The sequence below is a fragment of the Mytilus galloprovincialis genome, chromosome 1, assembly GCF_965363235.1.
Source record: "Mytilus galloprovincialis chromosome 1, xbMytGall1.hap1.1, whole genome shotgun sequence".
Classification (NCBI taxonomy): domain Eukaryota; kingdom Metazoa; phylum Mollusca; class Bivalvia; order Mytilida; family Mytilidae; genus Mytilus; species Mytilus galloprovincialis.
Genome location: NC_134838.1, coordinates 31,655,628 through 31,920,943, shown reverse-complemented (window position 1 = coordinate 31,920,943; position 265,316 = coordinate 31,655,628). Strand labels below are relative to the sequence as shown.

The following is a 265,316-nucleotide window of genomic DNA, read 5'->3' as shown; positions in this document are numbered from 1 at the left end:
AAAAAAACATGAAACTATGTTTCCTTAAAATCTTGCCCCGAGCTGAGAGACAAGTTCTAATTAATTTTATGTTTTTGGATTAACAATACCAATCAATACTGGACAATTGATCCGTCAAATTAATTACCACGACGACACTTTTTAGAGAAAACACAAATATTTAATGATTTCAATACAAATGTATATAAAATCAATTAAAATTGAAAAAAGTCCGGTTAACCGGTTAGCGTTTTTGGTATGCGGTATTCGATCGTTCGAACGGTTGACCGGTTAACCGGTTAACCATTGACAGCACTAGTATTTTGTTATTGTTGGTTTTTTCGTCGTTTTTTGTGGTATTATCAATGCGGTGTGTTGTATTGGAATTGGATAATGATTTGTGATTGCCATCTTGACATTTTTCTTCTTTTTTGAACTTATCTATCACATTGATCTTAGAATAAAGAATTATGCATATACACTTAAGTCTACTTCATATCTTGACTTAAATAAAAAAAAAAAAAAGAGAGAGAAACATGATGGGTGAGACAATGGAGATGATGATATATTTCCGGTTGTTATATTTTCAGTTCAATGTAGCAACATTCAAGCAGTGTCTGCCTAGATATATATCTCCATGTTGATACGATATTCCAAAGCTTGTGTCTCCTTTCATGTCCTTGATAGAGAATCGATGCGAACAAGAAAGCTATTGAACAAAGTATTCCCAATTCTAAACTGTAAGACAGGTTGAAAAAAAATATGATTTATTTTCCCAAAAAAAAAAGAAGAACGTCCAATGAAGATACAGATATCTACATCTATATGAACGGACTAATATCTCTTCATTAACCATAGATGATTCAAACAAAAGTTGACATTACAAATAGAGGGGGAGAGATATTAGAGGGACAGTCAGACTCATAGATAGGAAATATACTGACAACGCCATGGCTTAAAAATAAAAAAAGACAAACAGACAAATAATAGTACTCAAGACAGAACAAACAACTAAGCAACACGAACCCAACAAAAACTGAAAGTAATCTCAGGTGCTCCGGAAGGTACAGTTTATCCTGCTCCACATATGGCATCCGTCGTGTTGCTCATGTTATGACAAACCCGGTAAATAATCTAATTCGATAGGTCACATTCGTGATGAAAAGGGAAGTGGATTGTAGTTACGCCATAAGGAACATATTCGATATCATCTGTGAAACGGTTATTCCATAAAGGCCAACCAACTCGTGATAGCGTCCGTAAAATTTACTAAGGGATAAATCCATCTTCACCATTTGGAACTCTTGGTTTAATAGCTTCCTTGTGAGCAGCAACCCTATATCAAGGAAATCTTGATAGGAAATACTATCTCGGGAATATGGTATCAATTCGGAGATATATACTCCGAATGCCGGCTCTGCTGGAATCTTGCAGCATAGAAATGGAAAGTTCACAATTGGGAAGCTGAATTAAATCATCTCTTTTGTCGTGAAGTTTTGTTTTCAACTGACCGTCATTGTCAATTTTCAGATGTAAATCAAGATAAGAGGCAGACTTTACTATATCTGTTGTATTCTTTATCCCTAGTTCGATGGGATAGATGCGTTCAATATCTTCACCAAATTTAGAATTTTTTAGTGAGAGAACATCATCTATATAGCGAAAAGTAAAGTTTAAGGATATTGCTTACTTCTAATCTTTCTTCCTAATACGTTCCTGTATGAAGTCAGCTTCATAATAAATAAGGAACAAGAGGGACACAATTGCATGGTTCCCACTGGAATTCCGACAGTTTGTTGAAAAACCCATCTTCCAAACGTAACAAATATATGTTGTCAATAAAAAAATCTTGATAATGTCAGTTTTAGAGATTTTTTTGTTTGAATCTTAGTGATTCTTTACAAAGTAGGATTTATCCCTTCCCAAGACAAGATACTTGTTTCTGCGTTAGCCATTCTTTTCATGAAACAAAGCAATATTAACTCTTTCAATTTGTCTTTTCGTTTTGAATGGGGAATACTTGTGTAAAGTGTAAAACAGTCAAGTGTTTTAATACTACTGCAAGATGAGATAGCCTTAGATTGTGTGTACTCTAAAAGAATTTTTTAGTATCCACATCTGATTCAACCCACCAATCCTCCAGAACAGGCAGTTTAACAATAACTTTAAAGCCCGGCTTTGATTGCAGATAAAATTGATGATAATACTATAGAAAAAGGTTACGTTAAGCACTTGGAAGACCCAGCAAAATACCGTTGTTTGTAAGGACACAGATGTAGTTTAGGTATCCAAAACAGTGATCGAAGATCCAGTTCTTCATCTCTGGTTGAAATTCCAAAGGAACATATAACATAAATATGATTATCTAGGATTTCCTGTTTGGTAGGTGTCGTGATGGTATATGTTGAGTTTTCAAGTGAATTGTCAATAGCTAATCAATTATCAAGCAGTTTATGTAATGAGATTTACACACAAAAACGATGTTGTTAGGGGGCTTTATCTGCGGGGATGACAACATATTTGTCATGGAGGTAGTTCAAGTGCTTTGCAACTTGTGGGTCTTGATTGGGTGGAGATTGACGTAGCATGGGTATTGATAGACCCTTTTATTTTCTTAATTCTTATTTGTATCAACGACCTTACAGCCTTATTCCATTCGGAAAAAAGAAAAAAATAACAAAAATACTGAACTCCTCGGAAAATTTAAAACGGAAAGTCCCTAATCATATGGCAAATCAAATGATAAAACAATCAAACGAATGGACAACAACTGTCATATTTCTGACTTGGAACAGACAATCTCAAATGTAGAAAATGATGGATTGAACCTGGTTTTATAGCGCTTAACCTCTCACTTGTATGACAGTGGCATCAAATTCTGTAATATTTATTACGATGCGTGAAAAATACAGACATAATAGGTAACTATGTTTCTGTGTCTTCTTTCTCGCGTTTAGCCCGTTACCTAGCATAATCCTCGACTGAATCCATCAGTATTTTGATGTTGTATTTACAATTGATAGATTTAGGCTCACGATATTTCGGACCTTTTCATAACACATTTCGCAGGGATAATAACGTGGTCAGTCGAATTATATGTGAATTGGGAACTAGCACAGGTTTAATCAGGAGGTTTAGACTTGAAGTCGTCAATATTGAGATCCTGCAAAACTTTTAAATAAGGAGGTATTTTCAAATGAACTAATTTATGATGAAGGATATTGGCTGCGTTGACGCCATTGAGACCTTTGTTGTCAAAGGAAATTTTAAGAAAATATCTTTTCCAATGCAAACTTGTTTGAAAAGTATGTGACTTGCAATATCCGAAATGATAGCTGTAAGTTTGTATAAGTTTGAATGAGGGTTTGTAATAGTGGTTTCCAAACATAAATTGAACAGAGAATGAACTTTGAAAGGGATAAGTAAAGTTGCGTGCGAATGTGATGAATACCGAACAGCTTTTGTATAAATGGTAGCAAGTCATTAATAAAAACATCATTTAGAGTAGGTGATGTATAATGACGATGACCATGACTGCGTCTACGACGAGGAGAATATTTAACACATTCACCGAGCTACAGGAGGGACTAGATAGAATACCTATACCATCAATTTTGTCATTGTTACAATATGATGTCGCAGTTCCCAATTGCCGAATCCAGTAGTCCTCTTTTTGTCTACGGAGAGGTGTTGCAAGTTCAGGATTGTTAGTCTTGTGGTATATTTTTTCGATAATGCGAACTGTCATGTACTAAAATGCTCATATATTTTCATTAACAACTTATAGAATAACAAAATTATATTAACTGTTCGTATTGTTAACGTTTTACTTTCAACAGATAGTAGGCATTCCTACTTGAACTAACTCTGCCTCTACTCTTGCCGAATATTTTTTTAAGAAGAATTTAATATTTACTTCTTGTTTCGTTTTATACGTAGAGGATGACTTCTCTCACTGAATAAGTCAAAGTTCATTGACAATCGGATTACATATCATCAAACCAAAATGAAACATCTACACATCTTAATTTTCCATTCAAAAATTCATAAGGATGGTCGATTGAGAACTTAACCTAACGACAAAAGATAAACCGAGTATCTATTTTCCCATTATTAACTTTGCATTACTATGAACAACATTGTTATTATTTTATTATAATACGTTGTTTTGATTAGCTAAAATCAATCTTTTGTCATTCTGGAACCAATCTTCATTTCAAAATAAAATATATCATTCATGACTACACGAGCTAAATTCGTGTTTTCATGATCGTATTATTTATTTAGTAATTGTATAGGGTTGTAAAAGCAATTTTTAGAATGAAGCGATTCTGTGATTCGAACAAAATATTCTTCGGATAACGCTTGTTCGTCCCAATAACTTTACAAAAAGAAGGATTCCATTTTTAAATGAAGTATAAATATCCCAGTTGATACGATATTTCAACGCTTGCATTTCCGAAGTTAACGAAACAGGGGTTCTTCACGGTGAATTTGAAGTCATCCATTCTAAAGTTTTACTGATTCCATAATATTTTATTATTATGCAACGTTATAAATGAAAATAAGTAATTCAAACAAATCAATCTATAAAAATAACGATAAGAAATGTACAAAATGATAAACGAAAATCATGACTTCAAAAAATTGAAATATTAAAAAAGAATAAGGACCAAAATTTGAAACAAATTTATATTACAAGTAGTAATGTAAAATCAGAAATACTGAAATTTGCATTTCCTGTTTGTAGTTACAATTTGCATATTTTAAATAGAAAACCTGTATTTTTTAACGATAATGAATAATATATAAACAGTGTTTTAAAGAATGTTGCTTTCTTTTTTTTCTTTGACCAGTTCAAGTGTTAGATTAAACTTATTAAAATATACAAACAAATCGACCAGATATCAGCCAAAGATAGCTTTTGGTATTTTATAATGTTTTAATAAGGCTTTTTTTTTTAGCGAAATGTTGAATCATATTCTTGAAAATTAAAGATAAAAATCAATATATATTATGGCAAGCAGTCTTATAAGTAGATTAATCTTTTACTTATGGTTTGATTAGTGTTATTGATACGGAGTTTTTTTTCATGTTTATAATTTTGAAAATTATTTCTTAAATGAGTTGGTAGTCATACCATTTAATAATATTTAAATTTTCCTGCTCGTCCGAATTTAATGTATTTCTACTGTAAATTCAATAGGTTTTGAACAAAACAAACACAGAAATAGGGTTAGTGGCTGCCAGTAACATATTTTATCTTACCTCCTATACATTTCTAGGAATGTGATTGGTTAAAAGCGTCAGCGTGAAGACCGTGTATATTTGATATTAGGTTAGTAGGGAGGCGGGGTTTATTTCATACACGGTTAATAGTGGAGTTACGTCCCTTTATATTCCATATTAGGTAGTAGGCAGGCGAGGCTTATTTCATATACGGTTAGTAGTGGTGTTACGTCCCTTTATAAAAACAAAACGGAACGGAGAAAAACCTTAAAGGTTTCAACAGACGAGGATTGATGATTCAGATTGAATTAAATTCATTAAACACATTTAAACCTAACAAGTTATTATCGTTGGTTATTCTTGTAGAATCAATAGAAGTAGTTTCTTAATGCTAACAGTATTGAAGACTGGCTTGCTCATTTTGATAGATCATAAGTATACATTTTACACGTTAAGATAGTCGGTATGATACATTCGTTACATAGTGTCCTAGTGACGTAATACGGTATATATGGGGTCAGTAAATTCCAGCTTCGCTCTCACCCCATATTGAATTTACTGACCCCATATATACCGTATTAGGTAACTAGGACACTATGTAACTAATAATCTTCTCTTGCAATTAATTTTATTAAACATAAAGTACAGGTTTCTTTTGTACAAGCAACATATTCAAATACATGGAATACACATAGCAGCCACTGTATACTAGTATATACTAATGTGACTAACTTCGTGACGATTCGACGTAGCTTCGTGCACCTTCGATACTAATACATTTAAGGATGTACACCTCTTAAGAGCCAAAAATTTCTAGAATTAATTTTTTTTCTAAAGCTGGGGCCTGTTTATCGAAGCTCTCTTAGGATTAGGACGTGTCCTAAGACCAACTTAGGACATATCTTAGTCCTAAGTGGGTTTATCAAACATGTCTTAACTTAGGATAATCCTAGGAATTGTCATTAGTTTAGGGTACCAATTTAGGTATCTTAAGGTGGTCTTAGGATGGTCCTAACATTAGGATACATATCTAATACGGTTAATTCATAAATAAATGAATTCTGTCCGTATTTTACAGTTTATTAGTTCCTGGAATCCTGTCAAAGTACTAATATAAGTTTTTTAATTTATCGATCAGCCATTAATAACTTCAATATTTAGTTTCCAGGGCCCGTGTCAATGAAAGTATCCTAGGATATGTCCTAAGATATGCCATAGTACATTATTTAGGATGGTCTTAGGACGTGTCTGAGACATGTCTTAGGGTGTAAAACAAAGTTGTCTTAGGACAGTCTTCGCTACGATGGTCCTAGGACCATCCTAGCACATTTATTTAATTGAAAAAATATGTAGAGATTTCTATGACATAGATTTTTTGTATTTTAGTATCTATATGTAAAGAGAGAGAGAGAGGATGACTCTTATATGGAAAACAATTAACGCAAAATAAAAGTTAAAGATAATACTAATAAATACGTTATTAAATATGATAAAAGATATAAATGAATTTAATATGAAAACAAAAGTAAATAGTCACAAATCCTTGTGAAATGCGATATTCGTGCTGCAATTTTAGTACATAAACTAGTTTTGTCCTTAGGTCCACTCAATTTCATTACATATATCGAATCAGGATAAGTTTTTCCCATCTTTAAATCAATATTGCACCGTTTTTGGTTAGTCGCAAAAATGTTGCTTATGATGGTAGTATTTTTAAGGCTTCAAAAAAAGGCATCACGAATTAATTTAATGTAATACATTTGAATCTTTAACAAATATTGAAAAATATTTTGTTTTATCAATTTAATTATAATAATGTATGATAGTTGCATATTTTATTAATGTATAGTAATTGAGTATAAGCCATATTTGTTGTTTTTATTACCTTTAAGGACATTGTAACCTTTAGGACTATCCTAAGACACCCATTTGTATCTCCTAACTTTAGGACTAAATTTAGGACATATCTTATTTTATGAGACTTTCGTTAACCTTACTTAGAACTAATATGTGTCCTAAGACCATCCTCAGACATGTCCTAGTCCTAGGACAGCTTTGTTGACACGGCCCCTGAACGTCATGAGTTAGGATGCTCATACACAAAACAAGCTACTAAATTCACTGATCTACTTTAAAATATAAGGAAACTCATTTTATCGAAAATGAAATCTTTTCCTAATATAAGGGAGGTAGTATTGTTTCATTCTAAGATATATATGTGAAGCTCATTTTGCTTATCTGTGAAAGAAATTAAAACCATCTTATTCTGTCGTGATAGGATAACCACCTTTCCTCACTGTGTGCTTAACTCTTTAAGTTTTCATTTTTCCGTCAAAATGTTTATTATTCAAACGTAGACATTTATATATCGGGATGGGTTTTCCAATCCCCCTTTTTATAAGAACAGGGGTGTTTAATACATTAATCAGATGCGTTTTATGGAGCTACTGTACATTTATGAGCACTAGCTTTGAGATATGAAAAGAAATTAGAATGTGATTTTTTGGGGTTCAATCATTGATATAAGTGATATGATAAAACAATTAATCCTTTGAGTAACCAAGTTCAATTTTGTCAAAATAAGCAAAGAAAAATTTCTTATCAATTATTCACTGTAAGTGAATAATTCGACCCAATTGAATCCGTATTTGTGTGACCTTTAACTTAACCCAATAGCTAAAGATTGGTTACACATGTATAAATCGTGGTGAGCCATTTAAAGGAAAATAATGTCGACATTAAAAGTAAAACAAAGGTGAAACATTTCGTTGACAGATTCGATCCACCAAAAAAATCAGTCTCATACAGGTGAAAAAGATAATTAGCATTTGTATATAATTTATATTATTGAGTACATGCAGTGATAATTGTTTATTTCAGGCTGATTGTTATTTAAATATACGTTTTAGTATGTTATAAATCAAATATGAGAATTGTAGTCATATCGGTGATAATGAGTTTGACAGCGAGTGTCCAGCAGATACTTTTTTTAAGTTCCAATCCAAACCTTAATTAGTTTCTAAAAATCCTGGATTTCAATTTTGTTCCTACTGACTTCATGTGAGGGTCTACCTATAATGTCTCGCAGACCGGCTTATTCTATATAACGTGTAAAAAAAAGTATAAACTAAGGGACTTAAAGACAATTTCAGAACCTCTCTAAGACATAGGAAGATTTAAAGCTATACGCATTGATTAAAATAACACCGTCCAGTCTATATGAACGATTCGTTTTTCGTTATGTTGCTTTTTCAAAACCATATCTGTTTTTATTTATAACCAGCTATATAAATCATTATCATCGGGCGCACATGCATGAGTTCATGTTGAGAGAGGTGCACTCCTGTGAATTAGGGAGAAAGAGGACCATATTTACAAAAGGCTGGCATAGATATGTACATGTGGAATGTATATACATCATGAAATTTTCTTCAAATGACAAATTGTTTTCTAAATGCTTGAAAATTTAATTTAAATTTGAAATATTAATGATTTAATTATAGAAGGTTATGTACGTAGGAATCAAATGTATGAACTTGAATAGTAACTGTTTGTTCACTTGTATTTTGGATTTTTAAATATAGATTGCAATCACGGGGGGGGGGGGGGGGGTAACTTCGATATTTTCTTGGTAGGGGTGTGCCATTTTTTATTCAAAAAACGTACCCATTTTAATATAACATTCACTGAAATTCAGTACCTATAGTTATATAAATATTTAAGAAAGAATGACCTATACTTATATACAATATTTAAAATATGAGCCATGCTTATATAAGCACTAACTCACCGGGGTTCATTTGGGAACTTATTTGAAAGCACTTTGTTTGAAAGGTGAACTTTCAAATGAATTGATTTAATTTAATATAATAATTGACCATTAATAATGTATGATTCTCAAAAGCATATTTATATATGATATGTAGATCATACCCCGAATCAATGTATAGTTATCAAACGTAAATGCATTTTAATATAGGATGTCATTAAAAAGGAGGGTCATTTTTATATAAAATCTCGCAAAATTATGACCCATATTTTTGGCACATCCCCGTATACCCAATAATAGGAAGTTGACCCCCCGTGATTGCAATAGAATAAACAAATATCCCCTTTGCTGGAGATAGGAAACACTATTGGCCTTTATTTAGATTAGTAAGATGCTTGAACATCATCCATGGTGGAGACTTTTATGCCACTGGAGCTGCATATGTACTTACACAGTTTCAATCGATTAAACTTAACCGCTATTCCATGCCAAAAGTGTAAGTGCTCAGTGGTAGAAAGGCATCCGTTCCGTTATCCAGTCTTAATAAAAAGCACTTCTGTACCTCATAAATTTTATAAACATTTGACATGACAACATCAGCTATAATTCGAGATTATTTAAAACAAATAAATAACCTTAATTTCAAACTAAGCGATAGAAAACATGTTCTGTATATATAGCTAAAGATAATACAATACACAATGCCAATTTGACTAATTGCATAATTATGAATTTTAAAATGAAATTCTATTTTATACAGATAAATAATGCTAGACAACAGTATGTTTGTTTTGCAATTGCTAGCAACGTATGTAGTAACTTTTTAAAATCAAATCATCATTCGTGTGTGTGCTAAGTATATCTTGAGGTGATGTTTATAAGCTTATTATATTCCTACTTATTGTTGTTGTATCAACGTATGTGTAAGATTTGATAAACAGGGCGCTCATTGTTTTGTTTTATTCATACCATTAAATTGTTTTCCACATGTTTTTGTGTGGTACTTGGATAGACTATAAGGATAGTGTACTGTTCATCAAGAGTTAAGAATATGTGGTATGGTTGCCAAAGAGACAACGCGTCATCAGAGACCAATGACGTATACAAGTTAACAACTACAGGTCATCGTACGGCCTACAAGAATGGGGATAGCCTATACCGTATAGCAAGCTATAAAAGGCCCAGAAATAATAAATAGATAAACGACCGTGCGAGGAGAGCTTTCTAGTTCGTTAAAAAGTCCCATCATCATAAAAAAAAAAAACCAATTCAAACGAGAATACAAACGACCTGATATGCACAAAACAAACAAAAACCCTGAACCGACACACAAATTAGAATATAAATAAAAAAAAACCAATAGATTCATTTTAAGAATGAGAACAAAAATTTCAAACAAATGCATGTGACAAGTAATAAATAAAAAAAGTTCCTTGTTTTTGGTTACAATTGCATATTTTAAAAAGAAAACCTGTATTTTTTATCGATCATAAATAACACATTAATATTGTTGTAAAGAATGTTAATCAAACATTCTTACATAAGACGATGCCTGTACCAAGTCAGGAATGTGACAGTTGTTGTCCATTCGTTTGATGTGTTTTACATTTTGATTTTGCCATTTGAGTAGGGACTTTCCGTTTGTAATTTTCCTCGGAGTTCAGTATTTTTGTGTTGTGATTTACTTTTTGCATTCTTTTTCCTTGACTAGTCACCAGTTATCAGTGTTTAATCAAACACAATAGAATATATAATCATCTCTTCCAGACATCAGATATGATTGTATATTCTAGTGTTAAACCAAACTCATAAGAAAATACAAACAAACTAACCAGATATCAGTGTTAAATCAAACTCAATAGAACATACAAACAAATCGACCAGATATCAGTGTCGAATTTAACTCATTAGAACATACTCTCCCCTTCTCGTCCAATGAAAAGTCAGTTTTTTTCCCTCTAATTTTCATAGTGCATGGTTTTCCATGCACTATGAAATGCTATACATGAATGACTTTTCATTGTCAGTTAATTATGAAAGTGAACTCTTAATAACTGCACTAATGAAGTGTACAATCCCCTGAGGCATTTTCCATGTAAAAAGAGCCTACCGATTAAACATGAAAGAGCAAAACATTTTGAATTTTAGAAATTTTGATACATTTTCTAATGGTACACATATTAGAATAAACAAAAACAATGAGGGTAAGGATGTAGGTAAAATAATAATTATTTATTATATACCTGGCATCTGAAGAATTTTTTTTTTTTCAAGAAAACAATGCCAGATTGCTGATATATGAAGCAAAGGATTTTTTTCAGAGAAACACAATACATATAAAATTATCAATAAAAAGTATGCATTTAATGTTGAATGGTCTGAATTTAAATGGCTTAAATCTTCATAAAACATGACCAAGTATTGTTTAACCTATAAGTAGAATAAGCAAACAAATCGACCAGATATCAGTGTTGAATTTAACTCAGTAGAATATACAAACAAATAGACCAGATGTCAGTGGTAAATCAAACTCAATCGAATATACAAACAAATAAACCACATTTCAGTGTTAAATCAAACTCAATCGAATATACAAACAAATCGTCCAGATATCATTGTTAAATCAAACTCAATCGAATATACAAACAAATCGACCACATATCAGACTAAAAATCAGTGTTAAATCAACCCAGTAGAAAATGCAAACAAACCGACCAGATATCAGTGTTTAAATCAAACACAATAGAATATACAATCACATCGACAAGATATCAGTGTTAAATCAAACTCAATAGACTATATATTTCGGTTTGTTAAAAAATGTTTTAAAAAAATGCTATTAACGAAATGCTACATCATATTCTTGAACAATGAACGAAATGACTTATTTTTGTGTTAGCAGTCTAATGTACTGGATTATTCTTAAACTTACCGTTTGATTAGTATTATTGGTATGGTATAGATTTTTTTCATGCTTATTCTGTGTTAAAATTTCTAAAATGAGTTGGTAGTCATAATTTTTAGTGATATTGACTTTTCTTATTTGTGCTGAATCGTTGAATGCTTCCAACTTTAACAAACCTTTTCTAAAAGTTGTTAAAACTTTTTAATTCTGGACAGTATCCTTCAATCGAGTAGAGACATACTCAGTCAATACGTATTATTTTAAAAAAGACAATTTCACAGTAACTTTATAAAAGACTCAAAATTACAAGTTTTCTGAAGACATGTATATCCTGAAGGGTCGTAGTAGTAAACCATCTATTGATTTTATGAATGAATTATATACCTTATATTCCTTGTCGATTTTTCAAAACCTTTAAATCAATAAACTTTGAAAAAGTTGCAAACTACCTAAACCAAGAAATCTTAATAATTCTCCCAGTGACTCGCTTGAGGATGAACAGATACCAATGGATAAAAAAAATCAACCCAACATAAGTCGATAGAAATCGGGCAAAGGAAAGAAAAAAGAACAAGCAAGTCCACATAATATGATTAAGATTAAAGATTTCAAGAAGCACGAACCCGACAAAAAATACGTTGTTTAACTGGGTTTTCCGGAAAAGGAAGCAGTTCCTGGAATCCTGCGAAATTCTCAAGTTTTCAATTTATCGGTCAGCCGTTTCTAACTTTTATAATTAGTTTCCTGAACGTCTTATTGTGTATACTAAAAACTCTTACAAAAATAAGGAAATGCATTTTATCTACAGTGAAATCTTTTCCAATAGGAAGTGGTATTGTTTCTTTCTAGGACATAAATGTGAAGGTCATTATGTTTATCTAGGACAAAAATTGAAAAACAAATACCTTTTTTCCTTTCCCTGCTTTGTGCTTTACTCCATAATTTCTGTTTATCATTCAAAACGTTTATATATAAGAAGGTTTTAATATACATGTATATTGTTATTGACAATCTAATTCATTTTTGTAAAATTCCGGGATTGTTTAACGACATTGACAAAAGGACCCTTTTATTGAGCTACATATATGGTCAGTGTATATAATTTCCAAACGTTGCTTAAAGTTTCTCAAAGTCCTGAATCTGTATCTGTTGCCTACCTAAGGGTCACGCAGATCGGCTTATTCTATATAATTTATAAATAAAGTATTTTAAGGAATTTTAAAAATGTTCACAACTTCTTCAAGACTAAGGACGATTTAAAGCTATACAAATTATTTGTAATGAATCCGTTCGATTATTTCAAAGATCGCATATTTACCTCTAAATGAACGTGTTTGTGTCTTAATGTTGCTTTTACAAGATCGTATTTGAAAAAAGAAATTGGCTGCAATTTTACTAAGAAATAATTTGTTTGGAGGAGAGGAAAATTCATGCTTACAAGGGTGTGTATATAAAATGTGATATATATTCAAAAACTTCTTTTGAATTACTTTGACAAATTGTTTTCTAAATGCTGGGAAATTTAATATAATGTTGAAAAAGAAATACTCTAAATATATGACTGAGTTGTAGATAGTTATGTAGGAATCAATTGTATTATGGACTTGAATAGCAACTGTATTTTGAATAGATAAGCACTAAATAAATGAACACCTCTATACCCCTATTATTGACATTTTTACCTATTGTGTGTGTTTGTTTTGTCAACACATCGTTGTCAATATAATGGAATTTTATGCGACTGTCATCGAAGTGAGACGTTAAGCTAGCTATAAAACCAGGTTTAATCCACCATTTTCTACATAAGACAATGTCTGAACCAAGTCAGGAATATATTGTTGTTATCCATTCGTTTGATGTGTTTGAGCTTTTGATTTTGCCATTTGATTATGGACTTTCCTTTTTTAATTTTCCTCGGAGTTCAGTACTTTTGTGATTTTATTTTTTATTTGAGATAGAAAACACTACTTTAATTTTTATACAGTACTTCCTGGTATCTACTAAAGATATGATGCATGAATTACTCATGAATGGAGTTCAGAGTTCAAATTATGCCCCCCAAAATAAGCTATTTATTACTAAAATAAATTTGATAACAAAAATTAGAGCGAAAAATATCGGGGAAAACGGAGCTACAACACAATAACAATAGTGGTTTTTTTCTAATCTTTCGGAGTTTTACTAGTTGAATAAGTTACAGCATAGCTCAACTTAAAGTGTGGAGCTAGAACAGTTTGGTTTTGACAATTCGTAGAATTTAGATATTTTCATATTATTGCACATGTATCTCAAATATATACATCATCATTTTTGCCCCCCAAAAAAGGACTCAGAACACGATAAGACTCACGGGTCAAGTCACTTAAATACTGTAAAATCTTGAGAGAAAAATCTAAAACAATCGCAATAAATAAAAAATATTTCGAACTGAAAAAAAAGACATAGATTAAAACAGAAGATTATATCAACTTCAAGTTATGCATAAAAAGTTTTTGAAATATGCGAAAATATTTAAAAAAATATGTAAATGAAAATAACACAAATATAAACTACTTTCATAAAGTTGTCAATAACCCAGGCACTTCAGGTTTTTATTACAGTTCATAGTTAAAAAAATATCCAAAACTATGAATTAATGGAAAATCATAGCTGTAAATTGAGAATATTGGAATGTATAAAATATTTTTTATTAGCAATTTGAAACATTTACCAAACTAAAAAAGTGCATTTTAATTTATAGTTAGTCATTTTTTCAGACGTTTTTCCTTTGAATATTAATTTTCATTGAAATTTTAAGACAAAGATTTGTAATTGATATATCATATACTTTATACACCCTTGTGTAAACCGAGTCGTTCATAACATCCATGAAAGATTTGCCAATGGACGTTTATTCAGCCACAATTAATCAATTATCGTTTCTAAGGCAAACTTTTTCCAAGAAAAAACTGGTCGATTTTAGAACTCGTATAGACCCTCAAACTGAATGTATTAATATTAATTGAAATCAGTTTAAAAACTATGGATATCGATACATAACTTGAAATAAAAAAATACACTTTAGCTATAAATAATTCTTATTATGATATCGATATGAATTAAATATTATTACTATACTATATATAAAAATATTAATTTTCGCGAACCATTTAGGTCACGGAAATTCCAAAATATGGCATCAGTAAGGAGAGTTGTACAAAAAGTGTGAATACACTGAACCCCATCCAATTCATCTTTAAATAAAAGTATTCATCATTTTCTATTTTACATGTACTAACAATATTCCATTTTTCTATAGTTTCGATTAAAATGTGCCAAAATCTGATATGTATTACTAAAAATAAAACAAATATATCCTGTAGATTAAAATTTCAAAGTCTATGTAAAGTTTAAATCAAACTTAATAATTAATTGCTTATTTATTATACTGCCTAATTATATAAATACAGTTTCAATTTATCGAATATGTCGATCATAACAAAAACACTGGCATTTACATAAAATAAATTGATAGTTTAACAAGGTCTTTATATCCCACAATCCAAACCATACGAGCCTTACGCACATGCGTAAATACAGTATTTGTCGTGTCCTCGCCAGGAAGAGAAAATACACATGTTTACCTGGTGTGTATTTCAGAAACTTCACATGTAAGTATGGATCTAAGTAAGTAATCGTATAATTTGAAAAGTAATCACTTTTGGTATAAAATAAAATGTCTAAATAGAAAGGGGAAACTATTTATTTAGGTTACAAGGATGTGTCACATGGTTTATAAATAGGTAGTTTCAGAGGGCATTTAATGGTAAAAAGTAAAAGTAAAAATTGATATATATTTCATCGAAAAAAAGTTTTTTAGCAATATTTATAAGGTTTCAAATAACTTATTTAAATGAAATAAAATAAAATAGAATATTAAAAATCAATTAATGATTGTACATATTTCTTTTTTAGTGGAATTCGATATGCAATAACAACAAAATGTCTTCTAACAAGATATTAGTAGAAGCTGTTAGAACTTTGACCAGAGGACAAGAGGATGCCGAAGCAGACGTTGAGAACAACAAGAGAGGTGTGACAGTCAGTGACATAGAGAGATGGCTAGTGACACAGAAATATTACTTAACTAAAGACGAATTTAAGTGTCCTCTTCATGTTAGTTTACAGAAAGAAGTAAGCGCGGGAAGACTCGAGAAGCTGACGTCTGGTACCTATGTACTATCAGCCCAGCAGATAAGCAAGGATAAAGCTGTGGCGATTAAACAAAAAACCCTACTGAAAAGAAGTATATCGAATCCTGGAAAAAGGGGGAGGCCATCGAAGAAAAAGGTATACAACAGGAAATTATTTTTGGGATTTACAGTATTATTTTTTTTAGAAATGACGGTTTTAACAAGGATGGTTGTATAATTTTTTATGGATTTTTATGAGAATGAGAAAAGCAACCATGTAAAATAATCAATGCTAAATTATACATAATTCATTAGCAGCTCGTGTTGTAGTTAACTGTTTTAGTCTGGTTGTTTATCAAACTGTCAGTTTGAATTTTGTCGTATTAGACGCCCGTTGGTTTTGATAATATTGTAAAATCGAATTGCAATCAGTTGTTTTTAGATTATACAGCAACTTAATTAGAACTCATTTTTTTGGTAACAGTTCATTTTTTTTTTTTTTTTTGTAAATGTCCACGTTTTCTTAAGCTTCACGCTATTTTGAATTCTGTTATTTGTACTTATATCTTTTCCTCATATCGGTGGCATGTTGTCTTTAAATTTATTTTTACTCCAGTTTGATTTTTTTGTTGCTATGTTTCGATTTCCGTACATGTATTATTCAAATTGAACCAATTTTTTTCTGTTTAGCATATCAAAAAAAAATATAAATCCAGCTACATGACAAATGAAGAAATTAACTGTTTAAAGGATTTTCTTAGAACTAATACTTCTAAACTACAAATTTTAATCTACTTCAAGACTGTTTTGCATTCTTGTTCTCCATGCATATTTGGTTATGAAAAAAACTGTTTGCATTTTGTTCAGTGCATCAAACTCCGGTTTCCCGATATTAAAATTAAACCATGTACTGCATATGTACAATAATTCTAATTTTTCTTATCAAAATTCAAAGAACGTAAAAATTGGAAATAAAAAATGAACAATTTCAGAATGATGCACTTTTCCGCCTTTTTGATTCATTGATTAAAGGTTCAAAAGTTTATTGTATTCAAAGTGAAAATTATAAAACAGTACACTACAATGCATTTTGAGATGTGTTTTATATATATAGAAGTGAAAATATCATAAAACCAATACGAAATATTGAACCTTTTTGCAGTTCGAAATTCAGAACCATCGAACGCATCATTTATAATCTATAGCTTACTATGGCCATGCATTGACGTCAATAAATACTTCCATGATATGACATATACAAATGTCATATAATTAATCTGTGTGGAAATCGATAATTCAAAGAAGAAAAACAATTAAGAACTAATCCTGGTTTTATAATCCGTCCTTTTTCGATCCGAAATGTGGCAATTTGCTCAGATTAAATAAATAAAATTTTGATATGTATCTAAATATCGTGTAATGATAATATTTAATAAAGAAGGAAATAAAAATTACTTTAAAAACAATATGGAAAAAATCTTATCTCTTTCAGTCCGAACTCAATTCCTAACTATTTGTTACAAACCTACGATGAATAAATGTGCACTGAGGCCAACCACCGGGTGTGTGATTTTCTAGCTGCGTGGTATCCGTCGCCTGTAACCTGCTCCTTGGTTAGGTTGTTGCGTTGACATATTCACCATTTCCATTCTTAATTTTACTTATAGTCTTCCAAAACAGAAATTTAAACTTTAAAAGATAAAAAAGGCTTATTTTTTAATACTTTATTTCTTAAAAAATTGACAGCCTCGGTCTAATATTTAGCAAATATAAACTTATTGAAAGTTATTAATTTTAGTATACGTTAACAAATAGAATATGGGGAAACTGTAAAGACTAAAGATATGAAAATAGAAATAGCCCTGACATCCAACTACTCTAAACAAAATATACTCATATTAAAAAAACAAATAGAAATGATATACTAAAAAAAATGGACCAGATTGCTTGACTTGAGACAGGCCCACTATCTCTGTGTGTGTGTGTGTGTGTGTGTGGTTATAAAAAGGGGGGATGAACGGGTTTTCCGTAAACACGAACATTTCTCTGTTTGTCTATCTAGACTCACTGTATATCGGAACAGTAAAAGTGTGACCTCAAGAAAGGTCAAGTCTGAAATATTGTCGACGCGATTGATTGATTGATTTTTGTTGCGTAATAGCCAGTGCTAAATATTTCATGCATATCTGGGCAAATGAAACTAGAACGGACACAATTCGAGGATGCATTTATCATGTAGTTTGCCCGGGTCTTAAATGATAATTCTAAAAAAGTTTCTGTCGAAAATACGGTATATATGAACGCCGGTGACTATTGAAATGTACATATAAAAGGAGATGTGAATCATATGCCATTTAGACAACAATCCAAGGAGATAACTGAAAAAATAATACATTTAAACTTCAACATATGTTTAACGATGGACAAGTGTTTCTATGATATGTAAAGCTCTAAAGTGTGTAAAAAGTAAAATCACAAAAAATACTGAACTCCGAGGAAAATCCAAAACGGAAAGTCCCTAATCAAATGGCAAAATCACAAAAAGACCACATCAAACGAATGGATAACAACTGTCATATATAATAGATATTAAAAAGAACGACCATCATCACTAAATCTCCAGATAACGAACAAATTATAACCAAAGCACTTGCGGTTTTGCTGATGAACATGTGGCGGGTTATAACTGAACAAATATTGAATGGAAAATTAAGATACATATTAAAAAAACTTTACTGTATTACAAAGTTTTGTCGGAAAATAACGAAAAAAAACCCAGTTATAAATATAAGCTGCACAAAGTAGTAAAATTGCTGACATGAAATGACTGCGTTTCAAAAATAAAATTTTTCAACGTTTTATATATTGTTTGTCTACACATTTATATGTAAATCGATTGATTTTTTTTAAATTTACTATTATAAGTAAGAAACATCTGTTTCACGACAACAATTAAGACATGTCTATACTGACATCCTCGGTCATGCTTGGTTGACTAAGAATGCCGGCACATGTATAGTCTAGGAAACTCATGTTCAGTCCCTAGACCTAAACTTAACTCTCAAATGCTAACTTCGAATAAGATGCAATGGTTTGGTTTTTAATAAGACAATGTCATAGTTTGGTCCCTAGTCGAGCAAACAGCTGTTTCCCGCCAATAACTAATTATTTTATGTACTTTGTCACTGAAATCAAATTGTTAATATTCAAAAGTCTTCAAACATTCTAAATATGAACCCGCGACATTTGTTTAAGCAATATATAGACGGAACACATTTTCGACTACAGTTCCTTAGTAAATTAAACATCAAAAATATATATTTTTCTCAACATAAAAATCCCGCTGCGCATGCTGTTTTAATACTCAGAAACTAAGACGTCTACCTCATTGTTATCAAAATCTCATAGGTGAATCCCGGAATTTTGAAAGGGGTCAGAATTCTATATTTTACGCCCCCTGAATCCACCACTTAATATCTTTGTATCCATTTCGTGTACTACATTGCTACTCTTTTTCTGTATAGAGGATATTTACTAGTAAAAAAAAGAGAGTAACTCAGAAAGAGATGTAGTGTTCTGAATGTTGATTTATGTCTATTTTCAAAGACCAAACGATGTGGTGTCGTTTCTTACTGTCATTGACAATCATATGTTGACCCCTTTATTACATTTATTGTTTTCATAGTATTGCTGGATATTTAGTCTCATTTTATAATTGTTCCTATTGACATTTGGTATAGTTGCATCTAACGTAGACTCTTAATTTTAACCTAACAAGCGTGTTACTGTCGTGAGAGTCTAAGCTAAAATATATGATATGACCCTTTCATTGTTTAAGCACTTTGTGTGGTTTGGCAGCGGAATAAAACAATTCAAAATGTATTTTTTTCCGTTTCTAGCAAAAAATGAAACAGAGTTCGTATGATGACGAAGAATGCCCTGTAGACCCTCCCCAGCCATCAGATCCCTTGAATGGAGGAAATTGTGATTATTGTCTACAGACAGCAGAAAACAACAAGAAGGGCAAGCAGGAAGAATTTCTAGTCTGTAAAGATTGCAGTGCAAAAGGTACAGAAACAGACTTAATAGAACTGTATCTCCATGCACATTTATTCTGTGTGCAATTTTTCATTAATGGTTATATATTATTTTGAAAAAATGAACGTTATAAACTGGCAACATGACAAATTATTACCAGAAAAGCATTGGAATAAATGGTAAAAGATAGTCATCAAATAGTTCTGTGAGAGTGTTTCATATGTGTATTGTAGTATATTTTTTTTATATCATTTCTACAAATTACGACAGCAGTGAAAATACGATTTTGGAATCTCTGACTATTTTTAATGAAATTTACTTCCTTTGTTACCACATCAACATGCGACATGCATGTCAGAAAAGCAAAACAAAGGTACGGTAGGTCAAAGAAGTTTATCATCTTTTTTCCTTGATACATATAGTTTGTTATTTCTATTTTTAGCACATCCAACATGTATGGGATATTCAATTCTACTCTCTAGCAGAGCGAGACTGTATCCCTGGCAATGCATTGACTGTAAGACGTGTTGTCTGTGTTTGGATGCTAGTGATCCAGTAAGTAAATCGGAGTTACAACTGAGATCACCCCCAGTTTTGTGCTGTTCAGTTTTTTTCATTTTTTTCTTTTTTTTTTGCCAAGATCTTGTCGTTCTTTCCTTGACTTGAGAGTTCCGATTTCCCCTTTGGTATCTATCTTCTGCTATTTATTTTATACTTCTAGGGTGTTTATCGACCTTCATTACTCATGAGCGTCTCACACGATAGGTCTTTATTATAGAGGAATAATAGCAATGAATGTGTATTACCTCTCACGGGAATGGTAAAATATAAACATTTTACTTGGAAAACATGTATCTTACATACAAAACGTTTATAATATAAAAAAGAAGATAGGGTATGATTGCCAATAAGACAACTGTCCACAAGAGACCAAAATGACATAGGCATTAACAACTATAGTTCACCGTACGGCCTTCAACAATGAGAAAAGACCATACCGCATAGTCAGCTATAAAAGGCCCCAATAAGACAATGTAAAACAATTCAAACGAGAAAACTAACGGCCTTATTTATATACAAAAATGAACGAAAAAAAATATGTAACACATAAACAAACGACAACCACTGAATTACAGGCTTCTGACTTGGGACAGGCAAATACATAAATAATGTGGCGGGGTTAAACATGTTAGCGGGATCCCAACCCTCCCCTAACCTGGGACAGTGGCATAACAGAACAACATAAGAACGAACTATAAAAATCAGTTGAAAAAGGCTTAACTCATCAGATGGACAAAAATACAAGTAGACGTGGCCGGGTACTTATACATCCCGACACAAAAAGACACAGTGAACAGACCTGAGTGTATTCGCAGTTATCTGACAGCTAGTTCAAAACCACTAACAACTAATAAAAAAATCATGCATCTTAAATCTAAAAATGAATGTTTTATTTAGGTGAAACGTGTTTATCTTACGTTCAAACATATGTTTCATGGACAGAAAATGTGGTGACAGTTGGACAAGAATGTTATTAATCGAAAACATGCGTCCAATAATTTTCATTCAGAAACAAATAAAATGACTTTGAAAGCGTCTGTTTTTCTCATGTCTGTATACATGAACTTATTTGAAAATTGTCTTGAAATGAACACAGCAGAGTCTGTTTATTACTTGAAAATATTTATATGTATATATCAGAGATGGTTTTTTTTAATAAAAACTGGAAAATAAACGTGATCCAACAAGAGAATTCTCCATATCTCATTAGTAAGATATATACCCTTTTCACTATTAATTGTCTGTCAAAGAGTATTTAACAAATTTGTTGTTACAGATTTCATAAGCAATCCAGATTTCTCTGAACAACGGTTTTTCATCTCAGAAATGTTTAGGGTATTAGATTCTACTTCTTACATTCATTTTATGTATTTTTTTACAGGATAGCATGTTATTTTGCGATGCCTGTGACAAAGGTTACCATATGAACTGTCACACTCCCAAAGTCACAGACAAACCTTCAGGTAAATTGCTTTCTATGGTGTCATCAAAAGTGCAATCATTTGATTTAATTGGATATAATTATAATTGAAAATCGTGAAGTTAAGTATCTATTAATGTGTATAGGCATGTTGTAAGGGATGTCAATTTTAGTCGTACTTCCTCTTAACTTAGTTGTTCGAACAGTGTTTGTGCCAGAAGTATAACTATGTCAATTTTGTCAATAAAATGTAAACATGGACAAGCTTAACTTATTTACTGAGTAATGAAAAACAACAAACAATAGGCGAGATGATATACTTCTGCTGAGTCAGAGAAATGGAAAGTTGACTATTTGATTGCTGAAATTATCAAGTTTATCATCGATTCTAGGACGGCTTCGTCCTATTGTGATATTATAAAGAAAAATGTTATAGACCAATCTATTAAACAAAACTATAAAAGTCATGAATTCTACAAAAAAGCCAATATTTCTCACTTTTAAAAAAATGCATCTGCACCTCTGTCCTTATAAACCAGTATTGTTATTATCTTCCTGGTGGTAATTGCATTGAATACCGGACTATTGCTTTCATTATGAATATGAAAAAAACAACAAAACAAATAAGCTTTCTGGAAACCGTGACTCATCAAGAACTGAAATCTGGTAAATCATTGACATCGACAGAAAGAAGTAAATCAGCAATGTCTTTTGTTGAAAGTGTTAACCATTGCACGACATCCCGTTCGGGTAATCTATAAGGAATGAGTGAATACGGTTAACTGACAGCAAAGGAAGATTTGGACAAGCTGTTAATATACCAGATCAACAACTAAGTTAAAATATTTTAAAAACAAATATTCGGACAGCAAAGAGCATTTGATTAAAGGATCAATCCTACCCATTCTTGTATTCACTTAGTTTAAAAAAGTGTCTTTCATTGTCTGAAATCAGGAAGATCAGCGGCCTGCTTGAACAAGCTTTTCCCTTCTACCTTTTGTTGATTCAGAAGATATACACTAATTTTGGTAACTTCGATGCGTACTTGAACACTGGGTTACTGTGAACATTGTGTCTGTATATTGTTTAATATCAAGTACAACCAAAAGACACATCAATATAAACTTCATGAACTAATCAATTTATATTTATATTTCATTATATGTGGTGATTTGTATACTCGTCTGATACAGTATCTAAGTTAGAAAATGGACTCAATTGACGTACATTTGAATAACTGCTCGTCGATTAGAAAAACAGCACTGAACAACATTATTGTACGACATCTACCTACGTTCATAGATTATTTAATTTAATTCGTTCTATGTTGTAGAAATTAACTGTGTTGAATAATTTGGAGAAAGACCACTCGGCAGACAACAAAACAAACTTTTTACTCAATAGGAATTAATTTTGACATGTGACTTTTCACTGATTTGTCTTTATTTGAATAATGATAACATTAAACACACATACATTGCGTCTTTTTGCCTACTAGGAAAATGGATATGTTCTGAATGTGCAGATCAAGGAATAACAGACGCGGACCTCGTAGAAGACACAGAGACAAAAGATAATGAAAACAAATCGGGTAAGAATTCAGTATACTAGTATATTATAGAGCAAATAAACATTTACATTATGCGTGCAGCTATTTTGGTAATGCATATGGCTTGAAAGTTCCCAACTGGCACACAAGAGATAGACATGAGATTCTACGAAACCGCGATTTGTAGATAAATTCTTAGACAACATTTATAAATTCTAAAATTCTTAAAATCAAATTTTTGATTGAATTCTTTGCAAAATATATAAAACATTATGTATACGTAGGTTTAAAATAATTGATACGTTTTTCAAAAAGAAATATTAGTAGAAAGAATTTGATGTAATAATATTAACAGTACTGAGTTGGAGATTTTAAATCGGAACAAGCATTGTACTTTATTCTTATAGGCGATACTAGTTGCAATTACCCTACCCCTTGTGAGTCACCAGTTACTGATCAGGACCCAGATGTAAGGTTAGTAGTGTATATACGTACAGAGGAAGTTATAAAAACATTTTGATGTATAAATGAATCATATTATTAATCATTATTGGTTATGATAAAGTTATGTAACGAAAAGAAAAGATGACAAATAAAGGCAACAGTAGTTACCGGTGTTGAAAAGTCAACAAAAGTCATAAAATAAAGCAAAATAGAATAAAAACCTAAGGGAACATACAATAGGATCAGACGTACACTAATAAGTATTTGTTTTAATATACACTATATATTTATTGATAATCGTAATTTCATATTTGGAATGATTCTTAAAAAAATGTAGACACGGGCAAAGTGCTAAGCTGTTTGCGCTAATTACCATAGTTTGAATAATAATACTCCAGTACCGATGCAATATTCTGTCAGTCACGTCTATTCCAGATCTTTTTTCAAAAATGAATCAAAAGTGAATGGTCATTCGTCAATACCCAAAGTAGATAATGGTAAATATCCGGATGCTTCAAAATGGACGACGGATGACGTCGTTCAATTCATCATATCGGTGGGATTTAATGATCAAGCCGAGGCTTTCAGAGAACAGGTAATTGTAAATAATGGAACTCAGATTATATATTGAATTTGACGACGGTATTTGACTTTAAAAATCTTATTTGCTAAATTGTGTCGGAAATTTAAAACAATTCTCAAAATTTACAAAAAGAGGTGAAGATAACATAGGAACAATCAAAATCTGTAAGTTAATGCAAGGCAGGCATCATCATGGTGACATGAATTTAGACCAGCAGATAAGCAACAGACTACAAAACAATATGATTAACAAACTAATGTTTGTGCTACATGAATCCCATCAAAAAAACTCATCAAAGATACTTATCCTCTATTTCGCAATATTCGCGTTTCGCCTCCATAAGACTCGCCAATGAACCGATGGAAAAGTTAGAGTACTGTTTCACAGTTTAACAAGTTCCTCATATAAAGTATCAATTCAATAAAACGATCAACATAATCATTTTGCCGTAAAAACCTTCAGAAAAATTACTTCAACTTTACCATCAAGAAACTTCCGAGTATTGATACAGCTATCTAGAAAGATATTGTATCAACGTGAAGTCTGACGATTACACTGAATGTAACCAATCTTGAGCATGCATCACCGAAGAGACGTTGTTTCTCGAAAAGCGCATCTGGTGCAGTAAAAAAAATACCGAACTCAAAGGTTATTCAATTAGGGGAAAAGGACAATACCAAAAGCTTTTAGCTTTTAATCACAGGAACAAGTGAAAAATAAATTACCACATTCTTGACATATCAATTTAAGTTAAATGTATCCGGTTTGTTCAGTCATATTTTCTTTATCAGGAGATAGATGGACAGTCATTACTTTTGATGAAGAGAAGTGATGTTTTAACTGGACTTAATATTAGACTAGGACCGGCTCTAAAGATATATCAACATGTTTTGAAACTGCAAGCAGTCGGATTAGATAACTCACTCTTTTGAATATTATGTGCATGCATGTTCACATAATGATTTATGACAGCCCATTGTTTTGTTTTACCATTTTATCAAGGGAAAATTTACAAAAATAAGGTATACCTTTAGTGAAACCGAAAAACAAATCATGTGCAGACATAAGTTATTCCGAGTACGACCTACGAGTAAACGAACTTTCAAAATGATCTGATACTGGTATGCTAGGTTGGTTCTTCCTATTACTTTGATATATTACTTGCTTCTAAACTAAAAGTATTCTTTCTTTATCAAAACATATTTCCATTCTCAATTTTATATTATATTTACACAAACAATTAAAAATGAGACAGCTCATCAATAGGTTAGAATAAAAAAAAAGTGAAATGCAGGATGACATATTCAGTCTGAACAATTTGGTTGCGCTTAAAATGTACAAGATTAAAACATAGTTTTTTTTTATATTTTTGAAATGAACAACGACACAATGACCAAAAGAATTAAAACGATCAGAAACACAGAAGTACAATATCACTAACAGAAAATCCAGACAAAACTTGAGCTGCAATAACTTTACCCAAATAGGTGATATATGCAGTATCCCTAAAAGGGTAAAAAGGGTCGTCAGAGAAAACAAGTGTATACTTCAGCCCTCTATTTAAAACCTGAGTATTCTATAAAGTAGTGTATTTATACGGCATTTACCGAATAGCTACAACCAATAAAGTGAGTATCTAAGATTATTAAAAAGTGAGCTTAGATACTAGAGGATACTCCCGAGTTTTTCAATTGCATACAATAATGTACATCTTTATTGGCGTTTTCGCCTAGGGTTTTCCATTGTAATAATGTGGGATGATTATGTATACATTGTATTTATAAGGCCTTTATTATTGCACTTTAAGCATTCTTCATATTTTGTGAAAGGTGTTCAATGTCTGAATTGATAATAGGCATATCAGTCTATTTCACAGTCCTTCACATCCTACATTTGCGTTAGTCCATATGTTGGTCCCCTGAGTTTAATTGGTGCATTTGTTATTTCTTATACATTCTGCCAGTATAATAATACCATGAAATATAACTATAACTATTACTATTGAAATATTGTTATTGACCCTCCATACTGAGCAATATGTTTCATTATAATTATGCATGCATGTTAAAATTTAAATATCTTCGTGATATAAAGGAATTGTTCCTTATATACTCTGGTTGATTACGACTCAATTTGAAGGTTTTATGTTTATAGATTATGATGAGGTTTAAGAATCAAGAACTCAGTTCACCATGAGTTTTCAATAGTAAAATACCTTTTTTCATTCGCTTATTATTGTGCTATAAAGCAGCTGTTGTTTTTATTTCGTTTGAAATTTTATCTATATGCCTTTTATATACACTAGGTTTTGTAAATTATCAAAGGCCACACGGTGATCCCGTATAATTTTCATGTTTATCCATTGTTCTTCATGGATAGTAGTAGTATCATTGTCCATAATTGCACATCTCCTTATTTTTGTTGTTGTTAATAGTATACGAAAAATGAGTGGCCAAAAATATCACATCTAAATATGTGAACTTTGACGTTCTGTCGAATTTTAAGGTTTTATCCCGAAATTGTAAGAAAAGGCAATATTTGACATAATCAAGTAAATTTGTAATTTTTTACCCAAATGCCTCCAACAGAACAATAAGCGCTAAATACATTTTGGATAATATGAAAATACATGTATATGAAATGATCAAAGCGGGTTTAAGTATATGATATAGTCTCCATTATTCAATTTCCAGTAGTGTTTGACAAGTTTTAATACAGGGAAAATGGTCATAAATGACATTTGTCTTTGAGAAACTTTGTATTCGTTCAAATATCAATCTTTCTGAATGCTTGCTGATTCGTATATTTGCATAATCCAATAAATCTGTGCTGATGATATGTGTTCAAATGCAATAATTTGTTTTATGAGCTGATTTGTTAATTGAATATTAGATATGGGGCTCAAATTAGAATTAAATACTTAATTTCTAACTTTGCACCATTGTATAGCGATGTTATAACTTAAAAAACCAGCAATGCAAACGTAGGCCTTTTATTAATATTTTCGAGGGTTGGGACTTTTAAATCGTGGACTGTCCAGTTACGTTTCACAATTTTAGTCAAGAAGAACCCCTATATACAATGTATAATTGTCAGAAATATAATATGCTATATTTTCAATAGATTTAAAACATACAAATACTTTGTAAAATGAGATGCATAATTTTATATGAGAGGGCTTTGTTTTATTGATGAAATATTTACGTGTTAGCTTGTTAAAATAATTATGTACTGTTCATATGTCATACATAGTTCACTGTTATCATTGTGTCATGTTTTTTTAATCATGACTCTAAATTGTTAATAAAATTAATCAAATGAATTTGCCTGTTGTCTCCCTTTGAATCAAGAGCATGTATTTGTATCTATTTGAACGATAGAAACCAAACGCCAAAAGCATACATTTAGTATATTATTAAGCAATCAATAGAGAAACTATGCTGACTGTTTTGTGATCTTTGTTTGCTTAATTTATATATATTTGTGTATTTGTAAGAACTTTTATTTCTTTTTCTTTTTTAACCACACATACTATAGTACATGAATTAATGCTATGTTTAAAAAAAATATTTATGCATATATAAAGCAACAAAATTGAACACCGTCAGAGTAACGTGATCTTTGTAACTTATTTGATTTATCATACAATGAGATATTGAATCTGCCACTGGAACAAAAGCATGTTGTACTAGACGCACGTTTTGTCTCAATTGGAATAACTATGACACATGAATTAAAACAGTTAAGAGTCCAAGTGAAATTCGAAGAACGTGGAAAACCAAAATTTCTGAAATGCTGTATCAAATGGGCTCCGCCAATCAATACATAAAAAGACTAAGTGTTTCAAACATAACCATGAAAAAGCCAAGAAAAAAAAAGGAAACACGAAAAGGGCAAACACGACAAAGTACCTGCTAAAGATGTAGTTATTAAAACAAAGGTTGATTCATATTGTCGATGTAAAGTCAGATGAAAACAATTTGGTCATAATTCACCAGGAACATGTGTGACATAATTAAAAAATCTGTTTGCCGGTTTGTCCGCGAAAATATAGAATATTATAGATGCTCTTGAAATCATCATCGCGATAGTGTCTTGGCAGTAAGTTTCAAGACAACAGTAAAAACTTCTTTCTCTCTCTTTTAACAATAAACAATCAACCAAGTAGTGCCATGTCAGGGTAATTTGTATATCATCAGGATGAAACGATTAAGGATTTTCCTAAAACGGTGCAGTGGTCGTTTGACAACACAGCTGTTATCTGATCAAAAGAAAATGCATAACCTACACAGGAAGCTTTGACAATTGTTGAAGTCAACGGAATACTCTTGAAAACTCTAAAGTGATGGCAATACCTTACTCTGACTAGAAAATCTTAAATTCAATGGTAACAAAACACCGTGATACATGATGGCGTTATGGATTTCTTGTAAATTGAATGGTTGTTTTCATGTATAATTTTAAGTTCAGTTTCTGTTAGTATGGTCATAAGGCTGTCCATTGAACAGATACTGGGAATAAAAGGTATAAGTCAACCAATCAGGTAACCATTGTCAAATGGATACAATTCCGCAGTGTACATTAGCCGTCCTGAATTTAGAAATGTTCGTTTTGTCAAGTTTAGGGCTCAACCAACCCCCACTGTCGATTTCTAATAGTGTCAAAAAAAAAAGTAAAGAAAGTGAGGTGAGTTGTATGTAAATCGCGGTGATATTATCTTTTATTTCGTTCGAGTTCATTACTATGAATAAATCAGTGAGAGGACAGTTACAAAATCTACTGAAGTTAAAAGGTGATACAGAAGCTTCTTATTCTTCTAGAGAGGGAACTCTCTTTATAAAGCCTGTCTCACCAAACTAACCAAGAAGGACAGTTTGTTTTTATAGCAAAGCTGACCGTCTTATAAATCGGGTCCACCAAAAATTGCAAATATGTTGCCAATTAAAAGAATCAACAGACTTTTTGACGTCAGTTTCAGAGACAATCTCTTTTGTAATTTTAATGACAAAGTATTACTAGTGTCTACCAGCAACAAAATATTGAACTGTTTACACCTTCATGTGTTTTAACTCTGAATCTGTAAAAAAATATAAACATATATATCTATTAATATGTAGAGTACTTGGCATTCACAGGAATATCATGATGTTCTTTGGAACACTTAACCGTAATTGAGTATCAAGTATAGATAACAAAAGTCGAGTTCTTAATCTTTGATTGCGTAAATGGCTAAATTGTTGACATAAATGCACATTACTTTTATGTTACAATGCATTCAATATATCGTTTTACAAATGGTGATAACAAAATAGTATCTTAGGTTATTCAATATGACTTTAAACTCTGTTGAATAATTTTTACATTACAACTTTTTAAAGGAATAATATTGTACTATATCTATGTATTTTTAAGTTGTTAGATTCAACAAAAGAGAATCATTTGCAGTTTCTAATTTCTATTAAAGTTTTCAAGATGTAGGCAAAAGTGAAAACTATTTCGCAAAAATCATTAATAAAGGACAATAACTCAAATAAAGACCCAACTGACAATTTGACACTGTTGGCCTATTTGTAGGTATTGTCTACATTATCTTTGCTAGTCCTATTTTCTATCCGTATATTATAGTTTGTAAGATGATAGGCAAAAATTAAAAAAAATATATATTAAAGTTTTCGCTTAAGGGCAATTACTCGTAGAAAGAAGTCATCATACAGTTTAGATGTTAGTAGACTTTAGATATGTCTCGCCATTGCAAACAATATTGCTTCTTTCTGCAGCGTTTTTTAAGATAAAATACAAAACTTGCATTTTACCTCTACATTCTATGTTTAGCCAAGTCGAACAACAATGTTTGTTGGTAGACGGTGTCATCAGACACATTTGTTAAACTAGATACCCCAATAGATGGAAAATATGACCGGATCAAATTTGTTCAGAATAATGAGATATTTCTTCTTATTATTTACGTCAAACCGGGAAGACGACTTCTTGTAGGATATATTGCCTTCAAATGATGAATTTTACAATTCCTGTTTGTTTTGCCTATTATTTTGAAAAGTACGACACTAGTAGATAGAGAAACTTGAATAGCAAAAACAAATCAACAAAAACAGATCTAAAAATAGTTCCATAACCGAAAACAATCGTCAGTCAACTTTAAATTGGAATTTTTACCATTAAATAACGATTTGTACCAACTGTTTGCTTTTTGTCTATTATCTTGAAAACTATCTAATAAGATAAGAAACAAACATTTAAAAAACCCAAGATCTACGAATAAGACAAACGAAACAATCACTTGACTCCTAGTATTAGTAATTGTCCTTACATGTACGAGGGTATCACCAGCCCAGTAGTCAGTACTTTTGTGCTGACATGAATTTTCATTGATATGGTCATATCAATAAATAAACTGTTAACAAAACTTTTTTTGAAATACTAATGCCTTTCTACCTCAGGAATAGATTACCCTAGCTGTATTTGGCAAAACTTTTAGAAATTTTGTTCCTCAATGGTCTTCACTTTCGGGCTTTATTTAGCTTTTTTAACTTTTTTAAGTTCGAGCGTCAGTGATGATTTTGTTTTGAATGACGAAACGCGCTTATAACGTAAATACAAAATTTTTATCCTGGTATCGATGATGAGGTTATTTACAACCACTGGGTCGATGCCATTGCTGGTGGAGTTTTTAAAATTCACCGAGAGTATCACCAGCCCAATAGTCAGCACTTATGTGTTATGTGCTGACATGAGTTATCGTTGATATATATGGTCATATCAATAAATTAACTGTTTACAAAACTTTTGATTTTTTGAAATATTAAGGCTTTTTCTACCTCAGGAGTAGATTACCTTAGCTGTATTTGGCAAAACTTTTAGGAATTTTGTTCCTAAATGGTCTTCACTTTCGTGCTTTATTTGGCCTTTTTACCTTTTTAAATTCGAGCGCCACTGATGAGTCTTTTTTTTGAATGACGAATTGCGCTTTTGACGTAAATACAAAATGTAATCCTAGTATCTATAATGAGGTTATTTACAAGCACTGGGTCGATGCCATTGCTGGTGGAGTTTTTTAAATTCTCCGAGGGTATCACCATCCAAGTAGTCACAACTTATGTGTTATATGCTGACATGAGTTATCGTTGATATGGTAATATCTATGAATTAACTGTTTACAAAACTTTTGAATTTTTGAAAAATTAAGGCTTTTCATCCTCAGAATGGATAACCTTAGCTGTATTTGGCAAAAATTTTAGGAATTTTGGTCCTCAATGCTCTTCAACATCGTGGTTTATTTGGCTTTTTTATTTATTTTTTTGAGTCGAGCGTCACTGATGAATAAATAAAGGCAACAGTAGTATACCGCTGTTCGAAACTCATAAATCGATGGAGGAAAATAAAAAACAAATCCGGGTTACAAACTAAACCTGAGGGAAACGCATCAAATATAAGAGGAGAACAACGACACAACAGAAACACAACATTAAAATGTAACACACACAGAAACGAACTATAATATAACAATGGCCATTTTCCTGACTTGGTACAGGACATTTTAAGAAAAAAATGGTGGGTTTAACCTGGTGTTGTGGCATGCCAAACCTTCCGCTTTATTGGCATTGTTAGATATAACATTAAAATGACAACATTACATGACAATAAAATTAGGAAAAGAAATGGGGAATATGTCAAAGCGACAACAACCCGACCATAAAGCAGAAAACAGCCGAAGACCACCAATGAGTCTTCAATGTAGCGAGAAATTCTTGCACCCGGAGGCGTCTTTCAGCTGGCCCCTAAAAAAATATGTATACTAGTTCAGTGATAATGGACGTCATACTAAACTCCGAATTATACACAAGAAACTAAAATTAAAAATCATACAAGACTTACAAAGGCCAGAGGCTCCTGACTTGGGACAGGCGCAAAATTGCGGCGGGGTTTAACATGTTTATGAGATCTCAATCCTCCCCTTATACCTCTAGCCAATGTAGAAAAGTAAACGCATAACAATACGCACATTAAATTTCAGTTCAAGAGAAGTCCGAGTCTGATGTCAGAAGATGTAACAAAAGAAAATAAACAAAATGACAATAATACATAGATAACAACAGACTACTAGCAGTTAACTGACATGCCAGCTGCGAAACCTCAATTAACTGATTGAAAGATTATGTCTTCATCATAGGAATATCAGGCACAATCCCTCCCATTAGGGGTTTAGTTTCATTCTACATAACCCTTGTCATGCCAACAACTGTTTTTTTTAAGTAAATGTGTTAAGTTCCGATGCAAAGACCCTATAAGTGAATCAATATTGAAGCCAAAATATGCAATCTTTTAGTACCTGACAACAGTATCGTAACTATATAGATACAGGAAGATGTGGTGTGAGTCCCAATGAGACAACTCTCCATCCAAATAACAATTTAAAAAAAAAGTAAACCATTATAGGGCAATGTACGACCTTCAACACGGAGCCTTGGCTCACACCGAACAACAAGCTATAAAGAGCCCCAAAATTACTAGTGTAAAACCATTCAAACGGGAAAACCAACGGTCTAATCTATATAAAATTTTAAAAACTAGAAACTAGAAACACGTATAAATTACATAAACAAACGACACCTACTGTACATTAGATTCCTGACTTAGGACAGGTGCAAACATTTACAGCGGGATTAAACGTTTTAATGGATCCAAACCTACTCCCTTTTTCTGAAACAATAGCATAACATCACAACGTAGAAAAACACACGATAAAATATCAATTGGCAGGCTTAACTCAATCAAAAAACGTACATTAATACACTATAAACGAATAAATTTGATCTGCGATATCTGAATGCAAATGCACTGTTAATAAAATATTAGGGACAAACATTCAAGGCCAAAAAGCAAACAAACAAGTCCAAACAAAGCCATGTCAAGACACCACTGCGAAATATTTAACCCTTCGAAAATATTCACTTTAGAAAAAAAAACAGTTTTAAAAAATACACGTAAATCTTGAAGTTTATACAAATGTAGTAAGAAGTAGTGATATTCCAAATAATCAAAGCTGGTATATAGACAAGATCCATATAAATATAAAATAACAAAAAAGCATTATAAACATTATCAACAGGTCGAATTAACAAGAAAATACGATTTGAGAGTACTCGCAGTTACTGACAGCTAGTTATAAACCAAAAATGATAATAAAAAAATCCTGCATCAGAGACAGAAAATCAACTAAAACACATCCCAGGAATTTAGTATTTTAACGTCATGAACAGTCTGAGAAGACATGACTTGTGCAATGCCAAAAATAAATGTATTGACAGGTAGTAGGATAGTGTGAAACGACTGCTATAGAAACGCCTCAAAAGAAGATACAATTTAGTTATGTTTTAATTTGCTAATGACAAAATCGATATTTGTGCCAATATATCCCTTCTTAATAAGTCTGTTTAAAGGTTTTGTAAGCTTTTGAGGCGAATACTGATATTTTTGTGCTTTGTAAAGAATATTACCATAAAAGATTGGATGTAAAATACCTGAACGTATAAGATGTCTGTATGTTGAGTTATATTTACGAATTATTTCCTTATACCGATGATAAAATTTAGTAAATGTTTTGACTAGTTTGTAATATCGAAAACCCTGGTGTAATAATTTTTCAGTAATTCATAAATTTCTCTCGCTAAAATCTAATACGTTATTACAAACACGAGCGAATCGTACAAGTTGAGATAAATAAACACCATAAGATGGCGACAAGGGAACGTCACCATCTACAAATGGATAATTAACGATAGGAAATGAAAAATCATCTCTTTAATCATGAATGTTTGTATTAAGCTTCCCGTTAATGATATAGATATCAAGATCGAGGAAAGGGCAGTGGTCATTGTTAGTATTAGCTTTATTTAAAGTAAGTTCAACCGGATGAATTTCTAGACTACAATACAAATAAATGGGAGAACATATAGGACAGAGAAACACACGAATATTAGCTAACAAAAGGTACCAGGTTTAAAATTTATTATGCCAGACGTGCGTCTCGTCCACACAAGAACAACCAGTGACACTCGGATAAAAAAGTTCAAAAGTCATAACAAGTACAAAGTTGTTTTCTGCCTGGGATAAGAACATCCTTATTATTTAGAATAATCCATACTTTTGCAAACAGTAAATTTTATAAAAAAAAATTATAAAAAAAAATTCACCTCAAAAACTAACAAAACCTTTGAATAGACTTATTAAGAAGGGATATAGTTACGATACTGTTGTCAGGTCATTAAAGATTGCATATTTTGGCGTTAATATTGATTCACTTATAGGGTCTTTGCATCGGAACTAAACACATTTATTCAAAAACCAGTTGTTGGCATGACACGGGTTATGCTCTTCTCATATATGTTATGATGGTATGATACTAAACCCCTAACGGGAAGGATTGTGCCTGATGTTCATATAATGAAATCATAATCTTTCAGTCAGTTTAATTGAAGTCTGGATCTGGCATGTCAGTTAACTGCTAGTAGTCTGTTGTTATTTATGTATTATTGTCATTTTGTTCATTTTCTTTGGTTACATCTTCTGACATCAGACTCGGACTTCTCTTGAACTGAATTTTAATGTGCGTATTGTTATGTGTTTACTTTTCTACATTGGCTAGAGGTATAGGGGGAGGGTTGAGATCTCACAAACATGTTTAACCCCGCCGCATTTTTGCGCCTGTCCCAAGTCAGGAGCCTCTGGCTTTTGTTAGTCTTGTATTATTTTAATTTTAGTTTCTTGTGTACAATTTGGAAATTAGTATGGCGTTCATTATCACTGAACTAGTATATATTTGTTTAGGGCCAGTTGAAGGACGCCTCCGGGTGCGGGAATTTCTCGCTACATTAAAGACCTGTTGGTGACCTTCTGCTGTTGTTTTTTTCTATGGTCGGGTTGTTGTCTCTTTGGCACATTCCCCATTTCCATTCTCAATTTTATTACTATATAATATATATACATGATAAAACTGAAGTGGTGACTAACTACATAAAACAACCTAATCCAACACATAGAAATACACAGCCGAGTTGGCCAAAGCCTCAACGCACAAAGTGACGTTACATTTGAAATTCTTAAAAAAACACACAAAGTGAGATCACATTTGAATTTGTTAAAATATTTCCCCAAAATAAGATAGAATTAGGATTGATTTAACATTAGATTTGTAATACTGATATTACATTTATAAATAACAATGAAAATTACAATACTTATTAATATCAAATTGTGGTAGTAATTAGACAATTAATTGTATTATCTAGCTATGTCGGTGTTTCTTCTGAAACAAACTTTAAACCAAATATATCGTATAAACTTCGTTGAAACAAACTAAAATCTAATAAATGAAGGGGTGATTAATCATCTTTACCATAATACACGAATATAACAGAAAAGACGTTAAGACATTTGACAAAATCCGATGAGAATAACAAATATAACATCAAAACTAAATACATGAATTTGGGATAGAAAAGTACAGTGACACATCTTAAGCAATGCGAATTCACATTTAGAAAAACAGTCACAATCGGGAACAAGTCACGTTCGGTAATTAAAAGATCAGACGACGTAATGACAAACAGCAATTTTACATGTGATGAAAATGTCCTAAGTTAGTTTGGACAAAGACACATCGTATGGATCAACCAATTCGTGATGGTGTCCGTAAAATTTACGGCGAGCCATTTTTAATCTGTCCTCATAACTTTGTTGGAGCAGTTTCTGCGAAAGGACCACACTCCTGTATATGAAGTCCGTATAGTGTGCACAAGCACGAGAATAACGTATCAATTGAGATATGTAAACACCATACGAAGGGATATGAGTTTTTTTGAAGACGAAACGTGCGTCTTACGTAAATACAAAATGTAATCCTGCTATCTATGATGAGTTTATGACGATTTTTACCCAATTTGTTTTCTTTAGTTTTGCCGATTACCTCGAGAATAATATTTAATGAATAGAAACTTTTAAAATTATTAAGCAGGAAAAGATCTACATGTAAGTCAGTAAAGTCTTAAGGTGGCTCCTGGGTACAAAAATTTCAGCAAAAAATTAAACCTTTATTTTTTCATTACAAGTTTTATGTATTACCCTATTAGTTATTACGTTATGATATGGTACAAAAATCAACCCAAAAAAATTGATTCAGTTTGGCCCCAGATGACTTTTAAAATGTTTATATCATTGAAAAAGCTCCAAAATATCTCCCTTTGGTGCAAAAATGCCATTTTTGGCATTAAATTTGAAATATCCTTTTTAACTCATCGGTGACCTATATTTTTTATTATTGTTTTCAAATAAGCTGTACATAAACTAAATAATTGTAAAATTTAAGCGATTTCTGTAATTAGGTTATTTTGTTATTTCGATATTACATCTATTTCTCCTATTAGTTCAACAGAAAAAAAGGACATTAAGAAAAATGTATGCTTCTTCCAGAGGCAGATTGTGAGCTTAAATAAACGGTGACCCCATCTTTTTATTTCATTTTTCTTTTACGTATATGATTAAGTTCATTTATAAAAAAAAATATAACGAAATCCTATATTAGAAAAAAAAAAAAGATTTATACCCAGGAGCCTCCTTAATGGAAGTTATTTAAGGAATGACTGTAATATTTTTTCTGTCTATGAAGAAATAACATAAAAAAATTTATGCACATAGATCCAGGTGAGTGACACCTGGCCTCGAAGGCATAAAACTTTGCTCAGTGCTCTGAGCACAAAAATCATGCTCGAAACATGAAATCCAGCAATTTGATTGGTTGTTTTTTGAGTCTGAGTACGAAAATCATGCTCGAAAGTTTTATGACCGTGAGGCCTGATCTCTAGAGCCTCTAGATTTTTTTTAGTTTATTGTTATCTAAGTAAATTTTAATAAGACACAAGACATAGCACAAAAATAAATGTGCTTTGTCTATATGCATATTTGTGTTTCTTTGTTTTCATAGAGATTGAGATTAAAACAATGTTGACTGCTGTATCTAATTTTTTTTCCTATTTTGCTTTTATATCTGTTTGTTTTGACTGTCAAGTGAGAGGTTTAGCTAGCTATAAAACCAGGTTTGATCCACCATTTTCCATACAAGAAAATGCCTGTACCAAGTTAGGAATATGACAGTTGTAATCCATTCGTTTGATGTGTTTGATTTTGCCATTTGATTAGGGACATTTCGTTTTGAGTTCTACTTTGCGTTCGGTATTTTTGTAATTTAACTTTTTCAAACCAAGAGACCTTGTATAAAGAAAGGCAACAGTAGTAAACTGCTCTTCAAAAGTTATATATCGATTGAGAGTAAACGAATCCGAGTTGCAAACAAAAACCAAGGGAAACACATCAACTATAAGAGGAAAACAATGGAACAACAGAACAACTGTATGTCTTATTTTTATATTTTATTATTATTTAGAATGATAATTGTTGATAGCAGTTTTTTTTAATGTTGCTGTTTTTCTTATTCACATCGTTTTTAGATCTACTATCCACAATTTTCTACATAAGGAAATGCCTATATATACCAATTCAGAAATAAAAGTTGTTTTCCACTCGTTAGAGGTGTTTGAGCTTTTGATTTTGCCTTATGGTAGTGTATTTTTGTCATTTTACTTTTTGCATGAAACATGGAATAGACACTGGTATATAGTTGAAAATGTATATTGCCCTTAGGGACGACATCAAAAGATCGATGTAGGATAAAAAACTTAAATCGAATAGTTTGGGGGTGGGGGTCAACATTGCTCAAGTTTTGTTTATCTAAAATCGATTTTACATGTATCCATATAGGTAAATCAATTTTTCACAAATTAAGTTAAGAAGGGGGTAGGGGGGTCAGCGAAAAAACTATGTGAATTAAGTTTTTTATCCTACATTGAACTTTTGATGTCATCCCTTAACAGCCTTAATTTAGATGTCCTTTGTCTTTCGGTTATTTTCCGTTGTTTCGTGACTGTTTCATAGACAAAATTATTGTCAACAAAGTCCAATTAATGAAAAATTGGTTAATTATAAAATCCAAAAGGTGTGTTGGTGTCATAACTTAAAAGAGTTCCACTAGTCAAAATGCATAAAAACATTAAAACAAGAGTGCACACACTGAAATTCTCGCCTTCTTTATTAACCACTCAGATATGTTGATAATCCTAAATATAAAGTCTTAATAAAACTATCACATAAACTTAACACGGTCAAAAAAATTACCATCATTCCATACACCAAATGTAGTAGACCTATTGCATACAGTATAAGAAAAAAAGGACCAAAACACAAAAACTTAACTATAACCACTGAACCATGAAAATGAGGCCAAGGTCAGATGACACCTGCCAGTTTGACATGTACACCTTACTATCCTTCCATACACCAAATATACTAGACCTACTGCTTGTAGTATCTGAGACATGGACTTGACCACGAAAACTTGACCTTGTTCACTGATCCATGACATGAGGTCGAGGTCAAGTGAAAACTGTCTGACGGATATGAGGACCTTGCAAGGTACGCACATACAAACTATAGTTATCGTATTACTCATAATAGAGAGAAGTTAACAATACAAAAATCTTAACTTTTTGTCAAGTAGTCACTAGTCACTGAACCATGAAAATGAGGTGAAGGACATTGGCCATGTGACAGACGGAAACTTTGTAACTTTACGCATCTATATACAATGTATGAAGCATCCAGGTCTTCAACCTTCAAAAATATAAAGCTTTTAAGAAGTTGGCCAACGCTGCCGCTGGATTACTATCCCTATGTGGAGCTTTCTGCGACAAAAAACTATATAGACAGGAAAGGTTGTGATTTCATTGTCAAATTACTTTTCGTTCAGTGAAACAGATATGAAATGTTCAGACAATGTATAAAGAGTATTCCCACCTATGTATACATTTATTTCAAGTTAAAAAGCTCTGAAAAGCTTAACATTTATGAAGAAATATTTTCTGAAAAGCAGACTAAACTAACTTCCATGACAAAGAGTGAATGGACATTTTGCTGGACAAATTGACAGCAGTGAAGTTGAACCATTACATATCTAACCTAGATCAGACATGTAAAGATATTTCATTGTTTGGCTTTATAACTGGGTCAATATCTTTAATTGTTTTTACATAGGCGGTAATGGTAACATTTTTTCCTGTAGCTCAGTCCATATCGTAACTTTGGATATCATATGTATGATAGCTCGTTTCGAAGCTGTGACATTTTCACATATGTGGTTAAATTTTCGGGGTATGAAGTGAGATTATTTTTTCCGTAAATTAGCATACCCAGAACACCCTTTCGTGATGTGGCTCCTTCTGGTAAAAAATCCTTAAGTTCTTTTAAAATTAAATACTTTTTACGCATTTAATAGCTCCAAAGTTTTTACACATTTATTCTATGTTCCTCTACTTTCCTAATCACCACAAATGGTTAAGCTCAGTCATTTGTAAAAAATAGAAACATGTCCAAAATCACTACACAGAGATTTTTTGTTTACACATGACTTTTGAGTTCCTCATTTGAAGGCGCATTAGGAATCTTGACCTAAATATTTTGATATGAGCGTCACTGATGAGTCTTATGTAGGTGAAACCACTTCCAGTCTGCACCAAAAACTTTTTCAACTACTAGTCCAAAGACCAATATTCTGACATTTTTCTTATTGGTCCAAACAAAATTTTGCAAAAACTCACTAGTCCGAATGAAATTTTACTAGTCTGGGGCATCGGACTAGTGGCTAACTGTGCAGACTGCACTTCTGACATATAAAATTATAATACTGGTACCTTTGATAACTATTATGAAGAACTTTAAAAATACAAGAAAGCAAAGACATAAATGTTATCATTTAATGTAAGTTATATATTAAATTCTCTTCTACAAAACAATATATTTTACATATACATACAAATTATCAAATGTGTAAATCTTGTAAAATATTTGACAAATAAAAAAGAAATATCACAGTGATCAATAGTAAAACCTATAAAAGAGTCAGCACAATGAAGTGATAAATATAAAGTATATCAACAACAATCTTACTTCCTGGTCAAAAAATCAAAAATATATAAACATAAACAAAAAAACATTCTAGTTCTTATCATTCCTGTATAAGATATTTTCACTGATTTACCAGTTAAATTAAAAATTTTAAAAATGGCTGCTCTTAACTGTTTGACACATTTTAAAAACATGTATAAGAATATAAGTATTGTTTTTTAAGCTTTCTGTTCTGGGATAGGATTTCTTGATTGTATAATTTGTCTTTTGTAATGAGTGTTAGCATAGATTCCACTTTCATCTTGCCATGTGTTGCGGCCAGGTCTACGATAATCACAGGTATCAGTAAATTGTGACAGACACTTTCTGTAAGCTGCTGACTGGTCAGGAAAGTCAGGTAATTTTTCCTAAAATATAAATATGAAAAAAATGTATTATAGATGTATTTTTTTTTATAAATTAATCTTTTCACACCAAAAAAATTAAATATTCTGTCTAATACATAGTTTGTTCTTTGTCCTTAGTTGTCTTTTTTTGTTATAAATTCTATTTGTTCAATGCACTTATACATGTGTATTTAGGAGTAGAATATATTACAACTCAGCTGCAATATGTTACACTGTGAGGGATATTTTTCCACAATATATATACAACAACCCTTTTCCATTATAGTACTAAATATTTCAGCAAAATATATGCTATTTCTTTCTTCAAATTCCTGCAAATGTGAGTCATGTATGTAATTTCTGACATCTTGTTATATCACCATTGCTTGCATGTTGAGTACTGTTCTACATTCAACCTCTCTAATGAGTGTAAAACTTGAAGGAGATAGTATAGAATGCATTACTAGCCAAGATGCAATAGTATTAATTCATTTGAAATGCTCTACTTTTTAAGTATATTTATAAATAGGAGAAAAATCATGCATTTTTATTTATGAAGGAAATCAACATGAAATATTTGATTTTTTTTATAACAATGTATATTCTCATGAACTCATCATGAGTCAATTTTATGGAAAAAAAACCATCTTTTTTCCTCTTATACAATTACTTTCATTCTTAAACTGAATTAGACATAGGTTTTCAAAAACTAACTTTTGTTTTAAATGTACAGTATTGAAATTTTAGAACTGTAGGATTTCACCTGGATACTTTAAATCTATGCAAGCAAGCTACGTGTATCAATAGTCTTATGTGCCACAGTATGAAACTGTTTGTATTGACTTTGGAGACGACCACATAAATGTCATACTTACAGGTACTGGTATATAATTTGGGTCAGGAGGTGTAAAATCTGCTTTGTGTGTTGATTCTAAGTGGAATTTATTATAATCTGGATTATGTCTGGGTAATACTGATCCAAATCCTTTCTGTGGTGTTTCTGTTTCTCTGATAATATAAATATAAAGTCATGATTTTAAACTTTTATAGATTGCAAGAAGTGTCATATATAGTCATGCTTTTAAACTTTTATACATGGTAAGAAGTGTCATATATAGTCATGCTTTTAAACTTTTAAACATGGCAAGAGGAGTCACATCTTGTGTATAATTCTTACTTTAATCATGGATATCAATTTTTGTGGTTTGAGATCTTGGGTTTTTAAATTTCGTGGATTTTAGTTTGAAAAAACAAATCGAGTGAAGAAATTTGTTGTTTAATATAATGATTTGTGGACATTGCAAAATAAGGTGTTCATATGTCTTTTAAAACTAACAAATTTGAAATAAATTAATTGCTTTCGGAAATAACTTGAATCTGATTCATGTATGCTTACAAATTGTAAAAGGAGATTTAAAAAAATCATCAAAATGACTGATAGTCACAAAATCATAAGCATTGATATCAGATAAACATGTTTACATGAAACTAGAGGCTCTAAAGAGCCTGTGTCGCTCACCTTTAAAATTTACTATAAAGGAAAAAAAATAACTCCTTAGGGGGTCAATTGACCATTTTGGTCATGTTGACTTATTTTTAGGTCTTGCTTTGCTGTACATTATTGCTGTTTACAGTTTATCTCTATCTATAATAATATTCAAGATAATAACAAAAAACTGCAAAATTTCCTTACAATTACCAATTCAGGGGCAGCAACCTAACAACGGGTTGTCCGATCCATCTGAAAATTTCAGGGCAGTATCTAAATGCTTCAGTTTTTGAGTAATAAGACAAAAATGCATTTTGCCCCTATGTTCTATTTTTAGCCGTGGCGGCCATCTTGGTTGGATGGCCAGGTCACCGGACGAATTTTTTAAACTAAATACCCAAAAGACGATTGTGGCTAAGTTTGGATTAATTTAGCCCAGTAGTTTCAGAGGAGAAGATTTTTGTAAAAGATTATTAAGATTTACGAAAAATGGTTAAAAATTGACTATAAAGGGTAATAACTCCTAAAGGGGTCAACTGACCATTTCTGTCATGGGTGACTTATTTGTAAATCTTACTTTGCTGAACATTATTGCTGTTTACAGTTTATCTCTATCTATAATAATATTCAAGATAAAAACCAAAAACAGCAAAATTTCCTAAAAATTACAAATTCAGGGGCAGCAACCACACAACGGGTTGTCCAATTCATCTGAAAATTTCAGGGCAGATAGATGTTGACCTGATAAACAATTTAACCCCATCAGATTTGCTCTATATGCTTTGGTTTTTTAGTTATAAGCTTAAAACTGCATTTTACCCCTATGTTCTATATTTAGCTGTGGCGGCCATCTTGGTTGGTTGGCCGGGTCACCGGACACAATTTGTAAACTAGATACCCCAATGATGATTACGGCCAAGATTAGTTCAATTTGGCCCAGTAGTTTCAGAGGAGAAGATTTTTGTAAAAGATAATAAGATTTATGAAAAATGGTTAAAAATTGACTATAAAGGGCAATAACTCCTAAAGGGGTCAACTGAACATATCGGTTATGTTGACTTATTTGTAAATCTTACTTTGCTGAACATTTGTGCTGTTTACAGTTTATCTCTATCTATAATAATATTCATGATAATAACCAAAAACAGCAAAATTTCCTTAAAATTACCATTTCAGGGGCAGCAACCTAACAACAGGTTGTCCGATTCATCTGAAAATTTCAGGGCAGATAGATCTTAACCTGATAAACAATTTTACCTTGTCAGATTTGCTCTAAATGTTTTGGTTTTTGAGTTATAAGCCAAAAACTGCATTTTACCCCTATGTTCTATTTTTAGCCATGGCGGCCATCTTGGTTGGTTGGCCGGGTCACAATTTTCAAACTAGATACCCTAATAATGATTGTGGCCAAGTTTGGTTAAATTTGGCCCAGTAGTTTCAGAGGAGAAGATTTTTGTAAAAGTTTACAGACGACGGACGATGGACGCCGACGGAAGCCAAGTGATGAGAAAAGCTCACTTGGCCCTTCGGGCCAGGTGAGCTAAAAACAAAAGAAAATATTGTTTAAGCCTGAGTTAATGATTTCATATGTGGTTAAGTGAATTTCCAAAAAATAAATAAATCATCTGTAATATAAATCATGAAAATCCAATATTGTCTTTTTTCTTTGAGGGAATTACAAATGTGTACTGATGAGCTGTAAGGCTCAAAGTTATTACAGAATTATTTATTGATGAGCTGCTATATTATTTACAAAATGTATCTAACCTTTTACCATTTAATGAATTTGACATCCAAATAAATTGATTTATGTATTGAAAAATGAAAATTACAGATTCATACTTAATACATCCTTAATAATTTTCATACTTTTACATAAATAATTTAAAATAAGAGAAAAGAATAAGGGATATAACAGCCTCTTTATATCATGCCCAGCATATAAAACAACAAAACAGTTCATGAACCTTATCAAAATTAAAGTCCATGCCTCCTAATCATTTGATAGCGTGAGATCAAATGATAATTACTTTAATATATCCAGTCATATGCAATCACGCAAATACAGAGTAATAATATTGTGTCAATAATTAATGAACATTATACTTATTAAATGATTCATGTTCTATGCTGAAGTGTAAATTGTTTTACAAACAAACCAAATTTTTTCATAAAACTAAGAGTGCACATGTTTAAATTATTTGACTGCTCTCCTTACAAGGTTGGATTTAAGCTAAAATCAAGTCTTTATGAAGATCAAGGTTTCATTACAGGTACATGTATCACATATACATGTATATCTCATTATCAATTATCAGTATAATTCATAATCTATATTGTATTTAAGGAATACATTTCCAGACAGACACGTATTACATTACAATCATTACAAATACCAAATATAGTTGGATTATATTATAGTACATAGTATTTGAGAAACATGCAGACCTAGCAAAGAAACCTCAGTATTGACCAATGAACCATGAAAATGAGGTCATGGTGTAATGAAACCAAAAATGAGAAAACTTACTGCTTAATTAATGCACAAAACAATAAAAAAAAAGATATATAGCAATACTAGAACAGGACAATTACTAGCCATGTCAAGAAAATTATTTCAGTAATTGTTTTTAATTTAATTTAAACATTTTTAATTAAGGAATTTCGTTATTTAGATTCTTCCTTTGAGAAGACAGTTTTAAAGTCAATAGTGTTCCCCATTGCTTAAATCAAAAGATAAGCAATTCCTTAGAACAATATGTAGCTCTGATTATATTACTTCAAACATGAACATCTCTACAGTGACTGCAGAAAGAGTAAAAGTACATGTATGACATGAATAAATAACAATAAATACAAGTAAGATTCTAAACAATGCTGAATTTGTTGTATATTTAAATGTTAGAAACTAATAGAGCTATCTGTCCATCAGATTCAATCATCTGAAAAGTGAAAAAAATGCAGAACAAATACTTTTTTGAGTGTCCTTAGTATTTCTGAAAAATTACTATTTCTGAAAAATGAGAAGTTTAATTAAATGCTTTAAACTTTAACTCTAACCGCTTCCCTTTAAGAAAATTTGGCAAGTCTGCATAACTATTTTTCACTTGCAACTAGAATATTCATTATCTTTAGTGTTACTTAACATCCTATAAATGTTGCTGCTGTTATTTTGTGATGGTAGATACGTTAAAAACATGTTGTTTTCAATTAATAGATGTATGCAAAATTGAGAATGGAAATGGGGAATATGCAAAAGATAAAAGTTAATAACAACCTGACCAAAGAGCAGATATATGTGTCTATATTCAAAGTAAAATATTTTAGAAAGAAGTTAAAGCTATTAAGGTATTTTGAAAAATGTTCCTATTCAAATTTGTCTTTTTTATACTGGAAATAGCACGTTAATTCTGTTATTAGAATTTAATAATTTGAAAGAAAATTTAATCTATTAAGACAAAAATACATATCTCTGCATTTAAATTATTGAAGTTCTTTTTTTATATAAAATATAGATTTGATAATCATTTATTAATTATTGAGTAAACACTCTAATGTAAAACAATTGGTCAATAAAAAAATAACAGTTTGTATGTCAGATCGCTAACAAATATTTATGTGGGAATTAGAGATTTTCCTAACAGTTGACACTTTCCTTAGACAATAATATTCCAACAATCAAATATTCATGGACTTAAGTGTAACATATGATACCTCAAGGCTGAAAAATCCTTTTCTTTATTACTAGATACAGATTCAAAAGATAACAGTCGGCATTCCCGTATTTTCAATTATCTTATTTCAACAGAATCTGAGTCATAAGCTAAAACTTTTTATATCATATTCATGTTTTGAAACACTAAACGATACATAAAAAGATTTTCATAAATATTGCTGGTGCATTAATTTTGTTTATCTTGCATGTCCACCTTTTTCAAAGGCTTTAAACTAATAAATTTTATATTTGAGCTAATGTCAGTTTATACCCTTTATATTGAAAAACCACATTGAAGCAAAAACACTCAACAAATAAAACTGTTCACATAAAAAACAAAGCTTTACAATCATAAATCACAAGTATGTAGTCAATAAAATTTGACTGTGTCAATAACACAGTTGCAATATGAAAGAATATAGGTTTTGTTTGAGAATTGAAATAGATATAAGAAGATGTGGTATGAATCCCAATGAGAAAACTCTCCATCAGATTCATCAGTATGGCTCAGTACTTAACAGTGTTATATCATCATTACTGTGTTCATCTCTGAGGCAGATTAAGGGGGAGGGAAACCAGGACTTTTTATGGAGCTTCATAATAATTATTGATAGATGTATAGACTTTTCATTCCAAATGCTGGCTATTTCAAATTCCTGGATAAGCACCTACATTTACATGTACGTCCTACATTGTAGATATGTTCTAAAGAAAGGGATTTTCATGTAAAATTGATCATTTTAATCTTTTTTTTTTAAACAGTCAAATAAAGTTCGACCAAAATTAATTATGCTGAACTAATAAATACCTGTCCAAATCTGTGTTAGCAATTGTTTTCATGGTAACCATGGCTTTTTTTGTTTCCTGTTCCTCAAAATCATCTCTCAAGTATATCTGTTCAGTGTGGTCTTGATAGGTAGTTTTTGGCAGTGACTGAAATATCAAATATTTTCCAATTATATCCAGATGAAATGTTAGATATACAGATAAATGTATACAGATAAAAAAAAAAAAGAAGCTAATTTTCACTGACACCTATTACAATGTATTACTTTGGCACTTAATTTTAAACGAATAAGGTGTCAAGTTGCAATTAGTGTACATGCGAGACTCACATTTTATGTGTATTTGCCTTTGATCTTTAATTGTTTCTCTTTATTCTTCACAAATTTGGTCATTGAAATCTCATGCATAATTGCTTCATGAAAAGTTGGCAATACTGAGTGCCTGTAATGTACATGTACTATTAAGTGCTATTTGCCCACATTGCATCTGACTATTGTTCCTGCAGAACAACAGAAGCTGCATTATGGAATCATCAGATATCATTTTTGAAGATAGTTTTGTGATTTTTTTTTTTTTAAAATGGCCATGTTTATAAATTTTATTTTATTAATTGTCTGGAGTATTTTAATGCCAGGAGAATATAAGTTTGCTTTAAATTTACAATTTAAGAATGTAGCTCAAAACTTCATTTGGTATAAGATAACGTGAGCTTTTTCTTGTTAATGTATATACTAACTTATTTGACTGGCTAAGAAGGAGTCATCTGTTTGTATATATATCAATGGTAGAATGTATATCGAAAGGCTATAATTGTATAATATTCAAGTATGGGGTCTGGACCAGCCTGACTGCATGAAATTGATTTTTTTAATCGAGATAAAATATTTCAGTGTACAATGAGACTTGAATGTTGTAAAATTATCTACACCGAATTGTTTATTGTACATGTAGCTGCATACTACAGTATTTTCAACAATCTCATTAAAATCTGATGTTCTGATACACTACACTCCCCTCAGAACATCCGATTTTGATGAGATTGCATTTTTAAGTACCAGAGTGAGACAAATATAAATTTATTTATTTCCATAGAAGTAAAACTATATTTGTATCTGCATGAAACAGAAGTATTAAGTTGCACAGTACAGTAGATCTAAAAATTGCTTTCAGTTTTGGAAATCTACAAATAATTGAAAACAGAATGTATTCCTCTAAATAAAATACCAAAATCTTCCTCAAAAATAAGCTCTAATGTACAAAGATTGTACATTGCATGCCAATCGAATTGCCCAAAATTATAATATGTTTTGCACTTACATATTTTCGTGCTTATTTGTCACTCAGTATTATCTTGTCATAAATAACGTACCCCATCAGTTACATCTCCTATTCTGTTATATGAAGCATTACATAAATTTCTGGTATCACTTCTATTTATATCATAATCTTTTGGTTCTGCTTCTCTTGATTGATGCCTTTAAAGAAAAAATATTTTCAGTTATATATACAGTACATTCAACATAAAAATTACAGTAGTGACATTATAAAGTTATTTCTGTAAAAACAAGAGAATCGCTGTACTTGTATAGTCATTACTGAATCACTCATTCTCATTACATGTCCAGTGTACATGTATTCTTCATGAAAACATTGTTACACAGATCTTACCAAATAATTAATGATGAAATTTTTTCTCAGTAATAGGTGTGCAGCAAGTAACCTCATTTTTAATTTAGAACTTACTGAATAGCTTTAATATCTGTTTACGTTAACTTTGCAACATTGTGCATTTTGTTATTTCTTACAATATTTTTTTTTATCTTTTGTCATTTTGCTTTTGTCTTTTTTGCATTTTGACATGAAAATTTAACAAGGAAATGTAAATTAAGATTTATAATCGCTATATATATACACATGTAATACACTGTATCTCTGTTTGTCCACCATTACTGGACATCACAAAAGTTCCAGACCTCGACAATAACGCTTGTCCGATTGTCCGATACCAGAGGGAAAAAAGGTCGGACAAGTAAAAGCTATATCAAGCTTGTCCGACGGGACAAGTAAAATTATTCTGCAGAAAATAAATTTCATCCAACTTTGATGAAAGTAATTATAAACAAAAAACAAGGAAAGAAGATAAAAACAAGTAATAATTTGACTGTTTACTTTGAAACTGTGAAACATTTTATTTCTCAAGACCCGATCACTTGCAATCGATAATTTAAAACTGGTTCTTTGTCAGGTACTTTTTAATAGGTAAAATGCATACTATTCTCAGAAACCAGTCTTACTGATCCGAATCAGCGATGCCCTTTGTAGATAAGATAACTTTACAAGACAGTTCCTCACCAGCTGGAAACATTTGGCTTCCAGGACTGTTGGTTTAATAGACAGTTTGGCACCGTGAGATTCATATTTTAATAGACATGATTAATAGACAGTTTGGCAACCCAGAAGACATTTTGGGACCAAGACAAATCAGTACCTTGTTTTCCTACCTTATTCTGTTGCTTCAAAATAAATACCATACAGTAATTTTTTAACAAAAATATTTTTCAAATAAAAAAGAAGAAATAATTTACCACAAAATTCACAAAATCATATCTAATCATATGTAGAAAAAAAATACTTGCAATACAGTGACATATAGTTGTTAATTTTTGTGTCATTTGGTCTCTCGCAGAGAGTTGTCTCATTGGCATACCTCATCTTCTTTTTTTATTGATTGTATTTGAATAAAAAAAAAATTCAACTTAAAAAAGCAGGATTACAAATCCAATGAGTGTACATTGACAGGTCTATCCGACTTTGCCTCATGTGCAGAGTCTAATGAGACTTTGGCTTAGATGAAAACTAGAATCTAAGTCCTGTGACATGACTTGATTCAGACAGTTGTTCTCAACTCATATATTTGAAAAGTCTTTCAAAAGATTAAATCAAATTCTGTTTCATTGTTTTAATTCACTTTGTTCCTTGAACATGTTGAATCAACTTAAAATGCAAAAAAAAGGTTATTATCAAGATTTTTTTTGGACAAGTTACAATTTCATTCGGACAAGTAAGTTTTGGTATGTACTTGTCCTACTGGACAAGTTGAAAAAAAAGTTATTGTAGAGGCCTGAGTTCCCTTAAAATTTTGACGTCACAATAGAAAATAGTTGACATAACTATGAAAAAGTGATTATTGCATGACGTCAAAAGTTCAAGCAGGACAGATTCTTACAATCTCAGGTCAAGCGGGACAAATTTCCAAATAGCATATGCATGAATACAGAAGTGTTTTAATACTAAATAGAGAATTTCAAACTTGAAGAACAAGGAGGATAAACAAATATATATATATATATATATGTAGGACTCTAAAGTGCGATGGTCACGCTAAAGTGCAATGGTGTATTTACTTTAATTCCTTTAAATGAATTTTAAACAATTCGGTCGCATTAGATTGATTGTTGGTTGATTAACGTCCAGTGACAAATATTTCATGCATGTTCAGAACGAGGGGCATATTGGATAATTGATGTACATGTAGCTTGCCGTTTACACAGTCTATCAATAAAAAACACATCCCCTTGTCAGTTTCAAATACAAAATTTGGTCATTGTCAGAATAGACAAAATTTACTTGTACATGCTTTAATTCAAATGCAAGAGAAAGGGGTTGTTGTTTTCCAGTTTTACCCTTTTTCGTAGCCAGTATTAAAACATGTATTTTACTACAATGTACACACTGATATTTTAATGGACAATTTATGATTTACGCTTGAAAACGTGTACCTTAATTTTACTGACATTTATACGTAACTCTTCAATAAAATCGACAATATTTTAACGTAAACGAAAGCCCCAGTCAGACTGTCAAGTTTTACTACGTTTTAAAATTCTAAGTTTCAAGTATGTTTTAAATAAAAGTGTCCTGTTATTTTGAAAAATAGATTTTTCCAGGATTGTGTTACATTTTTATCACGTTTGGATACATATTAGTACATGTACAATGTAGACCCACATTTTCACCACACATTGATACGTATATATTAAGCACGTTTTGTTGCGTTCCACTAAGCTTCAATTGGATACATATTTACTAGGTTTCTACTTAGTTTCAATTTTCGCTACGTTTGTTGCTGAATTTTCAAAACATACGGGAAAGGTCTAGTTTTGAACAAAGGATATTTATGTTTCGATACGCTTCGTTACGTATATTCCCATTTTCGCTACCCTTTGAAAACATAGTTAAACGTAGCTCCTGAAACATCACAGAGTGACTAGGGCTATAACATTAATATATACATCTGTTGGCTTCCATTTTTTATTTCATCTTCTGGTATGTTCATTTTTGGTTTGTATAAACGACTGTTAACATCATAGTCCAACTACATTTCGTACGTCTACACTTTCGTGGACCATCACACGTTAGGGTATTGAGGCATCAGACTTTAGCGTAGCCCATCACACTTTAGGGTGACCATCATACTTTAGGGTCCCAATCACACTTTAGAGTCCTACATATATATATACATGTAGGGTCATTATTTGATAATTTAGAAAACCGGTATACATGCATGTAGGTTCTCTAATGCTTAAAATACATCATTGTATCATGTTGGTCCGAGAAGTTATTATCCCCTGATATTGTTTAAATGGTTAAATAAGTATTCATCAGTGGTTCAGAAACTATACCATCAATATTTAACAGTTACATGTATAGCAACTCAAATGAAATATACATCGTGGTACAGTCTACTGAAGACCGATTCAAAGACTTTAAACTCATCATTACACCGTCGCATACTCAAGAAAAACAGTTCTGATATGTAAAAACATGATTACCAGTTTGAATTTAAAGTTGCTCTTCCATAATTCATATGATCTGACCGCAAATTTAGCGACCCTTTCCTCTCGTAATAATCAGGTACACCAGCCATGTTTACGTTGACAGCGGAAGTGGTGTAAGTACTTCCATATGTCATTAATGTACATACGCACCGCAATGTAGTACATATTTGTATAAACACATGTTGTGTTAAGATATTCATTGAAGAATATTATGATTGATAGGAGAATAAATAAGTCTGATTTCATAGATTTCCACTTTAATATTTTGATAAAACATAATTTGAAATTACTACGCGCCCATAGAAACATTTCCCGCGAAAAAATCTAACTAACGAAAATTAAACAAACAAAAAGCAAATCATAACAACGAACGACTTTGATTTCATTCCGTTATCCCTGAACTTTAGTATAAAAGTATAAATCTAAATTCTTCAATGCTTTTAAAGATAGTACGGATCTACAAATTTTAAAAAGATGGAAATGTAACGTGAGGGTACCCAAATTAAAAGGCTAAATTGCATGATTGTGATATTTTTTTTTCAGGCTATGTTTATTTCAGGCTATGTTTATTTTAATATGATCCAGACAAAATTTCCCATTCTGTGTTTATTTTTGTAGATGAATCATAATCCACTATATGGGTCCACCAATTTTGAATGCATATTGAATCAAAGATAATGGGTTTGAACAGAAATCAAAACGATCCATCTTCCAATGGATAGAGACCGTGTGAAATGCCTATGTTCGTTGGTAACTCTGGCCTTCGGGCAATGTGTGATAGTCTGAATTGGTGATAGATAGATTTATATGCAGCTAAACATTATTTGCCAAACCTTGGTTTGAAGGTCTGAAGCCAAAACGCAAGACAGAAGACACATCAAATTATTTACACATTTTGTAATCAGCTGAATTTTCAGTATCAGTATAAGAAGATAATGAATTATACATTGTATCGAAAACTGATAAACTTGTTTCTTTCTGTATAATGAAACACTTATTTCTTGATGGCTTAGTCCAAGTAATAATGACTTCTTGAAAGGCTATTTTAATATTTCGTGATTCTATGAAGCCTTTTTACGTGGCGTCATACTGAACTTATAAAATGAAATAGGCTTTCAGGACATCTTAATCAGGGCCGTAACTAGCCTCTTTTAATAGTGAGGCAAAATATATTTTGGGCGAGGGGTCCGAGCTCCGAGATAAATAACGCAAAATCGTGTATTCTGAGCGTTTCCCAGACTCTTTCTTGCATTGAAACGGCTTAATTAATTTTTAGATATTTTTTTCGACAATCAGGTCCCAAAGCAAAAACAAAGATTCATTGTAATTTAAGACTTTTAGGTATTAGAGACAACATAATTAAAAGACTGATATGGTAGGATAAAGCAAAAAATCGTAATTCTCATAATTATTAATACCGTATCTGTCTGTCTGTTCTCAGTGTCTTGTATTGTGATTAGACTTTGGTGACTATATTTAAATATAGTGACATTGCAGTATTAGACTTTAAGTACTAGTACTGCTGAAGTCCACACTAGGGACCATCTTCACCTTGTTTTACGATCTTTTACGGTATTTATGATTCTTTAAAAGTATTGTTGAAGACTATCCGGCAACTATCAAGATGAAAACCAGGAACATAAACTTTGACCATTGATCATTTGTATTTTTTCTATGCATTGACTTTATGTGCGATTATGTCCCCATACTCCTTTATTATCTGTTAAAGGGTCTCAACACGACTTAACATGCAAGTTTAACCTTTCAATGTAAAATGTCATATATGGCAATACCTTTTCTTCAAATCATTTGATACCGGGAATTATGTGACCTTACTTTAATTCAAACCATGTCAGCTATCTAGTTTTATTTACAATAAAACAAACTGTTTTGTATTCTTTGATATCAATTTCAATTATCCATGCAGAAAGGATAATTTTTTTTTGTCCACTGAGTAGCATCGCATGTTTTTAAGATATATTTCTCGCACAATTCTGGACAACGTGGACATGCAACATTGCAAAACCACGTTTACAAATGAAAATCAACGCTCAGACTATAGTCATAAAGTAGGACATTAAATGAACAAAAGACAAACCCGGAACACAGAAGTACAAACAATAGACCATCAACTCTGAAAACTAAAAGGAAAATAGAAATATGGATAACGAAAAACATCCAGGGAATACACCAGAGAGTGAAGAGAACTTGCTTCTTGCAAGACACTTTCCGTGAAAACAATTTGACATGAAAACAACCTTTTGTTTCATTTTTTTTTTTTTAATTTTTTACATTAGGCATTTGTCTCATTTGCCTCAATGTAGTTACGGCCCTGTTAATTATTTGGACTATTGATGGCTATTTGGAAACTGAATGTATCACTGAAGTTTATCCCCCTCGACATTATCTTATTCTATTTGATATTTTGAATAAATAGACACAATTTATCGTAAAACTATTTTAATTTTCAGTACGCGGCTTGGTAATGGAATGTTTCATTTTTAATTATTCATACTTGATGGGCAAAACGGATCCAAATTTTAGTTTTGAGTCATCTTTATCCGAACTAAGATTGATGGATTTGCCCATATTTGATTCATCAGGTTGATATGTGTACTGCATCTAAACACTGTACGTATTTTTATACCTTTTGAAATTGGATGAGACATTCGTATAGTTCTATTTTAAAAAAAACAATCACAGTTTATGATTTGCCATTTTAGATGACTATTGTCTTTTCCCCACAACATAAACGTCTTGTAGTCAAATAGTAATGTATGATCAGAGACATAGTATATCAGAGACATAGTATTATCAGAGACATAGTATGATCATAGACATAGTATTATCAGAGACATAAAAAAAAAAGAAGATGTGGTATGATTGCCAATGAGACAACTATCCACAAAAGACCAAAATGACACAGACATTAACAACTATAGGTCACCGTACGGCCTTCAACAATGAGCAAAGCCCATATCGCATAGTCAGCTATAAAAGGCCCCGGTAAGACAATGTAAAACAATTTAAAAGAGAAAACTAACGGCCTTATTTATGTAAAACAAATGAACGAAAAACAAATATGTTACACATAAACAAACGACAACCACTGAATGATCAGTGACATAGTATGATCAGAGACATTAGTCAGCTATAAAAGGCCCCGGTAAGACAATGTAAAACAATTTAAAAGAGAAAACTAACGGCCTTATTTATGTAAAACAAATGAACGAAAAACAAATATGTTACACATAAACAAACGACAACCACTGAATGATCAGTGACATAGTATGATCAGAGACATAGTACGATCAGAGACATAGTACAATCAGAGACATAGTATGATCAGTGACATAGTATGACCAGAGACATAGTATGATCAGAGACATAGTATTATCAATCTAATTAAAAACCGATCTTTCATCGCTCCCGTTTTCTAATATGTCGCGTGGCATATCCGAAAACGGGAGCGATGAGAGATCGGTTTTGAATAAGATTGTAGTATTATCAGAGACAAAGTATTATATGTCTCTGGTATGATATATATGAAAATGTCTGGTATTATCGGGTTCGTAAGAGATAGTAATTTTAATGTCCAAATGTCATGCGTAATAATCAAAACTAATCTTTTTGTTCAGTTATAAATCACATTGTAGTGAAATTAAGTTATATAGCATATAATCATTTCAACAAAATTGTTTGTTCTTTGTCGGATCCGGTGATAATTTTTAATTCAAAGGACGGACCAAGTTCAAATCCTTAGCTTGTAATTGTTCATTTTCAGCGTTAGTAATTGTGACGACTGATGCTACTAAATAATTATTTCAATGATAAACATAAGGAGAAATGGTATGATCGTCAAATGATACAGCTACACGACACGATGTGACCAAATCAAATGACGAGTATGTAAACAACTATAAACTATACGGCCTTCAACAATGAGAAAATACCATACCGTCAAGTTATAGCTATTAATAGCCATGGGACGACAAAATCTGAATCAATTCAAAAGAATAAATCAACGCCATATTTCATGATAAAAAAATAATCGAGATATAAAACTTTGCAGACAATAAACCCCCCCCCCCCCCAAAAAAAAAAAAAAAAAACACCACTCAATTATGGCTTCTGCCTGACTTTGGACAGGCACATAAATATGATAAAGTTAACGGAAATTAAAATGTTTCTGACCACTTTCTCTATTTTGCTATTTTTTTAACTTAATTTAGCCTGTTATTTTGTTTACTCGTATTGATATATATATGGTCACGATTTTAATCTTTACTTAGATTTGACACTGTCACCCCGGAATAATAATCACATTTTCCTGGAATATCTATATACATCGATAATCTCTAATCCTACATCAAAATGATATTTGAATTAACGCATCATGGCACTCATTTGTTATTTTAAGCATAAATCTCCGAAATAGAATTCCGAAGTGACAAACATGTAATAAATACTCAGGTTGACCATTCACGAGGGACAAAAAGTAAGTCCTACACATAAAAAAAAATCAACAAAAACACTACAAAAACTATATCGAGAATAAATGATAGATTATGTAATTTTATATCTATATATTGCATTGCTAAATCGTTTACAGCCTTCATAAAATAAACGCGGTATTTACTCGCGTTTAAAATCAAATCTAAAATCGATCCGAGATCTAGTCATTTATATCGGGTAATCAATTGCTCGAGCGCTTCAACATGCTATGATTGGGTCATTACGAATGTCCATTTCATTTCAGGAACGGATCGTATCTCAGAAGCATTACACCATTAACCAAAGTCTATCGCAGACAATATCAGACAGGTGGAAGTCTGCCGTATAAGGTAGGTTTGACTATATATTTATTCCATTAGAACTCACAAAGACAACAGATGTTGAAACCACCGATCGTGTTGATTTCTCTGTAGCATCAACGTCGCCTAGCGATCAATACTTAGTATTTCACTTCGTCTTTGTCTACAAAATTCAGTTTTACCGTACAAAACAAAGGATTTAACTGTAATTAAGTGGCATTATTTTTTCTAACGTGCCGTTTGGTGGCACTGTGGTCATTACAGTTGCAGGGAAATGACACAGTTCAAAGTAAGTCAATTAATTCAGTTACCGTTTTATTATAGACGTTATTTTATATATGGAATTCAGTCCTGGTACATATTATAACGGTCCATGTGTGTAACGTATAGGTATTTCAAACCTGTCGCAGACGAGTTGTATTACACCGTTTAATATCATTGCAGAAGAATAAAAGCTGTAAATCAACAACATATTGACTATCAAACACACATACAGTTACATTATGCTATAAATAAAGTACCAGCAATTTATCCTTCAGAATTGAAAGTTGATTCTTACTCAATCATGGAATCGCTTAAGTTAAGAGGATGGTTTAGTATTGCTGCGCAATCTCAAGGCTTTGTTTATCATTGGGGAAAATGGAGTTAAGTTGGAGTGGAAAACAAGAACAAGAACTTTTGTAGATAACGAGGATTAACTTTGAGTCACATTTTAATGCCTTAAGAATTCTCATTTCAGGGACGTAGTTGCCGTTAGGCACTTAAGGCACGTGCCTACACATAACTTTTTCACAAATATTTTTTTTTTTGTTAAAAAAAATAATAAACAACGTTATATAAATGTAGATGAACTCCAGTGAAGTTGTCACACAAATCTAATTATCGAATGTCATGTGTACACTAGTCTCTCGTCCTTTAATAGTGAATGGAATATTGGATAGAATTGAATGTTATTTATGTGTGTACCTTATATAGAAACTATAAACTAGAACTTTGGTTCAGATCATTTCAATTCTATCAACAAAAACTTGAATGAACCTCAACTTATACACATGAATTTTTAATTAGTTGTTGTTAGTTTTCAACTAGCTTTCCACTTTGTCTTCACCCGACTTGCCAATGTTGGTCGTCCCTTTGGCTGTGCAGGATGTATAAATACGTAGTCACGTTTGGTCAGAATGGGTACATTTAATCTTATGCCTAGTTGTAGAGAAAATGCCACTCTTTGAGGAGTTTGTAGTTGGTCTAATGAAAGGCAAAGTTTCTGCTCCTATCCAATAATCCCTCATTTCCAATTCATGGCATTTTCAAATTTGAGACCTTCGTCCTGTACAACACCTATTACAGGACTGGGCTCCCTGTTGTGTTTATTGTAAATAATCAATTTGTTTTTTTTTTGTTTGTTCTAAACTTGCATAAATATTTTACACTGGATGTTTAAAAATCAATCTATCAACTAGCTTCCAGTAGTTTGGGTACTCTCAGATCTACGTGTAATGACCACAATTATTCAAATTCCTAAGCAGGTAGGAATTTTACAGTAGAGCGGGATATAAAAAAAATACGAATTTCTTGAATTTTGTTACGTTAGTATGAACAGAACAGAACTTTCGCATTAGGCATCGATTATGTGTGTATGTGTTTGTGTGGCTAGAGTGAAGGTTTAAGAATCAAAAGATTGATGGTTGATGTCTTTCTAGCCAAAAGGATAGTGTTATTATATAGTAATATCAGGGTTTACGTGCACGTGCCTATTTTTTTTTAATGAAGGATCGTCAATATGTACTATCAATTAAGTTAAACGTATATATCGATCATAACGGAATTGATTTGACAATACCAAACAGGGTGTATTGCTTAATTATGGTCTAATTAAAGGTATACGCGGATCTATGCTGGGCAGTACATATTGTAAATAATTTTTTTTAATATTTGATTTTCCAATTGTACTGCGTTATGTAATTCACCATTCAGATGTTATGGTAAATTATTCATAATTCTTCGAACTTTTCATCATGTATATTAATATAATTATCATGATTAAATAACCAGAAAATTTAATATTTTTGTGCATAAAATTTTGCAGCCAAAAGGCTGAAATCCGTTTTCAGACATGCTGGGTGCCTTCAGCGGTACAGACCCCCTGCCGATTTGTGCCTACAGTTGAATGAATACCTAACTACGCCCCTGCATTTCAGTAATATGTTCTAGTATATTGTGCTTTTCCATAACTATTTCGTAAGTAAGACAAACAAATGGGAAAATCGGAATGATTTCAAAACAATTAGAGATATATGTCTGCTACAAAATTAATCTGAAAATTGCAAGTCTGGTTATTCAAGTTGATGCTCCATGGAATCAATTTTTTTTCCTCGTAAAAAATAAGTTAGATCAGAAACACATCCATATGCGGACAAAGGAAAACAAACCTGTATTTCTTTTGTCTTACATGAACTAGCCGGGATAATGACTACCAGAGCTATTGTCTGGGTTCATTTAGCGTTAATATTTTTTTTAACTATAAGAAATAAACTTGTCGATAAATCCTGTTTTCCAAATGTATGAAGCAATTAAAAGATGTAAATAGATTGTATATTTTCAAATACAGATTTCAATTAATTATTTTATCTTTAAGCGTATTAACGAATAACTTGACATAATGTACGCAACCTTCGTTGCAGACCGTATTATGAGACCCCTCATCTCCTGGAACACCGTATCACTATCCACCTAGAACGTTGTATTGACATCTCAAGACTCATAGAAATACCAGCTTCAGATATATACTTACGTTGTCGTCTCATTAGTCGAAGTCATGTGACCTTCAACTTCTCCTTCTCTCTCACCGAATTAGAAATTCGCCGAGCAATTTTTTTGGACCTTTTTAGGCTAAAAAAGCATAAAATAAGTGTACAATGAAATTTTCACACGGTTCCTAAAGTTGGGCATGTATATTTCATAGTTGCTGTAAAGTGTAAGGGTCGGACATTTTTGATGCCGTATTCTCCCCATTAAATGTCTATCGTAAAATGATTGGATAGATCGAAAGCTATGTACTAATATATTTGATGTGGGAGTTGTCAGTAAAAAATGAACATGGACAATTCTCGTTTGTTTAATTTGTATAACCTCACATTTTTTTTGTTGTAAACAAGATATACGCCGGGCTATCGATGAAATTTGCAATACGACAAACACGAGTTAAAAACAAACAAACCATTTTTGTCCAAATGTTTGGTTGAAATGTTTCAGCCAACAAGGGAAGTGAGGGTTCCAAATTAACCAAAGTCTACGAATGAGTCTAAAAGGACAACGAATTTATGAATGACGGTCGACAAATGGAGACATAATGGTCACACCCAGCAGGCAGGTTGCAGCCGGGCCTTGAAAAAGTATTCAATACATCAGTTCGGCGAAACAAATATTCCGGTCAGATATGGGATTTACATGCAAACCCCGGCACCAAAAAATAACACCCGTTTATTATTCATCATGTTCATTTTATGCTAAATAATTATGTTTGAAATTTTTGTTTCTAATAGCAAATGAGTGGACAAACTTATTGTTTACAATCCAGATATATACGACCAGAATTTTTTATTAAGACAAAAAATCAGGGTAAGAATTTTCTCTCAAACTTCTCAGACTCCCCGCTCAAATCAAATAGTCCGTACCTTTCTAGAGCTTACTGACTGGGAATCATTATTCAGCTATGTTATCAATAGGCTGGGCGTTTGGGCTTAAACGTTTTCGTAGAGAAATAATATTGCTGTGGAACTTTCACGAGAGTGTAATAGAATATTACTTTCTGTTTGGTGGAATTATGAAATAGAAGTCAGTACGTTCTTGCTCAATCCTTTGTCGCTTTAAAGGTGTCATACTTGTCACCCTCAGCATAAGTGTTACTGTAATCTGAATTTCAAAATGACTGAATGACGTTTTTTTCGACGCACTGGTTAACTCCGCCGTTTTGAATCACATGACTTTGACATAACCAATAGTATATTACAGTAGCTACGAGCGAAAACTATCGTTATCAGTTAAGAATTGTCGCATAAAAACAAAATACACGGGAAATGGCAAATTTCACGGAGCCTTAGTCTGATTAATCATTTTTACAAATTTAAAAAAAAGTCCAAGCAAAAAAAGGGGGGGGGGGGCGTACGCCCTCTACGCTCCATCTGGATCCGCCACTGTAAACTTTCAGAGTGTACAATAAAATCTTGAAAGGTAACATTGCTACATGAAATAAAAACCGTTATATCATAATTATATTCACATTTTGATACGTGTTTTATTTTTACTTTGAAAATATATGAAGATGTAAATCACCGAAATTAGAATTCAAATTTGAAGTTATCGCATTTAGTTTCAATGTGACGGATAAAGCTAATTACTTAAATCAAATTAACTGTACATTTCAAGCACATCTTTGATTTAAAATTTAGCACCCAGTCACAAGAATAACTTCGTAGGGTCGTTCGAGGTAGATATTTACTGTGCAAGGGATCGAAAAACCTCATCTTATGATACAAACCGACTAGACATTTTGTTCTTTAAAATTCGAATCAGAATTTTAAAAAAATCAGGTTCTCTTTTACGTCTTTTAATATTGTTAGTGCCAAAAGGGAAACTATAAACTATTGCATATACTTGTAAAAATGTCAATGTGGCTCAATAGGACAATGTTAGTCTTTAGAACATTTTCATTTAAGAATTGAATGCTTCTTTTTGTTAATTTATTGAGGTGTAAAAACGTTGACCGAAGTACATGTTGTATGAAAAGCGTGGAAGCTTTTACACCCCTTTAAAATTACTAAAAGGCATTCAATACTTATAATTGCATTTTTTTGGCTCGGATCATGAAAACACCATATCTATCAAGTTTTTGCTTTGTTTTTACCTGTGTACATGTTACAGAATGTTAATTTCTGAATGACGCGAGACTGCCGTTAGCCAATCAAAATAACGTACTATAATGAAACATACATGTGATGTAATTTTATTAGAACATAAATACCTCAGGCTAACAGGTTCACATCATTTTTTAAATTTTTTTACATACATCAATACATGTTTTGTTTTTTTGCAATTCATGATTTACGGTAACAAAGTTGTTAAAGTAAAATTGCAGACAAAACATTTTTAATATAACACATGTATGTTTACCAATTTGTCTGCTGAAGTAGTACTTAGCATTAATTAGTATTAAACGATAAAACACACTGTAAATGTGGGTGGATGGTTTCAGCAATGAATTGTAAAATACATTCCAAGATCAATAAATTGTCGTATACTTAACATGCTTTTCTATCATATCATGTTATCATTCTGATTATATATAATGTCGGTTTTTGTCGAATTTATGTTTTTTTGAGATACTACGGATGAATGAACGTTCAACTCAACAATGGTAAAATGGTCAGAGCTGGATTGATCTCTACTGACAATTTAAACGAACAATTAATCCTTCTATCATTTAACCATTGAAAAAGAAACATACTTAACTTGCTTTTCTATCATATCATGTTATCATTCTGATTATATATAATGTATATAAATTCATTTTAAGCGGATTTTTTTTATTATTGTGACTATTGCCGGTTTGATACCAATCGGTTCCTTTTCTTGCATGTATGTTAATCATCGGTTGTATCTGTAATTCGCATAGTAAACTAAGAATAGCAAAGGTCAGTAACAAAGGTTAAAGAATTACATATTATGGTTTGATTGTTTAAATTTACAACAATGAATACAATTTAAATTCCGTTTCCGCATTTTTAAGAAGAAAAAAAATAAAATGGTTGAGCTTATAGTTATTTCAAGTTAGAAATACGCTTGTTTTAGTTTTTAGCATAATATTCTAAAATCTTCTAAACGGAATGAAATTCAAAAAGAAAACGAATTGAAATATATATTGCAGACGTGAGATATATAAAACAGAGAAACTCATTTAACAACATGAAAAGAAAACAGCCTGTAAGAGACCAATACCTGTTAAAACGTTTATTTTACGGTATTGGGTTTGAAGGATGTAAGGTGACCAGCAGGATTACATTAACTGAAAAGGTGTGGGTGTTTTATTTGGGATTTGCTTAATTAATGCTTACACTACATCTCTCTTTTATTCATATTCATAATTTTATTTAAACGGAATAACACTTATTTTTACATTATATCTTGGACAAAATATATTGACAGTATACTATTCCTTGATTGATTTCAAATTTATTCAATAACTCGGATCATTTGATGCACCACATGCGCATTCATACTTCTCAAGATTTTGCTTGAACTTAAGTATTGAAAATCCTGAAGTAATAAATAAACAATAAAAAACATAAACCAAAAATTCGTGAAATACATGTCCACCATTATGTCCACCAAGAGGATAATTTTAGAATTAAGAACCTTTGCATTATTTTGTCTATTAAAACAGTATTATCAAATTTAGTGAAGCATTAAAATCACTAAAGCACACCTGAGATTGAATGTTTAGTCTGGAGTGAATTCACTACTCTACAGTGTTGTCTGATAGAGCAAAAATTGATTTTTATATGCAGAATTCATTAATTCAGATTTATATGAAGTTTATCTGCAACAGAGCAAAAAAAGATAAATTCTCAGAAGAGATCGATATTAGTTTGAAAAATTTTAATATTTAAAATGTAGAATGAATGCAGTTAATGTGTTTATAAGTCCGTCATCATGTTAAGTCAACCTCATTAAAGAGAGTTGTAATGAAACAGGCGTTAGATTTAATGTCCAAATTCATGGTACCAGTTTTAGTTATGTAGCAAGTGTTTCTGATAGACCATTGCAAAATGATTGGCAAGACGCTATTGACCATTTTTTATGGCTCAGAATTTAACAAAAATACTATTTAAATTATCGATGTATATCAATCAATATGAGTGACTTTTATATTGTTCCAGTTTCTAGCACACATTTCTGCCTTTTGGTAGTTTGTCGTTACCTTGATGGATACCTGAATTTGTCGTACATGCAGTTATATTTTTTAGCCAATTCAGAGTTCCATATGCGGTATAGAGAATTGTCTTTGAAAAGAACCTTATGTTGACTTATATGGTATTTTTGTGATGTTGGATTAATATTTCATTGCCGTATACTTAAATGATTTTTCAGTCGAGAAGGTAGATGGATTTAAAGTTTTCAGTTTTCGTGTATCCGAATCCCTATGTTTCTGTTTGATATTTGTTATGAGTACACTTATAGAAAAAAAAAACAGCCTATTGTTTAAACCATGGAAATACTATATTGACGGTCATTATAATACTTCCATGTTTAAACTAACTAATCGCGAATCATGTTTGTCACAGTGCATAGGATTAGAACTAAATAATCGAATTTGTTTGGTTCAAGTTTGGGTTCTGTGTTAACGACCATCACAAAGTGGAAACTATTGCTTAAAATTACAAAATGTTTAGACAGATAAACAGGAAATTACAAAATATGTAAACAGATAAATAGGAAATTACAGAATATGTAAACAGATAGATAGAAAATGACAAAATGGGTAACAGATAGATAAATAGATCGTATAAAACAATGGTATCAGTCTGTGGTACTATTGTATATCTTAACGTTTTATATGTGAAAATTTATATGTGAAAATTAATGAAGGCCACAAATGATGAAAATATCGAAGATATTCGTTTTTTGTCGAATTTATGTGTTTTTGAGACATTACGGATGAATGAACGTTTAACTCAAAAATGGTAAAATGGTCAGAGCTTGATTGATCTCTACTGACAATTTTAACGAACAATTAATCATTCTATTATTTAACCATTGAAAAAGAAATTAATGTTGGATACTTCGCCAGATTCCTATTCCTTTTTATTGATATATTAATTGAAAACCTTATAAATCAATTCCTTATAATTAGTAAAATTCTGTTTTTGGCGTGAAAGTTCAAGGGTCACATAATCATTGATATATCATGGAAACAAACTGATAAACATCAAGTGTAACAATTGAACGACTACGAAGAATAATTGTTAACGATACCAAAACATGTTTGGCATTAATTCTGCCTGTGGTAGAATGCAAACATCATTCTGAAACATTGAACTCATTGACGCAAATGTAATTTGATTGGCCAAGATTGTAGCAGCTAATAGTTTGTATAATTGGTCAACCAAATGTGACCGGGTGGAATAAGGCTTAAGATGACTTGAATGCGGAACGTTTGTGTCTTTTTTGTTGTCAGGGATGGGAGATGTATAAATGCCCTTCCACGTCCAGTCTGTGTTTTTGTGTGATGTTTTTCGGCTTTGTATGGATCCGATGAATTAAGCCCTATCAAAGAGGGACGAAAGATACCAGAAGGACAGTCAAACTCAAATCGAAAATTAACTGACAACGCCATGGCTAAAATTTAAAAAGACAAACAGACAAACAATAGTACACATCACACAACATAGAAAACTAAAGAATAAGCAACACGAACCCCACCAAAACTAGGGGTGATCTCATGTGCTCCGGAAGGGTAAGCAGATCCTGCTCCACATGTGGCGCCCGTCGTGTTGCTTAGGTAGCACTCCACAGTTAGAAAATAAAATTAAAAATGAGCCACAAAATGTTTTATCATCTCCTATTCCTGGATTTCTAAAACATAAACCTAACTGTTTGTGTTGTACATGTGCATATGTTTGTAATCAGTATATTCCATAGATTTGATTTTCAAAAGTTAAAAGAGTGAAAATTAATTCCTTTTATGTGTATCAATGGCAACATTCTGCATTTATTTACCATAAAATATTGCAAAAAGGGGGGTGGACATGTCACATATCCCACCCCAAAATTTGGATCAAACTGGAATTTCAATGCCTTTGAGTGATACCTTTTTAGAAATTGTTTTCATAAATCTTCATAATGATCAAATAAAAAATGGGTGTCTTTCGCCTCATTTTTTCGTAAAATCCCGGGCCAATCACAAAGTTCGTGCGAAAAAAACATTACAATAATTGCCGGACCAATGTATGGTAAGGACATGAAAATATGGACTGTCATACAGAAAACAGCCTATATTACATACATTACATAATCTTGATGTTCATATAAACCCAATACAAAGGCTATTTTAATACTCAGCTATCCAAACATGAATTTTATTGCACACTAGCTCTCATATTTGAAAAATCCACAGGGGCCAAAATGCGAAATTAACTTTAAGTGCCTACCAAACTACACACCTAACTGTGGAGTGCTACCTTATGTGATAACAAATCCGGTAAATAGTCTATTTCGGTAAGTCACATTCATGAAAGGGACAGGGATTGTAGTTACGACGTAAGGAACATATCCAATACCATTTGTGAAACGGTTATTCCATAACGGTCAACCAACTCGTGATGGCGTCCGTAAAATTTACGAAGGGATGATTTCAACTTCACTATTTGGAACTCTTGGTTTAACAGCTTCCTTGTAAGCAGCAACCCTCTAGCAAGAAAATCATGATAGAAAATGCAAGCACGGGAATATCGTATCAATTGGGAGATATATACCCCGTATGCAAGTGCTGTTGGAATGTTGCTACTTAGAAATGGAAAGTTCACAATTATCTCTTTAGTCGTAAAGTTTTGTTTTCAACTGACCCTGATGTTTAAATAAAATTGAGAAAGGAAATGGGGAATGTGTCAAAGCGACAACAACACGACCATAAAGCAGACAACAGCCAAAGGCCACCAATGAGTATACTAGTTCAGTGATAATGGACGTCATACTAAACTCCGAATTATACACAAGAAACTAAAATTAAAAATCACAAGACTAACAAAGGCCAGAGGCTCCTGACTTGGGACAGGCGCAAAATTGCGGCGGGGTTAAACATGTTTATGAGGTCTCAATCATCCCATTATACCTCTAGCCATTGTAGAAAATTAAACGCATAACCATACGCACATTAAAAATCAGTTCATGAGAAGTCCGAGTCCGATGTCAGAAGATGTAACAAAAGAAAATAAACAAATGATAATAATACATAAATAACAACAGACTACTAGCAGTTAACTGACATGCCAGCTCCAGACCTCAATTAAACTGATTGAAAGATTATGTCTTCATCATATGAATATCAGGCACAATCCCTCCCGTTAGGGGTTTAGTATCAAACTATCATAAAATATATGAGAAGAACATAACCCGTGTCATGCCAACAACCGTTTTTTTTTAATAAATGTGTTTAGTTCCGATGCAAAGACCCTATAAGTGAATCAATATAAAAGCCAAAATATGCATTCTTTAATGATCTGACAACAGTATCGTAACTATATCCCTTCTTAATAAGTCTATTTAAAGGTTTTGTAAGTTTTTGAGGTGAATAATGACATTTTTGTGCTTTGTAAAGAATGTTACCATAACCGATTGGATGTGAAATACCTGAACGTATAAGATGTCTGCATGTTGAGTTATATTTACGAATTATTTCCTTATACCGATGATAAAATTTAGTAAATGTTTTGACTAGTTTGTGATATCGAAAACCCTGGTGTAATAATTTTTCAGTAATACAAAAATTTCTTTCGCTAAAATCTAATACGTTGTTACATACACGAGCGAATCGTACAAGTTGAGATATATAAACACCAGAAGATGGGGACAAGGGAACGTCACCATCTAAAAATGGATAATTAACGATAGGAAATGAAAAATCATCTCATTTTATCATAAATTTTTGTATTTAGCTTCCCGTTAATAATATAGACATCAAGATCGAGGAAAGGGCAGTGGTCATTGTTAGTATAAGCTTTAATTAAAGGAAGTTCAACAGGATAAAGGAGTAGGTTCAGTAAGACCCCTTTTTGGTCCCAAAATGTAGCGGTTTTACAAAATTGTGAAAATGTAATCTCTTAGCTATTTACTGGAAAGTAGAATGCTTCTGCTACATAAAAATGGGCTGTTTTTGACAATACAATGCGCATATATTGGGTACTAGCATCATTAAGTCATGCTAAATAACGGAAATCTTCACAATTTTAGCATTTTAGTTCATTTATACACGTCTTAAATGAAAGTGTCCGCATTCGTGTTCATTCATAATATTGAAATGTAAGTTGTATTTGATGATAATACATAACACATATAAAGGTTGAGGATGAACACGGATGCGGTCACTTTCATTGTTGACAAAAACCATCTGAAAAGTGACGTTTTTTTTGGCATATCTAATAGATTTTTCATATTTTAGCTAGAATCGGAGCGTTTTTAATGACCAAGTCAGTTAAAATCTTTCACATAAACTAATTGAATCAATTGAAATAGACACTTAAGTGTTTAAAAAGTGTCAAAAATCTTTCGTAAGATGAACCTGAAATTTGAGGCAAAAATCGGCTCTTACCGGACCTACTCCTTTCTTTAGTATACATACTGAAGTCGTTATTATTGAGAGCCAATATATCATCCACATATCTAAAAGTATTGTTAAATTTTTGTATTAAATGTTGTTTCGCTGGGTCTTTGCTAATTTTAGTCATAAATTGTAACTCATAACAATACAAAAATAGATCCGCAATAAGTGGTGCATAGTTAGTCCCCATTGGAATTACAATAACTTGACGATATATGGAATTTCCAAAGCGAAAAAAAAATGTTATCAAGTAAAATTCAAGCGATATAGTATCAAAGCATGTCCAGTTGACATAGTTCTTTTGTTAATTGCTACTAAAAAATGGCCTAAAAGTGTTTGAACATATGTACTCGTAAAGTTTGTTCTTATTCTGTGCTATAACACTATTGTGCAGTTCATTTGAACTTCAGTGGATAGTTTTGTGCTATCGTACCACATTTTCTTATTTGCAAATTAAAAAGGGATATATGATGTAAAGTAAAGTAGAGTATAAGGAAGAATAGAGGTGCAAAGAAGTTTGCATTGAACAACATTTAATCTGTAGAATCAGAAAAAAGTAATATGTTTGCAAAATAAATTGGAGCCAAAGGTTTATCGATTCTCGTCAAAGACAAATATGGATATCATAATCTATATTCGTCTTTGACGAGAATCGATAAATCTTAGACATTTTAATTGACAATATTTAGTTGTTTTGATGTCCACCAACACAATGTCGGATTTTAACAAGTCTTTTTCATTAAGACGTTTGTAAATCTACTACATCGTAACACTTGGATGAAGATGTTATTTTTCTAACACGAAATATTTGACCACTTCGAACCATTATAATAAGCTACAAAACCTATTGTATATACGTTTGTTTTTAAAATAGTTTTCGAAAATAAGAAGAGATTAACTAGCTTTATTAAAGTGCAACAAATACACGAAAGCTATTTTTTGTTACAAGTTGGGTCAAAAAGCTTTATTATGAAACTATTTAATTATCTAAAGGTTGCTTGGAAATTAATTCAGTTCAACTCTTACAAAACGCTGGGAAACATTTATATTACGTCTGATGTATTCGAGGATATAATGTAGCCGTCTGGGTACAATTTTGTTGATATAAATAAGAATGACATGATTGTCAGTTGTTATTATTATATAAGTCAATCTTTCTAACCTTTATTTAGCCATGTTTCCTTATACAGATAATTTATTTATATAAGTCGCGTTTCTGTAGTCAGAAACATTGCTGTCCTAATACTGCAAATGAATCCAAGACTGGCGTATTCAAAGATTAACCCTGTTTATAAGAATTTAAATGTTGTTCAAAACATTTTGGCTATGAATAACCTTATTTTTTCTAAGTATACCCCAAAGGGATATAATTTTCTTTCAGTCATATCGATGACTGTGCCAATATCAGTTGTTTGATAATATTACATCAAACGTGTTTGTATTCATTTACGGAGTTCACAGAAGATTTTTCATATTAATTTATGTTTAAAGTATTGACAACCGGTGGTAATTGATTGCTTTCTGTAATAAACTTCAGACGGAATACATTTAAAACTTTTACAATAAATACAGTATTTGAAGTAAACACCAAAACTATACCTAAGGGATTTGAGCCTTCGATTTAGTCAGAACTAGTAATACTTTCGGAAAATTACTTTTAGATTGTCCTTTTAGAAAGAATTTTATTTGAAATTTAGAGGTGTGCGATTTACCTTTACGATAACAGACATGCATTTTAATTCACGAGCCTGTAATTCAGTGGTTGTCGTTTCGTTTTTATTGTTTTCTTTTTAAAACGTGGCCGTGTTTTCTTTTAACTTTTTTTACATTTTGTCACACCGGAGACTTTTATCTTTTGTAGATTATTCTACAATAAGAATAAGGACTAGTTTTGTAATTGCTAGCAATAACGGATGGCACCCTTCTTTCATTGCCAGAGAAATGGCAGCCATTTTGAAAGTTCCAAAGTCGAAGAGCGCATGTAGACATTTTTGTAAAGTTTCATGAAGTTTGGAGCATTTTGAAATTTTTTTATGTTTCCATGGTTACGGCGGTCATTTTGGAAATTCCATAGCCGAACATCTTATCTACATATGCCAGTTATCATTACTGTAAATTTTCAGAAAGTTTGGAGCATTTCTAAATTTTGAAAATTTTGTATGTTTCCATGGTAACGATAGATATTTCCAAAATACAAAAAAAAACTCCGTTGAGGGTGCCATAATAAGAATAAGAATATTTATTATTCCAATCAAGGACAACAAGTAATAAAGTGTTGTTCATCTTCAACCAAATTTAGAGTATATTTCTAACAAAGCCTTTGGTCTCTTTCTATATATAAAGTTTTATACCTAATATATACTTTATACATGCATATCTTAAATTGGATTTATCTAAAATAAAAAAAATCATTCATATTATTGTGCTGTAATTATAGATTATCGTTGATCATTTCAACGAGATTGATTTTCTCGCTTGAGCTGGTACAGCGAAAGTGAGAAAAGCAATCGAGTTGAGATGACCAATGATAATCTGTTTATCGCTTTTTTACCTATGACGACGTTGTCAATTTCAATGTCAATTTCGTTAGCAACGCCAACGTGGCCTCCTTAGTTTCTAGCGATAATTTTTTTATCTCAAGCGAGAAGCATGATATGAAAATTATCACAAAAAAAGATCAAAAGAAAAACGCAAAAAATAGCGATAATAAATGTTCTTTCTGACATGCTGAAGAGCTAATATTAAACATACCTGTAATTTAACTGCCATACATTCACATGGGTTTTATTGTAAGGTCATATATATTCAATAGAGTAGAAATACTTGGAAGATGATAAAGATCATTGTAATTTGAATACAGCGTTTAGTGATTGCTTTTATCTTCGAAAGACTTGTACCATGTACCAAATAGTTTCTACATTCTCGTCTTTTGGTCTTATTGTCTAACATTGTCTAACATTGTATATATCCTATCCTAATATATATTCATGACTCAGTCAATATTTAAAGTAAGCACTGAAATTATGCCTAAGGGTTCTGGGCATTCACGTTAATAAATATTACAAAACTAAATAACTATTGATTTTTAGAGATCATATTGGAAAGTTTTAAAGGTTTTTTTTTATTTGCATTATTCAAGACATAAATGTTTACATATTATGAACAATTTGACGGGAGTAGCCAGTTGAACAAGAACTACTTACCTATCTGGAGTAACTCAGTTTTCAAAGGAATTAGGCGTGATTCCTGTTTATCAATATTACTTTTCTGTGCTGAATCCGAGGTCACGCAGATTAAGGTATAATTTCTGTCTTCTAGTCATTTATTTGCGACTTGTGGCGACGGTGTTGCCTAAACTTCAATCTAAGATTTGGGTTTGTCCTGTCTTGTGGCCATGGTGTACCTGTCCTGCCACATACGATTTGGGGTTGTCCCATCTATTAGCCATGGCATATCTATCCTTCCACCTACGATTTGTATTGGTCCCGTCTTCTAGCCATGGCATACCTCTCATTCCACCTACGATTTGTGTTTTATCCATCTTTTAGTCATGATGTACCTTTCTTTCCACCTACGATTTGTGTTTGTCCTATCTATTAGACATTGCGTACATGTGCTTTAATCTAACATTTGTGTTTGTCCCGTTTTTAGCCATGGCGCACCTGTCCTTAAACCTACGATAATGTATTGGTCCCGTATTGTAGCAATCGCGTTCCTCTCCTGCCATCTAACATATGTGTTTGTCTCGTCTTTAAGCCATGACCCACCTGTCCTTACACCTACGATTTGTATTGGTCCCGTCTTGTGGCCAACACGTTCCTGTCCTGTCATCTAACATATGTGTTTGTCTCGTCTTTAAGCCATGACCCACCTGTCCTAACACCTACGATTTGTATTGGTCCCGTCTTGTGGCCATCACGTACCTGTCCTGCCATCTTACATATGTGTTTGTCTCGTCTTTAAGCCATGACCCACCTGTCCTTAAACATACGATTTGTATTGGTCCCGTTTTACGGCTATCACGTTCCTGTCCTGCCATCTGACATTTGTGTTTGTCTTGTCTTTAAGCCACGACCAACCTGTCCTTACACCTACGATTTGTATTGGTCCCGTCTTGTGGCCAACACGTTCCTGTCCTGCCATCTAACATATATGTTTGTCTCGTCTTTAAGCCACGACCCACACGTCCTTACACCTACGATTTGTATTGGTCCCGTCTTGTGGCCAACACGTTCCTGTCCTGCCATCTAACATATGTGTTTGTCTCGTCTTTAAGCCATGACCCACACGTCCTTACACCTACGATTTGTATTGGTCCCGTCTTCTGGCCATCACGTACCTGTCCCGCCAACGTAGATTTGTAATTGCTCCCTTTTGTTTTTTTTTTTTCTTTTTGTTTACAATAACTTTTCATTTCTTATTTAGTAATACATTGCTATAAAATTGAGAATGGAAATGGGGAATGTGTCAAAGAGTATACAAACAGTTGTAGTTCAAACATTTATTAAATCATTTCTTTTTTTAAATTTCAAAAAAGATAAAATATTTTCACTTTAATCTTCAAAGAACTATGAATAAATCTTTTTTATTTACTCTTGTTTTTACTTACGTGGACTTTTCCCAGATTTATTATGACTTCGCCTTTTTTAGGGTGGGGGGGGGGGGGGGGGTTGTTGTTGTTGTTGTTGTTGTATATAAAACAAGTGAAAGGTACCGATCTGTATTCCTAATCGCCATATATAGTTTATTGTGTAAGAACCTGCGATTAAATACTTTATCTCGTAAATACAGCAATTCTAAATACAAAAATCGATGCGTCCTCAGAATGCTTTCCAGTCATCAAATTAATCAAAATGCAACTAATTATAACGGAATTAAACGGGTTATTTACAGTTAAAAATTATCTAAGATGGGGAAGTATTCGAAAAGTTAATGCTCGACTGGTAATCTGGATTACACACATTCGAGAAAACAACAACACTGTTTTGCCTGTTTTGCATTTTATGTAACATTTTAACGACAGTCTTTGAAGACTTACATTTACTTCTAGAGTTAATAAGAATCATGATGTTTCTCGCTGTACTGTAACAGTTTTAATGTTATGTCTTTGGGGACTTACGAGTCTGATGTCAGACGGTATTTTTAGAGACTGGTTACGAACGAAAACAGGTCGTTGCATTTTAGAGCTATTTTTATGGCACCCTCAACGGAGTTGGGGTGACATATTGTTATTGTTCGATTCTTTTTTTCTGCTTATTATTATTATGTCACCCGATCGACAATGTCGGGTGACATATTGCTTTTCCTCTGTTTCTTTTTCCGTATTATTATGGCACCCTAAACGGAGTTTGGGTGACATATTGTTATTCTACGTTTCTTTTTGTTTTTTTTTATCTTTATTATTATTTTTCTTCCACACTTTTTTGTCCATTCTGGAACTCTAATATAAATGGACCAAAGACGATGGAACTATACCATAATGTTAACCACCATGTGAAGATTTGCTTTTTGGGGTTGGCACTTTCAAGATGGCCGCCGTTACCATAGAAACGGAACAACTGTTAAAAAATTCACTTTTTGGTTTTGTTGAATAATTTGGAGATGCTTAAACTCAGAATCCTGATATTTTAACACAATGCAGGTGCCAGCCATATACAGGTTTTGGATGATTTTGGTAATCATTGGAACTACTATGTTGCCATGGAAACTACACCAAAAATTTCAAAAATATTAAAATGCTCCAAATTTCACCAAACTTCACAGTAACGATGAGCAACATCGGAAGATGTGGCATTTGGAGTTGGAATTTCCAAAATGGCTCTTGTTACCATGGAAACAATGCAAAAAGGTCAAAAAAATTGAAAAAAAAATTTACATGCTGTAAACTTGATGAAACTTGACAGAAATATTAACTGGCATGGGCAGAGTTTCATTTTGAAGTTGGAATTTTCAAAATGGCCGCCGTAACCATGGAAACAGCAAAAATGTCCAAAATATCAAAATGCTTCAAACTTTATGAAACTTTACAAAAATGATGATGTGCATGTGTAGATGAACTCTTTGACTTTGGAATTTTCTAAATGGCTGCCGCTCGCCTGGCAATGTGGGAAGGGTGCCATCCGCTATTGCTTGCAATGGCAAATCTAGTTATTATTATTTTTCTTCCACCTAATTTTGTCCGCCCGCTTTCTCAGAGCCAAAGGAACCAATCTGAATGATGGTGCACTATAACAAGGAACCCTGACTTTCCAGTTGCAGTGCAACTTTGGAACTAAAAAATGGCTGCCATCACCATGGAAACGGAAAAATGGTGAAAAAATATAATTTTGGAGTTAGGTGAATTGTTTGAGAACTCTTAAGCTTAAAATCTTTAGATTTTGATACAATGTAGGTGCCCACTTTATACTGCTTTGGGATGATTTTGGCAATCATTGGAACTACTATGTTGCCATGGAAACTACACCAAAAATTTCAAAAATATGAAAATGCTCCAATTTTTTTGAAACTTTAGCATAACGATGAGCAACTTTGGTAGATGCGGAATTTGGCGTTGGAATTTCCAAAATGTCTGCCGTTTCCATGGAAACAATGCAAAAAGGTCAAAATGCTCCAAAAACTTCCGGGTTTGGTGAATAACTTTGGTATGCTTTAACTTAAAATCATCAAATTTTTATGCAATATAGTTGTCCACTATATACAGGTTTTGAATGATTTTGACAATCATTGGAACTACTATGTTACCATGGATACAGGAGCAAAAATTTCAGAATGCTTCAAAATTGATGAAACTTGATATGATTGTTGACTATCAAGTCTACATATGACTTTTGAAGTTGGAATTTCCAAAATGGCCACGGTTGCCATGGAAACTGCAAAAATGTCAAAAATTCTCAAAATGGTTTTAACTTAATGAAATTTGATATTATTGGTAACTGACAAGTAAAGATGAGACTTTTGACTTTGAAATTTTCAAAATGGCTGCCGTTGCCATGGAAACGGTATAAATGTGAAATACTTTAAAATGCTCTGAATATACTGAAAATTTACAAAAAGATGAATATCCATGCATATTTGTGCATTTACTGTTAAACACGTTTGAAATGGCTGCCGCATAGAGGCAATAGGGGGAAGGGTGACATCCGCTATTGCTTGCAATGGCAATTCTAGTTATATTTATTCTTCCACACTTTTTTGTCCATTCTATTTCTCAGAATTGACTTGAACAATATTGATGGAACTATACCATAATGTTGACCACCACATTCTATAGTGCAGTGGGGTATGGCATCATCAAGATGGCTGCCGTTACCATGGAAACGAAACAAATGTGAAAAAATCCTGTTTTTTGTTTTGGTGAACTGTTTTGATATGCTTAAACTCAGAAACATTATATTTTGATACAATGTAGGTGCCAGCCATATACAGGTGTTGGATGATTTTGGCACTCATTGGAACTACTATGTTGCCATGGAAACCACACCAAAAATTTCAAAAATATCAAAATGCTCCAAACTTCATGAAACTTCACAGTAACGATGAGCAACATTGGAAGATGTGGAATTTGGCGTTGGAATTTCCAAAATATCTGTTGTTACCATGGAAACAATGCAAAAAGGTCAAAACTTTGAATTTTCACAGAACATTCCAGAACATCAATGTTAAATTTATTCTAGAGACATTAAATGGTATATGATTATGGAGGGCAAAAATTGCAGCGGGGGTTTGACTTTGGAATATTCAAAATGGCCGCCGTTACCATGGGAACAGCAAAATTATGAAAAACTTTAAAATGCTTTAAATTTAATGAAACTTATAACAAATTTTGCCTAGCTAATGTAGACTTAACTTTTGAGTTTCGAATTTTCAAAATGGCCGCCGTTGCCATGGAAACAGCAAAAATTTTCTAAATGGCTGCCGCTGGCCAGGCAATGGGGAAAGGGTGCCATCCGCTATTGCTTGCAATGGCAAATCTAGTTTCTATTGCTTTTTTGTTACAACAGAAATGGCCAGCAATACTAGTGCAAAATGTTTTAACATAACTATTAACTAGATCCTTTAAGTGGGGTATGACATTTTAGCGCTTTGATAGGACATTTTTGCCCATTTTAGCGAAAGCAATTTACTTATTGTAGAAAAATATATTTTTACAGAATATAAAAATACAGCACAAATTTAAAAAAAAAAAACCCAACTTAACTTTTATGTTCAATTGTCAATTTATATACCAATGAACTCTTGATAAAACCCATGTACAATAAAATTGTGATAGCAACTTTTCTTTTTCTTCAACCTTCACAGAAAGAGTAGATTCATCGATACTTCTTAAAAATATGTTGTTGTTTGTAATTAGTTGATAGTATCCAGAAAGCCAAATTGTTAGAATTTATCCGTCATCTATCGCACTTTTATTTCCTTTATTTGTCTCAACAACATTTACCTCTATGATTGACCAACTTGTAAATTTAAACAGCTAAACTATAACCCAGCATAAGTTACCGTTAACGGTTTTAGTATGGTGAGTTGCAGTCAACCTTCTTTACAGGGATTTTGCAGGGACACAAGCTCAACAACAAACGTTATGAAAAAGATCGACTGAAATAGACACCTCACAAGTTCTATGATCACCATCACAACTTGGTTACATAATTATGTAGATTTTCGAAACTATAGGCTACCTTATGGCCAAAATGAAACAATGAGCAAAGCTCATACCGCATAATGAGCTAAAGTAATTACGACATGACAAAATGTAAAACCATGTTCACGAACAATCCAACCATCTGCTGAATGTACATAACAACAAAAGAGAAACAAATATGATATACAGCAACAAATGACAACCCCTGAATTACGGGTTCCTTGAGAAAGGCGCACTTTTAATGAAACGGGTTAAATATGACTGCGGGGCCCCAACTCTCCTTTAAACAAGATAGTGATAAAACAGCACACAAGGTGTTCCAAAAAACAGGCGACATGTTTTCGAGGTCTTAGATCTTAAGAACAAAATAGTCTTAATGGCGACATATTGACTGAGACTGAACTCACATGGCAGGTGATTCATACAAAGCAAAATCCGCATACTCTGTCGCTGTAACCGGTCTCGCTACTTTTGGAGTTCATTTGATTCCTTTGTATTCGTGAATTAGTTTCTTAATTCTCACTAGATGTATAAGAATTGTCAAATGTGTAAACTACTGTTGCCGTAATTGAAAACATGCAACATCATGTCATTGTACTGGACTAATAAAGTAGATGACAGGTATAAACACGTTGAGTACAAGACAATTTCTTTTATCATCACAAATCACTTAGATTAGTTGATGGACATTTTTATTTAGCAATTGCCTTTTTAGAAGCAAGAAAGATTTCTTGTATTTTTTTAATCATCACATTATGATTTTACTGAAATTTACAGTCATTAGTACACTTAGTTTTTTTATTACTATTGTTTGATTAGTTTTGATGATCTTTTTACTTTTTTGTTATGTGGGGAAGCAGATGTTCTGATGTACATCGATTGATTTTCTCCTTTGTTTTCAACAGTTGATTAATTTTCACTACCATACCGAAGGAGTATTGAAATTAAGACAACGCTGTCGTAAAGCGAACACAAGTATTTCCATTAACTACATAATTGAATAATAAGCTGTAAATTGTCATGTTTATCATCATTGATGACAATGTCATTGAAAATATCACGATTGCAAATCAAATTTAAACATTTAGTTTTTGAAATAAGAAATAATGAAATGAATTAAAATAAAATAAAATAAAATAAACTGCATCATTCTATCAATGGACCAAATAGTTGGAAGTGAAAAGTAGTGGAATATCGTTGAATAGCAACCAAAATGGATTACTGGAACAGCAGAAGCTATGTCAAAATACATTTTAGCTTAATTGAATCAATCCACTGTTAGATATAATTAAGATTTAAGTTTACTTTGTTGTCTCCTTATATCACTAGGACATCTTAACGTTTCTATGTATGTTGGCGTTTGCTTTTGTTGCACTTCAGTGTTTCTATACTTCTGTTGTTTACCTCTTAAAGTTGATGTGTTTCCTTCAGTTTGAGTTTGTAACCCAGATTTGTTTTCTCTCTATCGATTTATAAATTTTACACAGGGGAATACTACTGTTACTCTTATTTAACACTATAGATAATAACTAGTAAGGGATAGTAATTAAATAGTATACATGTATTCAACTATTAGTTTATAACATAAAAAAACAGAAAATAATTAAAATTGAATGTAAAAAAAAAATGAATTTTGCGAAGAAAAAAGAGAGAGGACAATAAAAAATTGTCATGTCTACAAGTACTTGTTCATCTGAAATGCTCCCAATGGGTGAAGAGTTTGTGTTTCCCCATAAGTATTTGACAGCGGTTTGTTGTTTGTAGCATTATTTCTGTCATGTATTGGTGGATCGTTATTGACTTAATTATTATGTTTACCATGGATATTTTCATTCATCGTAGGCGAATGTCTGTCTTCATATCTTTGTTCATGTCTGTCATTGACGAGAAACGAGATAGGTCCTTATAGGAATGTAGAAAATGCGGTCAGTTTTAGTAGGAAAACTTGTTTATCGTTTCTATGTATGTTGGCGTTTGCTTTTGTTGCACTTCAGTGTTTCTATACTTCTGTTGTTTACCTCTTAAAGTTGATGTGTTTCCTTCAGTTTGAGTTTGTAACCCAGATTTGTTTTCTCTCTATCGATTTATAAATTTTACACAGGGGTGTTTTGCTCTGTTAGACTTACTAGAAGATAAAATCACAAAAATACTGAACTTTGAGAAAAATTCCATCGGAAAGTCCCTAATCACATGGAAAAATCAAATGACATAACACATCGAACGAATGGACATCAACTGTCATATTCCTGACTTGGTACAGGCATTTCCAAATGTAGAAAATGGTGGGTTCAACCTGGTTTTATAGCGCTAAGGTAGTAATACACAGTTAGGAGTTTAGTTTCGCATTTTGGCTCCGGTGGATTTTTCAAATAGGAAAGTTATTGTGTAATAAAATTCATTTTTAGACAGCTGAGTGCTAATTCAGCCTTCACAGATGGTTTATAAGAGCATCAAGATTATCTTTTACATGTTTTATGGGTTGTTTTCTGTTTGACTATCCGTATTTTCATAGCTAGACCGGCCATCGGTCCAGAAATTGATGTAATGTTTACAAACACTTTTTTTCTACACGAAGTTTTTGACGCAATTAAAAAATTAGAGGCTCTAAAGAGCCTGTGTCGCTCACCTTGGTATATGTGAATATTAAACAAAAGAAGCAGATAGATTCATGACAAAATTGTGTTTTGGTGATGGTGATATGTTTGTACATCTTACTTTACTAAACATTCTTGCTGCTTACAATTATCTCTATCTATAATGAACTTGGCCCAGTAGTTTCATTGGAAAATGTTAGTAAAAACTTATAAACTTTATGAAAATTGTTAAAAATTGACTATAAAGGACAATAACTCCTTAGGGGGTCAATTGACCATTTCTGTCATGTTAACTTATTTGTAAATCTTACTTTTCTGAACATTATTGCTGTTTACAGGTTATCTCTATCTATAATACTATTCAAGATAATAACCAAAAACAGCAAAATTTCCTTAAACTTACCAATTCAGGGGCAGCAACCCAACAACGGGTTGTCCGATTTATCTGAAAATTTCAAGACAGATAGATCTTGACCTGATAAACACTTTTATCCCATGTAGATTTGCTCTAAATGCTTTGGTTTTTGAGTTATAAGCCAAAAACTGCATTTTAACCCTATGTTCTATTTTTAGCCATGGCGGCCATCGTGGTTGGTTGGCCGGGTCACCGGACACATTTTTAAAACTAAATACCCCAATAATGATTGTTGCCAAGTTTGGTTTAATTTGGCCCAGTAGTTTCAGAGGAGAAGATTTTTGTAAAAGATTACTAAGATTTACGAAAAATGGTTAAAAATTGACTATAAAGGCCAATAACTCCTAAAGGGGTCAACTGACCATTTCGGTCATGTTGACTTATTTGTAAATCTTACTTTACTGAACATTATTGCAGTTTACAGTTTATCTCTATCTATAATAATATTTAAGATAATAACCAAAAACAGCAAAGTTTCCTTAGAATTATCAATTCAGGGGCAGCAACCCAACAACGGGTTGTCCGATTCATCTGAAAATTTCAGGGCAGATAGATCTTGACCTGATATACAATTTTACCTCGTGTCAGATTTGCTCTAAATGCTTTGGTTTTTGAGTTATAAGCCAAAAACTGCATTTTACCCCTATGTTCTATTTTTAGCCATGGCAGCCATCTTGGTTGGTTGGCCGGGTCACGCCACACATTCTTTAAACTAGATACCCTAATGATGATTGTGGCCAAGTTTGGTTTAATTTGGCCTAGTAGTTTCAGAAGAGAAGATTTTTGTAAAAGTTAACAGACGGCGCCGGACGACGACGGACGACGGACGCCAAGTGATGAGAAAAGCTCACTTGGCCCTTTGGGCCAGGTGAGCTAAAAATGAGATGAAAGACATATGATTTTCATTGGATTTGCTGAATGATATATGTACACAGTTTCAGAAAAGGTATTGCTTCAAGTGATTGAAATTCTACTTTTAGCCAAATTTTGGGGAAATATGTGACATCTTTTCCCCCCTTTTTGCAATATTTTATAACAAATAAATGCAGATTGTTGTCATGGATACACCCAAAAGGAATTATATTTTACCATTTTATATACTGGATATAAAATCTATAGAAGATTCTGATTACATACATATGCCCATATATGACACAAACAGTAAGCTTGATATTGCAAGAAAGCAATGAAAAGGGGATGGTAAAATTTATAAGGGCAAATTTCAATATTTTTTCCTAACTGTTTATTGCTACCTAAACCTTTCACTTGTACGACAGTCTCATCAAATTCCGTTGAATTTATAACGATGCGTGAACAAAAGACATAATAAATAAAATAGTCAAAATATGGGTAGACAACACATATTCTAAGAAGTAGTTAAGCATTTCTGTATACGTCTTGATATTATTTCTAATTTACTCCCCCCACTGGAAAAAAAATTCTACTCTATTCTGTTTCTATCTCTCCAGTTAAGTTCCCGAATGACAACAGTTGATATCGCTGGCATTTACTAATCATGTATTGATATAATCACAGATGACAATTCAAATGTTAAATGTCATCCATCACGTAACCCCTCGGGACTTTACTATCAATCTGTTATCACAGCTGCATGTCTATTACTATGGATATCATATAAGCTTTAATTATCGACCGTCGTTACGCCACCGTGGTAATTGCACTTTGCTCATAAAAGTTTCTAATTTATTAATATTAAGTAATTGTATTGTCTATGAAGCGGTATTTTAGATAAAATATAATCATAGAATTGAATACACGTTTTGAACATATAAAGTAAAAAAAAATTATTTCAAACTGACTCAAAGAAGACTCGGTTATAGAAATATGTTCACATCGGTCTTTGTACTACCTGCACTTAAATTGATGCTAGAAAGTGGCATGCGTTTGACTCTGGGATGTGCAAATTGGCAGTCAAGTCCGGTGGTTTCTTTTAGAGAGAATGTTAAGCTCTCTGCAAATTCAATAAACTCTTGAACCAACTCTTTGAAGGTTCCGGAAGTGCCACACTGTTTTTATAAAATATACGGTCCTTTTGCATTAGTATCAATGTTTTCCAAAGGCAACACACATTTCGATCACTGCCTTCCTATCTGGCATAACATATCTATAGTATCAATTGTTGAGATTGTATTTCGTCCTGAATATGCAGAAAATAATAGACACTAAATATTGAGTACACAAAAATCCATCAGGCGTTCAAACTGTTTCATCGTTCGTTGGTTTGCTTATTTCTGGATGTTTTATTGCTGGCTGGTGCCTCGTATTCGTTTTGGATGTCTCACTGTCTTGGTGGGATTCTTGTTGCTAAGTCGTTAATTTTTTTATGTTGTTTTGAGTATACTGTTTGTAAGTGTTACAAGGCGATATAATATTGGTAAGCTCAATAAGCTCTTTTGTTTTACAGATTGTTGTTTTCCTTTTGTCCTTTTTTTTTGTTCTTTTATTTCTGACATGGCATTGGAAGTTTTGAATGTCCCTTTAGTATCTTTAGCCTCACTTTTGTCACTGTAATAATTTGATGAACCCACTGCGATTGTTTCTATGATGACTTCTTTGCACTGTTTTGATGCCTCGAACGACAACTGTCACTGTATTGGTGCATCTGATCACAACTTTGCACTGTACTGGTGCCTTTGATGACAAATTTGCCCTGTATTTATATCTATGATAATCAACACCGGACTGTTTTGGTGCCTTTGATGACAAATTTGCACTGTACTGGTGCCTTTGACGACAACTTTGCACTGTACTGGTGCCTTTGATGAAAACTTTTCACTGTTTTGGTTCCTTTGATGACAACTTTTTACTGTTTTTGTGCTTTTGATTACAACTTTTGGTTCCTTTAATGACAATTTTTCACTGTATTGGTTCCCTTGGTTACAACTTTGCACTGTTTTGGTTCCTTTGATGACAACTTTTCACTGTATTGGTTCCCTTCAAGAAAACTTTGCACTGTATTTGTGCCTTTGATGACAACTGTACACTGTATTGATGCCTTTGATGACTACAGTGCACTGTATTGGTGCCGTATGACTATTGAACAGCGGTATACTACTTTTGCCTTTTTTATTACTTTTAGATTTGCAGTTTTCCATGAGCATACATACTAGTTCATAGCATCTGTTGCAATTTTATGTAGGTCAAACCTTATATTGAGTCTACTGGAAATATCGGTCAAAACACAAATCGTGTAGATGACATAAAAGATAAAGATTTGTTTGATTTCTGTTATTGCAACCACTTTAAAAGATAACTGCTGAGTCTGAGTTAAACAAAGGATTACGTTTATTGACCACTTGACACAATGGTACACGATTTTATCAATGTGTAATGATTAATGTTCTTGAGTTAAACATTGTATATAATGCTGTATTACTCTGTAAGACTATATAGTTATCAAAGGTACCAGAATTATAATTTAGTACGCCAGACGCGCGTTTCGTCTACATAAGAATAATCAGTGACGCTCATATCAAAATAATTATAAGCCAAACAAGTACAAAGTTGAGTTGTATTGAGGATCCAAAATTCCAAAAAGTTGTGCCAACTACGGCTAAGGTAATCTTTGCCTGGTATAAGAAAATCCTTAGTTTGTCGAAAAATTCAAAGTTTTGTAAACAGGAAATTTATAAAAAATAACCACATTATTGATATTCATGTCAACACCGAAATGTGACTACTGGGCTGGTGAAAATATTTTATAAATTGAAACAGGTTATTGAATAGAAAAAATTGAAAACAACACATTATACCTTCATCAAACGTCGATTCTTTTCTTTAAATTCATAACTCCTGGTCGGATTTTCTTCCCAACGAGAATGCAGCTATCGTAAAGATGAGTTATTTGGTTAATCAAATTTCAAAAATACAATATAGCCACTGAACATTAAGCAAACAACAATGAATCAATCACTTCCATGCTTTATAGAAGTAAACAAGTCCGTCCTGTATAAAATATAATGTAAGGTTACAATAAAGCATAATCTCTAAACGTTATTCTTGCTGATTGTAATACATGGTCGATGGAACTCATCAGTGTTGATATCGTTTTTCTTAAACCTTCAAATAAAACTTGATGAATCGAAAGCTGCAATAAAACATGTAAAAATTACTTCTATTTCTTGAAATTCAATGAGAGTGAAAAAAATTGCTCGATATCCGTCGTAAAGAAAGACTTGTTTAATATCTATAGTTATGGTTGCACTGGTGACGTAAACAATATTAAATCTCTAGAAAAGAAAATTCGTTTCACTTTGTGCAAGATCGTTTCAATCCTTTTAACTTTCTGTTTATAAATTCAGTTTAGTTAGATATTCTTAAGAGAATATTTTATGTAATGTGTCTGTTCCACCATTTAATTTACTTTATTATAAAATGTTTCATTTTTTAATCAAGTAAATGCATTTACTCCTGTATGTCTTATGTAGACGAAACGCGCGTCTGGCGTATAAAATTATAATCCTGGTACTTTTGATAACTATTTACACCACTGGGTCGATGCCACTGCTGGTGGACGTTTCGTCCCCGAGGGTATCACCAGCCCAGTAGTCAGCACTTCGGTGTTGACATGAATGTCAATTATATGGTCATTTTTATAAATTTTCTGTTTACAAAACTTTGAATTTTTCGAAAAACTAAGGATTTTCTTACCCCAGGAGTAGATTACCTTAGCCGTATTTGGCACAATTTTTTGGAATTTCGGGTCCTCAATGCTCTTCAACTTTGTATTTGTTTGGCTGTTTAACTATTTTGATATGAGCGTCACTGATGAGTCTTATGTAGACGAAACGCGCGTCTGACGTATAAAATTATAATCCTGGTACTTTTGATAACTATTTACACCACTGGGTCGATGCCACTGCTGGTGGACGTTTCGTCCCCGAGGGTATCACCAGCCCAGTAGTCAGCACTTCGGTGTTGACATGAATGTCAATTATATGGTCATTTTTATAAATTTTCTGTTTACAAAACTTTGAATTTTTCGAAAAACTAAGGATTTTCTTACCCCAGGAGTAGATTACCTTAGCCGTATTTGGCACAATTTTTTGGAATTTCGGGTCCTCAATGCTCTTCAACTTTGTATTTGTTTGGCTGTTTAACACTTTTGATTTGAGCGTCACTGATGAGTCTTATGTAGACGAAACGCGCGTCTGGCGTATAAAATTATAATCCTGGTACTTTTGATAACTATTTACTATTATATTGTAACAAACCTAGGGTTACTATAAATTTCTGTTTAACCATCATTCAGGAGGAGTGGAATCGACGGCAGTGTGAAGAAACAGATTTGTAATAAACATAACAATGATATTCATTTCAACAGTATTTTGACTTCTTCTTTCAATATAATAAACATCAAATACACATTCATCATTCAACAGATAAAGCAATAAATCGGGTGGTCAATATAAAAGGTAGTTGACGGTTCAAGAGATTGATTCAGAATGACATGTTGTTCTACAGGCTCCTATTTATGTCTTTTGGCACTTACTATGACGTTGGAGTAAACATCTAATCGTCCAATCAAAAGCAACGTTTCTTACGTCTTTTGGCTTGAAATGTTCAAGAAGACAATCAGATTTCGTTATTATTAAATAAAGACTCGTTATTGAGTTGTCCTCATTTTGTCCTTCTTGTCCGAATTATATTTAAAAGCAAATAAAACCAAAAGGACATTTCTACATAATGCTATTTTTAAACGGACATTAAATTCCTTTCTCGATACGGCGTATGAACTTGGGTGTAATTTACATAACCTTACGCATTAGATATAATGCTTAAATGAGATCAATGAAAACCCGGTTCTATCATAAATAAAGACAATGTTAATGAAAAGGGAGGCACAAACATAATAAATACGCAATTTATCTGCATTGACAAAGTGTTTACTTAAACAAATAATAATGTGAGATCGCAAAGTGAAAGTACAAAACGGTGTCATGGCAGATGTAAACAAGTTGAATCTTACGACGATATTTGTCAAAATAAATCGCTATATGACGGGATAATCAAAGTATTTCATAGGTAAACATTACCAAGATATACATATAAAACTGGCCCTTATCGCTTGCAAAGTACAAATAGTTTAAATCATGAGTATGAAAGTCAATGCATTTATCAGTGTTTGTGCACACCCGAGAAGTTGACCACCCGGCAATATTCAAATAGATATATGTAATATACAATAAATAATAGGTTAAATAATAACAATTATCAGTCCAGATTTGTCACAATATTTTATGTACAAAAAATCATTTTATTTGTATTTTGTTTTGTTTTTTTTTACTTAAAAAAACGAGTCTGTTTCTTATAAATACTATTTATATGGTCATAGTATGTCAAAACTGACATTTTTGCGAAGATTTTAGTAACGAAATGTTTAAAATTGTTTGCAAACATCTTATGGACTACTGTATGCATTTATGCATAAAACTATACAGATATTACATCAGCATGACTAGCATCGGCAAATAAGATTACCTGGCAGATATTCTTTGAAACAATAGTGAAAAGCTTGAATGTTTTTGTAAGAGAGATATATGTTTTTCAGAGAGAGATATGTTTTGAAGAGAGAGATGTGTCTTTAAGAGAGAGATATGTTTTTAAGAGAGAGTAAGGCCACACAATGACTTATAGTTGCTAACGTTTACGTCATATGGTCTGTTGGGGAAATTGTCTTAGTGGCAATCACACCACATCTTTTTATTTTTTTTTATTTGAATCAATATACAAAATTAGTTTAGAAAAACATCATAAATTTATGCCCAAATTCCTAGGCAAATTCCTATATTTCGTAGTTTGATTCTCGACCATGTACTGGTCAAATGACGAAAATATATTTCTAGACACCCCAATTGCAATATTGAAATTAGTTTATCGTCAATGACATTATTTATTCCTAGCTGTACTATATTGAACTTTCAGTCAACAAAAAGTGTTATTGATTTAAGATTAATTTATAAAATGTCTATAATGTTCTAATTTTGAGAGTGTGACGTTCTTATCAAATTATACTTGCCAATTGTGTCATTTTCAATTGCGTCATTTGTCGGCAAGTTGACACTCAATAAATCGTTTGAATCACAAACTCGTGCAGATCTTTGTCTCATACCGCGACTTTAATGTAGAAGTATTAAATAAACTATTGAAAAGTAATGTATAAGTTTAGGAAATCTATATTTACGTGTGACATTTCACTTAGTTCTTCTTGGTATAGCAGCTATATACGCTGTCGATTTTGTTATTGACTCCCATTATTGGAGGAATGCATACATTTTGATTTCAGATGTGAAAACATGTAGTATCAATCCCAACTGAAATTAGTAACAATCAATCTTCTGACAACATTATGTAATAATTTTGAACGTTTAATCAAATTTAAACATATTTTGTTTGCCTTAGTATACGTAAGGGACGAACAAGAAGTTAATCAACTTATATTTAGTCTTCTCCCATTAAGTGCTGAAAGGTTACTTTCACGAATTTTAAGTTTAAGGGTTGGTATATCAGAAAGTACAGAAACACCTTTAAACAATTCTATTATAATAAGACTATAAATAATTGTCCGTCAGAATTTCGTTATATCGAAGTAAGAAAAAAATGGAAACATTGCAAGGCCTTATTCAAATTAGGTATTTTCACGCAATTCTGCCGTTCTGAACAACAGTCTGTTTTACAGATTGTTGTTGAATGATATTTATTTTTTGTTTTGAATTTACAGAATTCTTTCAAATTTGCAATTTTGAGGCATTTATAGTTTGAAATTCGAAATAAATTACAAAGGACCTTTTCACAAAGTTCTGGTACTACATGTGAGTTAATGTAATAGTGTGTGCTGTCTAATACAGTTATAATTATGTCAAGTTTTATGTTTTCCTTAAACTGGGAAATTTACCAGTTGACCCAATTTTACCAGTTGATACAACATGCTCACGTTAACTATTCATAGATTGTCAAAATCAATTAATGACAAAGCCTGGAGACAATTTTTAGATTGACAACAGTATGGTACAACACATGTTTATTTTAAAGTAGTTTGCCATTAATTTGGAATAATGTCAGAAAAACTTTACTGCTTTATTAAATTGCATACTAGATTTCATTCAGACTACAATTTATAAAATTGAAAGTCATCGTAAACTAGGTTAGACTGATTCTTGGCATGCAAACTGTTGCCAAGTATAGCTGATTTAGATATAGGATTTTTGCTTTCTATAATGGGCTTAAATAATGTATGGTCAGGATTTACGTAATGCTTGTCTTCATTGTTAGATTTGCTTTTGGAATTTTGATGCAATTAAACTTCACATTTGACTTGGTCTTCCAATGGTCTTGATTTTAGCGTCACTTGTTAAAAATAAAAATGTCTATTTATTCACACAAATCTTTAATTTTTAACAATTACCATCTACAATGAAACATAACACATTGTTAAAGAGGAGCAAAAGATGACACAGCCAGGGATATTCAAACCAGATCGAAAATAAACTGACAACACCATGGCTAAACAAGAAAAATACAAAGAGACAAATAATAGTACACAAGACACAACATAAAACTAAAGACTAAGCAACACGAAACCCACCAACAACTAGGGGTATTGATACATTAACACTTCACTGAATCAGTACTACACATTATATATCAGTATAGGTCTGGTCGAAAATGTATATCAACTCACAACCGTAAAATAGTCAACACAAAAAAGTACATGGGAAAACAATACCGAGTTATACAAATAATGATGATTGCCAACCAAACTCAAAATTATTATCTTGGTCATATGTATCTAAAAATATAACATCATTGAATAACAGAAAAAAATAAGTATGTGTCATACGTATATAGTGAGTATACGGTTCAATTATACTTTTTTCCTAAATGTCATGTCTCTTAGGCTGTTTTCACGACTGGTTTGGTGATTTTCGATTTTGATTAAGGTCACTGATAGCATTATATTTTTTCTGTAATTATCATCTCGGACGAATATTACGAAGTTAAATTACAATTTACATATCCCAAATGTATATACCATCTACAGTTTATTCGAAAACGAGAGTAAATGATGAATCCTATCGATTTTGACTGACATTAAGTATACTAAACGTATATGATAGGACATTCTTAATACAATTAAATAAATAAATAACAGCAAAACGGTTTCATTTTTAATTTTAATTACCATACAAGTTGATGATATCAAACTGGATCAAATATTAAATCAATTTGAACATACAAAGAGAAACAACATTCCGAGAGAATCACTTAAAGAAAAAATGGAAATAAAACAATTTGAAATCTGAAATGAAAGCAAGAAAATAAAATAGGTGTTCAGACAATCAACTAGCATTCACATATGCACATAAAAAAGACTTAAAATGGTGACCCCACTCCATATTTTGATTTCATCATTTTTTAAAATCATTGAGGAAGTGCTGGGAATTGTTTTGATACACTGATATCGAAATAAATAGGCTATGAAACCTAATAAAGGGCACCCTTCAACCGAAATATATAGGTTCTGAAGATATCTGAAGACCCATAAATATTTACAACCTGATATCGAATTATGAAGGTCCTTAAATACAATACGTTTGACCATATCCGCTGTTTATGGTTTGTGTTACTGTGATACTATAGCTAGTCGTTTACGTGTTTTTATTGGTGGCTATGGTTTGTCTGAAGTTATTGACATATTAATTTCAATTTCAATTTGTATTTCCGCCTTTAATATATCTTCAACTTTTATCTTGTAAATACATGCTGTTGCTGTCAACTTTTCAGCCCTTTTACAATGGCTATAGTAGACTCCCACTATTCAATCAAAAATGTTTTATTTCCAGATGTAATGACAGAACAAAAAGGTAGACAAAAATGTCAAGATTAATGTAAATAAAATGGATTACATCAAACAGTTTGAGATCGAGTTGGATAAGGATGTGTACTATGCTGGCGAAACGTTGTCTGGATGTGTTCTTGTCAAAAATACAGAAAATGTGAAAGTACAAGGTTTGTGGACAATTCTTTTATGTTCGAACATACTGTATGTTCAGATATTGTTGCTTGCATTTATTATTGCGATTTTTGTAGAAGGGACTTTTTTTTCAGGTAAACCTACAAACAGATTATATGCATCAGTTGTCAGAATGCGATTTTTTTATTATTGCAATTCTCACCAAGTCACTTTTTTCGCAAGGATAAAACCTTTTTATAATTTCTGAATATTCAATCTCAAATAAAGGCAACAGTAATATATAGGTGTTCAAAAATGACAAATCCGGGCTTCAAACTAAAGCCGAGGAATACACATTAACTTTAAGAGGAAAACAAAGGAACAACAAAAATACTGAAGTGCAACAAAAACAAACGCCAACATACATTATAAACGAAATATTAAATAACAACTGGCAATATCTTACGTGATAATATAAAAATTTTAACTAACCCATACAGTACAACAGACAACAACCACCAACACAATAATGAAACAATACACGTTTTTTAAAGTTCATGTGAGTTTAAGGTTAACATGTCGTTTTAGTAATGCATATACGTTGGAAATGTTAAATATGATATACCGGAGAGGCAAATTGCTTTATTTGACGGGACTTTCCTCGTCAAGTTTTGTTTCAAATGAAATATTTCATACGCGTTTTGGCTTGTTTTTCTGATTGTGTTCTTTTCGTATTTCATAATTCCTCTAATAGAACGCTATTTTATTGACGTTTTACGTCAACATAAATGTTAACTTGTATTACAAATTCACCAGTACTACACGTTACAAAACTATCCTGCTATAATTTAAAAGTGTCATAATATAGAATTACCAAATTTCGATTAAGATATACGTTTATTTTCCAGTACAATAATAGCAGATTATACTTGCTATATATAAGTGCTGTTATATCATGAATTATAAATACACGGTATAATTTGCTCAGATAATTTGATGTTCAATTCGCTGTCTGATTTAAATAATTAGTTGTATTGGAATGTGTAATCTACGTAAATACCTGGTTAAACCAGGAAGTACCAGTACAAACCAGATGAATAACGGAAGCTATTAGATATTTACACTAAAATATGTACTTTTGAAAATTCAGGAAACAGTTGTTTACCGATGTTAAAATCTCAAAACTAGCAAATGAGGATGCAAGACATTGAAACAAACAAAAGTCTTGGGAAGCACATTGACTAGTACGTTTTGGCATCTTTTTTATTTTTTTTTTATTTTTTGTAAAAGTTTCAAAGTCTATGAGTATTTTATAGAGTTAGCAGTTTGCGTGTTGAAAGACTCTTAAAATGCCAAATTTGCATCCATATTTACTCATTTAGATGCCATTTTTTTTAATACAGCAAATTTATGTTTGTTGAAGTTGCACGAGAAGTTTATAACTGCAAGTTTTTTTCCCCTCGGAACTTAGGACTTATCAACAGACCTATCACCGAAAACTGAATTCCTGTTGACACTTTGTGAAATGTCTCACGCCTCTGTGAATATGTAACTGGACAATAACGATAAAACACTCAATGTACAAGAGTATCAATGTTGACAAAATTTCAAGCACACTAGAGAATATCTGTTGAGACTTATTAAAATGTCTTGGGCCTCTGCAAAGTGAATGAACACTAATGATTAAACAGCCAACATAAAGAATTATTAGCTCAGGGTTTTCGTTAACACTAATTAATTATCTTTTACTTAACTCTTTCATACATACAGGATTAAGTTAAGAAACTAGGCTTTACCTGCAGATTTATTATAAATAAAAACCAGGATATCACATTCTTATTTTTACGGTGATGTATATATAGGTCGTAAGTTGAGGCACGTCTATGTAAAGTCATTGATCCTTTAACTTAACTTATTCTAAAAGATATCACGTTTACAATGCAATCTTAAAATAATGTTTCATCTGTTTTTAATATTGATATTGTTTTTTTTAATTATGTTTTAAATATTATTGAATATGTATTGCTATATATTTACAGTTGTGAGTACTCATTATCCTATACATCCTTACGATCTGATACTGTTTACTTATATTCTGGCATTGGACAATATCGTACGTTTTCCAAACTATTAATGACGTCTTTACACTAAATCCGTTGAATGTGTACTCATTGATTCTTTTGTCGGTTAGAATATGATTAATCTATAAGTTGTAATTGACATTGAAATAGTTTTCCCTTACTCAGAGTACTGTTGTATTGGTTCTTTGTGTGTATTAAATTATGTAAGTTGCGGTTTTGTACTTTGTACTAACCTATTGAGTAAAGCCATTTACAAATTTGTATTGACATACATTTTGCAGTTTATAGCTTTTCGGCTGAATAGACATTAAACAATCCAAACAATTTGTATTAACAAATTTACTCTTACAAACCATTGGCATTAAACGCACTCGCGGATTTATGTTATTTCTCGTTCGTTTTTTTTTATTTAAGATCATCGGCACAACTTCATACTTGCCATTTTTTTCATGTTGCAATAGTTATAGACACCTTTTGTTACGGCTAAGATTTTAAAATGTTGAGGATGTTTCTGATTTGAATATTAAGGAAAAATCGAATGCTGAAAACATTCTAATGTCTTTTATCAAATGAGTTCATCGAGTGCGATAACATGAAATGATTAAGATATTGCATGTTAATGAAGACAACCAAAGCATGATCAACATTGTTGAAAATCAAGTGCGCTCTAGTTAGAAAATGAACACTGGATATATATGTAGGACTCTAAAGTGCGATGGTACTCTAAAGTGCGATGGTCACGCTAAAGTGCGATGGTATACGCTAAAGTACGATGGTGTCTCACGCTAAAGTGCGATGGTTTACGTTAAAGTACGATGGTGTCTCACGCTAAAGTACGATGGTTGTTTGTTTGCCAAAGTGCGATGGTATAGCACGCTAAAGTGCGATGGAACAAACGAGAAAGGTTCAAGGGAACTAATGTTAAAAACAAGTCTTTTTGCAAAATTTAGTTTGATATGATACTAGTATAACATATAATGAGATAGGCTTTTACTTTACCGGTAGTCTTATGCCACTGTTTCTAAATTTAGAAGACTGACCTAGTAATAATTTCTAAAAAGATTATTTAGGTGTCACAAAATACTATATTTCCTTTAAATGAATTTTAGACAATGCAGGCGTATTGGATTGATTGTTGGTTGCTTAACGTCCAGTGGCAAACACTTCATGCACGACGAGGGGCGTATTGGATAATTGATGTAGCTTGCCGTTTACACAGCCTATTAATGTAAACACATCCCCTTGTCAGTTGTAATTGCAAAATTCGGTCATTGTCGGAATAAATAAAATTTATTTGTACAAGCTTGAATTTAAATGCGAGAGAAAGGGGTTGTTGTACGAGCTTTCCCCTTTTTCGTAGCGAGTATTAATACATGTAATATTTTATTACAATGTACACACTGATGTTTTAATGGACAATTTATGATTTACTCATGAAAAACGTGTACCTTGATTTTACCGACGTTTATACTCTTCAATAAAATCAACATTTTTTTTTAACGTAAACGTAAACATTAAATATGCATACGTTTGCTTCCATTATTCATTTCATCTTCCGGCATGCTAATTTTTGGTTTGTATAAACAACTGTTTACGTCATAATCCAACTGCGTTCGTACGTTTATACTTTCGTGGACCATCGCACTTTAGCGTATGGAGGCATCGCACTTTAGCGTAGACCATCGCACTTTAGCGTGACCATCGTACTTTAGCGTCCCCATCGCACTTTAGAGTCCTACATATATTAAGCGGTTGTAAATCATACAAAGCAACAAACTGTTAAACTGAGTGCGCTAGAACTTTTATATTAAAGCTGGATACAGTTAAAAAAATAACAATAGAATTAAAAAAAAACATGGTCATGACAACCATTACTCAGCTGACGACAATCTTTCCTCCAATTATATTAATCAAGATATAATTGACTAAACACTAACCTTAAACTATTGAATCCATGGTGATGAGACAACTGTGCTAAAATTTCTGTTTTAACTAAAATTAAATCCTGTTGCCTTGGTTAGATTTTAAAGCCGAAATTGGTAAATTTTTGAGCTCAAAATCATAATACTTGAATCCACAGCTTGTATAGGACATCCACTTATGCTTCAACATCATCCATGAAAGAGGAGATAAAAATATACAAATAAGTCTTTTCTTTTGTGTTGCATTGATATTTTTTAGTTTAAACTACAGTTGTTAACTGACCTTTTGATGTCGTCTCTTTTTTGGTTCCGATTTGTTCCTAGTTGTACGGTGCAAAAATCACCAGTTTTCGATTTGGACAACATTTGTATGAGGAAGAAAAACATTAAAAAAATTTAATATTTTTTTTTAATTTTATTTGCTAATAAACTCATCATAGATACTAAGATGGTTTGATGTAGACAATTTAAATGGCAGATGCAGTTTTTTTTTTCTGTATAAGGTAACATATTATTTTGTCTGCACAGACTTCTGGATGATGATTCAATATGTAACAACATGATACTGTACGATATTCATGCACAAATTAATGGTAGCATTCATTCTTTATGGCAATATATACTTTATAGGGCTACACTTTTCATTATCATTGAAAGTAATTAACAAAGGGTTGATCTGCCTGTGTTAGGGCTTACCATAATTATTGCAATTACGTTTGTAAATAGATGAATTGATGTATGTATACAGAGAGTATTTGGCCTACCTAATTGAACTGAGCTTGAATAATAGAATAAAAATGTTAAGTACAACGAGGTGAACTACCAAATGTTTTATAACCAAATGATAATACGATATGAACCGTCGATAGTATATTTGCGATGGTCATGATTACTTTTAAATGATGGAGACGTTAAATATTTCTTAATAGTTGATACTGCTACGCTTGGGACTTACAAAATGACTTCCGCATTCTCTTTCCTTAATATGAGGTTAGAAATAGTATACACATAATTATGGTTGTAGACATTAATGAATAAGCCATTTACTATTTATATATTCCCAAATATACTGCCATTTTTAGGATGTCGAGACAGAAGACAAATTATATTATAGGTTATTGATCATATTGGATTTGACAAGATGTAAAAGTAATATGAATTTAAAATGTTGATACAGCTAATTAACAATGATTGGGAAAAAACGGCATCCAAGGTAAATTAAAAAAGGGGTAGGTCCATAAAACCTGACAAAATCAATGTAAGACTATATCAACCATTGATACGAACAGAAAACATCTGTCATACTCCTAACTTGGTTCAAGCATTTTAAGAAGAAAATGGTAGTTTAAACTCGGTTTTATAACGAGTTAAACCTGTAAATTATATGACTCTTAAAGTTGTTATTTTAAAAAATCATTGTTTACGTCCGAATCGCTTTTCTTAGTGCATCTTCAACAATCCATAAAAACGTAAATCATGTAAATACTTGTATACTTTAATAAGAAACTATATGACAAAAGGGAACGCAAAGGGAATAGTCAGAATCACTCATAGTCAACTTTGCTTATCAGAATTAGATCCAACTTTTGATTATGTACAACAAAATATTTCGGTCTCGGGCAAAGCTTAATAATTCTTAAATTTACGGAGAGTGTAAGATTGATTTGTTGTAAATCATACCGATACTGTTAAAGGAACAGACTACTGAGCATACTATTGAAACCCACATTGACCAAAAATTTCACCATCAAAACCATCTCAATCAAAAGTTTTTCAATCTCATCAATAACTTTGCAAATGACGTTTATTAGAAAATACACTATGTACATGTAGGTAAGGCAGATTTATTTTCTCATAATAGTTTTGTGTGTGTTTCTACAAATCGCGTGCTGGTGGCACAAAACTAATATCAATAGTTATCAAAGGTACCAGGATTATAAATTAATACACCAGACGTGCGCTTCGTGTACATAAGACTCATCAATGACGCTCAGATCAAAATAGTTATTAAGCCAAGTACAGCGTTGAAGAGCACAGATGATCCAAAAATTCCAAAAAGTTGTGCCAAATATGGCTAAGGTAATCTTTGCATGGGATAAGAAAACCCATAGCTTTTCGAGAAATTCTAAGTTTGTACTTTTACTTCACCACTGTGTCGGTTACGCTGTTACTGGACTATGAGTCATCGGGGGTAAACAACCGCCCTGTTAGTTTTAGCATGCTTAAATGGTATACTTGTTCTGCAATAACTTAGTATTAAGCAACGTAACAGTTCCAAGTTACAAAATAAATCTGCCTTACCTACATGTTTACCCACCATTTTTTTCTTTAAAAATGTCCTGTACCAAGTCAGGAAAATGGCCATTGTTATATCATAGTTCGTTTCTGTGTGTGTAAAATTTTTACGTTGTGTTTCCGTTGTGTCGTTTGTTTTCTCCTATTTTTGAGTGTGAATTCACATTACTATAAGACGTGTCACGGTACTTTTCTATCCCAAATTCATGTATTTGGTTTTGATGTTATATTGATTATTCTCATCGGATGTTGTCTAATGCTTAGTCCATTGCTGTGTGTGTTACATTTTAATGTTGTGTCGTTGTTCTCCTCTAATATTTAATGCGTTTCCCTCAGTTTTAGTTTGTTACCCCGATTTTGTTTTTTGTCCATAGATTTATGAGTTTTGAACAGCGGTATACTACTGTTGCCTTTATTTACTGCATCGAGTATGCATTTCTTTAAATAAATGTGGATGCCAGAGAAAATGTTTTGTTAAATCCATTTTTTTAATTCCAAAAAAAAAAAATAACACAAAAAAGAGCAGATTTAACCAAACAGTACCATAGGAAAACCTAAACCAATAAGCGATTCAGAGCTATACAAGAGGTGTATTCAAAATTCAACTTTTATATGACAGTTAAATAAATTTTAAATATCCAGTTCATAACACAATATCAATAAGTTAAAATCTTGATTCCAACTCCCCAATGACAGTAAAACTCATAGTTTTATTGCTGTACCGTGGAAGCCCATTTGGGTTATATGTCATCAGACTTTTACTACAGTTGGCGTTCGGATATTCGGTCAATTCGGCGAATGAAGGTTAAATTATTAACACGTGTAGGCAATGCAATTAATATTTAATACATACTTTGTTATGTTCCTATAAAGTACTCTGCAAAAAGAAATATGTAAGTTTATGTAGATTTACTGATATACTACCATTTGGATTGTACAATAGCAATACACCATCGCTCTAATCTTTGTTCTAAATCTGCAAATTTTGAGACAGATTTGCAATTTATGTGAAAGACTGATTATTTGGATAAAGAAAAATAAGTGATTTATTGCAATACCTAATACAGTAAATCATTTTAACAAATGTACTCTTGACTGGAATGATAGAGAAATGTGCATGCTTTACTTGTAGGAAGAAAACAAGCACTGTGACCAATCCATTTTATTATATTTTTGAAAAAAAAAACAAAGTAAAATCTTCATTTTGATTATGTACAACAAAATATTTCGGTCTCAAGCAATGCTACAGGTACATCTTTGTCATAAGTAACATGCATTTTCCACTATAGATTTTTTTATTTTAAAAACATTTGTTAATATATTATGGAGATATGCTATTATAGGCTGTGCTTGTTGTTTAATTCATTTCATTACTAAATGAATTAAATATGTTTTAAAACAATGTCTTCAAAATACAATATACGTTCTTGATTATAATAGGTATTTATATTTGCCAGTAACCTGATTCAAAATCGAATGTTGTCAAAATTAGATTTTTCAAAAATTTTTTTTTTTTTTTTTTTGAGAACATATTTGAATAAATGTCAATATTGATTATGCAATGTTTTCATTCCAATTGGTGTCAAATATGCTTTTAAAGTGAGATAATATATACTGGGATACCATTTTAAAAATATTATACCGTAATCCAAATATTTTAACGTTGATGATAATCAAACCTTGATTAATTGCATTAATTTAATCTTCAGGAATACGTTTGGTGCTGCGTGGAAAAGCTCATGTTGAATGGAGGATAACCAAAGCTGGTGAACGAAGAACAGTAAGAGACGACGAATATTATATCGACGAGAAAAAAGTCATCTGGGGCAAAGGTATTTATTCCTTTAAAATATTGACATGCATTAATCAGTCTGAATAAATATAAAGTATTAGACAGAAATCTAAATCGGTTTCACTGATGAATTGATGTGTAAATCACCAGCTAAAACTATTGATCACTGTTTGTTGATAGCTATGTATTTGAAAGATTGCATCTTAAGTATTCTTCTTAATAGAAAAAGAGAAATAGGTTCTGCACGATCCTTTAAAACGAGCAAAGGAAATTGTCCTGATAAAGTTTATATCGTCATAAATTCCGTTTTGAATTTATTAAACAATTCATATTGTTAAACATAATTGTATTGAAGATGTATTTTCAAAATTGGAGAGTTGCCCTGAAAAATTTCTATGTAATTTCATTTTAATGAAATGATCTGCATTAAATCGACATTCCACCACTACAAACCATATTTGAAATCCGAATCATCCGTTTTGATTTCAAATCTATTCCCAATATCTGTGGACTTATCATTCAAAATTTAAAACAATATTGATCATTAATGGAATGGATCTATATCAATGCTATCATCCTATACACGAAAGGTGATATGACTAATACACCAAAGAACATTGTTTTTTAAAACAACCTAGAGAAAGGCATTGAATCTTCAAAGATCTTCAAACAAAATTGCCTATGCAATATGATAATCTCTAAACTGCCTTGATTCAAGAAAACGTGATGTAATTTGTCAAAGATCTTATATCAAATGAAAAGACAATGCATTAAGATATTACCTAAGACGACCGTTGACGAGGTTCATGTCTAAGAACATTACATGAACATGTGGCAGAACTAAAAATAAACATATGTGATAGGTGGCAGTAAAACATACTAAATAAATTAAAAATAATACTGAAAGCCTGCTTTTAAAAGTGCTTAAAAGGCTAACCTAGGATTCATACTGTAGTGTACTCTTGTCAAGTCGTTTGCACTTGCATGGAGGTATTTCTTAAAGCAACGTTATTTTGTTTAAAATGCAGAAAACACACTATCTTATAAAAACGTGTAAAGAGCTAGGATTTTTTTTTATTTTAAAAGAGATAAACCCACCCTCAAAGAATCGTATGTAAATGAAGTCAGAAATAAATCAAAACTTGAACCATCGTAAATTATGCTAGGATTTACACTGTACTTCTATGTTGGCATTTGCACTTTCATGGGAATATTTCTTAAAATAACATCATACAAAATACAGAATTAAAACATATTATTTTGTGCATGCATGTCAGAGATGAGAAGTTATGAGTTTCAATGGAGATAAACTTACCTGCTAAGAAGCGTAGGTAAATGAAGTAAATAAATATCAAAGCCAATAATATTGTTAATTTTACAAATGTTACTAAATTTGTGAGAGAAACAAAACCCATAAACAGCTTACTGGATTTAGAAATTATTATTGTGCTTGACAACCTATATCTGATAAAACAAAGCTTAATCTAGTAACATGATAAACACCAAATATATTCATGAAAATATTAAGTCACAATATATCTACTCCCGTTATCAATCTCCCATTTAAAAGCTAAGATAGCTAATTTCGTTCTACTTTCCAATGACTTCTTCTCCTGTTGATTGTCGTTAAATCTTTTATGACGTTGCTTTATGATTTTTATCAGGAATAGTGCATATTAATTTAACACAATTTAAGTCCATTGCTTAATCGTTTTATATAAGGACCCGTATTGCTTTAGTGCACAAGTCAAACCAGTACAGAAGTACTTCAATAAATATAGATCATGATTATAAAAGACAAAGCTTAACACTCATATACCATATGTGATTTTTTTTAAGCATATGGTCCATCCAAAGATTAAATATTGCTATATTTTTTCTTTGTTTTAATGATATTGGACATTTAAACTCTCTGTAATAGTCTATTGGATGATTAAAACTGAACTTTTCTGCATCAAATCAACATGAATATTATATTTTTTAAAACAAATCCCGTAAAAAGTCATTGTGGCCCATTAGAAAAATGAGTATAAGCTTTTACAAAAATCCTATAAGCTATTCGAAATGTCACTGGTACGTTTTAAATGCTAAAAAGGGATTTTTCGAAATAATTCTCCTCAGGTACCATTGACAGTAATGTTTATCGTTGTTAGGTCTAATGTTATCTTTGCTAAATGATCATACATATATTTGTAATATAAGTATTTATTTTATAGACAAACATGAAGATGGCGGAATTCCTATCATGCCTAGAGGCAACCATAGATACCATTTTCAGTTCAAGCTACCAGAAAGTGCACTTCCTTCCTCATTTGAAAGTAAAATTGGAACGATCAGATACTACATACGAATGACAATGGACATTCCTTATTCTTCGTCTCCACAAGGAATAAAATATTTCACAATCGTTGGTCCCCACATTGATTGTATGGAGGAGAAATATCTGGTAAATGTTTTTAAATGATATCTATCTGATATACTAGTGGTACATGTAAAACTATCATTGTTAAACTGCAATACAACCAGGTTTTATCCTCCATTTTCTACACAAGAAAATGTCTGAACCAAGTCACGATTATCACTGTTGTTATTCTTTTAATTGATGTGTTTAAGATTTTGAATTTGCCATTACACTACGGACTTTCCGTTTGGAATATTCTTCGGAGTTTGGTATTTTTGTTATTTTACTTTTACAATGAAAAATATTATTAGTTACATAGTGTGCGAGTGACCTCATGCGGTATATATGGGGTCAGTAAATTCCGTGTGGGGTGAGAGCGAAGCTCGAATCCCACAATAACAACTTGTTAGGTTTAAATGTGTTTTATGAATTTATTTCCATCTTATTAATCATTTTCTTCGTCTGTTGAAATCTTTAAGATTTTTTCACAGTACCGTTTTGTTTTTAAAAAGGGACGTAACACCATTGCTAACTGTGTATGAAATAAGCCCGCCTCCCTTCTTACTTAATATGGAATATAAGGGGACGTAGCATTACTACTAACCGTGTATGAAATAAGCCCCGCCTCCCTACTAACCTTATAATATATATACGGTCTCCACGCGGACTCTTTTAACCAATCATATTCCTAGAAATATAGAGGAGGTAAGATAAAGATATATATGCCTCGTGTGTTTTCGACGATTGCAGATATTCGGAGATGTTCGTGCAGCATATATAATGGCATTGCTCGCATTGGTTTTTTCTTTCAAAATACAATTATCCAATATTTGTAAATATTGACGTTATAACTATGGATATTAGTTGTGATGGGAGATAATGATACAATGCGATAGATAATAAATATCTATATTCACATGAAGTCTATATATGTTTAAGGGGGCTCGCGGGTCTAAATCATTTTTTTTTAATTTTATATAAGATTTAGCTATATTTTTCTATAAATGAACTTTATCTTATATGAAATAGAAAAATAAAATAAATAAATGGGGTCATCGTTCATTTACGCTCACAATCTGCCTTCGAAAGAAGCATACATTTTTGTTAATGTCCCTGTTGAACAAATAGGAGAAATAGAGGCAATATCGAAATAAAAAAAACTTAATTACAGAAATCGCTCAAAGTTTACAATAGTTTGGTTTCAGTAAACCTTATATGAAAATTATAATAAAAAATATAGGTCACCGATGAGTTTAAAAAGATATTTCAATTTTATGCCAAAAAATGGCATTTTTTTCACTAAAGGGAGATAATTTGGAGCTTTTTCAATGATATCTACAATTTGAAAGTCATCTGGGGTCAGCATGAATTGATTTATTTGAATGATTTTTGTACCAAATGATAAAGTAACAACTACTAAAGGTAATAAATAAAATTTGTAATGAAAAATAAATGTTTAATTTGTTTCCGAAATTTTCATACCCTCGAGCCTCTTTAATGATTTGTTTAGGATGGAAATTTCAGATATTTGTAATTTTCAGCATCCTTGCTATTTTGTTGCGTAAACAATTCTTAAGTACCATGTTGTAATAGTCTAGTCGGCAATTATAAGTTTGACTCGGTTGTAAATTCAATATTTGTTTAAGATCACTGCTCCGTAGTTTGCTTAGAAATGTATGGTGATATTTTATAGAAAGAAATTCGTTTTAACTTATTTTTATTCATATAGATATGCATAAAAAGTGTTTTAAATAAATAAAAAGCATTTTATTTTGGCAGACTCCAACCAGAGGAAGTGATAAGAGAAATTCGTGTTGTCTTTGTTGTAATCGGGGGCCAGTAAGTCTACAAGCAGAACTTGAAAGAAGTGCTTACTGCTGTGGAGAGAATCTTAGATTAAAAGCAACAGTTCAGAATGGAAGTTCACAAGAAGTTTGGTTATTTTGTAAATTAGTCCAGGTATAGTATAGGATAATTAACGTCGAGTCCCATAAAATATGTTTTACACATACTACATGTATTTATATTTTTTTCACGTAGGTCTAGAAAATAAATATATATCTAGGCATCAAGAGTGGTAAGATAGACAACAACATTACCGAAAGAGACAGCCCAACAAAAAAATAACAGCAAATAAAACAGATTCCAACTTGCATAAATGTTATTCAAAAAATGACTTATATGTATAACATAAGAATTGATAACTGAGAACTTACTATTTTCCTAAGAGGAGGGAAAACTCATATCATGCAAAGTTCGTAGTCATTTGCTTTTATTTATCAGTGAGTAGCTCAAAATTTATTGCTTTTAATGAATGAATTGCCCATCATTATTTATGACAGATATACATCTTCATTGTCACAAGCTTAAGAAAACTAACTATAAAGAAAAAAGACAGCACTTTACAGAAACAAAACATTTAGAATTAAAAAAAAATCTGGTAAATAGGGTTTTTGTTTTCGTAATGGTGTTCTATTGTGTTTTCACATTACAAAGCTAAATATCTTGAAATGACCTAGCTTTTGTATTGAAAGATGAAAAAAGGTTATGTCGAAATGAGATTGTTTGCTATATTTTGTTTTAAATTCTGTGATAAACCGGCAATGATGCAGCAATCGAACAAATAATACGATATATGGTATATCATTTGTTAAAAACTTAATCATATCGATTCCAAACTGGTCGGAAATTAATTCAATAGAAATCACCAAAGAATATCCTTAATTGATAAGAATAATTAAAACCACTGGATTAAAGTTTCCTGTTTACTTATAGTTTGAGCCCGCTCAACTTTCCAATTTCTAAGCTATTAAGAAAATAATACCAATATTATATGATGTTAAAACATTTCTCCTGACTTTGTTTAATCTCAAACTACACAGACATGAAAATTTTTTAACAGCCTTCATACATTTTGAATTATTTCATACCTCGATTCTTGGCAATTTTTATAGGTATCAATAAATGGGAAAAGCAAGAAAATTATATTGAATTCCACCTGCGCTTATTGTAGCACAATTTCAAATCATTTCAGTTATCCTAACTTCAAGTTTATGAGCAAAACATTTGTTTGTTTTCAACATTATCAAATATCACAACGGTAGAACGATTTCTATCAAAATCAAATCCAATTTATGTTTTCCTAGCACAGTGCTAAAAATATCGATTGAATTCGTTGAGGTATTTAATTTTTTTGAGTAAACCCTAAGTAAAGCAAACAAAAAAAATCAATGCATATACGTATGATATACGCTATAATTAGCTTTTAGAAGTTGGCTATAATTATGTATGATGTTTTGTCATATAGCTCTTCGACTGTTATAGTTCTTATACATTCTTTGTCTTTCAAATATTTCGGCATTAAGCTCCTGATGAAAATAAATCCAGAAAGCGATTCGGAAGCAAGCAGTTATAATGTGTTGTTTTTTTGTTTGTTTTTTTTTGAGAAACTTAAGAACTTATAAAAAGAAGGAATACTTGGTTTATGTTGGCCAATGCGAATTCTTGTAAACGCATCATACCAAGTTGCATAACAGAACAACATAAGATTAACAAAAACTCAATTTGAAATGGCTTCAGTTGATTCATACGATCGGCAGGAAGCACACATAAAGACCAAAAACAAAAAGTACTAATCCCAAATGTACTTGCAGTTACTGAACGCAAGTTCAAGGTAAAGGATATAAATAGATAATGTTCTCCCAGACGTAAATATCAATCAAAGTATATAAGCCAAAGGTATGAATCTCGCTGTGTTACGTTCTTATATAGAAAGAATGCTCTGAGCAAATTGATTATTAGGTAAAAATTTAAAATACATAAGAACTAAACAGGGGTCTAATTATAAAGAAGAGTCAAACTCTGCAAATAATAAAAGAGTCAAATTATTGGAAATTTCGTCGTTTTGTCATCAAGAAAATAATCGATTTTTTCAAATGGGAGTTACAAAAATTTTTATGCATTAAAACTTTTCTGCATCAGAGAAACTTTTAAGTAGAAATTTGGTTCTGCCCAATTTTGACCAAAGCTTTGCAGACTCTTGTTTGTCTTTTCGTCATTGTTTGTGTTTTGGCAATGGTGTTGTCGAGTTTTCATTTGTCCCTTTGTTAACATCTGATTGATTTCTTTTTTCAATATATAACTTTTTCCATTTTCACGTTTCACAGTTAATATTTATTGCAATGTAACATGAAAAGTCTTGTGCATGTCTCATAAATACTTAATAGATATACATCAAATACAAACGAGACTCAATTGTTACAATTAATTAAAGAGATGTTAGATTGATCACTCTATACAACAAATAGATGTTATATGTAGAAGTTATTTATTACTCATGTGTTTGTATTACTTATATATTTGAAAATATGAAGAATCGTGGACTGTAAGAAAAATTGCTGACAAATAGTATCCACGATAGGGAATAAGAAGATTACAAGATTTGTGTATTGCAGGAGTATTCCCACTCAATAAATTACTCTACAGACAAATATTGCTATATGAATGAATAATCAACTATCACTGAAGTATGCCCCGAAACACATCATATTTGGTTTTCATTTGAAGTAAAATGTAATAAAGCTCTCTGCTATGGAAATTGTATACATCTACATAGATGTTATATGTAGAAGTTATTTATTACTCATGTGTTTGTATTACTTATATATTTGAAAATATGAAGAATCGATGACTGTAAGAAAAATTGCTGACAAATAAGTCCATGATAGATGGCCAAAGCTTAGTTTCAATGAATATCATAAAATTCTGTCGTCATTTCCATCGTTTATCAGACAAACACTGTCTGGTTCAGATGAAATGTGATGATTTCACAATAATCAGAATGGATTGCCAGTTGGCTTTGTGTGTACAGCAGAACAACAATTAAGAATATTAATTTTACTGTACCAGATGCGCATTTCGAAAATGAATGTCTCTTCAACGCTTTCATTTTTGCATATCCAGTAGCTAATACAATGGATGTTAAAAGTGAAGACAAGGGAAAGGCGTCAGAGCTCACCTATGGAAGATATATTCTTAATTTCAAATGATTTCAGAAGAGAAAACAATGTGTGTTGAAAATTAAAGAGACCATCTTGAAACATTGGATTTGTAAAGGAAGAGAAAGATTTGAAAATACAGCTTTTAGTATATGAACTTTCTTTCATTACAGGTTGTTGATTTCTTCATAAATAAAGGAGTCCTGGGACTAAGTAAGTCTGCATCACATCGGGTTTGGGAATATAAAGGAGAAAATGTATGTCCAGATCACAGTGAAAAATTTGACAACCTTTATTGTTTGCTTCAAGTTCCAATCATGCCACCTACCATTATGCTAGAAGTTTGTAGTGTCATCCAAATTTCATATGAATTACAGGTAAATAACCAATTCTAGTTTTTAAACTTATCTCGTATGAATAACTGATAATCAACGGTTGTGATTTCCAAAAGATCGCTAATGAACTATCCGATTATCGTAAAATATACAGTAGATTTTTTCGTCCTTAATGAACTTCAATTAATTAAAGTCATATGACACAATTGTCTGGTGATATTAATGTTTGGGAAACTATTGACACAATCATGTAGCACGTTTCAAACACGTTTCGTTTGTTATTTTATTTTTTGAAAAACCATTTGTTTATTGACTGATGTATTCACATTTTTCTTTGGAAATCATGAAATGCTATCTTCATTCCACATTTGTTTACTTATTCTGACATCAGAGTATTTTCCTTCGCATTGGGCTGTGTTTTTGCACAATTTCATAGAAAGGTGTAATGGCTAATGTCACTGCAAACGAAAAAGCTGTCGCCGATTAAGAGTAAAGAGAGACAATAATTTAATATTAGTATACATTTGTGAAGATTAAAAAAAAATTATGCCTAGCATTTTTTGTTGCTTAAAAAGATGTTGCTATATATTAATGCATTCATCAACAGGTATGCTTAATAATGGCTGATAAAGGACAAGTTTTAGAGCTAGACTTTCCCATTACTGTGGCTACAGCTCCTTACCGTGTCACAAATGCACCATTCCCTATCTTACAATATGGTAAGTATAATATAAATATACAAATGGATTGATTGCTGCTATAGCCAGTGGTCGATATAGAAAAAAATATCACATTCTTAGTGAGTTTAATTAATCTGAGTTACTAAAATTAAATCTGCTCAGATTCATATATATATCTATATATGTGTTGGTAGTAATCTGCAAAAAAGAGGCCAGGAAAAATGGGGAATGAAATTAAGACGATCCCAAAGGATCCTTCGAACTCATAAGTCGAAAACAAATTCATAGTGCCATGGCAATAAACGACGGAATGACAAACAACAGTGCACAAAATACAACAGACTGATCAACACGAACCAAACCAAAATTCGAGAGTGATTTCGAGTGCTCCTGAGTAAGCAAGTCCTTCTACATGTGCGACACACTTCATGTTACTGATATGAAATAAGTCTATACGTTATTTCTTGTGATTAGGCATCAAGCATCAAGCAATAGCGGATTTGTAATTGACTCTTGCGTAACCATAAGACACCCCAAATTTTAAAACTATATCGGTCACGTAAATTGACTTACTTTAAAAATTGCATGTTACATAGTCAATACATGTATTAAAATGATTCTAGACACGACTAGCCTTTACAAAATCTTAATTTCTGACAGTATTTCACAAAAATATGAAACTTTCTTTTGACATATCTACTTAAGTTGAATTGTATTTTGTTGCTAACGATTACTGTTATTTGCATTTTTTTTAACAGATCATGCAATTACAAGTGTTGAAGGAGGCATGTATGTCAGTTCAGAATTCCAGCTGGGCCAAGTGTATATAGGAGAAGGAGAGGAACCCGACGATGAAGTAATATTGTACCGACCTGTCTATGTATGTGTACCTCATGAGAAAATCATGGTTACAAATATAGATAGGGAAGGTCATATGAGTCGAGCTGGTTCTAGAATTTCTATGACTCGACTGAATGACAGAAAATTCCAGTTAGAATCTAGATCGTCCAAATCCCGGTCTGAAGAAATTAAACGAGAGGACAGTATAACTGATTCTCCGGTTCTAGAGAGGAGTAGAACATTATTGAGTCCTGATAGTGCAAGTATGGACAGAGGTAGTGACATTGAAGTTAACAAAACTCCATCAGAAGATATTTCAAAGTCGGGACCAGAAACGCCTGTTAGTGTACCGGAAACGCCTGTAAGTATTCCGGAATCGCCTGTTAGTATTCCGGAAACGCCTGTTAGTGTTCCGGAAATCAGTAAATCAGAGGAAGTGACGTTACATCTAGAGGACATGGATAGTTCTGTTACTGATCTAAACACTTTTAAAAACTGCAATGGCACATCAGTTAATGCTGATATTTGCAAGGAAAATAGTGAAAGTGTGGTGAACGATTGTATTGTTAATAAAACGGTAAAAGAAATTGTAGAAACTCCAACAGAAGATTTGAATGACAGTACGGAAACGTCAAATTGCAAAAAAATGTATGCAAATGATGAACCTGCAAATATAAAGTGTGATCATACACCAGAAGTGATCCTTGTTCGGTCAGATCCAGAAACGGAAGAACCATCAGAGAAAACCTAAACGTAAATAGAATGTAAAATTGATTGAATTATGATGGATACTTAAAAATAACTAAAAAGCTTGCTATTTGAAAATATGGATACTTGTGGTTTAAATCCACTATGAAAATCTATTTTCAGCAATTTTGTATACAAACAATGACGGTGAAGATTCCATACTTGACATCAATTTAAATGTCACATATATTCATTGATGCCTATTTGATACATTTGTTGTTTTCTATATTTCTACTATCAGAGCACCTTAAATATTGTAGCGTATTTTTATAGTTGTCATTTTTTCATGACAAACGTTTTCGTTATACTATCAATTTTTAACCATGTGTCGTTAGTCATATCCATTAATTTAAAGACCTATCAATTTAAAACCCAAACCACAATCAAACAGAGACAACACGAGTATATTCAAAAAAGTTATCAAAGGCACTAGGATTATAATTTAGTACGCCAGACGCGCGTTTCGTCTACATAAGAGTCATCAGTGACGCTCATATCAAAATAGTTATAAAGCCAAACAAGTACAAATTTAAAGAGCATTGAGGATTCAAAATTCCAAAAAGTTGTGCCAAATACGGCTAAGGTTATATATTCCTTGGATAAGAAAATCCTTAGTTTTTCGACACGAAGACAACATGCAAGTAACAATAATGGTATATAACCAAAACCACAGAACACAAATTGTACGGACTTCTAATTTCATAAACTAAAGCCACTCGACGAGAGCCAGCAATGAACAATAATTTATTTAAGTAATAATTTAACAAAATCAAAAATCTATGAAACTAATAAACTAAAAAAAATATACAAATTTCAGTAGTCGAAATTTACAATTCAAACAGAAATAGTTACCGATTTCAAACACTATATGAAAAAATAATTAAAACTGGAATTGAGATCCACGTTAACATATTTTTAGGATCAATTTCTTTAAAAACAAAAAAAAAGAGGATTTATTCACAAGAATGAAATTAGAGAAAAATATCATCTGTTGTATTAAACGGTTTTGTATACAAAAAGAAACTCAGAGAATGAAATTTTATAAATTGTTTCAAAAATTAAAAGAAAGAATTGCAATTGTAAATATTTTGTAACATGTTAAGTCTATGTTTCTCTCTTTAAATTACTGAATAACTTTTTTTTTAATTTATTGCAATGACTATTGAAAGATTATATATTGAAAGCAAGATATCTCAGTCACGTAAAACAGTAACAAAACACATTCATTGTGACACAACGCTTTTGGTTTCGTTATGAAATATAATAAAATACTTTCAATAAGATATTAAATATATCAAATAAGATTTTTCTTTTACCTTTTTTTTAATATTTTACTACACTTATCTGCCTGTTCGAAATTTATATATATAATTTGAATGCAAATTTTTATACTGTTCATTTGATATTATCTTAATTTAACAAAACAATCCACAATATGTAATATCTATTTATTTGTAACATTCCCTATGTTTAATTCATATTATATATGTTCATATATACATTTTATTATCACTATACCATTGCCAAATCGTAATGTAAAAATATTATGTGAATGATCGATGAATTGGGTCGATTGTCAGGTCCAGTTTGCCGAAACAAACACCTTACATGTTGTATCAATAAATGCACAAAGCTTCTCTTTCGTTCTCTTTATAATTGATTCGTATGTACTGTAAAAGAGGGGTGGTACATGAATCATGAGAAATCATGATTAAAGACAATTCATCAAGTTAAAATACAATGACACGTGTATTTTCCCAAAGTATAACCTTTCTAACTGTATAATCACAGTATTCTGATGTGCATTGTGGTATTTCTGGAATACATTTCCGGTATGCAAGCATGGTAAACTTTTGCAAAGACAATATCAAAACGTTGAAGAAGCACAGGAATAAAAAAAGGATTAAAAGTTCAGCTTTGAATTAAAAAGTAATCATTGTTTTTAAGGTAACTGGTAATCTAGTTTCTTTGTCGATATTATTTACTACAATAAAATAATTCATAAACAAAACCAACGTGATACACAAAAAGGGTCACATGGAATTTCGATACTCAAATGGACAAAATATAAAGAAAAGACAAACAGCTTCCGCAAAACGCCACATAAAAAACCCAGAAATAAACTTGATGCTACGGACTGGTTTATAGTATCTGCTGAACTAGTGACATCTTGATGAAGTAATGGCTATTTATATATTAAAACCTTGTGCTAAAAATTAATTTCACATGAATTTAGAAGGCCAGAAAAGCGTTTTATCTACATCAGACCCATATATAAGTGGCACTCGAATCAAAACTGATATAACACTAAATTAACTATGAAGTGGAAGAGCATAGAAACCTAAACAATATCCCAAAACTCTGTCTAAATGCGGGGATAATCGATGCCTAAATTAGAAAAAAAAACCCTCAATATTTCGATTGATGAATAGTTACTTCGTGTATAGAAAATGACCGCATGAATGATATCTTATGTCAATACATGAATGCTAAATGTCCACCAGCAGTGGCATATACATGTAAATGTAGTGGTAAAAACTAATCAAATCAAAGATACCAAGGACTTGAATGCAATATGTCTAGAGAGAAGAACCTTTGTGTTTCTAATGATTTTAACATTTAACAACCCGTTTAATCCGTCTGAAGGAGGCATTTTCAAAAATTTACCTGCATAAAGAGTTATTGACGCGCAAAGATTCATTAAATAGGATTTGGGGAAATTTGAAAAACCGATCCCATTTTCAATAACTACAGCTCTGTTATCTGCTAATTTTGTTCCGTTTCATACTCCTGTTGTGTGTTGCATTCCAGCTTCTCTCTTGTTTTACGTGTTAAAAAATGCATAAACAAACAAAATTGAAGTGGATTGATTTTATAGGAAATATCAGCTTACAATATAGACATCAAAATTGTTAGGATGATCAATTGGCTTTCTGAATAGACTGAACGGATTTTAAACAAAAATTGGATAAACCAAAAAATAATAGAGTCAGAAATATCAAATATCATGAAATTTAAGCAAACTTCATCAAAAGATGTTTATATTCTTAGGCAAAGAGAACGGTTCTGGTTACAAGGCTGGAAATACACTCGAAGACTAACAGTTCATCAACAGAGGTATCGAACCAGTGGTGGTAATAACACCATACAGTGTCAATTCTACTGCATCAGATGCTAATTTCGATAACTAATGCCTTTTCAGTGATGTCAAATCATTTAAATATTTTAAACGTTGAAGAGCTGATCAAATATGTTTTTCCACTATTCACAATTATGCTTAAAATAGTTATCAAAGGTACCAAGATTATAATTTAGTACGCCAGCCGCGCGTTTCATTTACATAAGACTCATCATTGACGCTCATATCAAAATATTTATAAAGCCAAACAAGTACAAAGTTGAAGAGCATTGAAGATCCAAAATTCCAAAAAGTTGTACCAAATACGGCTAAGGTAATCTATGCCTGGGATAAGAAAATCCTTTGTTTTTTCGAAAAATTCAAAGTTTAGCAAGAGGGAATTTTATAAATGAACACATTATTGATATTCATGTCAACACTTAATTGATTAAGTTTTGACTACTGGGCTGGTGATACCCTGGAGGACGAAACGTTCACCAGCAGTGGCATCGACCCAGTGGTGTAAATAGTTATCAAAGGTACCAGGATTATAATTTAGTACGTCAGACGCACGTTTCGTCTACATAAAACTCATCAGTGACGCTCATATCAAAATATTTATAAAGCCAAACAAAGACAAAGTTGAAGAGTATTGAAGATCCAAAATTCCAAAAAGTTGTGCCAAATACGGCTAAGGTAATCTATGCCTGAGATAAGAAAATCCTTAGTAAAAAACATTCTACAAAAGTTATAGTGGTACAAAGTTTCAAACATGTACAAGACATATAGTATGCAATATAGTAAACGCATGTATTCCACATGGTTCGAAATGTTATACATGCAGTTGGTCTATATGGTCCAAAGTGGGGTGTATGCATGGTAGAAATCGGTGTTATAATCATGGTACGAAAAAGAAAACGTTTAGTTCGAAAAAAGTAAATAACTTTAAATATCAAACTCTAAGGAAAATTCTAAACGGAAAATCCCTATGCAAATGGCAAAATCAAAAGCTCAAACACATTAAACGAAAGGATTACTACAACTGTCATATTCTTTACTTGGTATTTTCTCATGTAGAAAATGGTGGATTAAACCTGGTTTTATAGCTAGCTAAACCTCTCAATTGTATGATAGTCGCATGTAATTCCAATATATTAAAAAAAAAAAGAAATTATTTGTAAAAATATAAAAAAATATGGGTGTATGATTCAACATTGTGTTAAACTCTTATTAACAACAAAACAAGCATACATGTCAGCAAAGATTAACAAAAAAGCATATAGACAAAAAAGATTAGGAAAAACGAAAGACAAACGTACAATAATTCACCATAGCACAATAACACACTAACACAATAACGGGATTGATATTTACCGATCCACGGCAGATGGATATTGCCATAAATAGACTACTAAACAGTACGTTTTAATTTACAAAGACAAATAAAAGAATACTATGACACGTTATTGAGAGGTCAGTACCTAGAATAATACTTCAAAAATCGTCTCGCATGTCATAGCTTCTGGTACTGAGATGACTGCGAGTGTCAAATTCGAGGTATAAGTCTTAAAATGAAACAGAGGCAGCCCAGTCTCCTGCTTCTTTACTTTCTAGTTCTAGGGGATATATTGATGGAATCCAATCAGAAAAATTTGGATTGTTATTAGGAAAGAACATCATCAATATATCTTAATGTAAAATTAACTGATCTGGCTTCTTTTATCTTCTTTTTTTAACAGCGTCTGAAGGAACTCCGATTTATATGCAAATGGAAAGAGGTCGGCACTGAGAAGCACAGAGTTCGTTCCCATAGGTATGCCTACGACTTGCTGAAAATGTTAATCTCCAATTTTCAAAAAAATGTTGTCAATAAGAAACTCCAGCATACTGATCACTTGTTCTTCTGTGTGTCAAGTTTTTACCTTTTTGCGTACTATTTACAAAATATGCCGTTTGGTATCCCAAAGTAATTTTATAGTGAATGCTACCATTTTTATGCTGAAAAGCATTGTGGATTATTTTTATAGACGATTTTTCAATTTTACATGAGGAATTGTGATATGCAGGATTGAAAAATCAAAAGTTTGTATAGAACTAAGTTTTTAGAAGGGTCGAGATTTAAAATTGTCCAGAAGTTCTTTCAGAATCCACATATGGTTAATACCACTACGAGAGTAAATAGGTTCACAGTATGACTGATCCTCTTTCACTGTTGAAAGAATCACTGTCAATCTTATGGAAAATTCTTTAGTCGAAAATGCATATGATCCGGCAATGTACCGTTGTTTGTATTGAATGTATCCAACACAATCAAGGTAAGTCCTCCGAGTTGCTGTTCATTGTAATGTTCATTGAAGTTATGAAGAACTTATGGTTCACCAAAATCTCGTCCTTGTTCAAGTCACAATGTGTTTTCTCACGAAAAAAAGTAAATTTCCACAAATGCTTAAGTATTTAAATAAAATGAAAACAAAATGAATGGTATATATTACCACGGGATCTGAACCCCTGTATCTGAATCATCGTGGCAGAATCGACTGCACTGTGTCTAGCGCCCTAGACACAGTGCAGATCTAGGCTATATAAAAATATAGGTGTCCAGTACTTTAGACCACTAAAAACTATGCTGTATAAAAATATAGATTACAAAAAGTATGTTAGTCGTATATTTCATATGGGTTTGCGAATATAAAATGATAGCAACATTCCTTGACATCCGTAAAAAAGATGGTCGACTTTCACTGAATAATTCAAACATGACTATTTAATATTAGGGTCCAAATATTTAAAATTTCTGTTCATATAGTGTTTCATCTGGAACAGGGATCGGCTCCAACCCAATTTGCGTTGAGTTCTTAGTGAAGAAAAATTACTACGTAGATGACCACAGAAAAATTATTACGTAGATGACCACATAAATGCACTGGTAGTAAGGAAATGTGGTATGATTGCAATTAGACAACTGTCAATACAGACCTATGAACAAAGAAAAAAAGGTTGATGTGAAATTAATTCACAAGAAAGCAAAACAAAATTTTAAAAACATTGATAACGTATCAATCTAACAGTACCTTAAGTTACTTAAAGACTATTTCGTCGAGAAGTTCAACCGTAGTGGGATTTTGTTTGACGATCTAAACCACAAAAGGATGTGATAGTCTTGACTATACGACTTAGATCACCGAATATACGTGTTTCGCCTTGACATAATCACAACAGGTACCATAAACATGGAGAAGGAACAGCTTGCATGAACGGGGTATATGTAGATTGTGATATTTTCCCGTGCTTTATAAGAGAGAGAGAAGCTACCAAGCTTGTCAAGAAAAATATATAAGTCGAGAAAAACAGAAAAACATCAGTTGGCAAAATGCTGTAGAAAAACACCCAAATATTTTGGTCAGAAAATAAGAATATAGAAGTGTAACTGAAGCATATAAACTACTATTTTTAAATTTCGCATGAATTTATACACAAGAAAACATCGAATACGTGAAAAGAAATTAAAAAAATAAAGAATACTTACATACACAAAGAAAACTTCATTTTGATTCGGCATAGCATAAAACAGATTAACATAAGCTATGATAACCTTATAAAGAATATAAACAGGTATAAAACAGAGCATCGTGCACATATATATAAAACATTTAGCTGAATAAAGCCAAGTAACAACCAAGATGTCTAGCAATCTTTTATATAAAAAAATAATAAAGTTATAAGACAATTTAAATAGAACCGTTTGACCAAAAAAAAAAACCAAACAAAAAAAAAAAAAAAAAAAAAAAAAAACCAAAACAAAACAAACAAAACAAGCGGCTCGTGTGGTAATTAAATGGTTCTACGGATTGTTTAGGAAAAAAAGATTGTTTCCAGTTTTTGGAGAAAAAATAATTTGTTTTTGTTGTTTGTTTCACCCTTAGCTGCCACTATATGTAATGCTAAAATTGAAAGTAAAAAAATGTTTTCGACATTGAGTTGTCGCAAAAACAAAGTTTGTACGGGAAAAAAATCCATAGCCCCCCCCCCCCTCCCCCTCCGAAAATCAAATGGTTGATGCCTTAATTGTTTGGATTCATCTTCGAATGAAGATATTACCCGGTAAATTAAGTATTTGGATTCATCTTCTTATGTAGATATTAGCTTGTCAAAATCAGGACTACAGAACGCCGATGATAATATATTGTCATCTATGTATTTATGCAATGGAATCTGCCTAGAGTAGGGTGCTCATTTTCGCCATAGTTTTCCATGTTTTCTGCAGTTTATGTTCAGGTCTTTATGTTGTTGAAGTAAACTGATATTTCTATATGAAGATAACATTAAAAGCAAAATATTCTTAGCTTAAAAACGTGTTTCTTTGAAAAAAAAAAAATCATCGGAAAAGTTATATTAAAGGCTATTTGAAATTTCCTGGTGTTTTGTCAAAGGGGGACACATATTCGCCTTTATTACACACCCATTTAAACATGTTAAAACCAAATATCGGCATCTTTAAACAATATTTATCAAATCAATTTCATTATAGATGAATAGCAGACATTTCAAAGGTGAAAAGATCTAAAATTTAGGGCAACCAGTCAAAGAATTACTAAGAAATACTTCTTTGAATTCGTGTTTTATATTCAGGAAATTGACCGAAAATCATTTTTCGTTTTTCGGTCTTTTGCGGAAAGTGACGAAATTTTGTTTAAGTTTAAAAAAAAAAATCATAATTGTTTTAAAAATATAATTTACCGGCATATTTCTTCCTTTTCAGCCATCATTTGAAGTTTTTACACCTGAAATTATGAAATGGCGAAATTGTGTCCCCGGCGAATATCGCCGCCCCACTCTAGAGCACAGGGGGTGGGGGGGGGGGAGGTAACTTCGATATTTTTTTGGTAGGGGTGTGCCTTTTTTGCCTAAAAAATGTACCCATTTTTAATTAATATAACATTCACTGAAATTCAGTACCTATAGTTATATAAATATTTAAGAAAGAATGACCTATACTTATATACAATATTTAAAATATGACCCATGCTTATATAAGCACTAACTCATCATCACTCATAATTCATAAATATACCAGCTACCCTTAAGTTTTTATATATGAATTGACGTCGTTTGGTGCACATATATTTATCGTTATATCAGGGGCGGATGCAGGAATTTTCGAAAGGGGGGGTGCTAACCCAGGGCAAAGGGGGGGTGCAGGGGGGGTGCAAAACATATGTCCCGATACAAATGCATTGATCGGCAAAAATAAAGGGGGGGTGCGCACCCCCGGAACCCCCCCCCCCCCCTGGATCCGCCACTGGTTATATATACGTATATGTAGATCATACCCCAAATCAATATACAGTTTTCAAACGTAAATGCATTTTAATATAGGATGTCATTCAAAAGGAGGGTCATTTTTATATAAAATCTCGCAAAATTATGACCCATATTTTTGGCACATCCCCGTATACCCAATAATAGGAAGTTACCCCCCCGTGCTCTAGAGTAAAAAATATCGTTTATAAAAGCGTTTGACAAAAGAGACCCAAGAATAAAACCCTTTGGTACACCTTTCTGGATGTCAGCGCAATTAAATAGTCAAATTGATTATTTTTCAAATTTAAAGATTTTTTTCTCCATTATTCGGTCATATTTGATTGCCATTACTATAAATGTGCGTGCTTTTTAATTTTTAAATATGAAAAAAAAACAGTATGCTATCTGTAGAAAAGTAGTGGTGTAGGGGAAGTAACTCCAGTAGTTGTGACGTCACTTTATAAATGGCGCTCTGCATTTGAGCAACTTCCTGTACTTCAAAGTTGGAGAAAATGCTTATTGCTGATTTCCTTGATAATCTTAAATCTATTTTATGAAACAGAAAACGTTATTTAAGTGGTGCATGAACTGTTGCAACCAAGCATAGAACTTGTTAAACCTATAAATTGACACAAATTATCAATCAAGGTACTGGTGGTTGAATCAGGATGTTTATTTATTTTGTTGAATATTTATGAGATACATTTCTGTGTTCAGTTGGGGAAGTGAAATAAGTAGCTATAAGGAAGAAAAACAAGTTCATCCATCTTCTTACTTTTGGGTAATCACTTGACAATTTTTGGTTACATTTGTGAACTTATCTAAAAAATAACATGTAAATATTCATTACTTATATCAAGGTAACTCTTTCACTTTTACTGCATTACAACTTCCATTTGCATTAGCATGACTGCCCATCTTGCAATTTTACTGTTTTTTTGGTTAAGAATTGTGAACATTGTAAATATTTTAATGATGGGGCAATTTCATCATGTTCTGACATATAAAAACTTGCTTCAAGATTTTGATTGAAATGATTTTTTTTTTATTTCCTGTTTTGAAAATTAATGTAAAATATTCTGCATTATGCTTAGTCCAAATTGTGTGCTATGTAAGTAATGTAAAAAACCAATGGCAGCTTTATATGACAAATATTTGTTGGTACATTTGTTATAGACAGACGGAAGTCATAAAAAAGACGACTATGAAATTAGTGCACTTTCCCGTACATTTCTTATGTCATTATGCTCATGTTATGTCACAGTAGGAACGGATTGTCCTGATGTCACTAAGGCTGGTTGACCTGGGGTTAAACATTACAACTCATTCATAAAAAAACATCTTGAGATTGGTGTATGTCATATATATGTTTCCTGGACAGTTTCATGCTTGCTATTGCTTTTTGATTCCCATAGAAAATCCATGATGTTCCAGTTACACGCTGTTAAAACTCACCAGTGAAAATATCTAATGCTTCAAATCCCAAGTCCAAGTGATTTTGATTGTTGAATGACATCCAGAGATCAAGCATCACAATAACCTCAAGTGGAGTGACACAGAATCCAATAACAATTTTGTTTATATGAGCACTTAGTCCTAAGTAACAGAAAACAATGATAATTAAAATCAAAATCAATAAACTTATCAATTAAATTTGAAATTATTAACTTTTTTCAACATCATTTTAATTTCATATTATTATGAATATGATTTACATCAGAGCATTACCCTGCATTGCCATTTTGACTGATGTTGCCATGTACACATGTAGTAGTATAGCATTCCATCTCCCATACATTTGTATATACAATGTATTTAGATACCTAAAAGGTTTATTAAGATAATGGACTTCCTCCCCTTTCATACATATACATGTACAATGTACATAAGAACTGTCCTACAATGTAAATTAATAGGATAGAAACTGTTTCTGGCAGATTTGGGATATTAAATTTAAAAAAAAAAATAAGATGTGGTATGATTGCCAATGCGACAATTCTCCTCTAGAGACCAAATGATGTGGAAGTTAGTGTAGCAACTGCATATGTGGCCTTCAACAATGAGTAAATCTCATACTGTATTAAAAGTTATAAAAGGCACTGAAATACTGAAATGACAAATGTAAAACAATTCAAACTTTGAAACTAATGGCTTAAGTGGCCAGAATGTGGCTTGGTAAAACATTGGTGATTACAAACAAAGAACAAAAACAAATGTAACAGTGGCGTTGTTTTGTTCATAATTAATGCTTTTGAATGGGGACATATGGTTGGAACCCACTTTTGAAAATGGCTGGATTTGCACCTGTATATAATATGGTATTATGCAACAAACAGCAACAACTGAATAACAGGATTCTGACTTGGGACAGACTCAGTCATTCACTGTCAATCTGGTTATACATGTTTGCATGCATTCAATCCTTACCTTAGCTGCAGCTATAACTTTATCAAAACTTCATGGAGGTTTGTATACATGTATGAAATGGTTTTTTTTTCCTGATGAAAGGACCCTTTTTTTTTTGCAGTTACATGTATGTTGAAAAAGTATAAAAACAAACATATTCTGAAAATAGGAAATTAAAGAAGTTTTATTGCAAAAAAATACTTTAAAAAGACGCCCTCTTTCCATCACAAAACAAAGTTTTAATAGTATTTTTTTTATTCTCCTGGTTACCCCACTACCACCTCCATGTGGTGAACAAGGTACATAGGAAGCATATATAGCAGTCAAAACTGGTCTTTTTTAAATCAATAAATTTACCTCTAAATTGGGCCTATATATATTACATACAGGTATTTTGAATTGTACAAATGAAATGCCGATTGGCTAACATGCAAAACACTGTTTCAACCGTTGCCAATGCAATGGATGATGTTGTAAATGCTGAAGACATGGCCACAAACAGCCTTATAAATAGTAAAAATGTTTTGTTGTTTTTCCCCATACATTACAAACAATGCAACTAATGATTTTTATGCCCCACGTACAACAGTAGAGGGGAATTATGTTTTCTGGTCTGTGCGTCCATTCGTCTGTCTGTCCCACTTTAGGTTAAAGTTAAATTTAGTTTTTGGTAAAGGTAGTTTTTGATGAAGTTAAAGTCCAATCAACTTGAATCTTAGTACACATGTTCTCTATGATATGATCTTTCTAATTTTAATGCCAAATTAGAGTTATTACCCCAATTTCACAGTCCACTGAACATAGAAAATGATAGTGCGAGCGTGGCATCCGTGTACTGGGGACACATTCTTGTTAATTACTGCGTCACCATAAGTTCAGTTGATTGTGAATGCTTTACCATGGGGACTAAATCTTTTCCCGTAATCAAGTTTCAGATTTGAGTAATAGCATTTTGCATGTGTCTAAATTACTGTAAATTCAGAAATTATTGCGATTTTGTCATTTTAGACTTATTTGTGATTTTAATTTTTATGATTTACAAATGTACATGTAGAGAAAAATCCTGTTTAAATCATATAAAATATTTCAAAATGCGAGTTTGAATTATTGCGTTTACAACTCTGTCACATTTTTCACAATAATAAAAACCTTGCAATAATACCTGAATTTACAGTAAATTATGATTTTCTTTCATTTGATATTCTTAAAATTCTTTTCAGACACAAATTGATTGAGATGCCGGGTGCTTTATTTGTATACCAGGCACTGCATGACTTCACGCCTTCGGAACAAACCTCTGATCCTGATGATGAAGAAATCCAGATAGAAAAAGGCGACACTCTTGAAGTTAAAGGTCCTATTGATAATTTTGAACACCCAAATATTTGGTTGAAAGGGAAGAATGTTACCAAAGGTACAGAAGGACTGTTTCCTGGGACATTTGTACAGTTTATTAAAACTATAGAACAGTCTGAAGAGCCAGTGGAGGGTAAGTACTATAGAATGATTCAATATGATAGTTACTTGTGCAAGTTCACAGACATCAGACTAATTGAAAAGATTTAGCCCATACATTATGATAAAATCATGATGTTTCAGCATTAAATCATATTTAAAAGGCCTGCTCTCAAGGTCAAATATTCTTGCTATATTTAAATAACGTTTTCCTGAAATTTTGAAACTCAATTTTGGTCATCTGTTGAGGATCTGACAGCTGGATATTTTTTTCTAACTTTCAGATTTATTCCAGACATCATGACATACTGTAAACAAACCTGTATCAACGGTTGAAGATTTTGTACATTCTGTGTTAATTTATGTTCATTATTTTTACTCCTATACCAAAAATATGTTTTAATCATGGTTTTTAGGATATGTTTTGTCTGGAAAATACAATCATTTCAGGACCCTTGAAAGTTGAAGAAGACTGCACTAGAGAACTGGCCCTTGTCATCTATTATTAGCTCACCTGGCCCGAATGGCCAAGTGAGCTTTTCTCATCACTTTGCGTCCGTCGTCTGTCATTGTCGTCATCCATTGTCATTAACTTTTACAAAAATCTTCTCCCCTGAAACTTCTTGGCCAAATTAAACCAAACTTGACCACAATCATCATTGGGGTATCTAGTTTAAAACATGTGTCAACCAACCAAGATAGCCGCCATGGCTACAAATATAGTCAAATTTTAACAATTTTTTGTAAATTTTTGTAATGTTTTACAAAAATCATCTCCTCTGAAGCTACATAGACATATTTAACCAAACTTGTCCACAATCATCATAAGGGTATCTAGTTTAAAAAGTGTTTTTGATGACCTCGCCTGTGAACCAAGATGGCCACCATGGCTAAAATAGTTCATTGGGGTAAAATGCAGTTTTTGGTTCATATCTCTAAAAACCAAAGCATTTGCAGAAAATCTGCTGTAGATAAAATTGTTTATTAGGTCAAGATCTATCAGCCCTGAAATTTTCAGACCAATAGGGCAACTTGTTGTTGGGCTGCTGCCCCTGAATTGGTAATTTTAATAATTTTGCAGCTTTTGGTGATTATCTGGAATATTATTATAGATAGAGATAAACTGTAAATAGCAATAATGTACAGCAAAATAAGAACTACAAATAAGTCCGCTTGACCAAAGTGGTCAATTGACCCCTTAAGAAGTTATTGTCCTTTATAGTCAATTTTTAACAATTTTTACAAAATATTTTCCACTGTCACTTCTGGGCCAATTTCATTATAGATAGAGATAATTGTAAGCAGCAAGATTGTTTAATAAATTAAGATCTACAAACACATCACCAACACCAAAACACAATTTTGTCATGAATCCATCTGTTTTCTTTGTTTAATATGCACATAGACCAAGGTGAGCGACACAGGCTCTTTAGAGCCTCTAGTTTAACATATAACGAAAATATGTGTGTGTATATATATATATATATATGTATAATATACTTTTTTTTGTACAGTTGGTAGTGCAATGATCACACAATCATTTTTCATATTGAATTTAATATTTTCTTCAATGTTATTGAATATAATTTTTTCGTATTAAATATATATTATGTCCAACTGCAATTACAATAGGTACAGAACAGCTGAATTGTCAACAGGCACAGTTGAGAGTAACAGTAAGAGTTCCTGGACTGCAAGAACAGAAACGAAACAAAAGTTTTCTTTGATAGTTGAAGTTTTATCTTTGTTAGTTATATATGATACAATTACTAATTATATAACTCTGTGCTATTTTAAATCATTATGCATATAGCTCATACTCTTGCCAATGATAATTTTCACATACCAAGTATATTATTATTGTAACGTTTTCGCTCTGTGTTGCTATAGCGTTTTCGTTACCCTGAAGTGAAACTCTGACCCACTGACAAAACTAGACAATTCGCCAGACAAACTAATACTCGGCAATAAATACTGTTTCAAATGACTGCTCCCTTGGGTTAACTCAACCCTGTAATCCAATAGGTGTATTTAAAGATGCGTTGATTCAGAAGACAGAAATAAATAATTCGTTTAAAGTTAATGATTTAATGAAGTGTTACTATGATCAGTTATATATATATATATATATATATGTAATTCAGACAATTTCAATATTGTATCTCTTTTTACATCAGATCAACACAATAAATAACACTTAAATAGTATGCAAGCTAGTGAGTACTCTGGTCAAGTTCTATATACACATGTATTAAATAAACAATCTTATTAACAAGTAATTATAGAAATCTCTATAATTATATAAGTTATGTCGACTTCTCAACAGTTGCGACTCCGGGTTTTACTGTCCTTTTTGTGAATATTTGACTTCGTAATATATATGTAAAGAATCGTTAATAATTGCAGTTTCTATACTATTGGTATATCGAGTAAATAATACAAGAATAACTTTAACTGTTACTTTCTCTGAAGAAAAACTATATTGACGTCTTATTGAATAGCGACTTTAAGACTCGAGACTGTGTCGGTGAGTCTCTGTATAAAATATGGAATATTTTATATTTCTGACTTTTCTGTACCAGTATATAACTTTTTGTACGTCTAATGATCTCTAATCTTTAGAGTCTCTTATAATATAAAATTATAAATCTATGTTTTACATAAAGTAAAACTCTGACAAAATATTTCCTAACCTTTTAAAAGTGCAAGACTCAAATTGTAAGTTACAGTGAAAAAGGATTTATTATTAGGCTTGTGATTGTAAGCAACCTTTTGCCACGGTAGTCCGATCACGACTAAAGCGCTCACTGGTAGTGCAATATATATACAACAAAAAGACTTAAAAGACTTCATATTGACGTCAAAAGCGACTCGAAAGACTCTATTTCAACGTAATATTGCCGTTCAGGACAGTGCACTTTGACGGTTTACGGTAAAGCGACTCAAGTAAGCATGGCGGACATTACAAGGAAAAAGAGAGACTCTGAGTCTCTAGAAACTTGACCCGGTTAACTAATTCACTCAATATAATTATACATAGAGATTAAAACAACATAATACAATCATCAACAAATATATAAAGGTAGGTCCAGTATAAGGAAATTCTGTATTTACACTACAAAAATAAATAGAAAGGCGACTCAGTTTCAGGTGGGACTTGACGTTATTTTTATCTTTGCACAAGTTCCTGTTTATAATGAATATCTAAGATAACTTATTCTAATAAAAAGAAACATATTCAAAAATTTGTAAGTATCCAATACGGTTTAAACAGAGATTTAACTTGATAAAAAGTGAAAAGGGGGAGGGGACACAAACTGTTGAACAACGAGGCCGAAATCCGTTACATTATGTTTAAATTTCAGGTCATTTCATCAGTGTTTGAAATGTGAACTGCTTTAGAAGTCAGAAATAATGTTATTGTTACTAGAACTATTCAGTTTGCGAAGCATAGCAATTATTCTAATCATGGCCTTTTTTTTTTATGTACCACCTATTCCTTTTAGAATTGCTAAAACACCCTGTTTCTCATATATCTTGTTATGGTAGGATGAGGTGTTTTTTTTCTTATAATCCTCAAGATATGTTTTAGATTGTGTGCAAACTCCATTTTTACAGTTTTACTATACTCTCTTCTTAGGAAACAGGAAACTGGAGTTTATTTGATACAAAAAAAGTTGTATTTCTGAGAAAGGGTAGTGAAACACAATTTAATGTAATTCTTTGAAGTCTGTTCTCTATACATGTACTGTTATATATATGATTGAGGTTATTGTGTGAAATTTTAAATTACACAACTTTAATTAGTGACTGGTCACAACTATCAATTTTAGATTAGATCTTTCACTCTACTTTGTTATATTTGATTGTTACAAGATGTAAGATCTGAAAACATCCCATAATAGTTCATGTTAAGATGACATGTGCACCTCTAGAGTTGAAATGCTATAGAATACTGTATGGGAGTATTTCAGTGTCGACTAGCATGACTAGGGATGTGGTAATATTACTAAGAAAAATTAAATAGTAAATTTTTACTGTATTTCAGCTAATTGATGTATAAAATTTTTTACTCCTTGATTTTCACTGAATTTAAAGGCCAAAATTTCAATAACAATCTATGAGGAATATTATTTGATAGACATGACAGCTTGATAAAATGAATGATTATTTATATTACTTCCAACCTCTAGGATTGACAATTGACTTGATTGAAAGACAATGATTTCTTGTACAATGTTACATTTTCTTACTCAACTAGAAGTACATGTACATGTAAAAATGTTGGTCTAGATAAAGTAGACAACAATATGTTGCAAGGATGTGTTTACAATCTGATCAGTTTAGTTTCCACTTCACTGGTTGTTATGCTTCATATTGTACAAGGAAGCTTTTAAAATGAATACATGTATTCATACACACGCTCATATGCTTGAAAATTATTAAACCTAATTTAATTCTAGATAAAAAAAAGAACCATAAACATGACAAATTCAAGCAGCAGTTATTTGTTTCAACATTTGTTTAAAGAGGGAAAGTGTATTTGAAAAAAATTAAAAGAAGTGAAGAAAATGTAGCATTCTTTCTAACTTTGTAAAGTTAGAGTTATTCCTCTTGGATCATGTGTAAGGGTTAACACTGGTACAGTTCATGTTCATGTGCATGGTGAATATGTTTCTGCTTGTGTGCTTGTTTTGCTTTGTTTGTCAGACAATGTTTTGATTAAAATCACCTGACCCTCACATGTAAATATAATGTACTCCAATGTCTGATAAAATTGTGATAATTATGTCTGCTGCCCGGCATGACTCATTCAATGATGTTATTATCATTATTTTGATAAAATTTATAAAAGTACAGATTTATAATAAAAAAAATTAGGATTTCGAAATGGATCCAAAAGTAAAGTAATATTTAAATGAAAGATGTAGACAAAAAAATATGAAAGAGTACAACATATATGATTCTACCCCTGATTAATATGATATTATATCATATTAATCAGGGCAGGATCCAGAATTATGAAAGGGAGAGGGGCATATTTACATAAAACGGATTATATAAAGGTGATTTAAGTAAGGAGAAAGTTTTCTGGATGATGTAATTTTATGCTAAAAGCATATAAATTGTGAATAACATGATAAATTTATTTAAAATTGGCGATTGAAGGGGTGGCATACTCTCTCTACGTGGCCATGAATCTGCCACTTCTATTTATTAACATGGGATGCAAAAGTGTTTGACAAACTTTTCAGTTATAATTTTATAATTAAATTTGAAAACAAAAATGAATTTTAAATGTGTATTACATCCTGTTATAAGTAAAATCTTTTCAGTTCAAAACCAGGATGGTAAAATCAACTCAATTGACATATTATACACATAAGTTTTGACAGATGACTGATGTCAATAATTAGGAGTACGAAGATTAGGATAGTGAAGCTTATACACTTCATGTATATGCACAATTTGCACATTATATATGTCAAGGTTAAGGGAAACAGAGATAAAGTCACATGACAAAAAGGTCACAATTAATTACTAGTAAGTAAGGATCATCCAAAGCTTAAATAAAAATATTTAAAAAAAATATCTTTCAATAAGAAAAATTCTTTTTATAAAAAAAGAATAAACACTTGTTTAGAATCATTCCATATAGTGTAGTCATTAGTGCATTCATTGGGGATATAATCTATGTCAGTAAAGGGATGAATATCTCAAAACGAGATCATTCCCATATCATAGATAAAATTTCCCATATCAAAGAGGAAATTTCCCATATCATAGATAAAATAAATGTGATAAATAGGAAATTTAATATTTTTCATGTGTTGTACCTTAATAACTTTGAGTAAGATTGGATAATTTGTATACTGGAACTTTCACATAATTGATAGAATTGGTGAAAGTGAGGTGCCATTTGATTTTGATTTCCCAACTTGTCATTCCAGAGTTAAGGGGATAATAAAAAACAAATTTAAGACATGCACTAGCTCTGGTAGACTTACTTTGGGGTTGATGAATGTGACTCTTTGGATTTTGATAATTTTCTTGTTTGTCTTTCCAGAGTTATGGAACATAAAGAGTTAATTTTTGCCCCTGATAATTTATCCTGTTACAAGTTTTTCAGAGCCATTATTAAAGCTTCTGATTAGATATCTCTGTATTTTTTAATTTTTTTCATGCCTACATTTCAATGTGTGTGTCACTTTAACGATGTTTACTTGATGTTTAACCAAATTACACTGGTTATGGTCAGTTTACAATTACAGAAATAACAGTTATTTGCCTATATGTCTAATTGTTTTTAGTTCAAATAGGTCATTTAATGATCTTACTCTAGTAGTCAGTGTGTTGATATCTTGTTAATGGAGATAGGATCTTGTTATAATGATAAGTTGGTACCTGGCACCTTACCTCTCTAGTCAACATGGTACCAGTAAGGTTATGGCATGGTTGCGCTCGAGTTGAAACGAGTTATCATTTCTACCAAACATTGCTGTTCCATAAGTTGTTTACTATTTATTTATGCATTGGTAATAAGATTATCGATTAATGAAAACTCATAGGTCTTGTCACTGCAGCCAATTTATCAGTTTATAATCTAATGCATTCTGGGTAAAATATTCAACAATGCACACCAATATGTTGGGATTTGTTAAATTTGAACTTATAAGAGTGTATCATCAATGGTGTACAGTAATTCAACTAATTGTCACTTTGATGTATGAAAATTAGATTAAAATGCACAATCCTTTTAATTCTGAAATAACAGTCATTTATTCTTTAAATTTTTTAAAATGAAACATTTCATTAGCTGCTATAAATCCTCTGGAAGCATGTCAAATTTCCATGAGAGAATAATGTATTTGATTTATACATCATTGAAAGTTTTTTTAAATGAATTATTGTAAATTTGAATCAAGTTTGTTAAAATATAGATATGGTAATCAGCATACCAAAGTATAATTGATATGTAAATAGACCAAAGATCCAGTTATTGACCCTACACTAGTACTGTTAGCCACTAGTCAAATGTTCTAGACTATTAAATTTTATTCAGACTAGTTAGCATTTTCATAACTTAGTTTAGACACATGTGAAAGAAAATTTTAGAGTATTGATCATTGGACTTAGTATTCAGAATAGATTTTGGTGCAGACTAGATATTGCCATCACTAGGCATCTATCATGTATCAGCATTGTTGTACCGAAACTTTAGAAAATCTTTACTGCTATAAACAAGATGACTAATCTTGGAAAAAAACATGGCCACTGTGGCTGAAAATAAATCATTTTATATCACCATCTTTGAAATTATAACAGGTAGAGAAATAATGGTCACCTCAAATATAGCATATTATGATCTTCTGTTCTCTTCAAACCATTCCATCAGTCTGACATGGTAATCATAAAGGTTAAAATGGCATCTTCTTAACACATTCCTTTTTTAGCTCACCTGGCCTAAAAGGCCAAGTGAGCTTTTCTCATCACTTGGCGTCCGGCGTCCGGCGTCGTCTGTCGTCCGTCGTCCGTCGTCGTCGTTAACTTTTACAAAAATCTTCTTCTCTGAAACTACTGGGCCAAATTAAACCAAACTTGGCCACAATCATCATTGGGGTATCTAGTTTAAAAAATGTGTCCGGTGACCCGGCCAACCATCCAATATGGCCGCCATGGCTAAAAATAGAACATAGGGGTAAAATGCAGTTTTTGGCTCATAACTCAAAAACCAAAGCATTTAGAGCAAATCTGACATGGGGTAGAATTGTTAAACAGGTGAAGATCTATCTGCCCTGAAATTTTCAGATGAATCGGATAACCCGTTGTTGGGTTACTGCCCCTGAATTAGTAATTTTAAGGAAATTTTGCTGTTTTTGGTTATTATCTTGAATATTATTATAGATAGAGATAAACAGTAAACAGCAATAATGTTCAGCATAAAATTACATCATCCAGAAAACTTTCTCCTTACTTAAATCACCTTTATATAATCCGTTAAGTAAGATTTACAAATAAGTCAACATGACTGAAATGGTCAGTTGACCCCTTTAGAAGTTATTGCCCTTTATAGTCAATTTTTAACCATTTTTCGTAAATCTTAGTAATATTTTACAAAAATCTTCTCCTCTGAAACTACGGGGCCAAATTAATCCAAACTTGGCCACAATCATCTTTAGGGTTAGTAGTTCGAAAAATGTGTCCGGTGACCCGGCCATCCAAACAAGATGGCCGCCATGGCTATAAATAGAACATGGGGTAAAATGCAGTTTTTGGCTTATAACTCAAAACCCAAAGCATTTAGAGCAAATCTGACAGAGGTAAAATTGTTTATCAGTTCAAGATATATCTGCCCTGAAATTTTCAGATGAATTGGACAACCCGTTGTGGGGTTGCTGGCCCTGAATTAGTAATTTTAAGGAAATTTTGATGTTTTTGGTTATTATCTTGAATATTATTATAGATAGAGATAAACTATAAACACCAATAATGTTCAGCAAAGTAAGATTTACAAATAAGTCAACATGAGCAAAATGGTCAGTTGACCCCTTTAGGAGTTATTGCCCTTTATAGTCAATTTTTAACCATTTTTCGTAAATCTTACTAATCTTTTACAAAAATCTTCTCCTCTGAAACTACTTGGCCAAATTAATCCAAACTTGGCCACAATCATCTTTTGGGTTAGTAGTTCGAAAAATGTGTCCAGTGACCCGGCCATCCAAACAAAATGGCCGCCATGGCTAAAAATAGAACATGGGGTAAAATGCAGTTTTTGGCTTATAACTCAAAACCCAAAGCATTTAGAGCAAATCTGACAGAGGTAAAATTGTTTATCAGTTCAAGATATATCTGCCCTGAAATTTTCAGATGAATTGGACAACCCGTTGTGGGGTTGCTGGCCCTGAATTAGTAATTTTAAGGAAATTTTGATGTTTTTGGTTATTATCTTGAATATTATTATAGATAGAGATAAACTATAAACACCAATAATGTTCAGCAAAGTAAGATTTACAAATAAGTCAACATGAGCAAAATGGTCAGTTGACCCCTTTAGGAGTTATTGCCCTTTATAGTCAATTTTTAACCATTTTTCGTAAATCTTACTAATCTTTTACAAAAATCGTCTCCTCTGAAACTACTTGGCCAAATTAATCCAAACTTGGCCACAATCATCTTTTGGGTTAGTAGTTCGAAAAATGTGTCCAGTGACCCGGCCATCCAAACAAAATGGCCGCCATGGCTAAAAATAGAACATGGGGTAAAATGCAGTTTTTGGCTTATAACTCAAAACCCAAAGCATTTAGAGCAAATCTGACAGAGGTAAAATTGTTTATCAGTTCAAGATATATCTGCCCTGAAATTTTCAGATGAATTGGACAACCCGTTGTGGGGTTGCTGGCCCTGAATTAGTAATTTTAAGGAAATTTTGATGTTTTTGGTTATTATCTTGAATATTATTATAGATAGAGATAAACTATAAACACCAATAATGTTCAGCAAAGTAAGATTTACAAATAAGTCAACATGAGCAAAATGGTCAGTTGACCCCTTTAGGAGTTATTGCCCTTTATAGTCAATTTTTAACCATTTTTCGTAAATCTTACTAATCTTTTACAAAAATCGTCTCCTCTGAAACTACTTGGCCAAATTAATCCAAACTTGGCCACAATCATCTTTTGGGTTAGTAGTTTGAAAAATGTGTCCGGTGACCCGGCCATCCAAACAAAATGGCCGCCATGGCTAAAAATAGAACATGGGGTAAAATGCAGTTTTTGGCTTATAACTCAAAACCCAAAGCATTTAGAGCAAATCTGACAGGGGTAAAATTGTTTATCAGGTCAACATTTATCTGCTCTGAAATTTTTAGATGAATCGGACAACCCGTTGTTGGGTTGCTGACCCTGAATTGTTAGTTTTAAGGAAATTTTGCTGTTTTTGGTCATTATCTTGAATATTATTATTGATAGAGATAAACTGTAAACAACAATAATGTTCAGCAAAGTAAGATTTACAAATAAGTCAACATGACCGAAATGGTCAATTGACCCCCTTAGGAGTTATTGTTCTTTATAGTCAATTTTTAACAATTTTCATAAAATTTGTAAATTTTTACTAACATTTTCCACTGAAACTAATGGGCCAAGTTCATTATAGATAGAGATAATTTTAAGCAGCAAGAATGTTCAGTAAAGTAAGATGTACAAACACATCACCATCACCAAAACACAATTTTGTCATGAATCCATCTGCTTCCTTTAATATTCACCTAGACCAAGGTGAGCGACACAGGCTCTTTAGAGCCTCTAGTTTTGGACAATTATTGATCAGATTAAGAAGTATTAATTTAAAGTTGCTATACCCTCCAATTATTGACAAAATATTTTTTTATTTCTACTTTTGATGGGGTCAATATAAATTACAAAAATCAATTCTCCTTTTAACAAATAGTTTTCGAACAGTACAAGTCTTCTTTTGTTGGGAGTCCAACTATAAATCATTGTTGAATTAAGTTTTCAACATCACCCTTTTTAAATTTTTCTTTGTTCTCTGTACTTTTGCTTATCATGGAAATGTAGAGTAAAATTGTTCTTGTTTAAATATTTGAGTTTATATTTATAGGTGTCTTAACCCTTTATCTGTCAAAGAAAGATATATATAACGTCCAAAAATCAATTTCTTCTTTGATTTTATTGAATGTAATATTGATTTGACTAAATTAAGCACCCTTTTCAGGTTAACCAAATAAAAGATAATCTTTTTATAAACCATTGGTTTTTAACTTGACCTAGAAACATAGTTATAAATTTCTCCATGATTGAAGAACTGTAACTGTTAAGCCACATGACATTTTAAACCTCAGTGAACAAAACATGGTTTAATTTAATTTCTAGCACCATTATAAGACTCAGTACAATTATAGCTGACATCATTGTTATTAATGACAGCTGCCAGTTTCATATTAAAATTATATATGTAAATTCTATGGCAACATATGTACATTGTATTATAAAACAAGTTGTTATAAAATTCATAATTAAATATAGATTTTTTAAAATAGTTATATATTGGTATTGTTGCTGTAAGACTGAACGGAGACCTATAGTCTATAAGGCCAAATAAAAATATGTGTGTGGTTCCATTTACCCTTCCTACCCTACTTTTTAGTCTTAATAATAGCATACCCTAAAGACTTTTTTGGTCATTTTTCATTTAGCACCGTTAAAATCAGAATGTTGCTCCCATTGACTCAATGTAAAAAAAAACAACATATAAATAAAACAAAAAATCCCTACCTACATATCTTTACTTTTTTAAAAATGTAACTGGAACCACACATACTATTTTATTTGGCCTAAACTCTATATCATTTGGTCTCTTGTATAGAGTTGTTTTATTGGTGATCATACCACAGTTAAAAAAAAATACAATAAAGGAATGAGTGTAATATTTTTTCTGTCTATTCGAATAGACAAAAAAATATTACAGTCATTTCTTATAATTTAATTCTAAATTCCATTTTGAACCGTAGAAAACCATGAAAAAACATTGATGACGTCACGGTCACATGACTAAATTATGTCTATGGGCTCATAACAAAATAACGTCAGCCAATCAGAAGACGCGTTACATCCAAAATTAAATTATATATGTATGTACTTCATTCTTGAAAAGAGTCCAGAATGAAGCAAGACATAAACATTGAAATGAATGATTGGCATTTGTTTAGGGACGACATCAAAATATCAATGAAGGATAAAAAACGTAATTCAAATAGTGGAGGGTCAAAATTGCTGCAAGTTGTGTTTAATTGATATCGATTTTTTATATACCCTTATTGGTCAATCAATTTTTCCCAAATTAAGTTAAGAGTGGGGTAGGGGGGGTCAGTAAAAAAAAACTGTATGAATTAAGTTTTTTATCCTACATTGAACCTTTGATGTCTTCCCTTAGATCATGTCAACTCTTTTAAGATGAGGAAAATCAGGAAATTTTTAAGATGAGGAAAATCAGGAAATTTTTAAGATTAGGAAAATCAGGAAATAGAAGGGGAGTGACTGACGAACAACTTCCTTTCGCATCAACCCAAAATAGAAAAAATGTCTTATTTGATAAAAAAATATATGAAATAAGTCAAGATCTTTAAGAATGTTATTGTCTATCTAAATGAAAGAAATAAGAAAATTTTAAAGGAGGAGATTCCGAGAATAATAAAGACAGCTATAAATCAAGATATTGAAGGGGTTTCTAATATAACTGCTTCTAACCACTATAGCTAGGATTAATGTAGATCTGAAAATAAATGGGTTATACGATTTACTGCATGTGATGTGTACTTTAAGGAATAAAAGTACTTTCTTATCACATGAACAATCATTTGGGCCGTTATTGAAAAACCATTACAAATTAATTGTTAAATATCAAGCAGTTATGCCATTAACACCATTATTGTATCACCTCATAGTGCATATTAACAGAAAAAAAGGGCAAAAATAAAGAACAACTTAAATATTGCTTGACAACTGATTGTTAAAGATGTAAATAAAAAATCTATTCCATCCAATCATTATATTGAAAAGTAGGATAAAAGTCTGTTATCAGACCACTGATCAATACTTTATTGCTGAGCTGGCAGTATTGACTTTCTTTCTTGATTGTAAAGTCTGAACAAATATTTAAATAGCTGGTGAAGTCTTTTGTTAAAGATTTAAAATGTGACTTAACCCACCCATGTGTCAGTGCAGGTATACGTGTACTTAAATTCTATAGATTTCATGTATAGTTGGTTCAACTGATCATTTTATGTAAACTTTTATATCTTTAAATATTTCAGTGCATTGTAGATCCTAGTTTTTCTTTCAATCAATGATGATATTTATCAGTAATTTGTATTTAGTGGAATGGTTAAAAACAAGGTTAAATCTAGCAAGGTTACTTCTTCTCTTCTTCATGCATTTTGATGCTTAATCTGTCAACAGAGGTCTATTAAAAATGATTTTAGTCTCAAATCCACAATTTCAATTGTATTTATATGTACTTCTTTGTGTTTGTCTCATGAATTCTAACCAATTAATTCTCCTTTGGCAATGTGTGATATAAGTGCCTTAGTGAATCTGTGTGAAATGTACCTTAGTTTGCCATCTACTCACTAGCTACTTAAGTATACTACCTAGTCAAAGTTTACCTGTTAGTCACTAGCTACCAAAGTTTGTTGCCTAGTCACTAGCAAACAAAGTTTGCCACCTTGTCACTAGCTACTAAAACTTGCCACTTAGTCACTAGGTTCTTAAGTTTGTTACATAGTCACTAACTACCCAAGTATACCACTTAGTCACCAGCTACCTTAAGTTTGCCACATAGTCACTAACTACCCAAGTATACCACTTAGTCACCAGCTACCTCAACTTGCGACTTAGTCACCAGCTACCTCAACTTGCCACCTAGTCACCAACTACCTCAACTTGCCACTTAGTCACTAGCTTCCTCAGTTTTCCATCTATTCACTAGCTGCTTAAGTTTGCCCCCTAATTACTAGCTACCTTGGTGTGCGACATAGTTACTAGTTACCTAGGTTTGCCATCTAGTTATTAGCTATTAGTTAGCCACATAATCACTAGCTATAAGTTAGCCACAGTAGTCACTAGCTATAAGTTAGCCACATAGTCCTACTCATACTGAAGTCACTGTCTTTTATTGACAACTTGATAACTATCTGTTATTGTCATATATAAATTCATGTATCTTTTTATCTTCTATTCCGTGTGTGGAATGTAATTTTCTGAACTTGTTTTGAAATATATGTGTACATAGTTTATGAATCTGCAGTGAGTGCAGTAAGGTTACATATTAGATCTATATTCATTTAATGTTAAGCATGTGTTCAAACGCAAGAAATTATTAAATGTGTTGTTTTCAATATTTCAATGGAATTCCTGAAATGTTTTGATCACCAAAAGAGTCATTAATGTTGAAAAGAAGGTCAGTAGAACTTGTTCAACCAGGATTTCACATGTACAATTTATAGATGATAAAAGTACTCCATAGGAAATACCATTACATCATAATGTCCTTTATATCCATGTAAATGCAATCTATATCCTGTTCACCGTTTTTTTTTTTTTTTACATTCAGTCAGTATTTCCGATATCAACTTTTAATTTAATAGAATGAATTAATATTTTTGTGTGTATGAGTTGTGTTTCCTGCCACTGTATCTACACTAAATTTTCATGTCTATCTTAGTACCATATTTTATGGACATTTTTGGTTTAAGCAGCAAGAATAACTAGACATTTATAGTCAAGCCCTGTTAAAAGTCCAGAAAATTTCCCTTTACGGTACTTTTTAGTTACGATGATTAAAAAAAAAACATCATACCTACTAACCTACACAAAATTTTTTCCAAGAGGCAAGAAACAAGTTTATATTTTGTTTTGGCCTGAATCACTGAAAGAGAAGAAAAATTCAAAGACATGTAAACAAAATATTTTTATAATATTATAGAGTGAACATTGCAGAATGATTTACACATTAAATTGGATTGACAAAAATATCTATCCTAAAACCTCCCATAAATTTCAGTTCTTGTGTGAGATTTTATAGGTTTAGGGATTGGTTCACAGATACATATCGGTCTCTCTGAATGGTATTATATCATATAGGTTATATATTGTGTATGCATGTATTCATTAGCTAAACAAAAAATAATTTGAGTGATGAATGGGTGGTAAGATAACCGATTTGTGAGTAATATTTAAATATTTAAATTGTGGGGTATATTGATTTTAGATTTATGTGTCAGTAGAACAGGATATAAATAAAGCTAACCACAAAATGTATCTAGCTGGAGAAATCATTGATTTTTTCCTAGCCAATTTTATCTGTTAAATGGATTTGACTTTTCCATACAAAATGTTATGATTAAATATTGTGAGTCTTATGAGACATATGTAACAAAAGTTGTATCTGATCACCCTGTCTGTTATTGGTCTCCATTTTGACACACTACAAAACAGTTTTTTCATGCCTCACCCTTTAAGATAAGGGGGACTTATGTTTTATTATCTGTGTGCGGGGGTTGTCCAGCATCAGGTTACTGGTGTGGATTTTATAACTCATTTACCTATAATGTAGAGATGCTGTCACAGCAAGTTGAACTTAAAAATACACATCTGAATTGTTTATTATCAGATGAACTTTTAAAAATATATACCAGATTACTTATCATGCCATAGTTTTGATCATAGATTTGACTGTTTATACAGTATACTGATCTTAAAAATGTGATACAAACAAAGTTGGTCATAGTGTCAATTAATCCTTTTTTGGTTCTGTCAAAAACATATCTTTTTAGAATATACAATTTAGTAGATAACACACTATACTTGATATAGGGACCTAAAAGTATAGCTGAATCCTTCTAAAGTCAACTTTGCCTAAGGGAGCAAGAACCTTAGGGTCTTAATAATTTCCCAATTTATCCACCGATTATTTTAAGAAAATTTAGCTGAGACATGCAAAATGATCTCATGTTCTGGTATACTTTATTAATGTCTTCAATTTTAAGTAGTTTAAACCTATTTTATCATCCAAAATGACAAATGGACCAGACAAATTAGTTTACTACTAACTAATGTCTACTCCATATATATCTCAATGTTTTTAACCACTATCTCTAATTGTAAATCTTGTTTCAATACTAGAATTGACCTGGTTCTTTTTCAGAATGAGGTTTCAGAATTATTGTGCTTCATCTTTTAGTGTTTGCAAATTATGAATCTTTCAATTTGATTGTATGTCATGAAGTATTATTTTCATACATTGAAACTTTAATTTTCTACAAGAAAGCACATTTAAAAAAATAGTACAGGACTAATAATTCTGATGTTTTTTTAAGTCTAGTGTTTAAAACTGTTTCCTAGCAACATTGTTTTTTTATACTGTTCAGTTTGTATAGAGATTTACAGGTAGACTTTAAATCAGGATATATAATTTTAACACTAGATAGGATCTACTTGGCGATATAATTCACTATATTACATAATGTTTGACACAGATACAAAATTATGTAACTCAGCAAGGTCGGAACAGATGGTTTATATCTGTCAACAGATAAACTCTGATTTAATATGGAAGCCATAAATCTGAATTGACAGCACTCCTATAGTGTTCCCTATAAAAAATCTAGTTTCAAGAGGTCTCTGGAATTTGTAGATTCTATCTTAACCAAAGTGAATAATTATTCATTTATTAAAAGCTACTGTATTGTGTTCTTATTGATTTCTATAAAGATACAGGAGTTTCTGGTACCCTGTGTTTAGTACCCAGTGTCTGGTACCCAGTTTCTGGTACCCTTGTATTTGTAGTTCTATTTTGAGTCTTACAGAGATTTTATCAGGAAGAATAAAGAATATGTACATGAATAATCAGATTCATGAGGAGATAGGAAAGGTATTATGAAGTAAATATATAGTAAACTACACTGTGTTCTAATCTTAGAATTATATCTTTGTATCTTTTAGCTGTAATAGAAAAAAATCTGCACTTAAAATTAACATTAATTTAGATACATTTTGAAGGTAGGCTCATAAATTTAAAGTTGGCAAGTTAATGTGAAACAATTTTTAAGGAAACATTATGTTACAGACGATGATAAATGTTCTATGACCTGAGTCATCTGTCAGATTTAAAAGAACTTACCTACATTCTATATAAAAAAAGGGGGAATGATAAATGTTCTATGACCTGAGTCATCTGTCAGACTAAAGAACTCACCTAAATACTAAAAAAAGGGAGAATGATACCTCTCACTTGTACGACACACAGTCACATCAAATTCCATTATATTGACAATGATGCATGAATAAAATGTCACAAATAGGGGTACAACAACAACACGAACCCTATCAAAAACTGGGGGTGATTTCAGGTTCTCCAGAAGGGTAAGCAGATCCTGCTCCACAGGTAGCACCTGTCGTTTTGATTATATTATTGCAAAGCAGGTACAAAGCCTATGTCCATGATTCTCCAACAAGGATCTATCAATATTCCACAAAACTGATTGAATAACATTTATGTTTCTCTTTCTTCCAACAGTACTTCAAATTTTCTACTGTAGAAAGAAGTAACACTTGCTGTACAAAATATTCTTTCTACAGTACTATGTTTAAAATATATGTATATATATATCTTCTACAATAAAATCTATCTTATTCTAATGTTGACCAAGGTAGTTGTAATGTATAGTTTGTTTTGCATTTATATAAGACAGTTGGCAGAAACTATATATTCTGTTCAAATGGTAAATTAAGTGGAATCTTGATCAAGGTTGAATAGATAATTTGAGAAAAATGAAATAGATTATGTAATGTAAGCTAATCTAATACATAAATAGATATAATCATCAGAAAATAAACCAGGAGTTACTACCACTAGGACACCTGAAATGTAGATCACAAAAATAACTAGGGTGAAGATTGAAAAATTGGAAACACTTTAATGAATGCTTTGGAACTAGGTGCTTGGAATTGACTTGTGTGGTATCAAGTGACTAGACTCTGTATTGTCTAAAGGCATTGTTGTATGTTTAAATGTTAAGGAATATTTCAGTCATTATATGTAAGTGGGATAAAGATTTTGCCTTAATGAGGTTTATTCTGCTCTAGATTGAAGTCAGTGCATAAGTTAAATTAAAAGTAAATAATGAGAATTGAAATCAAGTACATTCATCAGAGAAGCAGGTTTTCTAACATCTATAATAGTAGCCAGATTACATCATTGCTTAGCCAACTGTAATACATGTATAAAGTGATTTCCGTGTAAACCTTGATTCATCCATCACCTATCGATCTAAGTTTGTCTAGCTTTTAGCGGTCATTTACCTTGGCCTGCATAATTTTCTCGTTCCCCCTTCAAGTATGTATCATGTTTTTATTGCATAAGTCAGTTCTTACAGATGATAGAATAGATTTTCAGGAGTTTTTGACCTCACAATCACTTGGACTTAGCTTGATGTAACAACACTCAGTCAAATTACATCATTTATAAGCTTATAGTGCAATACATCCTTGATTTAATTCCTTTATTGATCAGAATAGTCTCACTTTCAAGGGTCATCTACCTTGGCCGCCACATATAGCCTTGCCCCAATTTGCTGTCCCAGCTTATTTTAGATGTGTCCTAACAATTAAAGATCAATACCCTCTTCATTTAGATGAAAAGTTCATGATTTCAATGTTGTTTTTCTATTTGATAACAATGGTAAAAGTAGGTGATACATGATCATGCATACCTAATAATACATGTAACCTCAACCTTCATTATATATGCTACATTTATACAGGTGTTGATGCAGTCATGACATTTATCCCAGTTAATGTGTCACTAAAATATCCCTATCCTTAACATCAACTAAGCCATCAGATATTTACCAATGGATTAAGTTATGCCTTATGTGCAGTATACTAACCAATGACTGAGTATATAACTATAGAACTAAGTTTTATCAACCTTATGGATCTTTGAATACGAAGCTTTATATAGTGTTTGTATTTGTGCTAAAACTTGGATTGCAGCTTAATTTGGCAGATAAAACCCCCTATTTTTATGCTCTCAGCTGAAGGTTTTCCAGACATGTTTTGTATTGTATTTGAAAAAAAAACTAGGCACTTAATTGTCAATGAATGCCTTCCTTACCCAGATGGTGACTTCTCAGTCAGGTTCTATTGACTCTGAACATTTAGACAAGTTAAAGTTTATGATTAGGTCAGTTTACAGCTGTTATCTTAATGCTAGCAAGTTAAAGATATATGATACAAACAAAGATATATGATACAAACAAAGCGAGCAAGCAAACCAAACCTTAACTTGCTAGCATTAGGATAACAGCTGTAGGTAGATGCACTTATTTTACAGTTGTATAAGCATTCTCACACCTCATTTCTGTAGAACTTATTTTTACTTTTACCTTCAGTCACGATTCATTGACTGAATATTTTGCGTAGTTTACCTTTTAAAGTGCATGTATTGCATTTTACTAACACATACATGCAAGATTTTTTAAATATTTATATTTTAATCATGTTCTCGGGTCCCTGTCTTAATTACTCCACTTCTCCTTTCGTTAGTGTTATTTGAAGATACCAGTTCTCTCTATCTGTTTTTTTTAATAAGATCTTTAATGTTACATAACATTGTTATATAATGAATGAGTAATTTTAGAACATACTTTAAGCAGCATGCATGGTGCACATTGTTTTCTCTTTCAATTAACAATCCCCCAAATGTTAATCTATTTATAGAATGGTTACTTCTCAACTGCATAATTATAAGTAAGCTGGTTTATATCATGAGCTAGGTGGGTCTGTTAATCAAGTACCTGTATACACAAATATTGATTTGAACTAATTTCACTGAAGTCTGAAATACTAGGCCGAGTTTAATATAAAGAATCATCACGGAAATGTTGGTCATTAGACACTCCAAGGTGGTTGCCAAGGAACGTTTGCAGACAAAGGCTATTTCCAGCTGCTGTATATATAAAATAATGCTTCATTCCTAGTAAATATGGTATTATGTTCCTGAAAAATTAAATGTTACAAAGATATGTGTCCAAGGGTGTGAGAAAATTTGAAATTTTGTCGTTTAAGCGAATTTGTATAGATCAGTTATATAAAGTGTGAATTTCTAGTCCTGGTTTGTCTCTGAATAACACTTACATACTTTAAATGTGATGATTTAATGTAATGAATAAGAATAATTACATATACTTGTATGAAAATAATAGGTGTATCATATGTTGACTTTAGCATCAAATTTTATTTAGTGATCATAATGCATACCAAGATGAAGAAAAGTTCAAAAGAGAAATTTTGTACTTCTTATAATCTGAGTCGGTTTAGGAAAAATTGTATTTACCTTATCCCCCCTCTACACATTCTAAATCCAACAATTGTCAAGACTTAATTATAATATCTGTAGCATATTGTCTGTTAGTTGATCAAAAATTATGGTTTGGTTTAAAATGCGCTGAAATTGGTAGCATATGTAACAATTAACGTATTTTATTCATAAATATTGAAATTTTTGTGCATTTTGGTGTCTAAACCTTTAAAATAACATTTCGCTGATTTCTTGTCAAGGATAACAAAAATTCATTATGTTACCGCCTTTATTCATATGAACCCCAGTTTGAATTTAATCAGAACGCTTATTGCGCATGCTCTACCCGGCAAACATAAACAATTTAATTTTGGGTTAAAGGTATCTACATATGGAAATAGCTTATGTTTTGATGACCTTTTTTCAATGGAATTCAGGCCCTTCAGTTTAAGAAATTGCATGATCAAATGTTGTGGACTTTCTTTATGTGCCTGAAATCAAAGCAGAAGCTAAACCCATGTGTCACATTTTCCTCTTCATTGGTGGCAGTCAATCTATTTGAAACTCAGTCCAAACTTTCACTGATTCTTCTACAGGGCTTGAAGTTGTGGTAAATCCAGTCACAATGTATTTGGAGACAGCAGACCATACACATGCTTCCATTGGAGACTTGCAAAATTTTATTATTCTGCCCTGCCATTAAATACATGAATTACCCAAACAAATATACTCTGTTAAACAATCTGGCAGCTATTATAGAAGCATTTGTATTGTCTGGACATAGTTTCTTTATGGAACAACAGTTTAATCTTCATGATTTTTGTACCAAAATGGAATAGCCTGATTGGTTGCAATTGTGTAAAAATTTGGTTGAGTTGATCAGGGTTTTACATATGTCAAGTAAGGAACTGATTGTAGTTTCCTTGTAAGTGTAACCTATAACATAATGTATTCTCTCAAACCTAATTTTCCATTACATCAAGCATGAAACAATATATAATGGGTAACTTCCACAAAACAGAAAATCAAGTTCTTGAAAATAAGTGTGTTGTCGAATGGAGAAATGTGAAATGTTTAAAATAGTAAAAAGATTGTTGATGAATATTGAACTGGCACGATCTTTAAATTGACATGAAAGTCGTTACATAATACAAAGATATAAAATAATGAAGTTAACGATGTGCTAATTAACTATGATGTCAGAGAGAGTCATGATTGTACTTTTAAACCTTGAAAGTCTCCAACAGGTCCCAGCTTGGCTGCCACCTTATCATCATTTAAATTGGCAGGAAGATGTCTGATAACTTGTTGCTCCCCTTAACATGTAACTGTGATAACCCCCTAGACCCAATGTTTTTTTTTCTATTAGTTGGTGCAGATCACTTTAGTTTTGTTTTGATTTTGTGTACACTATATCATGTACAAAACATTTTCTAGTCACATGTTCAGAAGCTATGTTTTAAATCAGATAAGTTCTAAGTGGTAAATTGACAAGGGTCCCCAAATCAGTTATGGAGGTTGCCCAGACAGGATCCTTAGTGACGTGTGGCCAAGAGGACCACTGTTGGCCATGTTAGTCTTTTCCATTAGAAATTTTTTTGTGAGGGCCTCAGGGAAGATTAGTTTATTGTAACTAACTGAGTTTACCCTCTTAAACTAAAGAATTTATTATTATTATTATTATTATTACTTGGTATCAATCTGTCTTATCTGTCCGGCTAGAGGAGGTTCGAAAAGAGGCATCATAAATGCCCGCTGACATTTCAAGTGTAGTGAAATTCTGCTAGCCTTTCAATGAATAGGGTGATTTAGTGTGGACAATTAAGTTATGATGTGATCTTTTCAACTTTTTGCCTTATGATTTTGATTGTCCCCTCTAAGGTTTTCTGCTTCAGTCTAGTACAGATATTTTCTGAAAAATTCATGGACTGAAGTAAATGTCACAAATCCCACAGTGCTCAGGAACCATCCCCGTGTGCATGATTTTCTGCCTGCATTGAAGACCCATCGGTTGGGTTGTTGTCTCTTTGACATATTCCCCATTTCCATTCAAAATTTTATTCTGAATTATCCAGCATTAAAGAATTCCAGTGCACAAATTTTCTGACTGATTCAGCGACAGAAGTTTATGTTACAGAGTACAGTTTACTCAGTCACTCTTTGTAACACATTATAAGCATAATAACCTTTGTTATGTCATAAAGGATTTAATGATAAATAAATGAAAAGTAGAAAAAAAATCCACTAAAAGAACAACAAATGTTTAAAGTGCATAAATAATTAGCTTTTGATGTAAGTAAGAGATAAGAGGATCTAATACATACAGCAGATTATATGCCTTTGATTAATATTCTGATTCAGCTATGTACTGAATATAAAGTACCTTCTTGCTTTCATATTAAAGTGCATTACCCAGTTTTGGATGGAGGGGATGGGGACACCTTATTCTTCTGGTTGATAATTTTTGCATTTTTAAGTACATTTTTATGAATTTTTACCTTCAGGTCCACATTTTAGTGGATGACCCTAACCCATTATAAAAATATGAAATGATTTAAAAGTTGGAAAATGTTATTTTAATTGACCTTAATTATTGTTTTTTCCACTTTTTGCTTTTTGATGTGATTTATAAATTTTCTAGAACATAAATAATTAATAGGCACTAATGTCCAGAATGTACAATGAGTGGTTTTATAGAAAATATAGAATTTGGGTTATTAGTTCATGTAATGATGTTGACTTGAGATGGAGAGAAAAGATAAGTGTCAAGAACACTAGTGTTGATGATGGTGAAATGATACCTAGGGTATTCTCTCATGCTACTTTCATGAAATAACATTCATAACTTCCACATACTGAAGCAATTGCATCATAATGCTGCTTTTGAAAGAACTTTTACGGGCATTGATAAAAAACAGCTTCTGAACATTAGTATATAACAATTAATGTAGAAATGATGTTTGATTTTCATCATCAGCACAATTAATCAGGTGTTTGTTTATACTGCTGCCTCAGTAACCTGGAAACCTATATTTTAGCCCAAATAATTGTGGTAAGGATAAATGTGTTGATGCTTTCAATCCTAATTATTTACTCTAAAGCAATTAAAAGAGTGTTAGGTACATTTGTTAAAGCCATCAGCATCAAAAAGAGGGAAGAATATTGAACTGAAAGGTCTAGTGAATGCAGATTGATTTTAGATTGACATTTTGTCAAAAGTTTCTACTTGGTTACAGGATATTAAGTAAAATCCTGGCAACATTAGATACCATGGCCTTGATATTTCAGTCTACCTTGCATGTCATTAATCTGCAAAGGTTAACGTTCGAAGGAGGATACGACACCCTGCTTCTACTAAAGGTGTATCAGCTTCATAATCAGTTCCCTTAGGCTCATCTGTTCTTTGCTCTAAGACCTTGGAAATATCTATGAATTTTTAATATTTCATTAAGAAACCATAAAAAGTGCACAATGAAAGGATTCCCACACATTCTGGAAAAACTAGAGTTTGGTTAGGAATTTCAATTGTGGTCCCAAAATAAATTAAAAAATGAACTAGTTGGCTTCTTTGAATCAATTATGAAACAATGTCTTATCTATTTGTAACTATAGAGTTTCCATGATGTTTGAAACCATGAATAAAAAATTGAGAAATATATATGATACAGACCTGGTTTTTCAGATTTTTTCCATACAACTTATAATCTTGGTGATCTGTGTTTTTTATTCTAGATTCCATTTTTTATTTCTCCTTTTAAAACCTTTTTTTTTTTTTTTTTTTATATTAGTCATATAGCATGATATAGAGTACAGTCATGTCTGATATTTGTTTTGTTTCCTGGTCAGTTGGTGCTTTTCCATGGCTTGACCATAAGTTCAAACTTTCAAAATAATTAAACTTTATGGTCAACATCTTACAATATTTCAATTATTTTTTTACACTTCTGGAAGTCAGCAATTATTTAGCGATACATATAGATGTGATAGTGATACTTTTTAGACCAAAAGTTTGTAAATTTAGTAATTATGGATAAGAAGACACATTTAATTACATAAAAGTGGACAAGCAGTTCGGGTTGATTCAATAGTCAGTTTCATGAATTACCACAAGTTCCAACTTCTTAACAATATTTTTTATGGAAAAGATAAGCTTTACTGTATCCAATTGGATATTATTATTTTAGTAATTATGTTAATTAAACAATTTTATTTTGGCTGCTGGCCTTTTTCTTAATGGAATTTCGACACAAGAATATAATAAGAAAGTTTAAACTATCCTCCTTTTCCCACCAACATGAAAGTTTTTATAATATGACACGTTTAATATAAATAAAGGAAGTTAAAGAGAAATAATTTAGCCATTTAACGCTGCACCTGTCAACAGGCATTGTGTGCAGTCAGGTGCAATTTATATGCAACAAATGTATTGTATTGCAGTATATATGCGTGCAGTGCACCAATTGATTCCAGCTTGATACCTTTGCATAATAGCAATATGTAATATGATTTATGAGCTGAAATGTAGAGTTTTGTATTTCAACCATGAGGAAAAAGATTAAAGCTTCTCAGATGAGATTAGATTTAAAGGATAACTAGTGCATTCAGAAGTAGGAAATGTCAAGTATTTATACCATTCTCTGCGCAAAATCTTAGGCTGCTGTGTAAAACCTTTACTAGTTTTCTCAAATATTTATATAAATTATAAAAAAAAAGATGTGATGTACTGGTTTATGAGACAGCAGCCTAACGAATCAAATGACCAAAACAGGGGCAAACACATGATCTTTAATAGTATAGACAAGAGAAGTGTCTATACAATGCTATATAACATTTAAGTACAGATTTAAAAAAAAAGTTGTATAGGAAGTTTTTAAAGAAACTATGATAGATCTACCATTAACACAATATTCAGATTTTGATACACGAGAAAAGGCAACCACTGACAGGGCTCCTTAATGCTTCAGACACCTTGCATATGATTATTATGTGACTTAAGTTTAAAGAGATCTAAATCCTCCAATTTTAATCTTAACCTTTATATACTAACAAAGGGTTACAAATAAAGTCAGTACATAAAAATTACGAAGCTCCATGATAAAATGTGATAAGAATCCTGTATTGCATTTTAAATTAATTTAAAATATTGCATTTTAAATTAATTTAAAATGTGCATATGGTTACACTACTACAAAATATACAGTAACCACATTTATATTTCTTGGATTATCATTTACAATTATAAATGCAAAATTTAAAGTATGTATTTACAATTAATGTATACATTCAAGTGAAATACAGGAGATGTAAGGCTGAGTATGAATTTTCTTTGTTTTTTTTTTTTTATTATAGTTTCATTTATGTTGATATAAGCTTATCCTTGGTTTTCCCCCCATAGCTCTTCACAAAAATTGGTTAAAAGATACCTGAGTGTTTAAGTCCTTTACCAATTTAAGTCAAAACTGAACTGAATGTACAACAATAAACCATCCTTTTAAGAATAAATACAAATGCTGGTTCATGTACTGACTTTGGTTTCATGAAATCATACATCTACAAATTTCTTTTTTCCCTCAATGCATTACAATTGGTACTTATTAACTCTTTCTTCAAATTCAAAATGTATGACTATTTATTATAATTTGCTTTTTTTGAGAAGAAAAGTATTTGAACTTGACTTTTGCATGAATTATTCATGCTGGCAAATAGAATGGGCGATTATTTCTGTTACCTTCCCCTGTTTACATGTTTAAAGTTCCTTAACTTTTACTGGGAGTATAAATCACCACCTTACATGATTTATAGAGGGGTAAAGAACTAAAGGACAGTGATCTTTTTTGGTTATTGGACCTTGTGGGACATAACTGTCAAAAACGGGAGGAAATTGTAAGGAAGTAATACTATTTTGGTCTTTTATTACATATTTCACTTGTGACACTGGGGTCCTAAATGTCATGAAATGTAAAAGTGATTTACTCTTCCTTTGTTTATATATTTTTGCAATTATTATCTTTAATAATTTCATTACAAATATGAATGGTAGAGACCAGGATTACTATTGAGTAACAAGATGCACATACCAAAGACTTAAGTTAGCACTTTAATTAGCACTAAAATAAAAGAAGTTAGTTGGCCAAATTAAATAGCATTTAAAACTGAAAAATACAAAAAAAGTGATTAAAGGGAGAATATCAGAATGAATCTAAATCCAAATATGGATGTGATTCGTGATATTGTGTTGGCTCTGGATGTCATGCAATTCTAGTAAAGATGAAACTGAGGCTCTGAATGTCATGCAATTCTAGTAAAGATGAAACTGAGGCTCTCAGAATGTCAAATGCAATTCTAGTTAAACATGATATGAGACTCTTAATGTCAGTAAGTTCTTATAAAGATGATAAAATCTTGTCAATTTCTGTGGTATATATTTGTACCATTTTTTTCCAAAATAAGTTTTGTATCAATCAAATGTCAAAAATGAATAATAAAAATGTGGTTTGAATGTCCGAATTAATTGAGATGGTATGAATCTTGAATGTAGTGGTCATCTTATTTGCTAGAACTTAAATATGTTAAGTTTAGCTTGAACTGAGAAAAGAAGTGCTGTTTTTGTTTATGTTTTAGTTTTTTCTTTTGTAACTCAAGATAATGCATTGAAAGAGATGTATTTTAATGTATAAAATCTTACTCACTTATCGAAATATTTTGATAATGATTGGGTAAAGAGATATATTTTAGTTGACCTTCTGACTTAACGATTCCATGAAGATAGAGATTGACTGGTTAAAGTCACTGACAGTTGATCTGAAGTTGAAGGACCTTGTTTTCATTTTACTTCAAAATTTGATGCTTAGTTAAATGAGTTTTGACCATGAAGAAATTGTTCTAGGCTAATTAAACAGTTGGCATGCATTTTCTCTAGGGTACTGGCCATCAGCTAACTTTGGGTTAAGACATCTGAGGCTGAGTCTGCCCTTTGTCAAGGCTCAAAATATCTAGGGTACTGATCATCAGCTAACTTTGGGTTAAGACATCTAAGACTGAGTCTGCCCTTTGTCAAGGCTCAAAATGTCTAGGGTACTGACAGTCAGCCTTATTTTTTTTGAAGTCCCCAGACAGTCAGCCCCACCTTATCTAGGCTACTGACCTTTTGCCTACACTTGGTCTAGTCTATGGAGAGCCTATGTTTGGTTTAGGCTTTTTGACAGTGGGCTTAGTTTTGGTATAGGCATCTAGCAGTCAGTCTACACTTGGTCAAGGCATCTGACAGCTTGTCATTATTTGGTCTAAGCTACTGACAGTCAGTTTGCACTTGGTCTATACTTCTGTATTCATCTTACATTGTTTTAGTCACCTGACAGTCACCTTTTACTTTGTCAAGGCTAAAGTGACAATTGTTCTGCATTTGGTCAAATTTATACTGAGTCAGAGAGTATAGTCATCAGCACTTGGTCTACACTAAGGACCATATCAACTGCAGTCATATAAGATTTCTAGAAACATGCATACCAAATAATGAAAAAAATCAGTGTTGTAGTTTAATTCTGTTGATTTTTACCACAAGGAAACATTATATGTTAAAACTAAAATATAAGATAATACAAAGTGGTCAATCTGAAACCATAAGTTAAAGCTGGACCAAAACCCCATGGCCAAAATGACGAGGTAAAAAGACCAGAAGACATTTACATAAATCCTGTTTCATAAACTCTCTTAATATCCTATAGACTAGGTTGTATATTTAGGACAATGAACTATCAATGACTTACCAGAGTTCAACATGTGTCAGCTAAAATCAATACATATTCCTGTACTTAAGATGCTGTAGCAATCAGATTAGGAAGACTTTACCTTCTGACCTTATTATTCTGTAGACATATGGTAACAGCTACATTATAAGTTAATATGTACTAATATATAAATTGTAATAGATGGAATGGACTCTTTATGAAAAAAAATTGCATGTATTGTGTTTAATAGATGAGGATTGCTTTTGACAATGGCTGGTCTATTTATTTTATATAATCACTGTTATATAAGTTTGATCTGTTAGATGTCTTAGCCATTTTTCCTAAAACCCATGTTGGCCTGATACAAACTAAACATCAATTTTAATGCCCCAGCAATAAGGTAGGGGCATTAAGTTTTACCCTTGTCTGTATGTTCATCTGTATGATCCAAAGTTGGTTTCCATTCTCTTAATTTATTTTGCCTCTATTGAATGTTATGAAACTTAGATACAATGCTTAATACCACAAAACACAGATCAAATTGGTGGTGTCACTTTAACCATTCTAGAGTTATGCCCCTTTACAAATGGAAAAATTGCTGATTTTTTTGTTTCTGTTCTCTAACTTTAGTTTGCCTCAACCAAATGTCATGGAACTCATACACAATGCTTTATATTACCACAAAATGCAGATTAAGTTTGAATCTTTGTGGTATCACTTTAAATCTTCTAGAGTTATGCCCCTTTTCAAATATAAAAAAAATGCTGATTTTTTTGTTTCCACTCGCTATCTTATAAAGTTTGCCTCAACCAAATATTATGAAACTTATACACAATGCATATAACCAAGTCCATTCCACTTTCCCCACCAATTTCAATGAAGAACTTTTTTTGTGTGGAAGATCTGTACATGCTGTTAAGTCTATTGTCAGGATTTTGATTTTCTTGAAACAAATGCAACCTGCTTTACATACAATACATCCCTCATACTATCTACTTACTATCCTGGAAGCAAGCAACAATCTATCAATCATAACTCCCTTAATTTCACCTGTCAAATGTTATAATTCACAGAATCTTTATGTAAATGTGAACACCAAATGTAAACATTATGGTGTAGTAGCTTTTACAAGATAACCAGAGCTTTTATCTAAATTATTTTAAAAAGATGACAATATGATGAACATAGCATTCCTAAGTATGAAATGCCACAGAAAAGAATATTAAGATCTACCTGTACAGATTCTACACACCCGTGCACAACTGCATTTATTTTTAAGGTATAAAATTTTATGTTCATTGCATTAGTATTCACATACTACCAACACTACATGTATTAGTATTGGGTAACACACTTGCTAGATCAATTATGACCAAATAAAGTGAAGTGGGTGGTCTTTTCCTGTGTATAATGAAGACAAATATCCTTGCTCAGTTTTTGAAATCCAGGTCAAATTCTTCTATAACCTGCATTTACTAAATTTAAAATTTTGAATATTAATTAGGAAATTTAAGAAATATGTTGAAATAAAAATTTAGACTAAAGTAGAAAATATATGAGGTGCTTATAATGGGTAATACTACAATTTTTTGCTGCTGTCTTAATTTCATTGTACTAGACACTCAGATAACTGTTTTATAGCATATACTGAGTCTTGTTTACCCAACATGATTGTGCCCTCCTCCAAAAACTCATCTAAAATTTTTTGGATTATCGAACTAATCTGTAATTTTGATAAGGGAAATATTCATCAAAATTTTAAGTAATTAAGAAACAGAATTTCCTATTATTTTATCCAAAACGTAGTCAATATCATTTATAAATAAAATTCAGAAATTTACTGAACTATACTTCATAATCTTTAAATTATATGAGTATATTATCTCCCTTAAATGGGTATATCAATGAAATTGAGCAAAACAAAATACTCTGTATAAAGAAAAATAGGGCTGTAACAATACAACATTTGAATCACATTATTTTTTACATACAGATAGAAAGATAATATAAATGAATTGCAATTCTGTTTAAAAATTTGCATATTTTATATAACATTTAGACCAACTTTGCTTTACTTTTTAGCTCACCTGACCTAAAAGGTCAAGTGAGCTTTTCTCATCACTTGGCGTCCGTCGTCCGTAAACTTTTACTAAAATCTTTTCCTCTGAAACTACTGGGCCAAGTTTAACCAAACTTGGCCACAATCATCCTTGGGGTATCTAGTTTAAAAAATGTGTCCAATGACCTGGCCATCAAACCAAGATGGCTGCCATGGCTAAAAATAGAACACAGGGGTAAAATGCAGTTTTTGGCTTATAACTCAAAAACCAAAGCATTTAGAGCAAATCTGACATGGGTTAAAATAAATTATCAGGTCAAGATCTATCTGCCCTGAAATTTTCAGATGAATCGGACAACCCGTTGTTGGGTTGCTGCCCCTGAATTGGTAATTTTAAGGAAATTTTGCTGTTATTGGTTATTATCTTGAATATTATTATAGATAGAGATAAACTGTAAACAGCAATAATGTTCAGCAAAGTAAGATCTACAAATAAGTCAACATGACTGAAATGGTCAGTTGACCCCTTTAGGAGTTATTGCCCTTTATAGTCAATTGGTTACCATTTTTCATAAATCTTAGTAATCTTATACAAAAATCTTCTCCTCTGAAACTACTGGGCCAAATTAATCCAAACTTGGCAACAATCATCTTTGGGGTATCTAGTTTAAAAAATGTGTCTGGTGACTCGGCCATCCAACGAAGATGGCCGCCAAGGCTAAAAATAGAGCATAAGGGTAAAATGCAGTTTTTGACTTATATCTCAAAAACCAAAGCATTTAGAGCAAATCTGACAGAGGTCAAGAGCTATCTACCCTGAAATTTTCAGATGGATCGGACAACTGGTTGTTGGGTTGCTGCCCCTGAATTGGTAATTTTAAGGAAATTTTGCAGTTTTTGGTTATTATCTTGATTTTTATTATAGATAAAGATAAACTGTAAACAGCAATAATGTTCAGCAAAGTAAGATCTACAAATAAGTCAACATTACCAAAATTGTCAGAAAACTCCTTAAGGAGTTATTGTCCTTTATAGTCAATATTGAACAACTTTTCGTCATTTTTGTAACTTGTACAAAAATCTTCTTTTCTAAAACTATGGGCCAAATTTAACCAAACTTGGCCACAATCAAGGGTATCTATTTTAAAAAAGAGTCTAATGACCCTGCCTGCCAACCTAGATGGCCAACATCAGTAAATACAGTAACAGGTGAGCGACACAGGCTCTTGAGAGCCTTAGTTTGCAGTCCTGAGTGATAATATTTTGTACTTTTTTTTACTTACTTTTGGATTTGTTCAAATAGACAAAAAATTAATCACATGTGTTTAAATTTAAAATTAATAATTCAGAAAGTTAGTTCAGTCAAACTTTAAATGCACTCATGTGCTAAATGCTATTATAGTTTTTAAAAAGGTTTCTATTGGTAAAAAAAAAATGTGTTACATAATATGGACGATGGTAATATGATTAAAGCTCTTATTTCAAATAAAGAAGATATTTCGGTCGACTTACATTATTATACTTCTCTTACATAATATTTAAATATCTAAGAGCATGCATTATGCTGTTGATTAAAAAATGAGAAAAAGTGGTCAATAGCATATTGGTTAATGTCTATACTTAGTATTTTGGCATACTTGTTTTGTTGATTTTTTATAAAACATTACAAATAATTAATGTAAATTATGTTTATTGCATATATATAGTGATGAAAATTTAATTTGAAATTTGATATGGATCAGTATAGCTCATTACACAACTTATCAGTTTGACATTATAAGTTCAATTAATTCTAAATTGTATAAAAGTACATTTGTCTGCAATTAGAAATAGTATATTTAAATATTCGTTTTACTGATTATCATGGCATTTCATGTACATTTTATTAATATAGGAATTTGTGACCTTTTATTTTTATTATGATTATCTTGTACAGCTGAAGAGTTTATTCTGGATGTATTTTCAACAGAAAGAACAAGATTAAATAAGTTGCTAATTTAAGAACTTGTTAAAAAACATATATCAATTTTGCTCTGTATGAATGCCTGTCTGACATATGGCCTTATGATTTTGGCCTTTGCACTTTAAAGCAGCACCAATGGTCAAGTTCAGTCAATATTCAGTCAAATGTCTAACAATTTAATGGCAGAGAGATTTCTGTTTGATTACAAGAATAAAAACTGTGTTCTCATTTTGAGGACCATTAAAGATATTGACCTAATTCATTTATGTTTTTCGGCAAAAATGCCCACTCAATATTTAGTATATTAATGTATTCAAAACACTATATCTAACAATATATATGTTCTGGTCAAAGTAAAAACATTTCTTCAGTGTTTTTATAAACAAAAATCAGTTATGTATTTCAATATCACATATTGTCTAGTTTATATCTTGATCTACTGAAAAAATGTTTTAAATGAACAGAAATAGTCAATAATCTATCAGACATAAGTATAAGGAGAAGAAAATAGGGTTAGAAAGATTGGAATCACAAGATTGATCAAGATTTTGACATTTAAAGAAGCAAAAAACTTGACATTTTCCAGCTTATTTGATTGTAAGTAGATTGAATGATGTGACTGGTGGGGGCTGATAATAGTCTGTAAGCTGACTGGTCAGTTTCTTTTATCACTCAGAATACATTAAAACAGATAAAAAAAAGAGATTGTTTCTATTATCATTTAGAAAGGTCACAGAAAATAGGTTTTTAATTAGTAGTCATCTTCTGTCAAGGCAATCTATCTATTTTTAAAATCAATTATTTTTTATAAAAAAGAAGATAAAAATCTTTTCTATTTGTAGACTATTAAAGCTTCTGGTGATGAATCATTTAACAGTCATCATTTGTCTTTGTTGATAGTTACGATTTGTTTACTCTGTATACTACACTATCCCATAAGGTCTTATGAAAGATTTTTTTATATTAAATTTTGAAGTCTGTCAATAAAAATAGTTCAACTGATATCTGAAGTGGTTCAGATAATATTTTTTCTATTTAAAACAGTACCCTTATTTGATTTGAAAGGAAATCCATAAGGTTTTGTTTGGTTATATAATACTAGAACACAACCGCGGGTAATAAGAGCTTGGTTGATTTTATAATACTAGAACACACCCGCGGGTAATTAGAGCTTGGTTGATTTTATATTACTAAGACACAACCGCAGGTAATTAGAGCTTGGTTGATTTTATATTACTAAGACACACCCGCGGGTAATTAGAGCTTGGTTGATTTTATAATACTAAGACACACCCGCGGGTAATTAGAGCTTGGTTGATTTTATAATACTAAGACACACCCGCGGGTAATTAGAGCTTGGTTGATTTTATAATACTAAGACACACCCGCGGGTAATTAGAGCTTGGTTGATTTTATAATACTAAGACACACCCGCGGGTAATTAGAGCTTGGTTGATTTTATAATACTAGAACACACCCGCGGGTAATTAGAGCTTGGTTGAAAGTATGTAAACTGTTGTAGGATGAATATTTGTAAAGGATTTTATTTCTGGATAATTTCAGAAAAGGTATCAAACTGAGTCATAGGCACTTAGAAACAGGACAATCATTTTACATCCTCTCCCTTTTTTCAAAGTTCGTTATTTTTTGCTTTCTGTTAAATCTCATGATCTCTTATTTCTGCATACTATGAACATACATATAGTATAAATAAAGTGTCTTTGCTATTAACTATCAATTCCAAGTTTCTTCTCCACAGCAATCACTGCTACATTATATAGAGTCAATATATTATAGGATTATAACATGCAGAATAACGCGGAAATAGTTGTTTCGTCCCGAGTAATTATGAAAATTATTTTTAAAGAGGGGCTCTGCACGGAAGAACGCAAAATAAAATTGCCATTTCACGATGTTCAAACAATTAAAAATTTCTTGCACGTGAAAAAAAGTGGCTAAACATGTTGCACGAAAATAACCCTCTACCCCTCTTTTAAAGTTTAAAATCAGAAGTCTTGGGTATTACTTAAAAGTCAGTCTGATGACGGAAACAATATCCGGATGCTTTTTTCTTTGTTTTTCTCCCAAAATAACCCAAACTGAATAATCAAAAGAATGGATGACAAATGCGACTATGCATGGTACCTATAGGACTCAGAGGCATGATGATTAATTTATTGGGGAAGGAAGAGAAGGGACACACAAAATGAGGTCTTCTCGTTTAGTAGTATAGATTTATGGTCTTTTTGAATATAATAATGTCAAGTATTTTTTAGGGTCATTACTTGACCTGTTATCACAGGTAACCTTGACAGTTATATGTCAAAGTCAGTATGACTTAAATAGACATTTGTCTTTTGTTGAATATCTTGAGTTGACCATTTGAAAGTCTTATGTTCAGCTTGAGCCAAGGCACAGTGTTGAAGACCGTAGTACTTGTATTTTTGTCCATCTGATGAGTTAAGCCTTTTTCAACTGATTTTTATACGACCGCAAAATTTGAAAAATTTTTCGTCGTATATTGCTATCACGTTGGCGTCGGCGTCGTCGTCGTCGTCGTCGTCGTCGTCGTCCGAATACTTTTAGTTTTCGCACTCTAACTTTAGTAAAAGTGAATGGAAATCTATGAAATTTTAACACAAGGTTTATGACCACAAAAGGAAGGTTGGTATTGATTTTGGGAGTTTTGGTCCCAACATTTTAGGAATTAGGGGCCAAAAAGGGCCCAAATAAGCATTTTCTTGGTTTTCGCACTATAACTTTAGTTTAAGTTAATAGAAATCTATGAAATTTTTACACAAGGTTTATGACCACAAAAGGAAGGTTGGGATTGATTTTGGGAGTTTTGGTTCCAACAGTTTAGGAATTAAGGGCCAAAAAAGGGTCCAAATAAGCATTATTCTTGGTTTTCGCACAATAACTTTAGTATAAGTAAATAGAAATCAATGAAATTTTAACACAAGGTTTATGACCACAAAAGGAAGGTTGGGATTGATTTTTGGAGTTGAGGTCACAACAGTTTATGAATTAGGGGCCAAAAAGGGGCCCAAATAAGCATTATTTTTGGTTTTTGCACCATAACTTTAGTATAAGTAAATAGAAATCTATGAAATTTAAACACAAGGTTTATGACCATAAAAGGAAGGTTGGGTTAGATTTTGGGAGTTTTGGTCCTAACAGTTTAGGAATAAGGGGCCCAAAGGGTCCAAAATTGAACTTTGTGTGATTTCATCAAAAATTGAATAATTGGGGTTCTTTGATATGCCGAATCTAACTATGTATGTAGATTCTTAATTTTTGGTCCCGTTTTCAAATTGGTCTACATTAAGGTCCAAAGGGTCCAAAATTAAACTTAGTTTGATTTTAACAAAAATTGAATCCTTGGGGTTCTTTGATATGCTGAATTTAAAAATGTACTTAGATTTTTAATTATTGGCCTAGTTTTCAAGTTGGTCCAAATGGGGGTCCAAAATTAAACTTTGTTTGATTTCATCAAAAATTGAATAAATGGGTTCTTTGATATGCCAAATCTAACTGTGTATGTAGATTCTTAATTTTTGGTCCAGTTTTCAAATTGGTCTACATTAAGGTCCAAAGGGTCCAAAATTAAACTAAGTTTGATTTTAACAAAAATTAAATTCTTGGGCTTATTTGATATGCTTTATCTAAATATGTACTTTGATTTTTGATTATGGGCCCAGTTTTCAAGTTGGTCCAAATCAGGATTCCATATCAAGTATTGTGCAATAGCAAGAAATTTTCAATTGCACAGTATTGCACAATAGCAAGAAATATCTAATTGCACAATATTGTGCAATAGCAATTAATTTTCAATTGGAGTTATCTTTCTTTGTATAGAATAGTAGTTGATAATATATGTTGGAAATTTGCCAGACATGACTATGATGTCATTTTCTATTTTTATTTGCCAATAACTTTATGTAAATAACTTCATTGGAAATTTGCCAATATAAAATGTTACTGATGAAGCTTTTTTTCCTTATCTTATCTAAAATGTTTTTAGATAATGTATGTTGGACATTTGTCAGACATGACTATGATGTCATTTTCTATTTTTATTTGCCAATAACTTTATGTAAATAACTTCATTGGAAATTCGCCAATATAAAATGTTGCTGATGAAGTTTTTTTTATTGTTTTATACAATAAACAATGTATATTCACTTTTACTACCAACCAATCTTCACCATTCAGTGATAACAAGCACTTTTTTTTTACATTTTAATATTTTATGATGTATTTAAAAGAGTAGTTATTGTTGCAAACTCCATTAGAAATTTGAATTGATATCAGTTTTGGAAAAAGGGAAACGGGGATGTGAAAAAAAGGGGGGGGGGTAAATTTTTCTCATTTCAGATTTCATAAATAAAAAGAAAATTTCTTCAAACATTTTTTTGAGAGGATTAATATTCAACAGCATAGTGAATTGCTCAAAGGCAAAAAAAAACCTTTTAAGTTCATTAGACCACATTCATTCTGTGTCAGAAACCTATGCTGTGTCAACTATTTAATTTTAGATTTAAAAAGTTTGAAGAAGAAATCTTTAATTGATTTGTAAAATCTTGACATTTGTTTTGTGTAAAAAAAAACCATGTAATGTCAAAAATTTGATCACAATCCAAATTCAGAGCTGTATCACGCTTGAATGTTTTGTCCATACTTGCCCCAACTGTTCAGGGTTCGACCTCTGCGGTCGTATAAAGCTGCGCCCTGCGGAGCACCTGGTTATAGTTCGTTCTTATGACATCTTGTACTGTTATACCACTGTCCAAGGTTAGGGGAGGGTTGGGATCCCACTAACATGTTTAACGCCGCCACATTATGTATGTAAGTGCCTGTCGGAAGTCAGGAGCCTGTCAGTGGTTGTCGTTTGTTTATGTGTTACATATTTGTTTTTTGTTCATTTTTTTACTTAAATAAGGCCGTTAGTTTTCTTGTTTGAATTGTTTTACATTGTCAAATCGAGGCCTTTTATAACTGACTTATATTATGCAGTATGGGATTTACTCATTGTTGAAGGCGGTACAGTGACCTATAGTTGTTAATGTCTGTGTCATTTTGGTCTCTTGGTGACAGTTGTCTCATTGGCAATCATACCACATCTTCTTTTTTATATACATGTATAATGGTTTTCTTTTACAAATTGTGACTTGGATGGAGAGTTGTCTTATTGGCACGCATACCACATCTTATATCTATTATTATAGGATTAAACACATTTTTTCTAGAGGTTATTGATGTGTAAACCGGGGCGATTAACTCACAAACTGAATAAAAGTCCGAAGGACTTTTATGTTGAGTTTGTGAGTAAGAGCCCCGGTTTACACATCAATAACCTCTAGAAAAAATGTGTTTAATCCTTATAATTCTTCAGCCAAACATTTGTGATATTTAATAAACATTTTTTGTTGTTGATGGCTACTATATATATTTACCATCAAAAGCACAATGGCAAGTCGTAACTAAGGAGTACGCCGCCATCTTGACTTTCTAAAAACCATAAATGTCCGATAAATACAACGGAATCTTAAATTAAATAGCACCTACCTCAAAAACTTCATTTTAATTAAATGTTATCCGAATTTGAAGCGTACACGTAACGAAATAATCTATCCCTTGAAAATTTCCATTCGTATGACGTCGTGTTTTGCCATGACGTAAATTCGCCAAATTCTTCATGAAATTTCGCGGAATTTTATTAAATTTTATTTTTAGACATTTTCGAAGCTTTAGTGCTTTAAATTTATTTCTTATTTTTTGTTATATATGCACTAGAATAGTCACAACTGTTATGCAATTGTTTTTAAATCTCAATTTGCTGAAAATCCCGGGATCACTGCAAGCTTGTGTATCGCGCATGAATAGATTACAAAAGTAGTTTCGTAAACATGGTTTATCGAAGTGTAAACTTAGAGAGAAATTCTAATTGACCAATCCAATTCAAGTATTTATAGATATACAAATCATATAAGAATTATGATTGTTTGTGTTGTTGGATTGATGTCTCTTTGATGTTTATCCTTATCTCTTTTAACTGATATCTACAGTATTGACCAAATAACTGATATCTACTGTATTGACCAAATAACTGATATCTACTGTATTGACCAAATAACTGATATCTACAGTATTGACCAAATAACTGATATCTACTGTATTGACCAAATAACTGATATCTACAGTATTGACCAAATAACTGATATCTACTGTATTGACCAAATAACTGATATCTACAGTATTGATCAAATAACTGATATCTACTGTATTGACCAAATAACTGATATCTACAGTATTGACCAAATAACTGATATCTACTGTATTGACCAAATAACTGATATCTACTGTATTGACCAAATAACTGATATCTACAGTATTGACCAAATAACTGATATCTACTGTATTGACCAAATAACTGATATCTACTGTATTGACCAAATAACTGATATCTACTGTATTGACCAAATAACTGATATCTACAGTATTGACCAAATAACTGATATCTACTGTATTGACCAAATAACTGATATCTACAGTATTGACCAAATAAGTACTACCTTTTATTGTTTCAAAGGTATACCTCCTACTGAAAGTGAGTCCTATATAGCTGTAGTTTTAAATAAAAAAAAGTATAACTTAAAACACATTAATATTTCTGTTTAGAGTCTTTATATTATAGATTATCTTGACTGCTCTGGCATATTAATAGTTGAATCACTTTGAGAAAAAAATCTCTCCTGCCAACCTTTCCATATGGTAAGAAATCTACAAACAGTGACGGGACTTTTAGCTGCACATCTGTGCAGCATGATTCACATTATATCTGTCATTTCTGCATTGTCTCAGTATTACATAACAACTATGAATCATCCATGTAATACCTGTTGCATTCGTCTTCAGTTCCAATTGATTTTAACAATAATGAGAATTTTCAAGTGACTTGTAATAAAAATGGAATTTACTCTTTTTTTCTCTCTCTACAATAAAATGGTTAAGTGTATATTACTTGCAAAACATCTGAGAAACAAGAATTCAATACCATGGAATCATGGGATGCAACAGTAAGAAATTCAAAATTCTAGTGCAGAAGTACCAACTTAAAGCATTTAAGCGTAACTAATAAATATGTCTGCAACATATATTTAAGCCTATCACAAAGTCATTTGAAATTTCATAATACTAATAGCAGCAACTAAATCGATCCAGTTAAAATTTGACAGAATTCTGTACTATTGTAAGTTTGAGAGTTAAATAGCCAATTTCAATAACTTAAGTAAGCCTCCATCAATCATTTTAACTTTAGAAATAACTTGTTTGGGACAACTTGATCCAGTTTGAGTTTGTCAATGTTTTAACAGTTTTCAAAGTCCAAAACCACATTATGGTTTTCAATCCAAATCTTTGGAACTTCATAAAGAACTTGTAAACCTACTTAGGTTGTTCATTTTCCATTCTGACATTGTTTGAAGATTTTTTTTTCCAAAAACATGAAGTTAGTTTCTAAAATTCTAAACTGTGTACGCTTGATATTCCTCTCTTGCTCTTCTGAGTTTACACCTGGTCTAAAAGGGTTCTTTCAGCCCTATTTTTACAGAGGATGACCTTGAGGTCACTCCGATGTATTGTTATCGCTTAAATTTCCGTCATTCATAAATTCTAGTCAAATTAGTTTTGGGTTTTCAACACCAGTGAAAAAAGTGCATTTTCATACCTGCGATTTCTGTTCTCCGGTTGTACGATGTTTCAACAAAATATGGAATCATTTCAGTTGTTGATTTAGTGGTGAAAAATTGACTGAATTATATCTTAATAAATACGATTTTATATGTTTAATTGGTGTTTCAGAAAGAGGTCAGGTGCTCTTGTTCATTCATAAAATTATCGTTCATTCATAAATTTATCGTAAAATAAAAATCACTACACAGCAGGTTATACGTGTAGTGTAAATGACCACCTGTATTCTAAAAATAGCGGTCTCACTAATAACGACAAGAAGAACTTTTAGCGACAAGAAGCGTCAAGAACGGACAAGAAGAATAAATTAAGCGACAAGAAGACTATTTAGCGACATGAAAACTTCTCGTACCGCATGAGGATGACACATATCAAATGAACAATTATGTGTGGGACTTAGTTTTAAGAAATGATGTCAAAGTAACACTATAAAAATATTTTTAGTAAGCTGAAATATATATTTATTTTTTACATGTTTATGTCTTGTAAGTTATTTTATTTCTGTCCCATTTTTCAACATTAGCGTCTCGAAAGGTGAAATGTTTTAACTGAATGGTTAATTTAAATTAATTATGAAAATTGTTAAAATTAAATAAATAAAAGTAATTATTGCCCAGTTACAAACACTACCAGGGGATAATCCATAATTACCCCCAACTTTAGCCTGGTAAACTTGTTGTCTCCTTGTGAAATATAAAACATATTAAAAATGATTTTCTGCTTAAGTCTTTTATTGATATAAAGTCAAAACCTTCTTGCTTTTCACTAGACAACCATGCCCTGTCAGGTTTAATTCTTATATATGTAGATGAAAAATAAAAGCGTCCCAAAACATTAACATGGCAGCAATTGCTTTTACAGCCTTTAAGGCTTTGATTTTTTTACAGAAGAGTGTCCACCATGCACTTGCACTGCACTATAATAATAGTAGAATAGAATTATCATATATACAAATAGATGAAAATGATATTTATCGGTCGTCCAACTGTCTATATCAATCTGCTCAGCTCTTAATAAAACTCCATATCACGGCTTTGTGACATCAAATACGTTGACCTGGCCTTAATAACTTTGACCCGGACATATCAGCGACGTCATAATGTTTGAACCGACGTTGATAAGTTTGACCCGAACTTATCAAGACAACTTCCGGTTGCTGGTGAAACTAAGATAATACTTCCAAAAGACGCAAATGCAGCCTGATAAATCGATTATCAGGTTATCGGCATATTAATATTGTAAAATATCAGCTGCTCGACATAATATGAAGGCTTTTTGATCTCGTTCGCTGCGCTTACTCGACAAAAAGCTTAATATTATGTCTCGCAGCTGATATTTTACGATATCAACATGCAGACAACCTGATAATCGGTACATACATGTATGCAATCGTAATATTAATAATATATATAACAACAAACCAGTGTATTCTCTACGACTATTATTATACAAGTATAATAGTCCAAGGTATACTGATTTCTTGCACTACAATATAATAGTTATTACGGTGAAGTTGAATTTCCTGTCATTTATTCATCATCCAAGCACGAACTTGTATCAGAAAAAAATATCTCTGTAAATTAACCCAAGTTTCAGGTATAGAGATGTGATCTGTTTCTGTGACATGTGCTTTTGACCATCCACAAGAACCTGCGGTCATCCGATGTTCAGTACTTCAGTACTTTGATTAATTGACTGTCTTGGTCTCTAGGTATAAATGATATATGTAATTACAGGAGTAGAGTTGTGTTGATTTTTTGAATTGAGAGATGTACGTAATGTCCTTGAATAGATTAATGTAGTGCTTTATAAAACTAAGATTAATTTCCTGCTGTTTCTAAAAACATCAGTGATTGAAAGTATTCCGTGGGTTTGCCTGTGATTACAGTGCTGAAGGAGAGGTTATTTATAATGATTTGGTCTTAAAATAAAATCTTGGGTATAAATAGCCAGGTAACTCTTCAATCTTTATATACAAAAGACATCTTGTACTTCATTTAGAATCATTAATATATTCATCAACTTTTGAAATAGTATAATTGTGGATGTGATTTATTATTTTTCATGCTGTATGTACCATTGCTTTCTTCTCTCTTTTCCTGCATTCATTGAAGTTTAGGATTTGATCTAGTAGAAACCCTAATAACTTTCTATCATCTAATTTTTTATTTATCTTTTTAGCTCACCTGGCCTAGAAGAGGCCAAGCTACCTTTTCTTATCACGTTGATTCCAGATTGGGTCGACATCATCATCATCATCCATCGTTGTTAACTTTTTACATTTTGAACTCCTTCTACAGAACAACTGAATGGAATGAAACCAACCATAGCATGATTGTTCCTTATGAGGTGCTGACCAAGTGTTGTTACTTTGTAGCTGATCCATCATCCAAGACGGCTGCCAGTAGGGGACTTGGTTTAACATAGGTCCGTATGGGCAATACATACAATTGTCTTCTTTTAGAGAACCACTAATGAAATGAAAACAAACATGGCATGAATGGTGGTATAATTCTTGTTGACATTAGTGTTGTTACTTTAAAGCAGATCGATCATCCAAGATGGCCACCAGAGAGGGACTTAGGTTAACATAAGACCCTATAGGAAATACATACAAATTTCTTCATTTAGATAAAGGGTAAATGGAATGAAATGAAACATAGAATTATGAATGTTCCTTATGAGGTGCTGACCAAGTGTTGTAACTTTGTTGTTCTCAGTTCTCTCTAGACATGCTGTCCTGTCCCTTGATTATTGTCTTTTCTCAGATTCTCTCTCAGACATGCTGACTGTCTTCCCTTTGTGAAATGTTTAATTCATCATACAAGAGAATGACTATATTAGGAATATCAATGACTTGTCCGGTGATTCACCTTTAACTTAATTTGAATCTAGAATTAAATCATCTGGTTATAATTGATTGAAGTCAAATGATTTTAATACTTCAATTACTGAAACATAAATTTGATGTAATAGAAGTCAGGTTAATCGCATGCTAATGAGTTCTGTTGTAAAAGTACATGTTATTTTTGTATGGATTGACATTTTCATAGGACATAAATATGAAGCATGTGGCTAGAGTTGGCTGGATACTATATTTGTCTTTTCACTTTGCATATATCTTTTGAAGTAATGGTGAATATTTAAAGCTACATTGTAGGTCACTTAGCAGTATTTTCCGCTAAAGATTTTATGCAAAGTCGTAAGTGGTACCACAATGCATTATTGAAATTCCCTACTTCTGTGAAATATCAACGACACTTTATAAGAAATGATATAGATAATGGCACTCTATAAATTAGATGCCTTATCTCTCTACGGATAATAGGAATACTATAGATATTTCTGAATAGATTTCAAATGTGATAGCTGAAATCATAACTTCAAAGAAAAAATGATTTAAAATAAACAGAAGGTTTTTTTTTACATGAAATTGAAATATTCATGTTAACTGTCATTCTGTAGAAAAAAAAACTTGGAAGAGGGGTAATACCCCTTACAGAAAAAAATGCACTAGGTGTTTATTACAATAGTCCTAACATATATACTAGATTTCTATATATGACTTTTAGTGTAAACAGATGCATGGTCATGTGACTTAAGCAGACTATATATCATTTGTTTAACTATGACCAATCAAAATAATGCTTTATTATGTACTCATTAATATTCATGACACTGTTAATAACCTGTAAGATCAATTGATCAAACAAAAAATCTTTAAAAATTGTATAATCAGGTCGACTATAGAGTTCAAAATGTTACGGAAGGATGACAATAAAGAATTGTGTCTTGACAGTAGTGTCATTTTTTTTGGGTCTAAGTACTACAGGACGAACGTGTAACTATACCTAAATATGTTTTGTGTTCTGCAAGCCAAGGTAAAATAACTATAAGTGGGTTTTCTCCCATCAGCCATGTTAAGATTCTGTCACAAACATATGCACAAATATCATTAGCAGAGATTCTCTGGGAAATTGTAATTGGAATTAAGGTCATGTATCAAACAGAGCTATGATGTCAGTGCAATGTTATATCACATTTTCCCATAGAATTAGGTGTGTTAGTTATAGGGATAGAAAGTATGGAGCCAGATTAAGTATCAAATCTTGCATGCCCATTTTTGACCTCACCTAATATTTTGTTTCTGACCTAAGGTCATCTAAGAATGCTTACTTTTGATAAATTATTTGATACTTGATATATTTCTGTTGCATCAATATCCATGCCATGCTTCTCACTGCATGCAACATGGTCACGATACATCATAAATATCTTAATAGATTTTGCATCAGGATAGATCTGTATTCTTTAGTTTTAAGCATAATATAAGCCCTTTGGGATGTCAAATGCTTCAGTGACTTTTGAAAATGACTACTTAATTGGAGCTAGGTAAACAGATAATTTGCAACAGTAAAACCAATTTTTATGTAGCAAAACTTCAAATACAATACATTTGTCCCCATGATTTAACGCCAACTAAAAAATCCGTCCATATTAATCATTATTTTAATGTTAAAATTGAATTATTTTGGTAGAAACGAATGGACATATTGCAAATTTCACACTTTTTGTCAGAATCTTTGATACAATATAATTGCAATAGAAGTTATGTTAAACTTTGTTACAGTATAAATAAAAAGGATTAATGTATGCAACCATTGATAAAATTGGTAGCACGTTTGTATGTATGTATAGTTATAATCAGTACATTAGTTATGCCCTACCCTTCATCATACGCTTAAACAGTTTTTGGATTAAATACTTTTTATATTGTATAAGTATTTACATATCTCATTTGATATGTGCAATGATAGATAATGTCAACTGAATTTGAAGTAATTATCAAGTTCATACTTTTCAAATATCGAAATAGAAAGATGTGGTATGCTTGCCAATGAAAAAACTTTCCAAAAAAGAGATCAATTGACACAAAAATTAACAGCTATAGGTAACTTTATGGCATTCAACAATGAGCACAGCCAAAAACAATTCAAACGAGGAAATTACGGCCTCATTTATGTACATAATAATGAATGAAATACAAATATGTTACACAGCAACAAATGACAACCACTGAATTACAGGCTCCTGATTTAGGACCGGCACATACAGAATGTGGCAGGATGAAACTCATTTGAAGGCATTAACTGGACAGTGTTGTAACAGTGCAAAACAAGACCAAACTATTAAAAATCAGTTGAAAAAGGTCTGAACTCATCAGATGGACAGTAACAAATAGAAATACATCAAACAGAAACACAGAGTGAACGGACAGACACTTATACATATCTGAGAGTGATGTATGCAGTTATTGACAGCTAGTTGAAACCCAATAACAAATCATGAAAAAAATCATGCATCTAAGACTTAAACATCAATCAGTATACATCCAACATTGAACCCAGCGTATACTTGATGATACTATATATAGTAATATAGTGTTTCATCATATTACTGTTTTTGGTTTTGAGAATTATCTCTGTGTTATAGACTATGTGTACTGTGGTCATTATACAACTACAAACTCTCCTGTAGTTATTGGTTTGCCTAGAAAATGTTGATGAAGCAAATTGGAAAGTTCATGGAAGTTTGAGTCCACATTTATGATGAATGACACAATTATGTATATATTTGTTATAATACCATAGTAGTACATTTTGTAATTACATTTGCCTTAAATAGGTGCTAAAGCTGTGAAGACTTAATCACTCCCACTAATCACAGATTTATGTTGGTCATACCGATTCTATATATAATTGTCAATAATACATTATCATTTTTTATGTATAAATCACTGATTTTTTATGTCACAAGGTGTCACAGCTACACAACATGTTAGTCTGTCAATAATGACAATGATAAATTAAGTGGTCGGAAGATTATTGAATTTCGGTTACGTTGAGTATATTTGGTACCAGTTTTCAAAACCAAAATAAGTAGAATTGAGAATTGAAATGGGGAATGTGTCATAGAGACAACAACCTGATCAAAGAGCAGAAAACAGCTCATTAACCAATGGGTCTTCAAGACAGTGGTAAATTCTGCACCCGTAGGTAGGACTTCAGCTTGCACCTAGACAAATCACACTTAAATTAAATAACATTGAAAAATGCACACAAGATTAACCGACTAGAGGTTCTGTCTTGGTACCAATGCTTAAAAAAAGGTAGGATAGTTGTTGTTAAGAGGTTAAACATATTTTGTGAGATCTCAATAGATCAATTTTATTAGTTTGTTAATCCTCTTATCCACAAAATTTCTGTATTTGAAATCAGTTAACTGAGATAATCCGTTCAAAGCATTGTTTCAAAACGGCCAGTGTGAGTATTTGACACCACTTGGTTTCTGCACAGTTCTTTGTAACGTCTATCATCTGTTTACTTTTACTAAAATCTTCTCCTCTAAAACTATTACGTCTGGTAAAATGCAAGCAGTGCAATGATTATCTTTTAAACCCTTATAGATAAAGATTGAGAAAGTGAGACAGGCACATATGTTCAGAATATCAATTTTCTACCTTACTTCTATGTTCTATATGAACCATAATTGTAACCTTAGACTCCTTATAGGAGGCATGTCCCTAAATTTATGAATTAAAAAAAAAAAGAATTACCAATTTTTGTGTGATTTTTTGGCTTTTTTCAAAACTGCACTAGATAAATTACTTAACTAAATTGTGCCCCTTGTATGTTCTTTAAAATTTCTTGATAATTTATGATGCCGTTTACCTGTATACTACAAACAAATCAGCAATTACCTGCTTTTTTGTTCTTTTTTTAACATTCAAAGCCCAATATAGATGTTTTAGTATAAATGACAAGAGTTGTCAATGCATATATATTTAATTCAAATACTATTATTAAAATTAAGGCAAAAAAAATGAAACATTTATTGCTTTTTATAACTAGTTAAGTAATGAACTCTTCAAAGCTAAGATTATTCTTGGCTTGCGTCATTTACTTGACAAAAATATTGTTCCGTGTTCCTGCTTTGATATTTCCTGGTAATGGTTAAATTGTCCATATAAAATAGGTGAAGACATCAATTTACCTATCAAATAGCCGCAGGACATGACCAGAATAAGACACATGATCAGGACCACCCTTGTCGCTTATACATGATACATTTTTATATTTTGAATTTGATTTGTACAAAGTTTTAAGTTATTCAAGTACTAGCACTAGGTCACCTGAAGATAGATGGCCAGCAGAACATGTCACACTCATTAATATGCAAACCGATTTTTTTTATCAAGAACATTATCTAAAAGTGTTATTATTCTGTAAACTAAGGAAAACATGATGTATGAAAAAGTAAACTTGAAGTACATGTGCTTGTGCATGTTTTTTAGACTAAAATCTGTCTTACATACTACTTGTTGACCTTGTAATCAACTGGCCAATATTGACTTAAGGTGAAAAAACTCTATCAATGTAGAAAACCTACACTAGAAATAGTTCTCTTATATTTTGCTTTCCTTCAGCATACTTTTTTTTTTTTTTTTTTATCTTTTTACAAAAGATGATTCAAAATTACATTTTAGTTATCTGTCACCAAGATTCACTCCAGAGCACTGTTAGATAAGGGGAGATAACTCGTATGTGTTGGAACCAAGGGACAGGGGGTCAGTCTATTGCTAGACTTAATGTTCTGATAGGCATAGCTGAATCATAGGAGGTGAGCAAGAAATGAAAGAAGAGTTGCATAGGAAGTGAGCAAATAAAAGTATCATAGGATGTGATCAAATGAAAGAAGAGTTGCATAGGAAGTGAGCAAATAAAAAAATCATAGGATGTGAGCAAATGAAAGAAGAGAATCATAGGATGTGAGCAAACGAAAGAAGGTTATCATAGGATGTGAGCAAATGAAAGAAGGTTATCATAGAATGTGAGCAAATGAAAGAAGAGAATCATAGAATGTGAGCAAATGAAAGAAGATAATCATAGAATGTGAGCAAAAGAAAGAAGGTTATAGGATGTGTGCAAATGAAAGAAGGTTATTATAGAATGTGTGCAAATGAAAGAAGAGAATCATAGGATGTGAGCAAATGAAAGAAGAGAATCATAGGATGTGAGCAAATGAAAGAAGATAATCATAGGATGTGAGCAAATGAAAGAAGAGAATCATAGGATGTGAGCAAATGAAAGAAGATAATCATAGGAAGTGAGCAAATGAAAGAAGGTTATCATAGGATGTGAGCAAATGAAAGAAGAGAATCATAGAATGTGAGCAAATGAAAGAAGATAATCATAGGAAGTGAGCAAATGAAAGAAGAGAATCATAGGATGTGAGCAAACGAAAGAAGGTTATCATAGAATGTGAGCAAATGAAAGAAGGTTATCATAGGATGTGAGCAAATGAAAGAAGAGAATCATAGGATGTGAGCAAATGAAAGAAGATAATCATAGGATGTGAGCAAATGAAAAAAGAGAATCATAGGATGTGAGCAAACGAAAGAAGGTTATCATAGAATGTGAGCAAATGAAAGAAGAGAATTAAAGAATGTGAGCAAAAGAAAGAAGGTTATCATAGGATGTGTGCAAATGAGAGAAGATAATCATAGGATGTGAGCAAATGAAAAAAGAGAATCATAGGATGTGAGCAAACGAAAGAAGGTTATCATAGAATGTGAGCAAATGAAAGAAGGTTATCATAGGATTCGAGCAAAAGAAAGAAGGTTATCATAGGATGTGTGCAAATGAAAGAAGAGAATCATAGGATGTGAGCAAGCGAAAGAAGGTTATCATAGGAAGTGAACAAATGAAAGAAGGTTATCATAGGATGTGTGCAAATGAAAGAAGAGAATCATAGGATGTGAGCAAATGAAAGAAGAGAATCATAGGATGTGAGCAAACGAAAGAAGGTAATCATAGGAAGTGAGCAAATGAAAGAAGGTTATCATAGAACGTGAGCAAGTGAAAGAAGATAATCATAGGATGTGAGCAAATGAAAGAAGATAATCATAGGAAGTGAGCAAATGAAAGAAGAGAATCATAGGATGTGAGCAAAAGAAAAAAAGATAATCATAGGATGTGAGCAAATGAAAGAAGAGTTGCATAGGAAGTGAGCAAACGAAAGAAGGTTATCATAGGATGTGAGCAAATGAAAGGTTATAGGATGTGAGCAAATGAAAGAAGGTTATTATAGAATGTGAGCAAATGAAAGAAGGTTATCATAGAATGTGAGCAAATGAAAGAAGATAATCATAGAATGTGAGCAAAAGAAAGAAGGTTATAGGATGTGTGCAAATGAAAGAAGGTTATCATAGGAAGTGAGCAAATGAAAGAAGGTTATCATAGGATGTGAGCAAATGAAAGAAGAGAATTAAAGAATGTGAGCAAAAGAAAGAAGGTTATAGGATGTGTGCAAATGAAAGAAGGTTATCATAGGATGTGAGCAAATGAAAGAAGAGAATCATAGGATGTGAGCAAAAGAAAGAAGATAATCATAGGATGTGAGCAAATGAAAGAAGAGAATCATAGGATGTGAGCAAATGAAAGAAGGTTATGATAGGGTGTGAGCAAATGAAAGAAGAGAATCATAGGATGTGAGCAAATGAAAGAAGGTTATCATAGGATGTGAGCAAATGAAAGAAGAGAATCATAGGATGTGAGCAAACGAAAGAAGGTTATCATAGGAAGTGAACAAATGAAAGAAGGTTATCATAGAACGTGAGCAAGTGAAAGAAGATAATCATAGGATGTGAGCAAATGAAAGAAGATAATCATAGGAAGTGAGCAAATGAAAGAAGAGAATCATAGGATGTGAGCAAAAGAAAAAAAGATAATCATAGGATGTGAGCAAATGAAAGAAGAGAATCATAGAATGTGAGCAAAAGAAAGAAGATAATCATAGGAAGTGAGCAAATGAAAGAAGAGAATCATAGGATGTGAGCAAACGAAAGAAGATAATCATAGGAATTGAGCAAATGAAAGAAGAGAATCATAGGAAGTGAGCAAACGAAAGAAGGTTATCATAGGAGTGAGCAAATGAAAGAAGAGAATCATAGGATGTGAGCAAATGAAAGAAGATAATCATAGGAACTGAGCAAACGAAAGAAGGTAATCATAGGATGTGAGCAAATGAAAGAAGAGAATCATAGGATGTGAGCAAATGAAAGAAGGTTATCATAGAATGTGAGCAAATGAAAGAAGAGAATCATAGGATGTGAGCAAATGAAAGAAGATATTCATAGGAAGTGAGCAAACGAAAGAAGGTTATCATAGGATGTGAGCAAATGAAAGAAGAGAATCATAGAATGTGAGCAAATGAAAGAAGATAATCATAGGAAGTGAGCATATGAAAGAAGAGAATCATAGAATGTGAGCAAAAGAAAGAAGATAATCATAGGAAGTGAGCAAACGAAAGAAGAGAATCATAGGATGTGAGCAAACGAAAGAAGAGAATCATAGGAAGTGAGCAAACGAAAGAAGATAATCATAGGAAGTGAGCAAATGAAAGAAGAGAATCATAGGATGTGAGCAAACGAAAGTAGATAATCATAGGAAGTGAGCAAATGAAAGAAGAGAATCATAGGATGTGAGCAAACGAAAGAAGGTTATCATAGAATGTGAGCAAACGAAAGAAAGTTATCATAGGATGTGAGCAAATGAAAGAAGGTTATTATAGAATGTGAGCAAATGAAAGAAGATAATCATAGGAAATGAGCAAATGAAAGAAGGTTATAGGATGTGAGCAAATGAAAGAAGGTTATCATAGGAAGTGAGCAAATGAAAGAAGAGAATCATAGGATGTGAGCAAACGAAAGAAGATAATCATAGGAAGTGAGCAAATGAAAGAAGATAATCATAGGAAGTGAGCAAATGAAAGAAGAGAATCATAGGATGTGAGCAAACGAAAGAAGGTTATCATAGAATGTGAGCAAACGAAAGAAAGTAATCATAGGATGTGAGCAAATGAAAGAAGGTTATAGCATGTGAGCAAATGAAAGAAGGTTATCATAGGAAGTGAGCAAATGAAAGAAGAGAATCATAGGATGTGAGCAAATGAAAGAAGATAATCATAGGAAGTGAGCAAATGAAAGAAGAGAATCATAGGATGTGAGCAAATGAAAGAAGATAATCATAGGAAGTGAGCAAATGAAAGAAGAGAATCATAGGATGTGAGCAAACGAAAGAAGATAATCATAGGCTGTGAGCAAATGAAAGCAGGTTATCATAAGAAGTGAGCAAATGAAAGTAGAAAAATCATAGAAATTGTGCAAATGAAAGAAGATAATAATAGGATGTGAGCAAATAAAATTAGGTGTGAGTCAATTAAAAGTTATGGTGTGATCTTAGGATTATTACTTATTTATGAGGACACAATTAACTTGGTAGTGTCAGAAAAACTAGAGGTGCAAAGTCTTCAGATTTTCTTAAACACCAGATGAACTTTTTGGTTGAAAAATGTGTTCTTTAATCTTATAATTGTGGACAAACTTTAAATCACGTTTTCTGAATGCCCTAGTGTTTTTACTATGTAGACATCTTTAAAGTCTTGGTCCTATATATTTTGACATCGCAAATTATAAGATTACAAAAAAATGTAATTGAATATGACCCAGTTTAAGCAGGTAATTTATTCAAACATAGGTAGGAATAAGACAAGTTGAAAGTGATTTAATGTTGTAAGTGCATAGTTTGTCAGATAGTAGATGTTGCATCTGTCATCACTAAAACAAGGTCAAGAGGTCATCGTGTCAAACATGGTCAGGTAATATTTCACCTGACAACATTATCACTTTGATGTTTTTAAACTTTTTGATTTATTGTTTAAAAGAGGAATATAAGATCAGATGATTCAATATATTTATAATATTAGTGTTCGTGGCATTCACTTGGTAAAACAGTAGCATGCAATTTGATAATTCATCAAGATCATTATTTTACAATTAATTGTACAATGTATATTATATATGTTTATAAAAATATATGAGAATAATTAATTCCCATCTTAAAAACGAACATTTTCCCTAAGTTTCATTGTGAAAGATTTTGTAACTTATATATAGGTCAATATGTTTTCTGTTGCAACTTTTGCATGTAACCAGGAAAAAATAGTTTTTTTTCTCCCGCTTTTCTCTCTGTAGATATAACATTAATTAAAGGGAATGAAAAAAAGACAAAATACTAGTCTTTTTTCAGTCCATGAAAACAGGCAAAATTTGGCAATCAATTAATAGCTAAATTTTCAGTACATCATATCTTCACACAGCTACTAGTACTACGCAGGCTACTATCATTTAGTTGATCTAATTACAAATATTCCATGTTTGGATTTTCAGAAAAAATAATATTTTTAATCCCAATTATCAGTTTTCCTAATGTTGATATCGAGCTGATATTTGTATTAATTACAGATTCTAAGTGATTCTTGTTTCAGTTGGTAAACTTTTGACTTGATTATGGCACTCTGATTATACAATTTCATGAAATGATCGTTTCACATTAGCTACATTTGTATATAGTGGCATCAATCCTGAGATGAGATGTAGCCTGAGTAGCTACATTGAGTTTGAAAGACCATTGATCAGGTTATCACTGTTTTCCTAGGCAACACCAATGATGTGGGCTTAATATGACATCCTAAATCTCAACTTGGGGTCCCAGGTTTCACTAGCCTGTCAACGCTAGGGTTGTGAATATGAATCCTGCACATGACAGTTTAAATGACTAGGATTGTAAGTTTTTCAACCAAAAGTTGGTGGTACACTCTCCTCTGGCACTTAGGATTCCTCCACCTATAAAAATTGACTGCCAAGAAGTAGCCAATAGGGTTTAAAGTGGGGTTAAATGCCAATTAGTCAATCAATCAATCTACTCTACCGAGAAAAAACATACTCACTTGTAGGCTATGCTGTGAAAAATTATCTCAAAAAAGATCAGAGCAAAATCTGAGATTTGGATAACTAATTTTAAACTGAAAGTTTTCAATTTCCTGTAGGTCTAATTGTCATATTTAACATCATTAATTAACATAAATATGCTTATGGTAGTAGAGGGGCATTAAGATTTCTGGTATCTTAAGTTAATGTTTTGTACCATTATGCTGTAACTGTTTAATTTATTTGCCAAATAAGTATTTTGTCCGCAATTTCTTAAATCAATGAACAGTGATAGTGTGAGCCAGGCATGGTGGATAGTGATAGTGATAGCCAGACATGGTGTCAGATCAGATAGTGTGAGCCAGGCATGGTGTTCTATGGACAGTGTTAGTTTGAGCCAGGCATGGTGGACAGTGAAAGAGTGAGCCAGGCATGGTGTCCTGTAGACAGTGCTAGTTAAGCCAGGCATGGTGTCCTGTGGAAGCATGAGCCAGGCATGATGGACAGTGATAGTGTGAGCCAGGCATTGTGTTCTGTGGACAGTGATAGTGTGAGCCAGGCATTGTGTTCTGTGGACAGTGATAGTGTGTTCTGTGGACAGTGATAGTGTGAGCCAGGCATTGTGTTCTGTGGACAGTGATAGTGTAAGCCAGGCATTGTGTACTGGGGAGAGTGATAGTGTCAGTCAGGCATGGTGTACTGTGGACAGTGATAGTATGAGCCAGGCATGGTGGACAGTGTTAGTTTGAGCCAGGCATGGTGGACAGTGGAAGCGTGAGCCAGGCATGGTGGACAGTGATAGTGTGAGCCAGGCATTGTGTACTGTGGACAATGATATTGTAGCCAGGCATTGTGTACTGTGGACAGTGATAGTGTTAGCCAGGCATTGTGTACTGTGGACAGTGATAGTGTGAGCCAGGCATGGTGTACTGTGGACAGTGATAGTGTGAGCCAGGCATGGTGGACAGTGATAGTGTGAGCCAGGCATTGTGTACTGTGGACAGTAATAGTGTTAGCCAGGCATTGTGTACTGTGGACAGTGATAGTGTTAGCCAGGCATTGTGTACTGTGGACAGTAATAGTGTTAGCCAGGCATTGTGTACTGTGGACAGTGATAGTGTTAGCCAGGCATTGTGTACTGTGGACAGTGATAGTGTGAGTCAGGCACGGTGGACAGTGATAGTATGAGTCAGACATTGTGTACTGTGGACAGTGATAGTGTGAGTCAGGCACGGTGTACTTTGTACACTTCATTCTTGTTTATTATAAGAATTTCGATTGCACAGAATTGATGCTAGATGAATCAATCTGAAAATTAGATTTGTGTAACCTTGTTTTAAGAGCAACCTAGCTATTATTTGAGATGTAATGCTAGAAAATGCAAATGAAGATATTTTAGAAAGAGTTATTTAGGGTAAATTGAAGCACACATCTTAATGATTTAGTTTTGATACTAATTTTTTAATGAAAAATCATTTATTTCAATTGAAAAGTGAAAATGGTATAATTGTTATTTATTATAACCCCTTCCCGCCAAAAATTTAAATTTTCCTAATTTTGTGTAGAAGTATATCAGTTTTGATTTTTTTTAAAGATAGATAACTCTATTTTTACCGTGATGGTGATCTGTCATTGTCATGTTTTGGAATACATTATGCAGTAAATACCTTGCAGTACCTCTCGTTAGAGAAAAATGCTTTCAGGTGCATCAAAATAAATGTCACGCTGGCTCCACAAATCTTTATGCAAGGAACCAGGTGAAGGACTTCACCACTTATTTTAAAGGCAAGTTTTTGACTGTTATGGTTTTTACTTCTGAGTAACTCCCAACATATGTATGATTTCAAAAGTTCATTGTTAAACTGTCTCACCTGAAAGAAGTCGTTAAGCTACATCTATTTTCTTTTGTATTGTATGATAGATAGGGTGGTGCCTATAGCTTTGTAATTAGAATGTAGGCAATTAATGATATAAATGTATATGTTATTGGTTAAATGAGAAATCTGTCATCTGACTTATATAGCCTGAAAAAAAAAACATATAGTAAAAAAAATGGTGAAAGTCTGTGATAAGTTCCACCATCTGATATGTGAAATATGTACAGAATTACAAATTTGACATAAACTTGACCTTTTTCCCTATCTTGACCTCCTGAATTGACTTGAATCGCCTTCTGTTGCTGTCCTATATGTGACTGGAGTATATAGAATAAGGTTGACAAACCTTTGTATATCTTTCCTGACGCCAGATTATTTTAAGTATGATAAGGTATTAATGATAATCCACAATAACATTTTTCTTGTATAGTACAACATTGATTTGCAATATGAGTCACCTTTTTATTTTTATTTTACATTTTATACTTGATTGAAATATTATGTGATTAGTTTATTTGCCAGAGTCACACAAGGATCATCAGGATGTCCATAATATTTGCATATTATTTAAATGTTTTCAATAGAATACATAATAACTTAGCTAACACTGGGACCGACATAATGTTACATATACTTTAGGGACCAAACATTGATATCTAGTTCAAGATTTCACTTCTTTTTCTGCTGAAAACATTTAGAAGAATATATGTCATTGCTACCTTTCTGTTCATCAGTTATTAATTGTTCTTTAATATTTATATATTTTGACTTGCCTTCAGCTTAAGCATTTTTCCACAAATTTGGTTATCAAGGTTTTTTAAATTATTCAAATTTTTATCTCTTCAGAAGATTTCTGGGTGAGTGTCCTTTCCAGTGATAAAATGCCAAATACCCCTTGGCCTACCTGCGGTCAGGTATTATTTATGTCATTGACCAGAATCATCAACATTATTAATGTATTAGTGGTCAGCTTTCTTTGTGTGGTCACTATTTATAATTGTATGCATGAGACAGACTGGCTAAACATACATATACTAATGCCTTTATTCTTAGTTTGATGTTTTTGTATTGGTCATTTACAGTAATGTACTAGTGGTCAGTAGTATGGCAATGACCAATGTCTTCAGGATTATTGGGATTAAATGGCTATTGAAAAACATTTTCTTGGGTGTCTTTAATATATTATTACTTATATAATGTTGGTCGTTTTTAATAGTTCCCATCACTTTCCTTCTGTTTAAAACAAAAAAAAACAATTATTTGACAAAAATTATATTTAAAAATCTGTTGATATACCCTATTAATGGCTTTTTAATCCTCCAAAGACCTCTCACTATATTGATGATAACAAGGAATTAGGTTTACCATGTTTTGACCTGCATCCTTTAAAGAAAACAAATTATTATTAAAAATGAAGAAAATGTTAATAAGATCGTCTGGGAAATGAAATATGTATGTACAGTTTCGGAGTGCAAAACATTGTATGAAGATTCTGGTATTATAATATGATAAGTCGGTGGGTAACCAACTTTCTTTATATCTGTCAATGACCAAGTTTCAGAAACAAGGATAAGATTTTGTTTGATTATTTTAATTTTGTCAATTTACAAGGAGTTATATAGGTTTGTAGGTCAACATCGAATTATTTATGATGCCTTATTTTAACAGATCTATATTTATCTCCCTTATCCCTTTAGGTCTATCTTTATTACCAATTACGACCATAAGTTATTGAGCTGTACAAAGTCTCAACATCTGCTTGCTGTATATTAATTATATAAGATAAGTACTAATGCTTATTGTGGTTGAAAGGAGATTCTGTGTATATGTGATTAAGACAGCAACCCAACATTGACAAAAAGGAGTAAATTTATTTTACTTGATTTATAACAATTTCTATGATTCAAATTTGACCAGCAAGTAAAGAACTCGCTCAATCCCGCTGATGGAACAGTCTGGTTAACAATATTTGCAAGCTGTGAGCATGATGTTTGGTTGTTGATATCTTTTTTTTTTCCTTTTTTTGCAGAAACTTGACTAGTTATGACAGACATCGTGAAATTGAAAACAAAAACTTTCTGCTTTCATTTATTATTTGGAATCTGACAAGAAATGAAGTTTTTCTATGGTATACGAGTCTGAAGGAACACAAAAAATTAATCACTAAAGCCCATATGATATTACATGATGATAAACCAAAAAAAATCAAATAAACGAAAACTACAATAATGGTTAACTTTTCCAAAAATCATATATTGACCAAATTCTGGGCTAAATAATTATTAGCCTAGCTATTATAAATGATGGCCCTTCATATAAACAAAATATTCCATTGACAATCGTTTTCAACTCTGCTCTATACATATTTCTTGATACTTGAATATATTTTTGTAGTTGGATATCAGACCCATCAGTAATTCTGTTATTAATTTGTTGTAGGAATAATATTTAATTATGTGATCCCTCTGAGAACAGTAAGTTAGATAGAAATGACAGGGTGTGTAAGCAGACATATGACAGGATAATTATAAATTTCCATGTCAGGAAATGTGATGGGTTTCCCTAATCAATAAACCAGCTCAGTGTCTCAAGTGGTTTTATAATGGTGTCAAAGAAAAATCCTGATCAATAACTAGTCCTAGTGACCCACAGATAACACTGCTTTCTGTGGTTTATAACTCAGAATTAGCCATTCACCAGCAGATTGGATAAAATTGTTCTTATTAAAGTAATTGATGCGGATGTTGAATGATAAGAGCTATGTAAGGAATTAAAGAATAATTTATAGAATCAATACCCTACTAACCGATTGATAACATTTTTATCAGTTTTTTTTTCCTGCTGACTTGGTGTTATTTCACTTGGCTGCAATTTTTTTAATGTTAGTGTTTCACAAGAAAAGATCGTTTGAGCTTTAAACAATTTGCAGAGAATACACTTTTGAAATCTGACAGGTATATAAAGATCAAAGATCATCTTATTGTTTATTTTTTATTAAATACTTTTACCTTGTCACTGACTACTTCCAATGAAACTCAACTCAGTCACAGCTCTGGTCATGCCAGTTAAGTGTTCAGGTGCTTAAACATTGAAAATTCAAATTGATGAATTTCATAACTTAAATTACAGTCTGATCTTCCTTTGTTCAGGTCACAATTTTTGGCTATTGTTTTAAGGTCCTTTTTGGGTTTACACCTCATATTCCTTGGATTTTAAATGGCTCTAAGCAATCCTGAGAAAGATTAATAAATCAGTGGCTTAAATTAGCCTTAAACTTCAGAAATTTGAAATTCATTTTTTAGTTTGTAAATTCTAATGAACTGAAAGAAGAAACAGATTTCCCTCAATGAAACAGTGTCAGCTAAAAAATCAATATTAGTCCTAGTAACCCTGAAATGACACAGAGGTTGAAGGAATAAAATATTAATGACATTATTTTGAACCCATAATGTATTGAGGACAGATAGTGACACCATGAACTCCTAATATAGTCTTAGTCATATGGTACTGACATTGCTTAGATATTAGACTTTAGTTTCAGGTTTTAATAATTCATATGGTTCTGTCATCAATTAAGCTTCTGTATGTTAAGATATGATGTCTGTCTACATATACATAATATATTATATATGTATTATGTTCACACATAAATTTCTTTTTATTCAATTCATCACTTAAAGAAACCTAGGTTCAGTCTTTATATATATGTGACCTTTTTTTGTATAAAACAAATTAAAAACAATGATATACAAGATTTACTTTATTTTTCTTCAAAATTTCATTTCCTTCAGACAAGCCTGTTAATTTGTGTAACAATCGGGAAGAGTTTTATTAGAAGTGTATTTCTTAGAAAGGTTTAAGTGGTCACCATTGTAATCCTATTACATTATATCACTAGGTTGCTGTGACCTACATTTTACATTTTGACTTAAAACTAAGATGATGGACGGCTGCTTAACTTCCAGCAGCTAATTCAGGACCATAACATGTTAATGTAATATAATATTTATTATTATAACTTGTAAGTGACCAGTGTTTGCTTTTAACCCTTTTAAATACTGCATGCTGTGCAGAGTCTTCAAGCAGCAAATATCTATTTTGACATCTTTGGTTTGACATATCTGTGTTTTTAGAACCCACTACCTCTCATGCTTAGGCAAACACAGCTACAGAGGTGGTATGTAAGAATAAGAATATGTGTTATGTCAGTGCCGTTGTCAGTCAACTCTCCATCAGAGACTAAAGAGTGTACAAGTTAGTTTAAACAACTATCGGTAAATGACAGCCTTCAACAATGAGCAAAACCCATACCACATAGTAATTTAAGCTTATCAGTTTTCATAATATTATGGTCTGTCTAAGCTGATTTTCTGTAAATCTGGTTAAATCACAAATTGTCAACTTATAACTGTCAGTACATTATTATTAGTAATGACAACTTATAACTGTCAGTGCATTATTATTAGTAATGACAACATTCAAGTTTGTTTGTTGTAGTAACCTATGTGATTTTTTTTCTAAATATTTTATTTTTGAAAGATTAACATCTGTGACCTAATGAACTGAAAGATGTCAAGGACACACAAGTTAGAACTTGATTGTAAGTCAGTGTGATACTTATGTTAGACCATTGAAATGCAGTGAACTAAAACTTTTATCAAGGTCTGGCTTCTTTGTAAAACATGCAGGTCTTTGTTTGTGGTCATCATATTGACAGATGGGTCAATGGGGCAGAAAATTGCTTGCTGCCTTTGTTAAGATTCAAGGCCATATGGGGGTCAAACAAGTACTAAAAGGTTTTTCTGACTTTCGAACAAAAGAAAGATTAAATTTTCTTTGAAAGAGGCTATTTTGTAAAATTAGATAGCATTTATTTAGAATTTTTAGAATTCTACATTGTTTGAAAAAGGATCATAAACAAAAGAACATGCTTTTACATGTTGATTGTGATTTTATCCCAAACAGTGCTTTAATTTATGTAATTCCAATTTCATTTTATCAGCCTGTAGTCAAATGATTTATCATGCAGTCATTTACTATGAATAAATTTCATTAAAATAGTAGCATTATGAGGAGTTCTTGATAGAATTAAACAACAGTCTATTTTAATTGACCTTCTAAAAAGGTAAAAATGGATGTACTTTTAAAAGTAAGTCTTGACAGAGAGTATAATTTGTTAAAGATACTAATAATTTAAATCAATTGTAAGTAAAGGTTTGATTGGTGACCTAGTGGACATTTTTGGATCCAGTGTAATTTACACAGCAATATGAAAAGAACCGATGTGACCTCATTACTTTACTTTTGAAAGCAAGCAATCCTAGAAAAGAATATGATAACATGTGCATATTTTAATCCCAAGGCACCATTATAAGTTCTCTGCATTTCTTTTGAAATCATGGATACTCTAGTAACTTAGTCACCCCTGGAGGTAGACTTTTTTTTGTTCCTGTTGAAGCTTAATTTCATCATTTTACATTAGACTAAAAGATCCATCTTTTTTGGATTGATCTCGGGAATGATCTTGTAACTGGTGTAAATTTGGTGTTGGTTATGGTATCCTTATATATAAGAAGAAAACAAATTCTCCTGTTGAGAGCAGTCATTAGAAAGGAGAAGTTTCTTTGTTATTTAGCATGTCCACATATTTTATTTCTTTTCATCAACATAGAAGATTAAATTAGTTATCACTCAGTCTAACAGTAAAACAATACTTGGTTTAGTGAGTAATCCCTTGTTATTTAAGTGGGAGAAATGTACTGAAAATGTAATATTATCTATCTTAAATGAAATGATTTATAAAATATTTGAGACAATCTTGTACTTAGACAGCTGATGTAGTGCATGGTAAAAGCTTATACCTAGTTAATAGTTCTGTTGCACTTTAAACACATACAACTAAGTATCAGATTTCTTATTTATGAATGAAACACACATTTAAGAAAAAGGTAATTATTACCAAATTTCAAATAGATTTGCTATCTAATGTCAGAGATTAATGTAGTTTCTATAAGGGTTTGACAGGCTGTGTACCTTATCAACTTTCTCCACTCTCCTTGATCGGAGGAGGAAAATACTTTTCAATATTTCTTTTTTGTAACCTGAAAATGATATATGTGAAATAGATAGAAAAATGATTTAAAACTAATTATTTTCATTTGAAAAACAGATTGGGGCCATAGCACATTTTATAACTTTAATCATAATTGATCTGATATGGATATTTTAAATCATCATTTTTCAACCTCATTCTTCACTAAATCTAAATTTAAAGTAGTGCAGATAAATAATTAACAATATTTGTTTGTTTGAATGAAAAACCATTTTCTGGTCCAATTAACATATGATTGATAAAGCAGCCTATGGTTCTACCCCATTAATCATTTGATCTAACAGATATTGAGGCCAGTAGGGTACAATAGACCTCTTGCTTGCCTGCAAGGACAATTAATCACTAACATGAGTGGTCATTTTAATGACCTAGTCATAGTGACCACTGTATTTGCCATGGGACTGAATAAGCAAGTAACAAATCTAGTAATCCCAGATCTCTCTGAGTCACAATTGAATTTATGAAATTATAATTCTGTTAATTTAAAAAAAGAAGATGTGGTACGATTACCAATGAGACTACTCTCCACAAAGGACTAAATTGACACTGAATTTAACAACAATAGGTCATCGTATGGCCTTCAACAATGAACAAAGCCCATATCGTATAGTTAGCTATAAAAGGCCCAGAAATGACAATGTAAAACAATTCAAACGAGAAAACTAACAGCCTATTAGGGACGACATCAAAAGTTCAATGTAGGATAAAAAACTTAATTCACATAGTTTTTTCGCTGACCCCCCTACCCCCCTTCTTAACTTAATTTGGGAAAAATTGATTTACCTATATGGATATATGTAAAATCGATTTTAGATTAACAAAACTTGCAGCAATGTTGACCCCCCCCCCCCCCCCCACCCCCAAACTATTCAGTTTAAGTTTTTTATCCTACATCGATGTTTTGATGTCGTCCCTTATTTATGTATAAAAAATGAAAGGAAAACTAAGATGATTCCAGATAATTTTGACTCAGTTGAAACTATTGTCTTGCGTAAAGCCAACTTTTTATTTTCTGTCTGCATTGAGACACTCCAAAAATATGTCAAAAAAGAAAAAACAACCCATTGAACTTGAGTTGACTGTACATATTATTATTATATCCCAGTTTTTGTAAACTTTAACAGGATATATATTACATTGACTACTGTCATTTTGTATTTGAACTTTACATGACTGTAATTAAAGTTGTATAATTGTAAAAATATCAGCACAGATTTAGTTCTCTGGGTGAGGAATAAGTAGGCTACATGTAATTACAGATGAAAATATGTAGATTTAATATAAAACTGTAATCTTCTTATTGTAAATGTAGGAGACCCTCTGTAGATAATATGACCAGACTATAAACAATACTAACAAAACATTAATAAATATATTCAATTCTACATCAACAGTTAATTCTGAAAGGGGATTTTTTAGTCTTAAAAACATTAACAAAAATATAGAACTTAGACTACAGTAAATTCAAAAAGGGGAAGTCCAATTAAAAACTGACAAAAACAAATGTTAGACATACATTAACCAATTTGGAAAGAAATGGAAAATGTCTGCCATATTCCTGACTTGGTACAGGCATTTTACAAAAAGAAAACAGTGGGTTAAACCTAAATAAGGTTTATAATCTAGATAACATCCCACTTGTTGGTTAAATTGACAAAATATCGTAATTGACAATAATTGGGATCCAGCAACAAAAACTATGTGAATATACATTTGAGACAACACAACTGACTTTAAAATAAACAAGCATACAAATATATCTTATAAAGAAGCCAAACAAAAAGTTGTTGCACTTGTCAGGGGAGAGATCCGTTTGCGCCAAAAATACATCCTTTTGCGCCACAACTTTTTTTCTCCAATACTACGTTTGCGCCACCTGTTTTAAAATAACATGGTATCATTTGTGCCAAAAATAAAACATACAATTAGAAGAAAAATGACTTCTCGCCTGCTTTATTTGGACTTGGAACTGGTAGTTTACACGCCGTTTCCTTTTCTGAAGCATACTTTCTTCTTACTGCTGCTGCTTGGGTACTACCCCATTTAACTTTAAATTTAATTAAAGAATGAACTGCATAAAACAGTTCATGATAATTCCTGTGTAATGCTTCTTATCCATTACTGGTACGTCTAATGGTAGATACAGTTTCAGCCAATACGGAAGGTGGGAACAAAGCACTGTGTCATCTACATATGTGGCTAAAACATAATCAGCAAAAACTTCTATTTTGTTTCATGTCTTGTATTGAATATTCAGCAAAGCAATACGTTTTCTTCTTTCTATGTACATGGACTGACTAATGCATCTCAAGTCATTTCTCTCCAGATGCTCATCTTCATGAAGAAATATCTCTAAACATATGATACTTTTTAAGCCAAAAAAAAAAAAAAAAAAAAAAATGAATATTAATCATTAATATTTATTATCATAATATATGTACAGGTAAATTGGCGCAAATGAGTTCCGAATATTGGCCCAACAAAATTTGGCGCAAATGATACCCCTGAAAAACAGTAATTGGCGCAAAAGGACTGCTGTCCTTGTCAGTGAGTCACCAGCAAAAAAGTTTTTTGGAGTTGATATAGTTCTTACGGACAGAAAGTGTAAAAGTTGACTGAAATAATTGTAAGTTACTGAAATATAGATTTGGAAACATGTAAAACTCAATAATCTGTTTTGTAATAAGTTAAATTTTAGTGGAAATAATCTATTTTTAGTCGACATATGTATATTGTACAGGTACCAGAAAAATAAATTGTAATGATTTGTTTGTGTTATGCAACCATAATAGAAGAAACAAAAGGTTTAAATGTCTAAGTAATTGTGTCAAGTAATACAATACCTAAAGGCTTGTTATCAAAATGCTAATTTATAGATTGAAATATTCCAATTAAATTCTTTTTTGTTAGGAAAATTATATTTTGTAAAATTATATTTTTCTGAGAATGTAGATTCTTATACTGTTGTTATACTTAAAAACCTGGTAAACAGATCCATTAAAAGTCAGAAATCCTTATACAGTGTATTTTAAAACATATCATAACGTTTTCTATCGATAGGTATTTGACTGATTCCATTAAAATGTAAGATTTCATTGTATGAATCATATATATCTGGGATTTGATCGATATTCTTTTGCAACAGAAAGACATTTTATAGATAAATTTTCTATGAAGACATCCTATGTTAAATGATTTAACCAATTAAACTTCCTATCAGGTTTATGGTATTTTTATTATCTTGATAGTGGTATAATTATAAGTGTATCTTCAATTATGTCAGTAGGTCACTGTGTCAGTGAGTTCATCTGTTAATTGTTATACTGCAAGCTGGGATATATCTAATAATAATAATAATGATATATATACATTTTATATGATAGATGATATAATGATACACAAAATTTAATTATTGATAAGAAAAGTCTGGTATTTTAAAGTCCTTTTCTATTTTATGTAATCTGTTTTGGAAAAGTAGCACATAAAGAACATAGAATTACAGTCTTTTTGTACCGGGTTTCTTTCTAATTTTGGTGATTTGTGAAAATGAAATATACTTGTCTTCTTGTATGAATATCTTGGGGTTTTGTTTCTTTTCACTTATTTTGCACTGAATCAACCAAACAAAACAAGGGTTATTACATATTTTGTCCCTATTTCATGGATTATGACTTTCATGTTATGTAGACAAAATTGTACTTATAATGATAATTGTCTAGTAGATACATATTACAGTCTTTTGCAGATTTCTTATTATATAAAAAAAGTATCCACTTTGATGTACCGATATTAGATTTAGTATCCTAAATAACATTTTCGTGTTCTGGGCCATCTGTTCATCATGAACTGTTATATTTTCAGCCACTGGAGCTATTTCTAGAATAAGTATCAAAGAGTTAAACCTTTAAATTGTATTTTATATATATGTTGTATGGGCTTGTTTAATGTCTTCTGTCAGGGGTTAATTAGGTTTACGTAAGTTAATGAGGTGTGGTATCCTTGAAGGACAGGTTATAGGTAAACAGGCTCAGTACGTGTACCCTGAATCATTATGATTGGCGACAATATTGCTGTACCAATCTACCCACAGAATTAATGAATTTAAGACATCATCAAAAATATTTAGTAGTTAAAAAACAAACTTATTGGGTTACTTTGAAGGACAGCTATCTAGTAATTTATTGACATACATATATATATATATATATAAAGTTCTTCTGTTTACAAGGCCACATCTGGTAGAACAGTAATTAAGTTATAAACATATTTAACCCAGCCTCATTTTGCACAGTGCATGTGGCTGCGTTAAGAGCCTGTAATTCAGTGGTTGTCATTGCTTTATTTATTTAGCTGTCTTTCATTGTTTTGTATGTTTGTTTTCTCATTGTTGTCATGAAAGGCCTTTTTAGCTTACTATACAGTTGAGATTTTGTCATGAAAGGCCTTTTTAGCTTACTATACAGTTGAGATTTTGTCATGAAAGGCCTTTTTAGCTTACTATACAGTTGAGATTTTGTCATGAAAGGCCTTTTTAGCTTACTATACAGTTGAGATTTTGTCATGAAAGGCCTTTTTAGCTTACTATACAGTTGAGATTTTGTCATGAAAGGCCTTTTTAGCTTACTATACAGTTGAGATTTTGCTCATTGTTGACTATATTGTTTATAATATTATCAATAACTTTATCAGCAGTTGTCTTATTTTTACAGAGCTTGCATGAACACAACTGTTGCAGTCACTTCTTAAACCTGTTGTTGATTGTTTTTTTTATTTTTACAGAGCCAATACCACCACCACCAGTTGTTCCCCTTCCTCATCGTTTAGTACATTGTATTTCCTCAGTAACTTAACATGAATTGTTTTATTTTTACAGACCCAATACCACCACCACCAGTTGTTCCCCTTCCTCATCGTTTAGTAGATTGTATTTCCTCAGTAACTTAACATGAATTGTTTTATTTTTACAGAGCCAGTACCACCACCACCAGCTGTCCCCTTCCTCATCGTTTAGTAGATTGTATTTCCTCAGTAACTTAACATGAATTGTTTTATTTTTACAGAGCCAATACCACCACCACCAGTTGTGCCCCTTCCTCATCGTTTATTAGATTGTTATTTCCTCAGTAACTTTATATGAATTGTTTTATTTTTACAGAGCCAATACTACCACCACCAGCTGTCCCCTTCCTCATCGTTTAGTAGATTGTATTTCCTCAGTAACTTAACATGAATTGTTTTATTTTTACAGAGCCAGTACCACCACCACCAGTTGTGCCCCTTCCTCATCGTTTAGTAGATTGTATTTCCTCAGTAACTTAACATGAATTGTTTTATTTTTACAGGGCCAATATCACCACCACCAGTTGTGCCCCTTCCTCATTGTTTAGTAGATTGTATTTCCTCAGTAACTTAACATGAATTGTTTTATTTTTACAGAGCCAATACCACCACCACCAGTTGTGCCCCTTCCTCATCGTTTAGTAGATTGTTATTTCCTCAGTAACTTTATATGAATTGTTTTATTTTTACAGAGCCAATACCACCACCACCAGTTGTGCCCCTTCCTCATCGTTTAGTAGATTGTATTTCCTCAGTAACTTAACATGAATTGTTTTATTAGCTCACCTGGCCCGAAGGGCCAAGTGAGCTTTTCCCATCACTTTGCGTCCGTCGTCCGTCGTCCATCGTCTGTCGTCCGTCGTCCGGCGTCCGGCGTCGTTAACTTTTACAAAAATCTTCTCCTCTGAAACTGCTGGGCCAAATTAAACCAAACTTGGCCACAATCATCATTGGGGTATCTAGTTTAAAAAATGTGTGGCGTGACCCCGTCAACCAACCAAGATGGCCGCCATGGCTAAAAATAGAACATAGGGGTAAAATGCAGTTTTTGGCTTATAACTCAAAAACCAAAGCATTAAGAGCAAATCTGACATGGGGTAAAATTGTTTATCAGGTCAAGATCTATCTGCCCTGAAATTTTCAGATGAATCAGACAACCCGTTGTTGGGTTGCTGCCCCTGAATATGTAATTTTAAGGAAATTTTGCTGTTTTTGGTTATTATCTTGAATATTGTTATAGATAAAGATAAACTGTAAACAGCAATAATGTTCAGCAAAGTAAGATTTACATATAAGTCAACATGACCGAAATGGTCAGTTGACCCCTTTAGGAGTTATTGCCCTTTATAGTCAATTTTTAACCATTTTTCCTAAATCTTAGTAATCTTGTAGAAAAATCTTCTCCTCTGAAACTACTGGGCCAAATTTAACCAAACTTGGCCATAATCATCATTGGGGTATCTAGTTTAAAAAATGTGTGGCGTGACCCCGCCAACCAACCAAGATGGCCGCCATGGCTAAAAATAGAACATAGGGGTAAAATGCAGTTTTTGGCTTATAACTCAAAAACCAAAGCATTTAGAGCAAATCTGACAGGGGTAAAATTGTTTATCAGGTCAAGATCTATCTGCCCTGAAATTTTCAGATGAATCAGACAACCCGTTGTTGGGTTGCTGCCCCTGAATATGTAATTTTAAGGAAATTTTGCTGTTTTTGGTTATTATCTTGAATATTGTTATAGATAAAGATAAACTGTAAACAGCAATAATGTTCAGCAAAGTAAGATTTACATATAAGTCAACATGACCGAAATGGTCAGTTGACCCCTTTAGGAGTTATTGCCCTTTATAGTCAATTTTTAACCATTTTTCCTAAATCTTAGTAATCTTGTAGAAAAATCTTCTCCTCTGAAACTACTGGGCCAAATTTAACCAAACTTGGCCATAATCATCATTGGGGTATCTAGTTTAAAAAATGTGTGGCGTGACCCCGCCAACCAACCAAGATGGCCGCCATGGCTAAAAATAGAACATAGGGGTAAAATGCAGTTTTTGGCTTATAACTCAAAAACCAAAGCATTTAGAGCAAATCTGACAGGGGTAAAATTGTTTATCAGGTCAAAATCTAACTGCCCTGAAATTTTCAGATGAATCAGACAACCTGTTGTTGGGTTGCTGCCCCTGAAATGTAATTTTAAGGAAATTTTGCTGTTTTTTGTTATTATCTTGAATATTATTATAGATAGAGATAAACTGTAAACAGCAATAATGTTCAGCAAAGTAAGATCTACAAATAAGTCAACATGACCAAAATGGTCAGTTGACCACTTTAGGAGTAATTGCCCTTTATAGTCAATTTTTAACCATTTTTCGTAAATCTTAGTAATCTTTTAGAAAAATCTTCTCCTCTGAAACTACTGGGCCAAATTTAACCAAACTTAGCCATAATCATCATTGGGGTATCTAGTTAAAAAAATGTGTCAGGTAAATCGGCCAACAAACCAAGATGGCCGCCATGGCTAAAAATAGAACATGGGGGTAAAATGCAGTTTTTGGCTTATAACTCAAAAACCAAAGCATTAAGAGCAAATCTGACAGGAAGTAAAATTGTTGATCAGGTCACGATCTATCTGCCCTGGAATTTTCAGATTAATCGGATAATGGGTTGTTAGGTTGCTGCCCCTGAATTGGTAATTTTGAGGAAATTTTGTTGTTTTTTTGTTATTATCTTGAATATTATTATAGATAGAGATAAACTGTAAACAGCAATAATGTACAGCAAAGTAAGAACTAAAAATAAGTTACTATGACCAAAATAGTCAATTGACCCCCTAAGGAGTTATTGCCCTTCATAGTCAATTTTTAACAATTTTCTTAGAATTTGAAGATTTTCAATAACATTTTCCACAGAAAGTACTGTTATAGATAGAGATAATTGTAAGCAGCAAGAATGTTTAGTAAAGTTAGATCTACAAACACATCACCATCACCAAAACACAATTTTGTCATGAATCCATCTGTGTCCATTGTTTAATATTCACATAGACCAAGGTGAGCGACACAGGCTCTTCAGAGCCTCTAGTTCATAAATATAAGTAATCTTTTACAAAAATCTTCTCCTCTGAAACTACTGGGCCAAATTTAACCAAACTTGGCCACAATCATCATTGGGGTATCTAGTTTAAAAAATGTGTCCGGTGACCCGGCCAACCAACCAAGATGGCCGCCATGGCTAAAAATAGAACATAGGGGTAAAATGCAGTTTTTGGCTTATAACTCAAAAACCAAAGCATTTAGAGCAAATCTGACATGGGATAATATTGTTCATCAGGTTAAGATCTATCTGCCCTGAAATTTTCAGATGAATCGTACATTCCGTTGTTGGGTTACTGCCCCTGAAATGGTAATTTTAAGGAAATTTTGCTGTTTTTGGTTATTATCTTGAATATTATTATAGATAGAGATAAACTGTAAACAGCAATAATGTTCAGCAAAGTAAGATCTACAAATAAGTCAACATGACCAAAATGGTCAGTTGACCACTTTAGGAGTTATTGCCCTTTATAGTCAAGTTTTAACCATTTTTCGTAAATCTTAGTAATCTTTTAGAAAAATCTTCTCCTCTGAAACTACTGGGCCAAATTTAACCAAACTTGGCCATAATCATCATTGGGGTATCTAGTTTAAAAAATGTGTCCGGTGCCCCGCCAAACCAACCAAGATGGCCGCCATGGCTAAAAATAGAACATAGGGATAAAATGCAGTTTTTGTCTTATAACTCAAAAACCAAAGCATTTAGAGCAAATCTGACACGAGTAAAATTGTTCATCAGGTCAAGATCTATTTGCCCTGAAATTTTCAGATTAATCGGACATTCTGTTGTTGGGTTGCTGCCCCTGAAATGGTAATTTTAAGGAAATTTTGCTGTTTTTGGTTATTATCTTGAATATTATTATAGATAGAGATAAACTGTAAACAGCAATAATGTTCAGCAAAGTAAGATCTACAAATAAGTCAACATGACCAAAATGGTCAGTTGACCACTTTAGGAGTTATTGCCCTTTATAGTCAAGTTTTAACCATTTTTCGTAAGTCTTAGTAATCTTTTAGAAAAATCTTCTCCTCTGAAACTACTGGGCCAAATTTAACCAAACTTGGCCATAATCATCATTGGGGTATCTAGTTAAAAAAATTTGTCCGGTAACTCGGCCAACAAACCAAGATGGCCGCCATGGCTAAAAATAGAACATGGGGGTAAAATGCAGTTTTTGGCTTATAACTCAAAAACCAAAGCATTAAGAGCAAATCTGACAGGATGTAAATTTGTTGATCAGGTCACGATCTATCTGCCCTGGAATTTTCAGATGAATTGGATAATCGGTTGTTAGGTTGCTGCCCCTGAATTGGTAATTTTGAGGAAATTTTGCTGTTTTTTTGTTATTATCTTGAATATTATTATAGATGAGATAAACTGTAAACAGCAATAATGTACAGCAAAGTAAGAACTAAAAATAAGTCAGTATGACCAAAATAGTCAATTGACCCCCTAAGGAGTTATTGCCCTTCATAGTCAATTTTTAACAATTTTCTTAAAATTTGAAGATTTTCAATAACAATTACCACAGAAAGTACTGTTATAGATAGAGATAATTGTAAGCAGCAAGAATGTTTAGTAAAGTAAGATCTACAAACACATCACCATCACCAAAACACAATTTTGTCATGAATCCATCTGTGTCCATTGTTTAATATTCACATAGACCAAGGTGAGCGACACAGGCTCTTTAGAGCCTCTAGTCATGGTTCAGTGACCACTTGAAAAAAAAGTTCAAATTTTTTGTAATGTTGAATTCTCTCTTATTATAAGTAATAGGATAACTATATTTGATATGTGCATACCTTCGTAAATCTTAGTTATCTTTTACAAAAATCCTCTCCTCTGAAACTACTGGGCCAAATTAATTCAAACTTGGCCACAATCATCTTTGAGGTACCTTGTTTGAAAAATGTGTCCGATGACCTGGCCATCCAACCAAGATGGCCACCACGGCTAAAAATAGAACAGGGGTAACATGTAGTTTTTTGCTTATAACTCTGAAACCCAAATCATTTAGAGGAAATCTGACAAGGAGTTAAATTGTTAATCAAGTCAATATATATCTGCCCTGAAATATTCAAATGAATTGGACAACCGGTTGTTGGGTTGCTGCCATCCAATTGGTAATTTTTAACGAAATTTTGCTGTTTTTGGTTATTATCTTGGATACTATTATAGAAAGCGATAAAACTGTATACAGCGATAATGTTCATCAAAGTAAGATCTACAAATAAGTCCACATGACCTAAATGGTCAATTGACCCCTTAAGGAGTTATTGCCCTTTATAGTCAATTTTTAACAATTTTCATTAATTTGGTAAATTTATGTAAATTTTTACCAAATATTTTTCTCTGTTACTAATGGGCAAAGTTCATTATAGATATAATTGTAAGAAGCAAGAATGTTCAGTAAAGTAAGAACTTCAAACACATCACCATCACCAAAATACAATTTTGTCATGAATCCATTTGTGTCCTTTGTTTAATATGCACATAGACCAAGGTGAGCGACACAGGCTCTTTAGAGCCTCTAGTTTTTACAGAGCCAATACCACCACCACCAGTTGTGCCCCTTCCTCATCGTTTAGTAGATTGTATTTCCTCAGTAACTTAACATGAATTGTTTTATTTTTACAGAGCCAATACCACCACCACCAGTTGTGCCCCTTCCTCATCGTTTAGTAGATTGTATTTCCTCAGTAACTTAACATGAATTGTTTTATTTTTACAGAGCCAATACCACCACCACCAGTTGTTCCCCTTCCTCATCGTTTAGTAGATTGTTATTTTGTCAGACCAGTTACCTGTTCATTTTGTGAGTATTAAATAAACATTCAAAAGTGTGGACATCTAAATCATTATATCAATCCACCAAACATATTATGTGTGTTAATAAAAAAAGTCCATGTTTTTATGCCCCCTCTGTAGGTAATGTGGGCATTAGGTATTACCATAAACTTTTGTCACATTTTCAATTCTTCAATCTAACTTGAAAATTGCCTCATGCAAATTTTAAAAAATTCATATGTAATATAAAAAAGATGTGCCATGATTGCCAAGGAGACAACTTTCCACAAGAGACCAAAAATGACACAGAAACAATGAACAATTATATGTTAACAACTGAATGCTTATAGAACCAAAACTTGCAGACAGAGGTCAAATTAGTGATACCAGTCACTTACTGTTCTAGAGTTATGACCCTTTTATAACTTGAAAAATTTCTTTCTGCACCACAACTTAAGTTTTGTTTACCCAAATTTTATGAAACTCTTGCACAATGCTTATAAAACTACATTACAGAGACAAATAGGGGCATTAAGTGTTACCCTTGTCCTTCCCATCAATCCGTATGTCCTCAAAATTGGCTTCCTTTCTGTAACTTTAGTTTGACTCAACCAAATGTTATAAAATTCATACACAATGCTTATCACAAAACACAGATCAAGTTCATAATTGGGTGGTGTCATTTTTACCACTGAATTTTTTGTTACTGTTCTCTTACTTAAGCCTCAACCAAATTTAATAAAAGTTATGCACAATGCTTGTTAACACATAACATAGATAAGGTTGGAAATTGGTTTGCATCTATTTTACTGTTCAGGAGTTATGTCCCTTTAATAGACATAAAAAATTATGAACTTATACCAAAGAAATACTGCTAAAAGTAAAAGTTAGAAGTTGCTATCTACAAGGTAGTTTCCCTCACGTGAGAATCAACTGATACAGCATCTCCCTTGAGTTAAATAAGAAATATATGACAAGGTAAGATAACACTGAATGTGAAATCAATTTATGTACTGCTAATATTGTCTTAAGTCTTAGTTGAATGCTATATAAATTATTAATGGACAAAAACTCATTCAAGTAGTCTAGAAAGAGGATTTCTATTGTCTTGGAAGTCAAGAAGAACACTTGAGCTAAAATGAAATACAGGATAATAATGGTATAATACCATTCTGGTATCTCATGACTTTATTGTAGAAAATTCCAATGGTTGACCTTGGCCTTGCAAAATCAGCTGATTTTAGAACCCAATATTGGACATTTGCAGTTTAAATAGATAATATAGTCTATTTTTAATTCTGTATTGTTAAGGTCTTTTTAATGAATACTATAAATGTAGACCTAAAGGTAAAGACCTAAAGGTAAAGAAAACCTAAAGGTAAAGAAAAAGGCTTGAAAATTAATGGTGTGTACCATTAAATAAGAATGCCAAATTCAATGTACTAACTTTGTTCTGAAGTTTTTTGTCAAACCGAAACTCAGGTTTTTATATTATAATGTATGCTATGGATGGTATTATAAAGCCTTTTCTATACTGTCTAATTTTTATTGGGAAGGGTTATGACTTCTATTTCTTGTACCACTCACTGTAATTCAATTGCATGCACTATTTGGAAACTGGTTATAAAACCAGTACCAATGTACCTGTTATCTGTGAACAGTTTCTGACCTTCTGGTGTGCCAGATATTGGACAGTAATGACATAAAAGATTTTCTATTAGACAGGTATTTTGATCACTTTATCAATTAATTGGGAAAAAAATCAAGCATTTGTAATTACGATCTAAGATTGAAACTCAGGGGATACTATTGATATATGAAATAGTCTTTGAACCCTAAGAAACAGCTGAACAGAGAAAAGCAGCCTCTTTTTGCTTGTCTGTTTAATATTTAGTCCATCAATTGGTCAACTGGAGAAACCTACCAACAGTGATTGCTTAGGGTCTGGGATAATGTTCCAACAGTAAGTAATTTGTAATTTTAAAAATTGTCTTTTTTAACTTTTAGTTTCTTTTAAAGGGGAGCAAGAGGCTTGGAAATTATAAGTACTCTGTAAGATGTTAGAAATTGAATGTTATTGGGTAAAGAAATATGTGCAGTTTAAAGGTCTTATTTGGCTCCATGTATTCACTCTATAATGTTAAAATGAAATGAGGAAGGTGGTCTATCATCATTGGACACTTTAGGTGCCTGTATGATATCATGCATAATTGATGTAGTAGTGTCTTTGTTCAAATGGTTTTACATAGGGAGAACATGTAAAGGAACGCGAAGAAGATGTGGTATGAGTGCCAGTGAGACAAATCTCCATCCAAGTCACAATTTGTAAAAGTAAATAATTATAGGTCAAAGTCTACTCAACAGGTTTTACTATTTGGAGTTCATCAAAAATGTATGCCATCTTCATTTATTTAGAGCAAATAATTCACTTATCACTTACACTTGTTGCTTCCAGGAGTTATGCCCCTTTTGTAAAAATCTACTGCATTATTTATGTAATGTATGTAGACCTGATTTGTTTGCTGTGCCAATATGTTATCTGTTAGTTATGAGGGTCCTCTGGGTAACAACCTTGTTACGTGTCATGGCTATTCTAAGTAGAGCTGGGGAAGTATTAACACTTGACATCTTTTTCTGAGGTATATTGTATAAGTTTTGTCAAGCATATAAGTAGGGACGTGTTCTCTGCTAGGGGAATGAATTGTATTATTGATACAAGCTTATTTTAAGTAATCATACACACTCTAGTCTTATACATAGATGACCCTATGTCTATATGTGTCTTGTCAAATTTAAAATAGATGTGTTTTACCTAAATTTAGATTGAATTGTTTACTTACCCTGAACTTTGACTAAAAATATCTGTGGCTCATATAGGAGTAGATTAAAATCAGGTCAAATGCAGTATTATATATAGTTATCAGAGGAAACATATATATTAAACAAATATATATGTTGGGAATCCCAGATATCTGTTGTTTTATTTGGAGTATTTGGGTTGCTGCCTAAATATTCATACCTACCCCATTTTGTGTTTTTATTCTTATTTTACTTTAATAACAGTACAAAAAATATCAATGCTCAAAATAGGATAAATTAAAAAAGAAAACTCTATTATTTAATTGATAGGAAAAACTTTTATGTAGTTTGCAGCAGTTTTAATAAAATCTGTATTGCAGAGTCCATCAGTTACTTAATTAAATAATAAGGGGGTGGGGTGGGGTGGGGGGGGGGGAGAGATCTTCTCATATAGTACAACCACAATTTTCTTTTCATACAGTATAACCACAATTTTAAGAGTTTGATTAAGATACACATTTCTTTTGGCGCATATGCAGCAATCCCAATACATTTTCTTCTCTTCAGTAAAATGACAAGAATTACATTGGTACCAATGAAAATAGTGAATCTGCAATAACAATTTATGAATTGTGTTTTGCTGATACATAATGATTTGCGTTCAAGATAATAAAGGGTACTGTAATTTAATACTGGTTTCTTTGTCTTTAAATGCAAAAATATAATTTCTGGTTGTTTTTCTAATTATTCTGCCTTGACACTTTATTCCTGAGCATTTAGTACATGAAGTTCTTAGCTTCGATCAGTGTTCTAGAATTTGGACTTCTTCAGTTCAATATGCATGTCTTTTTAATTTCCGACAGTTTAAAAGTGTTATTTGCACTAAGACTAATTATTGATTGTGGAATTTATGTTTTCACATGGTAAGCAAAAATCTGATAAGATCTTTTAATACTAATATCATTTCAGTTGTATTTTAATATTTTTAACCGCTTTAGTGTTTTTAAGTTATGTTTTTGGTTTTGGTTTTGTTTTTTGTGTTTTTGATATTGTGTGTGTTTTGTGTTTTGTTTGTTTGTCGTTTTTTTTCTGGGGGATCTGAGTCACTGTCAGGCCAATATTGTAGCCTTATTAGAAATCCACCACTTCAGAACTTGAATCTTTCAGTATCTGGCTGAGGGATAACATTCATTGAGCAGATATAATATCCCGTAAATATATCTCACTTCCTTAAGTGAGGATTTTTTTTATCAACAGTGCAGGGATATATGAAAACATATTACAATTTTTAACTCATTAGTCCTTTTAGGTTTGAGTGCCGGTGTTTTATCAAGATTTTGTTAAAATTGACAGATTACTAATTCATATAGATCTCAGCATTGATTTTATATTTCTTCCAAAGTTATTTTGATCATGGGGAAATTTCTCCTGGTGAATGCCAAAATATGAATGGTCATAAAATGTATGAATTGGATTTCCTTGTATCTAACTTATATCCCTGGTACAGTTATAGTTGAAAAAAGGTTCCAAGTAAAACTTTGAAATACTATATTTTTTTTTTTTTTTTGTCTTGTTTCAATAATTTGCATAGATTTTATTGTCAAGTAGCAGGTGCTTACAATATCCAATGTTTTTTGGAGGTGACCCTTTTTGGTAGATAATTGACAAAGACTCACGTAACTGAACTTGGAAAATAAAATCATTGAATGTTATCCTTTTCAATGTCACAATGGACTTAAATATTGTAGCACATACACATTTTAAAATTAGCTGCAGTCATTACGCCCTTGGAGTTGTATGTTATATAGGAAGTAACTTTATGACGCATTTGTCTATGTTTAATTAAGGAAAATTAACGACTTAGTCCTCTTCAAATAATATATCTTTTTTTATGTTGTGAACAATCCCTGACATTGGGAGTCATTCTAGGTTGATATTGATATTATTTTAATTTTTCATACTAATATTTTATTCATTATATTTGAACTCAACTCGGGCATATTGAAAGTAATGATACCTTGGACAGGCTTCCATTTCAACCCTTGGTTTACACAAAGGTAAAGGGGTTTAAATGGAGGTCTTGCGGACCCTTACTTTGCTCAGAAGTTTATAGAATCCATTATTATAGGAACCATTAGCAGAGATTGTTTGTTGTTCCATTGCACCACACCAGTACTACGAACCAGGAAATTATTATTTTTAACAAATGTCAGACAATGGCATTGATTGAAGAAGTTTTATATATAATATATCTTCCATAGACTCTTTAATTTTATATGGGATCCAATGAGGAGTATTCAGGAAAAAATATGGGGAATTTTTCTGATCAATAGATATATGATGAGAGAGTTCATATTAAAAAATCCAGTACTGAAAAGTGGTATTAATGTAAATATTTGAGCCTGCAGTTGAACCAAAGTACTGTAAATTCAGAAATTATTGCAATTCTGTCATTTAAGACTAAAATGCCGTTTTGATTATTGCGATATTGAGAAAAATCATGTTTAATTCATATAAAGTATTTCAAAATGTGAGTTACAATTATTGCGATGATAATCCTGTTGCACTTTTCGCAATAATAAAAACGTCGCCATAATTTCTAAAAGTACAGTAACTTGAATCTGTGGACCATTGTTATTAGTGGATTTTTCTAAGATATGGGTGGGCCCATTCAGGTATAACATGAATCCTTTCTAAGATATAGACCATTGCTATGAATAACTAATAAAGGGCAGAAGTCAGTAAGATCATGATTGATTTCTACATTCTTTCTGTGGTATCAATATTAATGTCTACCTTGCTTCAAACACAGAATAATGGGGAATAGTTTTGTAATACATTATTTGGAAATATAGACAATTATATCTTCAAAGCCATTTGACTACAGTATATAATGCCCTCTTAGGTCTTACATCATTCAATATATGATATCATAGTTACTTTCAAAAATACAAAATCATATTTATAAAATTGAAGTATGAAATGATTAAAACCATAATGTCATTAGGCCTGTAAAATACCAATGCGGTGGTCAAAGTGGTGGTCATTTTAATCTCTGGAAACTTTAGACTATATAAAAAGACTTATGTTATCATTGTAGGTCCTCATGATTGAATGGAAAATAAATTATCATGTATTGAGTATTAATACAAATAATTGGTTGAAAAAATATTTTCTTTTTTGCCATCAGCACTGCCTGATTAGTCCAAATCATGGTAGATAATGAGATCATCTTGTTGGCTGGACAAATCACTAAAGGATTAATTTTTGTGCCAGTTTTTGCACAGGATTAATTCCTATTGATACTTATGTTTGTTTAATAGTATTGATTGACATTGTGTTTAAATGAAATATTAAAGTTGTGTCTTAGAATGAGACCATTTAGAAATTTAACTACTCTTATGGAAAAAAGACATGTTCCAGTTTTTGGAAAGAAAAGAAAATTTTATGAGGATTATAAGATTAAGAGGATTTAAGCCTGACCACAATTAAACGTTCATTGTCCATGAAAGTCATGTAGTGACTTCCATGCTATCTCAAACTATGTATGACTAAGCAAAAAAAACATTAAGAGCATGTGCTTCATTGAAGTAATATGAAATAAGTTTAAAGAAAAGGTTATAAGAAGTCCTGATAAGTTTGATATTATACCTCATTGTCAGAGTGGAAGTGTTAATGCAATCATTTGTAAGTCACTCTGTCCATCCAACAAATTTTTCATCGCAATGTTCTAAGACCTACTACTAGATATATTTGACAGGGATAAGCTGTCACATGCATTTGCTTTTTGGACTTAAATAAGTATATTTAAGTATGACTGCAAATGAGACAGCTATCCACCAGAGTTCAAACTTCAAATGAGTGGATTATATTAGCAATTATAGATCTCCATACGCCTTTGACAATGAGATAAACCCATACTAAAACTTCACACTGAGGTACAATATCTATAAGTAATTACCTGTCTCAAGTTTTACGATTAAGGTGTTAAAAACAAAAATATTGTGCTCAGTTAAACATGTATAAACAGTTTTTTTTTTAAAGAGTTCAATGTGCACATTGTATCATTAGTCTGATAAAAAACAAATGTCATTAGTCTGTCTGTAGAGATATTTCAGTATCAAGGCAATTTAAGTTTTATTTTTTTTTTCACCAGTTGGCCATTCAAGGTGTTATTTAGCAGCCCTTTTAAAGACCTGTTCTGACCCTGAACCTTTCAAATTAGGAAATTTATATGGACCTTGATTTTTCTGGTATATATATATTTTTACTTCCTAAAGTTTTTGAATCATTTTTCATAATTGCGGTAGTTGATTGATAGAAAGCTTCAAGTTTATTTTTTGTGGTTAACCAGATTATGAAGAATTTCACAAATTGTGGTCAAACTTTGATGTAATACAAGGTAAACCTTATTAAGAAGACGTTTTAATGGCTGAGAAACAAGTAATTAAGTTAGTCCAAATATTGTGGTTAACACTACATAAACATGAACCTGTGTGTGTCTTATGGATAGTTTTAAATTGTAAAGGTGTCAGCTCTTTCCTCCTCCATTTTACCTCATTGAACCCATTGCTAATTGATTGGGTAAGATTTTCTTGCATTAACATTGGGTGTAATCTTGTACATGTATACTAATTTTTCGTAAAAATAACAGACGAGATTGTCTGTACTTTTGTCAGGTTAGTGGTTTGGTATTCAAGGAAAATAAATGTAGTATTTGTACTTTGAAGAGATAGATCGACACTTTCGGAAGACACTAACCCCCAAAGGTCAAAGATTGTTTATTTTGTAGATTACAGAACTATGCAACCAGGCTTGGTCAAATTATAATAAAAAGTCACTATCAACTAATAATTATATTTATCACAAACAAATATAACAGACTAATAGATAAATGTCAGACAAAGACCCATAAAACTAGTTACCTTTATACACTTGAAAACCAATTTAGTAAATATACAGTACCAAGTAGGTCATTCCAAAACATACAGCTCCTGGTGAAAGTGTATAGTCTAAACTCTATTTTGAATAAGAATATTGGGCATGATTGCCAAAATTACTAATTACTGACATATATCAGTCACAGAAGAGAGTATTTATCTGCTGTATTATATATAGTCGCAGATGACTGACACTTTCTCTGACGTATCTCAATGTCAGAAGAGTGTCATTCTCTGAAATATCTCAGTCACAGAAGGCTGACATATTTGTCTCAGAATGCTGTTATTCTCTGATGTACCTCTGTCTCAGAAGGCTGTTATTCTCTGACATATCTCAGTCACAGAAAGCTGTTATTCTCTGACATATCTCAGTCTCTGAAGACTGTTATTCTCTGACCTGTCTCAGTCACAGAAGGCTGTTATTCTCTGATGTGTCTCAGTCACAGAAAGTTGTTATTCTCTGACGTATCTCAGTCTCAGCAGGCTGTTATTCTCCGACATCTCAGTCTCTGAAGGCTGTTATTCTCTGACCTGTCTCAGTCACAGAAGGCTGACATATTTGTCTCAGAATGCTGTTATTCTCTGATGTACCTCTGTCTCAGAAGGCTGTTATTCTCTGACATATCTCAGTCACAGAAAGCTGTTATTCTCTGACATATCTCAGTCTCAAGACTGTTATTCTCTGACCTGTCTCAGTCACAGAAGGCTGTTATTCTCTGATGTGTCTCAGTCACAGAAAGTTGTTATTCTCTGACGTATCTCAGTCTCAGCAGGCTGTTATTCTCCGACATCTCAGTCTCTGAAGGCTGTTATTCTCTGACCTGTCTCAGTCACAGAAGGCTGATATTCTCTGATGTGTCTCAGTTACAAAAAGTTGTGATTCTCTGACATCTCAGTCTCTGAAGGCTGTTATTCCCTGATGTGTCTCAGTCACAGAAGGCTGTTATTCTCTGACGAATCTCAGTATCTGAAGGCCGTTATTCACTGACGTATCTCAGTATCAGAAGGCTGTTATTCAATAATGTATCTCAGTCTCTGAAGGCTGTTATTCTCTGACCTGTCTCAGTCACAGAAGGCTGTTATTCTCTGATGTGTCTCAGTCACAGAAGGCTGTTATTCTCTGACGTATCTCAGTCTCATAAGGCTGTTATTCTCCGACATCTCAATCTCTGAAGGCTGTTATTTTCTGACCTGTCTCAGTCACAAAAAGCTGTTATTCTCTGATGTGTCTCAGTTACAAAAAGTTGTTATTCTCTGACATCTCAGTCTCTGAAGGCTGTTATTCCCTGATGTGTCTCAGTCACAGAAGGCTGTTATTCCCTGATGTGTCTCAGTCACAGAAGGCTGTTATTCCCTGATGTGTCTCAGTCACAAAAGGCTGTTATTCTCTGACGAATCTCAGTATCAGAAGGCTGTTATTCACTGACGTATCTCAATATCAGAAGGCTGTTATTCACTGACGTATCTCAGTCTCTGAAGGCTGTTATTCTCTGACATATCTCAGTCTCTGAAGGCTGTCATTCTCTAGCATATCTCAGTCTCTGAATGCTGTCATGCTCTGGTATATCTCAAGTCTCTGAAGGCTGTCATGCTCTGGCATATCTCAGTCTCAGAAGAATGTTATTCGCTGACATATCTCAGTCTCTGGAGGCTGTTATTCGCTGACATCTCAGTCTCTGAAGGCTGTTATTCCCTGATGTGTCTCAGTCACAGAAGGCTGTTATTCTCTGACGAATCTCAGTATCAGAAGGCTGTTCCTCTCTGACGTATCTCAGTATCAGATGGCTGTTATTCTCTGACGTATCTCAGTCTCTGAAGGCTGTAATTCTCTGACATATCTCTGTCTCTGAAGGCTGTAATTCTCTGACATATCTCAGTCTCTGAAGGCTGTCATTCTCTGGCATATCTCAGTCTCTGAAGGCTGTCATGCTTTGGTATATCTCAGTCTCTGAAGGCTGTCATGCTCTGGCATATCTCAGTCTCAGAAGAATATTATTCACTGACGTATCTCAGTGTCTGAAGGCTGTTATTCTCTGACATATCTCAGTCTCTGAAGGCTGTCATGCTCTGACATATCTCAGTCTTTGAAGGCTGTCATGCTCTGGCATGTCTCAGTCGCTGAAGGCTGTTATGCTCTGGCATATCTCAGTCTCAGAAGGCTGTTATTCTCTGACATATATCAGTCTCTGAAGGCTGATATTTACTGACATATCTCAGTCTCTGAAGGTTGTCATGCTCTGGCATATCTCAGTCTCACATGGCTGTTATTCTCTGACATATCTCAGTCTCTGAAGGCTGATATTCTCTAACTGTCTCAGTCACAGAAGGCTGTTATTCACTGACATTTCTCAGTCTCTGAAGGCTGTTATTCTATGATGTATATCAGTCTCAGAAGGCTGTCATTCTCTGACATATCTCAGTCTCTGTAGGCTGTTATTAACTGACAAATGACTGTTTCAGAAGACTGTTATTCTCTGACAAATCTCTGTCTCGGAAGGCTGTCATTCTGTGACATATCTCAGTCTCTGAAGGCTGTTATTCTCTTATGTATCTCAATCTCAGAAGGGTCTTATTCTCTGATGTATATCAGTATTAGAAAGTTGTCATTCTCTGAGGTATCTAAGTCTCAGAAGGCTGTTATCCTCTGACGTTTCTCAGTCACAGAAGGCTGTTTTTTCTTGACATTTCTTAGTCTCAGAAGTCTGTTATTCCTTGATGTTTCTCCTTCTCAGAAGGCTGTTATTCTCTGACATATCTCAGTCTCAGAAGGCTGTTATTCCTTGACGTTTCGAAGTCTCAGAAGGCTGTTATTCCTTGACATTTCTCAGTCTCAGAAGGCTTTTATTCTTTGACGTTTCTCAGTCTCAGAAGTCTGTTATTCCTTGATGTTTCTCCTTCTCAGAAGGCTGTTATTCTCTGACATATCTCAGTCTCAGAAAGCTGTTATTCTCTGACATATCTTAGTCTCAGAAGGCTGTTATTCCTTGTCGTTTCTCAGTCTCAGAAGGCTGTTATTCCTTGACGTTTCTCAGTCTCAGAAGACTGTTATTCTTTGACATTTCTCGGTCTCAGAAGGCTGTTATTCCTTGACGTTTCTTAGTCTCTGGAGGCTCTTATTCCTTGACGTTTCTCAGTCTTAGAAGGCTGTCAATATCTCTAAGGTATTCAAGTCTCAGAAGGCTGTTATTCTTTGATGTATCTCACTTTCAGTAGGCTGTTATTCCTTGACATTTCTTAGTCTCAGAAGGCTGTTATGCCTTGATATTTCTCCTTCCCAAAAGGCTGTTATTCTCTGACGTATCTCAGTCTCAGAAGGCTGTTATTCCTTGACATTTCTCAGTCTCATAAGGCTTTGATTCCTTGACAATTCTCAGTCTCAGAAGGCTGTTATTCCTTGACGTTTCTTAGTCTCAGAAGTCTGTTATTCCTTGAGGTTTCTCCTTCTCAGAAGGCTGTTATTCTCTGACATATCTCAGTCTCAGAAGGCTGTTATTCCTTGACGTTTCTCAGTCTCAGAAGACTGTTATTCCTTGACATTTCTCAATCTCAGAGGGCTGTTATTCCTTGACGTTTCGAAGTCTCAGGAGGCTGTTATTCCTTGACGTTTCTCAGTCTCAGAAGGCTGTCATTATCTCTAATGTATTCAAGTCTCAGAAGGCTGTTATTTTTTTATGTATCTCAGTTTCAGAAGGCTGTCATTCTCCAACTTATCTCAGTCTGATAACGCTGACATATCTCAGTCACAGAAAGCTGCTTTTCTTTGAGGTATATCAGTCACAGAAGGGTGTCATTCTCTGAAAGTTCTTAGTCTTTAAAAGCTGTCTTTCTCTTATGTACTTGCTGTAAGATGTCACAGATATTTCTAATGATATGAATTATCACCATATTAATTTTTAACTGTCAAGTTTTTCAAACATCATCAAAAAGAAGTACATTACAAAATAAAAACCTTTGAGATATTACTTAAATTGATTGACAAGTTAAAGCTGCATAATAAACAGTAAGAATTGTTTTGTTGAAACTAGAAAAATATGCAAACACATTATCATAGTGTATACTGATATTTATTGACATTGGGTCAAGTTGCAATACTCAAGTGACATCTTGTAATTAAGTTTGGAAAAAAACAGCCATTTGATCTGATGACACAGTGTTTTCCTGTGTGTAAACAGTCACTTGCACTTTTCCTGTGACATTGAACTTGTAAACAAATAGTTTTCTTTGCCCTGCAATGGGAGTCTACCTACTGATATCTCATTATATGCACAAAAAAGCAGGCTATTAAGGATAAACTTAAGCTGTTATGGTAATTTATGGCAATAGATTACAATGATGTCTACAAGGAAACTTAAAAATTATGTATGTTTCTGATTAGAAAACCTATTTCAGTACCATTAACATCATTTAGCTCTTCAGTGACTTAGATTACTCAACCTTTTTGTGTTGAATACAAACTTTCTGTAAAACTGAGTGACTTGCTAATCAGTACTTATAGTGGATTAACCTTGGCCGAGATGGTCTTGTATCTGTTATAAACGCATACCATATTTTCTTTTTTGTACTTCAGTATACTATAATGTGAATTTTGTAAGTTGTAAATATAAAATCTCTTAATTGGAACACATTGAGTATCCTTTGACCTAATTGGAAATGTAGAAAACTGAAGAAAAAAACACTGTTGTTTCCATTTTTTTGAAAAAAAAAAAATTATATTGAATTTTGCAACTTCATTATATTTATATTGTTTGAAATGAGTGATGTTTTTTTTTTTTTTTAAATTTGAACAAGAAGATTAAGAGAGCTGTAGGATAATTCTTTTAGGTTTTATGTTAGATTTGACTTCTATTATCTTGATACAGCATTGTAAACAAGCTTTTAGGAAGGGGGTATTGTAGTAGTACTGTTAATCCTGTCACAACACGCTTACATGCTTAACACACCTCACCATACAGGCTACAATGGCCTTTGAGGGAGCATAGCATTAACAATTGATTATCTTGACTAATGATGAACCTAGATAACTTCCAAGGTCGAAGGTCTTAAAGAATAGAGAATGGAAACAGGGAATTTGTCAATGTAGCAACAAACCAAACAAAAGCAGAAGACAACCCAAGGCAACCAATGGGTCTTCAACACAGAAAAAAAATCTGGAGGCTAGTTCAGCTGTCCCCTAAACAATAATGTATACGAGTTCAGCGACATGGACACCACACCATCTCTGAAACATAAAATTGAAGCAAAGCACTAATGACTAACAATGTTTAGTCTCCTTGGTTCTGTCAATACGTTACCACATGATTGTAAGGCCTACAATGGCTACATTTCTGCCGGACAAGATTCATCTGACCTTGACCTCATTTACATTGATCATTGGAAATGTTAATTTTGTATAATACTTGCTGTGTAACTTTATTCTAAGACTTGTGATCAGTAACTCAGGTGAGACATTTCAGTATTCATACTGTTTGTTATCTTTTGTTTGGATTCTCTGTTCTTGGAGCCTTTTTTAGGCCCTAGTAGATGGGACATTTGTTATTACTACTGAGCTTGATAGATTAGACCTTTGGTTTTCTAGTTTGAATGATTTTACACTAGTAGTTTTTGGGCCCTTTATAGCTTGCTGTTCGGTGTGAGACAAGGCTCTGTGTTGAAGGCCGTACCTTAACCTATAATGGTTTACTTTTATAAATTGTTACTTAGATGGAGAGCTGTCTCATTGGCACTCATACCACATCTTCCTATATCTATTGATATTTTTGCATCAACAAAAAATGTAATTGCTTTTTTTATATCATAATTATCAAAAGATGTGCATACAGTTGAGCATTTTGGAAGCTTCAATACATAAGTTTGGTAAACTGTGAAAATAAACACATTCCTTGTATTCATACTATAAGGACCTAATTTTCTGTTTGTATCGTATAAGTTCTGATGTGAACAGAATCTTTTGTTTTAGCAAGGTTTAGAAAAAAGTTAAATGTGAATAAATGTCTTTTTCATTATGCTGTTTGGTTGAGGATCTTGACAACTTTTTGAGACTAGTATACCTTTTACACTTTTATATGTTGGTGAATATGTTTTGTTCTTTTGTGACGCCAGTCATATATTCCATCATGTATTTTCATGCTGTACATGCCAGAATCATGTACTGTAAATCATGCCAATAATAATGGTTCTAATTTATCTCTATGATTTCTATAGATATATGAAGACAGTAGACATGACCCTTGTATTCATTCTTGTAGACTGGTGATTTGATATTGACTTTATAGTCCAAGGACAAAAAGTTTTGTTGCAATCTTCCAAGGATATCTTAAGTAAATATTTAACATTTGTCAGATTACCAGTGATGTGTTCTGTCAACAGGTTTAGGAATTACATGATTCTGAACATGATTCGTAGGGCCAAGAAAGATGTTCCAAAAGTTTAAACCCAATTAAAACAAATGAAAGAAGAAGAAAAAAATCAAAAAAACATTGTGCCATAGTGAGATAAGAAATCATTGGATATTATTATAATGATTGTGTCAACTTGTGGCAGTTGTGCAGTTGCTAACAGACTTACAGACTTACAGACTTAAGAAAGAAAAAAAATCTGGTTTGTTTTGGAAACTAAATCTTTATAGTTTACAAAAGGGAATATAATACTAAGGGTTAATTTAAAGACCCTTAAGGTAAAGAAATTATGGCATTACTGGTATTTTAAAAAAAGACACAGACAAACAGCAGTACACAGTCAAAAACTAAACAGGAAACTGAAATTTGTATCATTTATAAAAAAAAATTGCTTATCTTCTTATGATATTCACAATTATTTTTTTGTAAACAATCAGCTTTTTTATCAAACCAAATCCTAAGTTAATGTAAGAAATAAAGTAAATTATGCTTTTTATTGTTTAATTTTATAAATTTTACAAACAATTTCTTGTAACAAAATAATGATAGTAATTTTTGTCAGTCACTTTGCTGATAAATTATTTGATAAGTGTTGGCACCAAAAGTTAGGAATCATGGAAAGAGGGTTGAACAAAGTTACATGGCTACAGATTTGTGTATCTGGTTGTAATTGAGAAAGTAAAGAGGAACATTATTCAAAAGACCAAAAGGCCACTTTATTGTGAATCTGCCATCTTAGATAAGATATTATTTATTTCTTATGGAAAAACTTTTGACAATATCATTTATTTTCGTATGACTACATTATTTTATCATAATAGTATTCTAGTTTTATGCAGGTAAATGTGTAAAAAATGTAGAAAAATTTGTGTCTGACCACTAAAAATCTTACGACAATAATTTTTCAAACGTATTCCAAGTAAAATTAATCTTTGTGATAGTTCTGTCTAAATTAAATAAAAGAATGACACAATTTTAAGTAATAAATATTTTATTATCTCAAAAAAAGAAAAATCTTTCCATATATATATATATATATTGTGACATGATTGAATTTGATTACTAAATATAACAGTATTAACCTAGTTGCTTCCTACACAGTCTATTGGATCTCAGTCAATATTGTTGCTTTCTAAATAAGGTCAGTAGGGAAACATTTTAAATGCTCTCACTGTAAATGAATTTGTGGTTAGCATTATAACATCACAAGAGGATTCACTGCATACGATTTTAAATACCAATCTCTTTAATTTTAGAAGTTGGAACATGTTTGATTTACAAGATTTTACTGTTGAGGCGGGACTAGAATTGATACTTTAAATCAACTCCTACTGCACCTTCAAACTTTTAAGTTTATTCTGGGCATTTGCCTACATCTGTATTTTATGCACCTGATTCTATTGAATTGTATTTTGAGAAGATTTATGTTAGAATAATTATTTTTAATATACTTACAATATTTGATATTCTGTAGTACAAATTCTGGCAGATTTGTTACACATTGATACATTTCTTATACTGCAAATTGGGATTTTGATATTTAGTATGTTGCACAACACATTTTGGTACTTTGGTTACATATTTTATGTTGTACTGCAAATTCTAGTATCAAAACCTGGTCCTTTTGAACATTATCATGTTGCAAAACTTCACCAGATTTTTTTTATGCAAACACTATATTAATATGTTTTATAAAAGAGATGACATCAATGGATTTTTTCTTTTCTTTCAGGTAATGATTTCATATGGGGTACTGGTAAAGTTGGCAAAAGGTGTACAGGTATGTAGAAAACAAAAATCCACAGGAATAGAGATGTGTCCATTGCCATTGTTGTTTTTTTTCTTTTGTTAGCATGGTCTCCTGAAGTGCATGTGGTTGTGGTTCCATCCCTGACCACTGGTCCTGAAAATTATAATAGATAGACAGAACTTTTATTTGCAAAAATGATCAGCAAGACAAGATCTTCAAATAAGTCATATTATGACCAAGATTTTCAGATGACTTCTTATTAGAATTATTGCCCTTAGATGACAGTTTTCCTCAATTTTTTGCATTATTGCCTTATATCTTAAAAACTATAATTGATAGATAGAATCTTTAAAGGGCAAACATGATCAGGACAACAGGATCTACAAGTAGGTAAAACATAACTGAAATCTTTAGTTGACTTCTTATTAGAGTTATTGCCCTTTGATGACAATTTTTAGAGATTTTGCTAATATCTTTAAAACTCTAATAGGTACTAACTTCAAAAGGGAAAGATAATCAGCATGATGAGAATTATAAAAAATCAACATGACATCAATTGTTAGTTAACTCTAATAATACTTTAATGATGATTTTTACTAAAAAGTTGCCATTGTTGAAGATACAGGTGATTGACACAAGCTGCTTTTAGGACCTATAGATTTCACATATTCTTCAACAAAAACTGCTATATAAAAAAAAAATGAAATTCTAAAGATTTAAAGCCTAACATCTTTGTTTTACAAAAGTACTTATTAACTATATCTATATAAAACAACTAAAAGCTGTCACATCAAACTGCTGTAACCTGTTTTTAAAAAGTTTTTTTTGTCTGCGCCACTTAGTGCAGTGTTTTAAACTTCCTAATTCAACAATTCGAACACATTTTTAGTTTTACAATTTTTTATTTTTTTTTTTTGTTCAGCTAATAATTCAGTAAAATAGATGAATGTTAAATGTGTGCATGTTCCTGTATATTCTTGTGTCACAATACTGAAATTTTTACATCATATTAAAACCAGATTGTTCAATGAATCATTTACGCCAAATGACATGCACATTGACTTTGGGGTCAACCAGTGTAACTAATTTATAAAAACTTGAGATAAATTTTTTGAATTTCATTCTCAATTTTGTAAGAATTGGTAAGAAGACTGTATCTCTCTCTCTCCCCCTCCCACCACCCTCCACCACCACCACCAAATCTTACTTACCAGTAGAATGTTTATTAACTTGTGATCAATTTTATTCACAATTCTTTTTTTTGTGAAGTAGTCCCTTCAACTTCATACTTTATTTGGCTGTTTCTTTTTTGGGATTGACAACCGTCATTGCTGAATCTTTTGTAGACAATTCACACGTCTAGCACAAATATAAAATTTCAATCCTGGTATCTATGATGAGTTTTTTTGATAATTCTGATTTTTTTCTGCAGTAAATTTAGTTAAATTTTCATATGCTTAACATCTCCCTTTTTAGAAAATTTCTTCAACAAAAATGCTATAAAAATATTCAATGAAATTCCAAAGAATTGAAGCCTTTAAACTTCTGTAAATTTCTGGGAAGGATCGATTTTCTGTTTTACAAAACTTATATAATTGTGTAAATGAATCAAGTAAAAGCTGTGACATAAACATGCTGTTTCTAAGTGTTGTTACCTCCAAAATGTCTTCTGTCGCACTACACAAGGATTTACTTCCTGGTTCTCAAATCAAGGAAACATTTAGTTTTTTGTTCTGCTAATATTTCAATTAAATAGATGACTTTCAAAATTTACACACGTTCTAAACCATTCCCTTTGTCACAATATTCATGTTTTTACGTCACTGTAAAACCAGTTGTTCAATGACGTCTTTAAGGCCAAATGACCTGGAGTCAACCAGTCTAACTAATTTATAAAAAAACAACTTGAAAGTCTATTGAATAGCATCCTCAATTTTGTAGTACTCGTAAAAAAAATAACTGTGACCCTTATTATAAATCTCTATTCACCAAACGTCTGTAACTCACCAGTAGAATGTTCATTCATGATGATTATTATATTAAAACTGATTGAAGATTTTTTTGTGAAATAAGTCCCCAAGCTTTGATGATTCAAATTTTCTTTAGTACATATAGGTAAAATTACTGTCTCATTGTTTTATGTACAAGATATATATTCTACAACAAAAACTGCTATGTGAAAAAAAGATTCAAAAGATTTGAAGCTGAACTTTTGTAAATTCCCGATAAGAAATTGATTTTGTGTTTTACAAAAGTTACCTATCAAATATACATATTTGTTAAACGAAACAAACATTTAAAGCTGTGTCATAAAATTGCTGTTTTTCAAAATTTGTAACTCCCACTTACTAAATGCAGTATTTGAACTTCCTGCTTCTCAAATCAAGGAAATGCATTGCTTTACAAATGTGTGTTTATTTGTTCAGCTAATATTTCAGTAAATTTAATTTCATTCCGAATTTTCTCAATACTGATAAAACCAGAGCCCCTTTCATAAAGTATCTTACTTTTGATTGAAAATTCTTTTGTGAAGAGGTGAAAATATAAGTCCCTCAGCATTGATGATTCAGGATTTTTCTTCAGTTCACAAAGGTTGAATTACTGTTGAACTTTATTAAAGTACAGATAAAGTAAATATTTGTGGTGTTTTGGCTTTTTTTCTTGTTCTCATCTTTTTAGTGAATTGTGAAAAGGTTGTAAGAGTGAAGAATTAATTACAAAAAGGTTAAAGGAAACGTATATTTTTTTTTACTTAATGTTACACTTAGATCTTTTGTCAGCGATTAAGGCTAATAAAGCATTTGAAAAGAAAAATCTGTTCTGAGTTTCTAAAGTACAAACAGGTAACAAAATTATTGTGATTTGATCTTGTTATTTCTTAAATATTGTAAATGTGGTGTCAAGAGTATTGTTCATAAAATATGATTACATTTTCAAATTGTAAAGTTTGATCTAAAGGTGACGTAACATATTTTTTATGTCAAGATTAAATGTAAGAGTGTCATTGTGTTTGCTTAGTGGAAAGTAGATCAATTCTGATACTATCAAACTTCTATTGTAAGGTATATGTCAAAACTAAGGTGAAAATCTTGGTAGGGGACACATTTTACCTTTGTTGACAAAATATAGTGTCACAATAAATCTGATAGCTTTAATAACCATATATCCTAAGTCATTGAAAGAAAGAAGAAAGAAAGAAAGAAGTATTTTCCCCTTGACTTTTTAGAGTAATATTTTACTTGTTATCATACTCAGGGTATAAAAGAAGTAGGTCAACCTGTACGACATATATTTTAACCTACAAATTAATTTGGAGTTGTGTTTGAATTTAACTTGCCTTCTACTGTGGTAGGTAAATTGTTTTGGTAGTTTTTGGGATACTATTGCTTTCAAGCAATCTGTAGACTTATACCATTGGCTCGGGCCATGCCCTCACGTCAACCGTTTTATTCTAAACATTAAAGAAAATCTCAGATTGTTATGATTGTCTTGGTTTAAAAGTTAATAACAAACAAAGGGATTGAACTTAAACAACTTTCCTATAATGTTCTTTTCATAATCTTCATGTTTAATATTTCCCTTGACTTATATGCCTGTTTTCAACAACACGGAAAATCAGATTTGAGCAGTATTTATATTTAGAGTTTTTATAAATTTAGAAACATGTCAGAGGGAATTCCCCAGTTTTGATAAAAAAAATGCAAGAGTTCTCTGAATTCCGATACATCTATTTCTGTCATATAAGAAATGAAGTGGAGTTTTTTGTCGAGCCTTCAACTTTTGTTGCAGAAAGCTCGACATAGGGATAGTGATCCGGCGGCGGCGGTGGCTACGACGGCGGCGTTAGCTCACTTCTTAAAAGCTTTATATTTTTGAAGGTGGAAGACCTGGATGCTTCATACTTTGTATATAGATGCTTCATGTTACGAAGTTTCCGTCAGTCACATTTTCATGGTTCAGTGACCACTTGAAAAAAAAGTTCAAATTTTTTGTTATGTTGAATTCTCTCTTATTATAAGTAATAGGATAACTATATTTGATATGTGCGTACCTTGCAAGGTCCTCGTGTCTGTCAGATAGTTTTCACTTGACCTCGACCTCATTTCATGGATCAGTGAACAAGGTTAAGTTTTGGTGGTCAAGTCCATATCTCATACTATAAGCAATAGGGCTAGTGTATTCGGTGTATGGAAGGACTGTAAGGTGTACATGTTCAACTGGCAGGTGTCATCTGACCTTGACCTCATTTTCATGGTTCAGTGGTTATAGTTAAATTTTTATACGACCGCAAAATTTGAAAAATTTTTCGTCGTATATTGCTATCACGTTGGCGTCGTCGTCGTCGTCATCGTCGTCGTCGTCGTCGTCGTCGTCGTCGTCGTCCAAATACTTTTAGTTTTCGCACTCTAACTTTAGTAAAAGTGAATGGAAATCTATGAAATTTTAACACAAGGTTTATGACCACAAAAGGAAGGTTGGTATTGATTTTGGGAGTTTTGGTCCCAACATTTTAGGAATTAGGGGCCAAAAAGGGCCCAAATAAGCATTTTCTTGGTTTTCGCACTATAACTTTAGTTTAAGTTAATAGAAATCTATGAAATTTTGACACAAGGTTTATGACCACAAAAGAACGGTTGGGATTGATTTTGGGAGTTTTGGTTTCAACAGTTTAGGAATTAGGGGCCAAAAAAGGGCCCAAATAAGCATTATTCTTGGTTTTCGCACAATAACTTTAGTTTAAGTAAATAGAAATCTATGAAATTTAAACACAAGGTTTATGACCATAAAAGGAAGGTTGGTATTGATTTTGGGAGTTTTGGTCCCAACAGAATAAGGGGCCCAAAGGGTCCAAAATTAAACTTTGTTTGATTTCATCAAAATTGAATAATTGGGGTTCTTTGATATGCCGAATCTAACTGTCATGTCTGTGTATGTAGATTCTTAACTTTGGTCCCGTTTTCAAATTGGTCTACATTAAGGTCCAAAGGGTCCAAAATTAAACTTAGTTTGATTTTGACAAAAAATGAATCAGGTAGGTTCTTTGATATGCTGAATCTAAAAATGTACTTAGATTCTTGATTATTGGCCCAGTTTTCAAGTTGGTCCAAATCGGGGTCCAAAATTAAACTTTGTTTTATTTCATCAAAAATTGAATAAATGGGGTTCTTTGATATACCAAATCTAACTTTGTATGTAGATTCTTCATTTTTGGTCCTGTTTTCAAATTGGTCTACACTAAAGTCCAAAGGGTCCAAAATTAAACTTAGTCTGATTTTAACAAAAATTGAAAACTTGGGGTTCTTTGATATGCTGAATCCAAAAATGTACTTAGATTTTTTATTATGGGCCCAGTTTTCAAGTTGGTCCAAATCAGGATCTAAAATTATTATATTAAGTATTGTGCAATAGCAAGTCTTTTCAATTGCACAGTATTGCGCAATGGCAAGAAATATCTAATTGCACAATATTGTGAAATAGCAAATTTTTTTTTAATTAGAGTTATCTTTCTTTGTCCAGAATAGTAAGCAAGAAATATCTAATTACAAAATATTGTGCAATAGCAAGATTTTTTTTTAATTGGAGTTATCTTTCTTTGTCCAGAATCAACTTAAATCTTTGTTATATACAAGATACAATGTATATTCACTTTTTACTACCAACTGATAAATTAAAATAATCTTTACCATTCAGTGATAACAAGCAGTTTTTTTACATTTTAATATTTTATGATGTATTTAAAAGAGTAGTTATTGTTGCAAACTCCATTAGAAATTTGAATTGATATCAGTTTTGGAAAAAGGGAAACGGGAATGTGAAAAAAAAGGGGGGGGGGGGTTTAAATTTTTCTCATTTCAGATTTCATAAATAAAAAGAAAATTTCTTCAAACAATTTTTTGAGAGGATTAATATTCAACAGCATAGTGAATTGCTCAAAGGCAAAAAAAAAACTTTTAAGTTCATTAGACCACATTCATTCTGTGTCAGAAACCTATGCTGTGTCAACTATTTAATTTTAGATTTAAAAAGTTTGAAGAAGAAATCTTTAATTGATTTGTAAAATCTTGACATTTGTTTTGTGTAAAAAAAAACCATGTAATGTCAAAAATTTGATCACAATCCAAATTCAGAGCTGTATCACGCTTGAATGTTTTGTCCATACTTGCCCCAACTGTTCAGGGTTCGACCTCTGTGGTCGTATAAAGCTGCGCCCTGCGGAGCACCTGGTTGTGTTTTGGTCTGTTTTTCTCATACCATATGCAATAGGTCTACTATATTTGTTGTATGGAATGATTGTTAAGTGTACATGTCTAGCGGGCAGATGTCATGTGACCTTGACCTCATTTTCATGGTTCAGTGGTCAAAGTTAAGTTTTTGAGTTTTGGTCTTTTTATCAAATGCTATATGCCATAGGTCAACTATATTTGGTGTATGGAAATATTTTATGATCTTTATGTCAGTCGAGCAGGTTTTATTTAACCGTGACCTCATTTTCACGGTTCATTGCACAGTGTTAAGTTTTTGTGTTTTGGTCTATTTTTCTTAAACTATAAGTAATGTGTCAACTATATATGTTGTATAGAAGCATTGTTAGCTGTACCTGTCTGCCTGGCATGGTTCATCTGACCTTGACCTCTTTTTCAAGGTTCATTGGTCTTTGTTTAGTTATCTTGGTTAATGTTAAGTTTATGTGACAGTTGTAATAAAGCTTAGCTTTATACTTAGGACTATCAACATAATATCAATGATTAGTATAGAAGGCGAGACATTTCAGAGTGTGCACTCTTGTCTTATATGTCACTGTTATGAAACTGATATTTGATATTGTTCTTCAATAAAGAAATAGAGATCCATCTAGGTCGTTTAATTAACATTTAATACACATTCTCGCTCCAGGGTTTGTTTAGGTTATTGTGCGCATGCATATAGTTTTCATGACTTCAAGGGGTATTAGATTGAATGGTTGCTCTAGATTGATTAATTTAAAACTAATGGGATCTTTTCTATGTATGTCTGCTATTGAGGTTTATTGTTGTTGCATAATTTTAAATCATATGCATCATTTAAATTAAAATAAATGTAGTCCACATTGTAAAGCTTTAACTACAACACCCCTTCCGGCGAAATGGATTCTTCCATGTTATCGTTTCCAGTTGTCTCCCTTCTGGAAGTAAATTCCGTCAATTCTGAGAGATCAAAATATACGATACAAATTAACTTGTTCTGTCGATAAACGTCATATTATATTAAAAACGATCGCAATTTAAACCGAGGAATGTGTACGGAAAGGAGTCATGACCACTGACCCAAACGAAATAAATATTTAAAGAGTTAGGAATGGGGTTCCTCCTAGAATTAACGTAGGGAAATAGGTGATAAGATACGTAGTGAAATACCTTCTCACGTGACTGCTGTGGAAAGTACAAAAATAAAACACAATAGGCCTAAGTACATGTTCATACACTTGTATTTGGGAGAAAGTTTACACATTTTAATGCTTCACAGTGCATCAACTGTTTTGTTAAGAAGATCTGCTTGCCCCATAAATCTCTTATAATAATGTACACCATGCCAAATTAGCAAGATCCACAAATAAGACAAACTCTGAGAAGACATGAAATGGTAGATCTCACTTAAGTCAACTCCTTTAATATTGAAGTTCAATATGGCCTTAATGACAATTTTTTAAATTTTTTGTGTTTTTTTCCAATATCTTGAAAATGTAACTACGTAAGAATAGATAGATAGAAACAGTTAAAAGCAGAAATCTAGATCTATAAATACTGGTCAGTATAGATTATATTGTCAGTGAATTGACTTAATTTCTTTTTAACCTCATATGGTTTTTATTTGTGTTCTGTAAATAGAATTTGTTTGTTCGATATCTACTTGTATATTAATAGTTAGGTCTTTACGAAATCCCTACCTAATATCAAATGATCTAGTTTCCAATTTTACTACCGGGGTACTTTTGTTACAAAATATGAATCCTTAGAGTGCTAATTTATACATTTATATTTAGAACTGAATACATTATACTTATTTCTTCAACCTGGTTTCCATAATTTATTCATTGAATTGTGGATAATCCTACTCAATTTTCGGCTATTTTAACTGCAAGAATAGGACTATAAAAGACTTAAATGATAAATCAGGTCAAAATAAATTGTATAATGACCTAAATTATAATAACTTTGAAGTCTTTGTGAAGAATTATAAATTGGTCATTTAAAGGACACTTAGCTGAATCTATTCTGTTTTTATAGCCAACTTTATATTCTCTTACACCCAAGTGTTGTGGTAGGAGAAAAAAACTAGGTGATAATTGTAGTTACGTTAAATCACTTCAGATATACCAAGCAGTACATTTACATATTTAGCAATTTTTGTCCTGGCAAAAATTGGTGTTCTTTATAAAATTATCACTTTGGAACCTTAGATTATATACCAGTATGTTTAATATAACACATTTCATACAGATATAAGAAGACGTGGTATGACTGCCAAAGAGACAACTCTCCATTCAATTCACAATTTGTAAAAGTGAACCAATATAGGTCTTAAGTACAGCTTTCAACATAGAGCCTTGGTTTACACCGACCAGCAAGCTATAAAGGGCTCCAAAAATGACTAGCGTAAAACCATTCAAACAGGATAAGCCACAGTCTAATCCATGTAGAATGCAAGAAACCTATGTTTGTATGTAGGGAGACAACAAACTATTGAATCTTGATTCTGAATCCTATAACACTTATGATCAGAATTATTGTTTGGCCCTTATTGTCATTGAGCTTTACCTTTTCAAATACAAATATACTGACCAGCCCCTATACAACTCAACACATATTCTGATACTTATATGCTTCTAAAGGGGAAAATGACGGTTACTGTAACAGAATAATTTGCATATTTTATATCAACAATGTTATAGCATTTACTAAGGAAATAGCCAGTCGAATTAAAGTCTATTAAGAATATCTTAAATACCCTAGAAAATGACTATTGTACATTAAACATCCAGTGATTAAGGTCATCAGTGTCATTAAAGGACAACTTGGTTATTGACCTCTTCAACTCCTTACAAGTTATTTCACTCTTATTTAAATTATGTTTCTCTAAAAAAAAATTATGATATTAAAGTGTCCAAAAATTGGCCTCAGGGTATAAAATTAGACCTTAAATCCTCTATCAGATCTAATCCCAAATGAAGAGAAATTCCATTGCTTGCCAAATAATGCAACATATAATACCAAATAAGATTTAAAATGGTATATTTAGAGTGGCTAGGAATTGTGTTTCACTCCATTCAAAATTTTGACCTAATTGCAAGTTGTTTTATCAAATCAAAATGTTCAAATGGCCAGAAAGTTTTAAGAACTGCAAAGTTAAGACAGAAAATTGCAAAGCAATGCTATTCTAAAAGTTTGTTTATAGTTTCCATAGACTCCTCATCTAGGTTTTAAGAACTTTAATATCTCTGTTACAGTAAATTTTTTTTTTTGTCTGACTGTTTCTACGGAACCTCATGGTTTTTGTGGAGCCTGCAACTTTTGTTGCAGAAAGCTCGACATAGGGATAGTGATCTGGCGACGGCGGCTACGGCGGCGGTGTTAGCTAACTTCTTAAAAGCTTTATATTTTAGAAGGTGGAAGAACTGGATGCTTCATACTTTGTATATAGATGCCTCATGTTACGAAGTTTCCGTCAGTCACATGTCCAATGTCCTTGACCTCATTTTCATGGTTCAGTGACCACTTGAAAAAAAAGTTCAAATTTTTTGTAATGTTGAATTCTCTCTTATTATAAGTAATAGGATAACTATATTTGATATGTGCGTACCTTGCAAGGTCCTCATGTCTGTCAGACAGTTTTCACTTGACCTCTACCTCATTTCATGGATCAGTGAACAAGGTTAAGTTTTGGTGGTCAAGTCCATATCTCAGATACTATAAGCAATAGGGCTAATATATTCGGTGTATGGAAGGACTGTAAGGTGTACATGTCCAACTGGCAGGTGTCATCTGACCTTGACCTCATTTTCATGGTTCAGTGGTTATAGTTAGATTTTTGTGTTTTGGTCTGTTATTCTCATACTATATGCAATAGGTCTACTATATTTGTTGTATGGAATGATTGTAAGGTGTACATGTCTAGCGGGCAGATGTCATGTGACCTTGACCTCATTTTCATGGTTCAGTGGTCAAAGTTAAGTTTTTGAGTTTTGGTCTTTTTATCTAATACTATATGCCATAGGTCAACTATATTTGGTGTATGGAAATATTTTATGATCTTTATGTCAGTCGCGCAGGTTTTATTTGACCGTGACCTCATTTTCACGGTTCATTGCACAGTGTTAAGTTTTTGTGTTTTGGTCTATTTTTCTTAAACAATAAGTAATAGGTCAACTATATATGTTGTATAGAAGCATTGTTAGCTGTACATGTCTGCCTGGTATGGTTCATCTGACCTTGACCTCATTTTCAAGGTTCATTGGTCTTTGTTTAGTTATCTTGGTTAATGTTAAGTTTATGGTACAGTTGTTATAAAGCTTAGCTTTATACTTAGGACTATCAACATAATATCAATGATTAGTATAGAAGGCGAGACATTTCAGCGTGTGCACTCTTGTTAGAACTAAATGTCTCTGTAATAGTAAAATCTAGTTTTTTTGTCTGTCTGGCAGGTGTTTCTGTGGGACCCTCATGGTTTTTGTCTGTCTGGCAGGTGTTTCTGTGGGAACCTCATGGTTTTTGTCTGTCTGGCAGGTGTTTCTGTGGGACCCTCATGGTTTTTGTCTGTCTGGCAGGTGTTTCTGTGGGAACCTCATGGTTTTTGTCTGTCTGGCAGGTGTTTCTGTGGGACCCTCATGGTTTTTGTCTGTCTGGCAGGTGTTTCTGTGGGAACCTCATGGTTTTTGTCTGTCTGGCAGGTGTTTCTGTGGGACCCTCATGGTTTTTGTCTGTCTGGCAGGTGTTTCTGTGGGAACCTCATGGTTTTTGTCTGTCTGGCAGGTGTTTCTGTGGGAACCTCATGGTTTTTGTCTGTCTGGCAGGTGTTTCTGTGGGAACCTCATGGTTTTTGTCTGTCTGGCAGGTGTTTCTGTGGGACCCTCATGGTTTTTGTCTGTCTGGCAGGTGTTTCTGTGGGACCCTCATGGTTTTTGTCTGTCTGGCAGGTGTTTCTGTGGGAACCTCATGGTTTTTGTCTGTCTGGCAGGTGTTTCTGTGGGAACCTCATGGTTTTTGTCTGTCTGGCAGGTGTTTCTGTGGGAACCTCATGGTTTTTGTCTCTCCATGACAGAGTCAAAAAGAGAGAAATAGGTATACTGTTTCCAGCATCGGTAACGGCGGCATATCTCATTTCCATGGATATTATTTGGCCCCGCCCCCTCAGTTATGGTCTATTGACTTTGAAACTTTTCCTTAGTTATCATGTATTAGTTTGTGATGAGGTCTGTTTATGGGGAACCACTAGTGTTAGGTCAATGATATTTGGTATGCAGTTGTATTATCATTGGCGCATCTCATTATACTATGAAGTTTATTTGGGCACATCCCCTCAGTTATTGTTTATTGACTTTGAAATTTTGCTTTGTAAATACATGTACATGTATTTGGTTGTTTAGGTTTGTTTAAAAGGAACTGCCTATGATAAGACAATGCTATTTGGTATGCAGTTGTATTAGCATTGGCACACATTTCCATGGATATTGTTTAGCCATGCACCTTCAGTCATGGTTCATTGAATTTGAATATTTGCAAAACTTACATGTTAAAGTTTTTCTATTAATTTCAAGATTTGCATTATTAAAATTACCAAAAGATGAGACAAATCACTGTGTAGCGGTTAAAAGTTTGTTAGAACTACCAGTAAATGTCTCTGTAACAGTAACATCTAGTTTCAATTTTTATACCCCCGATTTACCTCTGTCTGTCCGTCCGTCAATCGTGCCGTCCGTTCATCCCATGAATATTTTCGTCACATTTTTCTCAGGAACTACAATGCCTGGATTTCTGAAATTTGGTTTCAGGGTTTATATAAGTCAGCTATACTGTGTGATGCATTTTCAGATTCATCACTCAACAACTTCCTGTTTACCGAACACTTGTATCATTTTACACATGATGGCCAAGTTGAAAATTTTCGTCGCATTTTTCTCAGGAACTACAATGCCAGGATTTCTGAAATTTGGTTTCAGGACTTATATAAGTCAGTTATACCGTGTGATGCGTTTTCAGATTCATCACTTAACAACTTCCTGTTTACCGAACACTTACATATTTTTACACTATTGACATTATCCACTTGCGGCGGGGGTATCATCAGTGAGCAGTAGCTCACAGTTACACTTGTTTTTCTCTGACAGGTGTTTCTAAGAAACCTCAGGGTTTTTAAAACTAAATGTCTCTGTAAGTTGTAATAGTAAAATCTAGTTTTCCATTTTATGACCGTCAGGTTTTTCTAAGGAATCTTATGATTTTAAGAACTAAATGTCACTGTAACAGTTAAATCTAGTTTCCATTTTTTGTCTGACAGTTGTAGGAACCTCATGTTTTTTTAGAACTAAATGTCTCTGTAACAGTAAAATCTAGTTTCCATTTTTTTGTCTGACAGGTGTTTTTAAGGAATCTTATGGTTTTCAGAACTAAATGTCACTGTAACAGTAAAATCAGTTCATTTCAGCATTAGTGAATTGAAAATGTCATACAATCTTTTATTATTCTAGAATTGGTCTTTACAGACCTGTTAATTGAGTTTGTAGCGTGTCTCAACCTTTATAATCATCAGTTCACTTAAGTTAAAGAGTTTACAGGATCACTTTACAGTGTGTGACATTTCCATATATGGAAGTAGATAAAGGCAAAGCTGGGTGACCATTTTTTGTGCAACTGAAATCAACTTTTAATAGTTCTGACTGGTAGTTTTATCAATAGAATTATGTCATAGATTTCAATCTTGAAGGCAATTCAAGATTTGATATTGAATTACAAACACTTATGTGAAACAATTACATTATTATTAGTAATTACATTTTTTTACCTATTTCTTTGCAGTAGATATTTGGGGTTACATACATCCCAGTAAACTATTTTGTTCAAGGTCATTGCAAAATGCTTACTTTTCAAGTTAAATGGTTGAAGGAAGTGTACCCACTTAAACCTTTGTGAAAAAAAAGAAATAAATTAGTTACATGCTTACAAAAAAAAACCTCAATAAAATTGAGAATGGAAATGGGGAATATGTCAAAGAGACAACAATCAGACCAAAGAGCAGACACCACTTTAAGGTCATTAAACAATGTTAACATTTAAATGTAGAAAATGTTGAAACTAATAAAATACTCTGTTTTTTCCTTATTTTGTAGGATGTAACCAAGTATGCCATTCTTCATGTTGGGATGTAGAAGTCAAATCCAGTTGTACCAGAGGAAATCCAGCACCCAGTACTCCTGTACACAGTACTTATGTGGTATGTACTCAGGTCAATATATCACTCACACCACCATTGTCTTAAACAAAATGTGGTATGTACTCAGGTCAATATATCTCTCACACCACCATTGTCTTAAACAAAATGTGGTATGTACTCAGGTCAAGATATCTCTCACACCACCATTGTCTTAAACAAAATATGGTATGTACTCAGGTCAATATATCTCTCACACCACCATTGTCTTAAACAAAATGTGGTATGTACTCGGGTCAATATATCTCTCACACCACCATTGTCTTTAACAAATTTGGATATTGTATGAAGAGGTTCCAGCTGTGATATCACTATCATTTTTTTAATCAAAATGTCTGTTACGAAATTATTATACATCAATACTAGATGAATTGCTATCTTTTAATAATGGATTTTAGATATATTATAACTCAGTAAGTACTCTGTTCTTATAGATGAAAACCAGAAGGTTATAACTCTGCTAGACTAAAGGTCCAATAAACTACCAAACCCATTCATTATCCTTGGAATCAATCAGCTTAAAATAAAGTTGTTTGTCCAAATTCCAACAGTTGGTCAACCAAACTGACTGTTGACCAAGGACTGTTTTCAAATACATTTGTTATTCAATAGTAGAAAATAATAGAAAAGGTGTGAAATGAAGTCTGCATCTGGTGAAGCCGACTTCTTGAAGCCTTAAACTAGTGTACTGTAGATTCATTTATTTTCGTGGATTGAGGAAAACTTGTATTTTCGAGGATATTTGATTTCGTTGTTTTACTATACTCTCTGCATTCACATCCTATAGAAAATATGTAATTCGCTGAACATGTGAATTCGTTGTTCACCACGAAAACCATGAAAATTGGTATCTAACAAATAATAATGAATCCACATTATCAAATCATGTTCTATTTTAACATTGACTTTTGTCTCCTTGTCACCTACACAAGATTCATCAAATTCTTAAAGTTTTTATTGCTGAGGGCCTAAATATATTTAGTTTTAAATATAGAAGTTATTGACTATTTTTGACTGAGAGATGACAGGTAGTTACATTGAGACACCAGGTAGGTGTAATGCATGGAACTACTTGTTACCTTACGTCAACCTTTCCACCCTCGCCTAGATTTATTGCCTAGATTTATAGAGATGTATATTGTCTATAAATGGTAAATAATACTGATGGAATCTGACAGATTTATTTCTTCAGATTCTAATAATGTCATTTACTTTTCCATCATACTAGTAAAATGGTAAGATTGTATTTAAATGCATATTTTCATTTGTCCTTATATTCTAAAATATATTTGAAAAAAAAAAACATATTTTGCAGATGTTTCAGATTGTTACTTTTATTATCATTATGGCATAGGAAATTTAAATACATTTTCGAGAAATTTATGGGAATGCTATGAATAGATTTGTAATGCACTGATATTAGATTTTTTTTGGACAAGGATTAGCATGTGTTTAATTAGAGATATAGGTTAGAATATCAATGAGACAATAACCCAACAACACAAACAAACTGAAAATAAACATGTATTATAATGTATCTAGATGTTGTATATACATGATGAGATATGACACAGCATGTTTTAGTGAGAAGAAAGGTTCCTTTGTACTTGTTAGCTTTAGTGATTTACTGAAATTGGCTATATTTTCAAATTATTCAAGTGTAAACCATTTTGATGAGATTTAAATGCTGTAACTTTTTACTTCTTTTGTGTTGGATCATATTTATAGCAGCCATGGCTTATGATTCTGTATGAATTCAAAGGGAATGAAATGTCTTAAAAATATACATGAGAGATTACAGACTGTGACTATTATGTTCACTTTTTTACATGTTTGATGGATGAAAATGACATATTTGAATAAATTTTCATATTTTTAGACTGAAAGAAATCTATTTTCAATAATTAAAATGATTTATAGGTGCCTCCCATGATTCACCTTGTAACAATAGGCATGCTAAGTAGTGTATTCTTACACAACTCACTAATTAATTCACACATTATAAGATGCAAATACATTTCTTTTGAATTAAACATAATATCTTTCCCTTTTTTCTACGTTTTTATGCCCCACTGAGGGGCATTATGTTTTTATGTCTGTGCATTTATTCGTCAGTTTGCCCATCTCAGGTTTAAAATTTTGGTTAAAGTTTTTGGTCAAAGTAGTTTTTGATGAAGTTGAAGTTATATCAACTTGAAACTTATTACACATGTTACCTATGATCTAATCTTTCAAATTTTAATGCCAAATAAGAGATTTGACCATGATTTCACAGTCCACTGAACATAGAAAATGATAGTGTGAGAGGGCATCCATGTACTGTGGACACATTCTTGTTTTATATATATTTTTTTTTAGGGAAAAAATTCTATATTGGTAAAATGATGATAAATCAACCTCAAATTTGTATCGGGATAGAAATCATTGGTTAACCTACTCCTCATGAAAATAGAATAGACAGTTCATATACCATTGAGCTGTTCAATTACAGCAGACAGATATTATAAACACCACATGCTAACTCAACATTTCTGCAGAAACCAAAAAAAAAATAGAGAGCTCTAATAGAAATTTTGATGGGATTAGTCTCTTCACTGAATTTTGAAATCAGTTTTTGTAAAAAAAAAAAATTCTCTTAAAGAAAAAAAACAGATGTGAGAAATGGCTGTATTTAAAAAAAATATAAAAAAAATGTGGTATGAGTGCCAATGAGACAACTCTCCATCCAATTCACAAGTTGTTAATGTAAACCATTATAGGTCAAAGTACTGTCTTCAACACAGCCTTGGCTAACCCTGAACAGCAAGCTATAAAGGCCCTCAAAAATGACTAGTGGAAATCATTCAAACAGGAAAACCAACAATCTAATCAGTATAAAAAATTAAGTAACAAGAAACACTTATTGACAACATTAACAAGTGACAACACTTTTAATTTTATGTATCTAAGAATTTTCTTTAATTCCTATTTGGTACCACCCATTCATTACAAACTGATATGAAACAATATGACAAACTTGAAGAGTCGATTAACATAAAAATTTAGAACAAAGGGCAACTTGTTACATGTATAAGCTAGAATAGATACACACATTCCTGTTTTTATTTTGTACAATAATTTTAATAGTAAAATTGATATGAATAAGATCCTTGCACGAACTCTATGTTACATTTCATATCTATGTATTTTAAATGCATTATGGAAACATTTTCAAATAAACTCAGTTGAAAGTAACTAAATATTTTTTTTTTTTTTTGAGTCAACTGAAACTTTGAAAAAAAATGATTTCAAAAACATATTAAAACTAAAAGGTGACTTAGCTGTTACTTAAAAAAAATTCAATATTGTGTTGTTGTTTTTTTTTGGGGGGGGGGGTCAAGAAATCCTGACGAGGAAACAATCTAGAATACTACTTCTAAAGTTATAAAATGTTTTTTCCTTTTTCATTCAGTAGATACTATTTCTATTTTTAGCCTATAGAGAATTGGACTTGTGAAAACGTTGTAGAATGGATGGCCTGTGTCAGACTCTACAGATATGCTCAGATGTTTAAAGACAATCAAATCAATGGCAAAGATATTAAAAATATGGATCCGGAAAAATTAGGGGTAACTATTTATAGATAGATACAATCTTAACCAAAAATATCCCATACTAATTGAGTTGACAGAGAAGTTTGAAATCATTAAAGAATTTTGCAGGAACAAAAGTCAACTTGATAAGTTATGGAGACAGGTCTACAAATGAGATTAACCAGTACTTATTGATTGTTGTGTGTTCACATATCGATTGTGTTTTCACTGAAAAGATAAATTGTGTGTTCACAGAAAGATAAATTGTGTTCACAGACAGATCAAATCAAACTTGGCCACAATCATTATTAGAGTATCTAGTTTAAAAAATGTATCCAATGACCTCGCCTGCCATTCAAGATGGTTGACATGGCTAAACATAGAACAAAGAGGCAAATTGCAAGTTTTGTCTGTTATTTTGAAAACTGTTATCAAAAGAGAAATTCGGACATCTGCAAAAATGTTAACACAGTTGAGCTCTTCTTCTTGTCCGTCAAAACAGTTAAAAACTGTCAGATGACAGAGTTATACAATGTAAGAGAATATTCTTTGTTGAATCTCTACTAAGACCAAGGTGAGTCTTTGGAGCCTCTAGTTTATCAGTACATGTAGTTGTGAAATTTCTACTTTAATATCAAAAGTTTACAAGACTTTAGTCACATGCACAGAAAAAAATGCTTTTTAGTTTGATTATAGGAGTACATTATTTATGACACACCTACACAGTATCACATCTGCTGACATCATTAATCATTGACACATTTATTTTAATCACAAAAGACCAATGCTATACTTATAAATGATTTTTGCATAATGAAATTGACACTCAAAAATAGATTTGTTGAATGTGTGGTTTTGTCACCTACTAAGAAACTGAACAATTAGATCTAATAGAAATGTGTTCACGCTTGTATTGTTCATTCCTCTAGCTGTTAATTTTTCTTTCCTATAGCTATGCCATAAACCAGAATGACCTGGTATTTCTACCCCTGTTAAGGCCTTTTATAGGTGATTGATTTAATGAGGTTGAACTACTGACCTGGAATGCCTACACTGATGATTGTCTTGACCTAGATTAGTTCAGCTTCACTAATCCCTCCTGAGGGGGGAACATTAAAATTTCGTTCATTACAAGTAATCTATCAAAAATATACATTAAGTGAATCAAATCATATATATTTTGTAGAAATGGTAAATTTATGCAAATTAGTATGGTAGCTAGGTTTTAAATTTCTTGTCATATTTTTATTGAAATTCATACTTATTTTTGTGTCAGGCTTGTTATAACTTCTTCAAATTTTTTATAGCCTAAAAAGTAAAAAAGCCAAAGATTTATGATTAACTGGGGGCAATATACCATAAGTATTTTTAGATTAAAAGTAAAACTACTGATGTCTATCGAAAATTCATTTAAGTTATAAAACAAATTTAAATTAAATTTATTATATGTTTGTCCTATGCTGTAACTTAAATCCCATCAGTTTTCTAAATTAAAATTGCATTTAAATTTATTTAAAAAAAATTTGTGTGAACTTTGGTTTATTTTTACCAGAACTACATTAAAAATTAATGTCTTATTTATGTGGTTTAAAATCAGTGTTAAATGTACAATATTTGCATAGATTTATTGATACTGAAAACTTGTTACATATTTAATGTTCAAATATATTTTGATGCTGATGATAATAAGTTCTAATAAAAGAAACTATTTTAACACTTTGCAGTATCATAAAAGTAGGTAATTCTATGTATAGTCATACTGCATAGTTTATTTATTACTAGGGTAAATATAAACATTATGGCTGCCAAAAATGCTGCTTGTACTTTTGTTACTGATCGGAAGTAAAAACATATACATTGACCTTATTACGAATAGGAAAAGGGAAGAAAATAAAGGAAAAGTAACAAATACTCAAAAAAAATCTTTTTGGGTTTAATAACTTTAAGCCAAGTGATCACTTAAAATAAAAATACATTTGAAAAAAATTGCTTTGAAGTTAGAAGTTGGTGTGTATTATTTCAATATTTGTCAATTTCATATTCAATAAGCTCGAGGGAAAAGGGGGAGGGGTGTTTGAACAGAAGTTTTCACTCTGGAGGCCAATGACCTGGTTACCTGTGCTTAGGTGATGTATTTTATATAATAGAATCATATCATTATAGATGTAGTGGAAAGTTGACCGACCTTAAACTTTCTAATTAGATTCTTGATGTGAAAAGTAGATTTTTGATTGATTTTCAATGACAGTCAGTAGGTCTAGCTTGAATAGACATTAAGTTTATTTCCCAGCATGTTATACCTTACAATATTCAATAGGTTTTGGAAGGGTAATGCCCTGACGTTATATAATGTGATCTGGCAGAATACTTAATGTCATACTTGATTGAGCTTGTGTACTTATCTCTCAGATTCTATTGCGCTAATTAATTTACCTGTCTTTGTGAATAGCAAAAAATAGATCATTCATTTTTTTGTTCAAGTTGCCAGCTTCTGTGATGTCAATTTTGGAGTATTAATGCTGAGGTTTTACTTTGATAAGTTGCTGTCAATATGCGATATGTTCTAAGAATATAATCTGAAGGATATCTTTATATTATCTCTTTGTCTTGGAAATGTTCTCTCTTCTTTTCATTAAACTGTCCTATTCTCCTTTCTTCTATTTTAAAAAATGTCTGTTTCAGAAATTGACTGATGTATTGAACACTCTTCATTTATTATTTCACCAGTTCTGTTTTCCTCAATCTTCGTGTAATCACATTATTGAATCTGAAGTGGATTGAATTAACAATTATAACATGGTAGGGGGTGGTAAAAATAATTTCTAAAACTGTTTTATATATTTGGAATCTGAAAGGAAATTCCATTCTAATATTGATTTGTATGACTCACAGGACTTTGGTCAGTTATATAGCATCAATACATTAATTAGGCCATCTTATTGATTACTGTGTCAAATAAATGTGTAGTTCTCATCAATTATAGGAAAAGGGGTGTGGAATCTGTTAGTATGTAGTGTCACTTAGTGGAAACTAGGTCAGAGAGGTGTTATGTAATAATTGCATTGGAATAATTTATTTCATGTAGTCATCTGTTTTGTGTTTAGTGAAATGTAGATTTATCTGGCTAGGACTATAATAACCATGTTGCAGATGGATTTTGTCACCAAATCTTTGCTAATTGTCTCTTGGGTGGACGGCTTTTGGTTAAGACATTCATTAGTCACAAAAGTGTTACATTTCAATGACAAAAAAATATTTAAAAAATCATGAATTTACAATTTAAATCATCATACGCCACTTTAAATTTATTGGCAGTTATACATTATGCACAAATTAAAGTGAAGATATTTTGATAGGAAAAAGAACATATTTCATTTCCATTAAATGGGCTCACAAAGAACATATTACCCTCATATTACCACTATAGACATTATTGTATTGTATATATTATTTTGCAATCTATATTCTACATCTATATTTTTAGCATACCAGAATAATATACCATAAAGCAAGACTGAAATAAGACAAAAGATTCATCAAAATTGATACAAGACCAAAGACTGGTTTTCTAATCAAATCTCCATACAAATTACTGAGATATCGGTTCTTTTCCTGTACAATGGTACTCAGAACCCTTTATAGGTTATTCTAGTACAGAAGTTATTAACTGATGAAGAATCGGTGTCAGTCGGTTCAAACAGATATTTGTGATCAATAATATTTTACATTGATTGTTACCCTTTATAATCAGATATTGGATTTGTGAGGAAAAGGTTTTTGATTTAAGCTGTAAATGACAGAGTTCAAGTACTTCTTTATACTTCCTTCTACCTACATAACATCAATGGAACTGTTTCCCTTACATCAGTAGCAGGGAATCAGTTCATTGTTTGGTCATTGATGAGTAATAGAGTAATGTATTTATCCTGTTATTGGAACAGTTCAATACGTTAAACTTTCAACTTTCTAATGCGTTTTATTAAATTGAGTACATTTGTACAAGTGAGAGCAGGTCGTTTTGTGCTAGGAACGGTAGTAATCGGTTTCTGACGGCATTTAATTTTTATGAAAAACAAATTTAATTTCAGACTTATTTTTTGCCATAAAAAAGAAGAAATTTTTTGTTGGTGTTATAATGAAAATAATTTAGGTTGTGGTTAAACCTGATTTTCTGTTTTGATCTAATCTGTTTTCTCTGTCTGAAAACTCCATTTCCTTGCAAGTCATACTTTTGTTGATAAGGGTTTTCTCCAAGGGCCACAAAGGGCATAAATCAAAGAATGAAATAGATTAATGAGTTCAATAGATTTTTGAACAACCAGCAAAATTTTGCCAAAATTTCAGGACTAAAAAAATAAATTTGTCAGCCAAACTTTTCTGACACACTGCACAACATCCCCATATCATTGACAGCAAATAATTTAACAGCTTACCTCAATGAAGGTTAAATGAATGACCTGAAAATGTAAATATTGTGTTATTTTGTGACAGTAACGTATTAAAAGAATTAGAACATTCCAATAACTGGAAAAATTAATATAAACCACCCATTAGCACATATTGGTATTTGATAATTTCCTATTGCAACTATAAATGCCTCTATAGATCTATGTCACCGATTTTCTGTGTTCCAAGATCTTTGGTATTTAGGATGGTGTGTATGATGAGAAGCATATGTACTTTCTATTGCTGGGTTTTCCAAATGTCATATATTCTACTGTGATTCATATTTTCTTTAGAGTTACTGCTGTTACATTTTATAAAGTATGTTTTTTGTCAAAAGATAAGGCAAGAAAAGTTGAACAGCAAGAAACATCATACTGGTTCTAAGTATCGGTGATCAATTTTCAACTGTCATTTAGGAGAACAGAAATTCTAACTGTCTGTCTATTTTCCAAAGTAAAGAATTTAGATTTCTATAATTGTGTTTAACCCTCAACTGACTTGTTTGAACGAATTGCGTGCAGACTTATGAAAGAAAATTGTACTTTAAAAACTTTAAAAAAGGGAATGGAAATAACAGCTAAAATAACAACCACAAAAAAAAAAAAAAAACAATATTTTAAGCCAATTCCAGAAAGTTGTCTGATATACATTTTGTGAGCATTTCAATAGCAGACATATCAGTACAGACTATAACAAGCTATAAGCTGTCCACCTAGAAAATGTTGATAATAATGACTTTCCTGTTGTGGAGAGAGTTGTTAAGTACTTATATCCTTCTGTAAATTGGAGTGTTTTCACTAACTACTGTAATATAATGAAGGAAATACAAAACTAATATCTTACACCCATTTGTTGAGACTTCAGGTTTTTACAGATGATAACTTGGTCTATTTTGAAGGAGCTTCCAAGTAAAGAACTCTAAGAATTATATAAGTCTTATTCTTGATTCCTGAAGTGTTAGTTGAATTTGAACTTGGATAGCTTTCAGTTTGCTAGTCATTGTAGCAGAAGGTCATTTCACTATCAATCACAAGTAAAACTGAACATGCTTTCTCGTAATATTTTACATATTGTTCCTATAGCAAAACGGTATTTTTATAATAAAAAACTGCTATGCTATGTTTACATCATGTAGAATAGACTCTTAATCATAAAATATAGAATAGGTCTAAATCATAAAATAAAGATAGATATATAGCATAAACTGTAGAATAGGTCTAAATGATACCTGGATGATACAATGTATTAAACTTTGTGTATGTTTATATGACAAGGAAAAGAATGATTTTGGATTAGTTGTCACATCATACTGGATTAACCTTCAGTTTAGGTGCCACAATGTCTAAGTGCTTCAAGTTATTGGTCAACTGACAAATTCAGAAGGACTTCAAGTACTACAAGTTTGATTTGCAATATAGTATCAATTAAACAGTAGAGTTTTCAATTAATTGCAGAGGGCTGGGTTTTATTTATTTTTAGTCTGGTTGAACTAAATAATAGTAAACCATTACTTAATCCTAAATTTTATTAAAGTTTGTGGATTCAATGCGCTACAGTATAATAACACATTCAAGAAAGAGTTCTAATGGTACTATTTCTTTAACAGTTGATTCTCTTATTTTTCCTTGGACCAGTTGATCAACATGTTCAATATTATTACTATTAAAATTTTTTAGACTTTTATTTACACATTAATAAAATTGAGAAAGGAAATGGTGAATATGTCAAAGCGACAACCACCCGACCATAGAGCAAACAACAGCCGAAGGCAACCAATGGGTCTTCAATGTAGCGAGAATTCCCGCACCCGTAGGTGTCCTTCAGCTGGCCCCTAACATATGCATAATAGTACAGATTAAGTTGATTGCTGTGACATTTTTGTACTGTAGTCTTTGTTCAAAGTATGTAAATATTGATTAAGTTTGGCCTTTAGATAATAAATGTACTGATGCAATATTTATATTGTGTAATGTTTCCTTCCAAAGCTGGTTTTTCTTTTCCTTACTTACACTAATCCAGGCAGATAGTATGTCACACAGGAGGTTCATGTTATGTCCTGCACACAGACTCACTCCATTTGTAATAGTAACCTGACCTAGAAATATTACCATCAACATTCAGAATTACATTTCATGGCCCTCATCTTGACAAAATACCATAAGTTGGTATATTTCTTTATAGTTAGATGTCTTTTGGATTTCTCACTTCATTGCTTCTGTACCTGTATGTCTTTTACAAAATTTTTGCTCACCTACCAGATGAGCATTTTTTTAGCAGCCTTAAGTCTTAGTTTGTGTGTCCTTAGTCAATACATTTCTTAGAATACCATCAGTATAAATAGCCAACACTTGTTAGAGAAGTATAATATGCTATAGAATAAAAAGACACTTACTTTCAAAATTTTCATATAAGATTTAATTTCTAGAAAATTCTAAATATTAAATAAAAATTGAAAAATACAGCAGTTCCAATATCAAAATAAAGCTACCATTTCTTAGATGATATAAAATATTGTATAAACGTCCCCAAGATGATATATAAAATTTAGTATAATCTAGGGAGTCTTAGGAATGTTATAGGAATTCCAAATTCATAAAAACTTTTCTTAGATATAAATCCGATCTGACAACTGCTTGAAGATTGTCCAACTCTGTTTTAACTTGTAGTAGATATACCAGTCAATATTGAACAATTGTTTATGGCGTAGGTCACAAGTATATACATTTAATAGAGTTGAACAGGGAATGACCCTTCTTTATAGCTTACTTAACTTATATAATCAGTTATTTTTTGTGAAGTTGATAGCTCTCATTAATAGATAGTGAATGGTTTAAGGATGAACTGACTGTGACCCCGTCTCTGCTCTAACATGTTGTAACTTTTCTATTTTAAATTACATTCTTTCTCTTTCATGTTTCATATTTCTAAAAAAGCAAGTATATTTTTGGCATGTGTCCGAGGTCATCATTAACAGCAGACGTAAAGCTGTTTCCATAGTGAAGCAGCAACCCATGGCTAGTAGTCTTTTGTCTTTCAGTACTTTTACATTCAGTAATTACTGATCGATAAAAAGATAATTGACTATGGAATGTTTTAAAAAAAAACCTTGAAATGCAATTGACCTGATGGCCACGCGATGAACTCCTGCCAGGAGAGAAAAAAAGATAATTAAGGGACATATTCTTATGTGGTACAAAGCAAAGCTGTCAATTGCTTTGTCCATGGTCATCATATTTTTCTTTCAAGTATTTTTTGGTTATGTGGGTTGTTCCAGGTCTTTTATCTTCTTTGTCAATCATTGCTTTAATAACCACTGTTAAATATGTTATCAATAGATAATGTGATTAGGTTTTTTGGCATATTCAACATTATTAACCCGATGACCGAATGATTTTCGATAAAAAAGAAATAATTTTAATTCATGGGAAAATTTATCATGGGTGTCAGAAATAAATAATTTAATGATCTTTTATAGTAAAAAATAATATAACAATTATAAAAGGAATTAATTAGGACTGTTAAATATTGAATAAAAATGATTTAAAAATAGAATGTCAACAGGGGTTCAAGGCTTTGAAAGAAGAATATGTATTTTTTATGAGACAATAGAACAATGGGGATTGGAACTTTTTCTGTATATTGGTATGTTACTAGGTTACCAGTGCTTTTGAAATAGAACTTTCAAATTAGTATGGACGGATGTGCATTCATTTATTTTGAATTTGAGAAAAAGGTAGGTTGTAGTTTGAATTTGATTTTAACAAACTTTTTTTTTATGCAGAATGAACAAGTGATCATCAATTGACCCTTTTTAAAATATAACTTACATGCTTGAAAAAAGAAATAGGTTTAGCTGTACAGCTGACATCATTTAAAAGAAGTAATCGGTCACTTGTAACAAAATTTGCATTTTTTTAAAGAACATTAATATCCATATTTCAAATTGTAAAGGAGCAGTTTATATTACATCATATTACCACAGAATAATTAATTAATATCACATCTGTTTAAATGAGCATACTTTATAACACAAGTAAATGTACTAGGGCCTAGTTTTATAACATTTATCATACCACTACCAGATAGAAGTAGTACAAGAGAAACATGAGAGAAAAAACCCTGTCTAACGAATAGTCATTTGTATAGAGAATGTTAAAACATGCAGCCAAATTATCAAAAGACATGTCACCTTCAGTGGAAGGTATTCTAATCTATATCAGAGAGAAAAAAAACCAAGAAAAAATAACATTAAAATATAATAAATATATAAAAAAAAAAAAAACTCAGTCACTGGCTCTTATAAGTTATATAAGCTGACTTAAAACGAAATAAATTGTAGCATGGTCAAATTACTTTTAAAAATTTAATTGAAAGTTAAGGAGAGAATAAAGATGAAACAAATAATAAAAAACTAAAAAATATTTTGGGACTTTAGGAAGCTCAAACTGCAAATAAAGTTCAGAACATTTGAAAGTGCTTAAACCAATTATGTATAAAGTTAATAACTTTGCATTTAAAACTTGGATGCATTAATAACTATGAGATCCTTAACTCATTCGCCCCCAAGACATTTTTGGAAAATCAGGCATTTTCGAAAATTTGCAAACATATGCAAATTATATGCAAATGAGCAAACTCCTGATGCTGTAACTGATGCTCATCTATTAAACTACTTATTGGGATTTGGGGGTGGATGGCATGGGTGGGGGGTGGGGTGGGAGGTGGAATATTTTCTCGTGGGTTTGAACCCACCCCCAGTGAAAAATGGTGATTTTCCGTCTATTTTCCGATTTCAAAACGACCTTGAGAGGTGAACACTGACACGACTGTGTTTTTTTGTCATTCAAGTATTACCCTATAGTTACAGTAGTCCATTCATGCTAGCTGGGAGTATATTGGACTTCAGTGTCTTGCTTGGGAATTATTATTGTCAAGTCAGGTCTGCCTAAATGTCCGTTTTTATGGATTTTTGACAAAACGGTGACCTAGATTTTACAGACTAGATTCCTATTGGCCATAGTATACCTCGTCGTGTTCCTATACCACCTATGCATGCATATATGATAATAGTTTTTGCCAACAGTCACTTCCAGTTACGTAGTGGCCATCAAAAGATGCCCACCCCCACCGGATTTTGGCTACTTTTCATGTTTTTCCGATTTTGAACTCTTAAACGGCTTTCAAAGTGCCATATTTTCATGAACAGACATCTGAGAAGAGTTGATGGACCATGAACTACTTGGTTGAAGTCCCTGCTATCATGACAGTTCAGCTGGGGCAGTTCAAAAAAAGTATGGAGGGTCATACGGGCCATCAAAGAATGGTTGTCGCCATCACGCCTACAGGCGGGATTGGGGGTTAAAGGGTTAAACGATTCATGCTTGTGTTATTCATCTAGATTAGTGATTTTATATTCATTAACACAGACAACCGTTATGATTATTTCATTAATTATAAATGATTTATTTATGAAATGCTCCAGATTTGAAATTGATTTGCTCCAGATTTGAAATTGATTCTCTATGTAATGTTATACATGTTTTGAGTATTTGATATCAACCATTGGCAGAAAGCTGAAAAATTTCTTCATATAGGTACATTTTAAATTTTGGAGGGGGAAGAGACAGGTACACTATTTTGATTATTTCTGCAGTTATGTCATTGCCAAGTCTTCATGCTTGGATTGACCAGCTTAGCTTGACCAAGGTCCCACCAGCCGAGGCATGCCATGGAACCTTTATGAATCTCTTCTATAGGTATATATATATTATATAACATATACGAAATTTCCCCAAAAAATCAGTGTCAAAGCCTTCAGTGGTTTCAAAATTTCATTATATAAAGACTGAAAATGTCCTATTGTTGATTGTGGTATAGCTTTCTAATGAATTGGTTTACATGGACTAAAATTAATTGGTGTATATGGACTGATGCATTTGTTGAATATATGCATTTAAGTTTCTGGTATTTGAATTTGAAGAAGTTTATTTCATTTCAATCACCTCTGAAAAAAGATCAAAGTAATTACGCTATTCATCAGAAGTGTCTTTTTTTCAATGTATATCTTGCATGACAAAGGTGAATCTAAGTTCTTTACATAGTATATATAGACCATTTTGTAATTAGAATATGTTCAATTGATTGTCTACCATACAATAGGATAAAAAATCTTCTTAAGTAGTAGTTCAAATATAGTAACATGTATTATATTTATGTCCCTTTTGTTAAAGGGGATCAGTAGCTTTGTATAGAATGAGGTCAAAATCCAATGATTTGAGACTTGCTGGCACATTACAGATATTGTTAAATCAGCTTTGAAAGAACAAATAGATTTTATCATAAAAGTTAGTTCTGAGAAGATTGGTCTTTTGTTTTAAATTAATTATCATAATCTGGGTAGATCCAATGTGTCGTTGAGTACAGCTTTTGTGCAGAAATTAGAACACACAAGATCAACTAATGACTTTTAATTGGGTTTTTCTACTATTTCAATGCACTTGGTTGACTATTTGAAAAAAAATAATTACGGTTTTTAAAGACATGAAATGGTGAATAGGGTCTGAGATGAAACATCAATAGGGAACAGCTGACAAGACAAAAGGTGTTAAAATTTGACAGGAGGACAGATTGGTCTAGTAATCTATTTCATCATTTGTCCAGTAATCTATTTCATCATTGGTCTACCAGATATGTATTTAAATGCATGTTTAATTGTTGTGTTACATGTTTGAAAGAATTGATATAATCTTCATTTTCAAGTACTACAGTAGTCTAAGTATCTGAAACCCAACTATCACATATCAAAGAAAGCCATTATGGAGTTTACAGTCTGACCAAAGTCTTCACTTATTGTGTAACTTTACAGATCTCAATAAACATGACAGACTGTATGTACTAATTTTATTTAGGACAGGTATCACAATAAAAAAGTACCTATATTAATTTGATGTGGCCAAAGTGCTTCTCTATTTAACAACCGTTTTAAAAATTTGAAAACCAAGACTACATGTATGTATGAATACTTACATACATGTGAGGAGCAAATTGAATCTTACATTGATAAGCCAAATTTACCTACAAAGGTCAACTTTGCCTGAAGGAGTTTGATCTTAGTTTTCAAAGTTGTGAAGTGGTCTTTGGGTATTCAGATAATTTTTTTCATTTTTCTGCCTTAAAACATTTAAGTATGTTTCACTTTCAAGTCTTAGATTTGAATTATATATTTTCATTCACTGATATTTATCTGTTCATTATGTAGAACAATACAGTATAATTTCAATCAGTCTTGCCACATATTAAAATTGGGGACAAGAGTAAGTTAATAGTTGTCTAAGATTTTGGCATTACATTTTATAACACTTAAATAATAGAGTACTTGTGAGTTCAAGAATAATTTACATAAAAACTGAAAATATAAAAAATAAATATGAAACCAGGCACTTTTACTAAGTTTTCTACTTAATAGACAAAAACTTAAGAACAGATGCATTTTATCACCTAGCATTGAAAGTGACATTTAATTTATAATGTTTTCATTGCATGCTTTTTAAATGACCTAAAGGTTTAAATGATGAATTTTATTACCATATGTAACATGTCACCGTTAAAGGTTGGATTAATGAGGAAAACTGTCATGTTATTATATTTTCTCTTTTTTTTCCCCTCATTTTCTTTTCCTGTGATTAACATACTACCGGAACTTAGTGGCATGTTTCTTAATTAAAGGACAATGAAAAAGTAGGTGAACTTTTGCTTTGCCATTACTTGGTGACAGTCATCTGTCCCTGATTCATTTTTGGCTGGTTAAACTTTCACGTTTTGACCTTTTTTTTTCAGAACTACAGAATTGGAACAAAACCAAACTTGGTAGAGATTTTCCTTACATTAGGCGTCTTTTCTGGGTGTTGTAACTTTTTTGTACTGATTTGTATGTTGTGGCCTTGTCTTATTTCTGATTTGCTGATTTTAGGGTAACTTCTCATCAAGAACTGCTGAACAAATTGAGACTAAGCTTGCCATATACTTTCCTGTGAATGACCTTAATAAGTGTCAATGCTTCAATGTTGATCTCAGATTTTAAAAATGGCCAACATCAGGGGTTACCATTGAAGCCTTATTGGAAATAAAATTTGCTTACATTGGTCATGATAAAAAGTCCAGTATCATATCAATAAAGGCAAAAGTTTCTTTGAAATTTTTTACCATAAAGTTTGGGTTTCTAATGTGAAGACTTTTCTTTTATCTATTGCAAACTAAATCTGGTGAGTAATTCAGGCTTTACCAGGCGAAATGAAGACAACGGTCATTTTAAACTGTTGACCATGAACTACCATAAACAGCAATGTTTATTCCTTGGTTTAATGTGAGCTGCCATGATCAACCATGGACAGAAATATTAACCATGGTCAATATCAACCAACACTAAATGTAGCTAAACAACTTCTGATAGACTATTTTCTTTTTTAATTTTAAATTCAGTGTTGAGGTGATACCTTTATAAAGCATCAATTCTCATGTTGTTTCTTGATAAATTGTTATTGTTCCTACATAGATTTGCGCATCTTGGGCTTTCCATTTGTTTGGCTCTTTGTTTTCCTGAGAATCCACAAAAGGGCAATATGTTTTTGTCGAGCCTGCAACTTTTGTTGCAGAAAGCTCGACATAGGGATAGTGATCCGGCGGCGTTAGCTCACTTCTTAAAAGGTTTATATTTTAGAAGGTGAAAGACCTTGATGCTTCATACTTTGTATATAGATGCCTCATGTTACAAAGTTTCCGTCAGTCACATGTCCAATGTCCTTGACCTCATTTTCATGGTTCAGTGACCACTTGAAAAAAAAGTAAAAAATTTTTCTAATGTTGAATTCTCTCTTATTATAAGTAAGAGGATAACTATATTTGGTATGTGCGTACCTTGCAAGGTCCTCATGCCTGTCAGACAGTTTTCACTTGACCTCGACCTCATTTAATGGATCAGTGAACAAGGTTAAGTTTTGGTGGTCAAGTCCATATCTCAGATACTATAAGTAATAGGGCTAGTATATTTGGTGTATGGAAGGACTGGAAGGTGTACATGTCCAACTGGCAGGTGTCATCTGACCTTGACCTCATTTTCATGGTTCAGTTGTTATAGTTAAGTTTTTGTGTTTTGGTCTGTTTTTCTCATACTTTATGCAATAGGTCTACTATATTTGTTGTATGAAATAGTTGTAAGGTGTACATGTCTAGCAGGCAGATGTCATCTGACCTTGACCTCATTTTCATGGTTCAGTGGTCAAAGTTAAGTTTTTAAATTTTGGTCTTTTTATCTAATATTATATGCCAAAGGTCAACTATATTTGGTGTATGGTAATATATTATGATCTATATGTCAGTCGCACAGGTTTTATTTGACCATGACCTCAATTGCACGGTTCATTGCACAGTGTTAAGTTTTTGTGTTTTGGTCTATTTTTCTTAAACTATAAGTAATAGGTCATCTATATTTGTTGTATGGAAGCTTTGTTAGCTGTACATGTCTGCCTGGCATGGTTCATCTGACCTTGACCTCATTTTCATGGTTCATTGGTCTTTGTTTAGCTATCTTGGTTAATGTTAAGTTTATGTGACAGTTGTAATCAAGCTTTATACTTAGGACTATCAACATAATATCAATGATTAGTAAAGAAGGCGAGACATTTCAGTGTGTGCGCTCTTGTTGTATATTTATCTTTTAAAATGAAAGCGAATCCAGAAAAATGAGTGTTTGTGTACCAGGAAGAAATAGGTTCTGTTTTTTCTTTTTTCAATAACACTGGCTTAAGAAAAGGATGTGGTATGATTGCCAGTAAGACAACTCTTCACAAGAAACCAAATGACACAGAAATTAACAGTTATTGGTCACCATATGGCCTTCATCAATGAGCAAAGCCAATACCACATAGTTTGCTATAAAAGGCCAGGAACTCACAAATGTTATGGAAATTTTTACTACCTGGACTAAACAAACCATCTCTATTTAGATATATTTTGAATGGAACATTTATAGTGTCTTAATTTATTTTTAATATTTTATCAGAATATATTTAAATCAATACAATTAGGCTCTAACTTACTGGCCTTCTTTATAACCAATGAAATTTTCCAAATGGTTGATTTTCAATTCGTCTGTTAATTTTTTTATGCATTTAAATTAAAGTATTCAAATAGAATTAAACCACAAGGATCCTATATTGACTTAAATTAAATGCATACTTAATTTAGAATTGCTTACATAAAATATTTTGTGAAAGTGTACATAATTTTTGAGAGTTATATGTGGTCACCTTGAAACCTGGGAAAATGAATGTCAAAAGTACCATTAGAGATAAATCTTTGCTCATACCAAGTTTGATGGAATCAACTGTCATCTGCATTCTTAGGAATTAAACAATAGGCAGATGTTTTTAGATATTTGTAGCCTACAAAATCTTCCTAAAAAAGGGGTCCTTAAGTGCTTGCGATCAATCAAAGATAGACATAAAAATCTGCTGCATCTATAACCAGCATAAGTAGGGCATGCTGTAGACTTCCTACATGTCCCTTCCTTATTTCTTTTTTTTTCAATTTGGCCCCTTTAAAACGGCAACAGTATACTGGCAGTTTTCAGTAAACATACAAATAAGTAAGAAATAAATAAAGGGAATTGTAGCAAGTCCATGTATACTGTACTTGAGCTATTTTTGTGTTAGGTTTTGTTCATCATTATGGCTGTTCAAAGGTCAGTAAAATCTTCACCCTGGTCATTGTCTTTATACAATATACATTTAGATATACAAAGAAAGAACTGTTTGCAGGGGTCAAATGCCCTACATAAAAGTATTATTATCCAATGTATGTTGTGATTGGTGTAAAAGTACTTTTATATCGTTGCTAATGAAATCATATTGCACAAAAAACAAGGAAATGTCTTGACATAATTCTTATGTTGTTTCTAAAGAGCAGACAAAACTATATTTTTTTTACATAACATTAGCTTATTGAATTTAAGAACCAGGAATAATATTCTCAAATAGATATTGTGCCAAATTAGAGAATAAATGATTTAAATAGATAAATAATAAAAGCCTAGAAGTTAGTTTTAAATAGTCTCTCATGAAATGTGGCTAGTCACAGTCACGTACACATGTTTTTAAATTGCGTGTCAGATTTATATAGGTCTGCAAAATTACACCTGAATGTGTCCTGCATAAAAAAGTTTACCTTCATAATTATATTAAATTTAATACTTTATTTTTGTGTACATCAAAAATAAAAATAAAATGCTTAAAGTTTCAACTGAAAATTTTCAGTGTTGATTACTACATTTATTCATCTGTAAATTTATCGAAAACTTTGACTGTGACCCTGTCTTTATATGAATTTTAGAAGAAAAAAAAAATCATGAATTTGTGTCAGTTGTAACTAAGTAATATGACAGGGTGTCAGATTTCTGTCCGTGTGGTTGTACTATAGTAACTGACTTAAACAATAGTAGTATTGAGTTCAGTTATATCTCATTGTGTTGCAGGAATACATAGAACCAAAATTAAAAGAGAATCTATACAAATCAGAGCAAAGACATAAGCTGTATAACCAAGAAATCCCTTAATAAATGACTTCTGTAGAGTTACATTGTAAGACAAGCATACTCAAAATGCCTAAATGAGATCAAATGAACAAGAGCAGTTCAATGTAGTAAATGTTTTGTTTGAACATTTGATATACGTTATTGTCTTTACAGGACCTAGGCATCAAAGATGATTTTCACAAGATGTCTCTGATGGTGTGTATAGATGAATTATGTGGCAGAGATTCAAGCATGGTATGTATTGCAATTATGTTCATCTTTTATATATTAAATTTGTTCAAACAAGTAAAAAAAAGATATGCTATAAAAAAAGCTGTGTCATGATTGCTATTGAGACTCTACACAAGAGACCAAATGACACAGAAATTAAAAACCATCTGCCACTGTATGGCCTTCAACTGTAAATGAGCTCTAAGCCCATACCCGATAGTTAGCTATAAAAGGCCGGAAATGGCAAATGTAAACGATTCAAACAGCCTAATTTTAAAATGTACAAAAAAATGAAAGAAAAACATACATATACATATATATATATATATAACACAGTTACAAACGGCAACCACTGAATTGCAGGCTCCTGACTTGGGATAGGCACATACATACAGAATGTTACAGGGTTAAACATGTTAGTGGGATCCCAACCCTCCCCATTTACCTGGGACAGTGGTGTAACAGTACAATATAATAACAAACTATAAAATCAGTTGAAAAAGACTCAGATGTGAACAAATAGAAATACATCTAACTAAAACACAGAGTAGATATGGCCTGGTAACTTGTACATCCCAACAACAAAAAGACACTAAGTACTGATCTGAGAGTACTCAGAGGCCTACTTCGAATCAAATCGAAGTCAAAACTCTTTCATCGAGTTGACTATTATAATGGAGGTGAAAAAAATTGTTTTTTGCTGAGCATTAAAATAAAAAAAAATATTACATAGTGTTTCACAAAGAAAAGTCCTGATCCTGTTTACTTTTGAAAAATAGTTTGTGAGTTAAAAAAAATGAAAAAAAATCGTTCAAAGAAAAACAATTAATTTCTATTTTATTTCTAACCACCACCGACAGCTGATAATAAACTCATTATAGATACCAGGAATAAAATTTAATATTTACGCCAGACGCGCGTTTCGTCTACAAAAGACTCATCAGTGACGCTCGAATCAAAAATTTTATAAAAGGTCAAATAAAGTACGAAGTTGAAGAGGTTTGAGGACCAAATATACACATGAACAATATTGGCTGATTCCGAAATACAGGCAATAATAAATTCCCCTTGTCAGCTTTATTCTTCGGCTGTATTTTGTCAAATACCAGTTTATTTGTATCACTTTTATTTGTTGCAACTACTTGACGCCATCTTGAAACTCGACTAAACCTGCCCCGACCCAGGGTTGATGTAGAGTTAACTCGGGTAGGTTCAAAAGGTCAAACAAGGGGGGTTCGGTTGTCAGTCGAGTAAACTTGATAGACTCTACTAACCCGAGTTGGACGAATCAAAGTAGGCCAGAGATACTAGTCTTCTTAAACTTTAATTTCTCTCTTTATGTTCTATATAAAGTAAAATAAACAAAGATGTGACACTTTATTTACCAGTTATTAAATACATTGGACTTTGTACTGATCATTCTGATTTGAGGTCTCTTTAGATCCAAAAGCTTTTTTGCTCTCTTACCCTGTTGTGCTGATGATAATATGCTTCGAATCGAGAATCTTGAATCTAAAAGGACTAGAGAGAGTGATTGCCCTTGTTTGTGTCAGTTGTTCCATATTTATCTTTTGAAACGAACTTGTCACTGAGGTCAAAATTGACCTATGTCATTCTTTTGGTGTCAGGTACAGACTATAAAAGTGGTAAAATCAGTAAGAAAAACACTGTCCCCTGACGGCCTGAGGCAGATATGTGAAAAAAAAGCATTTTTAATCTGTTGCAACAACCTGTGAAAATGTTAAGCTGACTTTTGTTCGTTGTAAATCAATTTATTTTTGACAATGGATTAATGCTCAATTTCTCATTCATTGTGTAACACTTCTAGACAATAATACATTTTTTTTTCTTACTTTTTAAGAGCTTATTTCAGGATAATGTGAAGGGCCTAATTGATTTTAGGATGTGTGATTATAGATTACCATATCCACTTTAAATGAGTCGTTTTGGCAGTTTTATGCAGACTTGTTATTTTTTTTAATTTTATTCTAAAACTGATCAATTTTCTGATAAAAGCCAGATAATTAACTTGGCTCACCTGAGCCTCAAATTGTATTTATTTTAAAAAAAGGGTCCAAATGGGACTATTTTGATGTGAATACAAGTCGTGCTGAGCATACTAGTGCTTACTGCAATTATAACCTACATCAAGATTTTTACATACATGCACAATTGAGAAAAAAACTGTTTTAAGGGATTACCTATTTCAATAAGAAAGAAAACTGCATCTGTCCCAATATTTCTTACATTTCTCCTCAAAGTAATACAGTAATGAAAGCTGTCAAGCTTGTAATTAAGTATTGGGTAACAAGAATATATTAAGGAGAACATTGAACTGTGCTTTTTTCCTGTATGTATCCTTACACTAAAATCTAGTCCCATTATACCTCATTATTGGCAACTCATCAAATTAATTCTATCTCTGCTGTTTATTAAAATAAAACTTCTCTACCTTTAAAGTTTCTATTTTTAGTCAGACTGACATATAGTCAATTATGACCCCTCACTGATTGACAATTTGCTAAATTACAAGTCTGTTTTCCACTAGATTGATGATCTGTTAGGCGCCAACATTAATTGTAGTGGTATTACATTCAAACTAGGCCATTTTATATGGAAATAAAGAGGAGTTATCCTATTTTTAACCCTAGTCAATTTTTCTATAATTACAGGATCACAATAATGTCACCATACTTTTCAGTGAAAACTTCATAATTAATAAAGAAGGCTGTCAGCAGTACTGATCATCTCTCTTTTATCTTTTATAATCTTCCACCTATAAAATTGGGTGGCATATGGATTTTCTCCCTACATTCATAAAAATTGGATCCACATCCATCATGTTTGAGTTTAAAAATTTAATTTTAAAAAATCTGCCTTTAACCCCCTCTTTTTCATTTATCCCCTTCCCAGGCCTTTCAGATTGACTGATTTGAGACAAAAAGAAGAAAAAAACCCATCTATAATCTAGAATTTTGTTATTGTCTGTTTTTATTGTCATGTTGTATTTTCAATATTATTTTTTGGCCAAAATGAGGAGGGTGGGGAAAAGGCAGGGAGGGGGTGATAGCAAGTGCTGCTACACTGTGCACAGTTGTTTGTGAAATTTAATTAATTTAAGTAAACCTGACAGGCAAAAGGATTTTGAAAAATAAATATAACTTTGGCAAGGTAGGAAGTAAAAATAAACAATACACATGAATAAATATTTTAAAAAACAAAATTTCACATGGAAAAAAAAAGCCAGCTGGTGTAGCAAAAACAGTTGAAAATGAATGATCAATCAAGAAAAAATCCCCCCTTTTTCCAGTGGCTGTGGAGTGTTCTATGTCAAAATGTGTGTTCATTCTGTAAAAATTTGCTCTGTTTTTCTAAGTGTTGATTTTTTTATTTGTAAAAAAATACATAAATTGAATCCTCAGATAAAATATTTGATATGGTTTTTTATGTAACTAAACTTTTAATTTCCTTCTTATCAGCAATAAAGAATATTATTATCAAGTACATTATATAAACACATAATGTTTTTTTGCACAAAGGAGTGTCTTTTTTTAATGTTAATCTATATTTCACTCCCAATAGATTTATATCATTTGACACATGCCTATTTTTACACATTTTCTTTTTATCTGGTGACCTACATAAATCCTCAATAATTTTCTGTCTAACAGCTACACATTAGTGTGTGTCAGTGTATAGGTGTATATCACACATAAATCCAATATGTCCAATAGTTTTTTCTAGGCCATTGTGGTCATATTACTTCTCAACAGGTAAAACCTCCTGCCAGCCATTATTAAAGCTGACATGATGTTATAAATGTTTGGATGTTTGCCAAGCTTGTTTCTGGGTTAAGCATTTGGTTGGTTGACTGATTAGCCTGACCTAAATGTGTGTTCATTGGAACAAATCTATCTCAGTAGAGCACAGGGCTGTCTAACTGAACACAAGTGTTTTAACAATCAAGGATTTACTCAACTAAATTACTGTGCAATATGTAGAATTTTATTAGTGAAATACAATGGATATGTAAGAGTGATTTAAATTAATGGATTTCATTACAGTTATAGTTTATTTTAATGGAATTTTAGATTAAAACTATTCATTATTTTGTGAACTGCGAAAGTTTGGGGATAGAAATTTTTATGTCGCCACTGCAGAATTTGACCATATTAACACATTCATTGTTTGATGTCCAATTCAGTGACCTGTTCATGGGATTTAACGAAAATGTACGAATTCTCTTCTTCCATACAAACATGTGGTTGTCAAAATGTAGGATCTAATCTTTGTGACTTTTATTCACAGCGACCTTATGCTTCTTCACTCCCATTATCAGGTCAGATTGTTGAAATGGAAGGTAGGTACTATATATATATATATTGCAGAAAATAAATCATGAAAAAAGGGGGTGGGGATAAATCACCAAATTCTATATTTTAGTATTCATATTAGAGCAGGGGAAAGCTTGTGCGTAAAAATTGTCTTCATCGAAATAAGATACACAGACAACATTGAAATTAAATATATATACATGTAGATAAGAATTAATAGCATTAATTATATCAAAGTTGTATTGGATTAAATTGGCATGAGATAATCTTTCAAAAACTAAAATAAGATTTTAACAGTGCACTTATCTTTTAATAAAGCATTAACTTCGAGTGAAGTTCTAACAAAATGTTAAACTTTTAAATAGAAATAGTCTCAAACTATAAAATAATAGTAGGTAATTAACTATGCTTTTAGAATTTATTACATAAAACGTAATTACCATAAAAGAAAACTTAAACCACAATTGTAATGCATTTAAATTAAAGAATCTAAAAATGTGTATTTAATTCCTTGTCCAAACCTTTCATGTTTGAGGTATCTTGTCTTCTCATGCATGTTTATTTTATTGGACAATTTTAGCTTGCGGCACATTTTATGTTTTAAACAGAATGTATGAAATGTACATGTAATCGGTCTCTGCGGTTTAATTTGTTAACATTTGGGAATGACAGTACCATTTTTTTTTTATCGTTACAATATTTTTAATTGTATTAAAATATTCCCTTTGTTTACCTATGTTGAAAGATGTGAAGAATACATACGATGAATTTATGAAGAAGAGATTTTAAAGTTTTTGCGTTTTTCTTGTTCAGAACACACAGGAAGTTTTTAGTCTTTGATAATTTAGGCTGATGCATTTCTTAAAAAAATTTTTCTCATAAATCATTTTGAACATGTGTTTCATTTTATGATAAGATTAAATAGTTTGTCTCATTAAATCACAAGTCTTGTACATATTCTTAAACTTTATCCTACTCATTCTGACACTTATGTTTTAACTAGGGCAAAAATAAAAAAATAAAAATCTTCTGTTTAGGGTTTCCCTAAATATCTACTCTATTTTTTCATGTCTTAAAGTTTATTGGCACTTTTTGGAATGAATCATGACAAACCGTAAGCTTCCACATATACTCTATAGAAATCATAACTCTTAAAACACATTCTTATTTGTTTGTACCTAATCCTTCGTGAATAATTTGAATTAAATTTGTAGATTTGAATAAAATTTGATGTAGATATCATTTGAATAATATTGGATATGAATTAAATTTGGTGTAGATTTGAATTAAACTTGATGTAGATTTGAATTAAACTTGATGTAGATTTGAAATATTTTTGCTTGTATTTTCAGCAGATGGAGCAGCATCAGAACACAGGTTTTCCGAATATAGTTTCCCTTCCATGCAGAGATGTCACTTATGTGATAAGTTTCTGTATGGTTTAATAAGCCAAGGTCTACAGTGTAGAGGTGGGTACCAGTTCAATATCCTAACTTTTATCTTATACAATGTTATGCAACTTTTCTATTGTTTTATGTTGTTATTAACAAACATTGAAATAACACACACTCATAATAAAATATGACAATCAAAACAATTTGCTCCAAATTAAGATTTTGTGGAGTACGTGTAATATATTATAAGCTCAGTTTTACCTACTTCTCTTGGTAAAAATCTTCACAGAAGTCATCCATATGCTATCACAAATAAAAAGATGTTAATTTTAGCTCAAGTTGTAGGAAAAGAAGGATCATATTTCCTTCCAGACAGTTAAATTCCTTATAATTAATTTCATTACGAATGCCAGTTTTTCATTGTACATCCACATTATCTCAAAATAAACTGACAGGTTCTACTTTAAATCTTGATTTATAACTAAAAGCTTTTTTATTTGGCAGGTTTTCGTTTACTTATAGACAAATTTCTTTGTTATATAACAATGTTAATTTTTTCTCTCTTTTGCTAGGAATAGAAATACATTGTACTGTAATGTGTCTGTTTAATCATAAGTGCATAAGTTCTTAACTATTTTAAAATGGTGTATTTGATATTCTCAAATCGACCAACTAAATATTACATGCTGACACCACATAATTATGATTTAATAAATAAACGATAAACAAACATCCAGCCACTGAACTGAAAGTCATTTGATGTTTTCTCCTCAAATTGAAATTTAATTTCATTGAGTGTAGAAATCCAAAGATTTAGGGAAATATATTTACGCTTGTAATTTGTACTCATACCACGTTTAAACATTAGTTACCTTAAAACTATAATTTTGTTTATTTGGTGGGTACCATTTTTTGATGATTGATGAATAATTGTATGTTCATGAATATTTGATATCATGGTTTTACAAAAGTCTTCATACAAACATACTGAAAATTTGCACTTTGAACTTTTTCTGGCTATTAATACTGAATCCATAGTTTTCATTTTAAACACATTGCTTCCGTTGTTTTTAAACACAAATGATTTTTGATTTTGACCGCCATAATAAATAAAAACTTCATCTTAATTTTCCAGAGTGTGGAATGTGCTGTCATCGCTACTGTTCTTCATCAAGGCAATCTGAGTGCAGCGTGCCAAAGATTGAGAGATTAAGACGACCCAGTTTTACTATTAGTAAGTTAATGTTCACTTTACCCCATGTTTTAAAACCTCTTGTAAAGCATTAACTCTTATTACGTCAAAATTCTAGAATAGCAATGACCCAGTAGGTAGTAAGGGAGCCAGTCTCATTTATCTTTGCTTATGTAAAATTATCTCAATTTATTTTAATGCATAGAAGAAGATCATTTTATTTCTAGACTTTTATCTGAATAAAATACGCAGGAAATTTCATAAAATATGATATAAAGTAGTGGTGTTCTTGTATTCTTAAACTCATTAAATTAGGAAGTATTTTCAATTTAAATATATTTAAAGCAATTTGAATATAATAAAAAGTCAATATTATGTTTTCTTTGTTGCATTTTATTTAAAAAATAATAGTATATGTATTGAAATTACTGATCAACAAACTTGCAATATGTTTTTGAAAGATGACTTGACCACTGGTCAAAGGGGAGGTAATTATACATAGTCTTTCTTACATTTATAGACTCAGTATTTGGAGAAGATTTAGCAGAAGAAATAGGAAAAAATAACACAGAAACCCCATGGGTTATATCTAAATGTACGGAGGAGATTGAAAAATGGTGTGAAAATCATCGTAAGTACATGTATTCATATATACTTCCGTACCCTGTGTACAAAACTGTTCTTTGTATTATTGAGTTGACCTAATTTTGTTAGTTAAATTAAGTGAAAATATCTATTAATTTTAATGGCTTCTCTTTATTACGTAACCTCAAAATGCAAAATAGTGTATTGTTATGAAAATAACCGGTAAAATATGTAAGAAAGCTTGACATCTGTTGGCCCCATGTAAGAAACTGCAAGGAATCGACCCACACAAATTTTTCAGATGATTAAAAAGTTAACCAGAATATTCATATATTAATGTTAAAAAAAAACCCACCAAATAGTGAAATTTGATATTCACATATTAATGTTAAAAATAGTGGCACGTTAGTGTATTTAATTGAAAATGATTGAAAGGATAATTTGAGCCCAAAGTATTAGTATGATGTTGATATTGACTAGAAATAGATCAGTTAAGAGTACACAGGTTAAAGTACATGACGTCACTGTTTCTCTTTCAGAAACCGAAGCATTAAGTGTATATAGAATGTATGCCAAGTCAGAAGAAGTTAATGCTATAAAAGTCCAGTTGAATATGGGTGAGTTATTTATTCCACAAGTCAAACACCAATACACTCATATTATATTTTGCTAATCTCATTTATCAGATTTTTGTGTTTTTTGTAATAAGCATTTCTCATATTTCTTTTGCAAAACATTCATGTTTGCGAAGGTTATAAAGTGATGTAAATTAATTTATTACACATTCCATAAAAGATATATATGGTGCTCTAACAATTCAGTTTGAAAATGGAGTCACCTCCTTTGATAAAGGGGATTTTAGAATTACACAAGCACCTTTCTGTAGAAAAATATAATTTGACACCCACCTCTATCTTAGATTTCTCAGTGTCCTATTATTATTTGGAATATCCCTCTGTCACCTCTTTTTAAAAATAGATTATATTATAGGATATATGACAAAAGGTGAACATTTTTTTATATAAATTTAATTCAATATGTCACTTGTTTGAAGATGATGAACACAAATAATTTGAAATGTTTTGGATGTATTATTTATTGATAACTGTAAATCAGGAAGTTGTGTGCAGCACAAAACAAATTAGCAACTAATAAATGACATGTTTTTTTAAAGGTAGATGGCAAACTACTCTTTTAAGTTCCCCAATCATTCAAAATATGCAATTAAAGTCACTGAGTTAAGTTATAAGTTGTAAAATGACACTATATAAATTGCTCTGTTAAAAAAATGATTTCAGAAAGAATTTGTCAAATTACAGTCCGTAAAATGTATGGCAATAAAATGTAATACTATTGTTTATGACTCCAAGCAAATCAGTTTAAATGGTAAAAAATGAGTTCATAGAAATCTCGTTGTTTCAAAAATAAAAATTTAATATTTTAAATAATTAAATGTTTTATCTCTTGATCTGAGATTTATATTGCTGTATTATGATAAATGTTTCCCCCTCTCTATTGTTTTAAGTTAACACAATTGACATCTAGTATCAAAGATCTGTTAATAGTAGGGTTAAACATTTCTAGTACACTTGTTAAACGGAAAAAAATTATATTTAATACCTTCCCCGCAAAATCTAAGTAATTACACAGAAACTGCCAAGAATTGTACTAATGAGACCAAATATAGATACATAAAGGATTTATTTCTTTCTTATGAGACAAGATGATGTTATAAAAGCTAATTTATAAAAAGCCTTGAGGTATTTTAATCAGCTTATTACATTGTCCTTACTTAGTTTCCATCAAGTTTATTAGACCTAAAATGAACTTTATAAGACAGATCTTTAAGATTTTTTTTGTCCAGGGAATATATTGGTCAATTAATTATTTTTCAGTTCATAGACTTATTTTTGACTGTTTTTAGTATCGACAGAATATTTGGATACTTTGTGATGTGTATGATATTTTTATGAATTCAATGGGGAAAAAAAGAGCTTCTTACTGTTTTTAAATAAATTTGTAATTATGATCATTTTTTTTTTTATCGGAAAGTATGCAAGGAAAAAATCAAAGCATGATACAAGTTAACAAAATATTTCCAACCTATACCAATATATGTGTGATGTAACAATATTTTGTGTATAAAATAATTAAGTGACATTATTCCTAAGTTAGTATATAAATGTCTCAGGTGTCTGGAATAAAACAGTAATTAATGTATCCTATCAAAGTGTAACTCTGGTCATTCTGATCAAATATTATAATTTTATGCAAATTTTTGTCATTAGGTTTGTATTGCCCATGGTAGGGGAGCTAACTCAATCATGGCCCATATTTGACAAGTACTGGTGTAAATGCCAGTCACATGTTACATACACATCAATTACTGTCGCCTTTGTAAACTTTGTACATATCATATCATTAAACACAGTGTATGGAAACTAATGAAGATAATGTATTCATCCATTTAAAAAAAATATAACTTATGACTTCTTTTTTTAACTCTTGTTGAAATATCAGGTGATGGATAACAGATGTTGTTGTTTTAAATGATATGAAGGAAAAAATGTTCATTTATTGGTGTTTTAATTTAAAAAAAGCATTTTCCTAAACCTGTTCTTTTTTATTTTTTAGCTACAGAGCCATCACAAGTTAATTTGTCTCAGTTTAATGTACATTGTGTGGCTGGGGTTTTAAAGAAATACCTAAGGGAACTACCAAATCCAGTGATACCCGTAGAATTTTATGATAACTTCATCACAGCAGCAAGTAAGTACATATAATATTAATTATCATAGTATTTATTTCATCTTTGCTGGTGTCAGCTTCAATCAATAGATAAGAACAGAGTTCTACAAATAACTGGACATACATAGATAGTTTTGTACTGTAAAGATATTTCCAAGGTAGCATCATATTTGAAAAAAAAATAATATGTAGATGTCAGAAGATGTGGTATGAGTGCCAATGAGATAACTCTCCAGCCAAGTCTTGATTTGTAAACGTATACCGATATAGTTTAAAGTACAATATACATGTATGAGCCAGAAAATAATTGAATTGTGAGTAACTTTTAAGTCATATGACATTTTATTTTGTTTTAATCGTAATATTTTGGTTTGATTACAGAAAGTGGAGAACACTCTAAAAACCTAATTGATCTCACAACCCAATTACCACAACCACATAAGTCTACGTTACATTTTCTCATGGGTCATTTTATACGACTCTGGAGAATACAACACGAATCTGGAACGTCGGACGGCCTAGATAAACTGTCACATGTGTTTTGTCATATACTTCTGCGTCCTCCATGGGAGAAAATCATGTAAGTTATCGATTAACTTCTTATAAAAGGTTTTTGTGTCAGTCGTGTAGGATGAAATGAGCAGTTCCATAGCAATTGACATTTCCTCAGATTTGCATAGCCCATAATCAAAATGTCAACTTGTTGGAATGGTAGCAGAATTTCAAGTTTCCATGACAACAAATTTTGTAATTTAAAGGTTGCACACTTAACCTAATATAACCATGAAGTGGGTGGTGTTCAGGTCTTGATTTGATATAATAATTAAAGGATAAAATGTTCCAAATGTTTTATGTAAAATAAAAATAAGGAGATGTGGTATGATATTATTAAGTTGAATGCACTGAAATATAAAATAAGATGGGCTGATTATCATGCTGTATAGCCTCATTGGTTTAATTATATTTATATAACCCTATTAAAATATAGCCAGCTTTAAAATCACTATAAAGATACAATCTTTTAAAAGGATAGAACTTAATGTAGCTCTCATATTTTATGAGATTCGCAAATTTATGTATTTATGGAAGCTAATTTGAAATCATTGTAAATAATGCCTAAAAAGTTTTACGAGTTTTATTATTGGATAATGATTAATATAAGAATAAAATCAGGTCACATGTACCAATGCTAAAAGTGCTTTTAATATCAGTACAGATCGTGTGGCTCAGTACATTCAAATTTTTCTACTTTTGCAATTTCCTTATTTAAAATTTTTCATGTAACTGATGAGGCTTGAAACATGTTTAGTGAAACATGATTTTCATTTTAATATTGAAATGTTTGTTCTAGTCTGCCAGTTGTTTCAAGTTTGTTAGCACTTATAGGTTAACTATCAGTTTGTTAAATTGATAATCAATGTAGAAGGGGAGTTGGTTTATACCATCCAATAAGATGAAATGATTTGTAGTTAAATCGGTTAAGAATTCAGTGGGTGGGAAAATGCAATGAATTTGGATCAGATTAAGTATCCCATTATTTGTATTGGCAATATTTGAAACTTCATTTCTAACGTACATCTAAAGCATTGTTGTAAATCCGAATATTAATTTTTTTGTACATGTAGAAAACGGTTAAAGGTATATGTTATATGCAACTCTGTTTGACAGGACATTCAACTTAAATCAGACATTGAACCTAAATCAATCACCCTTAATGTTGGTGATCTCTGTTTAAATGTCAATCTGTGTTCAGTTTTAATATAATTAAGCTCTTAAACCTTTAGAAGGAAAAACCTCTCAATTGTTATTAATGCTGCATTACGGTATTTTTTCCTGTTTAAGTCTATGAAGGAGTAAAGCTATTTATAGGGGTTCACCAAAGTACAATTATTTGGTTGGACAAATTTAATGGTTCTCTGACAACATAAAACATCTTAAAATCAATACAGTTCTCTATAGCTGACCGATTTATTGTAATATAAATTAGGGGGAAAATGACTTCAGTTTTTAAGTGTAAGATCTTTATTTGCTTTTAGTTAATTATTTACAATACTTATCACCAATGATTATTTGTGGTTTTGTGGTCAGCAAGCTTACCTTGGAAGATGTCCAGTATATAAATTAATGCCTACTGTTTCACTTTCTGTCAATTGATATACGTAATATTAAAATCACAATACCTTGAGGCTAAACACCATATTTCTGTGTATAAGTTCATTGTTTATTCGTCTGTATCATAATAGTCAATGCAGAACTTACATGTTAAATATTTTACCCTCTATGGAGCCTCTGACAGAACTAAGATAATGGATTAAATGTTTGTATCATACACAATATTTACATGATAAACGTATGCACACAGATTTAGTAGGATTAGATGTACACATACGATATTGATTTTTGTGGAGTTATCACTTCCTAGTTCAGAGCTTGATTATGTTGTTTTCATTATAGAGAAATCGTGGACAATACAAAATTACACATAGACATTATTGAGGAAATGTTAAAAAATGGCAACTGGGGTGAAACTACACCCCCACTGGCTCCACCAGTGCCACCTAGACCAGAAAATACATCTGTGGGGAGATCAGGGCTGGACACTTCAATAAGTCCTGAAGAACAGTTACGTGAAGCAGACTGGTACTGGGGAAATATTTCTAGGGAGGAAGTGAACGAACACTTACGTGATAAACCCGACGGTACTTTCTTAGTGAGGGATGCAACATCACCTGGCGACTACACATTAACTTTACGCAAAGGTGGAACAAACAAATTGATTAAAATTTATCATAAAGATGGAAAATATGGATTTGTAGAACCTTTGAATTTTGATTCTGTTGTGGAATTAATAGAACATTACAAGCATAATTCATTAGCAATATATAACAAGACGTTAAACATCAGGCTTCTTCACAAAGTGTCCAGAAATATTAATCCCGTAAGTTTATTTAGTCAGGAGGATTGTAGTGAGAATGTATATTGTATGGGTAAGGGAATTTGTTGTAGATCCATAGTGTCACTTTCGTTCAGTGAGGGGGATTGTAATGGGAAAGTGTATTATACATGTTGTATGGGTAAGGGAGATTGTTGTAGATCCATAGTGTCACTTTCGTTCAGTGAGGGGGATTGTAATGGGAAAGTATATTATACATGTTGTATGGGTAAGGGAGATTGTTGTAGATCCATAGTGTCACTTTCGTTCAGTGAGGGGGATTGTAATGGGAAAGTATATTATACATGTTGTATGGGTAAGGGAGATTGTTGTAGATCCATAGTGTCACTTTCGTTCAGTGAGGGGGATTGTAATGGGAAAGTATATTATACATGTTGTATGGGTAAGGGAGATTGTTGTAGATCCATAGTGTCACTTTCGTTCAGTGAGGGGGATTGTAATGGGAAAGTATATTATACATGTTGTATGGGTAAGGGAGATTGTTGTAGATCCATAGTGTCACTTTCGTTCAGTGAGGGGGATTGTAATGGGAAAGTATATTATACATGTTGTATGGGTAAGGGAGATTGTTGTAGATCCATAGTGTCACTTTCATTCAGTGAGGGGGATTGTAATGGGAAAGTATATTATACATGTTGTATGGGTAAGGGAGATTGTAGTAGATCTATAGTGTCACTTTCATTTAGTGTGAAAAGGAAGTTCACAGTTGAATGCCTATCTGTGACCTTGGGCTGGGTCAAAGGTGAAAGGTTATGAAATTTGCATACAGACTAGTTTCTATACAGGTTCAGTCTGATTTTGTATGGTTACATAATTTAGAGGAATTTTAGAATTGTATTAGATGGTTTTAAAACTAATAAAAAAAAAAACCAAAGGATATGTGGTATCTATCCATGACACAAAATCAGTACATTTAAGCAAAAAAAAAACACAAAAAGCAAAAGTGCTTTAATTGCTGTTCTTCATCTCATAGTCACAGCGAGGCATTTAATGCGGATATATAATGTAAGAAAGATTGCATAGAAAGTTTATTTCCAAGGTAATATTGCCTAAAGGTACTACACATTTACTTGTCGTCTCAATAAAAAGGCCACTCAGTGTATAAAGTAAAATGTCTCCTAAACCACAAAAACTTGAGAAATATTGTGTAGATTGATAATGATTTATGTTTGGAAAGTGGAGGCGTTATTTGTTTACTGTTATAAAATTATAAATTAGTATTCCAAGATAGGTGTCAAATGTTTTATAGCTCTATGACAGTATGTATTATGCTTAAACATTATTCACAGACGGAACGATTCTCTTAATTGCAATTAAGTAGAATTCATGATGTGTTTGTGTGATCTCAAATTTGTTCTTAGTAAATATAGGTTTTGTAAAGTACAAAATATACATAGTTCATTGTTTGCCTTTAAGAATTAATGATTCATTGTATTAAGTCTTTATAATTATGTGTGAGTTAATTTCATAAATAATTTATGTTTAAGTGAGAAGAAAAAGGTGTGTTTTACCTGTAAGCTATAACTATATGTTAAATTACAGGTATATACAGATGTCTCGCAGGAAGTACAAAAATTGCAGCAAGTTCACAAAGACTACCTCAAAAAGATGGCTGAATATGATAAACATTATGAACAACATTCAAAACTCAATCAAGAACTTCAGTTAAAACATCAAGCTTTAGATGCATTTAAAGAAACCGTCAAAGTCTTTGAGGAACAGTTAGAACTTCATAGGCGCCACCATGCTGATGCTTCAGTCAGAGACTTACAGAGGTGATTATTTTGTCTTATATATTAAAATAAATATCCAGAAAATTGCAACTCATTCTCAATGACGTGTGGGACATTTTTATGGTGTATTGGGTATGACAGGTCAACAAGAAATGGCCGTAATTAATGTTAAATATGACAAGACTGACCCACTAGTGGACAGCCCACGTCCCAATTCATAAAATCATTTTATTATGGTGATATATATGTAGGTAGTTATGGTTTAGTGACCACTGTTGTGGGACTATATGATCAAGAAATAGTAAAAAATTTATAGATAGTATTAAAATGTATTCAGGTTTTATGTATTCTGGTTTGTTCTGGTTCACACAACTTGATTAAACAGGTTGACAGTTTTTGAAAGCACAAGTAATTAAAAGAATAAGTTAATTAAGCAGTAATTAGAAGCACTTAGCATAGTTTGTATTTTAAAAGTACTGAAGACAGTTGAAGAATGGTAAACCTTGCAATGAATAATAATTTGATCAATCCTACATTCGGCTTAAGAGTTAGAGTCAAAAACATTTATAAAATAAATGTGAAAATGTAAACAAAATCAGTAGAAGCAGGAAGTAGTTAGAAATGAAGTTACTGAACTTTTTATCTTGTCAATTTACTTTTGATTTGGAATTCTAAATAGCAATGTGGATTTGCCAATTTAAATTGTAATAAGATTGATTGGGTAGAATATTGGCTTCCCCGTCAGCAGAATTAACAATAAGTGACATGCATTTATTTGATTATGTTTTACAAATGGAATAGGTTACCGACCGTTTTTCTGCTGAGTCCACAAGAACTTGTTAAGAAATTCTGTTTTAGATTTACTTTTATTGCCTTTATGTCAAGTTTGACTATGTGTTATTATTCAACATATTATAATAAAAAGAAAGTAAAAGCAGTTTGGCGGAATCAATATACACCCAAAAAGGATGGTTTTAGAAAATCCATGATTAAATAGTCTTTCTTGGTTACCCCGTTGACTCCTGAGGACTTAGTTATCCCTGGTATTGATTGGTAACTCCATTAACGTATATCAGGATAGATGATATAGATGTCTTTAAGTCATAGGATAGCATTGACGTCACTCTCTTAGCTTAAGAAATGGATTACAACATTTTATTGATAATTAGATTTAAGGTCTTACAAATGAACAAAATGTTGCAATGTAATTCCAGAATCCTTAATAAGAATAAAAAAACAAATTTTATTTCAGAATATAAAAAGAAGTTTCAACAATATTTACTTTTAGTTTGCTATTTGAAAGTTAAATTTATTTTTAATTTTTTTTAGATTGAAAGAAAATTATGATTTATTACGAGGAAGACTTGACAGTATAACTGGTAGTAAAGAGCATTTAGAGGCAGATATTAGTGCTAAAACACAACGTAACCGATCACTCATCAGCGATATGAATGCCCTTCGCCCTGAAATCAAAAGATTGAACAGACAAAGAGATCAGATTAAGAAATATTTACAAGACCAAAACTATCCTGCTGAAGCTATTGAAAAAATATTAGAGAGCGAAAGGTAAGCTAATTGTAAATGAAATAGAGGATAATTACACAATATCATTTAAGACTGGAAAAAAGAAAAATATTAAATATTAGGGAAAAACTTTTTCCAGAAGAAGATGTGTATTTACAAATGAATTGGGTCACAAGTACATGTAGAATAGTGCATTATCGGGCATTTACAAAACTTTGATATTAAGATCATAAGCAACATCACTGTTGTGTTTTCTTTGATGAGCTGTGACCACCTGGTAACAAGAAGTTTTGTTATTGACATTTTATACCTTCCAGAGGGAGAATGATTGTGGTCTATCTGATTCTTTTATAACTGAACAGTGATATTAGTGTATTTCCCCTGGAGAAATCTGTTACATGGCGTTAATTTGTTCTGGTGGTATGCCTTGAAGCACATTGATGACCTTATAAATAGATAAACCCTTAGGCTATAATAGAACATGTCTTTTTATGTCTGTACAGACTCAGAAGTGATGTTACTGTATGCTTCAATACATATCTTACGTAGTTTAAAAAAAAGGTTTTAAGTTTGAAACATATTGACTGGTTACCGCAGGAGAAACGTGACTCCTTAACTAGCATATCATGCATATTATTAACATATTTTTCATATCGTTATTTGACATAATAAGTACCAGTTTGGCGTGAAATGTCTTTACGATGAAAAAATGAGACAGCAGTTCAAATTGAATTTGTACTATAGTTAATTATATGATTTATTAGTTGAAATACATGATTTATAGGTTGAAATTCTGGTTTTAAAGTAAATGGGTTTTACATCTATTGCAGCAAGGTAAAGCATGAAGAGAAAGACTGGTATGTTGAATGTGATCGTCCAGGGTCAGAAAAATTACTATCAAACCAAAGAGATGGCACCTTTTTAATCCGACCCAAAAGAGATGATAAGAATGACAAACTAGTGCTGTCCATTGTGTAAGTATTGTTTAAGACCTCTGTGTTACTGATATTGGAGGGTGACCTAAGGAATGGGACTCACAAAGATTTGATAAGGTCACGTAAAGGTGGCTAATAGAATATTGACCAATAGGCCTATAGATACATAGAAAAGTAGGTCACACAGCCAATACAAATGTTAGTGAAAGGTCATATATAAATCTGAATAGAAGATTATTCTCTCCCTCCCTCTCTCAAAAAAAAAGGAAAGAGAAAATTGTCATAACAACAAGATCGTCCAGTTGAGCATTATAGAAATAATCTGCTATGTAGGTCAGAAACGTGCTTTCAAATAAATTTGAATATTAAAGGCCTCATTTATATTCAGATAACCTATATGTTTTAGTTAGGTCATATAAATATAGTTCAACCTGATTTTATGTTGAAATATCTTAAGATAATCCTCAGTAATTTAGGTCAGACATTGATAAGGAAATATAACATTGCTACAGCGTATATAGGCAGAATTACAAGGAAATAGTCCACATGGGGAAACTTTGAATTAAATAATGGCACATGAAAAAAACATTAAATGTTTCAAATAATAAACGAGAAATGATAATGTCTAAAAAGATTATTATTATAATAAGTCTCTTGCATTAAAGAGTATTTTACACAGGCTAAAAATATATCATTTTTGTTCGAGCAAAGCAGCATACAATTTGTTATTTAAAATGTAACTTTTTTTATTCCAGTTATCAAGGCACAGTCGGACATTGTTTAATTTACAAAGAAAATCATCATTATGGATTTACACCTCAAACATGTGACTTTCAAAATATAAATGACTTGGTAGAACATTACAGCCGAGAGTCTTTACGTGAACACAATTCCAAATTAGATGTTAGACTGTTATATCCAGTGAACAAGGAACCAGCTGCTGCCGGACAGCAGAATGTTGACAGTGTTAACTATTTACAGATGAATCAGAGTTAACAATGACCAATGAAAATACAGTATTTTTATACAAGACCTGAGCATGGACAAACAAAACTCTACCCACGTTAAAAGTCTTTCATTATGTTGTATCCATGCAAATTTCTTGAATGCCATTATATAATATAAATATATATATATATATAGTGCTAAGTGTACTAACAATGCTTAAAGCTGATTCAGTCTCAAGCACCAAGATCTTAAGCCTTGGTTTTAAGATGACGTTACTATGATGAGTCTGATTATGAGGACATATTCCTCGGTAAATATTGTAGAAGTACCGTATTCTGTGATTTTATGTCTCCAAAGGAGTTAGTCTGTAAACATAACAGGGCAAAATTTGATGCTGCAATATCATTGTTATATGCTGTTGATGATTATTATATCATACTTTACATAATACACAGGCAAAAGGTTCATTCCAAACACTGTCAATTATTGAGTTAAATGTGGCTTTAGGCCTAACCATGGTATAATTATTTACCATTGAGTCTGTCTATAACTGTCAACATTGTTTACTACCAGATAATATCTTGTACATGTTGTAGAGATTATTGTGATCAGGTTGATAAAGTTTGACTGTGATTACAATAGTCTTGACTACAGGGAATACAAAATACAATTTTTTTTAATTGTTTCATGCTGTTTATATGCAGAAATAATTGACAGTTTTCATAGAAATTTTGGGTAATAAGTTTCAAAAGGATATATGATAAACAAATCAAAATTACTGAAATTATATGAAATAAGACCAATGGTTAAGGGATGCATTTGAAACTTACATTTCAAATATAACTTGTACTTACATATACATCTATGAACATATGAATCAAACTTTTGTCCTGTATATCAGAAGTTTTATTTACATTTAAGTGCTTAACCTAAACTTACATACTTTGTTATTTGTTATTTTTTACATTATTTCATTGTGAAATTGCTGTTTGTTCTAAACAATGAATGATTCCGGAATTATTGAATGAATATAGAAAATGTGTGCATAATAAATGAGAGAGGGACCAACAAAGAAAGCTAGATTTTTTTTTTCATTTTAACAATGTTGGAATTTTTGTTAACTAAAAATAACAAAGTGATTTCCAAGTATAATGAAATTAATAATAAAAGTCAGCAAATTTTATTTGACATGCTTTTTTACAAACTAAATTAATTAAATTGGATAACGCATTTTGTTCCAGTTATGATTTAAGAATGAATGGTTTGACATGATTTACCTCAGAATTATCTATCAATGGCTTTCATGAAAATCAAACTATTGTTATTGAATGGTTTATAAGATATGTTTATTTTTTACCATGTTGCCTTACAAATGTTCAAATGCTGATCATGTTTGAATGAATGATTGTTATTGAGTGAATCACATTAATCATGATTGTATCGAGTGAATCACATTAATCATGATTGTAATCAATGATATATTTCATTGGTGCTAATTGTAGCGGCAGGTTATAGGGCATGTTTTACTTGACACAGGAGGGCACCGAACAATTTTAGAGTTATCCCCCTTTTCTGTACTCTTTTTTTTGTAGTGTTAAAAAAATGGGGTCAATCTATTTACTGTGCCAAGAAAAATTCATTTCATTTAGTAAGTAGAATCTATTTCCAATGTTATTGTCAGTATCTCGTTGTAGTAGGTAGTAAACATCTTATTCAATGTCTTAAAACTACTGTCAGATAGTCAAAAGAAAAGCTGTTGTTTCTGTAGATTTTAGTTATGCAAACTTAGTTCATTCAATTGTTTTACCAAATAATATAGGATGAAAAAAAAATTAGGATTTTTTTTTTATCATTATAACTTTGAAGTGTTCAGTCAGTGCAATTCATTAATCTTAATCTTCATACATTGCCATTTTAATATAGTATTTATTTTCTCTATGTTGGTTTGTATGATGAATACAACCATACTGACACACTTTCTATGGCAACTGAAGCTACATTTACATTCACTTCCAGAGTCAAGCAGACTTAACTCATTCTAACTTTTATAAAAAAAAAAGAATCTGTCATATACAAACATTAAACGCTATATTTTCATTACTTTGGAAGAACAACTGTAAAATCTTGTATTGAAGTTGTTTGCAAGAGATTTAAACTTTTTAAATGGCATCTTGTAAATTATGCTTCTACTTAATTTAAATAAGGATGTTAATATATATAAAATGGCCGAATCAATTATCTACATTCCGTGGTATAATTGTGATGACCTTAGCTCTTTAGCTTGGCACTTTTGACCTCAGTTATTTCACTGATTCTTCCTCGTTGTAAATGTTAACATGCCCCATTATTATCATGTGTAGAATTGCTCATCCAAGTCACATAAATCCTACAAAATAATAAAATATGAAAATTATGTCAATGTTTTCCTTTTTATATATGCCTATTTATTTTAGTCTCAATTTAAACATGTCATGTTGTATGGTGAAGGTTTTTATTCTGTACAGTTTCTCACTGAAATGACCACAACAAACTCACACAAACTGCAGGACGTGTGAAAAAAACAGTACAGGTTGTTGGTCTGTCACTTCTAAGAAAAAAATCAAGAAAAAGAATCAAACAATGAAATTTTACAACATATAAAAAAATTGTGAGCAGAAATAATCCATCCCATTTATATGATAGTTAAAATTTCCACTTATACAATATAAAATACCAAGGCCTTATCATACATACTTAAACAATATATAACACCTAATGTACCTACAAATCAGGTGAAGTATATAAAAATGAGAAGATGTGGTATGATTGCCAACGAGACAACTATTAATCACAGTTCAAGGGAAAATAAGCAATATATGTCACCCTACGACCTTCTACACTGAGAAAAACCCATATGGTATAGACAGCTATAAAAGGCTGTGACATGAAAAATGTGAAACAATTCAAATGAGAAAACAAATGACCTAATTTATAACCTTGCAATTTATGAAAAACAAATATGACCGACATAACCAACAACTACCACTGAATTAGTAGTTTGCTCTTGTATAGTTGGTAACAGAGGATGATAAACATTGTAGGAAATACAAAGCAATGTTGGTGTTTGTTAGTTCATACAGTTTTGTTCATCATTGTAATGTTGGTGTTTGTTTTTTGTTCATCATTGTAATGTTGGTGTTTTGTTTTTTGTTCATCATTGTAATATTGGTGTTTGGTTTTTGTTCATCATTGTAATGTTGGTGTTTGTTTTTTGTTCATCATTGTAATATTGGTGTTTGTTGGTTCATACAGTTTTGTTCATCATTGTAATGTTGGTGTTTGTTAGTTCATACAGTTTTGTTCATCATTGTAATGTTGGTGTTTGTTGGTTCATACAGTTTTGTTCATCATTGTAATGTTGGTGTTTGTTGGTTCATACAGTATTGTTCATCATTGTAATGTTGGTGTTTGTTGGTTCATACAGTTTTGTTCATCATTGTAATGTTGGTGTTTGTTAGTTCATACAGTTTTGTTCATCATTGTAATGTTGGTGTTTGTTGGTTCATACAGTTTTGTTCATCATTGTAATGTTGGTATTTGTTGGTTCATCCAGTTTTGTTCATCATTGTAATGTTGGTGTTTGTTGGTTCATACAGTTTTGTTCATCATTGTAATGTTGGTGCTTTTTGGTTCATCCAGTTTTGTTCATCATTGTAATGTTGGTGTTTGTTGGTTCATAAATGTTTGTCCATCATTGTAATGTTGGTGTTTGTTGGTTCATACAGTTTTGTTCATCATTGTAATGTTGGTTTTTGTTGGTTCATACAGAATTGTTCATCATTGTAATGTTGGTGTTTGTTGGTTCATACAGTTTTGTTCATCATTGTAATATTTGTGTTTGTTGGTTCATACAGTTTTGTTCATCATTGTAATGTTGGTGTTTGTTGGTTCATACATTATTGTTCATCATTGTAATGTTGGTGTTTGTTGGTTCATACAGTTTTGTTCATCATTGTAATGTTGATGTTTGTTGGTTCATACAGTATTGTTCATCATTGTAATGTTGGTATTTGTTGGTTCATACATTTTTGTTCATCATTGTAATGTTGGTGTTTGTTGGTTCATACAGTATTGTTCATCATTGTAATGTTGGTGTTTGTTGGTTCATACAGTTTTGTTCATCATTGTAATGTTGGTGTTTGTTGGTTCATACAGTGTTGTTCATCATTGTAATGTTGGTGTTTGTTGGTTCATACAGTTTTGTTCATCATTGTTATGTTGGTGTTTGTTGGTTCATCCAGTTTTGTTCATCATTGTAATAATGGTGTTTGTTGGTTCATACAGTTTTGTTCATCATTGTAATGTTGGTGTTTGTTGGTTCATCCAGTTTTGTTCATCATTGTAATGTTGGTGTTTGTTGGTTCATAAATTTTTGTTCATCATTGTAATGTTGGTGTTTGTTGGTTCATACAGTTTTGTTCATCATCGTAATATTTCTCTGCCTTTCTGTTTTCTACTGTGGATTCAATTATTATGATAGATACTAATTGTCATGGGTATTTTATGGTTTCATAGTTTGCTTAAGTCTGCAAACAAGCCTATAGAATATTTATATTTCATTGGACATTTAAATTCATGGTTAAGTTTTTCCCTAAAATAACCCACAAATGTTTAGATTTATTTTGTTATACATGAAATCAAAGTAGGGCTTTGGCAGGACAAGAGAAGAGGAAATATATAAGTTATCATGTACTGTGGAATAGATTTTAGTTATCTGAGTATTAATTTTCGTTATTTGGCGGTTACAGGTGAACTGTGAGTTCAAATATCCAACAAATGACAAATTTTCTTTCCACTTGTATGCAGACTTTGGCAAAACAATGCAATCAAATATCCAAGGACATGAAAGTAAAAGTTTGCTCAATCCAGGAAAAAAAAATGATTCACAGTGTAACTTTCACAGCAAAAGCTAGAACATGTTTGATTGATAGTTGTTCTCTATCAATCATTTAAGATATGTATATACCCTATGATATGCTAGATCAACATGCTATTTCACAGGATAACTTAGTCCTCAGGAAGAAATGTCATCCACCGAGACAAGAATATTTTGACCCAAAACCAACTTGTCCTTTCTTTGACTCTGAGCTAACTAGTCGCATCGTCTACCCCTGAGCATGAACAAGAATTATTCAACATGAAGAATATCTGAACAATGTTTAAAAAAAAACACTCAATATTAGTGAGGTTATCAGTCAACATTATGGTGCTTTTGGTACAACGTTTTGAAGAGAAATCTTTGAAATAAAAACAACAGAATTTGTTTAAAAACAACAATTGCTGTTGATTGATTATTTGTTAGATAACAATTTTCCTGGGTAAAAGTGAACCACAAAATTAAAGTTCAGCAAAAGACAAATGTTATAAAAACTGGCAAAACCACGAAATTAAATGTCCTCGAAAACTTTCCTTCATCCACGAAAAATTGGTACTCACAAAAATAAATGGTTCCACAGTAATTGAATTTCAAAGCACTTTTTTTTTTTTTTCTTAAATGCAGAATTAGGTTTTTTTTTTTCTTTTTTTTTCTGCTACATCTTTGAAGTAATGCTAATCAATTGAGATGTACCCAAGTGAACTGTGAATTAGAGTTCAGTGCTATTAAGCTATACATCACAAGTATGTCAAAATTATCAGGTCCTTAAGTTTACTTAAAACTTATTTACATTGAACCAGGATATGTCGAGGAAGTTTTTATTGATTTCTACAATAACCAAAAGAGCTGTAAGCATGCCTTTAGTCATGGCGATCAGTAATTCGATCAACTTGGCCGACACCGTCAGAAACTAGGCAATCTATAAAAACCTTTTAAGTCTTTTGAAGAAATGAAGATTAGCTCTTTAAAGGAACTTAAGCTTTTAAATGTTTAAAATCTAAATCTAAAAACTTAGAACTCCTAAGAAAATAATTTATAATTTTTGTACATTTGTATCAACACAATTTAGACCATAGGGCTAATATTTCAAGACAGGAGTATTATCTGTTGTCTAAGGTTAAGTAACTTAATAAAATTTAGTTTTGAAAAGATTTCATTTGTTTAGCTATGCATTTATCAGATATCCTGGATGACTTGAGTCTGTGACGCCACTGTTGATCAGATTATGGCCAGGTAAAGTGTACCCTATCAGAAGATAATTATGATAACCTGAAACTTTGTCCTAATTTTACACAAAATGTGTCATTTTATTACACAATATCACACAATCTTAGATGTTTATAATAGTGAATCAATAAGATTTAAAATCTGGTGATGTTGACGCTTTGTATAAACTGGTACCAATAGTGAATAGTTGGTATGTTTAACTGACATAAAGTGACATATCAATAACACGGTGGTATGAATTTACGTGATTTCATATTGGTCCATTATTGAAATTTTAATGTGTGCGTATGAAAGCTGCAGATATATTTTGATAAGGTGTGTAATAAACATGTAGTCATAAACTACTGTGTATTCTAATCTGACTAAACCATTAAATAGATAAACCCGTAGTAATAAACTACTGTGTATTCTAATCTGACTAAAACCATGTGATAGATAAACCTGTAGTCATAAATTACTGTGTATTCTAATATGACTAAAGCCATGTGATAGATAAACCTGTAGTCATAAACTACTGTGTAATCTAATCTGACTTAAACCATGTGATAGATAAACCCGTAGTAATAAACTACTGTGTATTCTAATCTGACTAAAACCATGTGATAGATAAACCTGTAGTCATAAATTACTGTGTTTTCTAATATGACTAAAACCATGTGATAGATAAACCTGTAGTTAT

General features: G+C 31.9%; 4 protein-coding genes across 8 annotated transcripts; 3 read left to right on the top strand and 1 right to left on the bottom strand.

Moving 5' to 3' along the window:
* The first annotated feature begins 15,458 nt into the window (after positions 1-15,458).
* On the top strand, positions 15,459-26,169 carry LOC143071490 (uncharacterized). 2 transcript variants are annotated; one of them, XM_076245823.1, is made up of 9 exons: positions 15,459-15,548; positions 15,837-16,211; positions 19,954-20,122; positions 20,535-20,647; positions 22,035-22,116; positions 23,572-23,664; positions 24,030-24,096; positions 24,502-24,661; positions 25,441-26,169. In XM_076245823.1, the coding sequence occupies exons 2-9, from the start codon at positions 15,864-15,866 to the stop codon at positions 25,579-25,581; spliced, it is 1,173 nt and encodes a 390-aa protein (XP_076101938.1). In that variant the 5' UTR covers positions 15,459-15,548; positions 15,837-15,863; the 3' UTR covers positions 25,582-26,169. The 2 variants fall into 2 exon arrangements, with proteins under 2 accessions (XP_076101938.1, XP_076101948.1); XM_076245833.1 differs by having other exon boundaries at positions 15,472-15,532.
* A 14,344-nt stretch (positions 26,170-40,513) lies between these two features.
* LOC143071478 (cilia- and flagella-associated protein 95-like) lies at positions 40,514-52,038 on the bottom strand. Its single transcript, XM_076245798.1, has 5 exons — positions 51,887-52,038; positions 48,424-48,529; positions 47,077-47,201; positions 41,940-42,072; positions 40,514-41,085 (listed from the first exon to the last, which is right to left on the bottom strand). Exons 1-5 carry the CDS (start codon positions 52,024-52,026, stop codon positions 40,897-40,899), a joined length of 693 nt encoding a protein of 230 aa, XP_076101913.1. The 5' UTR covers positions 52,027-52,038; the 3' UTR covers positions 40,514-40,896.
* Positions 52,039-56,585: 4,547 nt separating this feature from the next.
* On the top strand, positions 56,586-109,424 carry LOC143071568 (uncharacterized). Of its 2 annotated transcripts, none has more exons than XM_076245962.1 (8): positions 56,586-56,736; positions 89,588-89,753; positions 97,705-97,827; positions 100,004-100,233; positions 101,968-102,147; positions 105,359-105,562; positions 106,128-106,239; positions 106,959-109,424. In XM_076245962.1, exons 2-8 carry the CDS (start codon positions 89,642-89,644, stop codon positions 107,789-107,791), a joined length of 1,794 nt encoding a protein of 597 aa, XP_076102077.1. In that variant the 5' UTR covers positions 56,586-56,736; positions 89,588-89,641; the 3' UTR covers positions 107,792-109,424. The 2 variants fall into 2 exon arrangements, with proteins under 2 accessions (XP_076102077.1, XP_076102086.1); XM_076245971.1 differs by lacking the exon at positions 56,586-56,736 and adding an exon at positions 56,777-56,995.
* A 7,237-nt stretch (positions 109,425-116,661) lies between these two features.
* LOC143071556 (phosphatidylinositol 3-kinase regulatory subunit alpha-like) lies at positions 116,662-260,908 on the top strand. 3 transcript variants are annotated; one of them, XM_076245948.1, is made up of 19 exons: positions 116,662-116,854; positions 119,833-120,101; positions 190,931-191,014; positions 206,853-206,900; positions 220,234-220,337; positions 223,808-223,942; positions 240,093-240,173; positions 244,458-244,509; positions 245,839-245,952; positions 247,013-247,111; positions 247,590-247,700; positions 248,194-248,271; positions 250,289-250,423; positions 250,784-250,982; positions 252,857-253,340; positions 254,898-255,130; positions 256,418-256,654; positions 257,443-257,586; positions 258,303-260,908. In XM_076245948.1, exons 2-19 carry the CDS (start codon positions 119,849-119,851, stop codon positions 258,541-258,543), a joined length of 2,832 nt encoding a protein of 943 aa, XP_076102063.1. In that variant the 5' UTR covers positions 116,662-116,854; positions 119,833-119,848; the 3' UTR covers positions 258,544-260,908. The 3 variants fall into 3 exon arrangements, with proteins under 3 accessions (XP_076102063.1, XP_076102045.1, XP_076102053.1); XM_076245930.1 differs by having other exon boundaries at positions 245,836-245,952; XM_076245938.1 differs by lacking the exon at positions 116,662-116,854 and adding an exon at positions 116,875-116,987 and having other exon boundaries at positions 245,836-245,952.
* The last annotated feature ends 4,408 nt before the right edge of the window (positions 260,909-265,316 follow it).

What these genes read in the sequence shown, in the direction of transcription:
- LOC143071568 (XM_076245962.1), top strand. Translation starts at nt 89,642, where the DNA reads ATGGATTACATCAAACAGTTTGAGATCGAGTTGGATAAGGATGTGTAC. An exon ending in TATTTTGTAAATTAGTCCAG is followed by an intron (nt 102,148 to 105,358) that starts GTATAGTATAGG and finishes CTTTCATTACAG; the next exon opens with GTTGTTGATTTCTTCATAAA. An exon ending in ATTCCCTATCTTACAATATG is followed by an intron (nt 106,240 to 106,958) that starts GTAAGTATAATA and finishes TTTTTTTAACAG; the next exon opens with ATCATGCAATTACAAGTGTT.
- LOC143071490 (XM_076245823.1), top strand. Translation starts at nt 15,864, where the DNA reads ATGTCTTCTAACAAGATATTAGTAGAAGCTGTTAGAACTTTGACCAGA. An exon ending in AGTCACAGACAAACCTTCAG is followed by an intron (nt 22,117 to 23,571) that starts GTAAATTGCTTT and finishes TTTGCCTACTAG; the next exon opens with GAAAATGGATATGTTCTGAA. An exon ending in GATCAGGACCCAGATGTAAG is followed by an intron (nt 24,097 to 24,501) that starts GTTAGTAGTGTA and finishes CGTCTATTCCAG; the next exon opens with ATCTTTTTTCAAAAATGAAT.
- LOC143071556 (XM_076245930.1), top strand. Translation starts at nt 119,849, where the DNA reads ATGCCGGGTGCTTTATTTGTATACCAGGCACTGCATGACTTCACGCCT. An exon ending in AGTTGGCAAAAGGTGTACAG is followed by an intron (nt 206,901 to 220,233) that starts GTATGTAGAAAA and finishes CTTATTTTGTAG; the next exon opens with GATGTAACCAAGTATGCCAT. An exon ending in TGTCCAGAAATATTAATCCC is followed by an intron (nt 253,341 to 254,897) that starts GTAAGTTTATTT and finishes GTTAAATTACAG; the next exon opens with GTATATACAGATGTCTCGCA.
- LOC143071478 (XM_076245798.1), bottom strand. Translation starts at nt 52,026, where the DNA reads ATGACATATGGAAGTACTTACACCACTTCCGCTGTCAACGTAAACATG. An exon ending in GCAACTTTAAATTCAAACTG is followed by an intron (nt 48,530 to 51,886) that starts GTAATCATGTTT and finishes TTTTCTTTAAAG; the next exon opens with GCATCAATCAAGAGAAGCAG. An exon ending in TAGGAGATGTAACTGATGGG is followed by an intron (nt 47,202 to 48,423) that starts GTACGTTATTTA and finishes TTGATATTTCAG; the next exon opens with TCACTGCCAAAAACTACCTA.